The sequence below is a fragment of the Arctopsyche grandis genome, chromosome 3, assembly GCF_051622035.1.
Source record: "Arctopsyche grandis isolate Sample6627 chromosome 3, ASM5162203v2, whole genome shotgun sequence".
Lineage (NCBI taxonomy): Eukaryota > Metazoa > Arthropoda > Insecta > Trichoptera > Hydropsychidae > Arctopsyche > Arctopsyche grandis.
The window spans coordinates 24,058,849-24,347,206 of record NC_135357.1 but is presented as its reverse complement, the minus strand read 5'-3'; the positions used below and the strand labels follow the sequence as shown (position 1 = coordinate 24,347,206).

General features: G+C 33.8%; 25 protein-coding genes and 1 long non-coding RNA gene across 43 annotated transcripts; 12 read left to right on the top strand and 14 right to left on the bottom strand.

Moving 5' to 3' along the window:
• Positions 1-64,891: 64,891 nt before the first annotated feature.
• Positions 64,892-111,069, top strand: LOC143923217 (cytotoxic granule associated RNA binding protein TIA1). Its single transcript, XM_077446773.1, has 9 exons — positions 64,892-65,078; positions 88,847-88,934; positions 91,317-91,392; positions 101,098-101,200; positions 106,039-106,219; positions 107,751-107,880; positions 109,483-109,703; positions 109,853-109,958; positions 111,028-111,069. Exons 1-9 carry the CDS (start codon positions 64,892-64,894, stop codon positions 111,067-111,069), a joined length of 1,134 nt encoding a protein of 377 aa, XP_077302899.1.
• Positions 111,070-118,174: 7,105 nt separating this feature from the next.
• Dcr-1 (Endoribonuclease Dcr-1) lies at positions 118,175-134,944 on the bottom strand. The gene is made up of 39 exons (XM_077428418.1): positions 134,891-134,944; positions 134,373-134,587; positions 134,143-134,293; positions 133,931-134,056; positions 133,324-133,850; positions 132,917-133,054; positions 132,700-132,821; positions 131,239-132,614; positions 131,032-131,162; positions 129,620-129,724; positions 129,427-129,550; positions 129,132-129,271; positions 128,920-129,061; positions 128,743-128,848; positions 128,169-128,365; positions 127,848-128,027; positions 127,557-127,776; positions 126,706-127,472; positions 126,456-126,634; positions 126,179-126,349; positions 125,857-126,080; positions 125,059-125,144; positions 124,833-124,989; positions 124,588-124,705; positions 124,391-124,488; positions 124,123-124,313; positions 122,989-124,035; positions 122,740-122,892; positions 122,516-122,662; positions 122,123-122,432; positions 121,712-121,876; positions 121,198-121,628; positions 121,017-121,104; positions 120,791-120,934; positions 120,592-120,721; positions 120,426-120,516; positions 120,229-120,337; positions 119,905-120,037; positions 118,175-119,799 (listed from the first exon to the last, which is right to left on the bottom strand). The coding sequence occupies exons 2-39, from the start codon at positions 134,543-134,545 to the stop codon at positions 119,631-119,633; spliced, it is 9,066 nt and encodes a 3,021-aa protein (XP_077284544.1). The 5' UTR covers positions 134,546-134,587; positions 134,891-134,944; the 3' UTR covers positions 118,175-119,630.
• Positions 134,945-136,091: 1,147 nt separating this feature from the next.
• Positions 136,092-138,546, top strand: LOC143909879 (ras-related protein Rab-24-like). 3 transcript variants are annotated; one of them, XM_077428123.1, is made up of 6 exons: positions 136,092-136,164; positions 136,484-136,617; positions 136,745-136,833; positions 136,900-137,023; positions 137,100-137,250; positions 137,339-138,540. In XM_077428123.1, exons 2-6 carry the CDS (start codon positions 136,507-136,509, stop codon positions 137,503-137,505), a joined length of 642 nt encoding a protein of 213 aa, XP_077284249.1. In that variant the 5' UTR covers positions 136,092-136,164; positions 136,484-136,506; the 3' UTR covers positions 137,506-138,540. The 3 variants fall into 3 exon arrangements, with proteins under 3 accessions (XP_077284249.1, XP_077284248.1, XP_077284250.1); XM_077428122.1 differs by having other exon boundaries at positions 136,100-136,168; positions 137,339-138,546; XM_077428124.1 differs by lacking the exon at positions 136,092-136,164 and adding an exon at positions 136,176-136,227.
• A 17-nt stretch (positions 138,547-138,563) lies between these two features.
• On the bottom strand, positions 138,564-149,966 carry LOC143909878 (uncharacterized). The gene is made up of 11 exons (XM_077428121.1): positions 149,903-149,966; positions 141,962-142,066; positions 141,753-141,875; positions 140,794-141,673; positions 140,475-140,725; positions 140,181-140,396; positions 139,907-140,049; positions 139,430-139,573; positions 139,132-139,344; positions 138,939-139,052; positions 138,564-138,875 (listed from the first exon to the last, which is right to left on the bottom strand). Exons 2-11 carry the CDS (start codon positions 142,064-142,066, stop codon positions 138,806-138,808), a joined length of 2,259 nt encoding a protein of 752 aa, XP_077284247.1. The 5' UTR covers positions 149,903-149,966; the 3' UTR covers positions 138,564-138,805.
• Positions 149,967-151,474: 1,508 nt separating this feature from the next.
• Lsm12a (LSM12 homolog a) lies at positions 151,475-156,218 on the bottom strand. Of its 2 annotated transcripts, none has more exons than XM_077428119.1 (4): positions 155,641-156,218; positions 154,220-154,533; positions 153,049-153,183; positions 151,475-152,966 (listed from the first exon to the last, which is right to left on the bottom strand). In XM_077428119.1, the coding sequence occupies exons 2-4, from the start codon at positions 154,517-154,519 to the stop codon at positions 152,859-152,861; spliced, it is 543 nt and encodes a 180-aa protein (XP_077284245.1). In that variant the 5' UTR covers positions 154,520-154,533; positions 155,641-156,218; the 3' UTR covers positions 151,475-152,858. The 2 variants fall into 2 exon arrangements, with proteins under 2 accessions (XP_077284245.1, XP_077284246.1); XM_077428120.1 differs by having other exon boundaries at positions 152,236-152,966; positions 155,435-155,908.
• Positions 156,219-159,442: 3,224 nt separating this feature from the next.
• On the bottom strand, positions 159,443-164,708 carry LOC143909876 (uncharacterized). The gene is made up of 9 exons (XM_077428118.1): positions 164,601-164,708; positions 164,315-164,474; positions 164,068-164,226; positions 163,371-163,998; positions 163,168-163,290; positions 162,812-162,973; positions 162,555-162,722; positions 162,276-162,421; positions 159,443-161,971 (listed from the first exon to the last, which is right to left on the bottom strand). The coding sequence occupies exons 1-9, from the start codon at positions 164,674-164,676 to the stop codon at positions 159,625-159,627; spliced, it is 3,969 nt and encodes a 1,322-aa protein (XP_077284244.1). The 5' UTR covers positions 164,677-164,708; the 3' UTR covers positions 159,443-159,624.
• On the bottom strand, positions 164,638-168,841 carry LOC143909167 (uncharacterized). The gene is made up of 3 exons (XM_077427068.1): positions 168,796-168,841; positions 166,410-166,801; positions 164,638-164,708 (listed from the first exon to the last, which is right to left on the bottom strand). Exons 1-3 carry the CDS (start codon positions 168,839-168,841, stop codon positions 164,682-164,684), a joined length of 465 nt encoding a protein of 154 aa, XP_077283194.1. The 3' UTR covers positions 164,638-164,681.
• A 379-nt stretch (positions 168,842-169,220) lies between these two features.
• Positions 169,221-170,581, bottom strand: LOC143909860 (putative gamma-glutamylcyclotransferase CG2811). 2 transcript variants are annotated; one of them, XM_077428100.1, is made up of 4 exons: positions 170,272-170,550; positions 170,109-170,205; positions 169,900-170,031; positions 169,221-169,450 (listed from the first exon to the last, which is right to left on the bottom strand). In XM_077428100.1, exons 1-4 carry the CDS (start codon positions 170,462-170,464, stop codon positions 169,408-169,410), a joined length of 465 nt encoding a protein of 154 aa, XP_077284226.1. In that variant the 5' UTR covers positions 170,465-170,550; the 3' UTR covers positions 169,221-169,407. The 2 variants fall into 2 exon arrangements, with proteins under 2 accessions (XP_077284226.1, XP_077284225.1); XM_077428099.1 differs by lacking the exon at positions 169,221-169,450 and having other exon boundaries at positions 169,469-170,031; positions 170,272-170,581.
• Positions 170,582-171,045: 464 nt separating this feature from the next.
• Positions 171,046-173,861, top strand: LOC143909859 (RNA pseudouridylate synthase domain-containing protein 1-like). Its single transcript, XM_077428098.1, has 6 exons — positions 171,046-171,134; positions 171,213-171,381; positions 171,463-171,712; positions 171,785-171,940; positions 172,017-172,134; positions 172,399-173,861. The coding sequence occupies exons 2-6, from the start codon at positions 171,259-171,261 to the stop codon at positions 172,580-172,582; spliced, it is 831 nt and encodes a 276-aa protein (XP_077284224.1). The 5' UTR covers positions 171,046-171,134; positions 171,213-171,258; the 3' UTR covers positions 172,583-173,861.
• A 1,107-nt stretch (positions 173,862-174,968) lies between these two features.
• Positions 174,969-192,094, top strand: CycG (cyclin G). 2 transcript variants are annotated; one of them, XM_077428096.1, is made up of 10 exons: positions 174,969-175,319; positions 186,133-186,902; positions 187,009-187,143; positions 187,221-187,320; positions 187,417-187,607; positions 187,694-187,796; positions 188,592-188,695; positions 188,807-188,932; positions 189,016-189,119; positions 189,520-192,094. In XM_077428096.1, the coding sequence occupies exons 1-10, from the start codon at positions 175,238-175,240 to the stop codon at positions 189,608-189,610; spliced, it is 1,806 nt and encodes a 601-aa protein (XP_077284222.1). In that variant the 5' UTR covers positions 174,969-175,237; the 3' UTR covers positions 189,611-192,094. The 2 variants fall into 2 exon arrangements, with proteins under 2 accessions (XP_077284222.1, XP_077284223.1); XM_077428097.1 differs by lacking the exon at positions 174,969-175,319 and adding an exon at positions 180,595-183,180.
• Positions 192,095-193,896: 1,802 nt separating this feature from the next.
• On the top strand, positions 193,897-203,931 carry LOC143909415 (uncharacterized). Its single transcript, XM_077427397.1, has 5 exons — positions 193,897-194,120; positions 194,195-194,427; positions 201,790-201,953; positions 202,102-202,221; positions 202,982-203,931. Exons 1-5 carry the CDS (start codon positions 193,970-193,972, stop codon positions 203,163-203,165), a joined length of 852 nt encoding a protein of 283 aa, XP_077283523.1. The 5' UTR covers positions 193,897-193,969; the 3' UTR covers positions 203,166-203,931.
• LOC143909414 (uncharacterized) lies at positions 194,937-197,933 on the bottom strand. Of its 11 annotated transcripts, none has more exons than XR_013260336.1 (4): positions 197,712-197,915; positions 197,278-197,385; positions 195,997-197,207; positions 194,937-195,751 (listed from the first exon to the last, which is right to left on the bottom strand). XR_013260336.1 is itself a non-coding variant. In XM_077427396.1 (4 exons), the coding sequence occupies exons 2-4, from the start codon at positions 197,284-197,286 to the stop codon at positions 195,710-195,712; spliced, it is 858 nt and encodes a 285-aa protein (XP_077283522.1). In that variant the 5' UTR covers positions 197,287-197,385; positions 197,712-197,915; the 3' UTR covers positions 194,943-195,709. The 11 variants fall into 11 exon arrangements, 3 of the variants coding, with proteins under 3 accessions (XP_077283522.1, XP_077283521.1, XP_077283520.1); XR_013260335.1 differs by having other exon boundaries at positions 194,938-195,755; positions 195,957-197,207; XR_013260337.1 differs by having other exon boundaries at positions 194,938-195,751; positions 195,970-197,207.
• A 3,073-nt stretch (positions 203,932-207,004) lies between the features above and the next one.
• LOC143923218 (uncharacterized) lies at positions 207,005-209,273 on the bottom strand. The gene is made up of 3 exons (XM_077446774.1): positions 209,169-209,273; positions 209,008-209,072; positions 207,005-208,928 (listed from the first exon to the last, which is right to left on the bottom strand). The coding sequence occupies exons 2-3, from the start codon at positions 209,023-209,025 to the stop codon at positions 208,032-208,034; spliced, it is 915 nt and encodes a 304-aa protein (XP_077302900.1). The 5' UTR covers positions 209,026-209,072; positions 209,169-209,273; the 3' UTR covers positions 207,005-208,031.
• A 2,506-nt stretch (positions 209,274-211,779) lies between these two features.
• Sod1 (Superoxide dismutase 1) lies at positions 211,780-213,713 on the top strand. Its single transcript, XM_077446777.1, has 4 exons — positions 211,780-212,497; positions 212,948-212,998; positions 213,073-213,276; positions 213,358-213,713. The coding sequence occupies exons 1-4, from the start codon at positions 212,432-212,434 to the stop codon at positions 213,499-213,501; spliced, it is 465 nt and encodes a 154-aa protein (XP_077302903.1). The 5' UTR covers positions 211,780-212,431; the 3' UTR covers positions 213,502-213,713.
• Positions 213,714-213,732: 19 nt separating this feature from the next.
• On the bottom strand, positions 213,733-215,151 carry LOC143923219 (uncharacterized). Its single transcript, XM_077446776.1, has one exon. The coding sequence runs from the start codon at positions 215,042-215,044 to the stop codon at positions 214,256-214,258; it is 789 nt and encodes a 262-aa protein (XP_077302902.1). The 5' UTR covers positions 215,045-215,151; the 3' UTR covers positions 213,733-214,255.
• Positions 215,152-216,078: 927 nt separating this feature from the next.
• Positions 216,079-221,511, top strand: LOC143923205 (uncharacterized). Its single transcript, XR_013261708.1, has 5 exons — positions 216,079-216,702; positions 216,819-217,863; positions 218,433-219,319; positions 219,395-219,463; positions 221,126-221,511. It is a non-coding gene; the product is annotated as an uncharacterized LOC143923205 (long non-coding RNA).
• An 871-nt stretch (positions 221,512-222,382) lies between these two features.
• Positions 222,383-224,505, top strand: mgr (prefoldin subunit mgr). The gene is made up of 4 exons (XM_077446822.1): positions 222,383-222,620; positions 223,038-223,280; positions 223,361-223,515; positions 223,585-224,505. Exons 1-4 carry the CDS (start codon positions 222,504-222,506, stop codon positions 223,673-223,675), a joined length of 606 nt encoding a protein of 201 aa, XP_077302948.1. The 5' UTR covers positions 222,383-222,503; the 3' UTR covers positions 223,676-224,505.
• Positions 223,981-225,375, bottom strand: LOC143923242 (c-Myc-binding protein-like). The gene is made up of 2 exons (XM_077446823.1): positions 225,221-225,375; positions 223,981-224,777 (listed from the first exon to the last, which is right to left on the bottom strand). The coding sequence occupies exons 1-2, from the start codon at positions 225,236-225,238 to the stop codon at positions 224,535-224,537; spliced, it is 261 nt and encodes an 86-aa protein (XP_077302949.1). The 5' UTR covers positions 225,239-225,375; the 3' UTR covers positions 223,981-224,534.
• A 1,918-nt stretch (positions 225,376-227,293) lies between these two features.
• LOC143923240 (trophoblast glycoprotein) lies at positions 227,294-233,474 on the bottom strand. 2 transcript variants are annotated; one of them, XM_077446820.1, is made up of 2 exons: positions 233,116-233,383; positions 227,294-228,973 (listed from the first exon to the last, which is right to left on the bottom strand). In XM_077446820.1, exon 2 carries the CDS (start codon positions 228,970-228,972, stop codon positions 227,791-227,793), a length of 1,182 nt encoding a protein of 393 aa, XP_077302946.1. In that variant the 5' UTR covers position 228,973; positions 233,116-233,383; the 3' UTR covers positions 227,294-227,790. The 2 variants fall into 2 exon arrangements, with proteins under 2 accessions (XP_077302946.1, XP_077302947.1); XM_077446821.1 differs by having other exon boundaries at positions 227,566-228,973; positions 233,371-233,474.
• Positions 233,475-236,981: 3,507 nt separating this feature from the next.
• LOC143909449 (8-oxo-dGDP phosphatase NUDT18) lies at positions 236,982-238,001 on the bottom strand. Its single transcript, XM_077427442.1, has one exon. The coding sequence runs from the start codon at positions 237,999-238,001 to the stop codon at positions 236,982-236,984; it is 1,020 nt and encodes a 339-aa protein (XP_077283568.1).
• On the top strand, positions 237,463-241,086 carry PSMG1 (Proteasome assembly chaperone 1). The gene is made up of 4 exons (XM_077427443.1): positions 237,463-238,049; positions 240,147-240,248; positions 240,319-240,740; positions 240,813-241,086. Exons 2-4 carry the CDS (start codon positions 240,187-240,189, stop codon positions 240,995-240,997), a joined length of 669 nt encoding a protein of 222 aa, XP_077283569.1. The 5' UTR covers positions 237,463-238,049; positions 240,147-240,186; the 3' UTR covers positions 240,998-241,086.
• On the bottom strand, positions 241,079-247,596 carry Cul5 (cullin 5). 2 transcript variants are annotated; one of them, XM_077427441.1, is made up of 4 exons: positions 246,855-246,970; positions 246,197-246,539; positions 241,545-243,175; positions 241,079-241,419 (listed from the first exon to the last, which is right to left on the bottom strand). In XM_077427441.1, exons 1-4 carry the CDS (start codon positions 246,891-246,893, stop codon positions 241,282-241,284), a joined length of 2,151 nt encoding a protein of 716 aa, XP_077283567.1. In that variant the 5' UTR covers positions 246,894-246,970; the 3' UTR covers positions 241,079-241,281. The 2 variants fall into 2 exon arrangements, with proteins under 2 accessions (XP_077283567.1, XP_077283566.1); XM_077427440.1 differs by having other exon boundaries at positions 246,197-247,596.
• A 6,872-nt stretch (positions 247,597-254,468) lies between these two features.
• Positions 254,469-262,036, top strand: eIF2gamma (eukaryotic translation initiation factor 2 subunit gamma). Its single transcript, XM_077427436.1, has 9 exons — positions 254,469-254,868; positions 255,178-255,352; positions 259,738-259,974; positions 260,044-260,261; positions 260,336-260,521; positions 260,594-260,776; positions 261,369-261,506; positions 261,587-261,735; positions 261,808-262,036. The coding sequence occupies exons 1-9, from the start codon at positions 254,764-254,766 to the stop codon at positions 261,863-261,865; spliced, it is 1,449 nt and encodes a 482-aa protein (XP_077283562.1). The 5' UTR covers positions 254,469-254,763; the 3' UTR covers positions 261,866-262,036.
• On the top strand, positions 255,429-259,497 carry Su(var)3-9 (Suppressor of variegation 3-9). The gene has a single exon (XM_077427438.1). The coding sequence runs from the start codon at positions 255,995-255,997 to the stop codon at positions 257,399-257,401; it is 1,407 nt and encodes a 468-aa protein (XP_077283564.1). The 5' UTR covers positions 255,429-255,994; the 3' UTR covers positions 257,402-259,497.
• On the bottom strand, positions 261,911-263,999 carry ATPsynO (ATP synthase subunit O, mitochondrial). Its single transcript, XM_077427439.1, has 4 exons — positions 263,817-263,999; positions 262,699-262,953; positions 262,433-262,624; positions 261,911-262,359 (listed from the first exon to the last, which is right to left on the bottom strand). The coding sequence occupies exons 1-4, from the start codon at positions 263,841-263,843 to the stop codon at positions 262,204-262,206; spliced, it is 630 nt and encodes a 209-aa protein (XP_077283565.1). The 5' UTR covers positions 263,844-263,999; the 3' UTR covers positions 261,911-262,203.
• A 1,266-nt stretch (positions 264,000-265,265) lies between these two features.
• LOC143909421 (kelch-like protein 5) lies at positions 265,266-270,424 on the top strand. The gene is made up of 10 exons (XM_077427404.1): positions 265,266-265,752; positions 266,277-266,437; positions 266,511-266,713; positions 266,799-266,996; positions 267,071-267,253; positions 267,337-267,489; positions 267,565-267,725; positions 268,912-269,119; positions 269,226-269,418; positions 269,490-270,424. The coding sequence occupies exons 1-10, from the start codon at positions 265,289-265,291 to the stop codon at positions 269,642-269,644; spliced, it is 2,079 nt and encodes a 692-aa protein (XP_077283530.1). The 5' UTR covers positions 265,266-265,288; the 3' UTR covers positions 269,645-270,424.
• The last annotated feature ends 17,934 nt before the right edge of the window (positions 270,425-288,358 follow it).

Genomic DNA, 288,358 nt, shown 5'->3' with positions numbered 1-288,358 from the left:
TCCTTCAAATGTTTATATTATAAACACTATACTTTGATATGCAAGAGGATCTCGTTTACTGTTTACAACCAATATTACTGCTTAAAAAATATATACGACTTAAAATATATATTTTGATCGCTTTCAAAATGGAAAATCAAATAAGACCTACGACCAAGATGCAAGGTTTATATTTTTTAATTACGATACACGGTTCTATATATCTAATATATAATGTTGAAAGAGACTTTGTAAGTATGAATGTTTGTTTGTTTGGTTCGTAAAATCCGTGACGTTCAATTTAATAAAAAAACAAATGAATATTCAAATAAATTTAAATAAAATAAATTTATCCATATAAAATTAATAAAATGTTTACTATTATATTGGCTATGTTTATGCGGTTTATATTACAAATACCGAGCGAAGCCGGGTAAAAACACTTGTAATTTATAGTTATTTAAAATTTGTACGGCTTTTTGAAATATTTAAAGAATACAGTTCAACTTCGCATGTCATAATTAATTTTTGTAAATGTCTTTGACCTTTAAATTGAATTGTAACTTGTTTATATTTTCATTTACTTTGAGTAATTGAAAAGTTTTCTTCTGTAAGAATTTGGCTGGCTTCATACTCGTTCATATGTATATATATATATATATATATATATATATATATATATATATATATATATATATATACATATATAATATTGCTTTTCGTATAAAAAGTCAATTTACTGAGAGAAACAGTACAATTTTGTTCTTGCATCGCGCGTACGTATATTTTTATAGCTCAATAAAAAAAAAACTCGTCTTTTCTCCAGAGATCCAAAACTTGCACGTGGCTTGGATTCAAACGCTTTTGTAATGATATCACGTGCTATAAAATCATATTTTATTCTAGTGTGTGTATATGTATGTACATATGTATTCTTAAGCAAACGTGTGATAATAATTAAAAATCAAATCCTCAATCGTCTTTTCATGACTAGTTTCTGTATTGAATTTGTCTTTGATATGTATTGTTGAATTATAGCGAAGTTATAATCACCTATTTATTGTACTGTTTTATAAATTCAAACGAAACTGGAAAATATTGGATACTGCTGTTTAGGAATTTTTACTCGTAACATACATAATTTATTAAATAAATAATGTAAGGGATAATTGATTTGTTGTTCGTTATACTGGAATTGTAATAAACATATGTACCTATGTATGTATATATTGAATTGTAATATTTTTTCTTGTTTTGATTGATTGAATGAACTTTGAATTAATTTATTAAGCTATGAAAGTTTTGAATCGTCCTGTGGTAGCATAGCGTGTAGAATTCTTGGCGCGTTTGAATCAAAGCTAAACTCTCGCTGGGTGAAAGGGTTGAAATATAGTGGTTGAATGTCTGTACATGACATTCATACTCTGGACAAAGTTAGCAAGCAAGATTATGCACATCCGGACGGCTATCTACGACTTTGTCCAGTGTGGGGAATACATTGGAACAAAGACCCATCTCTTGGACACTAAAAACTATCCGATGGTAATTGAAAAATTTTACATTTTCGTCGGAAAATCTAAAAAAGCATAAATTCGAAAGGAAACGGCGCAGCTAATTGTTACATTTTTAATTAATTAATTATAGAATGTGTGCGTATCTTCATTTAAAATACCTGTATTAGAGATCCTTACTACCCACGCTTTTATTTGGTAGACAACTTTAATAAAAGTCACATTTTCCTCTGAAATGTTCTCGTTCTCGTGGGCAGTTTCAGTAAAATAACATTTTTACGTGTATTTTATTGCAGATCTTAAATGAGTATATATATATATATATATATATATATATATATATATATATATATATATATATATATATATATTTTAATTTCATCTTAAAATAAAAAAAACAACCCCTCGTTTCCTAAGCAATTAATTTAATGCAATTCAATTTGAATCAATCAGACTGTAATTATATTTGACATATTCCACAGAGATGACACTTTTTCATTTCATTTCATATATGTACTCGTATGTACATACATATATACAATGAATGTACATACATATGTATGTATGTATATATTATACTTCGCATTTACTAATATTTATGAAAAGTACGTCATTGAAAATTTCACTTTATGAAATCGAAAAATTCAAGGAATGTCGGAAAATTCTACTTGTATGTATGTATAAATATGAATCTGGCTATCGCTGTATACGGTATACGGAGAGAAATTGTGTTTGAAAATGTACTGTGTGCCACGAAACGGAAAAAAATGCAGGGATATAATTTTTTCATATTAAAAAATGGCTGGCAGCTGTCGTGCCAGACGACTTTATTAACACGAGGGTCCAGACTGGAATGTGGGACCATCCCTCGACATGTAAAATGTGCAATATATGCACAAGCGTTCACGTACATATGTACAATGTACTTCCTACACACCTATATTGAATCTTCGACATCACGTGTCGTGTGAGATATTCGTATTTGTAATATATATATATACATATTTTAATAATTATATATGTATGTATATATATATATATATATATATATATATATATATATATATATATATACATATGTACGCAGATAGGTTTTTATACAGGAGGGGGTGCATAAGACAGAACCTTCTGTCACAGTATCTCAGGCAAATATTGACTGAGTCTAATGAGGGCGGGTACCTCTCACGGCCGAGACAAAGTCAAAGATTTTTACTGCGATTCTTTCGAAATAATACGGTTGGATAAAAAGGGGTGGGGATTTGAATAAATTTCTGTGAAAATTTTTACATAAAAAGAATAAATTTGAATAATTAACAAAGTTTTTTTTTGTGTATAATTATTGCGATTCTTATGTAAGCGCAAGCCGTGCAGTGCAGTGCGTGATAAGTATACATACATATCTACATATGTACAAATTTGTATTTTATTGTGTTTAATTTTAATGATACATTTGTGATATACATACATATATATATACTTATGTATGTAAATACAGTCAGGATCATAGTTCAGTGGTTAGCGCATAATGTTAATAATTGAGGGGTCACGGGCTCGAGTCCTGATCTAGTGTTGTTGATCAGACCTTGGTTTGAGCAAACCGGTCGATCGTTTTAAAGTTTGACAATTTATCTGTTTTAATTGCTTATTAAAAAAATTGCCCACCTATTCACATTTTTCACCATTATTTAAATTTAATTTCAAATTTATAATTATACTATAATATATAATATTACAATACATAAAATGTATAAAGTTAACCGAGTCTACTCTGTTTCACAGACTTGAAATTTTTCGGTCCTCGTGTCCTCGACTTTTTTGGCGTATCTCGCCGTCGAGTTTATAAAAATACAAAAATGTTTTATACAGTGAAGTATTTATTTTACGAGGTGAACATTATTACCTATTACAAAAATAAGTAAGAATTGATTTTTAAACACTTTTTAAAATATTTATAATAGGTGTGTTAATAACTTAAAAATCAATAAATAATCACAATATGTCTCGTATATTAAAGATTATATACATATATGTATGTATAGAAAAAAATTTGCATACAATTTACAAACTCCTGTTCAAGCAGACAAAAAGTCGAAAAATCGAGTATTTTTAAAAATTTCAAGTCGATAAAATGGAGCGCACCGAAGATGCGCTGATGGAAATCCCATGATGGCACAATGCTAAAAATAATATACATGCATAAATATAATATATACTTGGATATGTACGTGTGGTAAAATATATTGTTATGTATGTGTGCTATTCTTTTGTTATTTTAATCTGCAATTCAAAGTTTTGTAAAAATTATGGACAGAACGTGACAAAAGTTTCGGGTGGCTTTGTAAGAAGTTTAGTTTAAGTCATATAATAAATTTAAATTAAAAAGTCTTATTTCATATCATGTTCTTTTAATGACGTTGTCTACTTTTAATTGTTGTCGTGTCGTTGAAATTGGCGTTGTTAGGATTTTCTGCATATTTTAAACTCGTCGTCATAATTAAAACTTTACATGGACAGATTTCATATTTTCTTGTTATGTTTTTAGTCTTGAATAAAAATTATTTATAAATGAAAAAATGTATGAACGGCAGTTCGTGCCGCCCCAGGCTCGTTCATTTATGTCCTTAACGCTTCCATTGTCTTTCACCCCTGGGTGTTCCCTCAGCGCAGAAATCTTCCCTCGGTAACGAGATTGGGTGTATGGGGGTGGATTAAGGGGGTGAAGTTTTTTCAGCATTCTAATTTAAATAATTATTGTTTTACAGCCAAACGAGAAGATCGCCCTCCGACACTGCTACGCAACTAAACTTTCATGCGATTATAACGTATGATATGGAAGATAAAAAAAATTACACGATTTTCAAATTTATGTTTAAAACACTAAATATTATGAGTTTTTTCCGGATTTAAATATATATTTTTCTCATATGTAGACAATCATATTTCCGTAAGAAATTAAATATGTCTTCAAGATATGTATGTAGTAGATACATCTATCGATGCAGTTTTCATATTGCATGATGGTGTCGAGTTATTTTGTTTATTTATAAACTCGAAATGAGAAAGGAAGTTGTCTGTATCGGTATTTAAATAACACAGTGTGTGTGTGTGTGTGAAGGATGAATGAGTATGTATCGTTCTCTCGTCGGCTAATAAAAACGCAATGAATAATTGATAAAGTTTGAAAGGCGGAAATTAACGCTCGAACGGCAACGAATTCCTCTTAATTTCGTTCCGTTCCTTTTTCTCGCCGATTCCATGTTTCTCATTTAAATAATTAATTTTGGCATTCGGGAAAACTGCCCGCCTCCATTTTCCACTCGACCGAATTATTAACTTCAATCTGAGAAACGCATACGCGGACATGCTCTTCGTGTGCTGTTTTTTTTTTGAAAGTTTAATTTATATATAATACCATCTTGAGTGCATACATATGTATATATATGTACATACATATGTACATGGACATCACGGCCGTAGCCAAGGTTTTTTAGGGGGGAGGGGGGGGGGGTCGAAACAAACCCTCCCTCCCACAAGCGTGTTTTCAAAAGAAAAAAAGCGTATAAAAATATTAGGTATATATTCTTTCGACATATTTAAAATAAAGATATATCCAGTGAATTCATATGATAAGAATATTATTTTTGAATGAAATTACCATGCTATTTTTTCTAAAAAAATTACTCCCGCGGCGCTTAAATACGGTTTTATGCAAAAATCATATTGCAAATTATCAAAAACAAGTTCACGTTTTAAACTTTTTGTGCTTAAACTAAGTGTCTATTAATTGAAAAATATTTCACGCCAGACACTGAATTAAAATAAACATTTCTAAATTTGATTTTATATATATTTTTACGAAATATATATTATTTTTTTTATTTAAGAGGGCACTTCATATCCTCACCTGGCTACAGCTATGATGTACATATGTATGTACACACAAAGTAAAATTATGAAAAAAAATGTCCGTTTTTAATCGTCTTAGTAAGGAAAGTGACTGAAATAAATCTTGTGTAAATTTCAACATATAAATTAATAACATCCACATAGATATTGCACGTGTTATTTATCGTTGTTTCAAAATATTTTTTTTTCGCCGCGGGAAACTTAAGGGATTGTGTTTTTTATTTTATTTTATTAATAAATCTCGTACGTTCGAGCGACCATTGTGATATTTTGGCCATTTTCCACGGCCGTGGAATGTTAAAAGAAGACGTTAAGCGCGAAAGTTCCATGTCATGGTGTCTAATTAGTGGGGTCCATGGCTTTTTGCTAAAACTTTCTTAATATCCTGTAGCTATTATATGCTCGCTTGCTCGGCGCAGTCAATATTTCCCCCAAAGATATTACAACCGCCGGCTCGATATTTGGCGATTCGTGTAAATTTTTTTTGTCATTTTTGACCTTCATTGGAAATTAAATAAACAAGGTCGCTTATTTAGCATTTTAACAGACAATTGAGTGGCATCAATTTGAATTTAAATTTTACGTACATAAGTATGCGTGGAGAAAATTCATTAATTTATTTTGTAGAATGCGTAATAAAATTAATGTGCTTTTAAAATAACTAAATAAATGTGCGTATATTGACAGCGCCTGGTATTTAAATGCTAATTTTCCTTCAAAAAATGTTACAGAATTTTGCATCCCCTCATCTCGCTCGCTCTCTGCCCCGACACGGTGCGAAAGAAAGCAGCGACGGCCACAAAGCGCTATCTTTGGCTCATTACGGTTCCTTGAAATTTTCATATCATTACGTAATATCATCACGTATTTTGTAAATTTGTCCTTAAATATGCGCATTATGCGGAAAATTACTTTGTGTACAAACAAAGTCATAATATAATACATCGTTCTGTTGCGAAATTAATGTGTGTATTTCGCGACGTCAAAAAGTGATATTAATGCCTTCGAGTACATTCGCGCATTTATAACAATAACATCTACAGTATCCCTTTTATTATTGCGATAAAATTACACCCCCGTAGAAAGTAATGCAGCTAACGGCAAAGGTAGGGAAATTTTATAGAGGTCATTTGAACAAATTAGCATTTTAAAAGGGTGGTCTGTGGTTTTACCACTACAGTTCTTTCGCTTGCGTACGTTTATGTATGTATGTATTATATATTTGAAAACGAATCTATTATATCGCATAACATAGACTGACCAATATTATGTTGACTGCTATAAAATGGAGTGCGATACAGTTACGAGCCATTGTTCACTGGAGGTCGAATAATGTTTAAAAAATTCAGAATTAAATTTGAACTGGACTTAATCTGTTTTTGAAATTATTTATTCGGTTATATTGGGTTACATTAATTATAAAACAAAACTTCTGGGTAAAATCCCGAGAGAATAATGTGTTAGCTCGTCGTATATCCTCGTTCCGGAAAAATATTATGTGTATATAAATATGTCCATATATTTGTTGAATTTTTATATCTCTCGTGAATACATGTGTGTGTGCGCTCGTATGAAATCGCGAATATGCACCAATAAATCAGTGGACAGGCGAAATGGAGGTGTGGGTTTTAGAAATGCATTAGACAAGAAGGGGGGAGACAAAAGCCTCAGTAAAAAGCCACTTTAGCCAGATTACAGTTCAAGTGTCAAAAAAAGGCACTCCGATCTTAAATTGCTATTTTTTGCTCTACACATACGCATCGATTTGTATGATGAAATGTCGTTTCCTCTTAGCTTCGAACGATTCAAGGAACCCAATTTTCTGAAATGAATTTTCCTCGCACTTCTCCAATATTTGTAGTTCTATTGTTTTCTTTGTATCATTAGTTATTTAATGAGTAGCTATGACTAATTTTGTACCGCATCGTGCAATTCCTCTGATTACGATCAATACAATACGCCACACTGAAGCTAATTATTTTTTTTACATATTGCACATGTGACGACTGATGCGGTTATTTTACCTTAAATAAGCCTAGAAAACTATTTCAGAGTTTAGGAAGATACACAGATACGAGTCGTAAATTATAGGTTTTATTTTATAATAATTTTAGTGTTACTGTTTCGTTCGACTCAAAAAATAAGAACAAATACTCAATTCGTTCCTTTTGTTACAATTAAGGTTATGTTTTTTTTGAAAATAGTCTCGTTAAATTTTTTTTATACATTTTTATGTGTCGTAAGCTTTTTTTAATTCACTTATTTTCACACCTGCAATGATTCTTGGCATTCACGAGTATTATCAAAAGTAAGAATTAACATATGAATGTTGGCATGTAGTTGGCCATACATCATCATTCGGCTTCTTTAATTATTTCCTCTGCCATTCATCTCTGTTCTGTTCTGAACAACGCTGATTTACCTACCTCAATACATTTTCCATATTTCGCCTATCCATCTTACTTGCACCCTTTTACACTCCATTTCGTATAATTCCATCCTTTGTCCACCTCTTGCCCTATCACCTAATGCCCAAGTTTTGCATCAATGCATCATCAATGTCGACCAGATTATCCAAAAATATTTATAATTTAAAAAAATAACTCTAATTCGTCCAAATGCACTTCAATCTAATTTCACTTGTTTTTATTTCATCTTAATAGCTTCCAAGCGTGATGACAATTTGTCCAAATATATATATATATATATATATATATATGTATATACTGTGTATGTATGTATAATATGAATCTATTACTATTACTACATATTTCTTCTGGCTTAATATTGTTACGTATACTAAAATAAGAGGTTAGTAAAGAGCCGCCGGTTAAGTGTAATCGGATTCAGCCGAGGCGCATCCCTGACACTGTGCGACCGTTATAATTGGTTTCGAGGATTATCTGCAAACTAAGTGCAAGTAAGCTAAACAATGGCGTAGTAGCGGCACTCGGTCGCATTCCCGTGGAGTTCTCAGAAGTGACCGATACCTTGGTACCGTGGGACCAAATGTCGTGGGAATACATATCCGAGTAAGTGACCATAACAATAGGTAAACAAATCAGACGTTGAAGATGTCCTGAGAGACCTGCCCCTTATAAGGCGGTACTTAGGCGATATCAAGACATTCTGGACTGAGCACTGCCAGTGTGTGTATCTCCTTAATCATCAATAAACGCTGTGAAACGACTTTTATTTGGATCCTCCACCCACCCCTACGCAACAATATTATAGATGTAATTGGATTTTTATTATTGATCTTAGCACTTTCATATTTCATTTCAGCCAATTGAATATTCGGTTTTAGCATAGATGCATATATTTCTTTTAGACATATTTTTGAAAATAAAGATCATTTCAACGCTTTGTAACTCAATTTATGAAATATTAGCGTACAATTTAAAGCTAATGAAATGTATATAAGGTAACAAATGAAATCTATATACATATGTATATATAAATCAATATTTGTCTGTTTGTCTGTCACGTATGCGTTCCTATACCATTCAACCGATTGCGATGAAACTTACAGGAGCTATTGTGTGTATGTCCGCGATAGTTTCTGTAAAAAATATCGTCCAAAAACGGGAATGAGTGGCATTGCACGCAATAATCTCAAATGTTTTCGTGTCGCCACCTGCGTTGTTAGGGTAAAATAAACAAACAGTTGAATAATTTCAAATGTGTTCGCCGCCTCCGTTTTTCCGACAAATGGGAACGGGAACGCAATGGGAACGAGAATTGCATGCGTTATTGTGGCATTGCAACGCATGCCGGGTTCAGCTACTGTAGTATAAAAAACAATTATTAGGTTAATTGAGAAAATATATAAATAAATGAGAATTTGAATTTTTGACCATCTGTTGCAAAATGAAATACGGATCTTCACTTATTATCTATTGTAATACTATCAGACATGCAATATCTGCTCACGTAACTTAAAAGCAAAAAATATATAATACTTTTGCAAAGTGTTGCTATTAGAAAAATTCACTGCCGTGTACATATTTCGTACTCAAGGCTATTTTTACAAACCTCCTTTATGTTTGACTTACGATTACAATTCAGGAAAAAATTTGTCTCTTATCCGATCGTTTTCAAACTTTGCCATATTGCTTATTTTGGTCATCAATATAAGTAAATGGATCCTCCACCATTACGATGGTGCAAAAATATCGTGTAAGACGCGTTTGAAATCTGTCCCTCGAAATAGTGCCTGACGTTAATGGCCCAAAATGTTCAGTGGCATTGTTCGCCCACTGCGCTCGCCTCGGCGTTTTCTTGGTGAATATCCGTTTTCGCCGTCATCTAGCTTTAATTGCTTGAACGCCTATAACTATTTCTTTTTACAAGCCTCTTATAAGCTTTTTACAAGGCTACTCTATGTTTCACTTCTCTTATTCGTCTGCACTATTCCATTCTTCTGATCGTTTTGAAACTTTGCCTTTTTTTATTAATATATTGAAAAAAAAGCAAATCCATTAAATATATACAGTTTTTTTTCTATCTCTTCTATTTGCGAGGGGGGGGGGGTGAAGAGGGTGTTTTATACGAAAGTTGTTTTTTTTTTGAAAAAGTTTGAACAACGTTCCTGTTAAGTTGATGTTGTCCAGCCAAAGTGTAGTAGCGACTTGAGTGTTCTATTACGGACGAGTATGTGTAAAAAGCTTTTAGGTCAAGACAGTCACGCACCGGCTGCAGTAATGGGACACCCACTGTGCACTCTTAGAGGGTTGCTATAGCAATAGGAGGACACCGAGGTAGGAGGGGGACGTGATGTTAGAGTGCACTTTTCGATAGTCGAACTACACCCCGCGGTCACCCATCCAAATCCATATATAATTTATGTGCGCGGACAGAACTCCCCCGCTAACGCTAACCACATCTCCATACATTTTCTCCGACATATGCGCGTATTAATCGCCGACATGTTGTATTTTTTGCGTCGGAAAGTGTGCTGCATTCGAAATTAATTTTCGCATCAAGTGTACGACGTTTTTGGGAATAGGAAAATGCTCTCATTAATCGGGTCGGGGTGGGACGGATGGTGGTGGTTTCATTGAATCCGCGCTGTACCAAGTCGCAGCGCGCGCTCGGAATGGCCTCGTAAAAAGTTACTGCCCTGTTTCATTCCAGCCAGGGTGGTATGCGAACGGGTTAATTAGTAAATATTGCGAAATGCAGGGGTTGGGGTGGGGCAAACCCTCCCCCGTCGGAGATGCGTGCAAAGCGACGTTTAAAAGCGGGCACGCACGGAACGCTTTTACCGTAACGTGTCGCACGAAAATTAAAAAAATAAAAGATGTAGATATTGACTTCTGCGATTGTTTTGTGTAATGTTGTGCTCTTGCAATAATTTAAAAGTTTTTATTTTATTTTTTAAATTATGATGTAGGAAAATGTTTTATTTTAAACACTAAATATCGATGGCTAAGTGTATATATGTACATATATTGTATGCCCAATTTTGAATTTGTAACTTAAAATTCGATACAAATTAAAAAATGGATATACAATATCTGTGGACTAAGCCATCGATATGTAAAACTGTCATAGCATAATATTGAAAAGGTGGTATGTGATAAATGTTAAACAGTTTGCATAGGAGCTGAAAATTATGAAAAATTAAAGCCCAGATTATTATTAGCCCAGAAAAATTATGAAAAAATCACATGCACAACTTAGATATGCCAAATTAAATATTTGACATATGTACTCATTAATAATGAGTATCTTAAATATGTAATAATCTTTATTTTAATTACATTCACAAGTTGTAAATGTATATAAATGCGTTTATTTCATAATTTGTCTCGTGGTGCTACAGTGCCGCAGCTCTTATGCACGAACCGCCACTGATTATAAAGCTACTTTTTAAAAATAATTTTGGTTTTTTTTAATAGTAGAAGTGAAATTTTCAGTGGTTTTGTTAAAAAATATTTTGATAGATATCATTTGGGGTAATTAAAATAGAAAACAAATTAAATGGTCACTGAATTTTACGAAATATTAATGATAATAGTGTACTATGTACAGTTGTGGACAAAAGTATAAGGCCACTTATAAAAAATGCTTTTGATATAAATACTCGAGTATTTGAAACAGCCACTACCTGCATGGCATCTTATTAAGAATTTATCTATTGTTAAAGCCTACTTTCTCTTCCTTAGAATGCTTATTTAAAAACAATTAACATGAAATTGTCCATTTTACGCAAATTAGTGTTTCGAGAAAATTGGTTTCGACGCGTTTTTTTATCGTTTCTGTTTTTATATATTGTTTTTGAATTTTTTTATATAAAATGCGTCTTTTTTAATTGATAAATTTGAATTGTCAAAAATGATTTTGTTTTTTTTTGATTAAAACAATTATTATTTTGTTACTTATTATTTTATTGATTATTTTACTATGATTTTTTTCGACGTAAACAAAAAAAAATCGGATGTGACCAACCCATGACTTTATCTATGTATTCGAGGAATATAAGAAGGTCACAAAACAACATTCAATAATTAAACATACATACACGTTTGTTTACCCATGCCGGTTATGAGAGCATTTTCGATACAAATTGAACGCAAATATTGGGAAACTTACACAAAAGTTCTACTTCCGTTTATCGGATTTTGTTCGAAATTTTTTTCTTACTTAAAATCACCATAATTAAATTTTAAAGGTCGAAATAAAATAATGAAATATTGTTTTAAAAAAAATACTACTTCCGGTTAACGAATTCTGACCAAAACCTAATCAGCTCTAAAGTTAGTACATAAAAAATACAAATATACATAAATCAGCTTGATACGTTCAGGGGTGTGGACAGAATAGTGGCCACAACATTTTTGAGCTTTCTAAGAGGAAAAAGCCCCACTTCCGGTTTATTAAATTTAGTGATTTTTTTTATGTTCATCACATTGAGAATTATGAGTATACTTGAATTTTTTCGTGAAGAGCACACATGTTTAAGAGATCGAAAAAAATAGTAGAAGAAAAATCGAACTAGAGTAAACTGCCACTTCCGGTTGACGGATGCTTACCAAATTTTATCCATATATATATACAAAAAAACTTGAAATTAAACTTAAGCTTCTAGATATAAAATTTCAGTTCAATAAACTGAAAGGTTTCTGAGAAAAACATGAAAAACCTCGATTCTCTAGAGTAAAAGTACTACTTCCGGTTCAGGTAAAAATATTCAAAAAATATTAAGTTATAAAATTTATAATTTCTATTACAAATTATTATTAAAATTTTACGTCATGTCGATAAGAATTTCAGTACCCAATACTAAGTTTCAGTTTGATAAGGCTAACGGTATTCAAAAAATCCCCAAAATACACACATGCAGACACACACACACACACACACACAGCCACACACATTTTTTTCTTGATCATGAAAACATGATCAGTAATCGAGTCCGAGTTCGAATCAGTCAAATTTTCGAATTCAAATTTTCGCATGATAAAGTAGTAATTGAATTAAATTCGAATACTATCTGTATGAACACCTTTCAAATAATAAAAATCTAATATGTATGTACATCGCATGGTAGACGATCTCTGACTAGCGTGTTGGTTTGTGTGCACAGGAAATTAGCGATTTCGAACGAAATCTGACGAGAGTTCGAATGAAAACATTTAGCGAATTCACTTAGCGTTCCGTGGGGGTGGTGGTTGGGTGGAAATTTGGGGGTGGTCGGGGTGTATTCTAAGTCAGGTCACGCGCTCCGGCACGCCGTACGCCGCACCATTAAGCAATTTGCCCGTCTCCATCCCCCGAATCTGTCGCTTCTGCTTCCTCATCCAAGCAATTGATTAGCGAAGACGCTCCCGGGACTTCCTCCGGAGACTCCTTCGCTACCCTTCGTCCTCGTCACCCCTTCCGCCCCCTATCCAGAGGCCATGCCTGCTGCGGCGGATCTTGTACTACCCCCGACCCTCCTTTAAACGCCCTTCGAACAACCGTGACCGATTCGAAGTTGTTCGATAAATCTATCGCAGATCAAACTGTCTTCTTTATACGTTCCTATGCATGTATGTATGCATAATACATATATGTATGCATGTATGTACATGGATAATGTTTTATCTAAAGAGCAGCAAATGCACATTGAATTATTTAGCACATATAACTATTACATATGTATAAAAAGGTGGTAAAAAAAATCTAATGAGACATTATTTTTATATTATGCATGCATACATTAATTTATTATTTAGTACAAACATTAATTTTCTCTCCCCTTAACTTAAAAAGTTCTTGGTCATAATGGGTCGAATAAACTCCATCAGATGAGCTAACCCTGTGTCATTTCTGGAATCTTTTCCATCGGAAATTCAGGTCTTGCCTTTTTTACGAAACTTTCAACTTCACCTGGCTTATCCAATTGATCCTTTACTAACCGCAAAGTACTTTTCGAACAACCTTTCGATATCTTTATTACTAAGCATTCACGCTTTCAGAAATTATGAGGCTGTAAAGAAATCTATTTAATTATGTATGATGACGTTCCTTATATCAACAATTGATGTATTATAATTTGTATTCAAATTATGCTTTTAAAAAATAAATAATCATATAAATAAATTTACTCTTATATATAATATAAAAATATCGAAAATCTTGTATAAGAAAGGTTGCGTAGTTCCTTTAAAACCTAGCACTGGAATTTTATTGTAATTAATTAGATGTAAAACATTAACATAAATAAACATTTAAAAATCGTTTATCTTCTTACCTTTATAATTTATTTGGCAACACATTCAGAGTCGAGAATTAATGTAATGGTATTTATCTCATTCCTATTTATCAAATGCCAAACCGCTTGACCCGTGTTTTTTAACTGTCTTCGTTAGGCATTTGCGCAATTTTATTTTATTACATGTTTGCCTTTATTTAAAAAAAATGCTTACGTTTATTAACGTTGCATCGTATGGTTTGTGCAAATGTCTCGAGATGCGAATTTAAACGACACGCTCAATTTACTGCGTAAAATTGGCATGAAGATAACTTGTACAGCTCGGGACAATTCAAACAAGCCAAGCTCTTCACACTCATCTTCACGTTCAGACCGAAACGGGAGCATCTTAGGAATTCCGATCTTTATATGTATGAAATGATATTTGCATTAATTATGTGTATGTACGTATGTATAATATTTACATTAAAATAGCGTATGTTACAGCAGTGGAATAGCTTTTGTAATGGAACACTTTAAATTCGTAAATAAATTAAAATGTAAAACGAGTGCAGGGGGGACGCATGTGGTCTCGACACATGCTGACCTTTGATTTGTGGCCTTTCGCCCTCTAATGAAGGGTTAAAAATGGTTCGGTCATTAAAAATTGGAAAAGGGCACGCTGTCGCCCTTTTTACAGCCAAAAGCGAAAAATCCGAGAGACCGCACGATTCGTTTCGACCCCTTTTTTTATTATTTGAAATAAACCTTGAACTTTTTTTGTTGAATTTACTTCTACTAAAATAATTATTATTAAGTTAGTCCCTAATTATATCATACGTTTATAGTTCGGATAGTAATTTAGTTATTTTTATGTGAAATGACATAGTCTGACCTATTCAAGTAAGTTGATGAATTATCGATCCAAAAATGATTAAGGTGCCTAATCTTATAGTAAAGGCTTCGCTCAGTATTTGTAATATAAACAGCTTAAACACGGTGTATCTAATAGTAAATATTAATTTTTTTTTTTTTTAATAAATTTATTTGAATTGTCAAAAAGATGTAGATCTACAAAATTCCCAACCAAAGATACAAACTTACATAGAAAGTCTCTTTCGAATTTATATATTAGATTTAAAATTTAAAGGTATAAATAGAATATATGTACCTATGCATACATATTATTTTGTCGATAAAATTATTTTTTTTAAATAATGTTAGCAGTGACATCTATGAAAAGTTTTTCTTATTATCATTTCAGATTCAAACCACTTGTAAGAAAATGCATATATTATTATTTTGAATTTTGCAGTTATTTGCAGTTGAATTTAATAAAGTATGATTATTCAAAATTAAAATAAATATAATGCGAATAACTTTCATATGAGGTGTATTTTTCTATAAAGCATACATTTTTTTTGACAGAAATAATACTTTTCATCAATAGATGGCAATGTAACCAAATTTTTCACAATTTTCTAAATTGGCCGTTTCAGATTTGGTGTGAGAAAACGTATCGATTACAAAAAAAAAAAATCAAAGTAGTTTTACAAATAAAAATTGATTTTCATTAAAAGTAATAATCATTATTATACTAATGCAATCAATCTCTTTAAATAATGTTTAATTCAATTTAATTCATGACATACATAGTTCACGTTCGAAATGTTTATGTATAGATTTATTCAGTATGTTACCAGTTCTTTATGAGGATTTTGATTTTATCTCAAATGAAATGAGTCAGAAAAGCGTTTGTTAAATTATTCTATTAGTAAATATTAAATTAATTCAAAATTTAACACGTTATCTAATAAGATTTTCATCTCTTAGTGCATATTTGAAATATACACACTAAAATACTCGAACATGAAATATTAATTAAGTTTTAAAGCGAGAAATGGCCATTATCACACCTTCTCAGAGAAATTGTACGTGAACGTTATACATAATTCCATTTAATTTTTCTGCGCGCATAAAATATACAAAATATTCTCAGATGGAAAGAATTATGCGACTTAAGGGAATTCTATTCAATTTCTTTTGAATATTTCGCGAGGGGCAACTTCTTGATAAATGATGGAATTTGAATATGAAAAGCGTAGAGAGAGCGTCTGTCAATTTTCCACTTATATCGAATGCCTCGTAATGCATACTCTCTCTCGATGTTTCGAAATAAAGTACACACACAAAAGTAAGAAAAAAGATACCGGGTGAGACCAACACACGACTCTTATTACTCAATATCAATTCTTCACATTACACTCATGTCAGTAAATAACGTATTAAAAGCTTCTTATGTAGTGCATCTATTGGTTTTTTGAGCTTACTTATAATATTTACGTAGTAAGTACATATATTCTTAAGTGGTATAATTATCTAAGTACTACAGAACTTTAATCTTTGGCAGTCAGAAAACGCACAGGAAGTTTTTATTATTTATTATTTAAATATAAAGTCGCTTTTGTAGGACTTTGAATATTTAGCGAGGTTTCGTCGTGTGCACACATTTTGAATCGTGTGCTTCTGTCCAGAATGGCATAGCGTGACTGTATGCAACAGTTTCCATATTGATTAGTGAGTCGCGTGATTCATTTTTTAAATATTCATGATGGTTTTCAGGTTAAAAGACTCCTTTGGTGCTGCGTACTTCATCGGTTGGACACAAAGGCACATCATCCCCCATTGTTCCGTGACTTTTCATGATGATATCGCCGATAATAATTGTCACGATAGTCGTATTCAAAGCTAATGTGCGCTTTTGATCGAAACGAAAAATAGAGATATTAAGTTGCATGTGTTGCATTTTTTCAGGATTTCAATTTGATACTTAAGTCCCGAGAATAATTAATATGATGTATAATCAACTGACAGTCATTCTATGAAAATCATAGAGTTTACTTTTAGTTGTTTCTTTCTATAGCGTTTGTTTCTTTGTTGCGAATTTATTTAGATTCTACATTATTATATGTAAATTGTGTCACACTGCAAATTTTAACAACACTTTAAGGTTCGTTTATACCGTTTATAGCTCAAGCCAGCAAACAGTACCATGAAAAATATTCTTTAATACATTCTATATATATATATGGACACATTCATATATTCCGCAATGCTATGTGACGTGCCGAAACATCAGCAAACGACACGATCTATTCATATTATAACGTATCAAGCAGAATCGTATTTTTTACCATTTTAGAGATATTCACGCATGACTTTACGTCTTATTGGCGAGTGCACCCGTACTAATGAATGTGTTGCCATGTGCATATGAATATTTTCGGAAACGTCATAGTGTGACAATATTTATTCAACAATACGACGCAAGCTATTTTGTGCCATATCGTCGCGCTCTGTAACGTATATGTGAGTAGATTTTACCTTGCACTCGTCCAAAACAAGCATGAACGCGCCGAAAATGAACGGTGCTGTGTAGTATGAACAGAACAAGTCATTTTCGTGCAGTGTTGTTGACGTGCAATGCTGGATAATATAAACGGACCTTTAATCACATCCCCTTAACACCCCTGGGAAAATTTATTTTCTTCATAATACATAAAATGTAAATTAATGGAAATAACAATTTAATATCTAAACTAAAACAACAACTTTTTTTATACAACAAAACTTTATTTTTTATTTTTAAATGATTTTTATTATTACTAAATTATGTTCACAATACGTCTTATATCTATTTTAATAGCTACTGATCTACTGATCTTGATCTATTTTGTTTACTATAAAAATTTTTTTTTAAATAAAATATTATCTGTTTTACTGCCCCAGTATTCATTTTATTTTAGTTTTTATTCGGACTCTTTATAGGACCTGATTATATTTAGTGATTTATATTATCTTATATATAAACATACTATGTATGTAAATATTTACACGTCGCTTACCATAAACACTTATCATTTAAATGATAAATATAATACGTTCTAATGGGGGTGTTCTCTGAGAGGACATGAATATTATATCTCAGTAAGTTGCAGTCGGAAATTTTCAGCGCTTTTTAACCGTAATCTACCTAAAATTTTCAGTATTTCTTGATCGCCTAATCCATTACTGGCTGTCATCGTCATTTTGTTCAACATATACCGAAAAATATGCAGTAAAACGATCAATTGTCGATTTTTCTGAACGTTTTCGATTTTCAATGAAATGTTTACATTGTTTTAAATGAAGTGTCCATAATAAATATTAATTATTTCAATTTATTTTATAGGTAGTAAAGGCCGGCTGGAGTGTACAGGCGCCACCATTATTGCCCCCACAACAACAATCAACTCTCAACACTTCAAGTGAGTCAACTCATTTGCTATTATTTTTTAAATTTATTATTACATATAATATATATCGCCGGCTGTTCGACTCTGTCATATTATTGCGGATCTCATTATATTAAAGGTAGATAAATTCGCTAATGGGCTATCAAAATGTGCCAGGATTATGTATTACATTACGCACTAGATTAGGCGCGAGACGTGTACGTTATGTAAGTGAACGTGTGGATAGTGTGTGCGTGCATTTCGCAAAGGAACTCAACGTTCTGATACGCCGTTAAGCCCTAAAAGGCAGGAATCCCCAGGGCTTAAGTCTACGGCTTATGGTGTAAGACCTGACAAGACTTCAAGAAGTCCCAGATTTTCAGAGCCATGCAAAATTGTAAGTCAGAAGCATTACACGACGACGCAAGCACTTTATTTTTATTATACACATAAGGAATTATTTGCGCATTCGATTAATCTCTTCAGCGTGAAATCTTTAAAATTTAATAATATTTACGCATTTTGATATTGCAAAAACCATTTTGCACCACCTGTTGATATTTTTCTCGAACTAAATATGTCCAAGTTTGAAACCATATTATTGATTATTTTGTTTATCTTTTTTATTACACATTACATACCTCCTTTACGTTTCACTTACGATTACGATTAAGGAAAAAGTTTGCCTCTTATCCGATCGTTTTCATACTTTGCCATATTGCTCATTTTGGTCATCAATATAAGTAAATGGATCCTCCGCCATTACGATGGTCCAAAAATATCGTGTAAGACGTGTTTTAAATTTGAATTTCTGAAAAGTGACTGACGTCTATCCAGTTTTTATTTTTAAACATATGTAGATGGTGGTAGTAAAATAAAATTATTGGTATTTTTATTCAAAACAATAATTTAATATACAAATTATAGAAGAGGTATGTTTTTAAAAACTTTTTTTTAATTTTTATAATTAATACTCAGGATTACGTCCATTTTGGATTTTTTACTTGAATATAATCGTAATGTTTTATATTAACCGCAGAGTTATTAATAAACATATGAAAGTTTGGTTTGAATTTAGTACATAAGTTACTCTGAGTTTATTTGTATTTGTCAAGATTCTAAAACCGATACCTGTACTGTATATTTGGTTAACCCTTTGAGTGCTGACGTCTTTTCTGTTGACAGCCCGCCACGCTGAAAATTTCGGTAACATTTCCAACTAGAATTATTTTGAAATCCAATAGAAAACAGGTATAAAAATTGCAGGTAATCTAAACAAACCTTAGATCACTAACCTAGATAACCACCGCCGAGGATTTCAAGTTTTGTAAAGGTGTGTTTCGACTTTGTATTATATCTTGCAACAATATAAAATACGCAAAAGAAGTCTATTAATGAATGTATTTTTCCAAAACTAGTTCTTCTTCTTGTTGTTAAAATGTAATGATCACAAAATAAATGCCAAGCTACAATTTTAAAAACTCAGCAGCTAGGAATTTCTATCGGGAGATTTTGCTATGGTTATAAATTAATAAACTAGATCATGAAAATGTGATCAGTTATCAATTCGGAGTTCGAATAAGGCAAAATCTCGAGTTCGAATATTCACATTATCACAAAACTTCATCTATTGTTACTACGTACATAAAATAAAAGTATATCATAGATAAATAGAGATTTTCGATTATTAGAATATCAAATAAAAAATAAATGCCAAATTGCGTTAAGTAATATCGGGTTTTTTACATGATTTTTATGTTGATAATTAGCGGTCGGACTCGCTGTACTCTGCCATCTCGCTTGCACCCAAATATTACGCGCTACAACCATATACACAACGAAAGCATTTAAATTGCAATTACCGCTTGAGTTAGTACGTTTAGATAAAAAAAAATATTGAGATAGAAAACCAATCCTCATAAACGTGGTGAAATAAAAAATTTGCCAAATAAATGAAAAATAGCACAGAAAAAAAATCTGTAAAAAAAAATATATTTTTGACTTTTAAAATTCGCTAGACAATTAATTAGAAGTATTTAAGCAATAAAATATAACAATAAATAGGAAAAATATCTGACTATTGATTCCAATACTCACTTTGAGCGTAACAATCCTAAATTTTGAGTTAAAGACCGCAAAAGCCAAAAAACTGTAAAAATCGCGGATTTTTTTAAACGCTCATATCTCGTAAACGATCACCCACCAACAAAAATCAATATCATATTCGAATTCAGTGGGTCAAACTTAGTAAAGATTGGCTAGTCTCCGCTCTGGTATATTTTTTTTGTTGCTCAGTGTTATCTGTTGTTGCTGAAATGTTGATTATTATCTGAAATTTTACTATAAATGTTTATTTAAAATTCGGACGACCACTACAAGGAGGGGTTCCATTCGACGTATCTATTTACGAAAATTACAACATTCTCAGGTTAATTGAATTTATTTATTGCTAGTACTAAATGAGAAAACGGTAATTTTGATTCTAAAACTTGAAATATAATAGAGAAAGGAGGGGGGGGAGGGGTGCGCTAGTAGTATGTTTATTCCAGGGTGCAAACTACCCTAGCTACGGCTCTAATTAAGTGATTTTTTTTAATTATCCCCTACTATGTTTTTATACTATAATGAATATCATGAAAAATACTATATTATTTTCAATTCTGATCTGGCTTGCATTGATTCAGTTTACATATAATTTTTGTTTGTTTATTACCTCCGAAATTTTCATTTAATTTCAAAAATGCCGCCTCGCCCTTGCGAGCTCCACCAGCGTTCGGAGCACAAAAGCAACATTGTAATATTTCTCATTATACTTCTCAGATAGAATCATCTAACGGGAACGCGTCTGCATTTATTACCCCCCTGTAAAAACTTAACGTGTGTAAACAAGACACTACCGTGCGCTTTCTTCGCAAGTTACTTTTAAAAAATTGAAAGTTTAACTTGAAAAGAACAATATGCAAAACAAGAAAAGTTCTCCTCTAGTGTTCGCGTTACAGAGAGTAGGTACAAACATTTGTATGTATGTACATATGTATGAAAGTATTGTAGTTGGGAGTGGTCTCGTTGTCAACCCGACCGGTGTGCAAAAGTAATGCAAGGGTATATACGAGTATATGTACATATACATATGTACATTTGTATGTGTGTATATATATATATATATATATATATATATATATATATATATATACATATATTCATATATACCGTATACGTATAATAACCAAGAACGACATAATCAGCTCGTTAAATTCGCCTTCTGCCAACGGGTCGTTTATCAATCCGCCTATTATTGTCGCTCTATTATCGCACATAGGTACCTTCTAGTGGGTACCCCAGTACCTCCCCATGTACATATGTATGTATGTACATATGTAGGTACGCGTTCACGCACCGACTAGGGTCTTTTTAGACCCCAAGAGTTTCACAATGTGACCGGTCGTATTTCAGCGTTTGTCGCGACCGCTGTCTCGGTCTCGGCACGAATTAATTAATTTATTCATAGTTTTGCAAAACGACTCGGTTAGTCGGTGTTTACGACGCACGCTACGTATTACATACGAATATTTAAAACGACAATTATGTAACTCAATAGTGTGTATGCGTTGTAAATACACGGTGTCGATTTTGTTGATAGTTTTTTTGTTGTTGAAAATTGATGTATGCCTGTATGTATGTACATACATACATGTCTATATGTATGTATGTACATACAGAAAACATCTATCAAACCTTTGCTTAGTTAGTGCATTGCTACAATTAGTGAATATTAGAATAGTGAGTGGTTTTTTTTTAATACAAACATAAGGAGTTCACTAATTCCAAAGAATTAAGATGAAAAAAAAACAACCCTTTCACAAGCAAATGCGATATCTTACTACCTAAAGGACATTGGAATTGGGTGACTGGAGGATCGGAAATTTTCTGAATTGATTTCACGTGTCTAAAATACTAGAGTGTTCTTTTTCACGTTCGTTGGTTTTGTATAAAGAATTTTTTAAAAGGAGTGCAAAACAAAACGCACACTTGAAATAAACCGTTGACGCACCAGACTCGGTGGGAACAATTGTATTTACTTTTGTCTTGCCATATATTTAATCAGTTTAAAATACGCATTACTTATGATTTTTGTTAATTTAGTGCTAGTATATTGATATAAATTTGCTAACTTTGAATTAGGTGTTTTTTGCACCAACGCTCCTTAAGACGAGCTGCCCCTGAATTTCGTTACAAAAAATATTTTGATGCAAAATGTGTATTCAATGAACATATATTTTTAAACTATAGAATAATAATTATTTTTATGCAATAAAAAAAAATGCTAAAAACTGTTTCGATGATAGTTTCTCGATTTATGCGACTTTGAATATTTTATCGGCGATTTTGACGAAACCAAAATTTATCGGCGATTTTGATGAAATACATATTAAGTTATTTAACTTTTACGCCGTTTAAAAATGCGTAAAAGTTAAATAACTGGCATAAAGGTAAAATGGCGTAAAGGCCAGGTGACCCGCGTCTCAATACATTTTTAATGTATAAAAAATATATACAATATTATTTAAAGATGTTAACATGTATTAATCGTGAAAATTATACAATAGCGAAAAATTTTGTTTGTTTATTACTCCACTTGGAAATGTTTATTGATTCACTTGGAAATTATCACACAGAAAACCTTTCGAGACCCCATATGGGGTCGAGATCCATAGGTCGTGCGTTGAAGGAATGCGTAACTAAATTAAGATCACTATATTATATTGATAATGTAACGCCCCAAATGAAATGATTCATTGAATACATTTTTCGCTGACATAATAGAAATTTAAATAAAAATCCCTACAAACTGTACTTTATATTTATCGTATTTTTGAACCAAGTATATTTTATTGCATCACAGTTTAAATACGAGCATTTTATTACATTATCTATTTTAGAAATTTTGTCAGTCTGTACATACCTACAATGTATGATTTATTTTTGAAACGCGTGTGGATTGCTTTGTGAAAACTTTTCCGTATTTTATTACCAACTTTATATACTTTTCGTATATAATATATTGACGCGGTTTCAGCGTCGACTCACTTATGAGAAAATATGAAGAATTTTCCTTAACGTCTAAGCTGTATCAGACGTTGTAAATTCTCATATGGGTTTTTAGAACCAAAATTCAATATTTCAAAAATATGTACGAGTATTGCTCTTGGGAGGCATTTTTAGCTAACATAAGAAAGTGCAAAAACACATTCAACCCCATCTTTATATTGTACGAAGTTACATATATACATATACATTTCAAAATTACACATGTACTTTTCAGAAAAATTAAACTACGTAATGGATACGTGTGGGCGCGTGAGCATTTTTCGACTATATTTTAATAAAAGGGATTCGAGAATATCGGTGGTAGCGGTGGAATAAATTTGCTACAAAGACGTACTTTGTAATCGAATTGAGATGAAGTGATACTTAGATAGAATGGTCGGTGTTAAATCAGGCTCTCTAGGTGAGTTCATCGAATACCAATTCACTGAGCGATCAATTCACCGGAAACAGGTTCACCGGAAAGCCATTCGCCAAATTGCATCGCACGAAGTACATAGGTGCCCCTTGAACAAATTCGCCATTATCAATTTGACTTCCGATAGTTTGAAAATCAAACAAAATGGCGTTATCAGCTATTAAATAACAGGAATGGTTCAAGTTCTATGGTCTGTAATAAGAAATGAGTAAATAAGGAGATGTATGAAATTAGGATGGAGTGCATTTGAGCAAATGAATGCTGCATTCAAATCTAAAATGCCACTGATGGAGAGATAGAAAATGGAATATGTGAGTTAGATATATGATAAAGGTGGTTGATGTAATGATGAGAGTAAATAAATTGAAATTGCAATGGACGGACTACGTAGCTATAGATGTACAAAAGGATGGACGATAGATGCCTGAAAGAAGTGCTCGGATGGTACCCGAGAGAATGAAAAAGGAAGGTCGCAAGGGAGACGGGCTGATTAAATTAGAAAAATGTGTGGGACGATATGAATGAAAGTTGCTCAAAATAAAGACGAATGGAAGCGTGTTGGATAGATCTTCATCCAGCAGTGGTTGGCGAATTGCTGTGAATAAGGATGATGATATGTAACTATTCATTATCTGTTTCTAGGGATTGTGAGATTGAGCCGTTTTTGTATCTCATCCACTTGAACATTCTACCTCTATCTTTTGTACTATGATAGCATTTTATTTGTTTATCCGTATTATCTACAGTTCATATTGATTGTCTCTTTGTCGTTTATTTTTACTTTGTATATTTTAATTTCGACCATTCAGGCGCAGTAGGATTACTTGTAATACCACAATGGTCTCAACTTTTATTAATAAAGAAAATTTGACAAACATACAATATTGTAAATAGAAAAAAAAACTCGTTATTTTTCAAATATTAGTCACCCACTTTATACTTACATACATACATATATACAAATGTAGGTATATTTATTTTTATTTTATTTTATTGTCACAAATCAATACACACTCGCCATTACAGATTTGCTCCAATGCGACGGGTGTACGTTAATGAAATACATAAACAATCAGAAATCAGAAATACAGTAATACATACATATACAATCAGAATATATAGAATATAACAATTAATCAGAAATAATAATCATAGTGACATCTATGGATTATTTTTAGATTTTTTTTGTATACAATTTTTATACATACAATAAATACGAAATTATAGAGATGTCGATAGAGATATCTATAGATTTCATATTACTGTGTATAATTAATACAAATTATACACAGGCAGATTTTTGTGACAACAGGATTAGATCTAATACCAATTTTCAGGAACCGTTTCAGCAATGATCAGATAAAATTGGCAAACTCTGATAGAGAAACGATCGATTTGGAGTCACAAAACCCCCAAATCTAACCAGCAGTGGCGAGGACTCGAACCTATGACCTCAGTGATGCTAAATATATACGCTATCACTAAGCCAAACTGCTGGCTTAGTATATGTAAGTATTCCAACGGAAAATTTAAAAGAAATCAATATTTTAAATGTATTTTGTAAATAAACGTAGAAAAAACGTTTTGTAGTAAATAAACTAATGCTAATTAATCTACCTAAGAAATAAATATTGTTTGTATAATATATGTACATATGTAACTTAACGATAGTAATAAAAAAAATGCTTTTATGTTCGATTGTAAAAGTATTGTTCATATGTATGTATGTTAGTTTGACTTTAATGTTTTTCGAAAAACCATTAAAATATCATCGTTTTGTATTGTTAAATATATCTTTGATGTACTGTTGATAAAATTTTATTTAGCCGTGTCAAAAGTCCGTCACACTTGATCAAACTTGTGACTTGTGATATGTAACGAAATAGATTTGTACTGGACACGTTTGTGACTTCATAACCAGATTCGAGTTCAATTGGACTCCACCGTGATTTTAATTAATAATTGAAGTTGAATTATTTAACTCAACTCAACTCAAGAAACTGAAAATTTTTCTGCCAAAAATGGCCACAAAGTCTTCATTTTTACGCTAAACTTGTATCTTTATTTTGTCAATTGCTTGACCTTTTTTGTATCATCATTGAAATTTTCTGATATATTATTCCCACTGAATATGAACATGATAATTAAATATATGTATGTGTCGATCGTACAGTTTGTCTATGCATAATCCAATATAAACTCAATTCTGTGCGTAAAGTAAATTATAACACAATATAATAATGTATCAAAAATATATTTTCAACTTATTATGTGCTACAGTTTTTGAGATATGTATGTATATCTTTTTTAAAATAATGTGAGCACTTGTCTAGGCAGATCTGCAAACGGCTAGACTCTGAGCTGGGTTAAATTGTTTTAAACAACGTTGTAATACGGTTTCCACAGGATTTCCCATTTTGAATACTTGGTGTTTTGACAGCTCAAAACTCCTGGTGGGCATTTTAAAAATAACTTTTATCACATAAACTAAAATTTATAGTTCGTGTGTGAACAAACTAGTATGTTCATGAACGAACCGAAGTGCACACCTGGATTGTGACATTTATATATTTTATACGTAGATTAGTGGTAGTTTTATTTTATTTAAGGAAAACCAACAGTCTTAATTTCAAAACAGAACAGAGAATAAAATACATAACAAAAGACCAATTACAGGTTTCCGCTGGTAGTAATAAACTTAAACATACACGTAACCATACATAAATAAAGATTATTCAAAAAATGACTTAACTATTAATTATATACGTAGATTTATAGACTAGTGGTTAGCATAAACCTCTTTGAACAGAGTGGTCACGGGTTCAAATCCCACTGGTTTATGCTAGCCGAACCTTGGATTTGTGCTCCAGGTCGATCGTTTCCAATCAAAATTTACCAATTTATCTGGTTTTCATTGAAACGGTTCCAACAAATAGGCAACCTTACCCATTTTCTCGCAAATCTCAAGTTTTCAGAAATCTAGAATTTCGCTGAATTGTTTAAAATGCTGCAAATTTACAAATTTGACCATATATGTCTCTGTGGGTGTTAATTGGTATGTATTTACTTTGTATAGAACTTGCATGTATAATGTTTCTGGCCAGAAAGGCGCATTGGGGTTACCTCTTAGGCCTTCCTGGTGTACATAGATTAAAAATAAATCTAATATATAATTTCGGAAAAGACTTTGTATGTATGTATGTTTGTTTGTTTGGGTCGTAGAATCCATGACGTTCAATTTAATAAAAAAAAACATATGAATATTCAAATAAAATAAAACCATTCAAATACATTTAATCAAATGTTTACTTTTAGATTAGCCATGTTTAAGCGGTTTATATTTACAAATACCGAGCGAAGCCAGGTAAAACACTAGTACTAAACAAATAAATAAATGTACATATGTACATACGTCGTCGCAAACATTCGATGTGTGTTATAGGACTACGTTTAATCTTCGTTTATCGATCAGTAGGATTTTAGAATTGTTACTCGGAAATCGTAACGTCGGATTGTGGTGACGAAATTTCAATCTGTCGGGATTGCGCTATGTTGGGATTTCAATATGTCGAGATTATGACACGTCGGAATTTCGACCTTTCGAAATAGTGTTACAAATGTCGTGATTGTGATCGCTACCCGTTATTATGTATATTACGTTTGAATTTATCTATCGCATTTCGATATGAAAATTCGTCGAACGCTGCTCCCGCGCTCTCTCTCTCTCGAGTGATTCGTTCGTTTCCTTTGTGCCGTTGGCTGAAAGAGGGTTGACAATGCGTGTGATGTTTCGCTCCTTTGACGGACGTGCGAATATACGGGTGGCCGATCCTCCTCCGCTTATCTATGTATTATATTATGTGTACGTATGTACGTATGTACATATGTACATATGTCCCACCCACCGTCCTCCCACTTAGCCTTTAATCCGAGAGCCGGAAATTCCGTCTCGGAGAGCGTTTTCGTTGTCCGCGTGTCGTTATTGCACCGACCGAATTGTCGCTCTCGTTGTATACGTCGACCTCCGCACTGCGGAGTCGTGCGTCTCGCTCACACTCCCTACAACCCAATCGGAAAAGCATACGTGCGTCTCTCTCGCTCTCTCTCGCTCGTTCGCTCGCTATGCGTCCGCCCATAAATTAAAACGTGTTAATTGAAAATCCCAAACGGACCTTATCGATACAATTCATAATGCAGGGACATGTTTATGCTTGTTTTGTGTGTTTGAAATATTCTGCGGTTAGTTGAATCCTTTGTTCTATTTTATACATATTAACTTTTATTTTTTCAAATTTATTATGTTGTAGGATGTACATATGTATATGCATATATACTGATGTATGTATTATATACTTGTGGTTTCACCCGGATTCGCTCGGTATTTGTAATATAAACAGCTTAAACATGGCGAAATAATCTAATAACATTCATTTAGCCAGCAGCATAGCTCGGACGTTAAGCTTCTGCTTACCGTCAAGAAGGTGCCGGGTTCTATCCCTGAATGAAAATGAATTTTTCAGAGTATGCTGTTGGTCAGACCTGGATTTGTGACTCCAGGTTGATCGTTTCCTATCAGAGTTTGCCAATTTTCTCTGATTTCATTGTTGAAACGGTTCCCGGAAAAAAAATTGGCTAAAAATCCTTCCTACCTACTATGTCACCACTATTTGAAATTTGATGGATGTACAATAAAAATTTACGTACAATTCATAGATGTCTCGTTAATTTGCGAGTTTTTTCAGTGTCTCGCAATTCAACGACTTATAATAAAAAATGCTGCATTTGTATTTGTAATTGGCCAGGAAGGCGCATTGGGATTTTCCTGTAAGGCCTTCCTGGTATATATGTAAAATAAAAATAAAATAAAATTTGATTTTTTATTAATTTAACCAGCAGCGTGGTCTAGTGGTGAGTGTTGAATTATTTCGTGCATTATGTCACGGGCTCGATTCCCACTAGATTTGTTGTTGGCCAGACCTTGGTTTGTCGAGGTCGATCGCTTCTTATCAGAATTTGCCAATTTTTCTGATTTTCATTGAAACGGTTCCTGTAAAATTGGCTTTTCCTTCCCAATCTTCTGTTGCAAACCTTGAGTTATTGTTATTTCTCAGATTTCATCTGATTTCTCACCATAGATGTGTCTGTGGTTGTTTATTGAATATAAAAATTCGTATTGTTACATGAAAAATGTTATTGAACGTATTCAGGTATTGTTTCGATTTACATGTGTATGTATGTAATTGGTCAGGAAGGCGCATTGGGGTTTAGGCCTTCAGGCCTTCCTGGTATAATAATATAAATAAAAAAAAATATTTCAACGATATCGATATCATCGTCATAGAAACATTGATTTTTTTTCGATATCGATATCATCGTCATAGAAACATTGATTTTTTTTCGATGTTCCCAACAAAACTTATTTATTTATTGAAAAATCAACAGGCCTCACGTGTAGAAATTCATAAATATAAAGAATAAACAAAATAATAAATAAATATTATATAACAAACTGTAATGGCATCATAGAAAAAATATTAATTTATTTACGTATATGTATATGATTTTGCATTTAATTCAAACTTAAATATGTAATTGTATGATATAAATTTGTCTTAATTTTCGCAATAAGAAAATAACGCAGGTTTTTCTGTTGTTTTTGAACGTAGAAATATATACGTATGCCTTAGATTAGGATTTAACGTGGAAATAAAAAATACTAGAGTTTCTATTTTATAAAAATTTTAAATAAATAATACATAGTTTCGCTTATTGCGACTATTTATGTGATTTTACACAAAAATTTTATACATTTTTCGCATAATTTTGATACATCGTTGTAGACTGACTGTAAATCAATTGTGTAAATATATTTCTTCTATCTCTATTGTGTAAATACATAGGTATATTTCTTCGTATTATTATATTTTTACAATTTTTTTAAGTATGGATTTCTTTTAAATCTATATTAGAATAGTCAAAAATAGCTTCATCAGAAGTATTTATAATCCTGGTGTTTTTTTTTTATTTGCTCTTCGTATACCATCTGAATTTATATACATATTATACATATACATACATATATATAGAGCACATAAATATATTTTATTTCCATTTTTGTTTACCCTTATTTTATAAATACATATTGTTTGTTTTACAAAAATACTCGTATGCTATTCATGCATAGTTTTACTCTATTATGAACAAGAATAAATCAATTAGGCATTTGAAATATATTCATTAAGTGAAATTTTAATATTCAGATAGCGTCCGTTGGCACTGAATACCGATTATTTGATTACAAAACTGAACACAAAACTACCGAAACACGAAAATTTTATGAATACGTACATATGTATGGGCGAACAGTTTGGCTAAAAAATATACCCGTATATTTTATTTTTGCAACAAAGGACGCCTGAATGTAAAATTCTCGTATTATACAAACTATACCTACGTATAGGTATCATTTTCTTTATAGCTTAGACGACTAGATCTACATAGAAACATATTCTAATTTGCGTTTCGGAGTTAGAAAGTAACATTTCAATTTTTATTTTAGTTTATTCATTTATTCGAATTTATGCAATACATTTTGTATGTCATCCTCACTCTCTGCGATTCAAATTTTTCTCATCATTAAGCATTATTACTTTTTTTTCGTTAATCTGATTTTGTACACATTGTACCCATAAATACATGAAATTTGAATCCGATAATCAATAATTATGTTGATGTTTCAGTTCTGAAATTCTGAATTCAAAATACGTCGATAGTTTTAGTTATTTGAATATATTTTGGCGTAAGTATTGAGTAGTTATGAATAAATTGGTGGACGAAGTTGAGCAACGATGCAACTTGTGCGAAACTTTCAGTTTGGCTGTGAACGGAATCAATTTGCAAAGTACATATCATACATATTTAACTTTTAAATGTAACGTAACCACTGCAATTGATTTAAATTATTCTCCCTTTAGATACAATATAATGGAAAATTGTTTAACTGAATAATTGAAAATGTAGGTTTGATAATACATATGAACATAAGTGTCTACATAATTGTCGATGTTCGGTATTATCTACATACATATTTATCGATGTTCAGTTCGAGTTTGTACAAGTTACCGATCGATGCAAAGCTTTCAAAAAGCGCGTACGGTTATATTTGTCTTCTCGACTTGCTGATTTTTTCGACTATTATTTGCACCGAAGTGCAAAACTAAGTTTACGACTGTGCTCGTGCATATTTTTACTCGACCAATCGTATTCAGATATTTTACATACATACATGTATACATATGTATATTGAAATTTGCATATATTGAGGGTTGTAAAAAATTAAAAATAACCACACAATTGTTATACGATAAATCTCCTAACGTTTAACAAATACACTCATCTGAGAGATCGTACTCAGACTCCAAAAATATATTTCTGACAAGAAAACTAAAGACCCCTTTTGAAATTGAGTAGTTAAAATTTGGAATAGTCTACCAAATGAACTAGTAACTTCTAGTAGTTTAAAAGTATGGGTTTTTTAGTTTATTTTTATTTTATTTCGATTCTTTTTTATCTTATTTTAATTTAGGTGCTATTTTTTTATAATTGACAAACCCCTTAGGTTCATCTTCTATGAAAATATTTCTAAATAAATAAAAACATTGCATGTCTTTTCGTAGAAACAAAAACCATTCGTCGAAATATCAAATATAACTATTTCTTATTTGTAGTTTGAAACTGCTTTTAAAGTATATGTACATATTTATGGAAAAAATATAATATTCAGTTTAATGTGTGTATGCATATGTAATATGTGTACCGAAAGCAATATAAAATTTTCAAGCGTGTAATGATGAACTCTCGTAACGCACGTTCTCGTATTATTCAAAGCAACCCGGAATATTTTCCGAGAGAAAACTTTCGAATATACACATCTATATTTAGCTAACGATACGACCTGCAAACAAATGTACGTATGTGAGACTGTGTTTGAGCATATAAAAAAGTGTAGTGTATAAAAAAGAAGTAAAACATTCTTTTGAAATTTAATATATGGGTCACGATTGGCCCGTTGCGAATTGCTTCGCAACTCGCAACACTTTTCTCGGCCGCGACACGTCTTACGGCACACCTGCCCTTCGACGTCTCACTCGCACGTACACCTGTCGCACTCTAACTTTGGGAGCGTATTCACCTGAATAATAGATTAAAAGGTGCGCCGTATAGACGTTTCTCAGGCAAGGACGCCAAAAAGTCGCGAAGGGCCGGCCACATCCGGAAAAACCTAAACATCCCCAACCCCACGTCCGAGCCAATCGAATCGATCCAACCAATTAGTGACCCAAAGAGCTGTCGTTCGACGCGTTAATAATTCCATCCCATCGTTCGATTGTATTGTTCGATCGGCTGCGGTTTGAGCGGTTTTAGAAAATGACACTTGTTGCGTGACTTGTTACCCGATTGTCGTGTGTGTGTGTGTGTGCGTGTGAAAATCGATCCGTGTTTTTAGATTTGTGGTAGCCCTGACTGTTCATGGCAGCCCTACAACGATTTAATAATTAAGTAGGTTCCAAATGAAATGCTGCTTCGGAGACCGTAGCTGAAGCCGGTGCTTTGAAGTGGTGTAAATGAATGTACTCGCGTACACACCTCTCGCCTCTCCTCCTCTGTATAATATATGTAATTTTATACAGGGTGTTAATTAAGTTTGGGATGAATGACAAATGTAATAACGTGCCGAGTTCATGGCGAAATTCTATCGACTTCCACGGCTGATATTTTCTTATTCTATAACAAGTGAAGGATTGAATACATATGTAATATGAAAACGCAAAAGGTATCTATTTTTTGTTTCCTTGTTGGTCAATACTTGAAAAAATAAAATTCCTCCAAAATTATGAGAGGCCCTGTGAAGGCTAGTCTGAAGTGGCTCTGTTGGCCCAGCTTCTCTCCCTGGTGATGGAACCCATTTGAAAATTAAAAGGGACTGAAGGGTACCTGAAACACACCAAAAAGTCTGGTGTTGCATAAGAGGAATTAAATGTAAATTTAAAGTAAATAAAAAATATTTGCATTTTATTTCATTTGCAGCTGCAATCATTTTAATTTCATTCCACTTTAAAGCGCGTTCTGGGAAATTTCCAACGCTATAAATTTTATTAGGCTATGTAAGTCTTGTGTTTTGGCGTAAATTTAGGTCATCAAATAAAATATTTAGGTAAATTTTGAAATAAAAAACTATACATACAAATGTAGATATATTTAGAATTTTTTCAAACATGATATTTTTTTTAAATATTTTATTTTTATTTTCTTACCATTTTCAAAATCAACACAGAAAAGAGATTTTCGATTTTCATATTTTTTCCAAGGTTTTTCTTAGTTTCACTTGTGCAATGATAAGTGTTCCCTTCCTAAAATTCTTCCTATTAGCTTTGAAACTTTGTAATTTTGGGAGGTTTGGCTCCCAATAGAGATATCAATTGTTTCCGCTTAGTTAATAGCAGTGGCGGCTCGTGGATAAGATGTCTGGGGGTGCTGCGGTTGATTAAAAATAAAAATAAATGTTTATTTGAATTAAATTTTATATGTATTTTATTTCATTAAAAAATTGATTCTTCTGTCTTTTATCCTTTTCGTTAAATTTTTCACTGTTCATAATCATTTTTTTTCAATTGACAGCATAGACAAAGCCGTCAATCTTTCCTGAACCATTGTGTTTCTTATATACTAGTGTTGGACCCGTTGATTTCAACGGGTGGTTTCGAAAAGGAATTGAAACTCGAATAAAAATAAAGTTAAAGATATTGAATCGACTGGTTTCGGAAAGAAATTGATGCACGAATTACGAATGACAAATTACGAAGTGATTACGAATTACGAATTACATTTTGTGCATCGCCGACGCCTCCGGCACCCCGGGGCCTTCGCCCCCGGTGCTTCCGTCGCTCCGGGGCCTTCGGCCCCAGCGCCGCCGACGCCTCCGGCGGCCGCACCGCACCCAGCGCCCCCGATGCCTTCGGCACCCCGGGGGCTTCGCCCCCAGCGCCGCCGACGCCTCCGGCACCCCCAATGCTTTCGGCACCCCGGGGGCTTCGCCCCCAGCGCCCCCGATGCCTCTGGCACCCCGGGGGCTTCGCCCCCAGCGCCGCCAATGCCTTCGGCACCCCGGGGGCTTCGCCCCCAGCGCCCCCGATGCCTCCAGCACCCTAGGGGCTTCGCCCCCAGCGCCGCCGACACCTCCGGCGCCCCCAGCGCTCCCGATGCCTCTGGCACCCCGGGGGCTTCGCCCCCAGCGCCGCCAATGCCTTCAGCACCCCGGGGGCTTCGCCCCCAGCGCCCCCGATGCCTCCAGCACCCTGGGGGCTTCGCCCCCAGCGCCGCCGACGCCTCCGGCGCCCTCAGCGCCCCCAATGCCTTCGGCACCCCGGGGGCTTCGCCCCCAGCGCCCCCGATGCCTTCGGCACCCCGGGGCCTGAAAAAACTGGGAAACTGAAAAACTGAAAAAATGAAAAAAATTAAAAAACTGAAAAAATTAAAAAAATTAAAAAACTGAAAAAATGAATAAACTGAAAAAATGAAAAAAATGAAAATCTGAAAAAATGAAAAAACTGAAAAACTGAAAAAAATGAAAAAACTGAAAAAAATGAAAAAACTGAAAAAATGAAAAAAATGAAAAATATGAAAAAAAAAATTTGTTCCCCATACTGGTTGATTCATTATGTACGGCGAGAGTTAGGACACACACCGAGAGTTAGGATTACCGTCTTTATATATATGATGTATGTCTTTATTCTATTTATTGATGAGAAACACCGTTCTGGCTCTGAGGTAGTTGAAGTTATAAGCAGAATTTGAATAAGTTTTGTTATTTGAATTTAGTTTTGTAATTTTGTTAAATTGATTGCAAAAATAAGTTTTAAAAATATTAATAAATCATTAATAGTATGCATTTCTTTCCTTGAGTAAAACACTTCTAATTCAGTTTGAAGTTTTTCTTTATCTAGCATTGGATATGATTCAACGGTTAGTAGTAGATCTTCCATTGACATTTTCTTTCAGTACTTTTCAAAATTTTCTTTATTAAATAATTTCACAGCTATTAATCGATTAGAAAAAGTATAATTCTCTTTTATATCCTGAGATGAAGACAATTCGCTGTAATAATCTCGTATTTGTATAATGGCATTAGTAAAGCATTTTGAATAGTTTTCTTTAATTCAAAATGCATCGATATTACTAGATTGCATTTGGTTGTAAATAATTTCTACATGCGGTATTAATTTGTGAAAAAGTTCTAACCAAAATAAAAAATTGTCATCATTTCATGTATTCAGTAAATTGGTAGAATCTGTTATTGTTTTATCGGCATTTTCGGAAAAAGATTTAAGGTCTTGAAAATATTGCTTCAACTTCTCTTGATTTTGATACACTTAATTAACAGTTAAAACCATGATTCTGTTTCGAAAATAGGTGCAAATATCGCTTTTAAAAAAATTAGTTTGCCAAATAAATTAGAAGAAATAAAACTGTTACAATGAGGTTTAGAAGGAAGAGTAGAAATGTAGAAAGTGTAAGAGGTGTAGAAGGAAAGACGAAAGCAGAAGGAATGAGGAAAAGTGAGAGGTGTCGGGTGCGTGCATACGACGCAAAATACGTCTCGTACAGCCGGGAGTGGCAGTACGAGACCAAGCTTCTAGCGCGAGCTCCCTCCCCGCGCCCCTCCTTCGCCCACTCGGCATATTCCAACGAAAACCGTACTGCACAAAATCATAAACGATGCCTCACTTTCTGATATTAGTACCGCGATGTATGATCATTATTGGATGTATCGGTGTGCGGGCGAGCTTAATACATGCTTAAATAATATTGATATTTTAATATAATATACATACATTTATGTATATAATAATATTAAATTTTTCTCAATTTCCTTGAGGGTGCTGCAGTACCGCAGTGTGTATGGACGAGCCGCCACTGCTTAATAGTGAAATATAATCATAATAAACATGTTTTAAAAACCAATATTCTGTCATACATTAGTAATCGGCATTTGAAAATAAACAATAAATAATTTTAGCAAATTTTTTGTTTTATCCGACATTAGAAGTTAAAGTTAAAGTCGCTTGTGAATGGTGACCTTTGTTCGGCGCGCTTTCTCAATTAGGTTTTTACACCCTAATTCTGATAATTGACAATATATCTACATGAATGATATCTTAAAAGAAAGGGCAATAAGCAGGCATGTTTTTAAAAAGGTTTTATCTCTTAAAGAAAATTTTGCTATATTTTACAAAAAAAAAAATATCAGTTTTTTCCCACTTGAGAAATTTTTGAAAACTTATTTTGGCTCTAATATTTTTACTATTGATACAGATAGTTTTATTTGATTGAATAAACAAAAAAAACTTATTAACCAACATGCCACTTTTAATTTGAACCGTATTTTGTAGTTTTTACTAAAAATCTTTAAAAATAAAATTAAAAAAAAACCATAAGACATGATATTAGCTATCAACCCTTTATGGCTTTGTACTTAGCTTCATAACACCCTAGACACATATTATATACAAATTATCAATAGATAAAGTATTGTTCGTGAAAATTTTCAACATTTTTTATTCTATCAATTTTGAAATATTGAAATAACACCATTTACTGATGATTTACACCTAAAAACTTTGTCTTAAATCATTTTGTTTGAATGCATACGCGTTTCGAAAAATTGTGAAAGAGTAATGAAAGATCAACATTAAACTTTGCTTTCAGCGTATGTTCGAAGCAAAAAGCAACATTGTTTTACCGCCATTTTGTTTGCTTATTCGCTTTCGAATCGTTTTCGTATGGCATGGCAGCGTCTAGATTTCCCCATTTTCCTGAGCGCATGCGGTGCTTTCCATATTTTTCCTGAGCACACGCGCCAAATGTATCCTCAAAAGACTCCTTTGATAACACGTATCGAATGCATCCACATTTCGCTCACTCTGTTCTCTTTGCGCTTATTTATATCTACGTACACAAACGCAGGTTCATTTATACGTACATCTTGTTATTTTGTTTATAAACAAAAGTGTTGTCTGTTGTTCGCGTGTTTGTTTATTTGTGTATGTATGTGTGTATAAACATATGTACTTATGTATGTTCCCGCATAGACAAACATATCACGCAGTCGATGTGATTCTTCGTCGATGTGATTCTCAGTCGAGGCATTCAGTATGCTCTGAATGTAAACGCGAATAAAATTAATGAAAGCGAAATGATTTACGAGGGATTCCCCGATGTTCATCACCGAAATGCGTATGTCAAAATATATTAAACTTGGCGTTTATTCAACATCGACAAAAAAAATTGAATAATCCCGTGATTTGTATCGACTAAGAGTCACACGCGCGCGCTTCGTTCTACTTCCAAGTTATGTCGGTAAATTTATTAGAACTATCTACATGCATATTATATATGTATGTGTGTATGTGTATGGTTTGACCCTAAAAAATCTCATTTATAAATTGTTAGAGCTAGAACAAATGCGTCCCTGTTGGGACGTATACATATATGCATGTTTCAGAACAAGCTCTTTTTAAATGAATTATTTTCATAATGAAATACAAAGTTTAATACGGAATAGTAAAAGAACCATCTTGTTTCAACAGTATAAAATATTTTTTTATTAGAATTCGGATAAATGTTTCAGAAACTCATATTTAACTATATAAAGTTTTTATTGGATTGAAGTTAAATGGCCCAATTATAATTAATGAAATATAATACATATTTTATAAAAAAGTTCTACATATATGTATGTATGTACTTATGGTTATTTAGGATAAAATACATACATGAAATTAGGATGCAGTGCATTCGGGCTAATTTTAAATCCAAAATGCTACTTTGCCCGAAGTAAAAAATCTTCGATCAATGTGTTTTGCATGTGATGAAGTATGGATGTGAATACGTGCTTAAGAAGTATTAGAAGTGTTGTGGATGTAGTGGAGAGAGTGAAGAGATTAAAATGGCAATGGGCGGGTCACGTAGTTAGAATAATGGACGAAAGACGGACAAAGAAAGTGCTGGAACGGTACCCAATAGAATGTAAAGCGTGAAACGACGACCGCAACAATGGGTGGACAAAATTAGAAAAATATGTGGAGTGAGATAAATGAAAGTTGCGTAAAACCGAGACGAATTCAAGCGTGTTAGAAACAGTTGTGGATAGTGAATGCATGTAAATGATGATGATATATGTAAAAATGTACATATGTACTATAAGATTCCTTCTTTAAACCTTTTTTGCGTGTTTTAAAAATTTGAAATTCAAAATAAATAGATGAAATTGCCACATTGCAGCTCTTGATTATAATTCTGTATTTGTTTTAAAATTTAATCGTTGGTTAGAACCTCGACACTTTTCCGGACGATTTAAAGAGGATAAGCTCGTAGCTTTGGCACTTCGCAAGCTTACGCGATTTTTCCGGACTTCACGGACGAGAGGCGGGCGGAAAAAAAACCCACGGAAGACTCTCAACGAGCTTTTCTCTCGAAGCGAACGAAAAAAATCACATTAAAATCGCCTTCAAAGGACTCCAGAATCATGTTTATTTATAAAGCCAGCTTTCGCGTTTTTATTACGCGGGCCATCTCTGCACCATAATGTATGATAACGAGTTCGAGCGGCTCGTTGTCGATACCCAGGCGGGTGAAGGAGATGCGGGAGACGAGGACAATATGCGGGGAAGGGGCTGGTGGTTGTTGTTATTAATAAGTACGTTTTTAAAGAGGACTCTAAAGGTCTGGATAATATTGTGGGGCTCTCCGGGTACGAGCGAACATTATGCGCGAGTCCTTTCGCACGGTCTACACCGCCATGCCGCAATGTGCTGGTCGAGTGTTCGCGTCTCTCTCGCACTCTTGGCCGTTCTCGTTCGGATATGTTGTCGTGTGTCCTTGTCGCACCGGTTTCATTTAAACGCGAAACAGGTTGTACACGGCGACCCGAAACTTACCTTTGCATCCAGGAAAATACGGACGGCGGTGTTTGGATTGAGAATTATTAAAATAGTCGGGACGTTTGTGTGAATTTTCCGCTGCGCCGTGGAAAACTTTATGTCGATCGTTGGTTTAATATTTTTAAACCATTTCATATTCATTTTATGCATTAATCATATTGTTCGACAAATGACGACTTTTTTTTGGTTCAGAGACGAGATATGACTTTTCTTATATGGCCAGTGAACACGAATCTGGTAATAAAAAAATTTGATTGGCTCGAGATTCGGAGATATAGTGTTTTATAAATCGCGCGATTTTTCTATATCTTCGTGTTGTTCGGTCGATGTCTCAAAATCTGTCAATTTTCTATTCAAAATGAATATTGGAATCTATAGTCGGGTATTTTATCTTCCATTTGTAGTACTTTTCAGCTTTCAAATCTCTCTAACTAGTTGTCCAGTTCAAATCAAAAGTCAAAATTTTCACTTGGGATTTTTTCCCACTGTTAATAAAATTTTATATTGAGTTTTTTCTATTGAAACATGTTTATTGAGATATTGCTCTGACCACACTATTTTTTGTTTTCGTTTAAAATGGTTAATTGGAAGTGTGCTGAACTTTAAATCGGTAAAATTGCGTGTAAAAAGCTCGTACTAGTGTTTAATCGTATTTACACGAATCTGAATTGAATTAATAGGGATAATATATTAAATTATCTTTATATGAGAATTAAATAAAATTCCACTTTATTCTATTGATAACTGGCTTACCTCGATAAAATAAACGAATTTTTGTTATTAATCTACAAGAATAGATTCGTGTTCACTGGGCATAGATCTAAAAGAAAATTCATATCTCGTCTCTGAACCATTTTTCGTGTCGAACAGTGTTGTTGGATATCTTTTATATGGGTGTTATAAATCATTTTTGGAAAAGTAGGGTCGGTAAAAAATGTTTAAAATATTCGTTTATATGTGTATTATTAATGTGATAATTAGGCAGGCCCAATAAATAGGTGTACAGTAGAGTACATCGAAAAAAGTTTTGGAATTTCGAAACACCTCTAGTTAGACAAGATGTTTTGTATTATGGGGAGTCCGTAAAAAAATTTAAAATATTTATTTGAACTCGAGTTTCAAGTTTGTGAAAATCGTTACGTTTTACTGATTGCTAAAGGTTTTTTTTATTTTTTATTAATTATTTTTATCATATGAAAAACGATGTTTAAGAAACATCGAATTGAAAAAATAAAGGAAATACATTTTTTTAAATTTTCGTTTTATTTTTCGCGGATTCGGATACAGCACGTCTTTTCCAAGTATGGGTCTTTCCAAATTAAAAAAAGATATTGAAAATAATAAATGTTTCTTTACATTAGTTTTTTCTTTGTATTTAATAAAAATGAGCCATGCGTGTTTTTCTTTTATAATATTATTATCTAAATATTTCAAAATTTCGATGAAACATCCTTTGTATTGTTAAGATATTAATAATGATATAATGTATCAAAATTATTTCTCAATAATTTTATTATATTTTGAATCATTATACAATTATTATATTTAAAAATTATTCAATATGATTAAAAAATATTGCAATTCATTTAATGTGTGCGGAAATGATGAAGATAATGTGATAATGACCCAAATATCGTTATAAAACGAAGCAGTTTATTAAAACAACATATGTATATATATATGAAAATAAATATTTATTTGATATAATATAACACAGAAAACAAGCGGAAATGTTATATTTAAACCATGTTCTTGATTTTTTAGTCTTTGAAAATGTATATATGTCCTAGCTGAACCCGGTATGCGTTGCAATGCCACAATAACGCATGCAATTCCAGTTCTCGTTCTCATTTGTCAGAAAAATGCAGCCGGCGAACTTGACTTGACTTGACTAAAAAAACCAATAGAAGGCGGCGAACATTTTTCAATTATGCAATTGTTTGTTTATTTTACCCTAACAACGTAGGTTGCGAACTGATTTGAAATTATTTTCCATACAATGCCACCATTCGCGTTTTTCCTGTTTCTGTTCCCGTTTATGGGGGATTTTTTTTTTACAGAAACTATCGCGGTCATGCACACGCATACGTGACAGCAAACAGACAAACATTGATTTTTATATATATAGATATGCTGTAAATCGTCTTATTATTTTTATATTTTTATTCACAATTATTTACATTTTAACAGACACTTATTAATTAGAACATAATTCGATTTTTTACTAATCAGGGTGCAGCGTTTTATTACGGTGGTTTATACAAATGAAGCTTAACTGTAAACTTCTGCACAATACAAGATGACACCGACGCCTCTCAGGAAAATCGGGTAAGGGGTATGCTGGTGGGGGAGATGCTGAGGGCAACACCGTCGGGAAATGTTGCTCCGTTTGAGAAGCACTGGCGTCGAAAGGAGATATAACGAAAGAGTACTCGTTTCGCAAGAGAGAGAACGACATAGGGATACCGGAGTCGTTTCCGAATTTTATATACGAAAGTATGCTGCCGGAACGTAAGAGTTTTCTTGGTCGAATTTTCTTTTAGAGTTTTTCCACAGAATTCGTTAAAACAAACACCCGTGCGATGTGTTCTCTGCGCAATACTGAACCACCGCATACATTCACATGTACATATATATGTATGTACATATATTTTCATACACAACACTAGACACATCTGTACTACCTATATAATAACAGTAATGTATGGTGAATAATTTCATAATTAAATTTCGTAGATTTATAATATTGGCCGTGAGATGTTTTTAAAGCGAAGGGTTGTTATTAGGGACGGTCGAACCGGAACGAGTGCTATACTCACTTCACCGGTGTGTGGCCTAATCGTGTTGTGGGGTTATAAAGGGTATAAAATTGGCCCCCGGAAAGTTAATAGGTGCATCTTCGTATTAGTCGTACTTTAACCTGACCCTTTGCTACCCAGCCACCCCCCTCCCCCCGTTGCGAGTGCGTACGCGTGCGAGGGTATAAAATTGATTTTTTACGACCACTAGTTGTCATTCGCAATATAATATTTTGAATTGGATATAAATATTAGACGTCGGAAAGTTTAATACCCTTGTGCGTATTTAATACTCTTGGCTCACTCAAGTATCGGTAGTTACATATGTATGTACATACATATGTTAAGTTTTTGATACAACTGTCTAAAGTTTGAAATTATTTATAATAATCCATGAACCATGTTAATATCTAAAAGCTGCTCAATTATTTAATTATATTAAATATCTTTACTTGAATAAATATATGTACATATGTATATTAAAATTATTTATGTACATGTAGTATTTAATGTTCCTGAATTTATTGCTCACCCGAGTGTTTTATTTACATATGTATTGCAATAACGAAGTGCAATCATAAAGTCGTGCGGTTAAATTTGTATGTACATTGAGCACGATTATCGAGAATCGCCATCTGGATTCGAGTAGCAAATAATCACGGCCCATTTCCGGAATAATATTTCCGATAATCGAAAGAGGAAAACTTGAAAGGTTCGCATCTGTGTGTGTGTTCAGATTTCCAATTACAACTTTGATGGGTGGATTTTAATATTGGGATAGAGAGAATATGGTCCGCTTCTACACCTCAACTCGCTATCGAACGAAATCAAAACCGTACCTGATGTATAAAATTTGAGTTTGACAATTTGCTCTTCGAAGCGTAAAAAAAAAAATTACTGTGTATGTATCTATACATATATAATATTTTAATTCCTCGCAAAGTTGCGCAAACATTTGCTTATTTTTTCAAATACTTTTGTATATAATATTTACTTTTTATATACACACATATTATGTATGTACATATGTACATGTTATTATTAAATTTACATGCAATAATAAACAAAACATTACTTTCTTGTAAATATTTTTTTATTATTACTTAAACCTACATTTGTACATACATATGTACATTGATATGTACTAGAGATTCCAAAAATACCGAAATTTGTCCCTACCCATTCTACTGAATGGTTTTTTTTTTCACCTTTATCCTTAGTACCGCTAGGTTAATTGTAGAATAATCAATAATTATTTTAATCAATTACTGTTTTAATTACAAAATAATGTATTGTTTTTCTACACGGCGCTAATTACCTACGAGTGTCAAAAAAAAAAAAAAAAACTTTCATAATAACAATAGATGAAATTTTGTGATCTTGCGAAAATTTTAACTCGAGATTTTGACTGATTCGAAGTCAGAATCGATCACTGATCACGTTTTCATGATCTAGAAAAAATGTGTGTCTGTGTATTTCGGAGATGTTTTGAACACTGTTAGTCTTATCGAACTGAAACTAAAACCAAACCAAAGTATTGGTTACTGAAATTCTTATGGACACGACTTAAATTTTTTTCAAATTTTTAAGTTGACCGGAAATGGTACCTCCCCTTATACATGTCCCCTTTTTTTTAAGTTTTTGGATTGAATTGAATTGAAATTTTTTCACATGTAATAGAAATTATAAATTATAAAATATTAATACTAATATTTTTTAAATATTTTTATCTGAACCCAAAGTAATGCTTTTACTCTAGAGTCTAGAGAATCGAGATTTTTTATGTTTTTCTCATAAACCTTTTACTTTATTGAAGTGAAATTTCATATCTATCATTTTAAGCTTAATACAAAGTTATGTATAAAATTTGGTAAGCATCCGTCAACCAGAAGTGGCAGTTTACTCTTGTTCGATTTTTCTTCCATTATTTTTTTCGACCTCAACATGTGTGATCTTCACGAAAAAATTTCTTTTATTTTTTTTATTTTAATAACTTTAAATGCGATGATATTTCATTGGGCACAATACTGGTTGAAAATAAAAGTATAGAAAATGATAAATCTATGTACATAAACAGATTACACAAAATTTTTAGACTAGACATTTCAATATTAAAATAAACGGTCTACTGATTTATTGAGAATTTGTTGACTTTCACTCCAACTTCGGTTTTGATTCTGGCTACGACTGTCACAGGTAGAAAATTCTCGAAATGCTTCAATGCTTTTTTTCCATCATGAGATACATTAACTATATAGATTTTTTTTTATTTTTTATTTATTTATTGAAAAATCAACAGACAACAGATGTAGAAATGCATACAAATAAAGAATATATGTAACAAAATAACATCTGAGCCCAATTATAGATTTTTACAAATTATATGAAATGGTTCAAAGAGACAAAAAAATGAAAGAGAAAAGAATAAAAACTAATATATGACTAAATAAAACAGGACAGTGCATAACTAAACATAAAGTGATATAATATTAAAGATCATATAATAGAAATAGAAATGGCTCAATAAATCAAGACTCTCCCGATGGCAGTCCTGAATTGATGCAAGGAAATACCGAATAGATCAGCGTCATTCAGCTCCCCGTTAAACATACGATAAACACGCTGTAGATAGGAATATTTTATGGAATTGGTTTTAAAAGGATTAAGTGAAAAGAGTGCAACGTATCTAGAATACCTAACTGGAATCCTGAAACCAACCTTACTCAGTAAAACGGGACAATCAAGGAAACCATTTAATATCTTAAAAAGTTATTTATTAAAAATTAACAGTTTATTAAATTACATAAATTGATAAAAGAACATAATTATTTTAAGAAAAACCATTAAGAATTTTCACATATACATATGTAAGTTATGTAGCATAAGGATAGGAATTTTAAAATATCGGGAACAGTAGTATGGGCTGCGTAGATAGGAAAACGGTATCGTAAGGATATGTCGCCTGTTTAGTTTTTTTTAACATGTCGCAAAAAGCTCAAGCTATAAATAAATTTAAGTTTTAACCACCGCGTTGACATTATTTAATTACGTCCGTTTGTTTTTGTCCCGAAATGTAAAAAAAAACGTAAAATGCAAAACTACCCGACCAAACGCAATAACAACCGTCATGCTCCTGCCACAATAGAAGGGGTGATGGAAATCAATTTGCATGCGAAAAAACATACACACACACACAGAGAGAACGTTCTGTGGGCGAAAGTTTCGCGCTGCGCTTCCCGCGCCCGGTTTTCCCCGATGCAAAACCATCCCTAGTTCTGGTTTTATCGTTCTCGAATACGGCCGCCAACAAAGGCCGACGACGCGCCCGGCTTCTTACTCACACTCTAATCGCTCGCCGCTACGATTTTCCGGGCCAGGCTTGCGATGCGAATGTGAGCTTTTCCGCGGCGGCGCCTGCAACGCGCGCAACCGGCACAGTCGGAGTTGGACGCCCGTTCGCGATACACGTGTACATTCACTGACATCATTGTAATTTTTTGCACAAACACACACTGACAAAACGCGCTAAATACCCGCTTAAAAAAAACCAATTCGACACAAAAAAAAGGAAATAAAACTCGCTTCCGCTACGCTCGCGCGCGGTTTATCGAGTTTTCTTTGTGTTGCGAAAAAATAAAAAATAAATAAAATACACATACACAACCGTTCGTTATGTACAACCATAGTAGGCTGTGTGTTTTCTCTGAATAGTACGAAATGAATAAACTGAACGGCGATTGAATTAATTGAACGGCGGTATGTGTGCGTTCGTCGACGCTGCTTGGGTCGTGTTATATCTCATTACGGGACATTAAACCGCTAACCCGTTAAGTGGGTTAGCCGGCTCGCGAGCCGACGGTTGACGACCGCCGCATTGGCGCATTTTCCATTCACCGGACACGTGCCGGATCGATCCGGAAAATCGACGTTTTCGCACCACGTCCCTCTCGATCGCGATGTGTCGCGCGCGTACACATCTGATGCTCCTCGCCTCCATCCCTTTCTCTCGGCCGGAAAAGTGTTGCGAAAAGTTCTAGTTTTCCCGAGCACAACAAAGGAAAAGCGGTCGTGGTCGACGAGGAGGACGTGCAACAAAGGACTACCCGCCACTTCCGGTTTGCGGACTGCGAAATAATAAAAAAAAAACGAGGAAAAGGGACAATGATACGTATCGCACCACGCGTCAATTGTCGAAGAATAATTGTGAACATTTTTCAGCGTCTCTGCTTTTATTGCCGAATCGTATTTTATTCGTAACGAACACGCCACGTTTTTGTATCCGTTTTTTGTTTTATTTTTTCTCCGTATTAATCGCATCATCGCATTGCATAGATGTGGACCGATTCCTGTTATATTTTTTTATCTACAGATTTACTCAATATGGTTCATGCAATAAGTAAGATATTTATTGTTTGTGTAAACATTTTATATACGATTTTTGTTTTTGTTCAACAGAATCGCACTCGAATTGCTTGTTTGCTTTCCCCTTGTTTTTCTTTTGAATTATACCATTTTTCCTTTGCAGAATACAATATCATTTCAATTTCAAATTGGAAGACGAGAAAAATCTCATAACATATAAACATATATTCATATTTCATCTAGTTGAAATTCATCGAATTGTTTGTTTTAGTATCACATAAACATTGAATATATATACATATGTATGTTCAAAATCTGGATTTTCTTATAGTATTAGTTTATATTGCATGTGTGTGCGAATTAATGTATGTGTGTGTTATGTATGAGTGCCGGACAAAGACCTCCACTCGTGCATATCCTGCACCATTTTCATTCGAATTCTGTCTGCACAACCTTTTTATTTACTCTGTGTGTATCCACTTTTGTGGCAGCTTTTCTCGCTTTTCAATCCTCTATTTGCCATATGCAAATGCGGACGGACGTTCCTCGGAAATCTATATCTTTTGTACAATTTGAATGTGGACATGACTAGATTGCTGACACTCTCCGATAAAACTCGCATCCTGAATGGATATATCGAAACCGAATAAATAAATAGGATTTATTTAAATAAATTTCATGTAAATGTTATCTTTTTGGAATAAAATATAAACATTTCTTCACTTTGCCTAAAAATGCTTTCAATTTTTCATTGAAACATATATTTTTCCAGGGTACGATGATATAAATTTATGATTTATTTTTAAAAGGGTGTGTACTTTCATATGAACTCTTTGTTTGACGTTCAAAGCGTCATTTAACTCTTGGTTCACGATTTTTTTTTTTTATTTTATCCAAAAGGTCGTTTTCGCTTTCACGTTTTTCTATTGTATGCGGAACTTGGCCTTTTTCATCTCTCCCGCCATTTGTGCTGCTATCGAGTTTCCTATTTTCACAACAACCCTACTCAAATTTCACACTCGCACATTTCCCACTTACGAGCGTTTTGCCATCGAGTTGGCGAAAACAAAAAAATGGCATAATTGATTAATCCAACTGCTAAATATAACTGCGTTCGCAACACTCGGATGTGTCGACGTAATTGGGTTAAACTTTTCTTTACGCAATCGAATTTTGCGAAACATTCTTCCTATACTCGCTTTTCTACCCTCTACCACACGCAACTTATACATAGTTACAAGTTAAACCTCCAATTGACTTGATTACCATACTAAAATTTTAATTGGTTAAGAAGAATTACATAAATATCTACATACATATATACACTCATTTTATTCGTAATCGATCTCCCTCAAACATTTAGACTAATTGTTATATAAAGCCTAAATTTATTATTATACATAAAACATACTTGATTCTTCTTCAAAAAAAGCTTTTACATTTAAAATTACATATCGTATGGAGTTTATGCCAATTTTCATTTGGTTAATTATTGTAAACTACAAAAGTAAATATTTAAATTGAATATTCTTTTCACTTTGCTTGATAGCGCTTCAAATTTCCTTCTATTGAATAAAAATCTGAGATTTATGGTGCTTGAATTGTGTACTTTTGGATAATCCTTTGAATTATTTGATAAGCATAGGTGGAAAATAAATCCTGCCAATAGTTTTTGGCTGTTTTAAGAAAATTATAGTCTTTGTCCACAGCAACATTATTTTTAAACTCGACAAATTACATTCTGTTTGCTTCGATACTTCTATATTGATAATTTTAATTATTTATATATTATACATATAATGCGTTTGAGGAATTACATATTTTTTCCATAAATTATATCATATCTATGCTTTATTTATGTATGTATTTTGTTGTAAAATATTATAATTTCTTGTCTTGACGAGGTTCACTTTTGTCTTGTGCGATATATTATTAGCCACGTCGTAATAAAAGCCCATTAATTATCCTGGAAGCGTATTTAAGTCGCGTTTTACAAAAGGGAAAATCTGTGCGGTTTTTTTTATGTTTTTCCTCATCGTCGTCGTTGTACATATTTTACAATGTAAACCTCGTCCGTTGTATGTATGTGTATGAAGATACTGTCGTTATTCGATTCGTAAAACTCGTAAAACTTTTCCCATTAAGGCCGCAGAACTCTCACGAAATACTGATTCGCCATTGTTAATTCGTACTTTTGTTAAATAAGCGAACGCTATTTTTCAACAGCGGCGAGTTGTACTTAATCAAATATTCATTCGAAAGTCGAGGATATTCCAAGACTGAAAATGTGAAAGTTTTACGTGCGTTCTCGTTTATTATTTTTTTCTTACGATATTAAATTCTCATCGTTACACGTTACAGTGCGTATTGTGCAATACGTGCTTTTGCTGAACGTTTTCAGTGGACTTCAACCTTTTATGGAATAATTAACATTGCTGGATCTGCGTGAATTATTTATCAATTATTTAAATGTATGTAATTCGTAGATCAATATAGCTAAAGCTATATTTGATTCACATTTTATATTTGATCCAGATATATACTGTTGAAGTCGCATTGTTATATTTTTAGTCCAGATATGTACTTTAATAAAGGTTATTATTATTTACATTTTTACATGCATAGGATTATTTTTTTCTCTCCAAATCCTCATCTATCCATTCCTTTCTATTTCGATCTTATTCGAGCACATTTTTATATTTTTCATATCCTTAAGCTATTTACTACAGAAGCCTAGTCCAAATTATTCATTTCTATTTTGGAAATATTGCAACATTTATAAACATGAAAAATTTTCTTTGTAGAAATATCAATTTGATTTATTTAAAAACTACAGTGACTCTTTTTCCAAAGCGCCAGTATGGCTGGAAACATGAAAATTAGATTCATTAAAAATATCACAAAATAATACAATAACACAAATAAGAAAAATAAAATTATAAATTATATATAAAATATACTTTTTATTATTATTATTGATTATTTCGTCCAAAAATTTGATAAATATTTTGCAATTGCATGCATGGGGCATATAATAGTGGCAAAAAATGTATGATATTAATATTAATAAAATTATGTATGCGTAAATAAAATATTAAAGATCTACTGTATCTTCTGTATTATGCAACAATTTACTTTGTCACTGCATTTTCAAATTGAGATCTTTTTGACCGTATTTGAATACGTCTTTGTTGTCGAAAACGCTCCTCGGCTATCTCAACTCTTTGTTTCCATTCTAGATATTTTTATTACAAATCATCGTATAACATTAACGTACATAATATGTAATATGTATAAACGCGACGTTATCAAGATCCATGCCTGCAACTAACGAGTCAATTACGTTACTTTCCGTCGACCTTTTCAGCCAACGGCGATTTAACGCGATAATGGTTTATAGTAAAAATTCTCCTATATAATATGTACATACATATAATAAATGACGAAGAGTCCGCCACAGGAGAACGCTACCTTTATATAGGGTAAAAGCGTATATCCAGCTGTGAAAGAAGTAGAACAACTTCAAAAGCGCATTCGAGAAAAACTAGCGGTGACGACAGATCGCAAAGTGGTACTAGCCACTAATAGCCACGTGGAAAAGTCACAGTGTGAACCACAACTAAAGTGTTGAGAGCATTTTGTCCTTTGACACAAAGTCGCTTTGTCCAAGTTAAATTCCTCAAAGAAACGCTTGACAATAGTTTTTAATTTAAATGCAACGGCTTCATCTACAAACATACTCGTACATATATGTAGTAGGCTTCTCGTAACAAAATCTAACTGATCAGAAAAGAGTGGCTCGGTTTTTATTTCACATACATATGTATGTATATGTACATAGATATCAGGAAGGCCTAAAAGGTAAACCCCAATGCATCATAGAGACATACATATATGGATAAATTAGAGATAATTTTAACAAAGCATCATAGAGACATCTATGGATAAATTTTTGATAAACTAACATATTCGGAGCATTTTTTTGAATATAAATCGTCAAATTTCGAGAAGCTTAAAAACTTTCGAGACATTTATGGACAAATTTTCAGCATTTTTATACGAATCAGAGAAAATTCAAGATGCTGAAAATTCGAAAATTGCGAGAAATTGGTAAAGGTTGCCAATTTGTTGGAAGCGTTTCATTGAAAATCAGATAAATTGGCAAACTCTGATAGAAACCTTTGAGCTGGAGTCACAAACCAAGGTCTGGCCAGCATCAACCAGTAGGACTCGAACCCGTGACAACTATGTTCGAAAACATATATGCTAACCACTTGTCCGCGCTGCTGGTTATTGATATTATTGGTACATCAACTTCTATAACATTTTTGGGTTCTTTATCACTATATGTATGTGAATGTTAAACAATATTAATTAATTTTATTTGATTTTTTTGACTAAAAATAGTCTAATAGAAGCTTGTATTCAATAAACTTTATGAGCAATCGTTAAATAGCGGGCAATGCGTAGAGCGAACATTTAAATTCCTTTAACGTCGTACAAGCATAAAATTTTATCCGAATATAAATTTGAAATGGGCATATCCGTATACACTGCAATTTGATGGTTACGTGAAATTTTATTTACCAAAAAATATCCATGCAATTATGTAAGCTTTTATTGAAAAACATTCGATTTACAATAATAATAAAAATTTTGTACCGTTTATGTTAAATAAAATTATTAATAAAAAATGATAAGTACTCTCTATTGGTCTCGTGTAGTTTCGTACGTGTTCAAAAAAAAAAAAAAAGCATCAAAACGTCTAGCAATACCAAACGTTGTTGGACTCGGTACTGTAACGATGTATTATATTATATTTTCGTGCACGCTATCGCATTGCCAACTTTACTGTTCACTTCCTCAATTTTTAACGTAACATACGTGTGTATTTTATAATAAGGGATTTATTTCGGCATTAAATCATTGTTATTTTTATTATTGTTGAGATTCTATGTATGCGTTGAAATATACATGCATATATGTAGGTCGGTACTCGATCAAACTATTCCAACTCGATATCGGCGGAAAATGATGAGTTTTTTCCACTTAGTTGATAAGTGAAGTGTTTATGTGAAAATTGTGTGGAACAATATATTATGAGGGTGCTGGGATTTATTGAAAACGGTATAACTAAGTGAAAGATATGGTGAAAGTTTCTAATGTGATAGAACGGTCCCGAACTCTTGAGGCGGAAACAGACAGGATTGTTCACCCCCTCCCCCTGCTCATACTCCTTTTCTCGTCCTCTCAGATTCAAAACTAAGGATTTGTTTTCTCAATGAACACTCTAATTAATACTTAGTTTCTCTTGAAATAGCACACTAGAATAAGTTTTGAGTATATTTAAAGGCAATACTTAATTTTCAAAAAAAAAACACCCAAATTATTGTATTGTCTTAACATAGAGGCTAATGCACTTTCCGTGTAACGTGCCAGCACACTATAAAATATACACTGAGTTGTTTTTCAAGTTAAAAATCCGGTGTGGAGATCACGCCATTTTATCCACATACATATCATGCGAAACTGAAATTTTCGGTTGACTATTTTTTATTTTTTATTAAAATTAATTGCCATTTCAACCACCTTTTTGGGTAATGTTATAATTTCTAGTAGTTTTTTTTATCCAATTCATAATTATAATGTTTGGCTCTTTATATTCTTTACAGAAATACACTCGAGTATATAATAAAAATTAACCCATAGATGTATTAATCAAATAACAATATAATAATATCATATATTGCTTTTTCTGTATATTCGATACATAAACAGTCAAAAATTAAATTTTAAATTTATTAAAAATATTGAACATGTTTTCTTTTATGCGAAAAATAATTCAGTCTAAAACAACACTCTACTAAATAAGCGAAATCGGTCGGTACTGCATACATATATCTTCATATAATGTGTAGTACATTATATGTAAAATACAAAAAGGATAGTTTTATACATCGTAATATTTCTAGAATTTACCAGAATGAATTTCACATTTTCATTGAGAAATTCATCACAGTCTTATTTTTTTTGGAGTAATTTTATTTTACTCACGTAAACCGTTTATATGATATTTTTTTTATAAATGCGTACATAACATTAATTGCCGAGATATATGTATATATATTTTTTTATTAACACTCATTATTCATTCAAATTACTTTATTAGTTTTTCATAAGTCTGCTTTGAACATACAATTTTAAAAGAAAAGTATATTTTTATTCAAATCCGTCTTATACCACAGTCAAATCTTATTATTTACAAATAACACATTTCTACCTGTATCATACGATAAAAAAAATTGCATAATAAAGTCATTTTCATTTTATTTTAGAACCGCGTAAATAGTTTGTTGTATACTTGTATTTGCAAATTTCTTTATTTCCGAATTCGTATTATCCAATGTACGTACATATGTACATACATACATACATATATATGACCGTAAAAGAACAATTTATGAATGGGATGACTGAAGTGTAACGCGTTTTCTCATTGAGCGCTTATCAACTTTCACACTTTCCGGACGTTCACAGCATCCCATGATAGGCGACCGTGTTTATTGCGTATGATACGTTTTCGCACAAAAATTGAGCTGTTACCAGCTCAGAGATGTCGTTGCGTGTATAACTTGTGGCTTGGACAAAAACTGTAATGTAGGCTTGTAGTATTTATTTAGTTGGGTCTGTGTCGGTGTACCGCGGCGCGCGCCTGCGCCCCATCGCGTCCTTTGTTCTGGTCCCCCGCGCTGCCGCCGCTCGATATGCGGGGCCCCCCGAGCCTCCGCCCCTGACGCGCCCCCCAGCCACCCGTCGAACCCCCCCCCCCCCCCACCTCGTACTCCCGCTTCCGCGTCGCACACCATAAACGGGGAGCGTGGGTGAGGGAGAAGTAGGGGAGGCAGATCTGAGGCCGATCTCTCCCGTAGCAAACAAAGTGGATAAGTTCAAAAGAGTTTACCTGTAGAGCTGGGCAGGAATTCGAACGCCTTTGGCCAAAACAAAAGCGCGCGCAAAAACGCGTGGCAAAACTCATCGCGCACACATTTTCTCAAACCTGTTAAAAGTCGAGATATATTATGTTGTACGCGTAGGTTCGTACATAGGTATTTCGCCGATAAGGGTTGATATTGCAGCTTCCGGTTGCACAACGTCACATCCTGCCTCCCCCCCTTTGCTCCGACCCTTTCTCCTTTCCCCTCCCCCTCCGGTTGTTATCTACACTTCGCCCCTCGGCTCATCCTCAGAGCGCCACTAAACTTTGCAGCTTCCCCAACAACAAAGTACAAACATTCCTTTATATACAAAGCAGTCCTCGAGGGATGTATGTATGTGTACGTAATTTACGCACACATGTATGTATGTATTACTTACCTATGTACATCGTTTCTTACTTACTATCGTTTCTTCCAATTTTTTATCTACATAATAGCTTATACAGTCTGGTATAGCTCAGTGATTGCGTTAATTCTAATTACCGAGAGGTTCTCGAGTTCAAGTCTTGCGTTGAACTCGTTTGAAGAGAATTTATTTCTGCAATGCTGCTGCGCAGACTTAAATTTCGCATAAAATTTGAGAATTATTTAAATATGAATATCTTATAAAAATTGTTCTTCATTATTTTTTTTAGTTATTTATTAATTTATAAATTTAGAAATGTATATTAATATATAAATAATTTATTAAATATTTGTAACTCCAAGTCGTTTCCTATCAGAGTTTGCAAATTTATCTGATTTTATTATTGAACCATTAATCACTACTATTTGAATTTGATTTCAAATTTTTAATCTATAAATTTATATATGTAAATTTTTTATACCCTAGATGTCGCTCGGAGGTAAAACCCGTAATGGCATCATACTACAATATACATATATTAAAGGAAAAAATTCAAGCTTTTTTGATTTTTCATCGAATAAATCTTCGTTAATAAATTTCGTATGTGCGTTTGATTTTTATGTTCTTGAATTTAAATCATTTTATTTCATGTACCTGGATACGTATACATACATACATACATATGTTTATAGCTCTGTCTATATGTATTGTAAATATGCGCGTGTTTATATAAGCTTTGTAACTTTAAATGCAAAATATGTTGGCTGAAGTTGACAATACGTATTTAGGGACTCATAAAGTTACTAACTTCAGAAGTATTTTTCATAAAAGTATTATTTCGCCTGCTTTTTTATATATAATATTAAGTTGTAATAAGGATTGAGCGAATGAGTAATGGTAACCAAATGTTTATTAAAAATCTTAAGTATTTTAATCAGTTTATGTAGGTTGAATGTCGTGGAATGTCACTGTAGTATTAAATATTTTTATCGGTTGGATTTGACTAATATTTATGTTGGAAAATGTGAAATTAAAATTTAGATTTTTTTGTACTCGAATTAATTGCAATTATTTTTATCGAAGATTTGATTTTAAATCGTTTGAAACTATTACATATTTATGTACGTAGGTACTACAGATATCGTCTGAAATAAATAAATAAATGTAAGGGCTACTTTCATGTCCTTGAGAATCTTGGCGACATCAATGAATGTACCACTTTCGGCGTGACTTAAGGCCAAACCCGTATTGAATGAGTGAACTTTCTTATAATGCGAATAAATCGAGCGAAAATTCGTTTCATTCGCAGTTCCGTTCCGGAACGTAAACACGTTCAACTCCGTTGCGATTGTGATTTAATTAATTTTTTCCCCGATGCTATGTATCAAATAATAGCACTCGTCCGACTACAATAGTAAAAAATAATTTGCAAATTTAACAGATTTATAGATATAATTGAATTCCGTAAAACTAAACGAATTATACACACCATTCTTCGAAATGTGCTATCATTAAACATGCTTAATTGATCTTTTATATGAAATATTTTCATCCCTTCAATGTTTTCTCGTACACTATATATGTACATATGTAGGTTAATACCTCCCATTCTTTCAGAAATGTGCTTGAAATAAATCGCCAACATATAATGATGGACCTCGTTTTGAATGCGTCACACTATATACACGAAAAAGGGTTACAGCGCCGTACTATAAACCTGGTTTGAGTTTCATCCCCTTTCGTTCGTGATGTGGGAAGATTTTCCACGTTGTCGGGTTTTAATGCGTTAACTTTAACTGATATGGCACATTTACTTCTGTGCGTAATTGTACGCGTTCGAGTGTTTTTTTTCTTTGTTAAATTAGCGTTGAAGGAAAGCTATGCCGGGTTATATACATACATAAGTATATAACCCTAGGTTATTATACATAAGTATATATCGTCTTTCAGAAAGTGCGTGTTTTCGGTACGAAAGTTATGTACGGAGGGTCAAGCGGATCGAAAGAGAAAGGCGAAGGGTGGTCTGTTCGTTTATTCGCCAGGGAAAAGGGATAACTGCATCATTAAATATTTACGAGAGGACAAAACGATACCAAACAGAAACCTTGCGAAAAAAGTGTTATATATTATACATATATGTACATCCGTGTGTATCATTGTCAGTTTGGACTCTTTGATAAATTTATTTGCGGTCGATGTGAAAATACACATGTTAACATCTACATACATATGTATGTATAGCTGGAGTGGTTAAACTTTTTTTGCTTTATTTTAGTTTGAGATACATTTTTTTTTGTCAATTTTCATGGATTTTGAACCTTATATTCCAATTACATTATAAAACCATTTTATGGTAATTTTTCATACAAAAGTAATTGCCAAACTATCGCGTTACACAATATTATAACGTCCATTATTACATTTAATTTATTAGTGTTTGATATTTTGTATGTTGACTTTGCTCCATTGGTTACAATGGGCTAAACTTTACACAAAGATAATAAATTCTATTAAAACTTCTTCGGCCATTTGAAAACATTTGTAAAATAATTTTTAAAGTAATATTTAATTTTGTTTATAAAAAGTTTAATATGTGTGCCGTTTGTATTTTAGATATATGTATATAGGGATTTAGTATTGTGACGAGTGCGCCGTTTTATTGGAAGTTTTCCCTATGCAAATACTCGAGACGAGAAAACAACGAGAGTAAAAGGTTTTTCAGATTAAAAGCATGAAGGACATATCTGAAATGTGTCTAGAAAGAAAGAAATGGCGCCATCTGATCGCTGCCAACTTTGAGTAATGAAAGCGAGGCGTGATATAAGTATATCGCGCATATATATGTACATACATACATGTGTATATGTACATATATTCGGAGGAATGTGGGTATGTACATACATACATATGTCTGTGTATTATTTAGTATGTAAACAACTCTCGGTTATAGCCATAATTCGCAAAAAAATTCCATTTTCGGTTTAACCAGAATATATTTCAATAATAGCGCGCCACGTGCCCTAACACACATTCACATATCTGTGTATATTCATGTATATATGTATATGAGTGTACGATTTCCATATCTCTAGACGACAGAAAATAGTATTTTTCCTTTTGTGTCTGTGCCAAATTAGCACAATAATATCGGACCTTCGAGGAAATTTCCCGAAAAGACCTTCTTTTCTTTTCACAAATCAAACTAAAAAATACTTCACTGTCTGTGGGATATAATAATACAGTTAATTGTGAAGTGTGTCAATTCAATTTCCCAATTAAAAAGTGGTGAAAATCGTTTTCGATCCCACGTCCATTTTTTCACGTCCCTATTTGCCCTTAAATTTGGCGTCGACTTCCAGATCAAACGGTTTCGTTGATAAGAAGTCGATGGTTATATTGTTCGCGAAAGTGTGCTGAAACTTTTCATATTTATCTACAAGATTTAATGTAGAGGTATAAAAGTCATTTTCTTGTTTGAAATGCGTGAAAGGCTTATATTTATTTATGTAGGTACATATATTTATTTGAAGTTGAACGAGCGTTCCCTCACGCGGTCGCTTTCTGCCTCTTTTAAGTTTTCCGATTGTAAGAGCTTCGACGAGAATTCTCATTCGGGAAACCGTTTTCCTCTTTTGAATTTCTTACGCTCTCGTACATTGCTACCGGTTTTTTTTTTGTCTTTTATCGGGGTTTCATGTTATCGCTTGATCCATCCGTTCATCTGTCTCCTCTAACGCACTGTGTAAACACCCCTATTCTCTGACGTGAGCGATTTATTTTGATTTTGATTTGACTGTCGATTTTGTGTGTCGACTCGTTCCCGTGTAAACGCAAATTTTCCGCTTCTGTAGGAAATGTCGACAGAAAAAAATACAATATTCGACGTAATATCTTTGAACTGCCTTTTTTTAAACACTCGCTTTTATAATTTCATTGCTGTCGAGAGAGGATCCTTCAAAAAGTTTAGCCTTCAACTTTTACTTTATCTGTGTACAAATAAATATACATAGATAAAATAATGCCGTCTTGTAAGAACTTAACCTTGATGTTTTTGTCTTCCTAACTTTAGCACGCCCCGAAATCAAAGTTCGTAATCTCTATTAGTGAACTTTACATTCTCTAGTGTGATTAAAGTCTCTTTATGTATTTTAAAGATATTGACATACATTTTATATTTATATCAATAATTTCATTTACTCAACAAAGTAGTTCAGATGTAAAATATATTTAAAGAGATCAACGACCAGTATAAAAGTTCGCTAATTGAAAGACTAAAAATGTCTATGCTATATACTAAAAGTAGTCTAAATCTAATTGAAGACACATATGAACACATAGATTTATCTTATTTATTTAAACTCTTCATATAGCCAGCAGCATAGCTCGATCGTTAAGCTTCTGCTTAGCGTCGAGAGGCGCCGGGGTTCGATGCCTAGCCCGGGCCTCGAATTAAAATGTATTTTTCAGAGTATGCTGTTGGCCAGACCTGGATTTGTGACTCCAGGTTGATCGTTTCCTAAACGGTTCCCGGAAAAAAATTGGCTAAAAATCCTTCCTACCTACTATGTCACCACTATTTGATGTATGATTAATGTACAATAAAATTTATGTACAATTCATAGATGTCTCGTTAATTTCCGAGTTTTTCAGTGTCTCGTAATTTAACGACTTAAAATGCTGCATTTGTAATTTGTAATTGGCCAGGAAGGCGCATTTGGGATTTACCTGTAAGGCCTTCCTGGTATATATGTAAAATAAAAATAAAAAATAAAAAAAATATCCGCTAATGCGCCAACATTCGATAACACTGGACAGCAAAAAATCAGCTTTTTGAGATACCGGAGTGGAGACTAAACAATCGTCAGTAAGTTTGACCCATTGAATTCGAACATGATCATGATTTCTGATAGTTTGCTCTTATTTATGAGATATGAACGTTTAAAAAATGCGCAATACATATTTACAGATTTTTGGTTTTTGCGGTATTGAAATCAATAGTCAGTTATTTTTTCTATTAATTATTATTTTTTACTGCGTTAAAATATTTATAATCAGTTATCTAGCGTATTTTTAAAGTAAAAAATACATTTTTTATGTATGTATATTTAAGTTTTAAAATAAGACAACATTTGACTTTAATTCCAATACTCATTTTAAAGCACAGCAATACTTGATTTAAAGTAAAAGATTTTTAAACACACATATTTCATAAACGAGATAAAACCAGCAAAAATAATTGTCATATTCAAATTAGTGGGTCAAACTTAATAAAAACTGATTAGTCTCCGCTCCGGTCATTTTTTTTTTGTTGCTCAGTGTAATTAGACCTGAACCACCTGTATTTATACAACAAATCTTTATATTACACCTGTAATTAAAATATTATAAAATTTAAGTATTTTATCTCACCATTGCACTAGTAAATGGGCGAATTCTATCCCCTCGAAAAAAGACCACGAATATACCCAATATATGTACATATATGATTTTTTTAGTTAGTTACCAATACAGATGCTTTCTATTTATTCCTACTAAGTAAAGGTGAACAATTTCATTATATAATCATGTTCATCTGTATAAATTATTCATATATCTTTTTCAAATGTATCTCTTATACTGAATAGTCTATATCAAAAGAAAGTGTAGATTTTTTTACTTTCATTCCGAGTAATTAATTTATCGTGTGGCTATAATTATTCATGGATAAAGTTGAAATGATGGTAGCCTTGAGTGTGTGCTTAAAGCCAGTCATTCTAATGAATGAGTCCCAGCAGATAGGTCCAAAGTTAACCTTAAAGCACCCTTTCTTAACCGCGTATTTCCCACCGTAATATACACAGCTTTCACACCAGTAATATGATGTACGCGCGTACGTGCCAGTACTATGAGAATCCACAACTTCAAAGCTCACGTCTCCTCGTCGAAGGGATTCCACCGCGTTCGACAAACACAAACGCGGAGGAGGCGAAAATTGGAAAGCAGACGAGAAAGGGGGAAAAGGGCACGAGCTCAGGGTCCACCTGAAACCCTCACCGAAAAGCGGTCAAATACGTCCCTGTAAGGGTCAAAGTTTAGGGGTGGCGAATTTCGAGGAAGGGTTATTTTGGGTAGGGGGGTGTTGTGAACAAATGTCGGTGGATGGTGATAAACCGATCGCGAGCAATCCGCGATAATTGCGCGGCGCGAACGCGTGCTAGCGCGTATCTCCCCTTCAGATTGACGCGCGTGACGCGAATATTCAAATATTTTAAACGCCGAGGGAAAAAGCCACCCTGAATACCAGTCACATTGTATATATGAAAATGGATTGCGTCACTCTAAAGTCAATCTAAAATAATATTCAAATTTTGCAACACGTATATTACATTTTTTTTTTTGTTCGTTTTCGTTATCTATCCAATATAATTTGAGTGGAATTTATATTCGCAATTGTGTGTGTTTGTGTGTGGCACGTGTTTCGCTTTGTATGATTGTTGGAACTCGTATCTGTCCGAACGATGTAAAAAAATGTCGTTCGCGGTTAAATGTCGCGACAAAAAAAGTTGTATATGTATATGTATGTATGTTGTAGAAAAAATCCAGGCTTTTAATATCCGGCATGTGATTTTTCCGCATTTGTCACTGAAGCGCATTGTCTCGCGTTGTGTTTTGAAAAGCTCGTTAGGGCTTTTGTACGGGGTTGACGTTTCGTGTGCGAGGTGTTCTGGCCATTTTTATGTGTAGACAGAAACACTTCATTATCTCTTTATATTTATTTGTGAGGGAAGCCGTGAATTATACGTCTCGTGTGCCCGGATAAACGGACACAAAAAAGAAAATAGAATAAAGAAAACGAAAATGGGAAAATATATAAGAAAATGTTAAATGAAAAACGGCATCATTCGCACCGATAGTTGAACACAATTAATAACGAAAATTCTCCACGCTTATGTTTCGTAAAATATAAACAAAATAACTTGTTATTCTTCTATATAATTGTATCGTTTATCAAACTTCAAACGGCATATTAATAATTTCTCTTTGGGTAAAGTTGGGTTATTTAATTCAAAACTTCTTTATGCACGCTAGAGTGAATTGGATTTATGATCCTGAACGTGTTGCGAAACGTTGCACTCTCACTATTCTACCAGCTAGAGTGAAACATTTGAAAGAGACTCGCAGCTTCCCTTCCTTTTCTCTTTCTGTGAGAATCTGCTGATAAAATCAACATTATTCGTACCTTGCGTGTGTGTAGACTCATAGTGTGTCGTGTAAAATTATTTTCTATTGTGTGAAATGGTAAACGGACTATTTCGCACATGGTGATCTCGCACATGGCTATCGTTGCCACGAAAATCCCGAATACGGAATATCTGGCACTCGAATTCTTTTTGGTGTGATTGTTCGTATATGTGAATCTTTGTGGGTGAAATTTTCGAATTCCAGATATTCCATGATCGAGATTTTAGTGACGCGTGCGAAATAGTCACCGAACCTATTAAAATAAATGTTTGTTTATCTGTTATGCAAATCTACAGTTTCAACTTCAGCGCAATATTTCACGATATACATAAATTCAGCGCAATATTTAACTTCTTTACAACTTTCATCCACCCACGAAACGCCGGGCAAATTGTTTAATGTTATAAAATATCATATTAAAGGTATCATTACGGAATTTCCCTGTTACACTTATGGCCAAATTTATATGCTTTATTTTGTTATTTTTGTAGCAACTGAGCTACATATTTTGCTGGTTATATATTACCTATATAATTTGATTATATAGGTCCTATATAATCAAATTGCCATCAAAAATCGCAGCTGTTACAGTTCAAAACTCTCAAACAATTGAAACGTGGCTTCACCATTTTGCTAAAGGGCAAATATACCTTCGCTTTGTCCAGACGTATTTTAAACCGCACCATAATACAACTCGTTCAAAATCATCAGCTTTGTATGTGTAGACTCGAGTAAAATGTATTATCTTTAATTTTTGTTTATTTACTGATGTAACAGCACTCGTCTTTCATCTGCACAATTTGCAATATCGAAAGGCTTTGAATCGAATAGTACCTATGTATGTACACATACAAAAAGCTACGAGATCGTAAATATGAAGACGTCAATTGTTATTATTTAGTTGTCCGCCTTTCTCTGATCGAGTTTTGGCCAAGCCCCCCTGCAGTGCTTTAACCTTTTGCCCGTGGAAATCTGAACCGCACAATGTGGCGCACCTCGCCCGCCGCTATCGGAACTCTTTATAACTGTTGGAACTTTTCTCTTCGAAACTTTTACCCTCGCCATACCCCACCCTGTCCACCCCTACTTCTTCACCAATAAGGGTTGAAAGTTGACTGTTCGGCTCGAACCGATAACTTTGAACTATGTTGGTAATACAGTAGCGGCTTCTCTATATATTCAAACTGCATCCTACATCACATCGATTGTTAACTTTTTTATAATCCATATTACATACAAACATATAATCCATATTACGTACATATGTATATTACAGATATTGATATCTTAAGTTGTTATGTTTTATACTATTTTTATAAATCGAATCCGTACATATAATGTCTTTTGCATTGCGCAGTGGTTAAGGCAATTATTAAATCGTTTTTCTTTTAAAAAAACCTACCTCTAATAAATAGGCCAAAAAGAATGGCCTTTTTTTGTTTATTTTTAGAAATTCGTGTTTTAATTCGAATAATTGGGCTTCGGCTGTTAGAATGTGGTGATTAATCCACACATATTACAAATTACAGTTTAAAAAATATGGGTTTTAATTCAAATTAAAAAATTGAATGTATTATAAGTATGTAATCAAAATTGAATCGGTCGATTTAGTAAGTATTGTGAACCTTTCCATGTTTAAAGGTTTCGAAAAAAAATTTAATTATTTAAACTACGATGCGATATAGTACATATATGTACATATGTATAATATTGAAAAGCCTTGGATATTTCTAGAATTAAATATAACCGAATTTTTAATAGTGATTCAGAGTAACAAATTTTAACTTCGTCTACTGTAATTATAAAACACCTACCCGTAATTTACTTGTTATTGAAATATGTATCTTTCGTGTATATATTTTTATAAGTATGTTCATAATATTATTTATAATGAATTTTAATAACTTCTAGAAATTTTAAAATTTCTTCATACTTGGTAATTACTGTAGTTTTTGGTATTTAAAAATACGTTGTAGAGTGTAATTTACATAACGTGTTCCGGATATTGCGGGCAATTTACGAATCATTACACTTTTTCCTATTTTCTTTGATTTTCTTCAAGCATCGCGATAATTTTCTTTTTACCAAATCCATTTACTTGGAATATATCATAATATTTCAAAATTATATACAACAAAGCATATTTTACAAAGCGATAGTTGTACTACATAAAGGGTTCACCTACTTATGAAAGGTATACCAACTTTTAAATCAGATACAAATAGTACTGTATAATCGCATTAGTAGTTCGTTAACAAGTCAAACAATTTTCGTTCGGAAAGTTATACTTGGCAGGGTTTCACTGAGCCCTGTATTGAAGTCGGATCGCCCCAACCGTGACCTAATGAAAAGCGAAAAGATTTTCTTCTTATTAATTGATTTTATGAAGCTTTCGACATCTGAAGAGCCCTAAGCTGAGCAACGGTGGTTATTGGGGTTGGTGAAAGGGGTGGAGGGAGGGGTCAGCTCGCACTTAAGACGATAATAGAATTTCCTTTAGTTTTCAACGGGCGGTGGCTTTGGCGCAAAAACAAAAAGTTGGTGTCACGTCGTTTTCTTTTGGATACCCCACTCTACCACGGTAGGTTGGGAACGGGTTAGCCATTGTGCCCAAAGACTGGCGCCATCTCTGTCCCACCATCTACCCGTCGCACTCTAACGTGCGCATCCAACCCCTTCTTATAGCCGTTTTCTTCTCAGCTGAATGCATACGAGAGTCGTAAAGTCTTGTCTCTTCTGTACGCCTTTTTTTCTTCCCCTTCCCTCTATACCCATTTTCCGTTTTAATTTATTAAAGCCGTTATATTACAGACGTTTCCCGAACGGGATCGATGCCAGCATCTTCCATGGTACACTAAGAGCTTTTTTCGTTTGTTATTATTATTATTATCATTTATTTTATGTTAAATTGCGTGGCGTCGCGGCGGTTGTCTTTTAAAAAAAAAGTTATAATATTCGGTGCTGAACGGGTAAATCCACATTACGCGATGAACATTTTTATAATATTCCATGCACTGCTAAATGAAAAGATAAAAAAAGAACATGTGTTGATCGTGTGTATTTTTTTCAGAGTTAGATCAGTAGATAGAAAAAAATGCGTTAATTTTTGAACAAAAAAAAGTATATAACGCTAAATATTCCGAAATTCTGTGATCAATTTGTGTAATTTGTGTGTGTATATTTAAAAAAAAAAACAATTCATTCAAGTCAATTCAAGAAAATATATAAACAAAACATTCACTCAGTGAGAAGACGATTTGATGTCGAAATCGATCAAAAATTTAGATAGGATTTGTATTTATTAAATTAATGAAAAAAAATAGTTAGATATTAAATTCATAGTGGAAAAATAAATATATTTATATAATATATATACATATATATATTATATAATATTGTGTGGCATATCTGATGTAATCAGATCTTGTGTATGCGAATTCGAAACACCAAGATTTCTTAGAAGCTAAGTATTAAAAGAAGCGCACAAGTGTGACTTTGTATTGCATTAGTGAAGACTTTAATTTGATTTTAACCATTAAGTGACGTAGCTGGATAGTTTGAATAAAATTATTTTAATGATATATTTATACATGTATAAACACCAAAGTGACAAAGGCCAAAATATAAGGTGTAGTAATTTTTAAAATTTAAGAAGAGGAACAAAAATAAGGAGCAGAATCGCAACCCAGTTCATTCAAGATTGAATATATAGAAGATCAAGATTTGAAATGTACAATCAATCTTGCAAAACAGAACGACGCTGTAATATTAAGCAATTCGTCCAAAGGAGATAATCAATTAATAGAAAAAAAATTTAGTCGAAATAAGTCTACCGAATTCGGCGAACCTGATGTTGAGAGCCATGCGCAGATGAGTCGATTCATTAATTTTTTTATCGTTATCTAAAATATTAGATAGAAGTAGAAAAAACGGTTTGATGTGAATTTTATTTGAAAAAAAAAACAAGTTTACGTGTTCGACGAGAGAAGAAACGATTTTTAGAGGAATTTTGAACAGAGCAAACAACCGAAGAAAGAAATATATTATACAACATAGGAATATTTATTTTTGAACATTTTGACAAAGTAGATGAAAATCAATAATTGATAAGAAAATATTGTTAAAATACGCTAAATGAGACCTCTCGCAATCAGCAGGAGACAATCTGTACAGACGATGATCAGGGTCCATACGACCGACTGATCACAGACAAACCGCACAACGACTACCATATATTATTTCGATTCGGCCGAGGAGGCGTACGCTTTTAGCACGCGATTGCAAAAAAACTCAAAAATGTTGGCCATGTCCACGCTGATGATGCCTGCGGCGACGATGACGACAATGACCAACCCCGGCCCCATCCCGGTGGCCGCACAGGGGAAGCTGGAGCAAGCGAAACTGCTTCAGCTGCATCCAGGATTGGTGCCGCCCCTGCAGCCGCCGCCCTGTCAACAGTTGCCGCCCAACAACAACAAAAGCGGTGAGTCTAGCTTTAATTTCACTACAGCACAAATGATGAGCGCTAAATTCTATAATCAGGATTACTATTAGCGAAATATTGAGGTGATATTAACTACTCTGCCAGTGGTGCACTGTAGCTTCTCTAATAGATATTAACTGTCTTTAGTGTGCATCTTCTTATGTGCTTTATATTTCCTCGTTGCTTGAATGGTGTGCGGAGTATTACATTAACCTTTCTTGAATGTTCTACGTTTAATTGGAATAAATGACTTTAAAGTATACAACGCTAAACATAAAAACTCCTACATTGCAAAATTAAAAATTTCAACATGGAGTACCCACTGCTTACCAATTATGAGCATTTTATGTTTTATTTGTATAACATAACAATACTTCTTATATCATGGGACTATGGAAATTCAGTTGTGATAAAGAACAAAATTAACATTTTTTACTTTTGTATTTTTATTTTTAGTGTCGACTATTGATTTCAATACTCACTTTCGATACAGCTATACTAGAGTTAAAGACCGCAAAATCCAAAAATCTATAAAAATTGCATATTTTTTAAACGGTCATATCTCATAAACGAGATGAAATCAACAAAATCATTGTAATATTTGAATTTAGTGGGTCAAATTTAGTAAAGATTGAATAGCCGTTAATTTTTTAGTTGCTCAGTGCGATCAATTCTATAATCTATGTATTTTCAAAGTATTTAAATAGCATACCTGAATTGAAGACTTTAATTATTCTGATTTTTTATTATTCTACCGTTACTTTCAATTATTATTATTCTAATCTTAAATACATTACTTATTCTCAAATACTCTTAAATACATTGAATTTGTAAAAGTTCCGTTTACTCATCTTTCATACCGTAATTACTAAGAATTTTGATTGAAGTCGCTCTGAAACAAAAAAAAACTGAAAATAAGTAAAAATATATAAACTCTCAACATTAATTAGTTTCAAGAATGTAAAAAAAAAATTAAAATATTTTAGAAACTTTATGTTTTAAATCAGTATTACCGACTAAATTCCCAATAATAACAAAGCTACATATGTATTATTATTATGCAGTTTATTTTTTTTATTTGTACATAATTCAAAGAAAATAGGAATGGATTATGTTTATTTATTTTAATTTGAAAAATTAATTTATTAAATAAAAACAAATCACTCAAATAATTATATATGTATGTGTCTTAGAAATACAGTGCTCAAATATTTATGAGTACATCTTCATAATTTATGTACATATTATATGTAAAGACGAGAATTGTAAGTTTAACTTTGAAAGGTATGCATGTCAGAAATTCAAAAACTTCTTCCAATTTTAATAATTGATTTAATGCGATGTAACATGGCTATATGTAGCTATGTATATACATGCATATCTAAATTAACATAATCGTTCATTACAAGTATTAAATTACGACAAATTAAATTTGTTATATAAAAATAAATTCATCCAATCAGTTTTGTGGTAAATACGAGCAAGAATATCGTTTAAATATTAGATATGAAACTAGCTTAGAAATTGTTTACATTTATGTAGGTATGCAATACATAATAAACAAAGAACTTTCTTATCGAGAGGAGGGTTTTTGTACAAACGGTCATACATAACATATGTATGTACATATGAATGATGATATCAGCCTAACTGCGGGGAGGGGGGGATGTTATATAAACCCCTGTCATATTTGACGAGAAACACACGTGCATTTATATATTAATTACTACGCATTAATAATAACAACTTCTCTTCCTCTGGGTATCGATCGAGTATGCCTGAGTGTAAACACGCGTGTGTGGTCGACCTCGTATTTATGTGTGATAAATATCTAAATCATTAATATATGTATGTATGTATATGCTTTGTAATAACTGCGACCGATATATAATCACATTTCAAAAATTTGCACACCAAAGCAGTAAGTAATAAGCGTAGATAAATAATTCACGTATTTTATATAAATATATGTACATATTTGTGTACATTTTAAATGAAAATACGAAACTACGTACATAGTCGTGTTTGCAATTTCAAAATTTTAAATTGGCATATTCACTCGTATAATATGTATGTATATGATTATTAATGTTTACATACACGTTATTATATTAAAGTTTCTGCATACGATCCCTTTAACACATTTCGCTTGCACGGTAATAAATTTAATGTAAGTACTTATGTACATGTGTATGTAGGTACATTAGGGTAGCGAATTTTGGAATTTGGAAAAACCTGTAGTTACAAAAGATGTTTTCTATCATGGAGAATCATGGAGAAATTTTTGCACGATCATTTTTGCCCATTCAAGTTTGTGAAAATTGTAAATTTTACCGATTTTCGAAGGTTTTTTTTAAATTCAAGCTCGATTTTAGTAGTTTATTTATTTATATTATAGAATAATTTTTCATTGAAAAAAATCTCAAAGGGATGTTTCTTCATATTGCTAAGGTACGAATAAAATCTGAAACCTTGTCGTGCGTACCTTAAACCCCAGTATTAGCGCGTCTCCAGTTCATTTTCGATGTTCATTAGACATAAAATATATCGTTTCTCACAAAAATTAGGTATTTTTTTGTTGATCAAAATACAAAATTATCAGTCAAAAGTAAACGAGAGAAACGATGTTTAAGGAACATGGACAATGTACTGGAGGCGCGCTGATACTAGCGTTTAAGGTACGGGCCACAAAGTTTCAGAATTTTTTTTTCGTACCCTAGCAATATGAAGAAACATCCTGCATGAAGTTTTTTAATGTAAAATTATTCAATTTTATTCGAATTGAAAAAAATAAACTAGGTACTAAAACCGAGCTTAAATTTAAAGAAAACCTTAGAAAATCAGTAATATTTGAGAGCTCCATAGTGAATTTTTTAACTATCTAATACAAAAATATATCACAATACAGAATACTTCACGTAGCAATGGAAAAAAATGCGAATTAATTCAATTTTTATTTGAAATACAAACTTTCAATTAAAATTCACCGGAAAAGCTAGCGCCGTCGCTGTATATCGATGTATAATTTGATCCTTTAGTCTCGATAAAGATTAAATAAAGTACTCAAATAAGCGGAAAGTTGTGTAACGGCATTTCGGCGATGATAGTATTATCGGATTTTCCGGATCGATAGTGGCTAAGTGCAATTTGATAGAATTACCCGGTCGTCGTGCATAGTACAAAAGCGCTTCTTCAATCAGCAGAGTGAACGAGCTTCAGCGGTCCTCAAACTTAATTTAATAAGCACCTCACCCATCCCGAACCGTTCTGTCCCATCCCGGAAAGGGACGACTCGAGCTTTGACATTGCCATTAAAAGTTTACTGTATTTGGGCTCGTCCCGCAAGGATGCGTTATTATTTATTTAACATCCTTTCCGGGCTTTAGATGGGAAGAGCGGCTAGGACGGGGGGAGGGGGGTGGATATCCGTCGACGCAATCCCGAGAAATCCCAGATCCGAAATCCCGCTTCGCAAATCCATTAGACGCGCTCGTAAAATATGGTCGACGACGACATTTACATACTCCGGCGAGAATTGTTTATTTTTAATACGTTCCCGCGTAAAAATGCCGGCGCCGGAAAATAAAAGTCAACAGACCTAAATTGAAAATCCGAGAGACGATTCGCGACGATCGATTCGGAAAATGGCAGTAGCGAAATTCAGTCAAAAGATTTGGCAGCGTGCCGAGAAGGCAAACGAGTCACGGAGTCGACTCTTGTTCCGAGTTCGTCAGTAAAATGAATTACATAGATTCGTTGGTGTTATTAACCTTTACGTGACAATACTCGATAGATATTCCGTAGAGGGTTCTACTCGCATTGCCCCAAAATTAGTGTCGTCGTTTCGGCACTCGCAATTGAAAAATTTATCCAAATAACACTTTTCGATAATAAGATACATGTATTATAAATATTACTGTTAACAGTGTGTATGTATATATGTATGTACATAGTACATTGTATATATCGTTCGAAATTATTGCAGCGTGTTTCTATTGTATATGAAAAAGATATCTTTCAAAGGCCGAATGGCGTGACAAGCTCGAAATTTATAACGGCCACGATATCTTTTAAGATTAGTAAGGTTTTGGACAATTTTTGACGGCGAAAAATGATGATATAATTTAATAACATTTTTTTTTATTAATTTTATTTTTAATTTTTATTTATTAATTTGTATGTACATACTTAGGCCAAATTGAATTTTGGTTCATCCAATCCATCTAACGTGATATTTTGTTATTATATGTATTTATTCAAATATAAATATCATATGTTAATACCCATTTTACCCACTTGCAATATCTTGAGACTAATTTTCTTAAACTAGAGTTTGTATGTACATATATTTATTTATTTTTATTTTTTTTTACATATATACCAGGAAGGCCTTACAGGTAAACCCCAATGCGCCTTCCTGGCCAATTACAAATTACAATTACAATGCAGCATTTTTATTACAAGTCGTTGAATTATGAGACACTGAAAAACTCGCAAATTAACGAGACATCTATGAATTGTACATACTTCAAATAGTGGAGACATAGTAGGTAGGAAGGATTTTATAGCCGTATTTTTTAAACGGGAACCGTTTCAACAATTAAATCAGAGATAATTGGCAAACTCTGATAGGAAACGATCGACCTGGAGTCACAATATTCAAGTCTGACCAGCAGCACTACAGATGTACAATGGTTATAATATAACACGCTGTCCAGTTCACGCATTTGGCAAAGAATTTGCCGAATCCGTGAACTGGGCAAAGTGCTTGCATTTTTCACGCATTCGGCAATTCTCTTGCCGAATTTGTGTAATAGACAATTTCAAGGATTCGGTGTAACATGTATACAAACTCGACGACGAAATAGACCGAAAAATTTAGGAAAATGAGTCTTTATGATATTGAACAAATATCCAAGTCTGACCAGCAGCACTGCAAATATACTCGGAATAAATTCTTTTCAATCAAGGACAACCCAGGACACGAACCCGATAACCTCTCGGAGGTAAGCATTAACACAACCACCGAGCTATACTGCTTGAGCTGCACAGCTTGCATTCGTCTCGCACCAGCCCTAATTACGTGCGTGAGAGCAGATTTCAAAGCTGCAGTTGCGTTATATCGAACCCTTCAAATGAAGTTTCCCAAAGTCAAGACCCGTTCCATTGTAATTTAAGAATAAGGAATTGTGAAAAAAAAATATATACATATATACATATATGTACATATATATATATATATATATATATATATATATATATATATATATATATATATATATATATATATATATATATATATATATATATATATATATATATTAGATAATACATATATAGAATATAAATATTAATAATATAGATAATATAAAGAAAAAACATCTTCATAGCAAAATTCCTCAAGATTTCCATATAAACCTAATTTAAAACACAAAAGTCTTATGCCGCCTACAGAAAAGTTCATACAATATTACAACACATTAAATCCAAAATTATTGATTTACAACAAGTAAATTATTGTAATGATAAGTGGTAAAGTAATATTTATTTCGAAGAAATTCCATTATTTTTCTTTCTACTAAAAGGCAACTTAATAAAAAGTCAAATGTCTTTTGTTTGACAAAATAATTCAATCACATCTTAAAGAATTCATTTCATTCGAAAAACCGGATTAATTTTTTCATTCAAATTTATTTATTTAATTAACCAGCAGCATAGTTCATTGTAATGTTAGCGTGTAATGCTTTCAACTGAGTGGTCACTAGTTCATTCCTTGGCCCAGTACTACTGGCCAGTCCTTGGATATGTCACTCCAAGTTGATTGTTTCCTATCAAATTTTGCCAATTTATCTGATTTTGTTGAAAGGGTTCCAATAAATTGGCAACCCGTGTTTCGCAATAATTCGAATTTAAAGCATCTTGAATTTTCTGATATATAAAATGCTGTAAAAATATTTGTCAAATTTATCCATAGATGTCTCTATGACATAAAAATTGTTTTTAATTTTGTAATTGGCCAAAAGGCTCAACTGTTAGGCCTTATATATTTTCCCTTAGGCCATATATGTACATATTCATAACATATGTAAGTAAGAATATAATACAATTAAAATTTTACAATATTGGAAAGGTTGTTTGTTGTTTAGAGCTTTTAAATTCGTTTGTAAAAAAATATTCGATTACTTAATTATCAAATTTGTAATTATATCGTAGATATATCGATAACATTGTCGACACTCTCATCACTTTCATTATGTGGTGAAAGTATTTGACCCGTAAATAGAGCAAGGTTTTTTAAACCTTGGTAGACTTTCAACATTTTCAATCGTTGGATCGACCCTATATTCCCCTCGCACCCCCATAAAGCAGACTTCCTAGGCAGGATGTGACGTCAATAACACCAATTTCCTGCGAGGGAGTCCCCGTGGAATCCCGCATTTTTACCGACGCACCCTAATGGATAACATATTCGTATATATGTATGTACATATGTACGTTTTTAGGTACATATACTCGACACGTGAAGGACAAATCCAAAAGCTTACATCCATCATGCATGCGACGTCCGCCAAAATGGCATCCAAAATCCTGGACCGAATCTCAACCACTCTACTTTTTGCAAACGAACACACTTCGAAAACCGTCTGGGTTGCAAAATATCATTGAACAAAATTTTCCGCTCAGATTTTAATTTTAGAACGTAGATATGTACGTATGTATGTATGTAGATGGTAAGCTCGTTGGGAATAGATTTAATTCTGATCAATCGCGATGGAATCAATTTCGAAGCCACCCCCGTTCGTCGTTTCTAAAGATAAAAGAGCACCCGAAAGAGCTTTTAAACTGGTGGAATAATCTCATTGGCGACGAATGTGATTCTTCGGATGAAATACCTTTTTAGCAGCGAAGGCTTCGTCGCCGACTTCCTGCTGGCTTTTGTACGATCCGAATTCGGACATATTGAAAGCGCGTACGATTATTATTATTATATCAAACGTCTCCATTGTGTTATATAAATCGGTCGATTGAGAAATTATCACTATTTTATTCAAATTTACTTTGCGGAATAATTTTACTCTGGATACCCCGCACCGTAATAATTTTATTAGGGGTTGTAAAATTATCGTCCCCAAAGTAAATTCTCCCCGAACACGGCCGTTAAATAATATATATTTTTAAGGTTATATGTATGTAGTTAGCTACTTATTTATATCTTACCTTTCAATGTTATCCACGGGGTTTAATCCGAAAGTACTTTTTATATTTCACTAGAGACTTCTTAGCCGATATTATTACATATTATACACTAATACATATATGTATGTATGTACACTAGTTTTATGCCCGTTGAAAGTTCAACGGGTGCTTTCGGATTGATACATGGTTTAAAATAAAATTACAATATGAATAGTAATAATTAATCGGAATTGGAACTGAAACAGAAATCGGGAATCTATCAAAAGTACGTATTTTTACATCGCGTGACGTAAGTAAAAATGTATGTTTAATTTACAATACCCACAATTATGTATAAACAAACCCCGGTCATTGACCTTGCAACCTTGAATATTATAAATTACATATATATATATATATATATATATATATATATATATATATATATATATATATATATATATATATATATATATATATGTAGATCGCAATTATAATGTGTTATTTAAAGCATTTTCTCGATCTGGACTGTAGTCGAACGGTCTTGAAATTAACCCCCCCCCCCCTCCCCTAGATGAACTTAGCCCCCCCCCTTTAATAAATAGAAATCTGGTTGAGGAACTTGATGCTCCTGGCAACAGGCGACGAAACCATCAAATTGGCCCCAGTTGAGTATCTAATGTACATATTTGAGTTGGCTGGGAACATTGAAGCTGAATTTTGCAATAATTTGAGGATTACTCACCAAACCAACCAGTAATTTATAGAATTTTTTTCCCAAATATACTCTACGTAGTGACTCGAGGGAATTATAACCTAGTGCTCGTATACTATTATGTAGATATATCTGAGAAACCTCCTGTGTACTCTCTCGATTCTCAAACAATGGAAGCTATCTCTAGGGCTCCATATAATAGAAAAAAACTCAAGAATGCTTCGTACTAACAAATCTAGTACTAATGCACTCTGGAAAGGTTTACTTGCACTCAGTATGAAACCCAACATTGTTGTTGCCCTTTTAACAATAAGATTCCCAGATTACTGAAACTCACAACCGAATTTAGCTTAATGCTATTTAAATGGTAAGAGTATTTAAGTTGGTTTTGCGATCTGGTGAAGCTAAAAGAGCAGCACTTCTCAATGTTAAACGATATCATATTACAACTAACCAATATATATATATAAATATAATCAAAGAAAAAAGCTGAATTGGATATTGAGCTTTAGTAAATTTGGGAATATTATGCATAAGTTTTTATTACATATCAAAACACTATTTAAGTTACATGCATACAAATTTCCCATTTCATGTCTCGATTGTTGGAAAGCACGACATATCTACACACTACTAATAAAAGTTATTTATACCAGCACAGCTCAAGCCGGCGACTGCACGTTAAAACAGAACCCAAAACATCCTTTAGTACATTCTACATACATACATATGTATATGGACACATTCATATGTTCCGTAATGTGATGTATATTTGACGAACCCGCAACAGTAGCAACTGACACGATTTCTTCATATTATACAGCAGTACATGTCACAGAAACAAGAACAAACAAGAACACCGTAAAGCAGAACAGGCTTTTTTTGTCCACTGTAGAAATTTTCACGCATAACGTGACGTCATAGTGGTGAGCGCACCCTTATTCTAACGAAAGTGTTATTAAAAAAAAATTATAACGAAAGTGTTATAAATATTTTCGGAACCGTCATATTCTGACAATATTGACTCGACGATACGACGTAAGCAATATTGCGCAGTGTCGTCGCGCGCTGTAATGTATACGTAAGCCGATTTTTCCCCGCACTTGTCCGAAACAAATGTAAACGTGCTGTAAACGGGCGATGCTGTATAGCATGAATATAAGTAGTCTTTTCCGTGCAGTGTTGTTCCGAGCTGTTGACGTGCAGTGCTGGATAATATAAACGGATCTTAATACATGTATTGAATATACATACATACATATATAATAATTAATTGATATAGTAATCACTACATCTTACCACAGATCGAAAGATTTTGTAAATAAGTTTTAGGATAAAACGTTTACTTACATTTTGATTGTATTGTTATCAGAAATATTTATAATAAATATATGAATAAAGTTGGCTTTTTTTAAGTTAAATAAAATTATACAAGTACTAATAATAAAACTAGAAACATTTCAGTACGTAATAATTTTTTTTCGCTATAAAATAGGATAGCTTTATTTTGTTATATTACTACATGTATATTGAGGAATACATGTAATTGTTTTTCTCATTTTTATACAATCAAAATCGTATCCCGTTATCATTCTTGAATTTCCCAGCTAAACTCTTTATCCCTTGATTAAAAATATTATGGTTTATATACAGACATAATAAGTCAAGAATTCGGCTATAGCGAACGATGACCCATAGCTAAACAGGCGTCTGATATTAAATACCGCATACCGACGTGCAATTTCCAAAAATCTATGTAAAACATAGTGTGGCTCGAAAGCGCACGTTCGACGGGACTCAATCTCGACCAAAACGTTTTTCGCAAAATCCTGAGCAGATTTGGCTTAATGTCGAGGAATTTCCCGGGCAAAAGAAAACGACCGAAGGAAGAGAGCTTTGAATAAATCCTCCGGGAGCGTTCGAACAGGACTCTATAGGACATAGGTCCTTGTGTAGGTGTATATTTGTATGTATGTATGTGTATATATAGCGGAAATATATTAACGAAGAGAGACTCTTTACAGGGGTATTCCTTTGACGGACAAATTGAATTGGGATCAGCCGTAGCGATACTGTAGCTTCTCGTGGCCAACGCCAATACCTTTCTTTTATTTATTTTTATTTATTTTATTTTTATATCGCACTCGACGAATTCTATTATTTTTTTAATCGCATCGATTGAGTGAATGGAAGGGAATATAAGGCTCTCTATATATGTACATATATCTAAGGGGCAGCTCGGCTCGTATTTAAGGGATACCGGAGCATTTACCCACACAAATTTCTCATATAAAAAAAGAAAATAAATTTAGTATATTTTTGGAGACTCGCGAACAGTCAAGAAGTATTTATTTATCCCGATCGCTACGTGGTTAGTTGAACCGGTTTGTAATTCAGTTCAGGGCAGTCGTTTATCTGCCGTAGTCCCGTGGTCGCCAGCTTCGGTTTGACTGTTTGGTATTTGCGATTGGTAATGTGTATAGAATGTACACTCTACATTTTAGACAGTCAATCGAAGCAGAGAAAAATGATCCGTATATCCTTATACAGATGGTCGCTTTTAGTTAGTACGTAAAGAAGTAGCTTTCTAAGACAATTTTATTGATTTTTACTTACCTCCTTTACGTTTCACATGGCTTTCGTGCTATTCTATCTGCCGAACGAGAATGAGATTGTCATTTTTATTAAATTTTTACAAATAATGCATGTCCGGAAAGCTTACTGTAAAAAAAATCGCCCAAAAACGGGAACGGAAACGGGAAAAATGGGAATGAGTGGCATTGCAACGCAATAATTTCAAATGTTTTCACGTCGCGACCTGCGTTGTTAGGGTAAAATAATTGAATAATTTCAAATTTGTTTGCTGTCTGTCTGCATTTTTCCGACAGATGGGAATGGGAACGAAACCGAAAACGGGAACGGGGACGGGAATGAGAACGGGAACGGGAACGCAACGGGAATTGCATGCGTTATTGTGGCATTGCAACGCATGCCGGGTTCAGCTAGCTGCTAGTACAATATAAATAATATAAACAATGGTGCTCATAAATAAATCAAGAAATTCAAACATATGTACATATGTATAGGTATATTCATATTTGTATTTGTGTTTCTTATTATTACCGACCGTTTCTAAATTCGTTGGGGTTAAGATTCGTGTATGATAATTATAGATTAAGGTTAGGTTTCACATGTCAATCGCCAATTTACTGTGATGAAAGCCATATAGCGCTACTAACCCATTTTGGACATCAATAAACGTTTCACAAGCGTGCATAGTCGTCGTAGATGAAACATAGTTGAATGATCGATAGTTCATTATTATTAATTACATGCTTAAAAAATTTCTTGTAATTTAATATTTTTCAAGGAATTATTATAATTTCTGAAATAATAATTATTTTTTAAACAAGAAGGGAACGTTATGTTGATTGTAATTATAAGAAACAAATCAATAGACATCTAATATTGAATATTTTTTTATGAACCGCGAGAACCAAAATTCGCCTTCTGACTGACGTGTTTTTTATATTTCCGATAGCTTTTAGATATTACCAATACGGACCATCGGCAACTTATTGTCCTACCCAAAAAATGATTTTGCCGTGGTCAAAATCTGAGATCTAGTCATGACCAAAATTTGGCGTTGGGACGATGCTTTTAGTACAAAAATTGCTTATTGTCAATTACTATTGTCAACCATGTTTTTTTTTTTTAGTGGTCTATTATTATTTGACGAGCATCCAGCTAACACTGAAGACTAGTTATGACAATGAATGATATATGATACAACCAGTAACATAGCTCATCGTAGATATTTTTTTACTAAGCCAAATTTAAAAAGAAAATTAATAACGTAATTATAAAATAAAGAGTGGATATCATGGAAACAGTTAAGAATCGACTCTCCATTCGTGCATGAAAAAATAAATTAAATTCTTTCTTTGTAGGAGGGGTGGAATGTGAAATTTTTCCTTTTTGAAGCGTTTCTTTATTTCTCCGGAGTATTAACGCGTTCAGCATCCAAAGCTTAAAGCTTCTTAAAAGCGTCCGATCTTAACTCAAACATCCCCCGAGGACTTGAGCCGAATATTTTAAGGTAAGATAAAAGCGTAGTAGAGTCATAGAGAAGTGAGTTTTATTTTTCGAAGCGAAAGCGTTTTGAGCGTTTCGTGATTTGTGATATTTATCACGAAACAACTTACTCTCAGACACGAGTCGTTGAGCCTAATGTACATTATGTACCGCGGCTTTTCCGGCGCATTACTTCGCATATTTTCCTAATTCATTTTCCTCGTTCGCCCGCTCTCTCGATCGCTTTCCATTGTTCATTTGTCTTAGATAATTGTGCGCAAAAATTTACATAATCCATTTAACAATTGGAAACGCTGGAAAAATAAAACTGAAGCGAAAAGTAAGAGCAACCCTCGAGTTTAAGTTTTCAGAAAACTTTGTCTCGGAAAAGTCGTTTCCCCGAGCGTGGCACTTTCCAGCGTAGCTCTTTCCTGACGGGAATCAATTTTTGCAAAAGCCGTTTTAATTCCCAATAGTTTGCCTTTTCGTCGAATGTCGTTAAAAGTTGTTCGCTCGAAAACCATCAGCGCCGTAGCCTTCTACATTTATTTTTCAGTAGATATATCCGAATTCTTAATATAAAAGCAAATTCTAAAATTGTAAAATAAAACGCTACATAATAGTTTTTATTTATTTTTTGTACATTTTTACTATTGGAATCCAAGGCAGATTTTCCCAAGGTGACACCTTTGACTAAACACATTCTAGAATGTACATAGGAAAGCATATTAAACAATCATCAAATTCAATATGCGATGAATTTGCGAGATACTGAGTGGGTATACCGATCTTTATTGGATTCATCACAACAATTAGGTTCAATAAATTGACAAATTCTAGCAAGAGATCTGGATTTAATAACCATCCAGATCTCGCCATAAGCGTATATATACATAAATCAAATGATAACTCAAATCTGGCCGGGATTTGAACCCAAGATGTCTCAATTGGTAAACAATCGTTTAACCAGTGAGCTACTCTTTGGCTTTATGTATTTTTACTATAGTGTCATTACGCTTCACTGTTTTCAATGTTAGGGTACATCGAAAACAGTGAATTTTGGAATTTGGAACTTTAGTTGGAAAGCCGTTCTGTATCGTGGGAAAGCCGTAAAAAATAATATAAAAATTCTAAAAAATTTTCACTGCAGCCATTCAAGTTTGTAAAAATCGTAAATTTACCGATTTTCGAAGGGCTTTTTTTATTTCAAGCTCCATTTAAGTAGTTATTTTTTTTAATTCACTTCATCTTATAAATGGAATAATTTTACATTAAAAACCTCTCATATGGGATATTTCGTCATATTGCTAAGGTACGAAAAAAATTTTGAAACCTAATCGCGCGTACCTTAAGCGCCAGTATTTGCGCGTCTCTAGTCCAACAACGATGTTCCTTAAACATCGTTTCAGACTTGCATGAACTTAATAACAGACATGATAAATACACAAAGCAATAACATTTTATATACACAAATACGTGTGGAATTTGATATACACAAATACGTGTGTAGTATGATATATTTGTCGTCATTTAACGATAATCATTCGAGTCTCGTTTTATCACGCCTCACACATGTCCCATCCGATTAGATCCTATTAATTTAGTGTGATATATAAAATAGTGAGAAATTAACTGAAACTTATATTAATATACTGGATAATAAGTGGGTGTTCAATAGTAGATTAAACTAATTTCCCGTGTTGACAGTGCTAATAAGGTAGAGGTCGTTATTTTTTCTGTCTACGAGCACAAACGTCAAAGAGCGTTTGACAAATTGTCGACATTGTAGTACCAGCCGTCAACCGATGGGCTTATAACGCGACCCAAATCCAATATTTCTTTAAGTGTATACATATATTCAACATTCTACTTATGTAGTTTTATGTTAATATTATATTTGAACGCGTACATAAATTTTTGCTCGGGGGGGAGGCGTTTGGAGTGCTTAGATTTATTTTGTGGGCCGAGTAGCTCATCCTGATCCCCAAAATCCGACATGTTCTGCAAATCAATTTGCGGAATCCACTTAAATTGAAGCTCAAGTGGCATGCATGCCTGAAAGCCATCTACGGGATTCCAGGCACAAATTGTTTATTCAACTACATACGTGCTTGTTGCACGGCTCCGAGCACGAGTACTTATGTACATATGTATATTACCTAATCCCTCTCGAATCTACGATAATATATATGTAATTTTAAATCAACGCTACTATTATAATATGTATATTAAATAAATCAAAAGTGTCACATTACACCTGGTATTCCAAAAATTAAACGAAACTTTTTCCTCCTAATTCGATACTGTTGTTTCGGCTCATCCTCTTACTGATTATTACATTTTCCAAACTCGTAAACTGCGAAAAGTCTTTCAAAATTTGTTTTGTTAAAAAAATTTAAATACGCACAACTTAAAATGGATGCCATTCACTAAATAATTAACGTAGAAACTTGAAATTTGGACGAACAGCCCCGTACCACGCTGCAAATACTGTTAGAACGCTACCTACTTAACTGGCAAAAATAAAAATAAAACCCCAAAAATAATCTTTTTAGCCTTAGATTGCGCAACTTATTGCTATTTTGCGAGCTAAGAGCCGACAGTATAGCTCGGTGGTTGCGTTAATGCTATCCACCGAGAGCTTCCCGGGTTCAAGCTCTGTGTTGTCCTCCATGGAAAAGATTTTATTCGAGTATTTCTGCATTGCTGATGGTCACACTTGAATATTCGTGACTCTTGAAATATTTGATATTTACATTTTATATATTATTTGAAATATTGAATATTTCAAACTTGAATATTTGTAAGTCGATCTTTTCCTATCAGAGTTTACCTATGTATGTATCTGATTTCATTGTTGAAACGGTTCCTCGTCAAATTTACTAAAACCATACTGTCTACTATTTGACCACTTTTCGAATATGATTTCAAATTTATAATTTATATTTGTCGCTTGGGGGCAACCCGTATTGACATCATTTTAAAATATAATTTAAAAAAAATCAATTGCTACCAACACACAATGGCCTACATATTTTATATTATTTTATTTTATTTTTATTTTTTTTACATACATATTTTTACATACATATATACAAATATACCAGGAAGGCTTAACAGGTAAACCCCAAATGCGCCTTCCTGGTCCACATAATTATTACATAGATACATGTAAATCTAAACAATATCTGACATCTATCGTCAGATATTACAAATATCGTATTAATACGATAAATAACGATGAATAACTTTCATGTAACATTATGAATTTTATATTCGATAAACAACCACAGAGACATCTATGGTGAGCAATATGGCGAAACCTAAGATATAACAATAACTAAAGGTTCGCAACAGAAAATTGGGAAGGAAACGCCAATTTTACAGGAATCGTTTCAATGAAAATCAGAAAAATTGGCAAATTCTGATAAGAAACGATCGACCTTGACAAACCAAGGTCTGGCCAATAGCGAGACTTAGCGGGAATCGAACTCATAACAACAAGTACGAGATAATTCAACATTCACCACTAGACCACGCAACTGGTTAAAATATTGTATTAATATTATATGAAAACAAGAGAAAAAAAATTATATGTACATAGAATAAAAATCAAAAGTAGAAAAATATGATAAAAAAATATAAAAGAAAAATAGAACTTTTTATAACTGAACATAAGGAAAAAAAATAAATAACAGAATACATAGTAGGGAATGTCTTTGATCCACAACTAGCACTGATATATATTCATATGTATGTAGATATATGTAAGGCTATATTAAATAAGGGTCTCAAAAATCACAAAGTTCCTTTATAAAACAGTGGGATATTGTTTTATACACTTTACATCTACAGTATGAAAAATAATATTAAAAAGCGTTCTAAAGTCACTTACACCATTTTTTTTCACTCCAGATTCAAATGAACTTTACGTTTTAAATATAAATGTTTAATACATTCGTACGCATTAATTCCTCCGGAAACGATATCTCACGGCGCCAAAACGCTAAACGTCTTCGAGTTCCACTGTAAAATTTTCGCGGCAAAATCCATTAGTGTCACTTAACGTTACATCAAGCAACGGGAGGGCGGGGATAAAGGGATGGGAAGCAAAACGCGGCTGTGAACGATAGAAAAAAATTCGAGACGACCTCGGCCGCTAAAGCGAAGATGAGAAAGCGTTCTTTTGTTACACATTAATTACCGGAATCGGGGTCACTCCGTGGAGAAAAAATCCGGAACATTCCAGACTTTAATTTTTTTCCGGCCCCACTGCATAAAAAGCAAAATCATCAATTCAAAATCTGTGCGTATAATAATAATGTCTGTGTTTCTTAAGTTGGTGTTTGGATATTGTTGTCGAAACCCTGTATCCGACATGCGAGCACTCAACCTTGGCTCAAAGCCGCGAACTCTACATACATGATACATGCAAACTACGATTTCACGGCTCAGTGAATCCTTCCGTTTCGTATTATATGCTAAGTTTCGTCTTGTTTCGATATGACTAACTTGGCCAGCCGAGTAGGCATCGTTGACGATTTGTTTCAGTGGATGATGGTACTCATGAAACAATGCCGTTTGTGCTAGTACTGTATCCCTACCCGCTAATGCTTTTCAACGTATATACGTGTACCTCGATCTAGAACTGTTCATCAAAAGACTATCCATCGAATAAAATGTAAAATTTCAATGTATTTTTAGCTTTACGTGAATTTACACATAAAAAACAGAGACAATGTTTCGTTTTATAGGTATATTAGCTACAGAAGGCGCGTACACAGTACTCACACAAATGCATTTTTCATATACAGGCTGTTGAAAGAAACACGCTAATATTTATATATTTTATTTCAACCGATCGTGTAATGTTTTTAAGATCTATGATATAATTTGGATGGCATATTTATTTAATATTTGAATACGTGCCACGAATAAAATGATAAATAGCATTTTTTTTAATTATAAGTAAAACAAACGTACGTACGTACGAATGAGATGTGGGCATAGGTTCTGACATGACATTATGGTACGACGCATTATCAATAACAATTACAGATTGGGGTTGTAAATTTGGAACAAGCTTTTCTTTAATCCATTTTTGGTAATTAATCGCGTTCATATTATTATGATAATCTCCGGTTTTAATTTTAGATGGATATATAAGCATTTGGAATAAACCCTTTTTCAAAACAGGCGTGAACTATTATTAGCATATTACCCTTATATCGGTACTCTGCAACCTTTGCTAGTTTCATCGGACCATGATTTTGGCATTGTATGTGAGCTATTTATATAGGATTCATCCGTGTAAACTATAGGGCGGCCTTGCAATCTATACTCTTCTAATTTGGAAAGATATATGGATCTCTTCAGTCGAATTACACTTTTTTCAATAAGTATTTGTTTATTATTTTTCATCTTTCTCCATTTGAAACCTAGCCTACGAACGATAACTCTTAACTAAGAAATTGCACCTTTAAATTTTAAACTATCTTTCAAAACTTCTAATAACTTTTGTAGGGTCGGAAATGTCTTATGAACTAGATGAAAATCGTAGATAGTTCGCCTGATGACCTCTTGATCAAAACTATCCACTGTAGTTATTTTTGATAACCTTTGATGCTGCTGGATCTGATGAAGATATAGGTTGTTTGACTCTGAAGATATAGGAAGATATGACTCTGAAGATATAGGTTGTTTCGTTGATGGCTCCGATATTGAAGGTTGCGATGTTGGCGGTGGCAGTTAGCCACCACAAATTGATTTCGTACTTCACAAACAATTCGCTGAACACTTCTTTTGGAAACACCAGTCGCTTCCGCAGTTGAAGCATATAAATTTTTCATAAAACTATTTCTTTCGTCACTTTCACTATTCACTATACGATGCATGAAATAGTTGAAAACATTATACACAATTTCGCGAGATTGTCCCGTTAGTGTTTTCCCAGAACCAATTTTATTGCAAAGCATTTTATTATCATATATCCACTAATTCTAATGAACTAACTTCAATTAACCAATTAGCAAACAATATAAGAACGCGTTACGTCAGTGTGTGGGGGTTGATCGGTGACTGACCAGTGAAACTGGAAAAAATCACCCTGTAGTGCACACTTTGAACAATACAAAAGATAATTGTTGTTTCTGTCATGCTCGGAAAGTGGGTGCGTATGAAAGGGACCAACTGATTGTCCTAGAAAACAGATACAAAAAATCTTATTCATATCTTCACGGACACAATATACGTGCTTGTATTGGTACGTGCCAGCTTTCGCTGCACGAGCTATACGACGGTGAACTGGAACCCAACCTGCCATATAAGTGGGGCCCAGGTGTACTCTCATCGTCTCTATTTTTATCTAAAAAAATATATATAATATATACATGTGTATATGTTTGTACCTTTGCATTCTGTCCTCCGCTGAATTATGATTCAAATTCGGGTTTTTCACTTGGGGATGAATTTCCCACCGGTCATCTCCGGAGTTCTACGCTGTCAAAATGAAAGGCCGGCGAGATGGATGGATTTGACCTCTACTCATACGAGTGAGACAATTTTCATACGAGTCCTATGAAACCACGAGTAACAATTTTCTTTTCATCTTGCTCGAAAATTGCAAGACAAAGTAGTATATTTTTAGTTTCAATCTACATTTCTAGTTTTGCTCTTTACGGTGGAGAGTTATGAATCATATGCAATATACGTATTCAAATTTCGCCCTTAAAAGATACATATAACCCGAATTTATTTTCCTCATAATAAGGTATCTCGACGAGATACCTTATATATATATATATATATACGATATTTTATATATACACATACATACATACATACATATGTACGATAGAGTGAAATTGAATTGAAGATCGGAATCTTCGATTCAATTCTACTATGTTTTATTATATTCTAATTAAAACATTCAATGTGTAAAAAAATTTCAGAATGAAAAAGATGTTGAAAATTATAATTGCATTGTGATTATTATTATGTTTTTAACGTGAATATGAGAACATATGAGCCATTATATTTGAAAGTGATGGATGTCCAATTTTCAGTTCCAAAAACACTTTTTTACTTAATTGACAATTTGTTATCAATCCAATATGTCCAGATTCTCGGAAAAGAAAAATAAACGTATTACAGGCCATCAGTATTTTAAAATATTGCTTCACGCAAAACATTATATTTAATGTTTTGCGAGATATGTATTTCTGGACTCATGCTTCTTTTAATTCGACATGTCCAGAATCTTGAAAAAGTAGAATAAACGTATTACAAGCTACCAGAATTTTTAAATATTGTCAAAAGTAAAACATCATATTAATTTTTTGCGAAATATTTCTTGAAATGAAGAAATGTGGACTTTTGCAATTTTCAAATATAACTGCTCATACATACATATGTATATTACTAAAATATGTACATGCATAGATACTTATTTGAGTGAATTACTGTTTTAGCCAAAACAATTATTGCACTTCATTATTATTTACAAAAATTGCAAAGATTTTTTTACGAATATTTTTTTCTTTCTTTCTTTCAACTTTATATTGATTTTGATTTTTAAATGCTTTTTAGTATTATTAAATTATGTTCACAATACATCTTATATCTATTTTAATTGCTACTGATCTACTGATAATTTTCTATTTTAGATTTTAAATTAATTTTGTTAGTAATCATAGTATTATATTATTACAATGTTAATATGTACAGCGTAATAGGAAAAAGAGCTCAAAAACCTATTTACAATTCTTATAAATGCTCATAATACATCTAATATATAATATGAATTAAAGACTCTATAAAGTCGATGACCTAAAGCAGATTTTGTTTAGGTAATCTGTGTTTATACCTGATTGGTATAGACATTTTGTTGTAATCACCGAGACTCTTCACAAGTGTGTTAGTATGGTTATTAGTGATTCTGTCATAGAATCTACTGGTTAGCTCCAACTTTATATGATACTAGCTGTATTACCCGGCTTCGCTCAGTGTTTATAATATAAACCGCTTAAACATGACTAAGCTAATTTAATTAAAAAAAAAAAAAAATTAAAAAAAAAAAATAAATAAATAAATAAAAAATCAAAAAAAAAATAAAAAAAAAAATAAAAAAAAAAATCAAAAAAAAAAATAAAAAAAAAATCAAAAAAAAATCAAAAAAAAATTTTTAAAAAATCAAAAAAAAAAAATCAAAATTTTTTTTTTGCCTTCTAGGGCTTCGCCCTCGGCGCCCCCCTGAGCCTTTGCCTTCTAGGGCTTCGCCCCTCCACGCCCCATGAGCAATTGCCGTTTAGGGCTTCGCCCCCATGATCAGTTGCCTTTTAGGGCTTCGCCCCTCCGCGCCCCCATGATTAAAAGCCGTCTAGGGCTTCGCCCCCCTAAGTTAATGCCTTTTAGGGCTTCGCCCCCCGCGCCCCAAAGATTAATTGCCGTTTAGGGCTTCGCCCCCCCTTAGTTAATGCCTTTTAGGGCTTCGCCCCTCCGCACCCCCATGATTAAATGCCGTCTAGGGCTTCGCCCCCCTTAGTTAATGCCTTTTAGGGCTTCGCCCCCCGCGCCCCCAAGATTAATTGCCGTTTAGGGCTTCGCCCCCCTTAGTTAATGCCTTTTAGGGCTTCGCCCCTCCGCGCCCCCATGATTAAATGCCGTCTAAGGCTTCGCCCCCATGATCAGTTGCCTTTTAGGGCTTCGCCCCCCGCGCCCCCAAGATTAATTGCCGTTTAGGGCTTCGCCCCCCTTAGTTAATGCCTTTTAGGGCTTCGCCCCTCCGCGCCCCCATGATTAAATGCCGTCTAAGGCTTCGCCCCCATGATCAGTTGCCTTTTAGGGCTTCGCCCCTCCGCGCCCCCATGATTAATTGCCGTCTAGGGCTTCGCCCCCCTTAGTTAATGCCTATTAGGGCTTGCGCCCCTTGTGGCGCCCCCTTTTGAGCCCCATGGGGCTGCGCCCCATGAGGCTGGGCCCCCCGGGCCCCCATTCGGGGCCCCACGGGGCTGCGCCCCTTGTGGCGCCCCCTTTTGAGCCCCATGAGGCTGGGCCCCCCGGGCCCCCTTCGGGGCCCCACGGGGCTGCGCCCCATGTGGCGCCCCCTTTTGAGCCCCATGGGGCTGCGCCCCATGAGGCTGGGCCCCCCGGGCCCCCTTCGGGGCCCCACGGGGCTGCGCCCCTTGTGGCGCCCCCTTTTGAGCCCCATGGGGCTGCGCCCCATGAGGCTGGGCCCCCCGCGCCCCCTTCGGGGCTTCACGGGGCTGCGCCCCTTGTGGCACCCCCTTTTGAGCCCCATGGGGCTGCGCCCCATGAGGCTGGGCCCCACGGGGCTGCGCCCCTTGTGGCGCCCCCTTTTGAGCCCCATGGGGCTGCGCCCCATGAGGCTGGGGCCCCACGGGGCTGCGCCCCTTGTGGCGCCCCCTTTTGAGCCCCATGAGGCTGGGCCCCCCGCGCCCCCTTCGGGGCTTCACGGGGCTGCGCCCCTTGTGGCACCCCCTTTTGAGCCCCATGGGGCTGCGCCCCATGAGGCTGGGGCCCCACGGGGCTGCGCCCCTTGTGGCGCCCCCTTTTGAGCCCCATGGGGCTGCGCCCCATGAGGCTGGGCCCCCCGCGCCCCCTTCGGGGCTTCACGGGGCTGCGCCCCTTGTGGCGCCCCCTTTTGAGCCCCATGGGGCTGCGCCCCATGAGGCTGGGCCCCCCGGGCCCCCTTCGGGGCCCCACGGGGCTGCGCCCCTTGTGGCGCCCCCTTTTGAGCCCCACGGGGCTGCGCCCCTTGTGGCGCCCCTGGCGGGGCCCCATGAAACTACTCGCCTTGCGCCCCCGCGGGGGTGAATCCATTGAAACGAAAAAAAAAATCGGCGCCCATGGATCGAAAAAAAAAAAAAATCGAATCACGTGTTCGATGACGTCACCGATCTACGGACGACGAAGACGACGACGACGACGACGACCAAGGATATTTACATACATACAAAGTCTCTTTCCAAATTATAGATTAGATGTAGTGATCATATGACCAAAATGATCTCGATATTATTATTAATTGACATTTAACAAGTGGTTGAAAAAAAATAGTATTATATAAATAATTACGTATGCAGACATCAATTTTCATTTACTTATTCATTTCTTTAATTTTTTAAGGAATGTTATATCTACATATGTATATCATTAAATGTATATTTTTACTTTATATATTTTTTTGTTACTTGTCTGATATAATATTGTATTTTCGACCATTGTGGTGCATTAGAAATTCCTGTAATGCCACAATGGTTAAAAATTAAAAAAATATCATTATCACTTTCATTGATTTAAAACAATGACTTTTGCCTCCAACCAATCGATTTATTAAAAAAAAATTCGAAAAAGTTGGTTTCTTTATATATTTTTTTGGGGTCTACCTCACGGGCCCGAATGTGAAACGCCCGAAAACGCAAATATCGGAAGGCAAAGATCGAAAATCGAAATATCTTAAGTCGAAAAATGAAAAAAAATGGTGCATAGTAAACGGTACATACTCACTTAATTTGGGCGAGCAGGATACAACAGGAACAAGAGGAACAGGCTTTTCCTCGCGTATTCTGCGCGCGCACATTAATACGGGAAGAAAAGCCTGTTCCTCTTGTTCCTGTTGTATCCTGCTCGCGCAAATTAATTGAGTATGTACGTGAGTATGCACCGTTTACCATGCACCCTTTTTTTTGATCTTTCGACTTAAGATCTTTCGATTTTCGATCTTTGCCTTCCGATATTTGCGTTTTCGGGCGTTTCACATTCGGGCCCGTCACAGAGACCGATTTTTTTGAGAATAGTTGAGATTTTTTTTACTAAATAATTAATACTTAATATTAACCTATTGAAGCCTATTTAGGTCGATTATGATAAGTTTTGACTGAAACGAGAATTCAAAGTCGCCATTTCGCTCGAAAGTCTCCATACAAAACGCGCAAGTGTTCACAATGAGTGTTTGTATGGTGGAAATTTTATTTTCAAGTTTCTGTAATTATTTTGAAAATAAAAGTCGTTGAGAGCTTTCTTGAGTTTATACCTTTAGTTCGACTACAAAAAAAATTATGTTATATGTATAATATAAGGATGCCAAAATGACCTTATTTTAACGCAAAAAGTCAAGTTTCACGTGAAAACAGGTCATGTATAATTGTGATTATTTAATTATTCAATAACAGAGCACATATGTATATGTACATATAATATTATCCTTGTTCATTATTTTGATTTAAAAAATATGTCACTTGATATATATGTATATCAAGTGACATCGTTTACAATGCTTTTTTTTTAATTTAAAATGAAACAAATGAGTCTTACAAACAAACACCTTTATGAAGTTTGAAGTTCATTTGTTTTGTGTGATATATGGTAATGAAAACTCGTCCATATTTGTTGGCAAAAATAAATGAAAGCGCGTTGATCGATGTATCTTTATGCCGTTGACAAACAAAATTTTGACGATCTTCAGCTTCAGAACACTGCCTATCGATGAAAAGTACCTAAGATATCAAAATTACGGCATCTTCTTTCCTCACTTCCGATACATTTTGCGATAACAACATCCCCTTTAGCTACGCGGTATCAATTTTCACGAGCTGCTCTAAAATTTAATATGTACACATACCGATTTTTACGCTCGCGCATAAACCGCCTTTCTATCCTCATACCACCCACTCCCCACCCGACCTTATCCCGGGTATGAATAAATTTATTATGATGCGTGCGCGCGAGCTGGCGTGTTAAAAGCGCATGATTAATGATGACCCGGTATGTTGCTTTGTTCCAGAGCATTACCACATATTCGTGGGGGACCTGAGCCCTGAGATTGAAACGCAGACCCTCAGGGAAGCCTTCACGCAGTTTGGAGAAATTTCGTAAGTATTTCACACACATACACACACACACACACACACCCACACTAAATGTTGTGCTCATAGAACGCCGCGAATTGGCTTTGAATAATATATAAAATGTTTGTCGCCGCTGGCCTGAGAGGGGTTAATGACTCGTGAAGGTCGAAACCCTCCCCCAGTTCACCACCCTGTGTAGCCTCTCTCTACACGACGAATAAATACAGATGTGTACTTTAGCTGCATGTAAGCGCATTTGCAATTTTTCCGGAAAATTCATTTTTACACAGCTGGAAATTTTCTCATTTAAGTTCTCGCCGCGCCCATAAAACCAGTCGTTCTTAAATTTCAAACATTCATTTCAATTCATCTACATATGTACATACATACATATGTATGTATTTACATGTCTAAGTATACATTTTATTTAATATTATACCACGAGATTCAAATTAATGTAATTCGACTAGATTCAGATTAGATAAGCTATTTTATCATTATGGTTTGTAATTTTGAACGTTTCTACAATTTTCGGTCGATTGCTGACTATTTTTGCACAACTCGTCACCCCCTTCGACTTAAATTCATGACTAATCTGATATGACAAATTTTTCAATTATAATTCTCTCTCTCTCGTATTTTATAATACATTTACGATACCCCCTATTAAATACCATCGGGTGCATTATTAAAATATTTTTTTTAATTGTATATTCATATGAATAAACTACTCATAATGCATACACATGTACATATTTTCAAATTTTTAAAAATAGCGTATATTATTAATTTAAAACAGAATTTTAAATTTTTTACGAGTAAATTTTTTTCTAATTTTGATATATTTCATATTATACATGTGTATATATAATATAATAATAATACATTTTATTCCAGACGATAGAGTAGTGCAATCCCCATCGTCAATTTAAATAATATATACATACATAGATAATAAAAATGAATGATAAAATAACTAATATATTAATAATAATATATGTATGTACATACATATAATAATAATATTAAGTAATAAATAAAAATAATAATAATTAATTAATCAATTGAAATTCAATTTTTGGCAGTCGGTGAAGTAGCTCCATGCACTGAACATACACAAAGAAAATAGTTTGACAGTAAAAATACACGACAACGCAGGGAGGCCACTTTTATCCTGAGAATGGCCTCAAATTTTTATAATAATTTAAACAAACACTCGGAATTGTTTATTTCAAAATCCAAGAACAAACAAACACTCGGAATTGTTTATTTCAAAATCGTTTTAAAATATATATCGCTATTTATCTTACAAGTCATTTAAAATTTTTACTTTGATCTCTCACCGAGCAGTTTCCTAACGCTGGCTTCCAATTAGTGTTCGATTTAACAATTAATTACGCGATTGTGTCATTAGCAGCTTTCTTGATACAGGCATACAACAAATTAATGGAAAGATTGTTTAATTATTTCAAAATATTTATTGTAAAAGCGAATTAGGAATTGGGAATTAAAAATTTTGTAAAAGCGAATTAGTAATATACCTATTAAACTATGTATCTACCCGCGTGTTGCGTGAATTTTGAATCACCGTTCGTTTTAAATTTAAATTTTTCGTATGTGGAAAAAAAAACACTGACACGTATTTCAGAATGTAATAATTGTGCGTTAACACGAATATTCATCGGCACGAGCATATTATATATTCTTATGACTAATTTGTGTTGTGAAAATTGCGTTAATTATAAATTACACACCGCATAATAAATATTGATACAAATTCAAGTTTTTCGACACGCTATGTGTCAAGAAAAAAATTTGGAACGATTAATATTTTTACACTTTAAAAAAATATCTCATATTTATGCATCGATTCGAAAATTGTTACTGAACATATTCAACGAGGCGGGTCACGCTAACATCAAAATTGATCAATTTTAAATGTCATCGTCGATGACACAATGTTAATTATCGCAATTTACGTATAATAGCGTAATATGCTAATAGGCATAAACACTTCCAAATTTATCGATGAATTATTTAATAATGCTTATAAAAGAGGAAATTTATATACATATGTATGTATATAACATGATTTAGACGCTCTCATATAATTTAAGGGTTAACATTGTTTTATTACGAGGGGTTAGATTATCTGTCGCGTTTGAAATATTCCCTTTTCCGGTTTTGTCCTTTCGAATTCGGAATATCAGTGTGCGGTAATTTGCAATAATCGATTTGGGTGACGGTTATTATCGGCGACTCGATAATACGAACACGGCAATTTGGCCGCGGCGATCTGTAGCACAACTTCGTAATAAACGATTAATAAATCACTTGAACTTTTGACACTCTTCTATTATTTCCCGGTTTTTCATATTTTTTTCTTTGTCTTTTCCCCCTTTACAGAGATTGCAGAGTGGTGCGAGATCCGCAGACACTGAAATCGAAGGGGTACGGCTTTGTATCCTTCCTCAAGAAAACGGTACGTATTAAAAATATTGCTCAGGAGGTTATTTTTTTCAATTTTTTTTTTGTTGTTGTTATTTTATTTTTCTCTTTCGAATCACATCTATGCACAATGTATATTTTTTTTAAATTTTATCGACTTTTTTCCTTCTTATATAATTGTTGACATGCTTCTTTATATGTAGTATACATATCATACTTACATATGTATGTTTGTATCACTACTTGTCATTTCGTTATTTCTTTTTTTCTTCTTCCATATATTAGTGTATTTTTTAAATGTATTTCTTAGTCTAAAATACTGGTATTCTATCAATGCATGTATGTAAACACAACTGAATTATATTTGATAAGTTTGAGGAAAGTATAATATACATATGTATAGATTATACATACATATATGTATGTATATCAATTATATTGGAAAATATTCAAAAATTACTTGATCTAGTTTTACTCAAATCTGCCGTGTATAAATAATACAATTATCAATAAACTAGTGGTTTTAACCGGCTTCGCTCGGTATTTGTAATATAAACCGCTTAAACATGAATCGAATAAAATAATACTTAACGACAGCCAATCAGAAATGAATAACTTTACACACAATGAATGGTTTTTTTCTATATATATATATATGTACATTATTTTTATTAAATACTGGACACAAATATATATATATATATATATATATATATATATATATATATATATATATATATATATATATATATATATATGTATATATATATATATATATATATATATATATATATATATATGTATATATATATATATATATATATATATATATAAGGGAATCGGTACTGAAATTGGAATCCGGATCCGGAACTGAAAAAGAAATCCTGATGTGAAAATGAAAAAAGAATCTGGAATCGGAATTGAAATCAGAACCGGAAATCGGAACTGAAATCGAAATCTGAATCGAAACCGAATCGAAAATGGAACCGAAATGGATGTCGACATCATCGTCATGGAAAATAATGTCACGGATTCTACGAACCAAACCTTACATACCGTCTCTTTCGAAATTATATATTAGACTAGTGGTTTTACCCGGCTTCGCTCGGTATTTGTAATATACATAAACGGTTTAAACATGGCAAAACAATCCAATAGTAAACAGTCATTTGTTTTTTTATTAATTTTTTTTAAATCGAAAATAAATTATATTCAACGATGTTAATATCTTCATCATAATCTTGTACGTTCACAATGGTGCTTTCAGCTAATATAATAAATGTCGTCTAGTTTATTTTTTGATCAAATAAATTGAAATAAATAATTCAAATTTCCAATGATATTTTTAATATTTCGTAAATCAAATGTATTTAAAATACATCTTATATAAAAAAAATTGCAACATCAATAACGTTTAGATCAACCCTGTACTGTACCGTACTGTACTCAACCCTATACTGTACTCAACCCTATACTGTACTCAACCCTATACTGTACTCAACCCTGTACACCTGTACTGTACCGTACATACAGTGGCGTATCAAGGGGGGAACGACAGAAGTATCGATGCCCCGGGTACACCAGTTTAGGAGGCACCGCAATGGCAAAATATCCTTTTTTATTTATTGTTTTATCATATTATATGGTAAATTTCACTTCTAAAAGTATAAAACTCGTCGAAAACATGTTTTTATGGGTGCTCTTCGTAATCCGTCTGTCGAATATGCAGTCTTTCTAGGCTTTATAATTATATTTATATATATATATATATTAAAAGTGTATTCTTTCTATACATTTGTATGTACATACGTACTTTGTGGCTGAACGCTTGAAAATACTAAGAATGAATACAATACAGAAAACCTTGTAGTTTATACATATTTGATTTTTACAAACTGAGATTACTCATCATAAAATATGACAAAGGGAGGGGGAGGGGTTGCAAAAAAATGCTTGCACTGGGCGCCATTTATCCTCTACGCCACTGCGTACATATATAATACACATATGTATTTTATATGACCGTATGCGTCTTACAGCGTGGCATCAACACGTTCGCAATTTGTTCCCGATCGTATAAAGTACACTGCCAGATATTGCTCAACGTGTCCGCCTAAACGTGTCGATTCGACCGTTCGAACGAAATATATCATATACATACATACATGTACAGTGTATTTGTGTATGTACGTATATGTAAACCGCAGACAGGGGTGTGTTCGATAGTGGCCGTTTGTTTGCACTCGACTGGCACATTTTAAATACAATATCAAAATGGTCGACGTGCTGTGGGATTTAGCAGTGTGCACGTATTGCGCCAACCCCCGATGGACGCATCTCACCGCAATCTCGCGCCGCTCTCTCGGCATAAAGAAAGCCTAAACAATGGCATGACTACTCGGCTTATCAAAACTGAGCCTTTGTGCTCGTCTCGGATTGCTCCATTCGGAAAGTGTCCTGGAGAGCGAGGTGGCACGGCGCTGGCGGAAAATGTGGAAAACGGAACGTTCGATGTTGCTCGAATGTACGCCTGGTCTGCTTTTATTTCGGTTGGGTCACTTTTTGCAATTTTGACTGTCGGTATTGATCGGCTTTCCCGAAGATAAGTGAATTCTTGATTCTTTGATTGATATACTATACGTAAAGTTAAATTCATTTACATGTTGTATGTGCTTTAATTTAAGCAATTTAAATTATCTGGAAAAATCTATGGTAGTTTTTCAAGGCCAATAAAAGTATAGAAAAGTGATTCTAAAATTATAAATAGTCATAATTCATAATAATGTACCTCTGTATATGTAACTAGTTCGGTATTTGTAATATTACATAATTTTAAATTTAATAACTACTTAAACAAAATATCTTTTTATTTTATATTTTCTAAATATAATTTAAATTTAAGATTTTCGTAAATTTCCCTACAGGTAATTACAAGAATGTAAAGTTGCGGTAAATTTTCATTCCATAGAATTAATAATGCTTTGCTGCTAGCTTCCCGTTTGGAATGCGCGGGTCCCTTTCTCTCTTTTTCTCGCCAGAAACAGTTTATATAATATATATAAAAGTCAATGCCTAAGTACATGTAGGTACATCGATCTATCATTATACATATATCTTATTTCTCTAATTTCTATAGTTATTATTTATAACGCGTATCAAGTCATGTCATATCTAAAGAAGATCCGAAATTATTCCCAGATATTCTCAATTAAATACGTGTTAAGATTATCCGGAATTCATATCAGATATTCTTTAGATATGACATGACTTGATACGCGTTATAAATAATAACTATAGAAATTAGAGATGACAAAAACAAAACATATGTATTTACACAAACAAAAATACATTTAAGACAATCATAAAAAACAATAAAGCAGCGGAAAAAAAAAATTACCGATTCCGCCTCCAACTTGAACGATGTTAGTTATGTAGATCGACTTTTCTTGCTAACATATAAAATTATTAGTAATGATAATATTAGCGATATTCAAAATATAAAAATTAAAGGAATTTAAAAAAATCACTAAAAATTAACTTATAACCCAATTTATTTAATGAAATAGGTATAAATAAAAAGTAAGTACATTCATAGTGTACATATGTGTATGAATTTCATACACAAACAAATAAATTTAATCAAAAACGATCAGTTTTGGCCACAACACATCAAAATACATGCAATTTAATTATTATATTTACAAATTCATGATTTTTATAAATACATTATTTAATTTCAACGTATTGGTGGATTTGTTTCAATAAAATTAGAGACTCATGCCGTAATAAAGAAAATAATAAAAAAAAAGGAGTTGGAGTCGGTTGATTTTTTACGAATCCAACTCCACAGTCCGTATACATATACAAAATTTTGCTCTTTTCAATTTTCTTTCACTGGCGTTATTTAATAATAGCTAATTGAAATAATTGGAAAAACGCAATCAAATTTAAAAACTAATTGATAATATAATCTCATTTTATGTAGTTACTTTATATATAAATAAAGTTCGCCGCCCGTGATAATATTTTCTTGTTACTCAGTTGTCAATTATATATGATCTCATTAATAACTTTTCTAATTAACCCTTTGTGCTCAAGGTCGCAAACCTCTCTGCGTCACGCTACAGACGGTCATATGCAATTTTAATGATACGTTGAGTCAGCCACGTCGTGGTCGTTTTTAATATACATACATACTCTGAGAGACATGATCTCCGAGAAAGCAAACATCGGCATTACACGGGCGTGTTTTCGCGTCGATCACGTTCGCTTTCTTTCGAATGTGAAGAAATAGGGCCACCGCTCCGATACGTTCCGCGTTTGAATAATTCAGACATTTCGCACAATTAAGCGCCAAACTCGATACGACACATTAAATATACGAAATTTGTGGTGGGTCGCGAAGGGGAGGGGCGGACGGCTTAGGCATCGCATCCCGTAATATAATTTTATTTGATGTAAATGGGGTTGAAGTGCGGTGCGCCATCTATAAGTTTTGATGCGGAAACTGTGCCAGGGGAGCGAAAACAAGATGGCGGGGCACGTTTCGGCGGGACAATAAAAATATGGCGGTCGTAAAATGGCGCCCGGCGGACATTTTATTGCCAGGACACGCTGCAGATGCCGTAAGAGAAATTTTAGAGTTTTACTCGCGCGCGCGCACCACGTGCACGTGTACAAAATACAATACAAACACCTACATATGTACGTGTACAATAAAAACAACAAAGAATCACGTGGCTCAAATTTGGACCAGTCTACCAGAGTTCAACCCTCTTTTACATTCACTGCAATCGAAATTAAAACATGTTAGTGTTTTAGTCTAAAATTGAAAGTTAAACGAAACTTTTAAATTCAATTTCAAAATATCTTGATTTTTGTGAGTATATGTACTACATATGTACATATATCTGGAAATCACGACAGTAGCGCCATTTTGAAATATAATAATAGCAATAGCCCCCGAAGAGAAATGAAGCGTGATGTGACGAAATTAGATAGACTTTACTGAAAAGGTCACTGATTTTGATGTAAATACCAAGGATCGCATTCGAACGATACATTTGTTTTATTTTGATTGTTTATATGTACACTAGTTGTGTTACCCGACTTCGCTCAGTATTTGTAATATAAACAGCTTAAACATGGCAAATCTAATAGTAAATATTAATTTATTTTTTTATTAAATTTATTTGAATCGGAAAAAAAAGATCAAATCGTCATAAAAACTGTTTTTTTTTACGAAGTTCCCCTCCAGCGAATGCCCCCGGTGCCGCCCGGGCCTTCACCCCCGTCCCCGTGATTTTCAATTACATGAATAGACTTCCTTTAACACCTTTTGATTATTTTCTGTGAAGTCGGTAGTCTATGCTGAAAAATTAGAGACGATGGACGACTTGCAAGTCTTCGCCGCGTTATTGCCGATATACGGCCCCAGCTCCTCGAAAATTTGACTTCCAGATTGCGCTTTATTCGAACCAGCCACGCCGCCCATAGCATTATCTTCCAATTACCATGATTAGTGTGGGTTTTTTTTTTTATTAGTTCTATACCTTTTAAAAATATATAAATTTTCAGCTTGATACGTTCAGGAGTGTGGAAAAAATGGTGTGGTCACAACATTTTCGACTTTTCTAATTGAAAAATATCCCACTTCCTTTTTCTTTTTATTTTCATCACATTGATACAAGGATTATATTTGAATTTTCTCGTGAAGAGCATATATGTTTAAGGGGTCGAAAAAAATAGTGGAAGAAAAATCGAACAAGAGTAAACTGCCACTTCCGGTTGACGGATGCTCACCAAATTTTATACATAACTTGGTATTAAGTTTAAACTTCTAGATATGAAATTTAAATTCAATAAACCAAATGATTTCTGAGGAAAACAAAAAACCTCGATTCTCTAGAGTAAAAGTACTACTTCCGGTTGAGTTAAAAATATATTATTCAGTCTGATTTGGTTAGTAGTTTGGGAGATAATTTAATACAAAACCTTAAAAAAAGAGAACACCTTTATGAGGAGGTACCATTTCAGGTCAACATAAAATTTTGTAACCGATACGAAGTTTCAGTTCGATAGGACTATTGGTGTTCAAAAAATCCCCAAAATTCACAGACACACATCATGTAAACGTGATCAGTGATCGATTCTGAGTTCGAATCAGTCAAAATCTCGAGATCGAACTTTCGCATGATCACAAAATCACTTCATCTATCGTTACTGCGTACATAGATAAAGTAAAAAAAAACACCTTTTACATGCGTATGTATTGTATTATCTGAAGAAAATTGTGAGATTTGGTGTTTCTCTCTCCCTCTCTCTCTTTTCTCTCTCTCCGTATGCAAGTTGAAATATTAAATTAAATGGAAAAGTTAAATAATTTCCATCCTTTGTTTGGATGTTTGCGTGTGAGCAATACAATTTTTGTACACACATAAGCACGTGTATACAAAATAATGTCGTGAGACTTGCCCGTTTAATATTTCGAGCTGGTTTTTACACAGGAATCCACAATGCGGTTACACACCCTTTTTATTTGACCTACAAAACACGGAGTGTCCGTCTCGTGGCCCCTAATTAATTCCGCACTTTTATATTTATATAATATATGTATGTATGTATATATACATATATATTTTCACCATGGCCAAAAATGCCCAAACCCTAAAAAGCGAAAACAGAGAGAGAGGGTATCGTGCAAACAAAAACATTACTCGGAAAAAAAGAAGATGATGATATCGCACAGAAGAGCGCACTCACCCATCGAGATTTCGGTATTGTTATTTTAATTTGAAAAAAATAACATCAAAAGTATAAAGAAAATACACTGTTAAGCATACATACATACGCCTAGCGTTCTTTCTCCCCTTTGCCAGATTCGACACGGGTGAATTCTTACAAAAATATTTTCACAACAGCCGCAAGCCATGATAAGCTCAATCGACCCTCAACTAGGTTGTTTTCAACTGTTTTTTTTAACAACGCTTAATTTTATTTTGCTGTCGTTGTTTAATTCAAGTTGTACATAAATAGTATCGCTTGTTGTTTTGTTTTTTGGACCACTATGTATGCATTAAGAGTGTCGGCAGCCCCGACACCAACCTCCCGGGTGGAGTTAATCACTATATGGCTTAATGGGCAAGGTGTGGCAACCCGTATATATGTACATATGTACATACATATTTTTATATACAAAAACACATAAACACGTTGGCTATACATAGGTGTGCACGTGACTGTGTTCATTTACATAAATTGGCGTTTAAAATTAAAAATCTTATCAAGCTGCAATAATAAAAAATCGCTGAAATCCTTTTGACGTAATGCGGTGTTTGACAGGTTTCGTTTTTTACGTTATCTGTACATACATAGATGCAGTCTTTTTTTTCAATTTGTGAATAATTTGTATTTATTCACAGTGGTAATTATCGAAAGAAGGGAATTTAGACATTGTATTTTATATATTACTAGTGTTTTTACCCGGCTTCGCTCAGTGTTTGTAATATAAACAGCTTAAACGTGGCAAAACAATCTATAGTACACATTACAACCTATAGTAAATATTCGACGATGTCGATATCGTCGTCATAGAAACTTTGATTTGTTTTCGATGTTCCCAACAAACCTTACATACAAAGTATCTTTCGAATAACGGCATTCGTTGCAATTACCATTCCAATAATTGCGTTCCCGTTCCCATTCCCGTTCTCTTTCTCGCTCCCGTTCCCATTTGTCGGAAAAATTCATGCAGCGAACACATTTGAAATTATTCAATTGTTTGTTTATACCTTAACGCAGGTCGTGACGCGAAAACATTTGATATTATTGCGTTGCAATGGCGCTCATTCCCGTTTTTCCCGTTTCCGTTCCCGTTTTTGGGCGATTTTATTTTACAGTAAGCTTCCCGGACATGCATACAATAAATCCTGAAATTTGAGTGGTTTAGGAGCATATACGAGACAGACAGACAGACAAACAGATAAACAGACATTCAATTTTATATACATATGTATATAGATTATTAAATACTAAGTTTTGTGGAAATTTTTTAAGCTATATTTGGCTGAGAATGTTTTTGATGAATCTGCTTTCATAAGGTCTCATAAAATGAAAGTATGTAGCTACAGCCTCTCCAACTCTATAAGAAAGTTTGTTTTTCTATTCCATTTTAATATGGATCGAATTTCATAATATATTTTGATCGCTTAAAAAAATATCTTTTCAACAAGCAAAATTTTATAAACCGAAAAACAAACCACTCGAGCCACGTAGATGTTTTCTGAATTTTATTATATTAAATTTTGATTTATACTAAGAATAATTAGTAAATATAATACATGTGAAATTGGTATATTTATAACCGCGAAAATACGTACGTTTTACGTATATACATATGTAACAGTGGCGTGCGGTGGAAATTTATCTGTTTCTATCGCACAGATTTAGTTGGGTGTGCGCGAATAGGACACAATTGCACGCTGTGACGTCATATCGCATGCTCTTGTATCCTACTCGCGCACACCTTGTAAGTAAAGCTGCGCGATAGATACAGAGAAATATCCACCTCAAACCACTGGTATGTATTTATGTCCATTTCATTCGTTCATGATCATACTAGCTTGTTCATACACGAATCAAATTGAAAAAAAAATACAAGAAAAAAACACAAACTACATATATAGTTTGTTCATTCACACACTACTGGGCATAAGCTTAAGTATTCTCAATCGTTTGTCTCATCCTTTACACACTGTACTCTAAGTTGTAATATTTTTAATATTAGCAGAAATGGGAATTATAGCAACGTTGCAATGTGGTTTCCATAGGATTTCCCTTTTAAATACTTGACATTTTGAGAGTTCAAAAGTTTTGACATAATAGTTTCAGGTGACACCTGATGAGTGTATATTAAGATAGCTTTTGACTGCTAGCACATACACTAAATCCATTAGTTTGAGTATCAGCAAACTAGTATATTCATGAACGAACTGGAGTGAACACTGTAATATATATGTATGTATAGTACATTTGTAAATACCTGTATGATTTTACTATATTTGTTTTTTCCCCAAAGAAAATTTAGAATTTGCCATTCATACGTGAAATTACATCTACATCAACAGTATATGTTGATAATATTTCAAAATTTTTGTGATACAAAAATAATCCTTCGAATTTGCGAAAACCAAAAATGTATCATAGGTTCCATTAGGTAAAATTACGTGCAATTCAATTAATGAGCGTTAATTTGTTTGGAATATACGTTAAAAATACACCGTTTAAATTCATCATTCTTTTCCCGGCCAGATTGTTGTCGTAGCAACTTTTTCCTTCGGCGATACAATCAAAATTTTCAGCCGTGCTTTGATTATGAAAAAATCACATTTTAATAATGAGAACCGCCGAATTTGGCGAGCGTTAGGAATAACGTTGTATACACAACGTTCGGCCAAAGTTTACCTTTAATTAAAGTTCATTTAAATTGTGCTCTCGCCGAATTACACTAGATGGAAATTCTCGTTCCCGGGCAAGATTTAATTTAATAGAATAAATACCTCGGGCACGGGGCCGCCTCATTTTTACAACGTTTCACTTCGTCTATTATTATACGGCTGACGGAAAGAAATTGATAACATTAGGCAAATTAATTTTCGCAACGACGGATTCGTCGGGGCTGCGCCGGGGCGTGTCGTAAACGGTTATTAATCACTGATTTGTCCCTTTTTGCTGACTTCAGGAAGCGGAGTCTGCAATAGCAGCCATGAACGGGCAATGGCTCGGCTCCAGATCGATCAGGACCAACTGGGCAACCAGGAAACCACCAGCGGCCAAACCAGACAGTGAGTATACACATACGAGTACACGACACGTGCCGAATAAGCCATTAAGGCGGCTGCACACTCAACGAGCACACACAGACATAAAGCATGCACATTTCGAGATCGCACCTCAATGGTGTGATATCCGCATTACATACAAATAATAAATGCGAAAAGATTTTAGTTGGTTTTTGTGTTGTATTCGATAAGAAAAGTGTAATTTTTAGTTTATCGCATACTGTTGTTGTGTTGAGAAGCGGTTTGATCCAACGAAAGCTTCTATACGAAAACGTACGTCGTTTATAAACTTTTACATGTAATATTTCAAATTATACTATTTTGTAGTTGTTTTATACAAACATTTATAACATCTGAATGTTTTTGTTTTGTTTGTAATCATTATCATGTGAAGCATGTTTGATGTGATTAAATGTATACACTTTATATGAAAGCACTCGAAGTTCACGCTCGGCTATAAAATGTGTAGTTTTAGTCTAATGTTTTCAAATATTATTGTAATATTAATTACACAGGGCAGTATGTATACAGATCTTTTAGTTCACGAAATATGTATTATCTATTAATGTCTTGTGTATGTATGTACATATGTATTGGAAACAAATGCGTGTAAATTTTATACCGGCAGAAAAATCGTTTAGCCAGCAGTAATAATATATTTCATAGTACATTGAAACATTTATACATTGAAAATAAGCGCGCACTTAGGGCCTCCGAAATGGGCTTTTTCTACCAAAATTTACAACTTACAAATTATTATCACAGTCCACAATACGTTCGTAGGCCAAGAATAAATTAAATTAATACCTATTTTACATATTATTTTAAAATAGTACCTATTTTATTCCAAAAACTGTTAGTGTTTCAAACAAATATGATTTTGTAAAATCCTAATGAAAAACCATATACTGAAAAGCGTGGTAAAAAAAGATGATGGAATTTTTTTACTGAAGTGGGGGCCTCATATTTCAAAGGCACCTCGGGCCCCCCATTTACTTGATCCGCCACTGTATGTAGGCAAAATATAATTCATTAATTAATTACTTTATATTTTAATATAAAAAGTACAGTAAATAAAAATTATTAAAAAAAATAGCTTTAAGGAAATAAAATATAAATCAAATCATAAGAAATCTCCATATCACCTAGGACTTCTTCCAAATCCACGCCGGTATCTGAATCATCAACAAGGTTTATTATTAGTATCGAAATAGTCACCGAACCATTTAAAACTTATGTTTCTGCCGGTATACACAATCGCCACGCCGCAAAATTCTTGCATTTGTTAGCAATATGTACATGTGTATTGGTAGCAGAGTGTTTTTTACACGATGAGACTTCATCAAATAAAAGACCTGTACAACAAATTTTTGGCCCAACATTTAAAAAAATAAACTATCATTTTCAACTGTTTTGTGTTTAAGAAAAGGCTTGATTTAATATGATCCATAAACCTATCCTCGGTTAGCAACAAAGGTTGTGAAATGTGGAAATTGAGATGTTACGTGATGAATACTGTTCCCCGGGAGGTACATGTTTTTTTTTTTAATTTAAAACTATCGCTTTCTTTATGTAATGAGTGGTTATACTAGCAAGGCAAGGGATTCAGTTCGTAACAATGTCTATATTTACGTGGCTCCAGGAACGGGGAGGAGTCTTTGTACCGAATATTACAAGGTAGATATTTGCCCTTATAAAGGGTTAGTACCGCCTAGGGCCTCCGGATAACAAACACAATCTGTTTTCAGGTTAATTACGACCCATGTCAGAAAAATTGATTTCCATTGGGCCGCTCTTTCTGAACAGCTCCTGGGCTTTTACTCCTCCAATACAGAAACATCACTTACATTTAATTACAAATACTTATTTTGTATGTATGTACTTAGGAAACCTTCGCTTGTACTCGATTCAACATCTTATAATTGTATATGTAGACTAATTGGTCATATTTTTTTGCAAGATCGGTTCAATCTTGTGATACATACCTATACATACATACATACATATATGAAATACGTTTGAAAAGAATTTTCTCGACTCGCTTTACAAGTGCTATCGAAAACGAAACGTTTTTTTTCTATCAAAGGATATGCGATACCATTTAATTTTCTTTTAAGAACTTTTTTCCTTTTTTACAATATGACGCTGAAAAATTTAATATAAAAAACAACCCCTGAATGGAAGGAGTATCGTCTGTTTTTGATTTAAAATTTGTTGAACATGAAATTTGATATCCATTTTTTATATTATTGAATTCAAATTGTCACACATCGTTTTATGGTACGATTTGAGGGAAAATAAATTATTATTATATTTAATTCGAATGTAGCTGCTATTTGTATATTAAATTTCAATTAAATGTATGAATCTGTTCCACATTATATTTAATGTATTTGAAATGGTTTCATAAGCCCATTTCATTTTTCACAAAAGAAAAACGAGGCGGGAAAAATAGCCCCGTCGCTCACGTAGGGCTTTTCTCGGCATGTCCGCCGCGTAATCAAAGAAAATTTATGGTTTCTAACGTCAATTTACCACTTTTGAAAATAATTACATCACCCGGCCGTCTTTTTAGACAGTACCCGCAATTTCTGCTATAATAATATTGTGTAACGAGCGGCTTGTTCTCCCCAAAGTAACAACAATTCACCGCGGGCTAGACAAGACGCTGTGTAATTTTATTTGTTCTCTCGTTTCGACCGTTTATACGCGCTTGTACGACGGCAAACATCATGGTAATTATTTTTGCAAGGTAAAAGTTCAAGGAAGCTCGACGAAGTAGTGGGTAATTGGGATTTAAACCAACCGAATCGAAACCATAACCGTTACACAAAAAATAATACAATTTTCGTTGTATGCTCCTTATATCATATCAGTTGATACATAAAATGTACTTATACATTTGTACGTGCCTCAGTTTTATTTAAATATTTAAATTGTATAATAATTAAATTACAATTAGGAATTTTACAATTTCATCATACGATATTTTAATTTAGCATGACTTTATGAGTATGTGCTTTTAACTAGGTTTTATCAATTCCATTGGGACAAACCACTTTGCAAATGACACGCCTTTGCCTCCAGCTAATTTATAATTGCCTTTCCTTTTCATTATACAATTTTTTTTCATAGAGTTATTTGAACGTTTTATTTTTTGTAGTAAATTCAATTTCGTCCTCTTTTTTCCAAATGAATAAAAGATGAAAAGAAAAAAAGCAGTTCGCGAAAAAGATCATGGGTTCAGATCAAAAAGGTTTTCTCTCTAATACTCGCAAAATCGCCAACAGAAATTGTACGATTTAACTTTACATCTCTTTGAAGTGACAAGCCCTTCTCGGTATTACTTTTGCAGATGCACAAATGGCGCTACAGGCAACGGTTCGGAATTAAAATATAAAGGAAACGTTTTCTTTCCAATAAATTTTGATTTTGGTATTAATATATAATATTATAGCTGTTAATTAATTAATAAATAAATAATGGTCCAAGCATACGAATCGAATATATGATATTGTATGTCTCGCAATACATATTTCATATTTAAAATTTGTTAAATTTACCAACGATCGAAAATTTGGCGTATGAACATATCTAAATAATCTCTATGTATGTTTAGATGATACACACATACATACGTATATAAATTTTAATCTTTAGAATAAATAAGTCGCGCGATGTGTGTTTGTTCGTCCGATATATGTATCTACATAATAGATTTTACTATCGCATAAAACCTTTTTGGAGCTGTGCTAGCCCTAGTGTAAATATCCGTCGTAAAGACCCTGAAAAATTACATATTTTATGTATCAGCCCTGTTTGTGCGACATGAACACGAATTTTTCACATTAAAAAACCTAGCTGGCGATAATCGTGAAATATAAGGCATATATACTTTTCTCTTATAATAAACACCCCTAATGTAATATTTTTTATATCGAAAAGCCCACCGATGATACAAAAACTGAATATTAATTAATTTAAGATGTTCTCAATGTAAACATTAAATTAATTCAGTTTTATAACATGTATATGTAGCTTTCAAAACTATGTACATATGTACATATTTATTTAAAAAACTGAATTCAAAGATTTTTAAAATACATATGTACTGATGTATATATTTAATATTATATTATATTTTATATTTTTTATTATATGTACGTAAATATGTATGTATACTTATACATAGATAATTTTAAATTTTTTATTCTTAAACTTTTTATAGTATTTTATTTAATAATATTGCTTAATATTTGAAAAACTCATCACATATTTTACACTATTTTGAAACAATAATTTCCTACATATATTTTAATCAAAATAAGGACATGAAATTAATTTTACTTTATATATAAATATTTTTTTTTTATAAAATATTTTTTTTATATTTTACAATTAAAACTATATTTCTGCTTAAAAAAAGCTGCTAATGTTTATACTTTTATATATTGTTCGACTAATTATAATCGATTTTAATTATTTCTTAGTTTTAAGATTGTCAAAAGATCATTGATATGATTTACTTAACCGATACCAGTTTTCCTTACAGCTAATATTTTAATTTTGATTATATAACAATTTTAACTCTTTTTAATTGTATTTGTTTCTTACAAAAATCATAAATCAAATGAATTTCGTGGAGGAGGGAAAATTTCCGGACGAAACACAATTAATTAATAAAATGTCATTAAATTCAACAGAATTATCTGAAATTGTAAGATAGGAATTGAGCTATACATATATTTATATTGGTAGGAGGGATGCTATGTGGCTGTTAATTCGTTGTCATTGGCCTGAAACCACAATTTCAATTTATCAATGTATCTGTGGTTTTACAGTGAACTCGAAGCCGTTGACTTTCGACGAAGTATACAACCAAAGCTCGCCAACAAATTGTACCGTGTACTGTGGTGGTCTCACCAACGGCCTTAGTGAAGATCTCATGCAGAAGACGTTCCAGCCCTTCGGCACGATTCAAGAAATCAGAGTCTTCAAGGACAAAGGATACGCGTTCGTCAGGTAAGCAATATCGGAACTATCATATTGTATAGATACATTTATTCACATGTACATATGTATATGCATAGGTATTTGTGTAAAGCAAACGGTCCAGATTCGATTTGACCCTTTTTTTGTAACATACCTACATTACTACATATATCAATTGAAAAGTCCTCTATGCGACATATTTTCGCCATATCGTCAGAAAGGTTAGTCAGAGTCAATAGATTCTGAATTTTTACTACGCTACGCTAGGGACTTGCTTAGGTAATCAAGCAAAGTAGGTATATGTATACGTAGTCTTATCCCGAGGAAGAAAAAAATGTGATCCTGCTCACAAACCACTTGGGAATCGAAAGCATATACAGGTGCACCAGTCTTTTTGTAACATTTTATTTAATACTGGTATTTTGTTCTCGATGTAGCTATTATATAATATATAATCTAAACCAGTTCTTTTATTCTAACAAAAATGGCCCACATTATTTCTATCCAATTTGAAATTCTGTAAAATGTGGACTTTCTTTATAATTAAATGTCTGATAAGTAAATGATACGACTTCTAAGATTGCTTATTCAAATTTGTATCTGTCAACTTTTAAATTAATAAAAAATTGTATTTTATCTCATATTATTACGTCATGGCATAGGTAATATGAAACGATTAATTCCAAAAACCACTACGCATATTTGGTGGTTACATGAGTCCTCTACAGCGTGTTTCATTGCGTTTATCATATTTTATTTTAATGGATGTCTGTTGAAATATTCTTTAAAACATATATTATACCCAGGGGCGAGAAGAGAGGGGAGGGGAGAGGGGAAACGGCACAAATTTCCTGAGTCCCGCTTTTTTTAAGAGCCCGGCCGAAATGGTAAACGATGTATGCGGAGCCTGCAAATTCCCGTCTTCCCAGCGGTGATGAAATCGTCGACAAAATTTCCCATAAGCAGTCATGTACTTATTAAACGCACAATTATTTATTTTTATTTTTAATCACTTTTTGTCTCTAAATTACATTTCCCCCCCCCCCCTTCTGGGGCCGAGTTTTCTCTTGGTATCTATATCTATACAAAGTATCATAAAGTTCCTGGAATTATAAACCTTACATAATTATACATTGAAATCTCAGGCATGTTATCAAATAATCTACAACATTTCAAGAAGACGTACATATGTATTAAAATGTTGTCATCATTGCGTTGCGTCAATGTGGTACCGTTACAACTGACTACCAGCATAACCGAAATGCCTGTAAGACGACTATTTTAATTATACTTTTATTAAGATAAACAAAGGGGCGCCTTAATTGTGCCAAGTTTGCCGTCTCCGGTCTCGTGTTTGCCAAACCCCCTCTCGTCTTCATTTTAATTATCCAAAGGCTACAACCCTGTCTCCGTTTGCCACCCCTGCTTCGTAAAATAATAACTTATTCAGGGCGAATTTCCGAGCAAAGGCCCACTACGGCCCGGCCCGCATGAAAAATTGATTGAACGATGCGTCACCGATTGGCAAACACACGCTAAATAATTTATTGTCAATTTTCAGATTCTCCACGAAAGAGAGTGCAACCCATGCGATCGTTGCTGTGCACAACGCCGATATCAACGGTCAAGCAGTGAAGTGCTCCTGGGGAAAAGAATCGGGAGACCCCAACAATGCCCAAACACAGGGACAGGTCACTAAAGTATTACCAACTGATGAATTTTATTTTTTTTCTCATACCTACTTTTTATATACAATATGGCTAAACGATTCCAGTCTATACATTATTCATTTTTTTTTATTTCATATCATAACCATACACACATATACATATGTATAAAAAAAGAGGAGACCTATAAAACACTTCTAGTCAACATAAAATTTAAAAAGAAATTGCAACATACCGAAAAACATTTCAGTAACCGATATTAAGTTTTAATTTGATGGGACTGACGGTGTTCAAATTATCTCCAAAATATATAAACACATACTAACCCACAAACACATTTTTTTAAACCATGGAAATGTTATCAGTGATCGATTCTGACTTTCAGTCAGTCAAAATTTCGAGATCGAATTTTCTCATGATCACGTAACTTCATCTATTGTTACTACATACATACATACAAACAAACATACATAGATAAAGTAAAAAAAAAACAATGCATGTAAGTCACCGTAGAAGTGAATGTTTTGCAATTCATATTCAACAGTTTTATATTAAAAAATATATAAATATAAATTTTATACTGTGAGCTCTGTCTCCGTCATCATAGTTTACGCATTTTTTTATTGGTAATAATGATTTCATAAAAGTGATAAATTATTATATAAATTTACATCCTTTGAGTCGTTATGCTATCATTAATTTAATTTTACTTAAATCATAATAATGTTTATATGTATGTACATTATAGTTATAAATGTAGCTTTAAATTATTATCAAAACACGTCAGTTTAATATTTATGTATATGTATAATATAAGCCTACATATATGTACATATTTCCTTTATTTTAATTTTAATAACATGGAGCAACAAAAAAAACACGTTATTTACTTACCGGAGCGGACAATTTAACCCACTGAATTCGAATATAATAATGATTTTTGTTGCTTTTTTCTCGTTTATGAGCCATGAGCGTTTAAAAAATGCGCAATTTTTACAGATTTTTGAATTTTGCGGTCTTCAACTTAAAATCTAGTATTGCTGTGTCAAAATTAAGTGTTGGAATCAATAAATAGTTAGGTATTTTTCTATTGATTGTAATTTTGTATTGCTTTTAAATACGTAGAAATAATTATCTAACGAATTGTAAAAGTCAAAAATATTTTTTTTTCTCCAGCTATCACGCAGTTATTAGACCTGTCCTATATTTATTTCACTACGTTTATGTATGAAAAAAGTATACTTTTGACTTTTAAAATTCGCTAGATAATTAATTATAAGTATATTAAAACAAAAAAAATTACAATCATTAGAAAAAACCATCTCACTATTGATTTCAGTACTCATGTTTGTCACAGTAATACTAGATTTTCAGCTAAAGACTGCAAAAGGGAAAAATCTGTGAAAATTGCTTAATTTTATAAACGCTCATATCTCAAGACTGAGAAGAAAGCAACAAAAACCATTGTTATATCCGAATTCAGTGGGTTAAATTTAGTAAAGATTGAATAATCTCCGCTCTGTTAATTTTTTTTTCTCAGTGTAATTAGAAATAAATAATAAATAATAAACGATAGACTATGCTTTATCAAATTTATTAAAATATCGTGCTCATTATGACTTTCAGACATTGGGAGGTACGGCGTATGGTGCATTTGGTGCTGCATATGGTGCTGGTGGCCAATTAGGATATTGGTTCCCCGGTGCTGGCTATCAACTGCCACCAACAGCAGGCTTCCTACCGGGTGTGCAAGGTGTTCAGGGCGTACAAGGAGTTCAAGGAGTTCAAGGTGTTCAAGGATATTCCTACGCCGGTCAGTTTGCAGGATACCAGCAACAATACATGGGGTGAGAATATTCTATTCGTTTTATACAACTTCTTATATCAACTACATACATACATTACACAATATAATATGTTTTAAGTACTGTCACTGTTTATTTAATATATTATTGAATGCACTTTGAACTAACTGTTCGTTGTATGAATATTTCAGCATGGGTGGTTGGCAAGGAATTGCGGGGGCACAGGCGCCACCCCAGTTGCCACCTGCCTTACCCCAGCCACCTGGAATGGTTGCATACCCAGTCCAGCAGTTCCAGGTCAGTCAATGATGTCCCGATAAATTGTATTTGCACACACAATAACGTAATGTGCAAGAATCATGACGGCCCCAACCGTGTACTATAAATAAAATCAAGACAATGGTACGTAGGCTATCAGCTAGTAAATCTCTTTAATGAACAAGAATAGATTTGATACAATTGCAGAAGATTACTCACGAAGACTTCCATCAACATAATACAAGCTTTGTGTCATCAAAAAATTGGATTTTTCAAAAGTCATGTTTTTTTTTGTAAGGTTTTTTTCTATAAACTGAAAATTAGGAAATCTTTCATCCTTTCAAAACTTTCGTTATACTATTTGGAAAACCATGCTTAACTAAATTATTATTTATATACATACATATATATAATATTGCATTTTGGCGCATAAGTAATGATTTTTGTATCACCGTTAAAAACAAAAGCCGAGAGCTTAATGTATTGATGTATGAAATAAGTTATAATATCATTTTTGACAAATAAACCATTGGTTATTATGCATAAATCCCACTTTAATAGAAAATTAAAACTACTGTCGTTTCATTGATATAATTTGATATTGTATTGCACTGTAAAACTGTTCATTTTTGTTATAAACAAAAAATAATAAATTACTATTATAACTTTTATAAAAAAATAGATCTGTATTTTCTAAATACACTTTACACATCGATCAGCTTATAGTTACGTACAATGAGGAAATTACCAATGTGTACTATTATATTATTCAATCATTCTATGTACATATAACAAATACAGAATGTCATTATTTATGCGCCTATATTCGAAATAAAATACATGGGCGATGATCACTTTTGCACTTCTAAAAAACAACTTCTTATGCAATGAAATTTCTTGTATAAAAAATATAGACTTCGTAAAATCCAAATCAACCAATTTGTTGCAAGAGTGAAAAGGAAAATGTAAGAATCTTTTGGAAATTGAAAAAATTAACTGTGCGTCCTCATAAAACAAAACACTGATCACTGATTTTCAATTTATAATGCACCATTAGACAATCAGGTATAAGTGGTGTTACAATTAGTGACGTGGTGTAAAATTTCAGCTGGCGGAGGACGAGTGGTTGGCTCCGGGGTTATTGGTTTGAAGCCCGGCGCAGCCGCCACGTGGTCGCGAGCCCCATACCCAACACCCCTGGCTACATCAGCCAATGTCAATGCGTCACTGAAGATTTGAAATTATCCAATCATGCTTCAGCGAATCCCATACAACCACAATATTAATTATCACCAGATACAAACTTGCGTCTTTGTGAATATATATATATATATATATATATATATATATATATATATATATATATATATATATATATATATATTATACATAGCCTATTGTGTTTTATATAGCATTTTATTGATTTCAGAATACACACACACACACGCACACACACACATACACGTGTGCATACACACACACATATACATGTAAGGGATTCAGTATGCCTCGTCCACGCTGTGCTTAAAATAATTGCTAAGATTTTTGATACTTTGAAATGTTATATGCAATCGCATGCTTCGAATTTATAATGTAAAAGTTAAACCAATGAGCGTGAAAACATACATTTCGCATTTGTATATGTACGTGTGTGTATGTGTCTGCGTATGGATGTATGCACGTTTATACACATAAATAATATAAAAAACGAGGATTGAAAAATATCTGGAGAAAACATGGAAATGTTATATTATTGTATAACTTATATATTAAACAATTCAATATATATATACATACATATATGAATATATAATATTATATAATGAAAAATTAAAAAAAAAAACGGTAAAGAAGGTTGTGTTTCACAATTACTAAGTATATATACATAAATAAATATATATATATATATATATATATATATATATATATATATATATATATATATATATATATATATATACATACATACATACATGCATACATAATATTAAAAATATGACTTATATACATATATGCCATAACCAATGTAAAATGTAATTATATTAACTAATAATATTAAAATTAAGATAAACCAAACTAGATAGGAGAAATGAGATAATTTAATTTTAAGTATCAATATGTTAAAGGAAAATCATTATTATATATGTTATTTTGTTTTTATTGTTGATTATATAAGAAGCAATATGAATGAGTTCTTTGCAATTTTTGAACTTCGTATATAGAATGGAGTGGTAATTTTATAATTTGACTTGAAACAAGTCTGCGTGTTTTATTTGTTTATCTGTGTATGTATTATTATATAGTTTAAAAGCCAAACAAATTTTAGTTGCATTTCGATGTCTATTTGTTAGTAAATTTAATATGTAAATTTATTATTATTATTTTAATAGATTCACTATACATATATGTATGTAGATAATGATTTATCAAAATATGGATCAAAACTACGTGATACAACTGACGTAACGGTTGGTTTTTAGTACATTGTAGATCATGACTATTGTCTCATGCTACTATGGTGCTTTTCTGTATGTGCTGTCCGTACGACAAAATAAAAAAATGTCGTGTTTTCTATGAATTTTATATAAATTGGTTTGTAACCGTTATAATTTCGATGATTACTGGTGATGTTAAATCTTACCGTTAAAATTATTATTGATTTCATCTTGAAATGCTAAAATTGCCAAAAAAATATCTTCAACTTGTAAATAATCTTTTGTGTGTGTGTGTGTGTATTTGATTACAATATGTGTTTAAGGAACGATTTCCGATTATAAAACGACCCACAAGGTGAGTCACATAGATAGGTAAAAAAATATTAAGAGCCCATTATTATTTGTTTGAAAATTCATGTTAAATTCACATGTCTGTAATTTAATTGAAATTGCCAACCCGCAAAGCCAGAAATAAAATATGTATGTCATCTTCATTTTAATAATGAAAATGCTCTTCTTGATTTATTTTTCATTTATCGAAAAATGATGTTCGATCAAAAAAAAAAAATAAATAAAAAAAAAATAAACATATATTAATTAATATGACTTGTCGATGAGAAATATAATATGTATGTATATGTAAAAATTTGTTACATATTGCAATACTAATGACAACATTGAATACTAGTTTGTTGGCAATTCCAACTTTGAATATGCATACATATAAATTGAGCATGAAAGTTCACTGTTATTTTTACCAGTGATTTCATTTCTTCCTTCCGAGACATTATTAAAATATATATAATATTATTGCCGCTCAACGTGAATCTGCGAGCGATGCATTTCTATTGAGATTGGAGATTTTTATTAAAAATCATCCGAAATGAAAAGTAGATAGATCAATTTAGGAATATCGTAGACAATTTTAGAAAAAAGATTAGCTTAGATAGCATTCCTTAGGCTAGGAATCAAATAAAAATAAAAATTTAACATACACATTTGTGTGTGTGTGTGTGTGTGTGTGTGTGTGTGTGCGTGTGTGTGTGTGGGTGTGTGGGTGTGAGTGTGTGTGTGCGTGCAAACCAATGTACATTATATTTGTGTACGAATGTATGCCACAAATGTAAATATAGCCATATGTAAGTATAAGATATATGAAACACCATTATCTACTATAAGAATATTAGATATATACATATATACTATAAATAAGAATATATACATATTTATGATATATGTATAATTTTATTTTATTTATCATTAAATGACAAAGCTGTTCATATTTTGGGTCGTTTCAGAAATTCAATAGTCTGTCGCCACTTCTCCGATAGCTGTATAATTTGTAGTAAAATATGCTATGAGACTTTATTTACATTGAAACTTTTATATGTTGCTTTATATCAATTGTATTTATAACAGTCGTTATGCATGCACACACACACACACACACACACACACACACACACACACACACATACACACACGTATGTACATATTTTACACAACATTATAATAATGCATAAAGAATCCCAATTTCATATAAAATGAATTAAAAATGAACTAGGTTATAGTAATATATACACTTATAAAATATAAAATAGGATTACGACTTTTAATTTATTTTGTTGTATTAATTTCGAGTGCACGAGGACGTTACGTCGAATGATGATAACGTAACGCATTATGGTTACCAAAAAAAAACTGTACATTTTAGTGGAATATATGCATATACATATATTTATATATAAACACACACGCACACGCATGTGTGGAAGTGTTTATACATATGCGAAATAAAAGCATTAGTGTTAATATGCGTTTATACAATTACGGTCATACGATTGTTTCGTATGACCAAAAATTTGTATTTATAAGATTTTGATGAGATAAAACGAACGATAAAAAGTATATATATATATATATATATACATATATATAAGTACTATGTATAAAAGTAACAAAAATTCAAAAGAACAATAGCGGGGAGCGCAAACCTTGGTGAAGCAGCCAGCGCATATCACACACGAGGCTGTGCCCCAACACTTTTGATACAAAATGTATTTGTTAGGAAATGTTGCCCGCTTGGAACGTGATACAAATGGCCGGATAGTACTCCCTGATTATATGATAATATGGGCAAAGGGTCAAAAAAACTATGTTTCTTCCTCAAACATTCTCGATATGCCTTCTCGATGTTTTTTAAAATATGGTGAACCTCAAAGTCTCATAAAAACAAACATGATAAGAGATATATCCTCATGGTTTAAATTTTAGAATCAACGCTGTGGTTCAACAGTTTGCGTGGTGTAAGTCTAAATTTAAAAGTAAGTCTAAACATTCGTTAAATTAACTCAAATTGATATGATCATGTACATATGTACATACTTTGTTAGTTTGAAGTTGTATACTAAAAACTATTAGAGAAGACTTATCATTCATCATACATGGCTTATGTTTCTGTAAAATTTTCTAAATGTTGATTTGGTTCACCTGTGAAATTTTAGTTGACTTTATTCAGCCAAAAACTATGGCAATTACAGACTGGGTGCCTCACTTAATGAAGTTTTCCTTTTCCTGTTGAAGATAAAATTCCATGTCTTGCTATAAAACGTTCTTCTCTATCTTCTATTGCCTGAGACTTTGACTAAAAACACCGCCTTAATTATCTTAGTACTTATTTCCAGTGTAGTGAAATTAAATCTGCTAACAGACGACCCTGTGAAATAGATTGGATATGTATAATATATATATATAATTTTATTTATATATATATATGATACATGTATGTATTAATAAATATGAAAACATGGATAAAATCAAATCAATTAATTTTAAGTACAGTTTTAATATTTTAGTTATTAATGAAAATTACAATATACTGGTTATAATCGCTATGAATATGATATTATAAGCTATTGAAATATATATACAAAAATATGATTTAAGGCAAGTGAGATATAATTAGCATAAAAACTATATAATATATATTTATACATATGTATTATATATGTATACATATATAATATATATTGTATTCCATAATGAATCACACCAAAACAATGCACCGTAGTTTGTAAGCCATAAAATATATTATATGCCATACTTTCATATATATACATAACATATACATGTATATATATGTATGTATATACTGCAAAATGAATTAAAATGCTAATCTTTTTATTTATGAATATATGAGTTATTCAATTTTTTATTTGGCGGAAAGCTTTTTTAATACACAAATTAACAAACAGTTTAACAAACTGAACTGCAACTTATCATCAGTTAAAAAATGCTTATATCATTAAACAAACACTCGTATATTTATTTGATTTGATTTAATGTGCTTAAATTGAAGAATGTTTAAGAATAGTGTTCAAAATAATTTCATTTAGTTCAAACTTACAATCAGATTCAAATACACAACCCCGTGAAAGTTCTCAAATTAATATAAAAATCACTTGAATCATTATGGAATCATATTTTCAAATGTGTTTTTAATACAAATACACAATGACTTTTAGTTGTAAGTTATTGGATTGACTTTTTAAAACATAGTTTATAAAATTATGATCTCACTGTTTATTTGGAGATGTTCGAAATGTGGAATCTCTTCTCTGTTCTCCTGATTTTTACTTTATTTTTATTAAATACTGGACACAAATATATATATATATATATATATATATATATATATATATATATATATATATATATATATATATATATATATACACATATATATATTCATATGTATATTACGTGTTTCATTTCTGATAACAATAAAATCAAATGCTTGATTTATTATATTATACTTATTGCATTTTTAAATTCAAAATGTTGTACTCACCATTAATTCATAAAATTACTTGATAAACCATAATCCATGCTCAACGAAATAGATGTAAATACTTATAAGCCAATCAGAATATAATACATATATGATTCCGAAAATAAAATTAGCTATACCTACATACATATATCATATAATTAAACTTTCTCTTGCAGTTTAATTTTAAACAAAAGTACAAGTACAAAGAAAGCAATCCAAATTGATTAAAGCGTTGTTCTCAGTGTTGTAGTATTCAGTCACTCTATTCAATACAAAAAAAAACAATCAATTCTGATTTCAAAACAATTCATAAGTATATATATGTATATTACTTAAAAATTACAAATATGTTATGTCAATATATTCTTACCACATTGATCAATTTGAAGATTGATTCATCCTTGGGGTAAATAGTAAATATCATAAAATGAAATAGTCATATTTTATTTCCATTTTAATCACTTGGTTAACGTACATACATACATATAATATTAGAATCTTTCCCAGGAAATCGTGTGCAGATACATATGTATATGATTTCGGAAAATAATAGCTGTCAGTTACAATCTTATACGTATTATATAATCCCTCTAAATACATGCCATGAAATAAAGATTACATGGTCTATGCACAAAATCAAAAAGCAATAAACATAATACTTTTATTATTTTATATTTTCAGTCAAAATGGAAATATCGGTTAAAAAAAATAACAGAAAAATTGTAAGTAAATCAATATACATATATTACTGAACTGAAAAACGCATCTGTTTACATGTACTTAATATTTATGACGTTTGATTATTGCTTCATTAAGGATTTAAACTAATTTTCTTGATTTTAAAATTATATTTATTTTATGCTAAAAAATTGTAAGTTGTTTATTTATACTTGCCATATTCACGTGTTGTATATTTTAATGAATGAAGAAACCCATTTTTATTAGTACAAAAAAAGAATGTGTTATTTCACTGTTTTGTGAGCTCATATAAAATGCACACTCAATCCTGTACATATGTATTGTGAAAAACCAACGTTTTTCGTTACAAAACTCATTGACATATCCATTTGAAATGCAACTGATCTGTAGTTTTGTTTTTCTGAACGAATTTATTTTTCTATTTAGTCTGATTTTATTTAATATTTAAATATTATACATGATAAAAGAACAAAATTGTTTTGTTAATTTCAGCTTTGAAATTTATTGTATTATGTTAAATGGTTTGTTAAATTTAACCAATAAATTATTTATTAATATTGCGTTTTTTATTCAAAAACTTATATTGGTGGTGCTACAATCCAGTATAGTCTTGATCTTCATCAACTATTTCATTACATTTCTACTATTGCAGGTAGATGATTATTATTTGCTATACACGTTTTCAGACAAATTAATAAATAACCATTCAACAATGGAAGGCCGACTTTAGAGAAAAGACTTACAGATTGAAGTTGAAAATGGTGGCAATTTGCACACTTCCTTTTAACAGTTAATCTAAAAAAAATCCCAAGTATGACATAAAGAATTCAACCTTTCATAAATGAAAAATGCTAAACATTTAAAGAAAACAGTTGATGATTTGCATTAGTCCAGTATACGCGCCACTACTGAATTGGTACGACAACAATTAGCTCATTCATTGCATTGATTATTGAAATTACGACCTCTACTTATTTACGTTGACTTACGTTACGTTGACCATACGTCCTTTATTTAAAAGGACAATTCTTTATTTCACTGCTCTGTCCTTAGGATTTAATTATTTTCTAAAATTCCCCTCTTGTCCTTTATTTTGTGAAGTCGACCCCGATGGCAAATCCTCAAAAAATTGATTATGTTTTCTATTTATGTAAGTATTATTTTGGTAAACGGATTATGCCGCAAAAACCGATCTCGCGCAGGTCATTAAAATCTCGATCACAGAACATCTGTTCCGCCGACCTTCCGATATTATTTATTTGATAAAAAATATAAAACAGATACTTTTTGATTCACATTTATTTAAATATAAAATATTATTACAGATTATTCTATAAATGTATGAAATTCAATACAGTATTTTTATTGCCAAATCTATGATGACACATAATTTCTGAAAAATATCCAAAATAGCTACATATTTAAACTAGAAAAAAACTTTAATTCTTGTGCGTTTGTATTTTATTTTTATTGTCATATTAATGACTAATAATATTGATAGATAACTGCACTAATTATTAAAAAATATTATTCATTTATAGACTGCTTACAGATAGATAATGCAATACCACGATATTAAAAACCCTGAATCGTGCTACTTTTATGATACTTAATACTATTAAAAACAGAGAATTATTTTCCAAAATTATAAATGCGAAAACTGCTATTTTTAAAGAGCTAAAGATTCCAATCTGATATATAGACATATTTATAAAAATGAATTATAACTAGTTTTTGTCTTCTTCATGCAAAAAATATAAAATGCCAAAACAAATAAGCGAGCTTTTTATATGATATCCAAACTCTACTAACAAAATCAACAAAAAGAGGGCTCAATTTCCAGAAAGAATAAAAACATATGTAAGTATTTAATGCACAGAAATATGGCGTCCATAAATACTATAGTTTCATAGTTGAACAAAACCTATCAAATATATTACTTAACATATGTTATTTTTTTTAATTTCATTCTAAAAATATTTCATACATTTTTATTGAATATAAAAAGATTTATACGATTTATACGTTCAAAATTGGAATAAAGTTTTACTTAAAAATTGGTTACAATTTAATGTAGAAAAAACCTATTTAAAATTAAAGCTATATCAATAAAAAAACCTTAAATTTAAAAATGAATCACACACATTTCACTGGTAAAAATAGTATGGAAAATATTAAACTTCCATACATTAAAGGTTATAATAAAAAATTAATGCTAGTATTATTGTGATATAAGCAGTTTTGTTTATACTGAGATCCATAGAACTTATATTATGGTTAGCTTTTATGATACATAACCGGGAAGTGATACATCCAGTTATTTTTAAGACTATGCATATATGATATCTGGAATTAATATAAAATTTACATACATATGTATGTATGAATATGAATAAGAATACTTTGGACAGGCGGCATAGCCACTTTGAATTCTGACAATATTCCAATAATTTTGTCTTCTGATTATGCCATAGAAAAAAATCAAGGAATCTACATATACATAGTATGCAAAAGTGCATTTCCAATTATTTTTTTTTTCAAAATATAGTAAAACAAAGTATGATAGTTTCATTGACAATAACATCAAATGAAGTCATATTAGTGTTTTACTCGAAATCAAATGAACTTAGACATATCTATATTGATTCCCCACATCACATTATGATATTTTTTATTTGAAACACCATACTAGTAATTCGATATCTTTGCTGATGTGGTGGTTAACTTTTTAATAATCGATTTTTATCATTTATTGTGACGTCGTGTGCCTGAAGGAGCTAGCTTACGAAGAGCACACTTAGCTGCAGTGCATTTTGCAATGCGATAATTACGACCAACACCCTTGAAAGCGCCGGCACCCAAAACTTCAACTGTGACACGTACACGCCTCCCATCAGCTAATTTTTCAGGTTTTCTACAAAAATTATTATAAATTTAATCCATAAAGTAACAATGGCGTTTGTAAAATATGTAAATAAGTATCTGAACGTAAATTAACATAATATTAAAGAAAACTCACCCAAACTTAGCAGTTTCCGGCTCCATTTCCAGCAATTCCCTAACTGGACTCTTAGGTACTGATTCACTAAATGCTTCGATTTCCCTTTGCATTAAAGCATGGTAAACTTTCCAAACAGCATCAAGAGACATTCCTACAATTCAACATTAAGTTAAAATAAAGTAAAAATAATAAGAAATAAATTCTTACCATTTATGTGTACATATTTAAATATTATATGTATAATCTAATTTACTACAAAAATATTATAGTTATATTTCAAAGAATGTCATAATAGACTAAGAACAAACCAAATTGTATACACGTATCGAATCACAAACATACCGGAATCTAAAAATATTGCACCCGCAACAGATTCGAATAAGTCACCCAAGGCTTTTGGAACTTCCACATCTTCAGCTTGTTCGCACTCATCTTCTTGAATTAAGTAATGCTAAAATATATGTAGATGAAATGAAATTTAAGCATTCACTATAAAAATATAAAGCATTTGTAAATTTAATTATATAAATATGTTGTACTTCTTCACTAATCGAATGACCATTTTCTTCTTGAATCTTAACAAAACGAGCCAAAACCTCGTTCAAACCAGGAGATAAATGTCTGAAATACCTGAAAAACAATAATATATAATGGTATTACTTTTTCGAAAATATGAAAAAAATAGAAACTATAAAACCATCATACTTGTGCATTCCGTGACGCACAGCTAAAGAAGCGAATATTGTATTGTTAACAAGAGCAGATCGCAAATCTGTAAGTGCCCCAGGAGAATGTCTTCTTGGATCTTCATATAGTTGACGTGTTATCAAATAATCTAAAAACCATTATTATGATTAATTGGTTTTACACTAAACTATTAGCACAATTACAACGAAAATAATACCCAAAACAGCATCTCCAAGAAACTCCAAACGTTGATAGCAATCTGTTAATCGATTTGGACTGTAAGAAGCGTGTGTCATTGCTTGTAAAAGATAACAACGATCCTTAAAACGGTAACCTAATGTTCTCTCCAAGCCTTCGTAACCTAAAATTTCATAAATATTAAATTTAAAATATTCATTTTTGAGCGATAAACGTCTAACTGAAAGTAAATTATAATAATTAACCTGACAACATTTGCATTAATTCCCCTTCAGGATCTGGTACGTAACGTAGAAGAGGTGACGGCGGAGGTTTCAATTCGCCATATACAATCTATAAATATTAAGTAGGTATAATATAATCATACACTGTAACATCATATAGTAATTTTTCTGAGCAATATATGAATATGTATGTATTTAGAACCTGTGTCCATATTCCTTTATCATTTTTTTCTGGTTTTAAGCTCCCTGGAATTCTACCTTCCCAATTCCAACTGTCGTCTTCTTCAAAATCACTATTTTCATCTTGGCTGTCATACGGATCTAATTCAATATCGTTTATCGAATTTAAATCATCATCTTTATCTATTACATCTTCAGGAATATCATCCTCATCAATGGGACCATTCATCAAGTCAGATGTTGTACTTTTAACGATCTCTTTAGTTACTCTTGGGCGGCCTACTTTTGTCTGCTCCATCATCTTAACAAACGGATGACTAGATGATAGCGTTAGTTCCTCCTTGGGCAACACCCTAATACCAAGCCAAGCCATAAAAAGCAATGCTCCCCTCGGGCCACACTCTATGAGATACGCTCCAATGAGAGCTTCCACACAATCGGCTACTGACTTATCTAATACAAAATTTCATAAAACGTCATATTGGATAGACACACATGATATGTATAACAATAACATAAAATGAAAGAACTCAAACCTGGGATACTGTGTTGTGTAATCAAATTGTATGGAACAAAACATGGAATTCCTTCTAATTCGACGTATTCACCTTCTTTTGAATCATTCAAACTTAAGTCTTTATCATTGTCTAACTTTTTAGAATTGTTCATCAAAACTGTGCACGTACATTTACAAAAAGTTCCTAAAAGAATAACAATATATAAATATGTATGTACATATAAATGTCTATATGTATGCAGGGGTGTGCCCTTACTGCTATTCAAAAATTTAAAACATATTGAAGATTTAGAAAACATTTGACAACTATAAAAGTAAGAAACGCTCATATTATATAATAGAATAATATGAAAAACTTACGATTTAATTTAAGATTATAATATGTATGTTTAAATAAACTTAAAAGACCATTCAATTATTTTACACATACCGTTGGAAGATGCAGTAATGTTTTTTATTGATTTTTCTCCTATACTATCAATACTACCATTTTGTTTATTATTTTCAATCAAATCAATACTTTTGCAATTGCTAATCATTGGTTTATTATTTATTTTAATATTCCTTCCATGCAATGGACAATTTTCATCTTCTTTTATGCTTTTATCAGATGTATGGAAAAAGTTTGCTGGAGTAGCATGATAAGAAGCAACCCGTTCTCGGACCAACTTTTCAATTTCATCTTTAGATAATCCCGCCAATGGTGGCATATCAGCTATATTCCACAAAGAAGATGGAATCTATAAAATAAAAATAGTATTAAAAAAAATTACAATAAACAAATAAAAATATAGATACCGTAAAAATAAATATGCCAACTAACATTTGTATCGATGAGAGCTCTTTCTAGATGTGGAGGAACTCTGTGACATGGAGGAAGCCAATTGTCATGCGGCTCAAATTTATAAGCAACCATTCTGGATCCCAAGGATTTTCTTCTACCCAACCTGTATAAATTTAAATTGGAAACCTAAAGGAAAATAAAGTATTAAAAATTGCGAAGATTGTAGAGTTATAAAAAAAATTCGATATTTAAATTTAAATTACCTGTTTACTTCTAAGATGCGACAGTTTTCCTTCATGTATATTTTGGTATGTGCAGTAAAGATAAGTGGTAATAGCGTATTTTAAAAAACTATCTCCAATTGTTTCCAAACGTTCTAAATTTATACCATCATTAGCGTTGGACATTGTTAATGCCTGTTATGAATAAAATAAAATAGTTTAATATTAATAAAAACACGAATAACTAAATGAAATATGATAAATTATTTCAATTATTCACGTTTAACATACCTGAAGAATCAAGCTAGGACTTGGGCCTGGATGATTATTCAAATCTGGTTGTAAGTCAAAACTGAATCCGAAATTTGCACTTTTGTCCTTAACTTCACATTGATTATTCACAGATTTTGAATCTTCAAAAGTTTGTCCTGATTGGTTATTAGGATCACCATTGGTAATATTTTGGAGTATTGAAGTGCCAGTCTTACTATCTTCATTTTTCTTTTGAAGAAAATCGTGTCCAAAGTCATCTTCATCTAAATCTTTCATGCTAAAAAAATTAAATTTTGTCCATTCCTCAAAAGACATAGAGTTTTTAATTTCATTTAAGATTTTTCTCTTATTTTTTTCTAAATCACTCAAGGTTACACAACCATTTTTAAAAAGGCCACAATTGAACCAATCTGCAGCGTTCTCAGGTATAATTTCAAAAGGAAACATTTCGTTGTAAAGTTTTAAGAGTTCAGTTTTGCCCAATACAGTTTCATATGATTCAGGGAATGGATTTACATTATCTTCAATATTATCATTGATATTTTTTTTCTGAACAATAGCCATTTCAGTGCTATCATTATTTAAGTTATTTTCTTTAATATCAAATAAAGAATTTCCATCAATGTGAACATCAGGTTCAATATTCTGATTCTCTTCTTTATTTTCCTCGGTTTCGGTATTGTCTTGCGTATGTTGTTCTTCAATTTTTAGTGTTTCTTTTATGGTTTTGGTCTCATTATCATATTTATTTTCATTCACAATTTCACTATCAGTATTTAATGGAATGACCAATATTTCATTTACTAAATTACATTTATCTTTATCATTTTTCACACAAACTTCCATGCGTGGTATATTATTACTGGAAATGAACAAATTAAGTTCTGACTGATCATAGAATTTTTTATTGTTGTTAGAAAAAACAGATATTTCTCTATTAGCTCCTATATCTGTTGACGTTTGGAGTTTTAAATGATCCAAGTTACTATCATGGGGAATTAGAATTCCATTGTTTTTTAGACATATCTTATTCAAATCAATAGACTTCTTGAACTCTTCGACATGCTGCAAATAAATTTATTTTCGATTTATGCTTAGCATACATATATACATAAATAATCTTAAATCGTAAATATAATCATTTATTTTTACCTGTATTGTATCTTCATCTTCATTATCATGATTATAGAAAAATTGTTGAAAAACAGCAAGAGATTTTTCTTCTGCTTCTTTTTGTATTTCTGGATCTATGATTATTTCGGCAATTTTCTTTTGGCCTACGGTAGATGGAACTTCGATTGCTTCAGCTTCATTGCCTGATTTGAATTCTATTCTTAAACCTCCTATATAAAATTTAAATCATTTTTATTAAGGAATATCAATAGTAAAATAGAAAAAATATTACACACAAAATATGTACCTTTTTCTGAGGTTGCGTCGATAGCATCAATATTAGTATTAAAGTCGTCGCTGTCGGAATCAGAAGAATTGCTTCCTTCTTCAGATGCATCAAATTCACTTAAAATAAAATATATAATTGCAAAATTGAATTTAAAACACACACCCGAGAGTACTATTAATAATTGTAACGTATGTAATTTAAATTGTATTAGCAACCTTGAAACATAAGATTTGTCACTATCAGCCATAGAATATTTTCTTTGTTGGGGAATACGATTAGGAACCTTCAATGGTGGAGAAGGATCATTTCCAGAAAGACTCCAATCTGCACCACCTAAAATCAAAACAATAAAATCAACATTGAAATAATATTATATAAATATGCAAAATTAAGAAAAATTTATGTACAGTATGTACACATGCATGTTTTAAATTGGGCAATTATTATAAATTTTGTTTACCTCCAATCGATGTACATATTGTAAGGTTCCCTGGAAGCTTAGCTGTTGCTGATATTAATTCGTCTTCATCATAATCTTGTCCTTCATGGTCCACTTGAGGTACAGTTGATGCCATATCATTGCTCCATGTCCCAATTTCAAATACATCTTCATTCAACTGAAATAGATACATTTCTTATAACGTTACTACTGATAAATATAATTAATTAAATAAAATTAAACAAACCCCTTCATCTGCATCTTCTTTTTCTTTTAAAATATCGTTAGCGGTTTTTTTGGATATTTTCTCTTCGTCGCCTTCTTTTTTCTCATCTAAAATAATGAAAGAAAAAAAACGTTTTAAAAATTAAAGAATATTCAGTCTACTACATATTTATTGTATTCAAAAACAATATTTTTTAAGAAAATATTATCAGTTACTGATACAAGATTTAATGAAATCTCTATCAGGGGCCAAACCTCGCAAAATTGCAAAGTTTCAAAGCGATCGGAAGAGTTGTAGGAGGTTTTTCCACAACAATCGCAAAGGGAAACTAATATAAACCTTGTTAAAATGATAGTAGCCAACAGTGGCGGATCAAGACACAGCAGGTGAGGCTCGCGCCTGGGGCATTCAAATTTAGGGGCCTCCAATCCGAAATATGTCCACGATTCGCAGATATGAAGACATTTGAAGCCGACGCATCGATACACACTTAGATAATTGGACTATCGATATACACACTTAGAAGAGCAAATAGATTCAGAACGAAAATATTGGCGAGCTGTTTTAAAATGAATCTTCGCCACTATAAAATTTTTAGCAAGCTTAGGAATGGGTTTTCAGGGTCATAGAGAGTGTGAATTTTCCAATAGAAAGGGAATTTTTAAGCTGCATTGAACACCTTGCCGAACTTGACAATTTTATTAAAACTCATTGAGAAAAAATTCAATAGCCGCAGTATAGGCAATTTGTCGCACAATTTTTTACAGACGCATTATAGTAATTAAATAAAAATTGGGACAAAAGTAAATAGAAATGGACCTGTTATACATTCTTCATTTTGTTTTATGGCTTCTATTTGATTTTTTTCACAATCTTTTTTATCTTTATTCTCTTTTGCATTTTCGCCAGCTAAAACTTCAGCTAAGCTCCATCCGAAATCCAATGCAGGCCATTTAAAATTTGACTCCAGCTTTGAAACACCAAGTGCGACACGTAATGCTACAGACCTTCTTATCTCATCGGCAAGTAGAAGGCTGTTAAGTCTAAACATGATGTGTAAAAATAAAATTTAAATTTTACAGTTATAAAAATTAACAAATATGTACAACAATGTAAAGGTTACATTATAAAGTTTACCCACCTATAGAGAATGCACGGTAGAGCCACTGCAGCTCTCCACAATGCTCCTCTGAATGGATGTGTACAACATAGTTCTGGTACTAATATTTGTTTTTGTTCCAACGATTCTCGCTTGGCTCTCTTTGTTCTTTCAGATGAGGTTGGTAGTGCAACTCCTTTGCGGTTCACAAACCTTTAAATTCAATCAAATCGAACGCGTTAATAAAATGTTGGCAGAAAAGAATACCACAATGTACAGTTGAAAAATTAAAACTAATATAAAAAATGAAACACTTTACCGAGGAGTGAGAAGATTCAATCTTGCTGAAGTGTGATCGACATCCAGGAGAGGTTGACAGGATTGCGTGATCTTGACATTGTATTTGTGCTTGTAATACTCTTCAAACGTAGCGTGCTGATCAGAGGGAAAGTTCGAACAAGGTGATAAATGCCAACATATTTCAGCGACATAAAAATACTGTCAAAAAACAAAAATTACTGTATAAATGAAAATTTACAAAAATTATTATTTTAATGAAAAATAAGTACTTGTGGTTGATCTTGATTTCTATACCAAGGCATTACGACTGCATCTCTATATTTTTCACTGTCGAATTCATATGTTTCACCTTGTGACAAATAAGGATTATGCAATATTTCTTCATTGTTAGTAATATTAGTAATTTGAACAATGTCTTCCGAGTCATTATTGCTGCATAAGTTTTCTTTTGCATTATTTATCTCACTCTCAGTAACATGATTTTCAACTTTGATAGATATATTTTCTTCCTGACTATCATTAATTTCATTCTTCTCATCCAATATTACATTTTTATCATCAACATTTGTCATATTATTTTCTAAGTGTTTTTCATCGTCAATATTAGAATTATTAAGAATTTTAGAAACATTATTTACAGTAACATTCATCCCATTGCTTTTTTCAACATCTTTGGTATTTTTGCAATTTGTCAGCTCAATTGGTTCTTTACTTTTCTTCTCATCTTTTTCAACAATTTCTTCAGTAGATGTGGTTTTGCAAACAACATCTTTTATTTCACTTTGATTTAACATTGCCATTTTAACAATATTCGCATATTCTTCTACCATTTTTTTTGCTGCGTTATTGTTTGAATTAATTGCACTGTTATCTGAGCATTTTCCTGTTTTTGAATTATTTCTCGAACAATTCAGATGTATATCAAAAAATGTCTTACCACACATCGACATATTCTCAGAACTAGTTTGATCATATATAAGTTGAAGAAAGTTCCAATCGATAATGACAGATGTATTACTACTATCTCTATCAGTCACTAAAAACAAAAATAGTTCAGCATGTTAGTTACTTAATTTTTTTTACATTTTGTTTTTTAGTGTAAGAAAACAAAAAAAAATACCTTTTAGAGTAGGTACAATATAATAAGAATTACGATTCTGCTTTCCGGATTCGTCAAAAATCATAAGATGGTTGTGCACTCGTAACACTTCAGCAAATGTATATTTCATGAAATAATGTATCAAACGTTTTCGACGGCGTGAAATCATCACTTCGAAAGGCAACTGTTGTAGAGCAACACGTACTTCACCAGATCTAGTAAATATTGGAAAAACAGGAATCTAAAAAATGTACAAATTATTAATATATTATTTTATAAAATTATTACAATTTCAAAAGATGATATTAAAACCTGTTGAATAGATTTGGCCGTAAGAATTGCAAATCCTTCTCCATATGATTCCGGTGGATGTAGTTTACGACCACGTGTATTATGCCGTTCAGGTAAAGGACATGCCAACCACGCATTCACCTGATAAGCTAAACATAGTTCTCCAACAATTGGTCGACAACCACTAAAAGCATTAGCTACCTAAAAGAAAAATAATTAAATCAGTATGAATGTACATACAAAATATTACATGCAGGGAAAAAAATTACATGTCTATTTTATTTTACTATTGAACTACATGTATTGAAATTGTAAATATTTATAAATGTTTAACATGTGTACCTTTTTATAATAATATTGCTTTCTTTTAGTTGTACCAGGTCTGGGTTCAAAATTACTCAAAGAATCATACTGTGGTGAGTTTTCAAAAGCATCCATTCGTATCAAATCTTTTATATCTCCTTGCATTGATTTAGGTATATCTGATGGTGGTGGTAAACTCAGCCAATCTGATTCAGTTGCTCGGAAACCTTCTTTACCTAATTATGAATATGAATCGAAAATAAACGGAATAACGTTAAGTGTTGTTATAATGTATACTTTAACCTGTATATATGTATTTAAAATAGAGAATCTACTATGTATTCAAATTATATACATAAAAAAATATTAGTAAATTCATAAATAGAGGCGTGTGTTTCCATTTTCCAGGAAAGAGGGTTGACTATTGTCAATTATTATTGTCCTACAAAGCTAGAGAGCAAAAAGGTTGACAATAGAAATTGACAATGGTAATCCCATTCGTTTGTCCGAATAGAAACCGACCACCATATTCATAACATATACATATATTGTATTTGTAAATTGATTCTAACAGAAAAATTGAAATGAAATGTATGTATTTGCACTAACTAACCAATTGGCATAAGATTATCATCCAATTCTCCAGCTTTGTGTAATGCTCGGCATGCTTGTAAAGCAGCCACTCGCCGGGCCAACACTCTATTTGGCATTGGGTGACCCTAAAATTACCAAAAAATTACAATACTACTACTGTCTTACTTAACATAATATCAAACATGATAATACCAACCACAATATGATGTTTCAATGGACAATTTATTGGTAATCGAATCGTACAAACATAAATTGGCTTTCCCCTAAAATTTACGCATTCCATAGACCACAATGGAACAAGACGGGTAAATGTATCTGATGGCAGTTTAACGCAATATCTAAAAACAAAAATAAATTGAATAACACTGAAAGAATTTTTTTTACACATACCGATGTGATATTTTATACCTATTTAACAAAGCTACAGCACTCGATAGATGGACAGCAGAAGTAGCCGGTCTATATGGTTCAATTAGAGAACTGAATCTTGCAGCATCAGCTTCTTCGGAGGCAGGTGGTTCACGCCATCCACACTTTCTAACAAGCATCTTTACGAAAAATACAAGTAATATTAAAGTACATAAATATTAAGCAAGCTCCCTATCTTTCGATTTTATTTATAATTACACCTATTTCTATTTATATTATAAAACAGCTTAAGGTTTATTTGATACAAAATTAAATTAATTCGTATAATACTTACTCTTTCTATGTACGAAAAATGTGAAAGCATAGTAATACTAGATTCTGATGGCGGAAGTACTAAAAGTGCATATAATGATCGAGGAGCTCTAGCACGAGCTCTACATCGAGCATGTGATCGATATCTAAAAAAATACGATAAAATTTTAACCATAAAAACAATACGAAAATTCAAAAGACCGTATAAAAATTACCCGTTTGGAGGATCCCATCGAATAACCAAATTACATTTGGGAAGATCCATTCCTTCTTCTAATATAGATGTCCCAACCAATAAGTTACACTCGTGTATACGAAACCTGGCAAAAACCAAAAATACTAATATATGTATACTGATTAGATTTTCCAATTATTCGACATCATCAACTATTCGAATATCAAATAGTAAAATTCGAAATGTTCGAATATTCGAATAGTTTAAACAATAGAAAACAGTGTGAAATATTAATTCAAAATAATTAAAATGAGTGGGGTCCACATACATTAAAAAGCAAAAACGATCGGAAGAGTGTGGAAAAAACCCAAATTTCGTCACACGAAAAAATCGAAAGTGAAGTAAGAAGAGGCTAATAACTAGCAAAAACGATCGACACCACTCGATAATGTCTACGCTTCGTATAAAAAAGTTAATTTATCGGCATACATATAAACTTTATTATAATTTAAAAAATACATGTTTTAAAAATAATAATGCGCTAAATGTTTCAACATTTAATCTCGCCCTTAATTTTGTTTTTACTGTTCCTGCTGTGGAGAACACTCTTTCAGTAGCAGTTGCCGTTGGCTTAATTGTTAATAAAGTTTTTAGAAGGATATCTAAAGCTTCGGTTCGTTTTTTAAAGTTATTCAAGTAATTGAAATCTTTTTTAAACCTTTTGGAATTACCTTGGAATTTGAAAAACGTATTTTTGTAACGTGCACGCGCGTTCAATCAATTTATTTAATTTGAGAAAAAATACCCGGATCGATAACGTGTCACTACGAACTTTGAAACACAACTGATGATCAAAAAAACATAAACGAAACGAAATATTTCTGCTTATACATAAAAATTGCGTTCCCGCTTCAGAGTTTATTTTCGTTTCCGTTTCAAATAAACGCAGCAATAAGTTCTCTTTCATAAAATACATAAGTTCAATTTCTAAAGCGAGGAATTCCAATGTCAAGTTCCACGAATCCATTGCACTGAGGCGATAAAATGACTCCGAGTCGACGACTCTTACGTCTTTCACACAATACACTGTTGCGTTACACATTTCGAGTAAAAATAAAATTGTATTGTGTTAAAAAAATTCTAAATTTGTAAAATATCTTATTAAAATTTCATTAAAAATTTTACGAATATTATTCGAATAACGAATAGTTCAAAATAGGCCAAATATATTTGAATATCGAATATTCGGATTGGAAACTCTAATACTGATAATATAATATGTGCATTGTTTGTTATCAAAATAAAATACTTTTTGATCATTCTTGATCAAAAAGTATTTTTTACTTATGTTGAATAGATGATTTATAGACATTTGAATTTTATTAGTGAAGAAGTACTTTGTTCTATAAATTTATATGTAAACAATATATGTATATACAAAAAAATACGAACCTTTTTAAAACTTCTTCTTGAAGTTTATGTTCTGTTTCAGCTTCTTTGGGATCTGTTAACGGATCCGCAACTTTATCCACAGTATACTGAGCACACACAAATCGAAGATCATCATCACTGCGACAAAATTCCTATTGTGCAAACAAATAGAAGTAATTATTACATATTAGAAATAAAAATAAATTAAAAACCTTTGTAAAAGCTTACATTAATTATAGTAGATAAGATCTTTGCGATTAGCGGTTCGTTCACAAATATCAATCCACAAAGAGCATCAGGATCATTATTCGCATTGTGATAATACCTGCTGTGGAAACCATAGCTTTTTCCCCCTCTTCCTCGACCTCTTCCCCTGAAATTATTGTCACCAAATTTTCTTGAAGGAGAATCTTTTGATCCAGCCTTAAAATTATCCTTCAAAATATAAATTGCAGCTTTGTCTTGAGTTTTCAAATTATTTTCAATATTTATTTCACTCTTATTTAAATCTGTGAATTTATGAGAAGTATCACATTTATCATTGGCTTTTGTTACATGCTTTGACGGTCTTATGATTTCGTTTTGACTATTTTCAGACAAAGTCTTTGTTGAATTATCGTAATGAAGATTTTCTTCATCTTCAATCCCAGAGTCCAGCGATTTTTTTACGTGATTTATATTATTTTTACTATCATCTTGGCTATCACATTCCAATAATTTGTTACAATCATGCTGTATTTTGCATAGCAAACCTTTAAAATTACAATCATTGATTCCTTGTAGCGCACTATGTAATTTAGAGTTTCCTTTGACGATTTTATCACTTTGACTGTTTCGAAAAAGTTTGTCGTTAATACACTCTTGTTTATCCTCATTCTTTTCTATATTTTGAAAATTTAATGGAGATTCGCTACTTAATCTATGTTTGGCACTGGAAGTTTTATCACCTTTTTCTTGATCACATAATGAAACAAAATCCTTTTCCAATTCGATAGAACATATTTTTTCTAATGATTTGTTTTCATTATCAATATTTGAAATATGATTATTCATTGAATTATTCGTACTACATTTATTAAAATCATCAGGCTCTAATTGCAATTCAACCTTTTCAAGTTCTGTGTCTGTTAAATATATAAGAGAATTAGATACTGAATTTGGTATATTTTTTTCTTTACCTTTATTTTTAATATTTTCGTGTGTTTTGGTATTTTTACCAACGGGAACAGAGTGGGGTATATTTAAATTGATTTCATTATTTTCCTTACATACACTATTTACCCCTAAACTTTTATTTGCTCTCAATTTATTAGATTCAACCATAACAGTTTTAGACGGACTTTCAATAACTTTTTGTAAATCTGACGGTTTAAAAAGTTTTAATATGTCAAAAAGTCGACTAATTTTAGGAGTACTAAATATAAGAATTTTTTCTTTTTCATTCGAATATTTATCAAAAATCAATTCAGCTGCTGCTCTTATCTGAATGAAAATTGAACTGACAAGACACAATAGAAGAAAATGACGTTCATATGGAATTTTTATTTTTAATTTTTCTATTTTTATCAACAAAGAAAATGCTGCTTTGTCAGCTGCATATGGACCTAAAATTAATTTAAAGAAATAAATGAAAATACACTTATTTTTAAGAAATAACTATGTAAGATCACAAAATATATGTAACCATACCTATTTCCTCTAATACAAACATGAAAAGCTCGAGCATTTCTCTAGGTTCTATTCGTGGATCTGGAATAGCTCTCAACTCTTCACCAAAAGCTTCATCTTCATATATTTCAGTAGGATCATATCTATAAAATAAATAAAATATTAAAGTAATCATCCAATTAAATACATATAATATTAATATTTTAATGCTTTTAATAAAAATATTATTATCAAATACCTATGGTCTTCAAGAAATATCAAAGCTCCAGCAATTGTACTTTTCATGAATTTTTCTAGCTGCTGCCTGTCATGAATTTTCTCTTCTTCTACCAATTCTTTGCATTCAACAATGACTTCTCGAGGCTTTCCCGTTATTCTAAAAAAAAAATATATATATATATATACATATATCACAAGTAATGTTTAGTCATACCACAGTCAAACCCACCTAATAGTTATGCCATTATATATTATAGTTTCATAATATTATAATCAATGGCGTATGATAAACACCCTCTATATCCATCGCACAGCCTCTCTTAGGTGCGTGCAAACAAATAAGATTGTTCGATGGAGATATAGCTCTACCATACCCCAATAATTTTATTGTAATTTTTACCAACATGCAATAGAGAAACAACATACCTTTTTAATCCTACTATATCACTAGCCATATCAACTTCACAACATAACATTTGTTCTAATTTTTCCAATTGATATTCAAGTTTATCATAAATAGTCCTGTCCGGAGTTGACGTTATGTTATTGTCGTGTATAGCAGTAATCATTTCAGAATTAGGATCTTCACTAACATCATCAGAAGACAATTCAGTGGAAGGTAATTCAATACAAGGAGTATACCAATATTGAAAACTATTCATATCAATAGCATCTTTATCGACATCTAAACACACTAAATCTGTAAAATTCTTCAAGCACTTGACACTTTGCTCACTCTCTTTATTCAGTTCGTGTTTGGTTATAATAAATTTTGAGCGATCCATAGGCATGTCCTCAGAATATTTATCCACTACATGTCTAGCATTACGAATTATATCACTCGATTTTTTACTATCACATTTAGTAAATAGTGGGTGAGTAAATGCAAGAATTCTGGGCAAATCTGATTGATCGTCTGAATTCATCTTTTTCTTCATATATCGTGAAATAATCTAAGGATGTAAAATCATGCAAATTAAATTAATAACATATTAATTTGTACAATTCATTTTTATTACAAAAAACGCAATACCTTCTGTAAATTGATATCTACTGTTATTAAGTGACATTCTTCGATTACAAGTAAATTTAAAATGGATATGTTTAAAAAGTCGTTGACAAATAAATGTTCAAGAATTTCAGAGTTACACACTAAAATCTGCAATTAAAGAAACAAATGTACGTAATTAATTACTTATAAAAAAACAAGAAATATGGATTGATTTTCAATTTCAATAAACGTACCTCATTGTTATTAACAATAGTTAAAAAATTTGTCGAATCATCGAATGATAGTAATGAAGTGGCCTGAAGATCACTCAAATGTGACAATTCAGACGCAATGGCTTTGATGCGATGAATTGGGGCTAAAACTACTGTTTTTTTTCTTGATGGTCTGAAATTTTAATAAAATTGAATATTTTAACCACGCATTTTTGACTTAACTAGCCATTCAATCGTAAACAATGAAATACCTTCGTATCTGATAAGCAAGCTCTTGTATTACTTTGAGAGCAACAAAAGTAGCTGCTGATGATGGTGGACATGTTAGTAGATTGTGTATTAATGCTTCCTCGACTAGTTCTTGTTGAAATTCCCTAGATGTAAATCTTAATGTACTTACACCTTCTGACCAATGATGTGCCATTTTTTTATGTTTGCACTTTTAAAAAGTGCCATTCGCTGCAAACTGAAATTACAACAATATTCATAAATCATCGGATCTGTCAATGATTTTTTGATCCACAATCAATTGAACCATCTATTAACGGTCATTTAATCTACAAAACAAATTTAGATTCAGATTCACAAAATAATGTTTCAAATGGGTTCAAACTTGACTAGGATTTTAATCTTTTTTGACAAAAATGCAACAAATTTTTTACAATGCTTGAAATTAGACGGTTAAAAGTGTTCACTTGATTTCAATAAAGTATTTATCAGCTATCACACTAAGCAGTTAATCATATAAATAATAACTAGATAAACCAACCGTTCACATCATTTATGACAGCTGTCAACGACAAAAGATTTGGCCACAAATCCTAATTTTTATAGCATTTTCGACTTACACGTGCTTTTTTCGAATTACTTTTTTAGGCAGTTCAATGTCTGATCGCAAAGTTGCATATTTGCGATGACCACGAGAAAAAAATATCTCTTCTTAAAAATTGCTACAAATCCAATATTCCATGCATTAAGTTTTTGTCACGGAGTTGGCCCAACGTCAAGATAGAGTATTATGTTCACTCATCACATTGGCCCCAATCTATGACAAAAACTTTATAAAACGACACAAAATTATACTTTGTTTTATATTTAATGATTATATTTTTATATATACAGATTTTTCATTTTCAAATTCTCTATATCAACTTTTGAAAATCGTAATCATGCTATTACTCCAGAGATTAGTTGAAATTTAAAATTTTCAAGACATTTATAAACAAATTTTGCGGCATTTTTATATGAATCAACAAAATTTGAGATGCTGAAAATTCGAAAATTGCTAAAAATGAGAAGCCAATTTGTTGAAACCGTTACAATTAAAATCAGATAAATTGGTAAACCAGTGGGACTCGAACCCGTGACCACTATGTTCGAAAGCATACTTATATGCTAACCACTGGTCCACACTGCTATATAAATTGTATCGCTAAAAAGCTGGTTTATAAAAATTATATCGCTAAAGCATGGCAAAACAAACTGTTTCATCTAATTTTACAGATTATTTCATCATTATATTTAAAGCATTTCATAATATTTTTAAAGTATTTCCTGGTTTACGAATGCACCGGTAGAAATAATAATTTACCCGCCCATATAATGAAATATTTACTAGATAAACTATCGGTAAGCTGATAATAACCTTTCCAATAAATATCCACCAGCTTATTTTCATTAATATTTATAAAATTAGAAACTTCCAGACAGAGACAATATCACACGAGAAATTAAATTGAAAATATGATTATTTAAGTTTTCATAGCGAAGAAAAATAAAACTTCATATCATTTTTTACAAGGCTCTTATTAAAAATTATCCATGTTTATTATTTAACAAAAGTTTGGAATTTTCATTGATTTATTTATAGACTGCATCGTTTTCGTCTTAAATTGATTTGTGTTAATTTTTTATGGAACCGTATTTATGTGTCTGACAGTCGTATTTGATTTTTTTCTTTCAACTCCGTCATGGTGGCATATTATTAGCTTTATACTCATTTTGACGTCTTTGGAAGCCGTAGTATCGTATTCACATTGTTTTGTATGTACGTATTTTATTTTACTCTCTTGTGATTTTATTTCATGCTATAGCAGAAAATTAAACGTGTGTTCATGATTTCTAAAAATATATTTATGCCCTCATTTGGCCACCGTCAAATTTTATTTCTCATGATAAAATATACTTTCTAATTTAGATTAATGTTTAAATATTTTTTATTAATATTTATATATTTTTATTAATATTTAAATATTTTTATTGATTTTTAAATATTTTTTATTAATATTTTAATATTTTAATATTTATTTATTAAAATTTCAATATTTATTTAGTAATATTTTATTTAAAATTTTAATTTCAGAATTCCGGCAGAATATTATCAAAATGACTTTTATAGATATTAAAGTAATTTTACTTGGTGATGTCAGTGTGGGTAAAACTAGTATATTCATAAGATTCTTTGATTCAAAATGGAACCGCCAATATCATCAAAATGTAAGATATACCTATAGAATAATATGGGAACTCTTTTGAGTTCAAATGAGTGATTTAATTTTACAACACAATAAATATCCTGAACATATTGTATCTACATACTATCTGCTAACTTTTCATATTTCAGACTATCGGTTTTGTATTTAAAAATATTTCCATGGAAGCTAATGGAAGAAATTGGAATATGGGTGTTTGGGATACAGCAGGGAGTGAAAGGTTCGTTCCTAAATTCTAAAATTAATATTAAACCAATATATTATATGTCCTACCTTTATTTTCTAGATTTGAAGCCCTCACTACAATGTATTATCGAAATACAACATGCGCTATCCTTTGCTTTGACCCTTCTGTTTCTAAATCATGGGATCGTGTTCAGTTTTGGCATAGTGAATTGAAGAAACATATCGTATGTTTCAGTACTTACATATTTTCAGTATACATGCACTTAAAATATTATTTTAAGTCTTTTTGATTTTAATTAGGATTGTAAGATATACATTTGCGCAACAAAAAAAGACTTATTAGACTTAGGTGAAATTACTTATGCTGTTGATATGGCTCTGGTCACTAAATTTGCTGATGAAATAGGAGCGGTTTATTTTCATGTGTCAAGCAAAAGTGGAGAAAATGTTGGTGAGTGTTTTTTTACATCTATTTTAATTCAAGCTTTTTATATCTAAAAATAATGAAGCTGTATAATATACTTATTTCTTTGTCCTAGATAAATTATTTAAAAAGATTGTGGATGACTGTGCAAATGATCCAGAATATATAAAAGAATTAAGCCAGAGAATATGTCAAAATAATGAAATTGTTACTTATTCGGAATTGCGAGAGAAAATTTCTGACAAATATATTCGATCAGACACGTGTTGTTCAATACTCTGAATTTATTTGTAGTGATTGTTGCATTTATTTTAAGCTGAATATTTTAAAATACATAAATATGTATGTATATATTAACCATTTTAATCCTAAGCTATTTTGCGAAGTACATTAAAATAATCCTAAGGAATTTTTTTGGTAATAAAAAGGGATCATTTTTATTTTACTATTTATCTCGACCAATATTCAATTCGATGTATAGAGTAATAAGTAATATTTATATAAATGTTGTAAAGTAAATAAAAATGAATGAAGTCAAAATGTAGTTATCAAAATAGTAATTTTTGAGTTTGAATGTTGAATGACTTCTGAAGTAATACTGAAAAGGTCAAAAACTCTACAAATAAACAAGCAACAAATTGCTGTGTTATGCTTTTTCGGACATACAATAAAATACTTGCAAACCAATATCTGACTATCTCGAGATGTTCAATATGCAGTAAAGATCATTAGCGGATCCAAGGAGGGTGCTGTGCCCCCCCCCCTCCCCCTTGAACCAATTGAATTTCATATATTATATAAATACATGTGTTTTAATTTTTCCAAATGCTCATTTTGACTTTCAAAAATGTAGCTATACAAAAAATAAGTCTTTACAATTTATGGCCCAGTATTTTAACAAGATATTTTTTATATACATATATTTTCAATTTGAATGGCCCTTCTCTAAACCACTTTCCGGATTCGCTTGTGGACTAAAGAAAATGGCTTTAAATTTAACAATTTTCGCCGATAATAATTAAAAATATATATATATATATATATATATATATATATATATATATATATATATATATATAACCAGTGGGGTCGGGATTAAAAGGGTTAATAAATGTGTATTGCCATAATAGGCTGAATTTAGTAATTTAAGAGGAAAATTTGTTTCTTTTATATTTAAATCATTTATACACATACTATATTTTTATAAAGAATGTCTGCCTTACCAACTGGGTGCCTTTTTTAATGTATGTACATATGTATTTAATACATATGACTGTAAAATGCGATGTATGCTATACATAGATAATACAAAAGTATATAACTATGATGTTATTTTTATTGAAATAATCAGTATTTGTTTAATTCAATCATTTATTTTGCACAACATAAATAAATATTTTATATACATAAAATTTTTAAAGTATAGGTACTATAACACAACTATCTCTAATTGCACTCTAAATCTAGATCAGTCTCCTTCGGACATACATATCACACAACTTAGAAATATGTACTTGTTATATGCATATGTCCTATACATCGCCAATCATTTACCAAATTCAATATTTACAATATATGTATATTAGTCTTTTAATGACGCTCTGGATATAATTTCTTCCAATATCATTCTAGAAGCATTTTCTTCGTCACATCTAAAATAAATTGAATTTTATATATTTTTGTTTTTCAATTTATTCAAATTAAAAAGTTCATACTTGGGAAACATTTTTTCGCAATGTAGATTCTTCGGTCCACTTAAAGTATCTTTGAATAACGTTTCTAGCGCTGATTCTGCTGAAAGTTCACCTAACAGTAATCTTAATCCGATTCTGAAATTCATATACATCATCTATTAAGTGAGCTTTCTGTTCATCAACCTTATTATATTAACCTTACATATATACCTACCCATTTAGCTTTGCCAAAAATCCATATACTCCATCTAATTTAGTTGCTTTCTCGAGATTTTTACAATAAAGTGTCCATATGCAGTCGATTTCAGTAGATTGTCTGACATTTTGATCGATTTTTTCTGATCTTCTGCTGTCGAATAATTTCGTCATATTTAATTTCACTTGAGAGTTAGTTTCCGTGTCTTTCATATCAATGCCTAATTGCTTTCTAAATAAAAAAATAATACAACTTCATGAATACTATGTTTATAAATAATACAGAATCGCTTAAATATTAAATATAAATGTGATACCTGGACCTCCTAAATGCGTATCCAAGATTCATTACAGCCCTAGCTGTACTTGTAATAAAATTATACAATTCTTCACCTATATTGATATTTTTATAAAAGCTTGATGTTAAATCTGCGCCATTTAAAAGGGCGTGATAATTTTTTCTGATTATTTATAAAAGAAAATAATAAAATTAAAATTTGAATACGAACATAAAAACTATGTAAGTTATGGTTAACGGACTACTAGTCTTATGTGAACCAGTCACAGGACAACCTGTCACACGTGATCACCCATCACACTAAAACTGGTCACACCCTAAAATCGGTCAATCAGTTTTCTCGTGACCGATTTTAGGGTGTGACCAGTTTTCTCGTGACCAATTTTAGTGTGACGGGTGATCATTTGTGACCGATCTAGAGCGACCAGTTGTCCTGTGACCGGTTCACATTTGACTAGTAATCACCGAACCGTAAGTAATTTCTCAATGCATATACCCTTTGGATTGATCAATGGCAACATCTTGGTGCTTTGATTTTTTAATGACTTCATGAATTCGTTTCACATCAATTGGATCCATAAACAAAGCATTGAAAGCGAAAACTTCTAAATCATTGAGAACCTCACTATTAGCAGTTTCCTAAATTATTTTCGTAATTGAGAACATCATTATTATATGAATATATGAATATGAACAAACATTTTAGTATAAAACTTATGTAAAACAAAAATTTAACAAAGCAAAATGTTCACGTCATATTAAAAATTCACCTGATTATCCCATGCTATTAATTGAATATTCCTCAAAAGCAATACATCTAATGCTAATAAACCAAATGATAAAACGCTTGACGTATTGGCCAATATTTTTTTATTTCTTTCCGCATCAAAATCAGTACTGTTGTTAGTATAATATAAATCCTTTATTTTTAGTAGTAGAATGCTTGCGTCACCCTCCAAAAGAGAATAATTTAATGCTCTCAATATCTTTAAAAAATAAAAATAAAATGTTTTAATAGTTAAAATTGGCAGTGTTGTATATTAATGCATTTAAAATAAATTTACCTGGGGTAACGGAGCATTTTGATTTCCTTTACTAATAGTTCCATTATCTTCTAATTCCATATCTGTAATAATCCAATCATAAAGTTCTTGTATTTTTTCTAAAAAATAATTAGCCCACGTCACTTGTTCATAGTCATAATAAAAGTTTTGTGCATCATTTTCTGAATACAAATAATCTTGATCGTAATAATTTTCATCAGATTTTACAAGACCACTTTTCAATATTGTCAATAACCCCTGAAATGTAAAATCTACAACAAAAAAATCATATTCTTAATTGCAAACTCTATAAAAATGACAATAATTAACTTTCACTTACTACTATCGGGAATTTGCATCAAGAATGAATTATTAACACTCTTTATTGAAAGCGGTCTATGAATAGTTGATATTTGTTTTTCAATAGTTTCATCTATGTCTTCGTTCAGCAAATTAACAAGATTTGTAGTCACTTGACCGGCTGAATCATCTGGAGAAGATATCTGCGTGTTGTCCATTGTGATATCTTGAATTCTCTCATTGGCACTGATAAAACCATTGAGATAATTCAAAACTGAATTATCCAATACATAATTCTTTTTCTCAGATTTTGAATCTACAGGTTTTCTTGTTTGTATTATATCTTCATTATTGATGTTTGAATCTTTTAATCGTTCTGTTTTCGTTTCATTTTGAACCATATGTTTTGACAAAACTTTTGCTGATACATTGTTCATATGTATCTTAATATTGTCATTATATTCTGTAGAATTTACCTGCAGCTCTGAATTATAGTCATATTTTTTATCTAGAGATGATACTTCATCCTTTTTATCATTATTTCCAATGGGGGTGTGTTGTATATTTAATTTGTTTGTTCCAAGTGCGACACTACTCAATGTTCCCAAAGCACCAATAACAATACTTTTTAAACTAAACTTATCGCTTGCGTTAACTTTGTTGAGTGAGCTTTCATCGCCAAATTCAATATTGCTTAAAATTTCAGATTCATTTTTTTTATTCTTACTTCTGTCGATGCTATTTTTATTTGTTGTATTAACTCCGAACGTTGCATTTGTGTTAAGCGAGGAATTCTGGGTTTTATTTACTTTTTCATCAACATGATTATTGTAGTCACTGTTCTCTTTGAAATAATGAAAATTTTGCTGTTCGTAAAAATTATTTAAAAACATATCGCTACTTTTGCCTCCATCTAAATTCTAAAATAGCATTATTTTATAAAACTTACGTACATGTATATATTTAAAAAATTATAAAGACAAACATTATACCACTCACCTCGGATAGTATACTTGCATCATTACTTGTATCCGAAATACTATACCAAATAATTATAGATACGATGACTACACATATTAATAAGCACACTATTGAACCTATTATCCATATTTTCATTGGATTCTGTAATTAAAATTAACACACAATACAATGTTACAAATGCTTTCAATTACATATTAAAAATTATTTTTACATATGTATTTAAATACCTTATTTTTGGGCACAAATGCATTATAATATTTTGCATGATCGTGCGTTGTTTTAACATAATCTCTCACAAATATTTGAGGTGGATAACTGTTTTGCGAAGTCATCTGAAAATTTTTTATTTATATCTTATTTTTAAAATAATAATAAATAATGAAGTACTACGCCAATTATAATACAATATCAGATAAATACATCTGTACTATCTTAACATCATGCATTTATTTTTACTAGCCTCTTCTTACTTCACTGGATTTTTTCGTCTGACGAAATTTGTTTTAAAACTTAACCCAAGTAAATCATATTGTAAATCAAGAGTCCCTAAGCTGTCCCTAAAAGTCCCATGGCCACTTTTAGTATGGCCTGCAGGCGAATCTCAAATGTCTAAAGTAAACATGATGCAGAATTTGGCACATGAAATAATCCTATTTGACCCACGTTCTAAAAAGTTTACATACCCCCGTTATAAACTCATAAATAATTTTATCAGACATATAAAAATAGTTGCTGTGATGTTCACTATTATTAAAAAAAATCTGCATTCACCTCTATCTAACATTAAAATGAATACACTTGATGATCATGTTAATCATCATGCACGCTTCAGTGAAAACTCTTACGTTTGTGAAGTGCATTTTATGTATCGGTTACGCGTGTTACGCTATTGAGAAGTAAATTGTTTATCTGTGAACGGACTTGAACTAGAATAAAAAGATAGAAAACCCATTTGCGTGACGCTGCTACATCAAAACTAGCCGGCTAACGCATCTTGAACTTCCTGGTAGATTACTGACTGAACCAGAACTCATTCGATGATAATTATTATTCATGTACGCTTAAATCATGTGTTGCATTACATTATAACTGTAGTACTGTAATGGAAATCGGATATTTATTAAATATAAATATAGACATGCTTTTGCTCTTAAGAGGGCTGTACACCCGAAACCTTAATTTTGTTGCCGTTCCTTTCTTCGATATATATATATATATTGAGTGAATGCGACAATATATATCAATATATATATATTGAGTGAATGCGACAATATATATCAATATATATATATTGAGTGAATGCGACAGTTGCGCTTCGACCAGATAAAACGTATTTTAAATTGACAAAATCGAGGTTTCGTATTGTCCTATTTTCTCCTCCGAAACTGGACCAATTTTTAAAAAAAATTCATCATCGGTATGAGAAAGATATTTTCTGTGCAACTATGCGCGTATTTTTTTTTAAATCGACTTAAATAAGCACGCTGGACTCTTTTCGTGGGTGTAAAAAAGAGGCGATTTTATTGATGTTTGACGGCTCCTAGCTCCTATAAAAAATAACTAATCAAAAAAATAAAACGATAGATGCAACCCAATGGTAGATATCCATAGCATATTAAAAAATAATTTCTCTAGTGCCATAATTGAAGAAGGGAGAAGTCTAACACGTTTGTATGGACAAGGCGCTGGTGTCCAGCCCTCTTAAGAGTAATAAGAGCTAAAAATTCCGATTAATTATTACTATGCGTATTTTAATTTTATTTTAAATCATGGCGGCCGAGTGAACGTACAGGAATGGAATTAGGGAAAAATACGGTAGAAATGTACAACTGCTATCGACAATAGCCTCGAGTGTGGTTCATGTATCAATTACTTTCCAAAACCAACCTTTGAAATATCAACGGGCACAACACTACCTTTTTTTATCATATCCTACATTGCAAAAATATCAAAAAAAATTCAACTGCGGCGCTTATATTTAAAATTAATGGTAATTGTTTCAAATTATTTTTTCATTTATTTATATTTAATGAAGAAACCACTGTTTTTGATGTTTAAATTTTCTAAAAGAAAACAGAAAGAAAAAAGGGAACGGGAGAGCGCCAAAAAATCATCAACCACAAACAAAACATGACGCGCCGCCCCTGTAATGATTAGGTACATCTTCGTAATACCGCCGATTATCTGGATTCTGTCGAGTTATCACATGCGTTTCTCATCATTGTCGACCACCGTTTGCTTCGCCATTACCTACGATCGCATTGTTCTGCTCTAATCGGCACGAAGCAGCATAAATTCGCAATCGGGGCTCTTTATCTCAGTGCAAAACCGTCGATGGATTCACGAGACGACCCACAATCCCACGTATCCATCGTTGACATACTATAATCACGACAAAAGAATACCAATGATTCGTACCTACGCACATCCAGAAAAAATGCGAAAACATCATCGTGCACTCCCACAGTCGTTGCAATCTTTCTTACAGTAGAGCTTCATTGTTTTATACAAAGGCTAAAAATTGCGTTTGCAGTTTGTACTAACAAAGAAAAAAACTATTGTAAGTAGGTATGCATCTAAACCAGCGTTTCTCAACCTGGGTCCCCATGGCCCACTTGGGAGTCCCAGACCCTCTCAAGGGAGACACAAACCAAAATTCTACTTTTAGGGAGGCATAACGAGCCCTAGGGGAGGCACAATTAAAATAAAATTATAATTTTTTATATTTAAATAATATCGAAAGAAGAGCTTAAATGTTTTATTTGTCATCAAACTGAATATACATATGTACGTTTGCATTTCGGAAAGTATATTAGCTTGTGCAACCGATGGAGCTGCTTCAATGTTTGGCAAATAACGAATTATCGCATATCCGAAAAACATATGTGCTACATATTTTTCAAATAAGATTGGGTTTACATGGGTCTCTTAATGTCTGTGTGTGTGTCTCTCGAATAGGCTCCTAAACCACTGAACCGATTACGATGAAACTTTCAGGATTTGTTGTATGCATGTCCGGGAAGATTACTGTGAAAAAACCTCTTAATAATAATATTCGTAATTACGATTTTACTGACGCGAAAGTAAAGCTACTCGCCTTCAACGCATCACCCTGCGAGTGTAACAATAATCGCGCCGCGCCTACCTCGCACTCGAATGTGCTCGGGAATGGGAACGGGAATTGCACGCGTTATTGTGGCATTGCAACGCATGCCGGGTTCAGCTAGTATTATAATAAAAACAATAAATTTCGTTAACTCAAGCCCACTTTGAGATCGCCTTTTTCGACAAATATGTGAGGAAAACAAGGAGGATTTTGAGCGCCTTTTGATTACACACAGAAGTTTGTTGGTTATCGAAGGGTAATTATCTTGATCGTATTGTTATATCTATATGTATTTTATGAGTGACAACCAATTTAGGGAAGAGCAAGAGCAGGTGCAAAATGCGATATATTTTATTTATCAGATATATTTGATAAATTTAATTTCATTTAACAATTACAAGGAAACTGTTGTAATCTCATAACATGTAAAAATGTAATTATTTATTTTATTGGAAATCTCAATCTTTTCAAAATTTATATTGGACGACGTGAGTTAACACAATTTCCATCATTGGCTACTATTTCTAATGAAATACAAGATGATGATCTTTACATGTACATATGTATATTGAACATTTGAAGCAGCTTCATGAGGAAATGCACGTCAGTTTTAATGATATTATAAATCTAAATATTCCAGATTGGGTGATTAATCCATTTAGTTTGAATGCAATTGATATTGATGTCGAATTGCAAGAAAGTCTGATAGATCTGCAAAGTAATATTTAAACTAAATAAAGATAATTTATGGATCAGCACTGAAATAGCGAGTACATTTCCACAGCTTTGGGAGAAGGCAAGTTATATTTCACTGCGTTTCCTACATCTTATCTCGTTGAATCTGGATTTAGTCGAGTTATGCATCTCCTCTCAAAAGTTCGTAACCATCTTGATGTTGTAAAAAAAGAGGCGATCTCCGTATATCACTAACATTTGAGCCAGATATAAACAGTGGTGTCACCCCAATTTTGGAACAATGGGTCTCCAAATTTTTTTTCAATAAATTATTATGAAAATATAAATATATTACATGAAAGTTCATTAACCCTTTGACTGCTACAACAACGATAAATCGTTGTTTTGAAATCGGCGAAGATTGCTACGACGATCGTTGTTGACGTCATTAATTGTCGTATTTCGATACTTTCTTTGAGCCACCAGCGCATCAGTGGCACGAAACATTTTTTTTATATACGTATTTATATTTATTTTTCAATCAAGCTTTATAAATATTTATCAATTTTTTAAATAAAAGCTCTTCAATTTCGGGTTCATCATCAAAGTAAATTTCGGGTTCGTTGTCAATGTCATATAAGGAGTTATTACTTGGGAATTGATTATTATCGATAAATTCATTTTCAGAATCAGTAGAGCTGCTGATTTGTCGAGTTTCTCGGCGAGGAGCTATTATTTCGCTTTCATCACTTTCACTGTCCGATATCATTTTGCAGAGTTAAAATAAATGGCAAAAAACAATAGAAATCCGCTTTCAATTATATAGGTCACGAGACGTCACGAATTCATGCAATCAATCAAATGCAACTGAAATGCATACAAAATGTTTATGATACATGTTGAAAAATTATTTGATTATTAGAAACTTCGCATCCTTGTGTGTCTCGCTCATACGTACACAATTAAAACCAAGAAAGAAAGAGAGAGAGACCGCTAACTGTTTCGAATATATCGCATGTTGTAAGGATACATCGATATCTAAAAATAGATTATTGAAAAGAATAAAGCCTCGGAAAACAATCGTCAAAACTTATTTAGTGTATATATGTAGGTATCTCTTTCGCACGCACGCATGTAAAAGCAAGACAGAAAGAGAGAGCACGAGTCCACGACTGCTTCTTAAAAATGTATATAAAGTATTATAAAAATTACGAGTGTTCGGCGAAGTAAGTATGTAAAAAAAAAATATTATATTAATTTTTTTCAAAATAATTACAAATGTTAGCATTTTTCGCTTGGACATTGAAAAACCTCGTAGCAGCCAAAGGGTTAAATTTTCATGATTTGTATAGTTTTTGACAAAAATTATATGAATTTTTGGTTTAAATAACGGGTTTCCGGAAACCCGTGGAAACAATTAGGGTGACACCACTGGATATAAATAAACTCGCTAGTTTACATCAGGTACAAGAATCACACTAAATAAAATTATCTTTCAATTTACTAATTATTATCAATTTATTATGTTTAAAAAAATGTATTACGAATGTATGTATGTTCAAATTTGTAATCATGTACTTTTTTTCCGAAAAAATATAGGGTAAGGTACAGAAAAATATTAAACGCAAAAGGGGGCCACGGTCCAAAAACGGTTGAGAGACGCTGATCTAAACTACGCACATACGATTCAACCTCACAATTATTACATACATACGTGCAAGGGATTAAAATATCATTATACGTATCATATCTACATTCTTATATTTTATTATTGACTAAAATTGTATGTTCGTCCAACGGTTCTGAATAGAAAAAGTGTGGGAAATTCTAATAAAATAAAATATGTAATTATTTTACAGAATGAATGTCATCCATTATTTATGTATTGTACGTGTACGGGTCAAATTTCTCCAATTCGATCACCCAAACGTCACAAATAAGAGGTTTAATTCTTACCAGGTATTAATTAGCATTCGTATAGAGGCGGTTTATCATACATACATACATGAAAATAAGCGCGTGCTTGAGGCCCCCGAATCTTGGGCCCCCCGAAATGGGCCTTTTCTACCAAAATTTACAACTTACGAATCATTATATTGTCCAAAATACGTTCTTAAGCCAAGAATAAATGAAATGAATACCTATTTTACATAGTATTTTAAAATAATACCTATTTTATTTCAAAAACTGTTAATGTTTCAAGTAAATATAGTAAATAAATAAAAAAATATCGTGTTTTAAAATCCTAATGAAAAACCATATACTGAAAAGCATGGTAAAAAACGTTCATAACATTTTTTACAAGGCTCTTCTATATTTCATTATCATTAAAGCCCGGACCCTGAGGGGGCCGTTTATTGTTCAAATGTTGTAAATGCATTGTTAAAGGTTTGCCGAACCTCTTTTACAAAGCATTTACAACAATTGAACAATAAACTGCACGCTTCCGGTCCTACCTCTAATTATTATCATACATACTATATTATCCTACATTCTTCCGATCGTTTTGAAGCTTTGGAATTTGCGCGGTTTGGTCAGCGATATATATTTATTACTGAAGTGGGGGCCTCAAATTTCAAATGCGCTCGAGGGCCTCCATTAAATTTCAAAAAAGTGGTAAGATTTCTTAATTCTTTTTTCCTTCAGTTAAATCCCAAAATCAAAATAAAAATATTTATACGAAATTTGGACAATTTGGTAATATATACATTTACCAAGTATGTATACTATGTATACTCATTACACTCACAATTACGACGAAAATTTGAAAGTTTTATTTTTATAAAATTAAGGGCACAGCAATGACATAAAATTTTTTCAACCAAATGATGCTTACTTTCTTTTTTGCAATCGTTGATCTGAATATTTTTTACGACGAATTCAATCGAGTGATCGAGATTTTTTCAAAATTCATATGAGATATTCTCCGAAAAATCATAATTTAATTTACTTCATTTCAATTTAAAGAAATTAATTATAATGAGATGAATGTGTATGCCTCCATAAAATAATTAGTATGGTAACCATAATAACTGGACTTATTAAAACGGTACTTCGTTAAGCTAATTACTAAAATATTAAAATAATTTATCAATATATAATACATATGTATGTATGTATAGAATGTTTGTCTGCTATAATATAACCGACTAAGAAAAGAGCACTGAAGAAAATTTGAAATCGGGTTTACTTTTACAACTTAACTGTTAAGACTTGACACCTTCAGTGACCGATGAGAACCGTTAGTTACATCACAGGTCGGAATTTAGGCATTAAGTGTTACAAAGGCAGAATGCATTACTAATAAGATAAATAATCCAATTAGCGGTGCACACCTCTTAGTGCTATTCAAATCTGACACGAATCTTCACGTGCTAAACAATCATGCACCCGCTTTTAAATATTTAAATTTTGGAAGATAGAAACACCGCTTTACAGCAAAAATCACACAGAAAAGAACGTGGAACTTTTAAAAATCTTAAAAAATGCGGCACGCCTAGCACATATTCAAGGCGCACCGTCTGGAGTGTTTTCGGTGATATTTTGTTCTTGTATTGATATAAGCTTGACAGTGATTGATAACGGCAAATCCCATATTTGAAGAAATGTAGGAGAAACTTGTCGAAATAATAAGATCCTACGAATAAACAAAGAACTGGAAACGCTCTTTCTTGAACGCGTGCTGTTCCGTTCATCTCTATGTGTTTTCCCCCTTATGGATTTTAACATTCTAATTAATTAATAAAAGTAGCAGACATATAAATAAATACATAGTTCAATCGTCGTTCAATTGTATTTACTCTGAAGGATTTTTGTCTTTATTTGCACAAGCCTTACATAGACATTTTGACCCGGAAATATATAAAATTATACGACAGCACGCGTACAGACAATAACAACGTTAAAATTTTGTAAATTACATCAATGAATTCAAATTTATGTATGTGCGCTCTTCAACATTGTGAATACAATTATCATTGACCACATAAAAACGTAATATACAAAGACCAAACTAACAGTATTAAATTAGGTCAGCAAAAATTTCTGGTCTTTAATCAATGCAATCTGATCGGTATCTGAATTACACTTGGAGTGAAGCTGAAAATCCTTTATATCAATACAAAACGCAATAAATATATTTTATGCTGATGGATTTTCAATTTTAAATATCCAAAATTTACTCATTTTCTATTTTCAAGAATTGTCGATATTTTTATAAAATTTACATCTTAAATTAGCAATATGATCAATAGTAAAATCATATCCAGTGTCTTATTTATATTGAGTATTTTTCTTATTTAAATTAATTTTATTTCAATGTTTTTGGAAACATGATAGTACCTAATTTAAATTATGCAAATATAAAATTATACATGGGCATATTCACCTCGTGTAAAAGTTTTTGTTGACGAATGGAAGACCGTTCTAGTCAACAGACCAAGTTCTACTGAACGATGGTAAATATTTCGCACGTTCATTTGAATGCAGTTGAAGTACCGTTTCAGACTTGTGCATGTACATTGTACAATTGCACACATATATATATACGTATATATGATTATCATTCAAAATCTGTGTTATTATATAACATTCAACCTTATTAACAATATTTAGTAGCTATTTTGTTTTTGTTTCTATGTAGATGTATGAGAAATGAATATGTATGTATCAGTGGCGTGCCGTGGAAGTATCCCTGTTTTTATCGCACAGCCTTACGTATGTGCGGGCAGAATACAAGGAGACTAGGTGACGTCATACCGAGTCCTCTTGTGCTTGTCATACCGAGACCGCTCGCGCAAATGTACATAAGTGAGGATGTTCGATAATTATCATTGCACAAGCGAAAATAAGAAAAACCTTGTAAACACAGGGATATTTCCACGACAAGCCTTCTCATTTCCTCTAATGTTCGGTGAAAAAATTAAAGGAAACTATTTTTAATAAGGCACGCAAATCGGGCGATTTGATGGAAGGAATGATTCTTTAAGAAGGCAGATATGATCATACAATTCATCGGCATCTGATTTTACATTTACGTATTTAGCAACATCTAAAAAATCTTGGTACATATTTGAAATTTTCGTTCTTTAGATTTAATTGCTGAAAAATATTTGAATGGGCTGTTTTTAAAATTCATCAAATAGCCTTTATGTATACCGTCTTAGCATAAGTAATAAATTTTCGTACACAAGTTATCGCCAAAAATTTCGTACATGAGATATGCACCACAGATCTCATTAGTTCTTTATACGCTTTGAATACTAAGTAGTTATGAATTTCTAGTATGTATACATTTATATTTATTTTTATAATCTTTTCACAGAGACTCTGGGATTAAGGGATTTCACACAGAGACTCTGGTTCAAAACAATAGGGGTGGCAACCCTATTAAATCTGTTATTAAAAAATTACGTTCGGATAAAATTAAACCTATTCGTACTATGTACACTCAAAATTCAACCGTCTAAAATACTGTTACGTATACTAAAATAAGAGGTTAGTAAAGAGCCGCCGGTTAAGTGCAATCGGATTAAGCCGAGGCGCATCCCTGACACCGTGCGACCGTTATAATTGGTTTCGAGGATTATCTGCTAACTTACAGCTGAAAAGGTTTTGTTAAAAATTCGTAAACCGGAAGTAGTATTTTTTTTTAACAATATTTCATTATTTCTCTTTTAAATTATTTTTATTTTCTTGATATCTAATGTGTACAATAATTATAATAATTTTAAGTAATGAAAAAGTTTCGATCAAAATCCAACAACTGAAAGTAGAACTTTTGTCTTGAGTAAGTTTCCCTACATTTGAGCTCAATTTGTATCGAAAATGCTCTCATAACCGGTATGTGTGAACTTGTACAGTAACATGCAGAGAAATCGCATCACTTTCAATTGTTCGATGTTTTGGATTTTTTTTAATTACATGAAGCTATACACAAGTTTTTTTGGTTTTATTATTTGATTTCAACTATTTAACATGTTTTACGATTAAAAAAGATTATTTATATTTTTAAATTAAGGCGAGATACGAATTTTAAAAAAACATGCAAAATAGGGCATTTTTCTTATATGTATTTCAAATTTCTCTAGCTAAAATAATATTACAGTATATATTTTTCTATGAATTAAAATACATAGGCAATGGACATATGACAACAATAAATAGTAATATAATAATTACTAGACAATCGTCTTGCTTCTATGATGGGATGGATACCTGCCGGTAGGGACAATACGACTTTTTTTAGTATGTCGTCCGAAATTTCTTCAAACCATACATTTTCAACAGTTTTTTTAACTCGTAATTTGCCCCAGAGTGTTGTTTTTATTCCCTTTTCTTTATAATAGCCCATAAATACTCGATAGGTTGTAAATCGGGGCTATTGTCTGGTCATTTTAGTGACCAGACAATAGTTATATGGAAAAAGATGGTTTTACTGCGAAAAATTCCACAAAATTTGGACTTAAGATGATTGGGAGAATGTAATATGTAGAATGGGCATTGTACAATATAGTAATGAAGTTGGTGGTGTTGAAAATACACTAGGCGAAACTATGTATGCATGTATACATTATACATACTACATATGTATGTATGTCCACCTGAAATAAATTTATCATTTCAAATCACATTCAAAAACCAGTTTTATTCCTCACCACTGAGGATCGTGTTAAAAAATTGAATGAAACAAGCACATGATTTTTTTTTTGTTTATTTTTTACAATTTATAATATAAATACATGAGAAGCACATAAACTTTACAATAGATATTGCGATGATAGCTACAATATGTTATTTTTGGTAATTCGATCGAAACATCAGTATTTAAAAGAATTTAAATAAAATTAAAAAACAAAAAACAAATTATTCCACACGATTTTAAAAATATGAATGTTGACAACCAAGAGCTTTCGTCGGAAGTAAAGTCCATCATCAAATAGTTTTTGCTCGTTTTTATACTTGTTTTACTTTTAATCACACAGGCACAGTAAACAATGTCAAATGTGATCATCTTTAAGATAAAAAATCTGTCTTTTTATTTAAAACACTTAAAATATTATAAACTCAAAACCGTCCATAAAAGAATACATCAAGTGTGATGCGATTTTGTGACTTTTTCGACACGCTTCTGCACACATTGTTAAGCTAATGTTTTATCTTTTAAAACATTCATGATCTTCTATTTTGAACAATTAACGAGGAATGATATTGAATATCCGTGGAATAATCAAGAACATCGTCTCCAAACAAATTGTCAATATGGAAGAACTCGCAATATCTGTCATTGTGGATGTAACGTAACCCCTTGGTTTTAACTAAACTGGTGATGAATATTGGCTTGATCAGGGACTCTGTGAAGGGCCTCCTGCACACTCTTTGAAATGACGTTCTACCACTTTTTTAATATATACAAATTGCTTTGAATCTGGATCGCCGCGAATATTTTCCACCTACAAAATAAAAAGGACATATTTAATAACATAATTCAAAAGTACGCAAAGATCTTGATACAAAACGATATATATGTAGTACCTTATATGGCGGTGTAATGTGAACGTGGTTAAAAACCTGGATGTTTTGTCCTGACCAGGTGACATCTGTAATTGTCTTGGAGATGGCCAAAAATAACTGTTGTCCTTCTGGATCAACACACGATAAAGCAGATACCTGAAAAAAATATCCAGAGTTTAATTACAAACAAGACAAAATTCTACTTTCGGTTGTCAGATTTTGTTCAATTTTTTTTATTACTTAAACTCACTATAAATATTAAACACATTAAATATCAAGAAGATAAAAATAATTTAAAATGTCAAAATAAAATAATGAAATAGTTTTAAAAAAAAAATCACTACTTCGGATTACGAATTCCGACCAAAATCTCATCAACTTTGAGTTAGTATATAAAGAATACAAATATAAATTTTCAGTTTGATACATTGAGGGGTGTGGAAAAAGTCGTGTGGTCACAATATTTTTGACTTTTCTAAGAGGAAAAAATCCAACTTCCGTTTTATTAAATTTAATGATTTTTTTTTTATTTTCATCACATCGATACAAGTATTAAACTTAAATTTTGTCGTGAAGAGCACACATGTTTAAAGGGTCAAAAAAAATTATGGAAGAAAAATCGAACAAGGGTAAACACCACTTCCGGTTAACGGATGCTAACCAAATTTTATATATAACTTGGTATTAAGCTTAAACTTCTAGATATGAAATTTCAATTCAATAAACCAAAAGTTTTCCCAGAAAAACATATAAAACCTTGATTCTCTAGAGTAAAAGTACTACTTCCGGTTCAGGTAAAAATAATTTTAAAATATTAGGGTATAAAATTTATAATTTCTATTACATGTAAAAAAAATTCATCAGATTCATTCATCAAGTCTGATTTGATTAGCAGTTTGGGAGATAATTGAATCCAAAAACTTAAAAAAAGAGGACACCTATAAGGGGAGGTACCATTTCCGGTCAACTTAAAAATTTATATTGTATCGATAAGAATTTATAAGTTTCAGTTCGATAGGACTAACTGTGCTCAAATATCCCCAAAATTCACATTTTTTCTAGATCATGAAAACGTGATCAGTGAGTTTTGATTTTCGCATGATTACAAAACTTCATGTATTATAACTACGTACATAACGTAAAAATAAGTATTTTTAAAAAGTAATGTTTCTGTTCAATACACATTACTAACCAATCTCCGTTTATCTTCAATTTGTTTCTTCACTCTTGTATCGAGACGATGCAAATCGAGACTTTGTGGCGCGTCAGGTGTGACACTGACTTCTCGTTTGATTTGAACATCACTTACTAAAGCTAAATTTACAATATTAACGTCATTCAAACGAGCATCCCCACTCGACGAAGGGCATTTTAGTATTAGCATTTTTGTGTGAGCGTCGAAAGCCAACACTTCCCCTTCTATATCTTGATCGTAGCATGTTCGGCAAGCGACAACACTGCCTATTGTAAAACAATCTGCTACAACCGCCATTTTCAACCGCTACACTGTTAACAAAAATAAAATATATTTTAATATGCATATCCAATACAAACATAATATAATTTAAGTACAACCGTTTAGTTTACAAGTTTGTTTCAAATTCCCTGCCGAAAACTATCATGGAGACTATCGATAGATACATTTTAAATTAATTGCACATGCTTAGACAAAATTTATAAAAAAATCTCTTACATTAATTTCTAGTTCAAATTTACACTTTTATTCCATTTTTTTATCATTATTAAAATAAGCCTTTGAATTGGAATCAAACAAGAAAATGATAAGATAATAAAAACAGTTTGTACTAAGTTTACCAAATTTCTTCTCTTTTGGGTCTCACAACATCGTCAATGATGCAGTTGATAATTTTCAAACTAACTGTTATAAATGATTTGTACGTCGTCGATAAACACCCCGAGGTGAGATAACTACTTTTAGAATAAACTAAGTAATCATTTCCTTCGCAATGTTTCCACTTCTTTGGACATATAAAGGATTGCATATAATAAAATCACATACAAGTATAAATAGATAATTTGTCAACACACGTTCACACTTTAGTATACATTTTATGTTTATTCAGTAGACATTTACACACGATCTTTTGATCTTTTGTTTTAAATACAAAATAGATACACGAAACTTTGGGATATCGCGTTTATTTAGGATTTTCAATGTGCATGCTTACTAAAAAGTAGAAACCGTCCATTTCTGGTAATATCTGTGATGTACGGACATACTTCAATATATTAAAAAGTGAAATTTATTATTTTCTGGATTATTTTTAAATGATTATAATATTGGTTTGAATTTGTTTTTGAATTTTTCAAGAGCGACATATATTTTGCTCACGATTTAAAAGATGCGTCTGATTATATTGAAGTTTGACAGTTATGTTAACCCTACCTCTAGATACCGCGAGCGGTACCATGAGCCGCTAATGTCAAGCGTAAGTCAACAAGTGATGAAATTAGAGTGTGTGATGGTGTGAGGATAACCTCCAAAGTGGGAGTGAGCGCGTCTGTCAGAGGTGTGTGAGGTGTGTGAGGTGTGGGTTGTGTGGAGTGTGGAGTGTGCGGTGTGGGCGAGTGGGAAAAAGCGGGACCACTCACGTTTGAGGCTGTCGAGGTGACGGAACGGAACGGGGCGAGGGGTGGGGGTGGGGGTGGGGGTGCGGGGGCAGAGCGTTGGCCCTCTGGCCCTGTGAGCTCCGCACGCCGCGCCACACCTTCGTCCCTCACTCACTCACTCTCTACTTCCACTTCCACTTCCACTTCCACTGCCACTGCCACTCTCACTCTCACTCTCACTCCACTCCCACCTCACTTCACCAGTCTCCTCAAAACTCGACCGCCGCTATATATGACAAACCTAGTCTTTCGGCCAAACACCTCCAAAGTGACCTTTTCACCGGCATGTCCGACGACAACTCCAGTCCTTTCGTTCCCTTCGTTTTAAGGTCTGTTCCATAGATATATAATACACATAGATGGGTCCTGACGCGCGATTTTGGTCGGAGATCTTGTCATCACTAACTGATGGGTGCGGAGGGTTTAACTGGCGGGGAAGTTGGGGATGTGGCGGCTCGCTTATACGACATGGTCGAGTTTGGTTGCCTTCCTGCGAGTGGGGACCAACTCGGCTGGGTTCGGAGAGCCACTACTCACTCTGCCTTTAGCTGTCATATAATAAACACGTGCATTCAACATGCCAGTCGTCTCATTTGTTCATCCTACATAGGGAAAAAAAAAAGTTTTTTTTCCCTACGACGCAGCGGTCGGCGTTTTTTTTTACTTCCCCGCTAGTTAAACCCCCCGCACCCCTCAGCTAGTGACGACAAGATGTCAGCATATCTATCGAAAAGATCTCCGCAATCGACCTTTCCTACTTAGAAGCTAACTACCTACTGAGAGAAAGTGTGCATGCGCCAAAAGGGAGACCAGTATAAAGCGTGAGAGTAAAGGTGGATCTATGTATTATACATCTATGGGTCTGTTCATGCCTATCCAGCAGGACCCGTATCCTGCAGGTGTCATGCAAGTGCGGATAGTATTCTTTGGTACATTATATGGACGTATTCATACAGACAAGTGTTATACAATAGAAGTGCCTTTTTGAACAAATACCCTGTGTCGAACGCGTTCACAGTACTATAATTAGTAATAATAGTTGTCTCTGTCACGCTCGTAAACGTGTCCGCGCGCGAGAAAGAGTCAGAACATAGTGTTTACGCGCCAGCTTTTAATTAACAGACCTTTTTTCACGAACGGATTGTGGCCACAGCCACACCGCAACTGTCGACACTTTTGATGCCTTAGGGCAGAGCATCACAACCTTTCCACGCATCTCGCTCTCACGCGTGACGCGCGTAGTGTGTTATATCTCATACAATTTCATACAAACGATATTTGGCCGCACGCTGCCGTTCGTGTCGCAGACGCATAGTGCGGGCAGACCCTTACTAGGGAAGTAAAATTAATAAAATAATAAAAAGGTAGTCTAGTGACTTCATGACTGATGAACATGCACTGAATGTTTATTTTAACTCTGACATGAAACCGTCCCAATCATATACTTTAGGTATATTATTTAATTTTTAATCAAATCCCATAGTAGAATAAAATGTTAAAAAGACAGAAGAGGCTTATAAAAAATCGTAAGTGGTCAACGACTTTACATATGCTGTTTACAATTTTTTTGTTGAATTAACAGTTTATAGTAACCAAAGTACATATGTACATATGTGTTGATTATAAAGTAGTTACTACATACATAAAACTACTCCAACAACTAGAATCTTATATTATGCCTTATTTTAACTTGAGTGGCCAATGACTATCGTATGGCTGAGTTTTGTTTACCTATAATTATGCTCCCGATCATTACTAATCGAAACGTCTTATTTTAGTAGTAATAAAATACGCATTTCCAATATTTTACACATTATTCACATACATATATGTATGTATTTGAGAATAGGAATCTACCGAAAAATGAAAAGAATATTCTCTACTTACAAAATACTGGAATGTAAGTATGGATCTCAAATCTGTGTATTCGAACACTTTTTAAACGAACTTATTTTTTTATTTATGTACCAAATTAGGAATCTCCTATAATTTTTAACCAACACTCAACGATATTCATATATTTGGTGACCCTACTTGGAAACCTCGCAAACTCACATTTGGTCAGTCATTATTATTATCTTTTGGAACTGTTCCAAATACAATTCAGTCTGAAATATTTAAAAGTGTATCAGTAATAAAAATAAAGCTCATTATTGGTTTGATTGATTTTTATTTTAAATTTCACATTATTTTAAATACATATCATCCCACATTATTTTAATATATGTATAAAGATCACAAAGTGAAAATACCAAATTAAAAAAAATAAACTGAAAGAATGTGATAATGGCTATTATGGACCATCATTATAGGATCAATACTAGATCCAAATTAGTCATATAAGTAATAATTAAAGCAACTAATAATCTACATATCGGAAAAACTATGATGTCAATAAGCTTGACAATTTATTCCAAATCAGATATGAGCAATAATACTCATTATTGTATGTACGAGGTCAAAATGAATAATGATGAGATTTGTTTTCAAAATTTTGTCAAAATCGTATTTCAATTTATAACAGTTGACTGTCAACTAACAACTTCAATGATAGTTTACTTTTCACAAGATTATAAAAATAAATGCAATTAATAAACACGCTTCGCATTTTGTTGTAAACTTTTTTAATTAATGAATCAAAATTTTGTGATTTATTTTAAATTACTATACTTACTGTAGTAAATGGTATATACATATTATTTTATTTCTTAAGGCTTTAAATAAACAAATTCTACAATAAATAAAGTTGTTCACAATATACTATATGAAAACATCAATTCTGTTCCAAATTATCGAATATATATATATATATATATATATATATATATATATATATATATATATATATATATATATATATATATATATATATATATATATATTTGTGATACTCAGTTTAGAAATGCATAAAAAACATATTCAGGGATCACAATAATTATCACAGGAAAATTAAGAAAACTGTGACTTTTTAATACAAGCTTGAGTTGTGAAAACACTGCTACAAACATTTTGAAAACGAAAACACTATGCAAAAAAATTCACAGATCACAATAATTATCACAGGAAACTTAAGAATGCTGTGACTCTTTAATACAAGCTTGAATTGTGAGAACACTACTACAGAATGTTTTGAAAAGTGTATTAAAATACTTTAAAATAAATATACATATGTCTTAATATACCCACAATATCATATTCATCCAAAATAAAGTAATAACATTATTTTATAATTTTAAATTATGTATTTAAAATAATCAAATTGAGATATTCTACATATATAGATATATGTATGTATGTATGTTTCAATATGTAGAAATTTTATTTCTAATCACTAGAGGTAGGATAGCCAAGGTGCCGCTCATTGTTCCATTGTTGTAAATCCTTTGTAAAAAAGGTTCGGCAAACCTTTAACACTGCATTTACAACATTTGAACAATACGCAGCACCTTCTGGATCCGGGCTTTACTAATCACACAGCCTTACTTGTGTGAATGTTGCTGATTTTACATGGATCCTACTTGCATCCTCCTCATACAAACGATGGTAAGACTGTGTGATAGAAATAAGAAAATTTCCACAGACCGAGCTTGGTATGTATGTATTTATGTATATACATGTACATATTTACGTTTCGCAATGGAAATTTTGAATATATGTAAAATCAGATGAAAAACGAAATTTCTTGAACATATAATATTATAGCATAAGATAATATAAAATATGCATACATAATATATAGAAATTAATTAAAATTTATAAATAATAATCGTTACAATATTGTAGCCGAAAATGTTATTTTAAAGATTTAAGTGTTATCTTAAATACATTCTACACAATCACCTCAGTCTCTGTTGAACTAACAATAAATCTACACAACAATATATACTTCATTCAATGCTCCCCGAACAAATATTGTAATATAAATGAATGACAAGGCTTCTATTAATCTTTTAATTTTAATAAACTTTACTGAGGACCATCCGCAGGTTGGTCAGAAGATTCATTAGTATTATAATGTAGCTTACAATCAGGACGGTGCATAGCAAATGCTGTAGCACCTGCACTAGTTACACCACAACCAACAACATCCAAATGGCGTAACGCCGGTGCAGCAGCTGTTAAATGAGCTAAAGTTTGATCCGTAACTCCACGGTAGCCTCGACAAATGAGTACTTCCAAGGGACTATAACGACGTCGATTTACTTGTAGACCTCCCATATGAACAAGTCGTTCAGAATCACCAAAATGTAATAAAGATGCGTCGGTAACAAGATCGGCACCACCCAAATGCTGCAAATGAGCAAGTGGATTCCACAAAGGTAACTGCAAATCAAGTACATGTTGTAGATCACGTAACTGAAAATCTTCACGAGCACGCCACAAATTCCCTCCTTCGAACATCATTAGTCCGGCATTGCGAGGCATTCCAGCAGCTACTAGTACTTCGGCAGCAGGTCTTCTTGGATATTGTGGATTCACATATATTACGTGAACTCGACCATCCATGATGTTGTGTTGTCCATCTTGTCTTTCATCAGGCCTACCTCGGCCGTCTGGCCTGCCCTGACCTTCGGGTCTAGCCAGTTCATCTAATTGGGGTTGTTCATCTGGTCTTGCTGGTCCTCTTGCACCCATTCGGCCTTCTCTAACTCGGAGTTCTAAGCTAGCTTGACCATTAGGTCTAGCCTGACCTTCGCGCTCAGGTCCATCATTTAAGCCTGCTGGTCTATTTGCTTGAACTTCATTCTGCTGAAATCGCACATTTGGTTGCTGATTCTGTCTTGGTTGTGCCTCTGGCCTGGCTTGTTCATTTTGTCGACGTTGTTCACGTTGTCTACCGCCTTCGGGTGGTGGAGCGTGATCAAAAATTTCGAAAGCTCTTCGCAGTGCTCTCTGTAACACCAATCTTTCAATATTTTGTACATTTCTATCTATAATTCTTTCATCTAAATTTGCCCGTTGAGCGTCTAAATTAGCTTCTCGCACACCATTCACTAAGCCTCCATGTCGACACTGACCTTCAACAGGATCTTGCCTCATATTTAAATTTCCGACTCTTACTCTTTCAGGAAAAATAACCACCCCTCTGTGACCAACTTGTTCTCTAATATTGCCTTGACCTTCTTCGCCTCCCATTTGCATCCATTCCATGGGTCTACGATTATCTTCACGATCTCTTTGAGGATTTCCATTATCAGGCACACCTCCATTAATATTCAAATTACGATTATTAGCTCCCACTTGTGGAACATCTGGGCCTTGCAATCTATCATGATTTTGCTGAACTCTTCTGGGGTGGGCCTGGCCAGCCCTAAGATGAACATTAAATCCAATTTGTAATCTGCGTTCTGGATCGACATTTTCATTAACCCAAATGGGATCTATCTGAGCCCCTGGCAAATCAGCAGGTTGTCGATCGCGAAGTTGTGCACCATTAATATATGCATCTTGTGCATCACCTGCTTCATTTACTTGACCAGGATTAACTTGCTGTTCTTCCGGTCTTCTTTGTAATATATTTGGAATATTTTCAGGATTTGCTAATCTGCCTTCATTTCTTTGATCAGGTCTATCCATCTGTCTGCCACCTCTTCCCACTTCAAGTCTCACTGGTCCAACTTGTACCTCAATAGGTCCAACTTGTAGACCCTCTGGAGGCTCACGCCTTTCTTCAGGACCTTGTCCTCCTTCAGGCCCAACTTGAACTTCTACAGGACCAACCTCAACACCTTCAAATCCAACATGTACTCCAGGTGCTATTTGCATCCATCCAGGATCTACTCTAACTCCCCCCAGTTCCACCTGAACTCCACCTTCAGGACCTGCCCGTACACATACGGGCTCAACTCCGACACCACCCAATCCAACTTGCACACCATCAGGACCAACTTGAACTTCAACAGGACCTACTTGCATACCACGTAAACCTTGTTGAGCTCCATTTTCTGGCTGCGCCCTATCAACTCTCGGCACTTCTCTCATTTGTAACCTCACTGGGCCAACTTGAACACCAGCATGACCAACTTGGACACCTACAGGACCAACTTGCACACCGAGAGGCCCAACTTGAACACCAAGTGGTCCAACTTGAACACCTATACCATTTTCAACATCAGCTTCAGGAGCAGGTTGTTGTCTGTCAGGAACTGGAAGAGGATCATTATTCATTCCCTCTACGTCTAAATTTTGATCATCACCATTCAGTGGATTTCTTTCTTCAAATGATACATTCACAACGGATCGATAAAACACCCCAATATTTTCAGGATGATTCATATTGTCATCGTCGATATTTGCATTAGTAACATTACAACTGTAAAAAATACATTAAAATTATTATATCACCTAAAAAAGTTAAATTAACGATACAATATGTACATACTACATACATATGTATGTATAAACACAAACATTGTATTATACATGAGTGAGCATAACTCAACATTGTGTGTGGAATTTAAACAAATTGACAAAAAAATACATACGTATACGTATATGTATATTCAATGATGAACTATTAAATAATTCTACAAGCCACTATAACTAAATCTATATGTATTAAAAAAATGGTATATTCAGCTCAATTAATTTTAAAGAAATACAAATTAAAAACGTACCCGTATACCTTCTCTGCTTGATCTGATGAAATATCAGAATTAAATCTATATATATAACCTCTAATAAATTCCGATTCACTATTTTCACAAGGAATTTCATCTTTGTTCATCATTTGTATGTATTCATCTACTTCATTACATGGATACTGAAAAAAATATATTGTCATGCAAAAAACATTTTACACGTTTAATTCAATTTTTAAAAGTAAAGCAACTTATTCATATACAGATAAAATAAGACCTATAATATATCAACACTATAAAAATAAATAAAATTACATCAGACTCCCAGGTTTCCATCACACCACTATGCTCAGGCCAATCGATGGGCGTTTCAACATCGATATCAGAACATGGAGGTTCCAAATATAATTCTCGAAGATTCATGAGAAAACTAAAGCTGGACACTTCAGAATCACCCATAGAAGTTCCACGAACATCTAGCAGCTATTAAAAAAAATAACATCATACACAAACTTTATAAGATGAAGAAAAATATTTCCAACAACATAGTTTTAATGGTATATGCAATTAACCTCTAATGATTTAAAGCCAAATCTAGTTGAGAGACTTGCATACGCTACACATTCACCAAGTCCAATACATCCACGTAGCCACAATTTTTTTAAACGTAGCATTTTACTTAGCAATAGTAAAGAATGTCCTGATAACCATCGGCAATAAGAAAGGTCGAGTTCCTAAAATTACAAGGAAATTCAAAGCTATTTAAATATATTAGTTTAATTTCTGGTGAAAAAAAAAAACAGTTTTAACAGATTTTTATATTACATGTTAACTTCGATTATCCAAAATTAGTGGATACTGAGATGGTCCTATTAGGAACAATCAAGTTTCTAGTGTGTTTCATATATTTTCAAAAAATAATAATTACCTCTAGTCCACTTAAATAGTCTTGAATTTTAAAAAGGTATGGTTTCTGAAATGGAACATTGGTCCTTTTACATCCTTTCAAAGACAATACTTTAAGGGTTCTTGGAAATTCAGACAGTAAAAACTGAAAAACATCAAAATGAAGTTAAAATAATCTTGTAAATTAAAAACAAAAACATTATATTAAAATGGAATTTAGCATACCGTATTGCAATTTAAGTTACAGTACTCCAACCGAAGGTCTCGCAGATTAATACATTTCTGTCGAATCTGAAGCATTATGTCTTTTGTTATTGATGCTATACAAACGTTTTCATGTCGACAACAATCAGCCACAACTTTTGGTTCAAATGTGGCTCTGTTCTGAGGTTCTTTCTTTTTATGTTCAGATTTTAAATCAGACAATTTTGCTGTGTGCAGTGCATATTCTTCGTAGGATGGAGAAAATGGTTTTGGGCTTGTGTTACCGCTTTCTTTAGGTGATCGATGTGAAGAAAAAGCACTCGTTCCAGGCTGGTTAGACGCTTCAAACTTTAAATCACTCGTACTGTTTTTAGTATCGTCAGTGTTCACGACATTTTTTGTGGACTCGTCAGTTTCATTAAAACTTGAACTGCATTTTGAAGTTTCACCCTTTTTACTCGACGGACCTTGCTCATCTAAATCCTTCGAATTTGATTTAGTACTGGCAGTCTTCGCTCTTGAATTTTCTGATCTATCATTATACCCATCGTAAAATCTTCTCGCAGGATTAATAGGATGTACACAATCACAATTTGATGGTCCAGGTGGTAAGACTTTGGAGTTCCTAGGAATGTTACTTTTGGTAGACCTAGAAATTCATATTTTCGGTTACAACAAATTCCACAATTTTACATTTTTAATATATTAAGAATATTACCCCGATCCAACAAGTCCTCTTATGTATAGATTTGCAGTAGTAGACTTTAAGCAGTGAGCGTAGAAATTTAAAGCGTTAACCCCCAAAGCTTGCTGTCGCAACTCTACTACACGCCAAAGACTTCGGTCCATACATAAACGTGCTAAACGTCGACAACAACTGCAAAAAATTATATATTTATTGAACTGTGTGTGATAAAATCTAATATCATATATGTAAAAGCAAAATACATATAAAATAAACTTACAAACTTAGAGCTTTTAATTCCCGTGGTGAACAATAATTCAATATATACAACATTACATCATCAGAAAAGTGCAAAAGATTATGTTCACTATAGCTGTCTGTTTGATTTGAGAATGATTGGATTTGTTGCCCTGATGCCTTTGAACGTTTAACAATCGAGCCTGTTACAGAATACAAATATTATATAGAGCAGTATATTTACATATATACATACATATACGTACATATACACATAGCATATGTATGTATGTACACATTATTCAAAAATTAAATTTATTTATGCATACCATCATGATCGACATCAGTACTTTCAAATTTTCTTTTGGTTTGTAAATTTGTATCTTCTAAAATAAAATCCTCCATTTTTATTACTTATTGGTGAATTGTAAATACATCTGTAACATAAAGGTTGAGATTATCATTAACACCTATGTATAAGTTGTGTTTATAATCGTATTATTATATGTATGCAGGGCCGACGAGAGGAGGGGAAGTTGGGGTAAAGTTCCAAGGCCCATATTACTCGAGGGGCCCCATATCAACTAACCGATACCGATATTTTATATCATTCTACATAAAAATACATATATATACACTTAATGCTAAATGTTTATTATTTTTCGATCAACGCATTCTTTGTGTCCATGAGAAATCGTACCTATTATATCATCTTACTCAATTATTTTAAAAAATAACAACCAACATATAGGTATTATTCTAATAGCTCTGATAGATTTTTCGCATATTAACCCTTTGAATGCTGACCAACGCTGATCGGCGTGTTGCTAACAAGTCCACGGGTCTGCAAAACGCTGATAGGCGTTGTAAATTTTGTACGTAGAAAATAAACAATAATACTACAAGCTAAGCTTTTAAAAGTAGCATTGAAAAAAAATGCATTGAACATAGGTCGTGTAATCCATTAATTTGTCAACGTTTGTAAAGACTCGCTTACATCGGAATTTCTGATTCATAACCGTAGCAGAATTACCCGATGGAAGTCCCTAGCTGCTGAGTATTTCAGATTGTGACTTGGAATTTAGATTGTGAGCATTACATTTTAACAACAATGAAGAAGATGGAACTAGTTTTGGAAAAATACATTCATTAACAGACTTTTTTTGTTTATTTTATATTGTTGCAAGATATATTAGAGAGTCTAAACACACCTTTACAAAACTCGAAATCCTCGGAGGTAGTTATCTAAGGTTTGTTTGGATTAGCTACAATTTATATACCTGCTTTCTATTGGATTTCTAAATAATTCTAGTTGGAACTGTTGGCGAAATTTTATGCGTGGCGGGCTTTCAACAGAAAAGACATCAGCACTCAAAGGGTTAAAGATATAAAGGGTTAAAACATCAACAAACTTTAAATGATTATAAATTTAATAGAAGCCATGAACATTTAAATCTTATCGACCTGCATGGTTTTGATAATGAACAATATTTTATTTATAATTATAAATTAAATCATTATTTTTAACATATATGGAAGCGAATCTCTGTATTTTTATTAGGTATCAACCTGTCTTCCTTTATGTACAAATTTGAAGAATTTTCTTTGTTACGCATTTAAAATTGGCAACATTTCAATAATCCTCACATGGTCTCCTTTGTTTACAAATGGGAATTTCCAACATCTGTATCTATATTTATATAAAGAGTTAATATAATAAAGCAAGTTTATTCAATTGAATTGAAACATCACAATACATATGCATACATGTTTCTGTCGACGATTTGAGATTAGATTTAAACATATTTGAATTACGACGATTATACAAAATTTATGTTTCATATCGTCACCAATCTTAATCCAAGATATACATACATATATGAAGAAATGAGGTATGCAAAAAATACTAGCAAGAATCGAGGAAACGCTGGTAAATGTGCCTAGTCACCGAACATCAACAGGATACTTAACAAATTTATAAATAATCTCAAAAATATACACAAATACTTTTGAAACCGATAATGCGTATATATAAAAACAATACAGATTTGGATAATTAAAGAGGCCACACAGATATCTGAAATAATGAATCACATACAATGAAAAAAATGATAGGAGCGCATTGATTAGAATCGTACAGAAAAGTGAAGTCCAACAGGGGCGGCTGTTTGGTGACGAGAGACGGCGGCCAGTCCGTGGAGGTGCCCCTTTTCGAGGATCTCGCGATTCGTCAGACGGGGAAGATGGGGGCGATGGAGACGGGGGCTCCGCCCCACCGCGACAGACTGACACCGACACACCCCGCCCAAAGACCGATTGCGGTTCGTGTGCGAGATGCGAAATGGGAAATGGGAAATGGGAAATGGGAACTGGAAAGTGTGAGACGGGAGACGGGAAACGTGACACGTGAGACGCGAGACGTGAACCGCACGACACTGACTATCGCTGGCGCTGAATACGCATAGCCATAGCGCAGCTCGCGAACGCAAACGCAAACGCGAACGCAAAGTCGCGACTCTTGCACTCACTTCTTCAACCCGGACTCAAGCGACTCTCATGGTGACCATATCCACTGTTGCAGGAATCTGTTTATACTAGTGTTGTACCCGATGAAATATCATCGCATGGCTTATGGCATATTAACTTCATTAAAAAGAAATGTGCCTGTGCTGTGTTCGATCTGCACGCGGTCGTATTTTTTTCAAACATATTTTAAATATATTTATATTTAACTAGCTGAACCCGGCCACAGTAACGCTGAATGCCACAGTAACGCGTGCAATTCCCCTTCCCGTTCCCGTTCCCATTTCCGTAATAGTGCAAAGTAGGCGCGGAGCGATTCTTGTCACACTCGCGGCGTGATGTGTTAAAGGCAGGAGCATAACTTTACTTTCGCATCAGTTAAATCGTAATTACGAATATTATTATGAAGAGGTTTTTTTTCACAGTAATCTTCCCGGACATGTATACAACAAATCCTGAAAGTTCCATCGTAATCGGTTCAGTTGTTTAGGGCCGGGCCGCACCATACAACTTTGTCGGCCGACTAGTTGCGCGACACGAAAAAATGTATGGAAATGTGTGCGACAAACAAGTTGACGGGTGTGGCATGTCCCATCCATCTGCATGCATTGGTCTGGTCGCCCTCAACCAAGTCGCACGGTGCGGCCCGGCCCTTAGGAGTCTATTCGAGACACACAGAGAGACATTCATTTTTCCAAACCTCCTTTACGTTTCACACGGTCTTCGTTTAAGACGTCATTGTTTATATTTCTTATCTCTAATCCGATCGTTTTTAAAAGTATAAAACTTATTATATATATAAATTTTTTAATATGAAAAAAATGATAAAAACTACCTACCTACTTACATATAAACAATATAACGCACCAATAGAAAAATGAATAAATTAATTAAATAAATTTTCAATAGATGACGCTAAATGCTGAGAGATTTAGCGTCGTCTATTAGCCTAGTTGAAACATTGGTAGCGAACAGTATATATATAAGTTTTTTCTTTTGTTTTACGCTTTATTGGCAATGTTTTAGCTGTGACGTACACATGTATGTCGAATAGAAACAATTATTATTAGAGTACGGACCCAAAGTGCGCCGCTCATTGTTCAATTGTTGTTAATGCTTTGTAAAAAAGGTTCGGCAAACATTTAACAATGCATTTACAACATTTGAACAATGAACGGCGCCCTCTGGGTCCGGGCTTTAATTATTATAATACGGCGAGCGTTATCTTACGCAGAATAGCGATATTATACATATATATGAAGTGTTGTACCCAATGAAATACCAGCATATCAAATTTATGTACCTCATTTTAATATCCAAACGGTAAACAGATTATTTCACACATTGCGATTGCGCACACATCAATCGTTACCACGAAAATCGCAAATACGGAATGTCTGGAACTCAACGTTAGTATGATAGTTAGCGTGGATAAGTCTCGATGGATGGAATTTTCAGGTGGCAGATGTTCAGTGATGTAAATTTTTATGACGTGTGCAAGATCACTTTGTGCGGAATAACCACCGAACCATCCAAACATATACAAATCTATCGAAATCAAATGTTTGTTTTTTTGTGTCACTGACAATAAATATTACTAATGCTGACTAATTTATTTAAAATATCCTGGTATTTAATTAAAAAAAAATGGTTACAGATCGATGTATAGGAACTGCGAGCATCTAAGCAATGGGGTTTTACCTGTAGCAGAGTGTAAAAAACTTTAGTGCTTGTTCCATTGCACCTGATGGTTTTTTTATTTTTACATACCTCTTATTCTTTATTCATTAGTTTTTAAAATAGACTTTTTTCAATAATAATTATCATTAAATTATATAGATATAATATTTATCCCACTGCTCAAGCGAGCGTTGAGTGACTATTTACTGCACTAAAATGAATAATGACAGCTACGATGAATAAGTTATTTTTTTTACATTTGTACACGCATACATGTAATATTATATTTCCTATTAAAATTTTTGATGCATAGCTGATTACTTAGTACTTTGTTCCTGAGTAAAGCTTCAATCTTCTGCTGTAACATGTTAAATCTCTGATATCTGTTGTATTATTTTGATGGTGATAGTATTTTTGGAATACATACAAACAAACTTGTTCTTTCAAAACTCTCAAAAGATGAAAACTCACCCGATTGACTCCTGTAATGGGAATATCCTTTCCAAATGTTTCTTCACAGTACATATAATACTTTAATGAATTAAAGTATGAATTTTAATGAATTAAATATGAATTACATTTTAAGTAAGTGCCTTTCCAATAAAACGTGCATTGCGAATTCATCAGTTGAAAAATACAATGCAGTCGTGAATACATGTATTATATTATTTTATAACATCTTCTATTTACATTAATCTATATTTTACAGCGCCCAAAAAAGCGTTTCTAGTTGTAATAGAAAACTTAAAAATTATAAATTTATTTAAATATGTTCATACTTACAAAATATTATTTAGTTTTAATATTAATACATCTTATAATAATGACATTATACATTTTTAAAATTATAAATAATGGAAGAATGTCAAATCAAGAGTTTTCAAATAAAAATACTTTGTACAAATATACCTGTACACTCCATTAGATACACAATTACAAAAGTTGATTTAAATCTGCAGGTGTTGATATGTTTTCACTGTAAAAAAAATGTACTAGATTATTTATCATATAGACTTGAAAAACCATAAAAATTTAATCATTGAAAACTATACACATACATACATACATATTACACATACCACACAATGATAATCAAATATGCAAATTAAGTAAATTATCGTATCTCTATTTACAATTTTTGATTTTATAAAAAATAATTTATTTTATCATATGTATTTTAATTTAGAAACATTCTAATTAAGTCTTACTTAAAAAATAAAAAATAAAGAGAAAACTTATATTTAGAGATAATCAACAAAATGCGATGGAATGTAAATCTGATTTAATTTGAGACTAGAATAGAAGGACATACATATTGAAACAGCTTCATTTCATTGCGTGATATATTCCAAGCACAAAAACACACATTAGTTTTTTAAATATTTTTGTTTCCATCTCAACATGTAATTAATATCTCTATTAGACCTATCAATATATGGCAATCCGTGATCTCCAGAAGAACTATAGCAAGAAAATTTGGCTTTATTTAATAATTCTTCATCAAATGTTTTCAGAAAATATATCCAACATTCTCCATTTGCATCTTGATTAGAATCTCTAAAAAAAGAATACACAAATTACATTATCAAAATGTGAAAAATTATATAATCATGGTTAAAATATATTCATCTTACAAATTCACAGTGTACAAATCTCTAATATAGTAATTTGGATGATCTTCTAATACATCCAAATTTGCTAACATCGCTTCATCCACCTCATAAACTTCTCCTAGAAAAATTTAAATTAATGTAAAATAAATCAAAATAATTGTTTGAATATCGAAGTCATGTGCACCTTTGATAATATCTCCATTTCCAGGAGAATAGAGTAAAAATGGTATATTATATTTGGTTGCGATAATTAGTGGATATTTTTCTATAGTGTGAGCGTTTCCCAAAAATTTGGAATATCCATTATTTTTAGATGTTAACCAATGATGATTTGGTTCTCCCGTTTTTAATGTTCCGTACACAAACACTCGATGCATTTCTATTTTATTTACGAAACCTATATGAACAAAAAAAATACTTTCTATAATCTGTTTCTACTATTAATCACAATTAATCTGCTCCTAACTGACATCTACAAAATTTGATGTTGCCATGCCAAAAAATTAGAATGTAAACTACACTACAGTACTTTCATTTCGGTAAACAAATTATTTCACACATTGCCATTGCGCACACGACAATCACTGCCACTGAAATCTATAATAAGGAATATCTGGGACTCGAGTTCTCATTAGTATGTTAGTTCGCGTGTTGCTCTCGATGGATGGAATTTTCGGTTGCCAGATGTTCCGTGGTCGAGATTTTAGTGACGTGTGTGAGATCGCTTTGTGAAGAATAATCACCGAACCTTTCATTTCAAAGAGGAAATTAATGTGGTTAAATTAAACTTGATGACATTGCTGAAAATCTTTTGTGTCGTCGATGATGTTTCAGTTGAATACTATCTGAATGCAATATATCACACTGCCCAACAACAATACACACTATTTATTTTTCAAATTTAAATGGATATTGGACGGAAAAATCTATATTGAAAAAAAAAAGTAGTATAGTTTATGGTCATTTTAAGTACTATTTCGTCCCGATTGCCATAAACGTCAAATGTTGTATGTGACATTTGACAGCTTAGGTGGCAACATAGTCTGAGTGAATATTTAGTATTATTATAATAAATATAGAGAATATTATTATTTTTACATCTTTTTATATGATTGATTATCTCAGGTATCTCTTCCTCGCTGTTCCGTTTTTAGCTCGCTGTTAATTCACAATGTTTCCTGTAATAGAATTGTCTTCATGTCAAAACATAGTCATACTACACGAAAGTAGTGATTATCTTATTGTTGATAAACCTCCTGATTTACTTATTAACTCTGATGACAAAAATAATCTAGTTAGTCAAAATTGGTTAAATATGATCATTTTTTTTTTAAATATTGTACTTATGTAAATGTATTTTCTTTGTTTTACTCAGAATACTCTACAGCATCTATTAATGCCGAAAATTTCTCAAAAATGTAAAGAATCAGAGTATTTAAAACATGGTTTTCACTTTATTCATCGTTTAGATTTTTCAACAAGTGGCGTAATTTGTTTAGGAAGAAATAAACACGCCTCAGCTGTTGCTGGGAAACTATTTGAAGCTCGATTGGTCAATAAATATTATGTTGCAATTGTTAGGGGGCATTTAATTGATGAATTTACATCAGTGGATTTTGTCGTGGGTTAGTTTGTGTTTTTATATTATATGTATATTTTTTTAAATCAATTTTTCTCTCAATATTGATATATTTCAGGCTATGATGAAAATTGCATTAATACCAATAAAAGAATGTGTTCTGAGGGCAAAAATTGCTTAAATCCAAAAAAAGCCCAAACCAAAATTTTAGTTTTAGAAAAAGGATTATTTGATGGCGATCCTGCCACAAAAATTCTGCTTAAACCTTTAACAGGTACGTAGTTATATTATTTTTGGTTCAAGTAAATATCTTAGTTTTGCTAATGCTTTTTGTGTTTTTATGTTCCCAGGAAGGAGACATCAGCTAAGAGTTCATTGTCATCTGTTAGGTCATACTATTGTCGGGGATTACACTTATAGTGATCGAACTGATATAAGACCCAATCGAATGTTTCTTCATTCGTTGAGGTAATAATTGACATATGATATATTTCATTAAGTGTTTACGTCAATTGAATGAAATTTACGTGTGTATTGTAATGAACCATTTGAGCTAATATTTGTGATGTCTTTCATCCATCAATCATCATGCATAATTAATGTGTGCACAATAATTTCAATAAATGTGCACATTGAATCTTCATAGAGACAGTATATTTCCATATGTACATACATACATAGTTCTTGTTGTAAAATATTATTTATTAAATATTTTATAATTTTGTATTTCAGACTAATTCTTCCTATTGAAAGTGAACCTATTGATGTATGTTCTATCGATCCTTTCACTAACGCTAATTTCAAGGAATGGTTACCTGAATGTGTTGTCAATCAAATGGATACAACTGGAGTCGAGAGCGCATTTTATAAAATAGATAATTTTATTTTTAAAACATCATCTAAAATTAAAAAATAGTTATTTCATCAAATTTTTGTTTTTATTAGATTTCTTTTTAATTTTCAGATCTGTATCTGACCAATTTCATAAAATGAATGATTTGGCAAATTGGTTGTAGCGTACTTTTTGATGTGTGTAACTCAGGAGTGTGAATTGTAGAATGTAGATAATTCATTTAAAACGAAATAAAAGCAAAATGGCGACGCAATTACTGAGAGCCAACCACGCATAAATGAACAGCTGTATTCATATTTATTGTTTGCGTAGCAATTAATGTTTGCTGGAGAAGTAGTAAACATTTATTGTTTTTTTTTTTTGTATTCAAAATCAGATGTCGAAATCAATTAATAATGCCGAAAAAAATAAAATCTTAAACTAGTTCACTTAAATAAAATTTCATATAAAAATTCTTTATCGTCACACTAGAGTTTTGTGCAATATTTCAGCGTTGCAAATTTTTGTTTATCTGCACAAAAAAAATTCACCAAACCGCCAGTAAAGAAGTTTTATTTAAAAAACCGTGTTTTACACTACATATTACAGAAGTAAAATTTCTTTACGCAAAATCAACTACATACGTATACAACAGAAAAGAAGTAAGTTACGTTTTTAAAATAATTCCAAAAGAGCGGAGGAGGAGCACCTTTTTATTGTCCTACTTCAGTTTTGTTTCAGCGTTGCACATTTTGTAACGCTAACATCACATCAAAACAATGCCATACGCTGTTCGTAAAGAAGGTTTAATTAAAAAAAATGTCAATATTTTCTAATATGTACATTAAATTATTATTCGCATATATAATGCTAACAATTTCTTTTTAATAAACAATTTACCTATATGCACAGTAAAACCCGTCATACATTCTTTGTCGACTTTCTCCATTGATCAAGCTGAAGACGCATCACACAGAACAAGTGATCGTTATTTGCAAAAGAAAATAATACATATCTATAATAGATTGTATGAAATACGAGTACAGTAGAACCTCGATTATCCGGATTATTAAAAACAAACAAATTTTACGATTTTGCTGCTTTGAAATGCATACCTTAAAAATTCGAAAATAAGATGCGGACATGAATCGTTTAGTCGATAAATTCAAAATTCAATACTCAAAGGACGTTTCTTTCTTGAAAATTTGATCGTTAAATATTTATTTTTAATATTACCAATATGGGAAAGAAAACGTGTTATATTTTCATTAAAAGACAAATTAGAAATAATCATTGCTTTAAAAAGCAGTGTCTTGGGACGTTTTTTGTCAAATAAATATGGTGTTGGAACGTCAACGATCTCAGATATAAAAAAAAACTATGAAGTTTACTGATTCTTTAATGTCAGATGATGCTCAGAGCGTAAGGTTATTAAAACATCAGGATATTTAACGAAGTCGAAGACTGTATTTTAATATGGTTCATTCAAAGACGATCGTCTGGAAAGCCAATATCTGGTTCATTATTATATGAAAAATATTCACGATTTGGCAGCTTCAAAAAGAACAGCTAACTTTAAGTAAAAATCCATAATTGAATTTCTTAATAAAGAATAATTTAATATTGATCTTTATGTTATTATATATGTAAATGTAGACAAATAAGAATTATTCATACTGAATGTACACGTCTTTCCCAGTCAATTGTGATTTTTTCGATTATCCGGATTACCTTCATCCCCAATTAGTCCGAATTATAGAGGTTCTACTGTATTTAGGAATTAAATGCATAGGAAACAAAAACTTAAAACTGTACACGCATTAATGACCAATAATTAAAAATTAATCAATGACCAACATTAGCCTATTTTTGCTGGTGAGAATCTTGACAATAATACACTTTAATTTCGGTTATGTACTAATGAATTTAATTCCAAAGAAATTTTTTATTTAAAGTTTCAAAAAATCATGTTTCTTTAGCGGTCTCCGTGACGGGCCCGAATGTAAAACGCCCGAAAACGCAAATATCGGAAGGCAAAGATCTTAAGTAGAAAGATAAAAAAGGGTGCATGGTAAACGGCACATACTTACTTAACATACTTAATTTGCGCGAGCAGGATACAACAGGAACAAGAGGAACAGGCTTTTCCTCCCGTATTCTGCGCGCGCAAATTTATACGGGAGGAAAAGCCTGTTCCTCTTGTTCCTGTTGTATCCTGCTCGCGCAAATTAAGTATGTTAAGTATGTATCGTTTACCATGCACCCTTTTTTTTGATCTTTCGACTTAAGATCTTTCGATTTTCGATCTTTGCCTTCCGATATTTGCGTTTTCGGGCGATTCACATTCGGGCCCGTGAGGTAGACCCGTTTTTTAGGTGGGTACATATACATATAAAATACGATATGTAAATATATGTATGTGATTATGAGGAAAATCGGTTGGTAGAGCATTGCATTTGAATTGAAGGATGGGGAGGGGGGATCTGCAAGTGGGACTGGAAGTGGTAGTATACCACTACCACTACTGCTAACATTATCTCTACCAGTAGCAGTAACAGTCAACCCCACAAACAATGAGCACTGAACGCTGAGCAGCTGACCGACGCCTTTGTTTTGTTTATTCGGAGACCAGAGCGACAAATCACGATTCGGGAACGACAATTTATATTCGCTCGCAGTCTTCGCAGCTCGTAGTGTATTTAGAAATCGCAAACGTAGGAATGAGAACACAAAGAGTCGATGCGCAACAAGACAAACATCTTGCCATCGACGCCTTCCCAGACATCACACGCTAAGGAATGCACCCAACGGGACATACGAGGTAATTTCATTTTATTTTAGTACATATTTATTTCTAAATATATCATTCACGAGCAGCGCTACGACTGTATGAGGTCAAAAGTTCAACCAGTTTTCTCATTTGACAATGACAACAGAAAAAACAATTCAAACATTTGAATTTGAAACGATTCGTGCGCTTGAAATTCATTTGTTTTGACGAAATGGAACAAAAGCGTTCAAATAACGGCCCCGATTTATTTAGATTTTTCTAATTTATTCCCTGGGAAATGTTTTGGTATCGAATACGTAATAATTGACATTCAGTAGCGAACAAAGGCTGGTTTGTTGGGGGATGGGCGTGCCCGTCAGTTGCGCTTTTGCACAATTATCCGATTGATTGCATCCAGCTAAAGGGGATCGTCTCAGTGCAATTTGCATTTTCGTTTTCGAATTTCTCGATTGTGAGTGTCTTTGTTTGCGCGTCCCCGCCGCTTAATGTAATCGGTTGTATATATCTATATGTATGTATGTATACTGGCGTCCAAGCAGCTGACGCAATCGGACGCGGCCGTTGGCCCTCAAACTTTTTCGCACGTACGCACCCCAACTCCGAATGCAACTCTGATGTAATAATCTCTGGTGTGTTCACTAATCAGTGGGTGAATCTGTGGCGCCGACGTTGTTCTGGCAAAACTCACTAGATCTAAAAGTTAAATTGGATTGAATGTTTTGTTGGAGCCAAGTCAAATATTCGAATACTATAAATTTCGGACTTAGTTTATTTTATTGAAACGTTGCTGTTGTTTACAACGCCCATCAAAATTATATAATCGAGGCTGAAAATAAAAGTTAGACAAATTTACTTTCGTTCGGGTTATTCGCGTACTTAATAGTTTATTTTTTGTTTTTATTTTAAATTTCAGGTAGTCGTTCAAATATAAATTACAAATTAGTCAGGACGCTATTGTAACTTGCGCTGTACGAGTACGTTTACCCGTGTTTGTACCATCTGTTGTTTTGCTAAGAGAATGTGTAGTAAGATACGTGACAGGCCATCGGTCCAAAAATTCAATCGGGCAGCGATGCGTCAATTGATACGATGTGTCTTCATCGAAAAATGAACCAATGCTGGGCAAACGATTTCTCTTCCATATTCTCAGGCCGTGTAATTTTTGTGTAATTTCTGGGGCTTCCAATCAAATGACCCGACTCCAGTCATCTAATTCTGGCGTTTTGGGATTGATTTGAGATAAACCGAGGCCTATTTTTTATTTTTACATAGATTTATAACAGGAAGGCCTAACAGGTAAACCTCAACGCACCTAAAACGCTGAATTTTGAGATGCCAAAAAACTCGAAATTAACTATTAATTAATCCATAGAGACATATATGGATTTAGAGTTGTACATAAATTGTATTGTAATTAAATCAAGTTCAGATAGATAGTGGGTAGGGTGTTTTTTACCAATTTGATGGAGGAACCGCTTCAACAAATCAATTAGATCAATTGGCAAACTCTGATGGGAAACGGTCGACTTAGAGTCACAAATATCCAAGTCTGAACAGCAGCATTCAAGATTAGTACGGGATCGAACCCGGTAGCCTCTCGGTACTTAATATAAACGCAACGACGGAGCCATACTGCTTGCTGTTAAAAGTTATAACGAAGACTAGTTATAACTTATAACTAGTCTTCGGCGGTGGAGCGTGCTTTTGGAACAAAAAATGGGAGTTTTGGGGCTATTTTCCAGGAAAGAGGGAAAACTACAAAGCTAGAGAGCAAAAAAAAAGGTTCATCATAAAAATGAACAATGGTGGTCGCGCCGAAGCTTAGTCTATGCCTATTAGCTTCTTGATTTATTATTAAGATTTTACATTGAGATTTTTAAGGTGGTGTGTTGTCCATCACGTACGCAAGTTGCCTGTACTACATTTTTCGAGTACCAGTTGCAGTGAAATCCTCGTTACGTCTTTTTATTTTTAGTAGTGATGAAACTTTCTGTGAAATTTTGTTATAAATTCCCTTTACCTTGTTGATCGTTATCAATCCAACATGTTCAATTCAACTAAAATCACGTCACCCGATTTGTCATTAATTCTTGTATCAAGAGAGCGAAGGTTGTTTTTGTGTGTCACAGTTGTTTATATCGCGCCGAAAATAACTGCGATAGTTGCTGTTTTTCCTCAGTTTTTAACACAAATGCATTAGAAATATAATATGTATGTAGATACATGTGCAAATATGCTAATACCTACATATGTACAAACTGTGTAACTGGTTTGGTGGTCTAGTATTGGAAGCTCAACAAGATGGCGTCATTTTGCTTCACCTTCCGTTTTGTTTTTTTACAAACACTTTTTTCCTTTTGCCAAAATAAAACAAACAGCTCGAGGTGAACGCAATCCGTCGAAGGTCGATTATTTTATGCTTAAACAAAAGTCAAATATGTATTATTATATTATTATATTATATAATATATGTATGTATGTATGTAGATAGGTTTTGTATGGAAGATATTGCGCTTTGACATTGAAAATGAAACCCCTAATGTTAACACAGGTGAATGTTTAATGCAATTGCGTTTCATAGATAATATTTTATCGATTTCAAATTTTAACTTGCAAAGTGTCAACATTTTCAAGTACAAGTATCAATTATTGTCGATAAGGAATTGCCCGTTTGGATGATAGGCAACGAACATCGTATAACCTAAGGTCACCAACGACTTTCGGCAAATTGTCGCCTAAAATAATTCGTACTCATATGTACCTACTTATGTACATATATCTGTATATGTATTTTTCCTAAATCTTGTGAATTTAAAGTAGCACAACTCTCGCCAATGGGTCTAATTTATCATGTACCAAAAAAATCTAGAATTTGTTTGGGTAGTGCTATTTGTGAAATATCTCCCGCTTTGTTAGAATCCGGAAACTCCAGCCAGTGCTGTCATGATTATTTTTCTTCACATTGTCACGCTTATTCTTTGAATGTTTCCTGTCTAAAATTATATTACGTTCAGATACATCTTTTCCGTATTTTTACATTTCACCCATTTAAAGTACGTTTGTATGTAGGTATTTTATTTAACATGATATGATTTTTAATTGTTTTAAATCTAATAATTTCGAAAGAGACTGTGTGTATATTTGTTTGGTTCGTAGAATCCGTGACGTTCAATTTAATAAAAAAACAAATGAATATTCAAATAAATTTAAATAAAATAAAGGTTGTGGCTATTTGCAGGTACTATATCTGCGACAGGCGCAAAGCCTTCTGCGCATGCGCGTGAACTGTCACTGTCAGCGTGTTTACTGTTAAAATTTTGTTTTAAACCTCTTAAAATTTAGTTCGAACTCGTAAAGTAAAAAATATAATCCAAATTAGTTATTATTATTAATTGTTAGAAAATTATTATCATATACAACGTATAATACCTAGCTAAATGATATAAATCTTTTATAATAACGTGCGAAATTTATTTTCCTCATGTATAATGAACGATTGATTAAACAAGTCTAGCATACATTAAATGTAAGAAATCATAATCGGATTATAAGTTCACGCGCATGCGCAGAAGGCTTTGCGCCTGTCGCAGATATAGTACCTGCAAATAGCCACAACCTAAAATAAAACTATTCAAATAAATTTAATATAATGTTTACTATAAGATTGGCCATGTTTAAGCGGTTTATATTACAAATACCGAGCGTAGCCGGGTAAAAACTCTAGTATTTATATATGCATGTACATCGACATACGTAAATCTCCACGTGATGCAATAATATATAAAACTATTTTGATTAAAATGGAAAATTTGATCATCGATCTTCAATCCATCCGACATTGATCTGTTCAAAATGTGATTATAAGCATTGAAATTTCATTCATTGTTTTGATTAGTGGAATATAACGTGCACATAAATTATCGTAAATGACCTTCGTGTGTAGTAAACATAAACAAAAAAATGCGTAAACAACAAAATTGATACAAGGATATGTTTATTTTTAAAATAAACGTAACTTTCACTGCTAATAAAAATAAACAGAATGATCCTTCATATTGTAAATAATCTTTTTCAAAACGTACGATGAAAACAATAGTTTGTCAAATGATCACAGACTGTAAGACAAAGATCGAAAGTACATATGATTCATAATAATTGATATCAGCTTTTGCTAATAAATATCTATAATTGGAATTATCATGTTATTAGGTTATTATCAGTCATACATAAAATATTTTTAAAAGTATCTATAAAATTTTTCCCCCCGTCATTTCGAAATAATCTTTTCATTTTCTTCTTTCTTCCTTCTGCCTCTCATTCGGTTTGAAGCAATCAAAAAATTCGTATTTAATTTGAGTAACGTACAAACTCCCATTAAACACTATTTCTTCTCAAGAATCTAATAAATTCGAAAGTTAGTGTATGTACATACATATGTACGTTGGTTTCGTTTTCCGCCTTTTAACCTTTCATAACGCACCCAAACAAGTTTTCCCGCATTTTCGCAACATTTATCTTCATGTTTTCTCCGACGTCAAAGAATTATCTGCTTTTCGCCAATCTATATTGTTTTCGACAATATTTTTTTATAAACACTTTGTGGGTCATGAAATGTCCTCAACGATTACCAAATGTCGATTGTTTATGCGCGCCATGTCGCCATTTACGTAAACATGTTTGTTTTGAGTTTTGTCAACTCAATGTCGTATTCACGCCTAAATAATATGATTTGTTAATGTTTACTGCGTACAATATGTATGTCGATTTACAATAAATATGTACACACACACTTGCATATATTCAACTAAACTTAATCAGTTTTGTTTCATATTTTTGTCGATTATATCATGTAAATTTTTTACATATTTTTGTGACCTGATTATCAGCTGACAATAATATGTGATTTAATTTATCCGAGGGAATGATTAAAATGAGTATAATCACAATTTACCCCAAGCATTTTCTTGTTTGTTTACCATGTTCTATTTATATAATTTTCTCTATATGTATTTTTGTTTTGTTTGATATCTTTCTGATTAAATCCATTGTTAACTGTGTTGTTTTGCACCATGGAGAGCACTGTTGTGCTAAAATTTGAACACAATCTGAAAACCGCTATCATATGTACGTGTTTTCACAATATTGTTCGAAGTGTTTCGAAATTTTTACAGATGGTCGATTTGATGAGCCTCGTTGAAGTTTCACTTTTCTCCCACTAAAAATGCGAATATTTTATTCAACGCATATTATGTTATGCTAAGAAAAGAAAGGTGGCCTAAATTTTAATTTAAGTCGCCGAAATCGCGGAACAAATATCGCTTATAAATTATGTATCGTACGATTAATATATTTGTTAGGTATGTATATAAAATGTTACAATACTTTTGCACACGTGAAGTGGGTGCTTCGCGTAGCGATAGACGCGATCGTCAAAGATGAAACCTTGAGTTGGTTACAAACTTGTTTTGTCATATGCTATTTTAAGTTTGAATACCTTGATATCGCGAGTTCAACATACTATACGAGCCTTCTTTAATTTTGTGACCCAATTTCAAATCCGGAGATAACATATTCGATATTCGATTTACATACCACATTTAGGAAATGTGCTCGTTACATATTTTATTGTGTAGTTTAACAATTTCAATGAAACGTATAAATTTTAATGTACACAGGTAAGCCTTGCCTTAGTAACGCGGTTAATAATGTGTATATGTACTTATATTGTATGTTCATATGATTACTAAAATACATAGTTATCAGAGTTGTTAAATTTTGGCCAAACGCTACGTTATCAATATTACATATATATATGTATGTACATACATACATAATATATTACAAGAATTTTTTGTGGCGGATATTCGTCTGCGTTATCATTTACTGATACGGAAATAGGGAAGTCTTTACTCATAGTGGTTTCTGTGACGATGTTTTACTTATCAATTCCGATTAATTTAATAGTTTCGTCATTTTTATTTCGACATAAAATTACCATGAAATATTTGACACTTTCCTCTTTACAATTAATTTATTTTATTTGCTTTTAATCTTTTATCAGAATATTAAAATTAGATAAATGTTGTATAATCTTAAATGTACAGCAATTCCTCATTGTGAAGGGATTGTGTTCTAGGCCATGTATTTTTTTATGTATGTATGTATATTAGCCATTCCTACTTTCCATTGAATTGCAAATTATTTTGTTCATTATTTCAAAACCGTTACACCGTTGCTAAGCAAAATTTTGGTGCTAATTTCTGTTTTTTTGCAACTTAATTTTGTATTTAGTAACTTAAAAATGCTTCATATGTAAGTTTATAATATTTATTATAAAATGTTTTTTAACTTTATTTTTAAATGAACTTTATTTTTAATAACGCGGTTCGTGTTTTAAAAAATCAAAAAAATGTATACAGCTTATTTCAAAGTTGCATTTGGTATGCATGCTCCTATATAATGTGTCTACTTTTAATTGGGTTTTCTCATCGGTCCACATATTGTTAATTCACTAATGAAAATTTTCGTTCAACGGGGGCATTAGATCCAGGGAGACAATGAAAATTCAGTGATTTTTAATATGAGCCCATATTGGCGGGGCTTGTCACTTTGTCGTCATTCTTCGATGTTTTCATTTGTTGATCTTCGATCTCTCTTAACATTTCTTTAGCAGAAAACAAAACCGATTTTTTAAGATTCACCAGTAGGATCGTCTTAGTCCTAGTGAAACAGCGATAGTCGAAATAAAGTACAAGAGGGCAATTTTAGAAATGAAATACTGTCCTCTTACATAAAGGACTTATGGTCATCGTATCTATAGATCGATTGAAAAAGTTTACAAATCTAAGCCCTAAGAGATAATGTGCCAAAAATAATTTAAAAAATGCCCAACAAGCGTAGTAGTGTAGCATGAGGGCTGAGGAGTCGAAGTAATGGCATTTTAGCTCGCATTTATATCTTAATAATGTATATGAATATTGAATTAGTCAATACCGAATGTTTGCAGATCTGAGACGCAATGTTTCCATATTTGCTTTTTTGTTTCCATGTTTAGGTAAATTTGAAGAGAGTCCTGATGTTTGGCAAATCCGTAACGTCAAACGCGTACATTTTATTATTTACATTAAAAAAAAAACTAAATAAAAGCTTATAAAGAAAAAATGAATAGTTGATGGTTTACATCAGCTAACGGCAAACGGACTACTATTCATATGTAAATCAGTCACAGGACAACCGGTCGCGCTAGATCGGTCACACGTGATCACCCGTCACACTAAAATTGGTCACGAGAAAACTGGTCACACCCTAAAATCGGTCAACCAGTTTTCTCGTGACCGATTTTAGGGTGTGACCAGTTTTAGTGTGACAGGTGATCCCGTGTGACCGATCTAAAGCGACCGGTTGTCCTGTGACCGGTTCACTTTTGACTAGTAATCACCGAACCCAGCTAACTACCTATCTATGTATGTATGTACATTTGTGATTAGTCCGATTAAATGAAAAAATCGGTTTCGGAGTCGTGGGTTTTTTTTAACGACACCACAGCCCTGATAGTACATATGTACATATTTGATGGGTGTGTATAGTGCGTACGTGCATAGCGACAGCGAGTTGACTCGGTTCGAATTAGCGGTGAAATCGACCCCCATAAATAGAAACGGCCGTCGGTTGGCGAGCGTGCGGCTACGCTGGCCGTACGTGAAGGGTATTGGTGCGTAGTAGGTAGTAGGTGTGTAGGCGTAGGTGTAGGTGAGCGTGAGCTGCGTCGGCTGCTGTCTTCGGCCCGCGCTCACCCCACCGCACCCCACCGCCCCGCACCACCTCCACCCCCGACGAGCCGACACACCTCATCAGCGGCCGCCACTCCGAGAGCTCCTCGCCAAGCATCCGGGTAAATATGTAAATATCCAAATATCCCAATATCCCCTCCTGGCTGCGGCTGCGAGCCACACACACCCACATCTACACCAATGGGCGACGACTGACGAGCGATAACCGATAACCGATAACCGATGAGGCTTCGCCCCTCCAGTCGCCTCCGACCGCTGTGGAAGCCTCTCGAAGCGTCCAAAGTCCCGAGTGTGAGTGTGAGTGCGAGTGCGAGTGCGAGTGCGAGCGAGACGGCGACACTCTCGCGTCTCTTTCTCGCTGTCGGTAGGCGGCTGTGAGAGGCAAGCTACGACAAGTTCGCTCCAGTTGGTTCTCGTAATCGGTCTGACTAGGGTCGGTTTCTCTTTGTGCAATTTTCACACTGATTTTTGTGCAATTTTCGGAACCATCATGTATCGCTTTAAGGTTTGCTACTTTCCTATTGTTCCGTTTCCTGTTTTTTTTTTGTTTTATTCATCATTTTGCCCTTGAAATGTGTGATATAAGTTTGAACGGGTTCGTTCATCGTGAGGAAGAAAAAAAAACTGCAACCTATCTTTGCTCTATCCATTGTTCAAATTCGAAAATTCCTGTTTGTTCCCTCGTAGCTAAATTTCTTTATGTATATTTTTGGATTGAAATCGGAACTTGTCTTACAAATTTACTGGATGTCTACGAAAATAGACCTCGATATATTATAGTATGACTAACGTGACCATTTATATTTTTTTCCTCAAAACGGGACATTATCAATTTTTAGTAATTATATTAATAACTTATATACATATGTGTATTCAAGAAAACGCATATTTAACCCTTTGCCCGCGGCAATAAATATAGCGAATAAGCCCTGTATGCGGTACCTTTTTCGCGAATTTGGCAATCGAGTTTTCGACCTTAAATACAGATTTTAATATTAACTCAAGTAACCAGATATGTTAATTAACACATAAAGTATTATTTTAAACAATAAAATACATAATATATCTCGTAGTTTTGGATTAATTGTCAAATAATCATTCTTCATAATTGTATGAAGACGTGACGTCGCATAGACGAGGTTTCAGTATGGTTCCACAAAAAACTAATTTTTGACTGATATATTCATTTTAAGCAAATTGAATAGATGGCATTCAACTCAGTAATATATTCAACCAATTTTGAACCTTAAAACAGTTGAAATTGGTGCATATATGGCTCAAAATCCCGTGCAAAGTTCCGAAATTCTATGGAAGACAGCTGCGCTACAGACTTGTCGCCCAAAGCTTCCATAGAAGTTGGCCGCGGGCAAACGGTTAAAAGAACAGGAATGAACACGTGAAAATAAATAATTTACATGGTCTTATATTTTTCTGAGGAACAAATTTCATGTATTTTTGGTGTTTATTTCAAATAATAATGAAATTCTTGGCAGGATATCTTAAAATTTACTTTGGTAATTAGCATTGCTTTAAGTACTGCGACTTGCAACTGGGTTTTGCTTGTCCACAACTTTTTCATAGTAGAAAAGACCTTTTCTAAGGGTGCATTAGTGCCTGGCAGGCTTAAAAATGGTTACCGTGGGTTGCTCTCTTTTTGAAAACGGGACATTTCGACGTCCCGAAGCTGTGCTTGGGGAAAACGGGATAGGCGACCTAAAAATGGGACGGTTCCGTTCAAAACGAGACGTATGTTCACGTATGACGCTTGATTTTGAGGAATCTTATTTTAAAGAATGTGATGCCACCCAAATGTTAAAGGGATTGAAATTAACGGGAGTTGCGTTTTTTCGCATTTTTAAAAGTGTCTAAAAAAAAAAAACACGTACCACTCAGTGTGTTTTCGCCTTAACGCTTGTCTGTATCCGATACCGAAAACCACAAAATGTATTTTTAATACGATTCAGTGAATCATAAATTTAAATAAAATTGTCGTTTGTTCAAAATACTTCTTTTCGAAGGGTAAATATCAATGAGAATACAATTTAATTAACGATTTTACAAATTAGGGCTTCTTAAAATGTACTTATTATATATCAGCTGGAAGAGTTTCAAATGATATGGATGGTTGAAAACCCTCGATGCATTCTTATATCATTTTATAATATATATGTAATATTATAATATATAATATTGTCTGCATTCTTATTATTTTACTGTCTTGCTGCCATACAACATTTGTTCTTTTATATATAACAATATTTAATGTATAAAACGTGCCATATTGTAAATATTTAAATTTTTATTTATATTCATGAATATATTCCATATGACGTTACATAACGTAATTGTCAATCGTAACAAACAACTTTTTTTTATTATTAAATTATTTTGGATTTCTTAACAAATATGATACATAGCACTTTTTATATAAAAAAATTAAAAATTCTAGAGAATTTATTTTTAATTCACATGTGGTATTTCCAATCAGTCCTGTACACGCTGTTGAACTATTTGCGCCAGTGATTAATTTTTCTCTTTATTTGTAATCTCCATGATGCAATATTGTGTAAGTGAAAATTTAAATTCGTATACAATCTTAGATCGTACATGGTTCAAGTGCGTGTTGGTCTGCAACAGAGTAATCATCGTATGTTTTCATTAATTTTATGTCTAATCATTACTTTTTTCTATTCATTAAAGGGTGATTTTTAATTGGCCTACAGTTGTGTTCAACCACTGCTGTGTTAGTACCTGTAATTTTGTTTGACTGTGTGAGTCATCACTCTAATTTTACCGATTGAAGGGTGTGCACGTCGATTGCTTGTCATCAGTTTTTCAACAAAACGATTGATAAAGTTGTCGACCGCCTCGAATCTGCGAAGTGAGGTCAAGGCTACCTACGTCTGTTGACCCATTTCAGATCGAGGTTGCTGATGAAATTCGAGTGTTCCGTTGAGATTATTTTGAATTGAATTCACAAGTTACTCAACTGCACCCGAGAATTTTAAAACTTACCTCGGTTTCATCAACCCCTTATTTTTGTACAATGTCAGGTACTAGGCCCTATTCGCCCGGTTTCGGACGTCATTCTTCCCTGGACGGCGGTACGGTGATGCAGAGACAGCCGGAGCCGAGCGATGGGAAGCCGAAGGTCCCGGATGCTAGCAGCAGAAAATATTCCCCTCATCATTCGAAACGAGGAAAAACTCGTTTCAGGGATGATAAATCTAGGAAACATTATCATGGAACGAATTCAAACAGGCATAACGTGAAAAAGTATGACAATTCGTTGAACAGATGTGATTCATTCAGCATAAGGAAAGATACTCCACCAAAATCTTTCCCCAACTTCAACCACCAGAATAAAAAGGATAAGATAAAAAATCCAGCTGGACGAATCGATGGCATTGAAAATTCTCCTGCAACTCTTTCAAACAATGATCATAAAAATCCACTCTGCAAATCTTTGCCACTGATTGATGGAACAGTTGATAATCGTGATTTAAACGCTGTTAAATCCCGCAAGAATCTTTTCATTGAACCTTCTATGCTCTTAGAAGTGAACAATGAAAATTCTGGGAATGCTCTTCAAAAAAGTGCAGCAATTCCAACTGATGAAGATATGAAATTAATCGATGACAACTCCGATGAAATGAAGTTAATCGATAATTTAAAAGATCAGAGTGATTCCAGCGAACTTACAGAATCGACTGATTCGTTTGAATTGGAAAATAGCGTGGAAGAATTGAATGCCACATTTAAAGAGTATTTGCAGGTAGAATCAAAATTTCAACCCAGGCTGTACCTTCCCGTTTTACCACAGGTAATTTTTTATTTTGTGATGAGTTTTAATTATAATCATTTTTATGTATGTATGTATGCGATTTCCTTAATTATTTTTCGTATTTATATTTAATTTTATGTTTTAGCGCGGAGAGATCGGCGCTGGTACTAGAGATGGTGCAGTTCACGTTTTAAGATGTTTGAAAGTATGGTATGATCTACCAACAGATGTATTATTTCATGCCATCAATCTATTGGACAGATTTTTAACAAAGATGAAGGTAAGATTTGCAGTTGTCGAATGTTAAATTATTTTGTGTGCAGTCAATGAATAAAATTGTGTTATTTTATTTCTCAGGTTCGTTTATGCCACATATCATGCATATCAGTGTCTTGCATGCATATTGCCATTCTTTCTCATCGTCCAAAACTGCCATCAATCAATACAGATGATCTTGGTTAGATTTGATTTTATTTTATCCAATATTTAAGAGGTTTATTCATTTTTGTTCTGTTAATTATTTTTATTAACGTTGTGATTTTAATTATTTCAGTGTCTATATCTCAATGCAAGTGCACCGCCGGAGATGTAGGACGCATGTCTGCCATAATAGAACAAAAGTTGGGAGCTGTCGGCGAAACTGTATCACCATTGCATTGGTTGCGATTACTGTTGAAACTATTACGTTGGGCTGCTGTTAACTTATTCGGAATACCTTCTCATTTTATTCTTAATTTATTACAAGTAAATTGATGTTTTATTTATTTGAATAATTTTGTAATGTTAGCAATACATTTGGTATATTGATGTTTTTTTTTTTATCATTTTAGGAGACTGAAATCATCAATCGCTTGGAAATATTATCATGTGATGCTAGCTGCTGCAATGTCCGAGCTTGTGAATTGGCTCTTGTTCTTATTTGCACTCAATTGGGTACTTATTTTTTCTTTTTGTGCCTGTATTTTTAACATTGCATCATTTTGACAATCAGATTAGTATATTAAATATTTGAAAACTATTACAATTGAAAGTTTATAGTGAGATTTTTCTTTATATTCTGTTATAACTTCATAGTTTTTATTTTATTTAGAAAATTCATAAAGACGCAATCTATCTATATATGTATATAAATCAATGTTTGTCTGTCTGTCACGTGTGCGTTCCTATATCATTCAACCGATTGCGATGAAACTTACATGCGTTATTGTGTGCATACCTGCGATGGTTTCTGTAAAAAAAAATGTCCAAAAACGGGAAAACAGGAATGAGTGGCATTGCAACGCAATAATTTCAAATGTATTCGCGTCGCCACCTGCGATGTTAGGGTAAAATAAACAATAATAATTGAATAAATTCAAATGTGTTTGCCGCCTGCGTTTTACTGACAAATTATCATTACTGTAATTTAATTTCATTATTAAGTATTAATTTGAAATTGAAAAATTTACGTATCGAAACACATCGAGAAGCACGAGCCAAAACGCTGGATAAGTCGGATTACCACGATGTTAACTCGGGAACGGGGATTGCATGCGTTATTTTGGCATTGCAACGCATGTCGGGTTCAGCTAGTTTAAATATAAATTGCATTAAGTGTTATATTCTTAACATGTATAGGAAAAAAATCTGTATACTTGAAGAAAGATCTCAAATAATATTATTAAAATATGACATATAATTTAGTTTTGATATATGTACTTATTGATTTTTTATTTTTTTATTTTAAAGATTCCCAATTGAATTTGATGCAAAGGTCTGGTCATACGTCTGAGCAAATTAATAATTTGATGAGGATTGTTGAATTTGCTATGGAGCTACAGAAAGCATGTCAGGTAAATAATCTCTTTAAATTTTTAATTCTATATCCTTAAAAGAACTTCTCCTATATCTGGAATATATAAAATATGATTAGTGTAATAACACGCTGTGATTTTTAATTTTAGATTTCTGATAGTTCATTTTACGCTACCCATCAAGCCGTCATATGTATTCTAGAAAGGTATAACACTAGACAAAAGACCCCGCATCGTCAATGCTTGGTGTGGAGATTGAGTTCTCGAACTCTTAAGGTTAATAAAAAACAAATATTTTTCATTATAACGAATTATAAATTGTGAAGTTTTGTTTACATATTTGATCTTTTTTTTTTTAGGTTTTACGGCCAACTGATAAATTAACTAGTATGTTGCCAACTATTCAAGAACAACAGTTTTCTGCCGGTTCCCCTTTGAAAACGGCAGCCATTACAAGACCCAGGTACTTTTTATTCCTCAACAATACTATGTATTTCTACCCTTTCTTTCTTCATCAACTTCAGTATAAATACTCTCGATTATCCATGAATGAACCTAATTTTTTATCAAAATAAAAGCACGTTGAAAACAAATAACTCAATCTTGATCTAAAATTAAACCAGCAAACAACACAAACAAAACGACAAATTTTCATCAATAATAAGACTTGTTAAATTTCTAAACCTGATGTATTAATTTAAATTTTTACCCCATTTTAAAACGAGATAAAATTGAGTAATTTGGATAATTTTTTTTTTTTTACAATAATTGTGCCTCCCATCTCGTTAATCTGGATAACTGAGAGTATACTACATATTTTTATATACACATGAATTTTTATTTATTTTTTTTTTCTGTTCTAGATCTGGCAGTGAAAGCTCGGAAGATTTAAATGAAGACACGAAAGATTGGCCTACTAGCCCTGTGGTGCCCGTATTGTGCAATAACAACTAGTATAAAAGTCTTTCGGCGATTTTCTAATTTCTATAATCGCTGTATCTGTTATGAACTTTTCGTTCATTTGGTTTCCGGGTCTTTAAATATGATGATTCTTTTGATTTTATTCTTTCGATTTTCTTTTTTTTTTTTACTTGAAAAACTCCGTTTATGCAATTGGAGGAAAATCTCATTTTCTTAATTTAAGCTCACACTACTGAAATGCATTTTTAATTTTTTATGTTAAACTATTATATTATTCAATATGTTTAATTTCTAATATATGTATTTATGATGCTTTATCTACGAGGAAGCAAAATTCAAATGACCACCTTTTAATATAAGGATCTTTGCGATTTCCGACTAAATATATAATTATATGAAATAGACTTCTGATATGTACTATTTATTTGACTTACTTAAAATCTATCTTAGCCCGTTTAAATATACTAGTCCATCACACTTTTTTTTTATCTTGATTGCATAAAATTTTTAAATACCAGTGTAGAATTAATTGGGTTTTATCGGTATTTAATTTTCGCTTGGCGATTGGGTAAACTTTCTTTGTAATTGTGTTAATATCCAATTTACATATCTAATATAATATTGGGTTCGTGATAAATTAAAATGCAAAATTGTCAACTCTGCACATTTATCGGCTTGTCACGAAAATATTTAAGTCATTCTAGTACTTGGGTATTTGTATGTTTAGCGCGAGTTATGATTTTCTGATGCTTTTAAAGTAATATAAATATTGTATTGATTAATTTCATATATTAACATATGTGAAATATTCAAGATTTTCGGTGTTCTCTATCTGCAAGAAAGTGTGCCAGAACACATCTATTGATAATAGAATAATTACAATGGTTAATTTCTGTTGATTTTAAAAACATTTAGATACTTTATACACGGAGAACACTGATTTGTATGATTGCTTATTCTTGGAAAAAGATTGAAAAGTTATGTTCTGTATGTGTTCGCCACAGGGTATTGTGGATAGATATAACATTAATGTTCATTATACTTTAAATGGATCTCCTAATCATGTTGTGGAGAAGAAAAAAACGGAAAAATTAAAAAAAATGTGATATTAAATTTATGAGTATTTAGCTATAGATTTTAATTTAATTTTAATATAAAGTAGTTGTTTAACACCAAACACAAAAGAATATAATATTTCAATTAATATAACAATATATCGCCATATACATGTGTATATTTTATCCCATATTCATCTATATATACATACTGTTTACTTAATACGAAGCATAATATCGACTTTTATATGTATTCTTTTTTTCAAATTCATATCAAAACCTGAAAAATTATCATTTGCATTTTGATATATTTGTAGATGTCTTGTAAATGAATCATTTTGTCATGTTTAAGATATAAATACACAAGCGTACATAACTCAAAATTTGTGTTAAATGACTCACTTTAATAATTTCATGCATTAATCCATGTGCATGCATGACTATGGACACAAAAATATATAAATATTATAAATTAAAAAAAAATATATGTGTATACTTAATTTATTTATAATGGATTAAAAGAAAGCAGTTTTATGCTTATATATATTTACACATATGTATGATCTGGTCAATCCCTCTTTATGTAAGATACGTAGTTTTTATATACGGTTCAACTGAACTCAACATGTTACATTTAAATTATTTATGATGTGAATATATATGTATGTGCTTGTGTGGATGAAAATATTTTATATCATTTGGTAACATCTTTTAGATTTTGTGTTATTTTTTTTTTTGTGGCCATATGAGAATTGGCAACTTTATAAATTAAAATTTATTATGTATTTAGTATGTATTCAATATTTCTTTAACGTAACATACAATGTTCGAGTGATAATACATATTGTGTATCATATTACTTTGAATATTATATACATATGTAATGCACAATGCAATTTGTGAGACATATTCGATGTGAAAATAAAATAGGTCCATGTAACATTTCAAATTCTTCTATAAACACTTCAAATCATTATATTTTATGTATTGTTTAATTCGTCAGTTGTCTTGAACACTAATTTTAAAAAATACCAGTGAAATTTACAAATATTATCAAATTATATCAAGTAGATTTATTATATTACAAAAATTTTTTAATTAAAAAAAAAAGTACAAAATTATTTAAGACTTAAAAAAAAAAGTATTCTATATATTATATATGTATTTACTTTCTTAAAAATGGAATCATTATTATGCACTCGAGTAATCGTAACACTTTCCAATACAATATATTTTTTTTGACCATATTTAATTTGAAATAATCATTATTTATGAATTTATTTTTATTTTAATTTTGAATTGTAGTGATGATTCCATTTTTAGGTACATATACCACTACATCAGTGGTTCGTATTATATTATTGTATGTTCGGCTCGTGAATGTATTGTGTATTAGAGAGCAAATATGAAAGAAAAAAATAAATTTAAGATCTCTTCTTTTATAGAGGTCTCATTTCATGCCAACTGATTGTTTTTATTATCTCCCCTCTTGTACCAAATCAATAGTTTCAATTAGTATTGGTATTAAGTAGTGCCTAAACTGGATGCAATGTTTCCACATACATATATATGTATGTATGTAGTCTCAATTGCACCAAATTCAAAATTCTAATTTTGATTTTTATAAACTAAAAACAGTGATGACTAGAGATCGATTTTAGTTGAGATAAGCATACAAAAATTGCACGAATCAAATTATAATTCATCTGCTGTAGGAAGACACAGGCAAAACGCACATGCTGTACTTTTCACCCCATCTCGACCAATAGCATTCTCGACCGATAAAGGTCTGTTCATACTTAACAGCACTGCACGACTCCGTTTCAAATATGTCATTTTATTACATTTCTATTCATATCTACCTACACGTCGCGGTCACGTCACGCTTACAGCAATTTGGCGGAGTGCAAGGCAAAATCGGCTTACTTATACATTACAGGCCATGACGATACGGCGCACGTCGTATTGTCGAGTACTTACAATATGAATGCATACACGTGCATTCGTAGCTACGCGTCAGAATACAAGTCAGCAAAAATTTTTCGGCGTTTATCGAACGAAAAATTATGTATAATCGCGTTTTTGTTGGAAGAAGAAGCTCAAGAAGGTAATAAAAAAGCACGGAGGCCTTTTGATGTGCATCCCATGTTAAAAAAACCGAAGGAGAGTTTTGGACACTGTATAAGGAGCTTGTGGATGATGGACAAAATTTTTTTAAATATTTCCGTAAAAAAATTATTTTTTTTTTAAATATTTGCGCCAAAACCATGTCGAAAGATTGAACAGCTGTCAACTGTCACTATCGATAATTGGTCCAAAACAGCAAAGCGGCAGACTCATGGCATGTAATTCGCGTGTATATTTCCACGATGGCCAAAAAAATGGATACGATACGTTGACGGATGATGCTGTAAGGTATGAACAGGAAATGTCGGGTACTGCTGTAAGCCTGCCGTGGCGTAAACGTGACGGTTGGTATGAATATACCCATACAAAATGTGCCAAATAATACTTTTCGTGCGGCCGGATACCTGCTGAAGTCGATACGTGCTGACTAGGTATGAACAGACCTTAACACAGCTATTCAACTCGACGTTTGAAGAAAAATAACGATTATATTTATTTATTTTCAGATATTTATTTTGTAAAATCTTTGGTCCATTACCAACTTGCACTCCCACAAGTTGATCTTGCTCCCAATTGGACTTTAGTAATGACGAATCAAAAGTTTTTTATGATTCCTGAAATGCAAATAAAGTCTAAATAAGAATATGAAAATTATTGCTTAGATTTTAAAATAAAATAATACTATTACTGATAACCTTTTATGGCCTTAATGGTGCTCCCACTTACTCATAGCAATATAAAGGCGGATCCAATGGAATCTCCCCCCCCCCCCCCCATTGGACGAATTTAATTTCATATATGTATGTGTATATATACTTTTTACGAGAAAACTAGTCACACCCGAAAACTGGTCACACCCATAAATTAAAAATTGGTCGAATTTTTGGGTATGACCAGTTTTTTCGTGACCAGTTTTAGTGTGACGGGTGATCATATGACTAGTTGTCCGTTTACCGTTCGGACGCAGGCGACTACCACGAGCAGACATTATTAACAGTCTGTGAATTTAATTTCAGTCTAATTTCTGTTGACACTATATAGGTAGATAAAGTAAATATAGCATCGCCCGAAAATGTTTTAACTTTACAAAGAGCTATTGAAAAGCTAAACTTTTTTGTGTTGGTAAAATATGTATGTATGTCAAGCAAATGGTAGCACTGACTGTCACATTTGGTTTGGCGGGTACGAGTTAGATTGTCACTGAACGAAGATGAGCATCGAAATACGGGGGGTAGAAATAAGTCAAGAGTCGGAAAGTCATTGGTTGCCGAGTCGCGTAGATACTGGCGATAGTGTCGGGGCTTCCAAAGCGTCCGTTTCGCAATACTGGCGCCCCCATTTGCAGCACAACGACGACGGAAGTAAGATAACTCCTTTCTCTTAATTCTTAACCACTCGTGCTACAATTTCACCATAATGCAATGGGTAATTCCAGCACTTGTAACGTCATTCAGAGGGCGTCGATTAAATGGCCAAGTTCTAGTATTTCCGGACAGTTACAAAGGTTTTGTTATAAATGAGAAGAGAAAACCACTTTCGGAAGAAGCTTCGAGGCAATTTAACGTGTCTAGAAAATTCACTAAAACTACATACTGGAATTGGGATAAGAGAACTTCAGAAAACGATTCGATTAGACGCATGATGGATTGGATCGACATAGCTGAAGAGGTAAAATCAATGGTGAACGGGTTACTTCTCAAATGTGAATCGCTAACAGGATAACTGCTCGCACGAAAGTCTCCTGTCGTACAGGAAAATTGCAATACAGAAAACTGTTCAAATATTGCTCAGAATATGCCTTTTTCTTGGAGATTTTTATTATTTGACCAATATTTGGGCAGTTTTCTTGCGACAGGAGATCCGTGCGAACGATTTTCGTGAAGTCACATTTGAGAAGTAATCACCGAACCAAAATCAATATGTGCATACATATATATATATATATATATATATATATATATATATATATATATATATATATATATATATATATATTGTTTAAATTGTCAGTATGTGAATTTCTAATTTTTATCATTAAAATTTCAGCTGCACAATTGATGTTCCCATTGATATTATTATATATTCTGCAAGTTTTATCTGTCTTATATTAATTTAACAATTTCAAAACATATACAACACTATTTCTGAGGATGTATGGTGAAAATTAAAAGATGAAATAAAATATTGAAACATTTATTTTTCTTATATTTAAACAAGCGATGGTATCACGTGAGCTAATTTACAGATGAACGCGTCACACTACATGGTAATTTGGCTCAATTACATAACATACATATTATTACATATATGCGAATTATCAATGCTATTTTCCAGTAACAATATTATCACAAACATTATACTTTAGAATCAAATTCTCTTCAAGTATGATAAAAATAAGAAATATAAATAATAACTTAACACGTCTATACAAAATAGGGATGAGATGTTTTATTTAATAACATTTACACGATCTACAATTCTGATAGTAAAGTCTTAATTCAATCTAAAAGTAAATATGTACATATGTTCATTTGTATCTTATTAGTTCACATTAAATATGTACACGTCTATGAGTATTCATTAATTAATATGCAACTTTAACTCTGTTCCAGAATTTTTTGTTTTAAATTAGCATTTCTAAGGAAACAAATTTAACATTTCGACATTTCTAAATGTGAAAACGGGAACACTGTCGAGTATAAATACTTCAATTCGCAGATACAATTTTAATTAAATATTTATTCTAAAGGCCGTAGTAAATGATACATTTTTTGAACACAGATATATTACATCACTTTTTGAAATACGTATATCATATCATAATATTCAATATCTATAGTTTCAAAAATGTCCAGGTCAAATAGTTTAAAAGCTCATTTGCCATTATTCACTGCATATGTACATATATAGAACAATTGATCAATTTCAAAGACATTTTCGACTGAATTTTCTATTCAACCATAGAAATTTTATATTCATAACATATCGATGGCTTGGTGCACAGATATTGCATGTTCATTTTTGAATTTGTATCGAATTTTAAGTTTGTAGATCTTGGATTAATTTAGAGTAATTTATGTGATATACATAAATTACCTTGAAAGGAGAAACCTGAATTATTCCAGCATCTACAAACTTAAAATTCAATACAAATTCAAAAATAGACATACAGTATCTGTGCACCAAGCCATCGATATGGTTAATAGCTGCCTGAGCTGATTGCAAGACAATGGATACCTTCTTTAGATTGTTTATTAAAGTTGAAACACCAGCCACGACAAACTCCACAATAGATGAAGAGATGAAATACTAAATTAGAAACGAATTTCCGTGAAAGTATTGCGCATTTAAGAGTCATGCGAACGTAAATGAAAATTCAAATGACTGCTCTGTTTGAATCTGCGTTCACATAAACCACATTCAAATGGCTCTATTTTTGTGTGTATTCGCATGTGTTGACTCAAGTGGGCGGATTGTGTGAACGCTCTTTCACATATGAGACAATTGTATGGTTTGACTTTACTGTGGATACGCATATGTTGATCGAGGCCTGCTTTCTGTCGAAAAGCTTTTAAACAAATGTTGCAAATGAAAGGTCTAATGCCAGAGTGTGTTTTCATGTGTTGTGATAAACCTGTGACTTGGGTAAAGCTTTTGTTGCATAGAGAACATTCATACTGTTTTATTTTAGAGTGATACTTTTTAACATGATAGTCTAAATGCGCCTGGAGAGTAAATACCTTTCCGCACATGTTACAATTGAGTTGAGAAGTTGGGGGACCAGGTTCATATGGCACTTTAACACTATCATCGCTCATCTTACCCATGTACTTCTTTTCGCATATTTGACAGCGAAGTATCAATCGACGTCTCTTAAAATGCAAGTTGTTCATATGAGTCGAGAAGTTGCAACAATCTGAAAAAATTTCGTTGCAAATATTGCATTTAAACGGTCCAGAAATTTCCGTGCGCGCCTTTATATCTAAATATCTCTTTTCGTACGGTTTTCTGGGTTTCGTTTCGACACGTCGCGACCGTCTCTTTTTGAATTCTAACGAATCTGACTGTTGATCAGTTTTTATTATAATATAACTAGTTTCACCATTTTCAACTTTGATATGATTGCCAGTAACGCCACTGCTCAAATTCACGATTCCGCTGGTGACATTCATGCCGAAATGATCAACTCTAATGTGATTGTAGAGCGAGGTTTGGCTGTCGTACATTTTGGAACATTTTCCACACGTCCAAAATTTAGAACCGATGAATTTATCGCAAAAATTTGACGTCAAGTCGAACGTGTTCACACCGTCTTTTCCAAGTTTACCTAAAGTGTTGACGAGCGGAACTTGTTTAACGGAAAAACCTTTTTCAGATAGATACGATGCAAGTTTATCTGGGCTCATATTAGACATCTTGCCAAGGTTTTCACACAACTCAGCGGCAATCTGAAATATGAAAAAAATCTATTGAAAGATAAAGTATATTTAAACATTGATAACATAATGATGAACTTACAAAATCCATTAGCTATTTTTCAAAAACTTAAATTTCATTTGAATCTTGATTGATGCCAATATGTTTGATTTCCATGGATAAATAACTTCAAGAACTTCATCACCGATACTGAAACGCAAGGAAATAGAACACAGACATCGATAAAAATTCAATTTTCAGTACTACTCTAATTACCACACGAAAGAATTCTCATTTTTATAGAATGCATAATTTTATTCCAACGTTATACTATTGAGATATAGTTTTCCAAAGGTTTGACAGCTGCGTTACAAACATTGCACAACAGCATTTCAAGTACATTGAATCATAAGAGAATTCAGTTAAGCGTGGATGAACTCATCATTTTGGCGCGTAAATTAAGGTGACATTACTGGGTACATATTGTTGTTTTCATACGATAAAGCATATGTACTGTCAATGATAAGATGGCTTACCAAAAGGGGGCAATGGAGGGCAAGAAATATAGGTATTCACTATCCAGAGGCATAAGATTATGACCGAGTTAAAACTAGCCTTAGCAGCAGGCGATTAGTTATTCAGTTTCGATAATTCCACACGACCCGCCTACAAGATATTGTATTAAACGTACACACGATCTCCAGATCGGCACCGACACAACACCCAGATCCGGTCCTACCAATTTAACCATGTGTATTGATATTGTTCATGCTGTCACGCAGAACCTCGATAATACGTTATTCGAATTCATAATGGTATAATTTATCTTAACAAATACAATATAAAAGTGCGTTTATGTATTATACCTATACTTTTCAAATCTGTTTAATATAATTAATAAAAACACTACTTTAACATAGTGAATCCATTAGTGGTCGCAGAAATATCAAAAAGTATTTTGAATGTTGGTAAATTAAAAATTATTGGAAGTATGTTGGATTAATTGGGATGGATTGGTATTAGAAATAGTTTAAATTTTATTTAGGAATACAATAAAGCTTGTACGAGCTTTCAGCAAAGCCAAAGCATTCATCTATTTGCTCCAGAGAAACAAACCTTGAGTTCAAGGGAACAACCGAAATAGCATAAATCGTATTACCCCATAAAAACACAAAGCACGTGACCACACAAAGGATACCCTTGAGCCTGGAAGAATCTTCACGAGGTGACATCACCTCACCCATATCCAGACCACCGATAAAGGTGATTCGACTCGCTCCAGATAAACAATCATTATCATGCTGCCTGATCATTATCAGATCGACATGATTCAGTCGTTTCAATTAAAATTATATCGTCATCATCATTATCATTATTATAATTTTTATATATTAATTTTTTTATTTTTTTTTATTATTTTTTTTTTAATTTTTTTTTTATTATTTTTTTTTTAATTTTATTTCTTTTATTTTTTTTTTAATAAAATGTATTTTTTTAATAAAACTATTAGATTGTTTTTTATTTTACTATTAGATTATGTTTGTCATGTTTAAGCTGTTTATATTACAAATACCGAGCGAAGCCGGGTAATACAGCTAGTATTCTATAAGCTAAAGCCTTTTTAATTTCACAACTAATTGAATTTTCATATTTTTTAATTGTTCAAATATATAATTAATTACTCCTTCTGCCTGCAAAATAGTATTATCGTTCTTACTTAATTCTAGAACACCAATTTCTAATGGCTTTAGAACATCTACCACGATATCGAAAATTGTAAAATCAATATAATATACATATATAAAACCGACTGTCGCTAAATATGTATGTATATTTGTATGTTTGTATGTTTGTTACGGACGATCAACCAGTATGGGGAACCAATCACAGCCGAGTAATCGAGACGCTGGGAAGCATGGTAGTGGGGGAGGGGGGTGACGATCGTCTTCGTATTTGTCGGGCGTCCTCCGGCCACGTTGGACTTTGTTGGGGGTGCGGAGGTGAAGACCCCGGAGTGCGGGAAGTGCTCTGGGCGTCGGGGGCGCTGGGGGCGAAGCCCCCTTGAGCCAGAGGCGTCAGGGGGAGAGGGGGCAAAGCCTCCAGGGCGTCGGGGGCAAGGGGGACGAAGCCCTCAGGCCACTGGAGGGAGGCGTTGGAGGCGCGGGGGCGGAGCCTCCAGGGCACACACACATTCATTCATCATATCGAACGGGTTGGATTGCTAAGTGTATGTATAATGTGCCACTTTTATTACGATTAATATTACGTGCGCGTGCGCCTATAAATTACCTTACATTATACATTATACTACATATAACTTTATTTTTATTCGTGTTTCAATTCCTTTTCGAAACCACCCGTTGAAATCAACGGGCACAACACTAGTTATATATAATACCAATTCTAAATTTTACATTAATTTGAAAACCTCACCACAATTTATAAGAAATTTTCATATTATATTCGTGTTCAGTAGATCGGAATTAGTCATTATTTTGAATTTCGGTTTTTCACTGTTGTTCAGTACAATCGATATCAGAAAAACAATTCTATGCTAATAAAAACATTTGAGAATTCTTAAGATATTAATGTCATTGGTTTATACGATTAATCGTATCCGGATCTTTGTATGTACAATATATGTATGTACATACCTACGTAGATAAAAGATACTGGTGATATAATTATTCAATGTATATGTACGTACTTATATGTTTACATAAAATAGGTTTATCTAAAAATTATTAGATACTTATTTTCCATTGTTATCAATCTTATCAGACTAAAACGGCAGACTACCTTGTGAGAAATCTGAACTATTATTTATTTAATTAATTCATCAAATTAACTATGGGTCCACCTTACGACACAAACTCTGAGTTGATGAAGACTCAAAAAATCAACTCGTACCAAAGCATTGATATTAGGAGTTGGGGTAGACGGTATGCGGTTCGCATAAATACGCGTGTATGCGTGATATTCATGGGAGGAGCAGACGAAACCGTCTACCTCCACTCCTAATCTCAATTCTTTGGTACGAGTTCATTTTTCGAGTCTTCATCAACTCATAGTTTAGGTCGTAAGGGCCACCATGTTATATTATATATGTATGTTAATGATATATGATCTTACATTACAGTGATTTATTTATACGGGTAAATACTAGTACGAGCTTTTAGCTCGCAATTTTACCGAATTAAAATTCGGCACACTTCCAATTAACCCTTTTAAACGAAAATAAAAATATTGTGGCCAGAACACTATCCCAATAAACATGTTTCAATAGAAAATACTCAATATAAAATAGTATTAACAGTGGGAAAAAATCCCAAGTGAAAATACGTACTTTTGACTTTTGATTTGAACTGGACGACTACTTAGATAGATTTGAAAGCTGAAAAGTACTACAAATGAAATATAAAATACCCGACTATAGATTCCAATATTCATTTTGAACAGGAAATTGACAGATTTTGATACATCGACCGAACAACACCAAGATATAGAAAAATCGCGCGATTTAAAAAAACACATATATCTTCGAATCTCGAGCCAATCAACAATTTTTATTACCAGATTCGTATTTACTGGACATAGATCTATAAGAAAAGTCATATCTCGTCTCTGAACCATTTTTCGTGTCGAACAGTGTTATTTTAAAAAAGAATCACCCACCCATGAGAAAAGAGAATATTAATCGTGACACTTGATTTATTGGTTCGTTGTTTTTTTTTTCTTTTAATAAAGATGTACATACAATACTTATTAATAACAATGCAATATTGAAAAATGTTCAAAAAGCTGTAATTTGCTTATGTTGCACATTATATCAAATATTGTACAATAGTGCATTAAACCTCCTTCCAATGCAGTTTTGCTGATTTATACATTTATGGTGTAACATAAATACTTATATTACACATTATTAAACAGCAAAGTGTTTTGGAAAGCATAACTGATTTTGCATTTTCATTAAGTTTTGCAATTTCAATTCCAATCTGTTAAATCATGCAGTTAAGTATTTATTTAACAATACACGTTTCCAATTTTTTTATGAACAATTTCATTTCATATTTTTATCGCATCCAGGGGAGTGCAAATGCACTTTTGTACTCTCTCTCTCTCTCTCTCTCTCGCCCCTTGTTGCAACACTGGTTCAAATACTATCAAAGTAGAAAGAAGATCTTTTTCGCAAAATGTGAATCCAGTATATTTGTATATTTAATAATAATAATAATTAGCTTATAATAAAATTAGTTTGTAATTGTATGCTTCCAAATATTTATTTGCGTGAACTAACACAGTGATGCATTGATGCTTTTGATACGATTTCATATATGATTTGTGCAAACGTGTTCAACGCGAAAGGTGCAAGATTTTAAATTTATCCTGAACATGGTGAATATTTTTAAATTTAGTAGTCGGCAAACTTATCAATATAATAACAGTAATTTAATTTTTTACTCTCACAATCATTTATTAAATTTGTGATATTTTTTATAAGAACAGTTATTTTTTGACACGTTTATTCTACTAGTATACATACGTATACATAAATCGTTACTTACAATTGACCGATAATCGTTTTTAACACATTTGATTTTTTTGAAATAGGTGACTGGAGATACGTTAACGTGGATATGGGGAATAACTTTATTATGCTTATGGTTCATTTCCATTTCATTAATTATTCACATTTATTGGAAACTTCATACATTGCAAAAAGATAAAAACTCTAAAACTTCATCTCCAAGAAATTCAATCGATTTTCACATTCAGTACGTATTAAAATTTTATCGTTTATAATATACGCAATACAGATTACACGTATATAGGAATACGAATACAAAATATTAATATGTTACATACCAACTGTCAATGGAATATACAATGGATTAGACAATAATTGTGACTTTTTTAATACAGACGTCCACAAATTGGTCGGAAAATCGAATCTTCGTATAGTTATGGAAATACTGATCTTCGCCACGATGATGAACTATCGCATAGAGGATATTTATCACACTCTTCAAACCCAAATAAAAGGTATGTAATTGTTGTGACTTTTCACCGTGAAATGAGAAATAAATATTGGACATACACATAATATATATGTGTATTTATATATATATATATATATATATATATATATATATATATATATATATATATATATATATATATATATATGTATATATATATATATATATATATATATATATATATATATATATATATATATATATATATATATATATATATATATATATATATATATATTTATATATATATATATATATATATATAAATATATATATATATATATATATATATATATATATATATATATATATATATATGTATATATATATTTTTATATATATATTTTTATATATATATATATATATATATATATATATATATATATATATATATATATATATATATATATATATATATATATATATATATATATAATGGGTACATATGTACTATAATATGAATATTAGTATGTATGTATTTATACACATTCGAGTATGTGCGTAGAAATTCTCACATCTTATTCATAAGCCTTTTTCAATTGAAGACAAAGGAATTTCAAAAATTATCTTATCTGATTGCGTTATTAAAGAATCATCATTTCCGTATAAACATGGATACAGTTTTATTCTGTATAAATACTGACTAATTTACTTTTTTTTCTTAATAATTAATCACATCAACTGATCATACATATGTACATATAATATGTATAGAGTCTCATTGTAAGTTTATATTAAATTAATTATTTATGTTGTTTTAATAGTAAAAGTACCGATTCGGGATCTTACAATAACGATTTTGGAGCACCTCCAATCCATTCGCCACTTGGAATGCCTGGAAAAAGAAAACAAGAACAGCAAATGGCTCGTCCAAAAAATATACTAGCTCAATATGATAATATGGAGAGAAGATCTAACGTTCCTGAAAATGACAACTTTTTCTACTAATATCTGGTATTTTATATTGGAGATAGTAAATTGAACATTGTTGGAGACTTATTTTCGAAGTTTATTATTTTTAGAGTAAGTAAAGTAAGAAATAAAATTTTATTCATTTATATGTAGTTACGTGAAAATAAGATTTAACGAAACTTATTTCATATAATAATAAAACTGATTCAATACACCAAATTTTCGATTAAAATTAATTATATTAATAAGAAAAACTTTGTTTGAAATATATGATATATATAGCCAGCAGTTTGGCTTAATGGTAGCGTATATAATTAGTACCACTGAGACCGAAGGTTCGAGTCATCGTCAAACTGCTGGTTAGGTTTTGGGGGTTTTGTGACTCCAAATCGATCGTTTCTCTATCAGAGTTTGCCAATTTTATCTGATCATTGCTGAAACGGTTCCTGAAAAATTGGTATTAGATCATTTCCTGTTGTCACAAAAATCTGTATGTGTATAATTTGTAAAAATTATGCATAAATTATGAAATCTATAGATATCTCTATATACATCTCTATAATTTCGTATTTATCATATTTATAAAAATTGTACACAAAAATCTAAAAATAATCCATAGATGTGTCTATGATTATTATTTCTGATTATATGATTAATTGTTATATGCTATGTATTCTGATTGTATATGTATATTGTATTTCTGACCGTTAAAAACGTACACTCGTCGCATTGGAGCAATCTGTAATGACGAGTGTATATTGATTGTAGCAATAAAATAAAATATCTACATACATAATATACTAAGAAAGGCTTTGTTTGATTCGTCAAAGACCTTATAGATATGTATATGTATGTATGTATGTAGGAGAATTATAAACATTCTCACGATATCCTATCTAAAAGATACTCGATTGAATTGAACGAACAATGACAATTTATTATAATAGTTAATAATATAAAGGTGAGCAATTTTAATGGCGTGTTTATAAAATTGACGTCTTTGTATTTAACTAAAAAGTGTATTGAATAATGCCAAATATTTAAAGAAACAATATGTTAAAAATAATTTATTTAATATATTCAATAAAAAAATCAACAAAGTACAAAAAGCATAACAATTTAATCTAGAGTACGCTACAAAACAATAATAGTCTTTCAAAGAACGGAACTTCAGAATGGTGTGAATCTCGGTCTTCGGACCCGATTGTTGCAGCGTGGTCCAGCACACACTGTTGAGGATTTGATTCCTCTTGGTTTATTTCTTGCATTATTGTTCGGTCGCCTACCTCTCCTTGGTTTTCTGCTATCGCGAAATTTCAATGAATCGTATTCGTCATCGACCTCACTCGAGCCCAGATCGTATTCGGCAGAATTTGCAAATTTGCTTAAGTATTCCCCAACTGCTCTCTGCTGTTCGTACAATTCAGAGGCATAACGTTTATAAGCGTCATCATCGTACAATTTTGAAAAATCGTAATGTTGTTGATTTGCTCTTCCATCTACACCAGATTGCCACACATATTTACCAAGATCACCTTCGTCGGAAGACGGCTTGAATCCTTTAAAATTATCAGGGTATGTTGGGCGAGCGTAATCATTCAGCTTCTTAAAATATTGCTCATAATCTATCAAATCAGTTTTAACAATGGATTCTTGTTCATGAGACGACGAATGACTCGAGTCTGAAGGGGTCTTCTCGACAAAACTCCTCAAGTATTTCAAGGGATTGGTGGACAAAGGAGTATTTTGAGCTATCGGTTGCAGGATGTTTTTAATGCCTTTATCCCCATCAGGATACTTGTTGTAAATTTGTCTGTGATATGTCGTCGCTGGTCTCTTTTGATTTTCCGTTTCGAGAGCTCCGATTTCTGATGTTTTTTCTTTGTCGAAAATTCCTAAACTGGCTATAGCCTCTTTGGAAAATCCATAGTTGGGGTCATAAAAGTTGGATTTTTCGAAATCGATCAATGGTTTGACAGTCACTATATCCAATTTGGGATCGTGAAGCTCTCGATCTGAAGTTCTTCCATACAGTTTCAGTTCATCTCTGAAATCGCATTCTAAAACAAGAAAAAATAAAACAACATCTTATTATTAAGTATAATATTTACAATTATGTTTAAACATAAGTTCTTTTTAAATAACAATTTTTCAGTATATTATATGTACTTACAAACTTAAAGACTAAAAATGATTTATTTTTATAATGATGATTTAAATCATGTACTTGTAAAATTCAGAACAACGAATAAGGTTGATGGAGTTGCATTCAACTGAGAGAAATCGCATGACAGTTTGTTCAACTTTATCCACTGAGAGTGCAAGGAATCGAGAATCAGAACTGGTCAGCGGTTACTATATATAAGTTACGATACCGGTTAGATAAATGCATTTATTAGATAAATAATGTCGTTGCCGAGGAGAAATCACACGCCAGTGACCGTGAACTCCACCAGTCCTGTTGCGTGAGTTTATCATTTACTGATGATCTCGGAGAAAGTAAATTGAAAGTCATTAAGAGTCAATCTACATTCTAAAATATGTATAATATATTATGTACATATGGACATATTTGTGTTATATATGTAAAATAGAAATCTTTCTCTATTTTTGTCGCACAGTCTTACTTACGTGTGCGCGAGGAGGATACAATGGACTCGGTATGAAGTCACCTAGTCTCCTTGTATCCTCCTCGCGAACACGTAAATAAGGCCATGCGACATAAATGGAGATGTATATTCTATGAATATTTAAAAATTTGTTTTTCGGAAAAATTATATGTATATCGCGTTTTTTTTTAAATATAAATGAAATTTAGATGGTGTAAAAAAACGAAGAAAAATTAATAAAAAATATATTAACTTGAATCTAAAATGAACGTGTAAATGAAAATGTAAACATAAAAAATTACATATGTACAGTGGTTTTTGTAATGCACTGGTATTTCATTTTAATAACAAGTATCTATGATATTATGTACCCAAGTATTTAATTTTTGAAAAGGGCGCCAAGCCATTGAGGTCAATCTGAAAATTAACGTATTTTGGGTTGTAATTTTTTATCTTTTACATTAACAAAATCTTGGAGCACTTGGTAGAAATACATAGAGCTTGTTTACATTAGTGTGAGGGTCAAATTTTAGTGCGATGACAAAATGTCCTTTTGCCCCCCTATGGGAAAAGCTGAAATAACGCCCCTGAATAAACTATCACATTAAGTAATCAATTTTAAAAAGATATGCAAAGGTTTACTTACTCTTGTATTTTTCAAAAATTTCCTGACTGAAAGACTTTTCGAAAAAGATCAACAGCAGCAATAATGCTCTCTGAAACACATTTAAATGAAATTAAATACATATAAATACAGTACAAAGTCTAGTATGTATTAACGAATTTTTGGAGACCTGTAAAATTATTTCGTTACAATTATTGGACTATCTTTTTTTGTTATTTGTCATTATGTCAAATGTTTTCTAGATATACCTACTATTTTGAATAATCAATATATGTATGTAGTATATTGACGCTTGACTTAAGACATTTTGGTGCAAAACTAACCTAATTGAAGCTTACATCCTGATGAAAATGACGATTAATTGTGACTCCTTGATTAATTATGGAATGTTTTTCTTTTTTTAGAGAATAAATAAATATCACGAGCTTATAATAACTATAAACGCATAGCAAATTTCTACATTAAGTAAATACTTAGTTATCATTATCAACACAAATCGTTAAATACCTCAATAAAAGTGTCATTTTTTAAATATTTACAACATTAATTTAAATTTATTTATGAAAATATATGCTTCCAATTGTGTAGGTATTTCTATAGTAAAAGTTATATTAAAGCTTCGAATTTACTCTCAAATTTTTGGCAGAATTGAAAATGTTAGTAAATAATCAACAAATTAATTTTAACAAAAATACACAACCTTAAAATTTCCCGAGGAAAGCAATAGTATGTACAAACTTTTTAATGGTTTATCAACAATCATACTTTTAAATGGAACTAATTTCATAGAATTTTGAAAAATTTTATTAATCAATAGTTCATGAACTTGTGTCTTTTTGCAAGGTTTTTATTATTTTCATCTTGTTAAAATAAAGGTTATATTGGTTTATGTAGATAATAAATTATACTGACTACTTGATACATTTTGTGGAATAACTAAGGTGTGGTCTGTCGTTTGAGGAGTGGTAGACGTCGTCAATAAACAACACAACTGAATGAACTGTCTCGATCAATATAAAGTGACCATATTTAAAGCACCACCTCCTAGATGCTTTTAGACTTACTCTCTAGTTTGTTGATCTCACCTTGAATGTTGTACAACAAGAATTTTAAAACGTAGAAGAAATACACTGCCAATTAAATACAACTTCTAAAGCTGTGCAAAAGCGCTTGCACGATTATTTGCCATTTTCACAAATAGATGAAATTGCTCGCATTTATGTATCATTTCATAAACACAACTTTTACTCTACTTGCATACATACATACATGATTATTTTGAAACCTAGCTGATTCATTCAATACCTCGCAAATATTATATGTTTGAATTTAATACACTTTCTACACTTATAATAAAAATAAAACTTTAAATTACGCAGGAGCATACATATGTATTGTTGCATAGAGGTGAGGTCAAGATCCAAATGAAAGTCCAAAGTAGCTTCACCGCATTTATTCTACGATTCAGAAAGTCCACACAACTGCCATTCTTACTAAGACACAATATTACTGAATATTATTAATCGGTGCAGAAAATTGGATGACGTGATTTCCATGTTAATGGTAATTTGTGTATGATTCTTTCGCATGGTCATTTAAAACTAATTTCAAAATAAAAAAAGAGAACAATATATGACAATTTATTGGCTAAATTAAAATTAATAGTATTTATACTCCAATTACATCTTGAAGAAAATCATCACATATTTCAATTTCTTTATCAACATTAACAGGTTGTGAACAAATATTATCTATAAATTCGTTTATGAAATCATTCGGACTAATGTTGTCATGACCATCAATATTGTTTAATTCTTTTTCTTTTTGGAGAATTTCATTATTTGAAGAATCAATTTTATTGCTGCTTTTTAAATCATCCATATTATCCATTGCAAATGAAAATTTTGGAAATCGGGATACTTTATTTAATGAACATGTTTTATTGGTTTTAGGTGATAACAAAGCAGCAACTGGTTTTGCCGCTTTATTGTCAATTTTTCTTGTTGCTTGATGTAGTTTAGAAGTACACGATATAAAGTTTAGTGCTTTTGCTATTTTACCACTTCTAGGTAACTTATTTTTCAAAACAATCTCTCTGTTAATTTCACTTTCCACTATGGGAATAGGTGGATTATTTATTTTGAGTAACGATATGTCTTCTAAACTTTCGAAATTATTCACGTTATGGCCATCTGAAGCGTCATATAATTTAGTAACATTATCTTTGTTAGAAATATTTAATTTTTCCTTTTGAGGCAAGTTTCCCATTTTTATTTGATTTTGGCAAAGCTGCATTGTAATATTTTTAGGACTATGTAATTCTTCAGATTTCTTTTCAATATTACATACTTTGGTAGAATCAACTGATATATGAACACGTTCCGATTTTTCATGATTGGTCAACTGACTTCCATTTTTCATATATTTGAATTCTTCATAACCATAAGGAAAAGGACATTGTTTATCTTTACACAATAACACTTTTTCATCGTAATTTATATGGAAAAATTTAAGGTTAGAAGTTTTTCCGTTCACAGCACAAACAGGGCATTGCTCTAAAATCATCTAAAATGAAAATAAAACATACATAATGGTGAACAATAAGATATTTATTGAATGCAATATTTATTCTAAAATAATTTACCTCATGATCTAGGTTCATTTTTTAAATTTAAGCAATATATGTTCTGGATGTCTGCAAAGGTTAACCTAAAAATAACATATTGAGATTATATAAAATATAGTTTAAAAAGAAGAAATATATACGCAATTAACAAATAAACATCTGATCTTTTTAATTCTTACACATTCTTAGCAACAACAAAGTTAGTATTAACAACAAATACTTTACTAAAGGAATACAAACGTCAAACGCACGTTTGGTTTTGGCACATTTGCTTAAAAATATGTGCATACCTTTAAAAATTTTGTTTTGATTTTTAATGAAATAATTAAAAAAATTTAGTCACTAATAATAATAAAAATTGCTTTTACTAAATTAAAAAAAAAATTGATATATTTCTCTATAAAATGATATGCGTTGTATATATTATATAGGATAATTTAATTGTGGTTCGGTGATTACATCCCAAATGTAAATCGCTACCAGGATAATCGCCGCTACAAAAATCGCGCGCGCGGTTCTCCCGTCACACAGGAAAATTTCCGTACAGAAAACAGCCCAAATATTGCTCAGCAAAGGTTTTTTTTTATCGAGATTTTTATTATTATCGACTAGACATATGAACTTCGCATGTTGATACGGACATACGAGCCTCTAACGTCATTTTAGATTTGATAATAATAAAATACTTGTAAAAAAAAGCATATGCTGAGCAATATTTGAGCAGTTTTCTGTACGGAAATTTTCGGCAAGGAGACAGGAGAACTATTTTTAATTTACTCTACTTGGAACTGAACTGTTAAAAATATAGAAATACTAACAATATTATTTTTTTGCACCGTCTTTAGTTGGTCGAATCTCGACAAAATTTCATCATCAAAATGTGTAGATAGCATTTTATTTTCATATTACATACACAAATTTTTGTCACGGAGTTGGGTCAACGCTAAGAGCTGGCATTATACACGAAGGAACTTGGATGAGTGCAAAATATTTGAATTTGTCACTGTGCCTATTTTGAAGGTCTTATCGGGGCCGTCCACACCAACGGTGAGGACGGCCAGTTCCAGTTCCTATATTGCAACCTGAGGTTGCTATTTAGGAACTGGTTATGGAAAATATCGTAAGTAATATAGTTGGTGTTGTGGCGGCTCGCTTATACGACATGGTCGAGTTTGGTTGCCTTCCTGCGAGTGGGGACCAACCCGGCTGGGTTCGGAGAGCTGCTACCCACTCCGTCTTCAGCTGTCATATAATAAACACGTGCATTAACATGCCAGTCGTCTCATTCGTTCATCCCCTATACTGGTGACCCCCGACATCGAGCCACGCAGCCTCGATCAATTTCAACATGCCGCTCATCCCTGCCTCGCCGAGCCAGGCGGGGAAGCTACCCGCCGCGCCCCCATCGCCATCAACACGCGTCGCGGCCCGCGGGTGACAATAAACGAGCAGACACGGCTACCTACCTATCTACCTATCGACTGGAGTCCAGCCACAACGTCGACGACAGGTGTTTTTAAAAAATGGGGGAGCGAATGAGACGACGATCTTGACAGCTGGATGTGGAGTCATGCGCGATCCACTACACATAGAACGGTCATCCAGCACCACAAGACATACACCACCTCAGCACCATCATCATCATCATCATCATCAAGGCCCCGTCCGTCCCCACGAGCGTCGTCACGCCGAGACGGGCGGTAGCGCTACAACACCTCCACGAGCCACAACGACTCACAGTCCAGCTCGGAGTATCATCAACCACATCGATGCCCCTGCCGCCCCCGCCGCCCCACCAACCGACATCAGCCTCGGAAGAGCGGCGCCGCCGCAGCATCGCATTGATCGGCGCGACCATCGGACCACCCACCGTCCTGCTCGCGACGTTACCGCCCTCGAATGTACCGACCATTCAGGGCGGTACACCTACATAGCGGATGACCCACGTCAACAATTTTTTTTCTCCCCACGTAATAATTTTTTCTCTTTGTGTAACAATAATTTTTTTCTTTTGTAAAATTTGTTTCTTTGTAATTTTGGTATCGCTGATGCTGGGGGGGGAGTGATGTGGCGGCTCGCTTATACGACATGGTCGAGTTTGGTTGCCTTCCTGCGAGTGGGGACCAACCCGGCTGGGTTCGGAGAGCTGCTACCCACTCCGTCTTCAGCTGTCATATAATAAACACGTGCATTAACATGCCAGTCGTCTCATTCGTTCATCCCCCTATAGTGTGAACGCAGCCATCGACTCATAAGTAGAGGTAGGATAGTCACAGTGCTATCCATTGTTGTAAATCTTTTGTAAAAAAGGTTCGGCAAACCTTTAACAATGCATTTACAACCTTTGAACAATACGCGGCACCTTCTGGGTCCGGGCTTTACTCATAAGCATAGAAGTAGTGAACAATAGCTGCAGGGGCTGTATGTACATATGTGTATGGATGACCAGTGGCTGTGTATGTGTCGTCGTCTCGATCAGCTTGCTTTGGAACGGTGAGGGGTGGGGGAATTATACAAAAGAGTAACGGTTATGATCTCGTTTTTATTGATGACTTGATGGCCGAGCCGGGGAGTTGCTCGACGCCTCTGCCCCTTTATGGCGGGGGCTGTGGATTGAGTAGGCTGGTCAGGAAGGGTAGACCAGCCACGCCAAGACCTTCTCGGTCAGCGTCTCACGAGCGTCTGAGAGCTCGCCGTGTTCGAGGCTTGGGTCGAACACGTGGTCGAGCTGGCCATAGTCGGTTAAGCACGACAATGGAAGAAGCCATACTCCTCGGAGGGCTTCTATTATGCCAATGAGCGCTCGCCGTGATCAGACTTGGGCGGATCACGGGGCCAGCCTGCCTTAGCTCGAGGCCGGCTTTTACGAGAGACGCTACATCTGGCGGTCCGCGCCGGGATCACCGGGCATCCGGACCTACGGGAGAATCTAGAGCGACTGACAGATGGTCGACGCAAAAAGAGAGGGAAAAATGGCCGGAGCCGTAAGAGGACAACCAACGGCCATGAGGGCTTATAGCTCGAACAAGTAGAATGCATAAAATCACTATCAGCTTACAAAAATGTTGCTACAAAAACTCTGCGCGGCAGAGTTTGTTCATTGTTTGCTAAACTTCGTCTCACTATCTCTTGTCTCTCTTCTGACTTTCCGTCTCTCTCTTCGATGGCTCGCTTTTAGACGATACTTTTGTTAACAATGACTATTCTATGCATTCTATGTACTTCTATGCTCATAAGTCATAATGCGTGTATGTATTGTGCAATTGCACGTTGGCCGTACTGTAGATTGTTACGACCGAGTGCGAAGTTCGTCGTTCGTCGTTCGCCATCGCAATCGCCATCGGAACTCGCGGTATTACCGGCCGGCGTTTTGCTATCAGCGGCAGTCGCAGTCTTACTCTCGTTGAGGATTAAGGATCGTTGGGCATAACAAGACGAGAAAATGGCAACCAAAGCAGTCTGTGTACTCAAAGGAGACGTCTCCGGCACCGTTTACTTCGAACAAGAGGTCTCTCGTCTCTCAGCTCTTCTAATTCTCATTACATTTCACCCCCACCACAGCTCCATGTAATTGTACGAGCGAGCCAACTTCTCTTCAATCACATGTTCAGATACAATAGTCTTCTGAATTGCCGTCATTAAATGACGTTTCGTTTTTTTTTCTTTAAACTTTTGACCTTTTTAAATTATCATAATTCATTCTCACGATTAACATAGTGAACTTTAATCCGTTTGCTTTTCATACAATTGTACAATTCGCTATGAAAACCCAAATATTATATTTATCGTTACACAATAAGCAGTTACGATATCCTTATCAACTCTTATTTTTTTTGTAACATATGTACACGATAAGTGGCAAGTAGATGACCTTAAATTAAATTATCGCTCGATGGAAACGACCTTGATTTGTCTCGGCATAATTGCATATAAATGTAATCTTTATTTATGCTTGCAGGGAGCTGGAAAACCTGTTGTAGTCACCGGAGATGTTGTCGGACTTAAAAAGGTACATATTGCAATTGCAGTCGCAATAACACACATTTATATTTATTATATATTACATGCTATGATATATTTCAGGGTAATCATGGATTCCACATCCACGAGTTTGGTGATAATACTAACGGATGCACTTCAGCCGGTCCTCATTTCAATCCGTTGAAAAAGGAACACGGTGGACCTGATGCAACCGTTCGTCACGTAGGAGATCTTGGAAATATTGTCGCCAGCGCAGACGATGGAACAACTGCTGTTAATATTAACGATAGTTTAATATCCCTTCAGGTAGCTTTTTCACATTGTATTATTATGATTTACTGAACATTTTGTTTTTGACTATGTTTTAATCATGTGTTACATTTTAAGGGTGATATGAGTATTATCGGTCGTACTTTGGTAGTGCACGCTGATCCGGATGATTTCGGAAAAGGCGGTCACGAGCTTAGCAAAACTACGGGAAATGCCGGTGCTCGAATTGCTTGTGGTGTGATTGGATTTCGCCAACAATAGATTACTATCTAACCTTTAAACAAGCGTAATGTTAATTCATGAATATCTACAATCTAAAATTGTACCTAATGGGTGATCAGTGTGTCGGTTTATAATGTAAGTATCCATTATATATGAATGTTCAATAGCTCGTACAAGAGCAAAACTTGTAAAATTTTAAATATATTTCTGTTTGAACAGTAAAATTAATACATCCCAATTATCACTTTTAATGTTTTTTTTATTGTATAATTTCCATAGACATGTGCAATGTATATGTATTATACTAGACGTGGTTTGTGGAAACTTATACATTTTTACTGCACAATTTTGTTTTCATATTTCTCTACTTAGGTTTTATACATTTTATAAAGTATTTAATAATATACGATAGTTTGGTGGAATTATTATATTTATAAAATATAGTTAACAAATATTGATATACTAAAATACTTTTCACAAAAATAAATACATACACATAATAAAATGCACATACAGGTAGAAGCGTAATTTGAACAAATATATCCATATATATTTAAATAATTACGCTTTGCATTTAATGGAATTGTAAATGAGTAGTAATTTGAATTATTTCTTCTAATACACTTAAAACGCATATAAAATATATGTGTGGTTATAGAATACATATGTTATATGTGGGAAAGCGATATAATTTCAATTCATAATAAATAATCATTAATCAATAATATTATCATTAGCTGTGGTGCGTTTTAATTCATTTTTAAATAAATACATTTCCTGTCAATCGATTGAATTAGTCAAAATTTCTCGATCTGCGATTTCGTCTGTACTCGTTAGGATTGTATTCGACGGGTGGGAAGTTTTGGACGCGTATGGGTTGATTGCCTCTGATCATCATGGTGAAAAACGCCAGAACTGCAGAGGTAAATCTCGCTAAGAAGTTCAGAGTGCCATGGAACATTGGTGTTGATTTTTCGACAAAAAAAGACGCCTCATGCATGAACCTAATGGTGAAGTTCCCTAAAAATTCAATCGCTTTAAAAGCTCCGACGATGGAAGCCGTCAGCACTATTGATATAAATTTTAAAACGTTAGTGACAAGTTCAAAGTCTACTTTAAAGGGCAAGTCTGTGTTGAAGTTGACGTTCGAGACGTTTGCGGATGCGTTAGAGTTGGTCGAGGTAGATGATAGAGATTTGTGCGGTAGATGACGGAGCGGGTGAAGGTGGAATACGACCGCGTCCGACTCCAGGTTAACGGAATTGATGAGGAACCAGTAGCAGCCGAGCGGCCCGACCTCTATCTGGGCCAAGAGGCACGGAGGCGGGCCAATTTCGAACGAGGGTCTCGTCTGCGGGCTGCACGAGTGCAGCTGTTCCGCGAGCTGCTGCAGCTGGCGTGACAGGTCGTGTTCTTCGGGCGGCAGGACTATGGCGGCGCAGTACAGCGGCTGTGGCTGTGGCTGACGACAGCCATCGATGGTCGGCCTCGCCAGCCGTCGCTCCACGTAGAAACCCTCGAACGCGAGTCCTTCCAGCTGCTGGGCCGCCGCTTCCACCGTCTGTAGAGCCGTCGTGCGCATTTCGACGCGAACGGACACGCGTCACCCCCCCTTTACCGATTCACTCGACAACTTTGACATCTGTCACTGCAAATGAATTTGACATTGGTCTCGAGCGCGCTATTATCGAGCACGCCCAATATCGATTTGATGCTGTACTATTTTTTTTTTTTAACCTAAATATGAAAGTGGTAAATTATTAAAAAAATAGCTTTCCCAATTATTGCTTTGTATTAAATATGTACATCAAAAGAAAACTTTCGGCTATTTGGTTACTTTCGCTCAATCTTTAAAGAGCCAGTATCATAAATAATATTAAGACTAAAGGTCTGTTCATACCTATTCAGTCTCATGTAAGTGCGGATAGTATTCTTTGGTACATTATATGGACGTATTCATAGTCCATTCGCGGATGCGCGTCCATATAGAATGTACCAAAGAATACTATCCACACTTGCATGACACCTGCAGGATACGGGTCGTGCTGGATAGGTATGAACATACCTTAAAATTCCAACTGTTCACATACATATTATAAAATAATTCTGAACCTCAATTTGAAAAGTTTCTATGTCAAAATTTGACGAATTTAAACTATGAATATTTCAAATAATTTATTTCTGGCTCCTGCCACCCCATCATCTAGCTTACATTAAACGTCTTCTTACGGTCTGCGAATAAAACTTTATATTTCACTCCTTTTTCATATCACCAGCCAGCTCAGAGGGTCTATTTTGGGGGTTTTTAAAGATATGATTATTAAAAGAGATCTTGCTACAGTGTTCTTTTTCTTATTCTTCCCATTTTTGATCGATTTTCTATGGAGTCACTTTCACTCTTAAATTTTTTGACCATGACTACATGTTAAGTCTACATATGTCAATATAATAATGCAACATATGTTTTATTAAATCACAATATGTGACGATATGGGTTCGGTGATTACATTCCAAATGTAAATCGCTACGAAAACCGCTCGCGCGATTCTCCTGTCGCACGAAAATCGTCGCATAGGAAAATTGCCGCACAGAAAGTTAACGATTCACATTTGGGATTGTAGGCGGGGTACGATGTGTTGACCGTATCCCGGCCTAACGAAACACTGTTGTGTGGTTCAAAGATGGGGTCACCAATGTAGGCGGGGTAGCGATGTGTTGACAGCGCTGTTGGATGATCAGAAGGTTGCGTAGATCACGTCGGAGTAGTACCAATGTAGGCGGGTTACATGTGTGTTGACCGTATCCCGGCCTAACGAAACACTGTTGTGCTAGTTTTATAAAGTTTTATTGTTTGCCTATGGTTGTACAAAGGTATGGTATTTGTGGGCAAAAGTATGTCGTTCAGCGGTCTCTGGATATGGTAGAGTGTCGCTGGCTCAGCATTCAGCTATGTACGGAAGGTCTCTGGATACGGCAGTGTGTTGCTGGCTCGTCCGGCTGGTTGATCTTCCAAGTCCGCGTAGTGTAGTGGTGGCTGGTCAGGAGCTGTATGTTGACTGGTCTGCTGCTGTGTGTCGACGCTTGCTGCTCTGGGTCGACTGGCGTGGTTTGGGTTGTACCTCCTTTTATAGTGTTTTTGGAATGCTTGGTGGAAGTGGTTATTGACGCGTACGAAAGGAATTTTGTTTTCGTCGAGGCGTCGAATTTTCTGGAATGCTGGGCGGTGTTCCGCTCGATGTAGTTTAATGGTGGCGGCGTGTTTCGACCGGTTTGGTTCCACTCGACTGGTAGGGGCGTTCCGCTTGAGTTTAATATAACGACTACAGGTGCATGTCGTCTGGGTTTCGGGAATGTAGTTTGTTGTTGCGGAATATTCTCGAATGTTTCGATGACGATGACGACGACGAGATTCCTACATGGCTCTCCGGTGAGTGTTAACGATGTGTGTGATTTTGTGGGAATCTTGATGTGTTGGAGTCTATTGACTCGATGGCGTCGTTGTTTGTCCGGTTGTGCTGGAGAAAGTTGTCTCAACAGCGGGTCTTGTGTTGCATGCCGGTCCAAGTCTTGTTCTCTACCAGGTTGCTTATTTTGGGCGAGCTGCGTTGGTAGTGAAGGTTTGTGATGGCTTGGATGGTGCTGTTGTGCAGGCTGCTGTGTTCTGCGTGGAGTCATTCGCGTGACTGTTTTGCTGGTTGTGCTGAAGTTAGTTGTCTCGGCAGCGGGTCTTGCGTGAAGAACGTTGGTTGACGAAGTGCGTTGAGTGCTGGTCTTCGTTGGTTGTGCTGGAGTTAGTTGTCTCGACAGCGGATCTTGCTTGAAGAACGTTGGTTGACGAAGTGCGTTGAGTGCTGGTCTTCGTTGGTTGTGCTGGAGTTAGTTGTCTCGACAGCGGATCTTGCGTGAAGAACGTTGGTTGACGAAGTGCGTTGAGTGCTGGTCTTCGTTGGTTGTGCTGGAGTTAGTTGTCTCGACAGCGGATCTTGCGTGAAGAACGTTGGTTGACGAAGTGCGTTGAGTGCTGGTCTTCGTTGGTTGTGCTGGAGTTAGTTGTCTCGACAGCGGATCTTGCGTGAAGAACGTTGGTTGACGAAGTGCGTTGAGTGCTGGTCTTCGTTGGTTGTGCTGGAGTTAGTTGTCTCGACAGCGGATCTTGCGTGAAGAACGTTGGTTGACGAAGTGCGTTGAGTGCTGGTCTTCGTTGGTTGTGCTGGAGTTAGTTGTCTCGGCAGCGGGTCTTGCGTGAAGAACGTTGGTTGACGAAGTGCATTGAGTGCTGGTCTTCGTTGGTTGTGCTGGAGTTAGTTGTCTCGACAGCGGATCTTGCGTGAAGAACGTTGTTTGACGAAGTGCGTTGAGTGCTGGTCTTCGTTGGTTGTGCTGGAGTTAGTTGTCTCGACAGCGGATCTTGCGTGAAGAACGTTGGTTGACGAAGTGCGTTGAGTGCTGGTCTTCGTTGGTTGTGCTGGAGTTAGTTGTCTCGACAGCGGATCTTGCGTGAAGAACGTTGGTTGACGAAGTGCGTTGAGTGCTGGTCTTCGTTGGTTGTGCTGGAGTTAGTTGTCTCGACAGCGGATCTTGCGTGAAGAACGTTGGTTGACGAAGTGCGTTGAGTGCTGGTCTTCGTTGGTTGTGCTGGAGTTAGTTGTCTCGACAGCGGATCTTGTGTGGAGACTGTTGGTTAGCGAAGTGCGTTGAGTGCTGGTCTTCGTTGGTTGTGCTGGAGTCGGTTGTCTCGACAGCGGGTCTCGTTTTGCGTACCAGTCCGAGTTGTTCTTTTCTACCATGTTGCTTATTCTGTCTAGGCTACGTTGATAGTCAAGGTTGGTGGTCTGGACGATGTTGTTGTGCAGGCGTTGTGCTGATTGTGCTGGAGTTAGTTGTCTCGACAGCGGCTGTGTTGTGTTGGAGCTAGTTGGCTCAGTGGCGATTTGTTTCGCCGGTTGTGCTGGAGTGGGTTGACTCAACAGCGGGTTGTGTTGGTAGCTGGTCCATATGTACTTTCACACCATGTTACTGTTGCGGTCGTTACAATGGTAGTGAAGGTTTGTGACGGTCTGGACGGTGCTGTTGTGCAGGCTGCGGCGTCCTGCATGGGCTCGTCGAGGTGATGAATCATCGAAGGTGTGATGAGCGGTGCTGGCGGATCAACAGTAGTGGATCCATTTGGTTGTTGTCTCCGGGTTGCGTCTTGTTGTGGCGAAAGCTGCGGAGTTGTTTGACATGGTCACTAGTTGTGGGGACATGTAGCGGACTGCGTTTGAAGTCTGCGTTGAGGGTTGCGTTGTAGACTGCGTTGAAGGCTGCGGTTGCGTGAAGTCTGCGGTTGCTATGTAGGCTGCGATGTGGGCTGCTATGTAGGCTGCGATGTGGGCTGCTATGTAGGCTGCGATGTGGGCTGCTATGTAGGCTGCAATGTGGGCTGCTATGTGGGCTGCGATGTGGGCTGCTATGTAGGCTGCGATGTGGGCTGCTATGTAGGCTGCGATGTGGGCTGCTATGTAGGCTGCGATGTGGGCTGCTATGTAGGCTGCGATGTGGGCTGCTATGTAGGCTGCGCTGTGGGCTGCTATGTTGTCTGCGCTGTTGACTGCTGTCGTGGCGGCTGTTGGTTGTTGTGGAGGCTGCACTGTGGGCTGCCGTGTTGACTGCGCTGTTGACTGCTGTCGTGGCGGCTGTTGGTTGTTGTGGAGGCTGCACTGTGGGCTGCCGTGTTGACTGCGCTGTTGACTGCTGTCGTGGCGGCTGTTGGTTGTTGTGAGGGCTGCACTGTGGGCTGCCGTGTTGACTGCGCTGTTGACTGCTATGAAGGCTGCGTAGTTCAAAGATGGGGTCACCAATGTAGGCGGGGTACGATGTGTTGACCGTATCCCGGCCTAACGAAACACTGTTGTGTGGTTCAAAGATGGGGTCACCAATGTAGGCGGGGTAGCGATGTGTTGACAGCGCTGTTGGATGATCAGAAGGTTGCGTAGATCACGTCGGAGTAGTACCAATGTAGGCGGGTTACATGTGTGTTGACCGTATCCCGGCCTAACGAAACACTGTTGTGCTAGTTTTATAAAGTTTTATTGTTTGCCTATGGTTGTACAAAGGTATGGTATTTGTGGGCAAAAGTATGTCGTTCAGCGGTCTCTGGATATGGTAGAGTGTCGCTGGCTCAGCATTCAGCTATGTACGGAAGGTCTCTGGATACGGCAGTGTGTTGCTGGCTCGTCCGGCTGGTTGATCTTCCAAGTCCGCGTAGTGTAGTGGTGGCTGGTCAGGAGCTGTATGTTGACTGGTCTGCTGCTGTGTGTCGACGCTTGCTGCTCTGGGTCGACTGGCGTGGTTTGGGTTGTACCTCCTTTTATAGTGTTTTTGGAATGCTTGGTGGAAGTGGTTATTGACGCGTACGAAAGGAATTTTGTTTTCGTCGAGGCGTCGAATTTTCTGGAATGCTGGGCGGTGTTCCGCTCGATGTAGTTTAATGGTGGCGGCGTGTTTCGACCGGTTTGGTTCCACTCGACTGGTAGGGGCGTTCCGCTTGAGTTTAATATAACGACTACAGGTGCATGTCGTCTGGGTTTCGGGAATGTAGTTTGTTGTTGCGGAATATTCTCGAATGTTTCGATGACGATGACGACGACGAGATTCCTACAGGATGTAACCCGTTTACCGGCGATATGACATAAGCACTTGTTGAATTATGTCCAGAATTATACTAAATGTTTAGGAGAAAATTATAGTCATCAGAAGCTATAAGGTCGTTGATTAATTCAGCCAGCAGCATAGCTCGGTCGTTAAGCTTCTGCTTAGCGTCGAGAGGCGCTGGGTTCGATCCCTGAGCCCGGGCCTCGAATGAAAATGAATTTTTCAGAGTATGCTGTTGGTTAGACTTGGATTTGTGACCTATAATTTGTTATTAACTAATGTGCAATAAATAAGTTTGTGTACAAATTGATAAATGTCTCATTGATTTGCGAGTTTTTCATTGATTTATATAAAAATGCTGAATTGTAATTTGTAATTGGCCAGGAAGCCGCATTGGAGTTTACCTGTAAGGCCTTCCTGGTATATATGTAAAATGAAATAAAATAAAATAAATAAAAATGTAACGATGCGTTTAAGCGCGTGGGTGCTACTCTCACGATGGGAGAACAGGGGAGCGTAAAGCGTTGTCCTTTCAGGAAACGGTTTATAGGGGAAACGTTGACTAACCTGGTATAATTTAAATAGTCGGGGAGGTTCCTGACTGCAAATCGTCTCGTTGATAACAGCTTTCCACGTGGGCTGGAACAGCTAGTCCTCTGGTCAGTCCTCTCGTACGGCTAACGTTTCTCCAGAAACTGTTTGAGAAATACAGGAGACGTTGGGCTGGTACTCAGGGGAGGGGGTGCTGATGCACTCGACCTCACAGCGCGTTCTTAAACAATGGCGGCTGGTCTCTAGGCACCTGCTATGGAGGCGCGCGGGAGAGACCGAGAGAGGGGGGGGGGGTACCTCTGTACCAGTGCCGGTTTTAGGGGGGGGGGGGCTGATTCGGGTGGCACCCAAGGGCGTCAAATAAATCAGGGCGCCGCTCGATACGCCAAAGACGCTTTTAAATTTAAATCTAGAGGGCCAAAATCCATACAAAATTTTAGATTAGAACGCCAAAGGCGAAATTTTTTTCTAAGTGTAGGCGGGGTACGATGTGTTGACCGTATCCCGGCCTAACGAAACACTGTTGTGTGGTTCAAAGATGGGGTCACCAATGTAGGCGGGGTAGCGATGTGTTGACAGCGCTGTTGGATGATCAGAAGGTTGCGTAGATCACGTCGGAGTAGTACCAATGTAGGCGGGTTACATGTGTGTTGACCGTATCCCGGCCTAACGAAACACTGTTGTGCTAGTTTTATAAAGTTTTATTGTTTGCCTATGGTTGTACAAAGGTATGGTATTTGTGGGCAAAAGTATGTCGTTCAGCGGTCTCTGGATATGGTAGAGTGTCGCTGGCTCAGCATTCAGCTATGTACGGAAGGTCTCTGGATACGGCAGTGTGTTGCTGGCTCGTCCGGCTGGTTGATCTTCCAAGTCCGCGTAGTGTAGTGGTGGCTGGTCAGGAGCTGTATGTTGACTGGTCTGCTGCTGTGTGTCGACGCTTGCTGCTGTGGGTCGACTGGCGTTGTTTGGGTTGTACCTCCTTTTATAGTGGTTTCTGGAATGCTTGGTGGAAGTGGTTATTGACGCGTACGAAAGGAATTTTGTTTTCGTCGAGGCGTCGAATTTTCTGGAATGCTTGATGGAAGTGGTTATTGACGCGTACGAGAGGAATTTTGTTTTCGTCGAGGCGTCGAATTTTCTGGAATGCTTGGCGCCTTTCCGCTCGATGTATTTTAATGGTGGCGGCGTGTTTCGACCGTTTTGGTTCCACTCGACTGGTAGGGGCGTTCCGCCTGAGTTTAATATAATGACTGCAGGTGCATGTCGTCTGGGTTTCGGGAATGTAGTTTGTTGTTGCGGAATATTCTCGAAGGTTTCGATGACGATGACGACGACGAGATTCCTACATAAGGATGTTAAGAAAAAATTGACCGAGGGCAACATTGGGTGTAAGGCCGGCACTGCTCTGTACCCCGTGGCTGACGAGATGCGAATGGCCGAGACTCCTTTTCCTGCGACAGGAGTGTTTTAGCTCTGGGTGGCCACTCGAAATTAAGGGCTAGTGTTGCCCGATGAGACTACGGGGAGAACGTCGCGTTACAAAAATTAAATAAATTAAATTTGAAAGTCAAAATGAATTACATTATTGGGTATTTAGTGGTTTTTCTGTTGATTAATAACTAAATTGATCGTCAATTGAAATAATACGATAATTGATGTATTATTCCAATACAGATAGAGGATAAATGTTGAAGAAACAAATGGAATCGGATGCGAGTATGGCCTTAATGTTTCTGTCGCTTCGGCCAGACAGGCAGTGAAGTGAGTCCGTGAGCGACTAGTGGTGCCGAGCTACGAGCTACTGCCGTTGTATTCCCGGCGAAGGCCGAGTCGGATTCTAGACTCAGCTAGAACTAATGTCGGTTTCAGAGAAAGCAGTGGGTAGCGGGGCGGGGGCGGGGGCCGTCGCCAAGGTGGGGGCGGAGCCTCCCGCGTCGGGCTCCTACGCCGGCATCCCGCGTGCGGATTTCATCGTAAGTTGTGCTCATCGTGTTCGGCTCGGTTCGCTATTGCCGTCTGCTAACCGCTGACTGCTGACTGCTGACTGCTACCTTTCTTCGATTCTAAATCTAGAACTAGATGTCTTCATCTTCCTACAATTGACGGTGCTACTCGTACTGGACCTAACCTACTCAGATCATGTCTAACCTCGCCCACGCTCTTTGACACCGTTTTTGTGTGGGCTTTTAAAATTCTCTTCCAAAGGCCATGTTCAATATTTTTCATAAATAGATTATCAAAATTGTGTACTTCATTTATTTTTTTAATAAAATTATTATGATTTCCAAAATATATTTTTAACAAACATGAGTATTTCATTGAGTTTATGCGATCTTTGAAGTGTTGATCGCTTATTTAAGATAAAATTAATATATTATGTCAATTTGCAGGAAGACGTCGACGCTTTCATGACCCTTCCTGATAACGTCGAGAGCGTAGAAAAAGTTTTGAAGCGTTTGGACGAACAACATAGCAAATACAAATTCATGGAATTCAATCTCGTTTCGAAACGAAGACGATTACAACAGCAAATACCGGATCTCACTAGATCTCTAGAAATGATCAAAATGTTAAAAACTCAAAAAGATAGCATAGATTCCCAGTTTTTGTTAAGTGAACAAGTTTACGTTAAGGTAAAGAGGACGATTACATATGTATATGGAATTGCATAGTCGAATTTCGATCATTATTTAAAATCACTATTTATTTATAGGCTACTATACCTCCTACTCAGAACGTATGCCTTTGGCTAGGAGCTAATGTAATGCTCGAATACACTTTGGAAGATGCTGAAGGCTTATTAACTACAAATATGGCAAATGCGAATAGAAATCTCGGTTATGTTGAGCACGATCTTGATTTCCTAAGGTAATAAACTGTTTACGAGTTAGTTTGGCATCGCCAACGAATGGAATATATGTGGATTTATTTTTACAGAGACCAATTCACCACGACCGAAGTAAACATGGCCAGAGTATATAATTGGGATGTAACAAGGCGCCAAGCCGGTGAAAAACCTAAGGCATAAGGAGCACGTCGAGCAAAAACTATTTTTATATATAAATAAATTCAATTTAAGCTTATGTATTTAATATTTCTTATAATTGAGGCATTGCAGTCTATTTTACAATAATTAATACACTTCATTAATTACTTATCACTCGTCGTTTTGTTCCACATCTAACTTATTACTAGCATTAGTGCATTTTATTTTTCGTAAAACTACGTTATGATTAAATCATGTATGACATTATTTAATATCCCATGCACACATTTCACCAATAACATGCTTAAAATTAAATATTAATACTTTATTTAAATAAAAGATGTTATGTAATGATTTTCGTCTTTATTTTTAAAATTTATCCTTTACATATATTCAATATATGTAACTTATGAAAAATACTGAGTAAGGAATGTTTGTTACATTTAAACGAGTCACTCGTGAAGAAAATTTGTTATGCAAAAATACCTAATAATTTAGATATGTTTCTCTGTATGGTACAAAAATCACATTGTATATTTTATTATTCTAAATAGAAACATAATACTTCGAGTTACGAAATTTGTATTGTAATTTCTAGTAAAATTGACGTTTTCCATATAATCATTTCACTCCTAAGATTAATTAGAGATCTGTTATCAATACTTCTTAAATATTTTAGCGTTTAAATTTGTCTTAACAGTAATTAAATATTATAAATACATCAACAATTAACAAATTTAAGTAAAATTACTTTTAGTACTCGAAAAATACTCGAGCTTTAAATGCGTTTTGCATTCTGAAAGTACTTAAATCGACTGATTGTTTTAATAATCTTTTACTTCCATTAATAAATATGCATTGAAATTATGATGACACGAAAATTTTTACTTTCTGAATAACATTATGTAGATGGCTCCGTTTCCGGTAGGTTTGCAATTTTGGCTTCTAACTCTTGTATTCGAGCATTAGCTGCAGCTAATTCTTCATCGGAAGATACGCTTATTTTCTTTCGAAAAAAGTCTAAGGCTTCCTCCGGTTCTTGAAGTTGCTCTTCATATAAGTCTGTGAGTGCTCTAGTCACTATCTCCATTATTCCGCATCTCTCCACAAACTTCCTGAATTTTTCTCGTTTCGACTCTGTAGCCTGAAAAATAAAAACGTATCCATTAAGAAAGAGTGAAAAGAGAAAATTGTGCGAGTCTGATAAGAAACCAGTACAATTCTAGTAGGTATCATAAAACATCGACCGATCCTACCTACGTTATTTTTTGTGACTTAAAACTGGGACAAGTGGTTTAATATAATGAAATTAAGTACATATAAGATAATACTATTTAACAATACGTAAATGCAAATGTATTCGAATAATCAACAATGTAAATATTGAATTGGCGAGGCAACTGATGAATAATTGATGTCAGATATACAATTAAAAAGACACACACACACACACACACGGAGTATTAACCCAATAGTTGCCAATCAGTTTGTAGGTATACGTAAAATAAGTAGTGGTGAAGCAAAATGGACTAGGGAAAGCTAGGACGATATCAGTTGATTAAATATGACAGACAGTTGATTAGAAACCTTAGTCGGAGCCGACATCTCCAGCCGATTTTCGGATGTTCAGGAGAATGCTGAAGCGGTCGCCAATGCAGCCAACGTCCGCTCCCCGCTCCCCGCTCTTCGCTCTTCGCTCCCCACTCTCAATTCACTCGTCGTAGCCACAACGCATCGCTTTCCAGCCAACTCAATTTGGGCGCGGCACTTCGAAACTTTTGGACATCTCTGTAACTTGCAAAGGCGCGTTGCACCTGGTATCGGAACATATTTATTCCGGTGCAATAAATATGTTACGACGCTAAACTTTACTCATCTAATATAAACAAGACAAATTGTACTATTTCCATGACAAAATATTGTTGCGCGGACGTGAAGAGGGGGCTTCCAGAATCGGAGAGAAAGACGCAGGAGGTTTGTAGAAGCGGTTTATTGGTCTGCTCTCATCCGCGCTCCAGCTCGGAATGGTTTCCAAGCCGAGAGCGCCCCATATTTATACCCGTTGGGCACAACACACATACATAAACTATTGGTCGATGAGTTTTACATATGAATATTACCGGTCTCCGTGACGGGCCCGAATGTCAAACGCAAATATCGGAAGGCAAATTATTAATGTGCGCGCGCAGAATACGGGAGGAAGAGCCTGTTCCTCTTGTATCCTGCTCGCGCAAATTAAGTGGGTATTTACCGTTTACCATGCACCCTTATTTTAACTTTCGACTTAAGATCTTTCGATTTTCGATCTTTGCCTTCCGATATTTGTGTTTTCGGGCGTTTCACATTCGGGCCCGTAAGGTAGACCCGAATATTACAATATTGTAACGTAGAGATTAGGTGGGTGGCGCTCGTGGACCGATGGCTTACGAGCGCTAATCACCTGATCTCTCGTTCGCGCCAAAATGTCCTCGCCGAATGAATAAGCCGTATGTAACGGCCAATGGAATCGCTCCACTCATCGACCAATAGTTTACATGTGTATGTTTGTATGTGTGTTGCGCCCAACGGGTATAAATATGGGGCGCTCTCGGCTTGAAAACCATGCCGACCTGGAGCGCCGACGAGAGCACACGAATAAACACCTTCTACAACCCTCCTGCGTCTTTCTCTCCGATTCTGGAAGCCCCCTCTTCACGACCACGCAACAACATAATAGAGCTTCAACATTGTAAGAGGCCACTAAATGTTTTCTGATCGTATGTTAGTATCGATAAAATCAAGATACTCATTGATATACATTTTAAATTTCATAACTTTTCTTAAGCTCAAGCATATCAACAAACATATCTAATTTGAATTAACATTTGCGTTAGGGAGAAAAATGTGCATTTTTTATTGATCAGTTAAATTGTATTGGCCAATAAAAATCTCGTATGCTTAAGGTTCATAGCAAAGCTCGTTGACCAATAGAAATTGATACCTAGAATCTTCTGCCAAGCTAACATAAATGAGGTATATACACATACTTACTTTTCTTGTCATATATCACTTTATTGCAACCGAATAGCCTGCATAAATTAAACGCAATATAAATTTGGTTTTTAATTGTTATTTTTATTGGTTCTGTACATGTATATAAATTTAAGTTTCATCTTAATTATTGTAAATATTAATACCTATTTATTGTAATACATATTATAATTTTAATATGAATCTACGATAAAATATAATACATACATTTGGACGGAATCGATAAGAACAAAAGAATGTGTACATTATTTTACAAATAATATCTAATAAAATAGCCTTATGCATTAAATAATAACTAATAAACTTACATAAAGGAACTTAAGCAGCCAAATAATAACAAAAACTAATAATAAATTGAATGTGTTCAAGAAAGCACTAATTTTTCATTGACTAGATATTTACATTAATGAATAAATTGATATTTATGAATAAAATATTAGTAAATTGTCAATATATCTTAACAATTGCTCTAATTTAAATGAAACTAAAATAATAAAAATATTTGATTATATAAACATATGTAATATATGGTGACCGGAAAAATGCACTCGAGATAGTTGCACTTTCGAGACATCCAAACTTTCAAAGATGCTTAAGGAGAACTAACGCAATATAATTCCACAAAAAAGCGTCAAGGGGGTCGTGAGAATTCATAGTGGGGGGCTGCAGAGATTAATCGGGCTATAGTACCTCGTTGACCATACCGGTGATCAAAAGAAAACAAAAATAGTATGCATTTGTACTATACTGGGAGGTCTGCTGCCCCGCAGCCCATGTGGAGGACAAAAATACAAGCATGCATTTGTACTGTACTGGGAGGCTGCAGCCCCGCAGCCCATATGGATGAGTCGCCACTGGTCAAGGGGTATTTGTGTATTATCCGAGGGTTCCAACCTTTTTTTTTGTGGAATTCTATTGCGTAAGTTCTTTTTGAGCGCCTTTGAAAATTAAGACTTTTCGAAATTGCGCCATTATTCAGTGCAATTTAGTGCCTCTTTCCAGGAATCGTAATAGATATTATATGTCAGTAATAATTGTTTTTATGAAAAATTATAACATTTGGCCACGATTCAATGGCGTCAATGAAGATTAAGAAAAAGTTGATCTATGTAGTTGTTGATGAATTATTAAATGTCTTCTACGTTGTCTCGATTTTTTATTGTGGTGTACTGCACTTTTTTGGAGATAGCTTCAATCAAAGGAGTGATTTTCGTTCTTAATTTATACCGGCTCATATATATTACAATTACTATTAAAGACAGCACGAACATCGTAGTGAATATTAATAACCCTACAGCTGCTTTTTCCCTTTTGTTTGAAGTTTTCTTGGGTGCAAGATTCTTACAGGGACTAACTTTCAGTTTGAGCAATGGTCCGCCAGCAGATAATTTCGGCCTCGTGCATCGTAAACTTTCAACGTTTCTTACGGTCACATTCGTATGTTTGATCCAAGAAACAAAATCGAAAATGCCACAGTCGCAGGAAAACGGGTTGGTTCTAAAATCGACGACGAACTTAACATCCCTGCCCGGTATAGCGTTTACCTTTTCCAGCAGATTCAACTCATGTTTTGTCAGAGTTTCTATTAAATTACCTTCGAGATCCAAGAATCTCAGATGTTTCATGCAAGTTAAGTTGAAGTTTATATCGGTCAGAAGATTATTGCCCAAGTGGAGGTCGTGTAGATTCGGCAGGTCACAAAATACTTTGTGATCCCTGAAGCTGCGTATTTCGTTCTGCTCCAAGTGGAGCTTCATCAGTCTGGTGAGATTACTATTGACGAATATATCATGAAGATCGTTTGCCAATGCAGCATCTGTGTTATCTTGAAAGGCATTCGTAAGATGTAATTCAAGTAAGTTCACAAAGTTGGAGAGTACCCGTGGATGATGGTGATTCACATCAGATTCATAGTCGGAGGATATCACGAGGTCGTTGTGATTCAAGATTAATCTTTCCACGTTCTGTACATGGTGGTAAGACTTGCCTTTGATTTCTTTGATGGAATTGTTACTCATGTCAACGACGCGCAAGTTCTCTAAATCGTTAAGCGTGCCGAAAATATTCCATGGGACTTCCGGTATATAGTTCCCAGTAAAGATGAGAACTTGGGTTTCATCGGGTAGTTCTGCCAGAATGTCGGTATTGTTGAAGTTTTGGTTGGTGCAATTTACCACGAACTGGTCTCTGTAGTCATATTCGATCCGACCGCAATTGCATTTATCGCCGAACTTTGGGCCGCAACCTTTACCCAAGGCATGGACGAATATTTGTACGACAGTTAAAACAAATATGAGTTTTTTTCTCATTCTGAAAAAAAAAGAAAAATCATTAAAATAATTAGTTGGTTTGAAAAAAAAAACACTTCTGTAGTTGTTATAAGTAGAGGTAGGATAGTCACAGTGTTATCCATTGTTCGGCAAACCTTTAACAATGCATTTACAACCTTTGAACAATACACGGCCCCCTCAGGCTCTGGTGACTAGTTATAAGTATAGCGCGGTGCGACCGTGCTATTTTCTAGGAAAAAGGGCAAACTAAAAAGCCAGAGAGCAAAAAAAAGGTTGGTCATTGAAATTGACAGTAGTGAACCCATTTTTTGTCCAAATAGAAACCAGCCGCCGTCCCTTAGTTATAAGTAGAGGTAGGACCGGAAACGCGCCGTCTATTGTTCCATTATTGTAAATGCTTTGTAAAAAAGGTTCGGCAAACCTTTAACAATGCATTTACAACATGTGAAAAATGAACAGCGCGCTCTGGGTCCGCTCTTTAGTTATGAGGTGTTCTAGGTTCTACCTGATTTACCAACATCTAAGCGGGGGAAAAGCTACAGTTTTTGATCAGTTTACCAAACCTAATCTAGTTTAGCACGCGTGAAAAGAGATGATGAATGTGATTTCAATAAACTGAGGACGACGAATAAGCGCCTACCTCTTTCAGAATGGTAGCTTTTGTAAAGTTCGGCTAAATTAAACGAACGTGGGGGCCATTTGTCTCGTTTTATTGCTACTACTGATTTTATTGTTAAATGCTAGTTAACATAATATTCCGATTAATTAACTCTTTACACTTTTCGAAAAAACATTTCATTGAGATAATATCTAAAACTTTGTTGATGCTTAGCGAGAATTAAAAAAATATATATAAGAATACATGGAGTGTAACCATTTCCTGAGACGAAAGATTTGTGGTTAAATTTTGTTCATTTTAAATAGCATCTATGACCTGAGCATTTTGAACAAAATGGTTTGTAGCATGATTCCAATCGATCAATGACAATATTCATTTGTGACTTTGGGCCACAGTACGTGCATGGAGTGATAAATTAAAAATAAATATGTAATTCCGAATGCATACACACACCCAAACTTTTCTGAGCGAACATACAAATGAATAGTGCAAATATTATACTTCGTTAGTCGTACGCAGTCATTAAATTGCTGAATATGTATGTATGCATTCGTTCTGAGAATCATAGTTTGCATTATAAGCCAATGAACAAACACAGCATATTGATTTTAAGCAAAAAAAAACCTGACATTTGTAATTTCCAGAGGATCATTTTTAGCAAAAGTTTGAATTATAATAAAACGAAATAAATCGTCTCTACATAGTTGAAATTTGCCGACTTAGCGGGCAATGGCAAATTTGTCAATTAATAGACACTTCATAAACATTGTAAAAAAGTATGAAAATTTGTTTTTGATTAGTCGAAATCTGATTTAGAAACTTTTTGTTTAAACCCGTATTACAGCGTCGTAGGGGTAAGGTTTATTCGAAAGAATAACGTGATTAATTTATTTGGTCCAAATAAGTCATGAAAATAACAAAAAGTCGATTATTCTATTCAACACGATATCATAGTCGTATGAATTCACTGGATAAATATGTACCTAATATTATATACAATACCACTAATTTTCCGAAAATTCTAGGAACGAAAAAAAGCTTATAATAATTTTCGTTTTTCTTTTGAAAAAACGCTTGGGAGTGTATCAGCCCCCCCTAAAAAATACCCTGTCTACGGTCGTGCAACAAAGCTGAAAGCAAGAAAGCATGAATAAGAGCAATGGCAAGAACTAGAGATCGAATAGGAATCAAGACAAATAGGTTTTGCTTTGTCGAAAACAAGTAAAGGTTTTCAAATTTCAAATAGGTTTTGCTTTGTTGAAAACCTTTTTTACAAGTTACTTGTTTTCGACAAAGCAAAACCTATTTGTCTCGATTCCTATTCGATCTCTAGTTCTTGCCATTGCTCTTATTCATGTTTTATTGTCTTCTCCAGAAGATAATCGAAAGATATCGGAGAATACCCTTCTTAAGATTACTATACAACTGGTGGTGTAATTACTAGAGTAAGGACGCAAAGCGCGCCGCTCATTGTTCAATTGTTGTAAATGCTTTGTAAAAAAGTTTCAGTAAACCTTTAACAATGAATTTACAACATTTGAACAATGAACGGCACCCTGGTTATCCGGGCTTTAGTAATTACTGTTCATGATGAAGCTGTTGTATTCGAGTATACATATATACATATATATGTACAATAAACAGGGACGTCTCGTGGGTATTGGGAAGTAAAGCAGGAAGTAAAGAAGGAAAAAATATCAAATAAATTATACCATTATATTCCGTTTATATTTTATTATAAATAATTTGTCATTCAATAATGGACTAACGATCCTCAACTGATCTAAGTGAGTCATACTGACATACTAATTGCCTTAATTAAAACATGATAATTTCAGCACAATGGACCACCTCCAAGTAGTTGGCGAACTAATCGAGCGCGCCAACGAATATCAACGGCCATTGTGCCTAGGTTTCGTCGATTATGAGAAAGCCTTCGATACAGTTAGTCATAATGCAGTACTTAACGCTCTAAAAACACAGGGAGTGCCGGAACCCTATGTGGGACTGTTAGCTGCAATATATAAGAATGCCACAGCTTCGGTTAAAATTTTTTCAGGTACAGATAGATTTAGCATAGGAAAAGGAGTAAGACAAGGAGATACAATCTCGCCCAAGTTATTCAATGCGGTGCTTGAGGGAGTTTTCAGGAAATTGGATTGGGATACAGCCGGAGTAAGCATCAATGGTCGCTTTTTGAGTCACCTTCGGTTCGCAGACGATATAGTTTTAGTAGCTCGTGATTCAGCTGACCTACTTATCAGACTAACACAGCTGGACAGGGAAAGTAGAAAAGTAGGATTAAAAATTAACGTAGATAAGACTAAACTAATGTTCAATAGTTATTGCATGCCTGATAGCATCCCCTTAGATGATAAACCAGTAGAAGTAGTAAATAATTATTTATATTTAGGTCAAATAATTGACATGTCTGGTAGTAAAAATGAAGAGATAAAGAGACGTATGAAATTAGGGTGGAGTGCATTTGGACGGATGAATGCTGTTTTTAAATCAAAAATGCCACTCTGCCTGAAGAAAAGGATCTTTGATCAATGCGTTTTGCCAGTGATGACGTATGGATGTGAAACTTGGACACTGAACGCCAAGATGCAAAATAAAATCCAGTGCACTCAAAGAAGTATGGAACGCTGTATGCTTGGCATAACGAGGAAAGACAGGAAGCGGAACACGTGGGTGAGAAATATGACAAGGGTAGTGGACATAGTGGATAGAGTGAAGAGATTGAAATGGCAATGGGCGGGTCACGTAGCTAGGAGGATGGACGAAAGGTGGACAAAAGAAGTGCTTGAATGGTACCCGAGAGAAGGCAAAAGAGTAAAAGGAAGACCGCAAGGAAGATGGGTGAACGAAATTAGGAAAATGTGCGGAATGAGATGGATGAGTGTTGCGCAAAACAGAGACGAGTGGAAGCGTGTTGGAGAGGCCTTCATCCAGCAGTGGATGGCGAATGGCTGTAAATGATGATGATGATGATGATGTACATACATATATAAAATAAATAATTTATAATATAATACATATCTATCTATGTACATATATATAATATTATGTTAAATAGATTATTTTTCGTTAAAATGAGCGGTATTTTAAACTTCACCTAAATGAGGCAAATATTCAAAGGACCTAAACGACAACGTGCATATTAAATCGCGAAATTTCAGCCCCTTTTTTAAAATTGTTATCTTCTCACTAGTTTAGTGAATTTTAATACATGCATGTAATTACATTGTTTTAAGATACCAATACATTTCCTCTAGAATAGAAAAAGACAAAAATATTCATTTGTCATTACAATTTTGAATGCTAAACTTTACAACTTGAAATGGTCGGTCATTGAACATAATTTATGCACAGCACACTACAGCGATCTCAATTTTAGAGGTTATTAGCGGTAAACAATAATAAAACGATTACATTTTTAGTAAGTGAAGCCATTTTTAAAAAGAAAAATAAAACGAACGATGCAAAAGCAAGTGTTCCGTTAAAAATTTCCAAGGGGACTCGTCAAAATGTTCACGTACCTTGCAAAGTGGACAAAGGCAACGGTACAGTAGACCGGAAGCGGAGGAAACTCGACTCTCAGAGATCAAACCCTCAACAGTTCATGGAAAGAAGATGTTGAAAGGCAGCTAGAAATGTTGGAAGACGAGGATATGAGAAGGTGTCTGCGATGGAAGCCGGCGAATGGGCAATGACGAATGACGAATGACGACACCACTCTTAGCAGTCACTACCAAACCAAACTGCTCCAAACACACCAACACCCACAACTACACCTGTGGAACGACTAGCTCAGGTATGCTCGCGACGAACACCGCTCCTCAACGTGTGGGAATTCTTTGTATTGTGAAATTTATTCATTTTAAAGTTTAGCCAGTTCTCCAGATACTCGTTCTCGCCAAGGACCGTGACCGACTGTCGTACTATTCACGATCCGAGTCAAAGTTAAGTCATTTCTTTTAAAATTAGTCACAATCATCAGAATTCAATTGTGTGGTTGAGTAATTCGCATGCCAAGTATTTACGAAATGACCAGGAAAATTGTCGAATCACGCAATAGCTTTTAAATCATCATCATATATATAATTGCGCTATTCTGTATGTGTGTGTGTCTGTGTAAGATAACGCTCGTCGTACTATAATAGTCGTTTTGATTCGACATACATATAAATATACTAAATATAAATATACTCTTCAATATAAAATATACTAATCTGGTTGAGTGGTTGTTGAGGAATGCCAGTGGTTGATTTTGCCTATTATAAATATTAATGATTGTTATTACTTTATCTATGTTTTTTCTTTTTTTTTTATGATTTTAATGATGTTGTGTTAATATTGTTATTATTATAAGTTATTATTACTGTTATCATGTTATTATTACTGAATGACCGGCCACAGCGACGCGTTGGAGATCTCTGTAATGTCACTGTGGCTAATATGTTAAATAAATGTTAAATGTTAAATATGTACGTCACAGCTAAAATACTGCCAATAAAATTTATGAATATAATAACAAAATAAAAAATTTCTATATATGTATGTATACTGTTTGTAACCAATGTTTCCTCTATGCAAATCTCTGAGCATTTAGCGCTTTCTTCTTTTGAAAATTTATTTAATTAATTAAGTTTTTATTATTATATATAATATATATATAGTATACTGTTGCGTGGACGTGAAGAGGGGGCTTCCAGAATCGGAGAGAAAGACACAGGAGGATTGTAGAAGGTGTTTATTCGTGTGCTCTCATCGGCGCTCCAGGTCGGAATGGTTTACAGACCGAGAGCACCCCATATTTATACCCGTTGGGCACAACACACATGTAAACTATTGGTCGATCCCATTGGCCGTTACATACGGCTTATTCATTCGGCGAGGACATTTTGGCGCGAACGAGAGATCAGGTGATTAGCGCTCGTAAGCCATCTTTCCACGAGCGCCACCCACCTAATCTCTACGTTACAATACTGTATCTGAAATTAATTAAACCAGCAGAATAGACTAGTGATTAGCTTATAATGCTTTGAACAAGGTGATCACGGGTTCAAATCCTACTGGTTTCTGCTGGCTAGACCTTGGGTTTGCGACTCCAGGTCGATCGTTTCCAATCATAGTTTGCCCATTTATCTGATTTCCATTGAAACGGTTCCAACAAATTGGCCACCTTGCCCATTTTTCGCAAATCCCGAGTTTTCAGCAATCTCGCTGAATTGTATAAAATGCCGCAATTTTACAAATTTGACCATAGATGTCTCTGTGGATGTTAATTGATATGTATTTACTTTTTATAATAATATACTTGTATCAAATGTACAATGTTTCTGGCCAGGAAGGCGCATTGGGGTTACCTCTTAGACCTTCCTGGTATAAATTATTAATAATAATAATGTAAGTAGGTAGGCAGTTTTTAACATTTTTGTTTTCATATTATACAATTAAATATATTTGAAAAAAATTCGACCGCGTGCAGAATGAACACAGGATCGACATTTCTTTTAATTTTTTTATTATTAAATAACCTAATATGCCAACACCCATGCAATGATATTTCAATGGGTATAACACTAGTTAAGCATAATATTGTATAATATCAAGGTTGTAATAAATTATAGGTATGTGTATAATAAATACAACATAACAGATTTAAAACCAAGTTTCTACTACTTTTCCTATCAAATTCCCTTATCTTGCCTAAGCGTGTTTGATATAACTAGATAACTTTTAAATTAAATGTTAAATTGAATCGTTTCATGAATGAAGCTGTTTTTTTTTCATTTTTCAATACTATCTCTTGAGTTTTCTCTTTTTATGAAATTCGGCGATGCGAGAATCGTGAGAATAAATCACCATCTCTGCGAGAGTACAATGAGTGATATTTTTGATCTCCAAAAGAAAACGCGACTTATATATACGAGTGTTTAGATTTAATTACTAAGGAAATGCGACTTTTTAAATAAACGCATTTGAGAAGCATAGGAGAAAAACTTTTTTTCTTATGCATACGTACATATAAGTGAATGTATAATATACAAACATTCTTAAAGTCCTCAATGTCTTCAGGTTCAATATTTAATCAAGACATTTTGTTCAAAGCCGTAAATCTGTACATACATCCGACATATTATAATATTTCAGACAAAGTGTATAAATCGTAATTTATATAACGTAACATTCATATTATTTGAAAATATCAAATATTTAAGAATAAGGTTAAAATTGAACACAAAAATAATTTAAAACTCAATAATAAAAAATATATATTTTAATATAATATAAAATAAACAACACTGAACTATAGCACAACAAAAATAATACTGTAAAAAATATGTTTAAACATACATAAAATTTTGATGTGGCTAATACATAAATGTCATAGAATAAATGGTAACAGCATATTATGTATGTTCAATACAACAATATTGATATTAAAAAAATACATTTTCGACTTCACGGAATGATTCATCTTAAAATAAAATAAAAACGTTATATAATTTGTAGTTTTTGTAAAATTAACTTACAAATAAAAAGGGCATATATGTACATACATAACATATGTATGTATACCGTGTATGTATGTACTCACACTCTGCACTGACTATTAATTCGATAAATTATGTACAATATCTTATCTTAATAAATATTTTTGCCAGTTATTTTCAAAACAATGCAGATCTGCAGTGTATTCATAACAAGTTTTAAAATTTCACAAAATTATTATCGAATATAAAACTAGGCAATCGTATGATAAAATTTAAGTCTGTATGTATATAAACAATGCATTACTATCGGCAAATTTACTTAGCACGAATATTGGATGGCATTAGACATATAAAGTATTTGTATAAGCGTATGTTACATATATTTAAAAGGCATTTTTCTCTCATTTCATATAATCATATATTGTAAAACTAGCGACTTTTAGTCTAATTTTGATGATTTATTGTATGGATTATTCCATATAATTAAATGATATTGACATTGATCAATTTTGAAATGCATGATTTTTCATGGCAGTGTTAGCAAACATAATAAAAAACGACTAAATAGAGTATTATTTCATAAAAATTAAGGTACTTTTACCGACACCATTTTGAGTATTATGTTGATTATAAAATATTGAGTAAAACTAAGCTATAATAATGGCTTTAGAAAATGATACTTTCCAACATGTGGAAAGGCGTACCGAAAACCAGTTTTATAATTGCATCACCGCATGAATGACTCGAGCGGTGCAAAAAATTTATTTTGACACAGATTTAGCATACATATTTGGAAACCGATCGTACATATTTTAGCGCATTCGACAAATATTTGGCAAAGTTTAGCGATATTGAACACGATTGGGATTTTACACGAAGGCACCATGATTCGGGGTGAACGGGGGCTAGCGCACGACGTGCAGCAGCAGAGTGTCGTTCTTAGACGACACCCTAGCCAGGAGTTGGTCGCCCAGATCTTTGTCTATTTCGTGCCAGACGTACTTGCCGATGATGGGAGCCTCTTCGAGCGGAGGCCGGAAAGCCACCAGCAGGGTGAGGCAAGAGCCGTCGGTGACGTCGTCGTCGGACACACCCGCAGAGTGTTCCACGGAGAGGAGGCCGTGGGGCCGGTGTTGGGGCAGGTCCGGGCCGAATATCTCCACGAGGAACTTCCTGAGGGTGGAGTGCAGGTTGCGGGTGGGGTGAATCTCTACGGTGGGCAAGTGGAGGGTGGTCTTCTCGGCCAGCAGGAGGTGAACCCGGTTGGTGGAGCGGCGTTTGATGAGGCCGACGATCCGGAGCAGGTTGAGGGAGTGCGGACGAGCGGCCGGCAGCAGGTCGGGGTGCCAGGAGGGGGCGCAGCGGCGAGCGCGCGCCCTCTCCACCAGCGGCAGCAGGTCGTTGGCCCGCAGCGGCAGTTGCTCCGGCTGCGGCACCCACTTGGCCTGCAGCGACTCGGCGTCCGCCCGCGCCGGGGTCTTCAGCTCTCCTCCGGTCACTTCCCCGGTGAACACGTACCGGAACCAGCGGCCGGCCGCACTCTCCACCGCGAGCAAAGTGTGCAGGTGCGCCGTGAGCCCCGTCTCTTCCAGCAGCTCTCGCTCCGCGGCCTGGTGGAGGGTCTCGTGAGGGTTGGCCCGGCCCGCCGGCAGATACCACTTGCCGGCACACGCGCTCTTCGCCTCCTGCACCATCAGCACCTCGTCTTCGGAGTTGAGCAGCACGCAGGCCACCACCAGCGTGAGCGAGTCGGGCAGCTTCGGCGGGCCGGCGTTGGCCGCGGCGCCCCCGGGGGGCGGAGCGCCCTGCGCCTCGGCCGCGGCCTGCTGCTCGGCCACGCTGAAGTCGCACAGCAGCGGAGTTCGCCCCTCCTCGGCCGCGTTGGCCGCCAAAGCGCGCCGCACCTGATCCTCCACGTCCGACATCACTCCACTCGTCTCTCGACCTTTCACCGTCACCGACCGACTGTTTAGGTTTGGGTTTGGGTTTACGTTTACGTTTACGCCGTCATCGCTGCCAACATTCGAATCGCGACTTGATAAACTGGTTCCAAAAGTCTCTCTTTCCCGCTGGCCTCGTTTCGGAAACTTGTCCCTTTTCAAACGCGCTCGATTTGTACGTATTCTTTATTTATATTTATCGTCAACAACATCTTGGATATTTTAAAACTAATTGTTGGTTAGTATTTTTCTTCTAATGCTGAATGCGTATTCGAACGTAGGCAGACATCGTTTATGGCCCGTGCGAATTTCTCTCTATCGTGAGCAAGTCGAAACAATTTTTTGAGTACCAGAGCTTCTTTCTCCCAAGCTACCATTTTCCCTCTATGATTGCTTGTAGAAGGCGATATTTGGGGCCACGAGTAAAGGTCTGTTCATACTTAACAGCACTGCACGACTCCGTTTCAAATGTGTCATTTTATTACATTTCTATTCATATCTACCTACACGTCACGCTTCACGTTCTTTTTGGCCATCGTAGAGATATACACATGAATTACGTGACATGAGTCTGCTGCTTTGCTGTTTTGGACCATTTATCGATAGTGACAGTTGACAGCTGTTCAATCTTTCGACATGGTTTTGGCGCAAATATTAAAAAAAAAAATAATTTTTTACGGAAATATTTAAAATTTTTTTGTTCATCATCCACAAGTGTTGGACACTCTCCTTCGGTTTTTCTATTTTTTAACATGGCATGTACATCAAAACGCCTCCGTGCTTTTTTATTGCCTTCTTGAGCTTCTTCTTCCAACAACAACGCGATTATACATAATTTTTCGTTCGATAAACGCCGAAACATTTTTGCTGACTTGTATTCTGACGTGTAGCTACGAATGCATGTGTATGCATTCATATTGTAAGTACTCGACAATACGACGTAAGCAATATTGCGCCGTATCGTCATGGCCTGTAATGATTACTAGTTTTCATGTAATAGCACATGTTGTGCTAGATTCCTACAGCTCGTACGAATTTCTTTCTATCGTGGGCAAGTCGAAACAATTTTTTGAGTACCAGTACTATCCATGACCTGATGTTCCGGAAGCAAGAGAGCTTCTTTCTCCCAAGCTACCATTTTCCTTCTATTTTTCCCTCTATGATTGCTTGTAGAAGGCGATATTTGGGGCCGCGAATAATGTGGACAAAATATTCCATATTACGGCGCTTTACCGTGTCAAGAAGTTCTCTCTTTTTATAAAAAGCTGCAGGACCATTTCGTTCCTCACACGCTCCTTCTATGAGATCTTCAACATCCTCCGGTAACACCACATTTCAAAAGACTATCCTGTTCAGACTTGCTACTAACAGCATCAACAGTAATCAAGTACGGTTTTTTTCAGAAAAAAAATTGAACAATACACGACACAAATACGAGGAGACTCATTCCCCCTTAGAATTTGTACAATGTTTTGTCGTCATGAAATGCCATTAAATAAAAAGCAAAATATTTTTTGCAAGATGCAAGCAGGACGACTCTCGACTTTCGCACCTTGGGTAGCGCAAGTTTTTGTGTTTTCATAGCAGTTATGAAACTAAAATCCATTTTTTTTCACTTTTCCTCTTTCGTATACGGGCGTCGTATATTTTATATTCACCGCTTCTCCAAGTTGGCCAGTCCTGCGTATTGACCATCCGAAACTAGCTTTATAATATTACTGAAATTATACTCATGTTCATTGCTAATCGATGGCAACAAATTGTTTCGTCTGCAATACACAATGCTGAATAATTCCATACCGATCTATGTATGTATAAGCTTTCCCCCAGTTACATTTTATTTCGTTCATACATTTGGAAGTCAGTTACTCTATTGGAAACTCTCTGGGAATGGAAGCGTCGTAAATAAAGGGTATCTACTAAATTCGAAAACCCTTTCTCTAGCATTTAATTTTTAATTTTAGTTGTTGATTTAATTTATTATTAATTATAAAAAAAAACCTAAATTTTAAACGAGTTAGATCCATAACGTTTTCTAAAATGAGCATCTTTATTGTAGTTGTTGGTCGGTCCATCGCGAAGGTTTCAATTTTCTTCGAAGTTTTAATTAAATAATGGCTGAATTTTTAGGTTTTAAAGTCACAAGCGTTAGTTGTCAAAATTCATCGGCATGGAGGAGTGTGCGCAACCTCCTCTCTGGGATTATGACGAAGATGATCAGCCACCGCCTCAGTAATTTTAATTTAATATTATGTATTAATATCAATCAAAACCTTAATTTCAATTATATTTACAATTTCAGACTCAATTGGGAAAGAAAAGTCGTTGCGACCGATAAATTAAAAACATTTTTGATAATGGAAGGCGCCTCGGCGGTCGAGTTTGCCGACAGATGCTTAGTGAATAAAAAAAATGTCATAAATAGAATTGTCAATGCGAACACGACCCTATATGAGATCAAAGAGCAATCCCTAGTCGTTTGCACATCTCTATGCGACGACGACACTATTACATCTGATGTGACAGATCTTTTACTTCCGTGGATCGAGTCCGCCACCAGCGTATTCGCCATAAAGAGCGTTCCCTTTGTTTATTATAAAAGTACTGAAGACATTGAAGACACATTTCTTATGAGGGCTTTGCATACGGAGGATTCTACCAAAACACCCACCGATGTTCCGATTTTGGAACAACCGAACATTTTAAGTGGAGTGTCAGCTGGAGGTAACGCTTCTCCAATGATTGATTTTAAATATAAATTTTGAAAACGTCACTTATTCTCATTACAATTTTCAGTGATCAATCGTCGAGACTACAAAAATTTACCGGCTTCAATATACGCTTACTATTTACAAAGCAACATATTAGGTTTAGATTCACTTACGGCGCGACCGATTCAAGATTTGTTAAAAAAATTAAATATTCATTGTACATCAGAGTTTACTACAAAATTAAAGTCACTATCCAACTTGTACGTGTGAAATCTAGTATTTTTTTATTGAATATAAAAATGTATATAAAAACATGAACTTATGAAGGAAAAAATAAAAGGCACAATTTATTTTATAGTAATGTTTTTTATTTATCAAGTTTCTTTATTTTGAAAGTTCGATTCAATCAAATGTTGCAAAAATGCTACAATTAAAATATGACAATTCATTTTGTTTTTGCTAATTTTTTTACAAGAAATTTGTAAAATATCTTGACCTGTCATCGTTGCGATGTCAGAAATTAATTAATAATTAAAATTCTTTAAATGGATGTATTACGCCATATATATAAAAGTATTAATATCATCATCATCTCTTCGCATATACTTTTGTTCTATTAGCCATTCTAATTGTTCTTTTATCATCTTTTTAGTGGGAAGGAACATATTTTTAAGTATGTCGATGAGTTCAATCTGAAAAAATGATATCATTTTTGTCAAGCAATTCAAGTTGATAAAGTAAATAAAAGCAAAAGATATTTGTTATCGTAAGATATACTATGTACATATTTAAAATAGATAAAACATGTTTTACTCACTTGTAAGGCGGAATTTGATATACGTTTCCTCATTTTGAGAATTTTAATTATTGCTTCCTGAGTGCGAAGTATTCGTAACTGTACGATAGAATGGTTATCTTCAATTTGGGACTTCTCCGTGCTCAGTTGTAACCTATTTATTAAATTGATTTTACCTCGTCTCTGAGGTTTACCATTTTTAATTAATGCGAATTCTTGGTTAATCCAAAAGTGTGTATTTTCGATGAAATCCTTAGAAGCCTGCACGCTAGGTTCGTATAGCAATAGCTGTCTTTTGAGTTTGGGCGATGCTACTAACGACCAAAGAGTTCTCCGTAATTCTGGATCTGATAATTCGGTGGCTAGTCTCAAGTTCTCGTACGTGATTCTTTCTTGGGGACGTTCATTCCACGCAAACAACACAGCCATTTGAAAAGTAGTAACATCGAGATCGAATCTGCCGACGGCATTAGCGAAAGTGATGGTGCCGTTGCTCATGTGATGGTACCACTGTAACTTCCTGCCCGAATGTTTCTTTTTATAAAATTCTTCCACCTCGGGAATGTAATCCTCTAATTCCACAGGCAGACTTACGGACACTCTGTCCGATCCTCTGGCCCAAGCTCCCGCATTTAGAATTTTAATATTGATAGCGTCGTGTCGAGTCGTAGAATTCTTGAAAAGATTGTTGAGATCTTCACTAACTTTAATATCTTGAAACATTCGAGCTAATTTATTTACATATTCGGCTGGCATGCCAACTTCACGGAGCCAATCTACCATATCTTCTTCTTTCTCTGAATCTGCACTAGAATCCAAAATAAGTCGCCTCGTCAGATGAGCTTTGTGATAGCGCATGAAAACATCCTTATTTTCTATATATTTAAGCACCAATAAAACATCCTTAAGCCTAGCTTCAATTTGTTCACTGGTTAACCTTTTGCTTAGTGGAGTCCTTCTTAATAACATATCACAATAGTTAGCTAACAATTCAGGGCACTTACTCTCTGGAATGGTAGATTTGTTTCCTCGATTGTTTATCGAAGAAGGTAATTCTAATTTAAATACTGTGGTATCGTTGACGATACACTTGTATGCTTTGTCTCTAGCTGTCACAAACCTAGAATCATCTTGGAAAGCGTCTTTTATAAGGGTGCTGAACTTTCTGAAAAGTTCCAGTAGTCTTTCGACATACTTTTCCGAATCTTGAGTGATGATATCCGCCGCTGCGACCATATCGGCGAGGCCCGCCGAAACGATATGAGCTTCTAGATCTTGCAGCATCGGTTGAATGCCATCGGGTACTCTATTCAAAAGGCGAAACATGAGATGCAACTGCTGAGTTTCTCCGGCCCTGATGAGCGGAGCGCATTCGGCCAAGAGCGTCGGTAGATGAGCACCGATGAGGACATTTTCACAACATCGCGTGAGAAGCGTCACACTCCGACTGCCGGGTTCCAAATATCGCTGAGCTCTACTCTCCTCTTCTTGCAATTTATTATCGGCATATTTCATATACGCTTGAACACCATTTGCCTGCAATTGCTCGTTGGCTTTTAATTTGTAAAATTGTTCCGTCGCCTGTATGTACGCAGCTTCAAAGTTTTCTTTATAAATTTGTAATTTGTCGTCTGGATTCGAGCAAAGATTTACTGCAAAAATAAATATAACAAATCAATACAAATTTTATATTATTATACGGATAAATGTATTATAAAAATAATTGTTAATAAAATGTCTAAAAATCTAAAAATATAGTAAAACTAATGAGAAGTGCGTTTATTCGCTATATTATATTTACTCATTTCAACATACGATATATAGACGTGAATCATTAAAATATGGTTAGTATCATAAGTATTAAAAAAACGACTTGTGCAACAGCTTTTGTAAAAAATTTGCAGAGCCGAGTCAATGCTGTTTCCATTAATTAAATTTCACATACATTTTAATGTTAATTCATTAACATTGAACATTGAATAGAACTGATATTGTACAAAATGAAAAGTGTGATATATTTTGTATGACATTTTCTATTTGTTGGGTAAGCGGGACTATGGCTACGTATCTGACTTGTGGGTATTATAGTTCAAGGATTAGTCAATGCTCTCTTATTAAAGCGTATACTAAATATACATTCAATGATTTCTTTGTCTTTGTTTAGATATCCCTTCTTTTGCTTTGAGCTCCCTGTCGGATGGGCAAAAGATATTCCGGCCCGAAGAGTCATTCATCGCCGTTTCCTTAGTATAAGGCTCTAACCTTGGATCCTTGCTCTTTAATTTATGTGTTAATGATATTGGTATGCACTTGTTCAATTGTCGTTTTGCTTTTCAATGTGATCTAAGGTTTTCCAATTACATTGTTCTGTGTATTGCTCAGCTTCAAGGATACAAGGGTTTGTTTTTCGCAATTCCCGACATTTCCATATTCCCATTATCTTCTGTACAATGCTCTGGTGAGAAGTATCATGGGTACGCCTCTACGATCTGGAGTCCTTCAGCCCAAAACTCAATCTATTAAACTTATCCAAAGTCGTTTTCTCCGGATTCTTTATAAGGAGCAATATGGGATTTACCCATATTTATTTCCTTCAAGATTTATCATGGGCAAGGTCACCTACACTTCTCTTGAACACAGGAGGAATGTTGCCCTCATCAAGTTCTTGTTTTCTACATTTAGAGATTGGCTCTCATGCTCCGGAGAGTTTGATCTGGACCTGTCATCGTCACTTATTGGATATTCCTCTGGCAAGAACTGTGACAAATTTTAATTCTCCCATTCCTCAAGTCCTCCGTTTCTCGAATTAACTGGATGGTGCCATTGACATCAGTTATATCTCTTTTCATTTGTTTCACCGCTTCCTCGCTTATGAGGGTCGTGACCAAATAGAGCAGTTAATATTTGACAATTTTAATTGCTAACTGTTGACTTGGCTGTTACATTTTTATTTATTATAAGAATAACAATTTTTAATGTCATGCATTTTTTCTTCTGTTCTTAATCTGTTTAGCACACTTGTCTCAGTGCTTTGGAGCAATCTGTTAAACGAGTGTGCATGATTAATTGATATAAAATAAAATAAAACAAGTCAAGAAAGTATTCATAATCTGCTTGTGGCAGAGTTACCTCGTGAATTGTACATAATATGCATGCTATTATTGTTTACTTTCAGTCACCGGGACGAGTGAAGAGTTTGATTTGATCGAATTGGATGATTCCTCCTTGTAGTTAGATCACTATGGACTGCACTACACACAAAAGCAGTCGCTTGAATATTGTATTTATCATATTTTTCGATAATTGCAACTCGGCGAGGATTTTTTGTACTGTGGCGGCTCGCTATACGACATGGTCGAGTTTGGTCACCTTCCTGCGAATGGGGACCAGCTCGGCCGTGTCCAGAGTAGCTACCTCACTCTGCCTTCAGCTATCATAAATAAAGCATGTGCATCAACATGCCAGTCGTCTCATTCGTTCATCCCCCATAGTACAATTTAAATTGTGGAAATATTCTACTAATGAGTAAAACAGTTTTTTAGACAGAATTTTGTCAGCGTATATTTGATGGGTCTACGTGACGAGCCAGAATGTTAAATTACAGAAAACACAAATATCGGAAGATCTTAAGTCCAAAGATTAAAAAAAAAGGGTGCACGGTAAACAGTATATACTCACTTAATTTGCGTGAGCAGGATACAACAGGAACAAGAGGAACAGGCTTTTCCTCCCGTATTCTGCGCGCGTACATTAATACGGGAGGAAAAGCCTGTTCCTCTTGTATCCTGCTCAGGCAAATTAAGTGAGTATGTACCGTTTACCGTGCACCCTTTTTTTTGATCTTTCGATTTAAGAGGGCTGGACACCAGCGCCTTGTCCATACAAACGTATTATACTTCTCCCTTCCTCAATTATGGCACTAGAGAAATTATTTTTTAATATGCTATGGATATCCACCATTGAGTTGCATCTATCGTTTTATTTTTTTGATTAGTTATTTTTTATAGGAGTTAGGAGCCGCCAAACATCAATAAAATCGCCTCTTTTTTACACTCACGAAAAGAGTCCAGCGTGCTTATTTAACGATCGTTTTTAAAAAAAATACGCGCATAGTTGCACAGAAAATATCTTTATCATACCGATGATGAAATTATTTTAAAAATTGGTCCAGTTTCGGAGGAGAAAATAGCAGAATACGAAATCTCGATTTTGTCAATTTAAAATACGTTTTATCTGGTCGAAGCGCAATTGTCGCATTCACTCAATATATATATTGATATATATTGTCACATTCACTCAATATATATATCGAAGAAAGGAACGGCAACAAAGGTTTTGGCTGTACATATTAATGACAATGTGCATATTAAATCGCGAAATTTCAGCCCCTTTTTTAAAATTGTTATCTTCTCACTAGTTTAGTGAATTTTAATACATGCATGTAATTACATTGTTTTAAGATACCATTACATTTTCTCTAGAATATAAAAAGACAAAAATATTCATTTGTCATTACAATTTCGAATGCTAAACTTTACAACTTGAAATGGTCGGTCATTTTCATCACTGCCGATATTTGTGTTTTCTGTAATTTAACATTCTGGCTCGTCACGTAGACCCACGTTTGATCTATGGAAAAGGTAAAGAGATGATATTAGTGGTGGGGTGCTGACCGTAGGACTCTCGGACGCCGATGACGAGTTGGGCGTCGAAGGCTTCCCCGTTGCGCTCGGCGTGAACCAATCGCATGGCCGCGTCCTGGAGGCGCTGCTTGATGTCGTGGAAGATGGTGTGGTTCCAGGAGTCGAGCATCAGCTTGCGTACGAGCGCGTCGTCGTGCGGCGGCCGCTTGTGGGCGAGCTGGTGGGAGGCGTTGGAGGCGCTGGAGGTGGAGTTGGCGTTCGCGTTGGCGCCGGCGCCGGAGGTGGACGAGGCGGAGGCGGAGGGGGAGGGGGAGGCGGCGGAGGAGGAGGTGGAGGTGGAGGTGGAGGAGGAGGTCTTGTTGAGGAGCGCCGTCTCGAGCTGGCGGAAGGGCGTGGGCAGGTAACGGCACTGGGCGAAGAAGCGGCGCCACTCGGCGATGTAGGCGGCGAGGAGCGCGTGCTCGTCGTGGTGGGAGAGCACGCGCGCGGCGGCCGCGCGGATGAACCCCACCACGTCGGCCTGCAGCGCGTCGCGAACCTTGGCGGCGCCCCGCTCGTCCCACAGGCACACCTGGTGCACGCAGTAGAACAGCTCCTGCCAGTCCCGCTGCGACACCGCCTCCTGCTGCAGCAGCCGCACCACCACCCCGCGCATCACCGGCCACTTCTCCTCGAAGCACGGCAGCGCGACCCCACCCCCGCCCCCGCCCCCTCCCGCTTGCAACATGACTCGGACCCTTCGCTCGGCGGACCCTTCACCGCATTCATCACTCCACTCCACTCCCCCTTCACTCCCCTACCCTCCCTTCTACGCCGCCCCTCGCCCCGCGCCCCTCGCCTCCGCCCCGTCGACTTTCTGCGAAGGGTCTCTCTGCAATCCTCGCAATCGCCCAAAACTTGGATTTTGGATCGTCGTAGCCTCCTTGTTGTGTTTATTCACGTTGGAATCGCTGTGTTCTCAACGGCTATACGTTTAGCAATCGTGCAAAATATCATATTGCGCATATGTTACGATTATTGTTAAGTTTGCGTTCCAAGCCTGGAACCCAGGGTTCTCCGGTGCAATGGGTAGATTAGAAGGTAATTGGATTATTAGTCACAAAGACAATTTTTGCCATTAAAATCGCGAATATGCAATATTTGGCATTCAAGTTCTCGTTAGTATGATGAACTTTTCGGCTTCCGTTCCGTAATTTTTTTAAAAACTTCTCTTATTTTTCATTCTATTTGTACTATATGTGTATGTACATACATTAACGTATTTTGAATTTATCCTCATTGTGTAATTGATCTATGCCAATAGGGCTGGAAGACTACCGTCTTTTTCCATCTTTTGAACGTCAGTGCCACTTCAACCTATTAGCTGAGAATTCTCTTATTCTTGTATATATTTTTTCAATGTGTAAACAATAAAACAGCATTATATGATTAAAACCAATAAAATTTATAAATTTTTCGCTGTCACCATTAACAGGTGAGAAGTTTTTAAGGAAAATTCACCATCAGTTACATTAAACAGATTGTGCACTGCTTGTTGGTCGTCCAGATTAAACTATTAATGCACTTTGATATATAGGTACACATATCGATACGTCAAAAAGTATAAATATTAATTTGGAAAGTTATTTTGCTAATATTAATATATGGGGGAGGGGGGGGGGGTGCCGTAAAATATTTTGCGGGGGGGGCACCGGGAATTCACGCTACGCCACTGGCTGCCAGATGTTCCGCTTTAGAGATTTTAGTGATTCCATCATACTAACGAGAACTCGAGTGCTAAATGGTTACGCGACAATTGCTTCACTTCCAAAAGGTTCAACGATATAATGTACCCTACAATTGATGCACTGACAAAACGTTCAAGCGACAAAATGTTCAAAAGCTGTTTATTCAACTTTTAACAAAATTACTAGATATCCGACGTAAATATTCCAAAATATTTTCTTCAAAAATAAACTAATTATGTTACATTGTATAGGTCTGTTACCGAGAATTGACGCGAACAAATGCGCTTGTGTAATGTCAGCGGGGTTCGGTGATTATTCGGTGAAAATCTCGATCACGGAACACCTGGCACCCAAAAACTCTATGGCGAAATATTGTGTTCCGCGACAAATCGGCCACGGACATAACACTCACAGATAAATCAAACACGCGAAAAATCGCTCACACAACATATCGCTCACGGACATAACAATTAGAGATACATCACTCACGCGACAAATCACTCACGCGACATTACGCACACGGAATTATTCGTACGCACAAAAACGTTTTTAGTTTTGAAACGAGTTTTGGGATAATTCTTGTGTAAAAAATGTCACAATCAATAGGAAAAACATCTGACTATTGATTCCAATACTCATTTTAAACGCTCATATCTCGTAAATGAGAGCGAACCAACAAAAATCATGATCATATTCGAATTTATTGGGTCAAATTTAGTAAAGATTGATTAGTCTCCACTCTTTTTATTTGTTTTTATTTAGTCTCCACTCTTTTATTTTATTTGTTGCTCAGTGTTATTGGTTGGATATCGAAAGAACAATGTATTAGACGTGGGATTTAGTGGATAAAAACACAAAATTTTCATGTCTCTCATGTCGTCTGATCCTGTTCAGAACTAAACGTTTTGGTTTTTCATCTGTTTTCTGGTTAATTTTTATTGTGATTAAAATTTTCAACACAATATTTCTTACAAGGTAAGATTTTTGCACTACTCGCAAGCACTTCATTTTAAATTTAATTAATTTGTAGGAATATAGCACAACTTCTATTATACGAAATGAGGTCGATGATGACCTATTTCTCTCATCGAACTCAAGCTGTACAAATAACATCATCGCGTCCTGTTCGAACACGAAAGTTAACCTTGGCCGAAGAACCTTCGTTCTAACTAGGGCAAATACACCATAAACTCCCACGTAGCCAAGTAACTACGCATCAAAGACAGCACACAAATGTAGACTTCCAGAATCTTCCAGAACGTGATCTCACCAGTCGAGCTACGCGTTGCACAATCAACGAGTATACATATAAATCAGCGCATCGCCCCCAGACGCCAGTGAGCTTCAGGAGCTCGATCTGGCTCATTCCGTCGAAGAAACTATCTACTTTGCCAAGCATAGACCTGTACGCCTGTATTAATCGAGCAATAAATATCGACTTCAAAACACAACTGAGTTTCCATAGGCCGGGAAATGGTCGAAACCTATCACCCGCCCTATACATTCCTTAATTGTTTTATTAATATAATTTATACAAATGCTGATAAAATGAAAGAGCGGTCAATTTAAGTTTGCACATAGGCAGCCGAACTCCTAGGCGCGGAGTTTGGCCAAACTCCTGATTATACACCTAAGGGCGGTTTCAGACTAGCGTTTTATACGCGCGTATAATCTCGTTTTTTGAAGTGCATGTAGGCGCGTATAGGCGCGTCGTTTTCCATACGCGCAACTCGTACGAGCGTAGACGCGCTTATAAGCTCGTATTATCTATGTTGATACTAAATCACCACTACCGGTTCGACCGAAAATGCCGGAATAAGCCCGTGTACGCGCGTCCGGTTTTTTGAAGCGTGAAAGGTACCGCGCGTGTAAGCGCGTATGCCGAAACGACCGTATACGCGCAGAAAAAAACGCTTGTCTGAAACCGCCCTAAGCAATGGTGGTTAGTGGACAGTGTTTTCGGGGGGGAGGTAAATGTACCTGTTTTAAGCGGGCTCTACACTCGCGCCGTGCGCGGCAGTGAACACCATGCGTATGAGTCGAAATGTGAGTGTGTGTTTCGTTCGCGCCTCACGGCGTCCCCCGAGTTTTGTCCCGCGACGGAGGGACCACGTCACGACGACGAAGCGACTCGGCGACGAAGGAATCACGTCGCCGAGCTGTCGCATACTGCTTTGCGAAGATCCTCGTGTTTGGCGGAGAACTTCGCGCGAACTCCAGTGGCGTAGCTACCATTGCGCAGAGTGATGCAAAGCATCACGGCCCATGCTCGATATGAAACAATTTCACCGTACGCCACTGCTATACACATACGTATAAGCTAAATAATAACAAATCAGGCGTGTAGCCGCTCGAGTACGAAAATATTGCAGAAACGAGATCTTACTTTAAAGTTTAGACGAAACCACTTTGGTGTAGAATCGTATATTTATTTTATTTTATTTTATTTTATTTTAAAAAATCAATACCACAGAGACTTGACAGGTTGCCCCAAAGCGTCAATGTGATTTTAATACAAATAATAAAAATCATAAAAATTACAAAAAAAACACCATAAAAAAAATAATAAAAATCATAAATAAAAAAAAACATAAGAAAATAATAAAAATCATAAATAAAAAAAAACATCATAAAAAAATAATAAAAATCAAGTAAAAAATATGTACACAAAATAAAAACAAAGAAATAAGATTGAAAAATTTATATCGTGCTATTTAGGATGTGTTCCACCAACTCAACATAACTGGCATCGAATAGGTCCAAGTAATGTGCCAGTAAGTTGAGGAGTCGAACAGCTCTCGAGAGGGGGGAGTTCATGAGCACGTTTGATTTAGCCCTAATTGGTAAAAATATATCATGTTTTCTTAAAACTCTACGATTTTCCGGGGCCCAGAATTTTAGTTTCTCCAGGATAGTGGGATTGTGAATCTCTCCTCTAAGTAATTTTACGAAATGTTTCCCAAGAAATAAATCTCTTCTCTTTGCCAGGGAGTTGAAACCCAAAGATCCCAAGACAAAGGCACTAGGGAACAGATATGGATAAAATCCAAATGTCTTCAGATATAAAAACCTAAGGAATTTCCTTTGGACTCGTTCCAACATTAGAGAGTAACGAAGTTGATAGGGAGACCATATAATGGAGCCAAACTCGAGCACACTGCGAACTAATGTACAATATAAGAGACGAATGGCAGTGAGCCCTAGTTCGGACGAATTACGGATTACGAATCCAAGGATTTTTGTTGCCCTATCACAGATATTCTCAATGTGAATGTTGAAACTCCAACTATTTTCGAAGACTATTCCCAGATCAGATATAAATAATTCTCTCTGAAGAAGAGAATCATGAAATTTATACGGATAATTAATAGGAGAACGAGAACGAGAGTAAGAAATGACCCGACACTTTAGGATATTGAAGGGAAGTTTATTAACATTAGCCCATTCATAAATAGAATTCAAATCCTCTTGCAAATAAAGAGCGTCAGGTAAATCAATTATTCTCTTATAGATTTTTAAGTCATCCGCATATAATAAAAATTTAGAATGGTGAATAGAAGATTGAATATCGTTGATAAATATTAGGAATAATAAAGGGCCAAGATTTGATCCTTGGGGAATCCCAGAAGTGGCAACATACTCATAAGAAAAGCAACTCCCAAACTTAACGAATTGACGTCGATCCTGTAAATAAGAAATAAAAAGACCAACAAGATTATAAGTAAATCCAATAAAACTTAATTTACTAACCAAAATTTTATGATCAACTTTATCAAACGCCTTCTCAAAATCAGTATATATTACATCCATTTGATTATTACAATCCAAAGTGCTGGTTATGTCATTAGAGAAACATAACAAGTTGGTAATAGCTGATCTGGCCGGACGAAAGCCATGCTGCTGATCAATGAGCATACTTTGAAAGTGATTAAAAATGTATCTGTGTAATATTACCTCAAACATTTTGGCTGGCGCTGACAAGATAGTTATTGGTCTGTAGTTCCTTACACAAGATTTATCGTCCTTCTTATGAATAGGAGTTACTTTAGAGCATTTCCATAAATTGGGGAATGAAGAGTTCCTTAGAATTAAATTAAAAATGAATTTTAAAGGTTCTAAGAGACTAACCTCACATCCTTTTAGGATGTAATTAGGGATGGAGTCAGGACCGGAAGAATAAATATTTTTTAACTTTAGAAAGCCATATTTCAGATCGGAAGAGTCAAGATGATTAATCGCTAAAGTGGGGAAAGTAAATTCCGAGTCATTGGTAGGTTCCATGGAATCAGTAGGATTATTGAAAACTGATTTAAAAAAGTCGGCAAATCCATTAGCAATGTTTTGATCACCCTCTAACAATCCAGAATCATTGTACATAATGGTCGACTTTACACGATTTACACGTTTAGAATTGATGAAGTTCCAGAATTTCTTAGGGTTTTTAACTATGGAACTTTCACAATCAGCTACATAAACATTATATGCATTATTAATTAATTTCTTAATTTCCGTACGTAAAATACGGAAATTATTTAAGATAAGAGGATTGCTCGATTTCTTCCAGAGTTTATGTGTTTGATATTTACTTTTTAAGAGATTAATAATTTCTTTAGTAAACCAAGGCGGATAAATCCTTTTACTCGTCACTAATCCTTTCAACCGAAAACAATCATTAAAAATAGAATATATAATGTCATAGAAATTAGAGAGGGCCAAATTAACATCTTTGCACTCATAAACTCGCTCCCATTGACAATTACAAAGAATATCATTTAAATATTTGAAATCAACATTTGTAAATAACCATCCATTTAGGACAGAGGTATTAAGACAGTTATTTATTAAACGAAGTGAGGAATAAGTTATAGTTAATTTTAAATGAATATCAAGAGCAGGATGATAGCTGTCTTCAGGAACCAAGGAATCAACTGAATTTGAAATAATAATATTCTGACAATCTAAATTTGTTAATAGAAAATCCAACATGGAATTATTAAAATAGTTTCGAATAGTATTAATTTGTTTTAAGTTGAATAAAGATATAAAAAAATTAAGGTCATCAGGAAAACAGTTAGAAGAATTCAGATTAAAATCTCCAGATATAAAAATGCGACCATTACTTAAATGTGAATAATTAGATATAATTAAATCAAAAAATCGCTTATAAATATTTGGTGGAGATCTTGGTGGAAAATAAATAGTACATATGTATATAAAAAAAGGAATGTTAACAAATCTTAGTTTTAGCCATACACATTCATGAATGTCCTCAAGATGACTAAGTCTTTCAACCGAAATAATATTTGCATTTTTAACTGCTAGAAGAACACCACCACCTCTGGCAGATCTATCATGGCGACATATATTGAAACTGCTGTCAAGTACTTCGGCATCATGTACAGATGAGTTTAGCCATGTTTCAGTAATAGCAAGGACGTCAATAGATCTAGAAGCGGCGTTGTTGTAGAATTCCTTGAGTTTTGTATTTAAACCCCGCACATTTTGATAATAAAGTTTAATGTTACGGGTCACGGGTTTGGGCAATCGGTTTCGAAGAGATTTTTTTGAGAAATAACCATTCTCTTATGCCAGTACCCATAGGCCAAAATTCAGGATTGATAATTATATTAAAAGTTTCAGTATCTACACTAATTTTAAATGACGAGCACATGTCAGTTTTAGCAACCTGAGAAACGTTGATTCTTTTATTTTTAATTTTATTTAATATGAACTGTTTCACAGTATCACAAGTGCAGTTATTTGCCAAATTAAAAACGTGTACATTCTTCAATTTCGGAATAGTGGCCACCTGTAAAGTTTTATCAGGTGCTCCAGATCCACGAGTGTATGGCAGTCTCCCGGAAGAAGTCCCAGTGACCTGACTGAACGAATTTGAAGGATCTACAGTAGAAGCAGAAGCAGGAGCACAAGAGACAGGAACATAATCAGATGTTGAAGCAGAAGCTGATGTAAGTGTAGCTGAAGATGAAGATGGCAGAGGTGAAGCAGTAGAAGATAGCGCTGCGACCTGACTGTAAGATTTCGCAGGTTTTATAGGAGAAGGAGGAGAAGCAGAAACAGAAACAGTAGAAGCAGAAACAGTAGCACACCCAGGAGTAGATGCTGAAGCTAAAGCAGACGCGAGTGAAGTTGAAGCTGAATAAGGCGGAGGTGAAACGGTAGAGGATGCCGCTATAACGTATATATGAGAATGTTAGTAAATTACGAAATTCATACGAAGAAATAAAATCAGGAGCGAACAAACTGGCCAGGAAGTGGGGAGAAATTTTTGCATCAGGGCCCAAAATTTCTAGCTACGCCACTGGCGCTAAGGGGGGTAAACGAACTACTAGTCACATGTGAACCAGTCACAGGACAACCGGTCGCTCTAGATCGGTCAAACATGATCACCCGTCACACTAAAATTGGTCACACCCAAAAATTCGACCAATTTTTAATTTTCGGGTGTGACCAGTTTTAGTGTGACGGGTGATCACGTGTGACCGATCTAGAGCGACCGGTTGTCCTGTGACCGGTTCACATTTGACTAGTAATCACCGAACCGCTAAGGGGTTAGTAAAAAGAAGTACAAAGATGTCACCGCACTCATTGAGTCGCGGCGCGATGTTCACGGGCGAGTGAAGAGCCCGCTTTATAATCTATTCGCACAAAAATCTATTCTGTCGAAGTGCTGCAGTGAGTGCGAGTTGTATTTACACCGGAACCCCAACGTAGAATTTTGAAGTAGACCGAAGCTTAAAAGAAAAGTGAAGAGAGTGCGAATAGGCGCCGAGTCTGAGATCGCACATCGTGTGCATAGGCGAAGGCGAAGGCGAAGGCGAGGCGAGACTAGACGAGACGAGAAGCGGCATGTCGGCTCCCGAGGCGATCGCCTCTGTCCCCTCCCCCGCCGCAGCGCCTGCGCCCCCACCCTCGCCCGCCAGCAACCTGCAGCATCAGGACCTCTCGAAGCTCGTCAGTACACTCACCTCACCGCAGCTCACCACACCACACCACACCACACCACACCACACATACGGCACACCTCGCTTGACACGCGTCTCGCCGGCTGATGCAATCCACGCGTGCCCGCCCCACCCCGCACCCCCCGCCCCGCATCGTTACACTCGCCTGTCAGCGGAGTCTCCCCCCCTCCCCCTGCCCTCCTTTCCCCGAACGAACCCCACTTTCAATCGTGCCAACCTAACCTCTCATCGACAAACGTCTACTAGTAGTACTAGTATTTACGCGGACTTTTTTCAATTGTTATTTTGTGCATTTCAGGATGTCACCAAGCTGACTGCAGTATCACCCGAGGTGATCTCTCGCCAGGCGACCATCAATATAGGAACGATCGGGCACGTAGCCCACGGCAAGTCCACCGTCGTAAAAGCCATATCGGGCGTGCAAACTGTTAGATTTAAAAATGAATTGGAGCGTAACATCACCATTAAGCTTGGTAAATTATTTCACATTATTCATATTCATTTTGCATTTTTCCCGCACTTAAAGGGTGTGCGAACGCAACAGACGGAATTTTTTCTTAAATCCAACATATATTAAAGATTTATGTGTTTTTATTTGAGTAAACCTTCCAATCTGTTGCATCGAATCGTTCTTTATTTGTAGGTAATCTTTTTACTGCCAATTATTTTGCACATATTTAATTTAGCATGCGATTTTACATTGAAAACGTATTCACATTTTAAGTTATGTATTGCCTTTTTAATTTTTTTTCTTTTGATTTCTATTATATTATAATTTTACGAATTTAAGCGATGCAAAATGTACGGCATACTTTTTAAATAAAAAAAATTAAATGTATACACAACGAGAACAAAACGGCAGTAAATACACTAATTACATAGTTATAAATTATCATTATCATGTCATCTATAATACTGTTAATTTCCCATAAACACTAACCGATGAGTGAGGCAATGTATGTATGTAAATATATAGCTTTTATTGTATTAAATTTCCATTTATGCGATACGTATTTGATTGTACCATTTTGTCAAAAAAAATATGTTGATGAAAATAGCACTAAAATATAGGAGATGCGGTTTGTGTTGCAGAAAGACTGTCTGAAGAACAGATCATGCTTATGACAAAAAGACAGCCAAAAACGAAAAAAAGAAAACGCGAGAGAGAATATATAGTGGAAAAAATACTAGACGTGAAATTTGAAGATGAGATATTACTATTTGTCAAGTGGAAGGGCTGGTCATCTTCCGATAACACTTGGGAACCTTTGGAACATCTTCAAAATTGTCCACACTTGATTAGAAATTTTTTAAACAACGAAACTTTAAATAAGAAGATACTTTTAGAAGACCTTCAAGCAGAGTTGACGAAACCGGATTATTTTTTAGAGACTAATATGGAAAAGTATTGGAAGATTGGCGGAAAATTGAGTGATTGTCGAGTACAGGTTACCATGCTCTTACTTGCGTTTTTAAATCTGACAGAACATGAAGCTCGGAACTTAATTATGTTGGAAATTCAAGAGAGTATTCAAACCATGCTTGCAGTCGAAGCCCGAGAAAATCAACTCAAGCAGTTGGAAATTTGGGAATACAATATTAATTCACTGGATGAAAAAATTGTCATCACAGTACAAAATAATGTGGATCTTATGGGACCACCCGAAAATTTCGAATACGTTCAAAAAAACAAGGTTCATCGTGACGTCCAGTTGCCGGAAATTAATCCAATGTATTGTGAATGTGATGACTGTAACGTATCGTCTAAATGCCCGTGTGCCATGTATGGAGGCTTTTTTCCTTATAATAGTAAAGGTCGTTTGAGAATAGATATCGGCACTCCGATATTTGAATGTAACGTTCAATGTCGTTGTTCATCCGAGTGCGGTAATCGAGTGGTTCAAAACGGAAATTCCAAACGACTTTGTATTTTTCGTACGCCGAATGGAAGAGGTTGGGGTGTCAAAACATTGCAACGCATTCCAAAAGGCCAATTCGTTTGCTCTTACGTTGGTGAATTGATTACATCCAAAGAAGCTGACGCGAGAGGAAAGATATACGATGCACAGAATCGAACCTATCTCTTCGATTTAGATTTCAATTGTGACGACGCAATTTATTCATTGGATGCGGCCAGATTCGGCAACATATCTCATTTTATCAATCACTCTTGTGATCCGAACTTGGCCGTTTGGGCTGTTTGGTGCGAGTATTTAGATCCAAATCTTCATATGTTGGCACTTTTTTCAATCAAAGATATAGAAAAAGATACCGAAATATGCTTTGATTATATGCAAAGTTTTAATGAATCGGCTTCATCTAATGATAATAAATTTGATTCTCCTATTGAAATTAATAAATCGGACGAAGACGAAGTTAGTCCCATCGACGAAACAATGGAATTCTCATCGTCACCGTCTAAATTAAACTATAAAAGAATGGAAAAAGGATCCAGCGGACAGAAGAAATTAACTGAATGTAAATGTGGTTCTTCGAATTGTAGGAAGTTTTTATTTAATTGATCACGAGGAGGCAATTGTATTACACCAATGTGTATTTCAATATGTTATAAAATTAGGTTTTTAAAAGTATTACTTGTGTGAGTTTTAGACCTTTACTGTATAAGGTTCATTATTGCGAATTAAGGATATAATTGTTTTATAATAATTCGGATTATATGTATGTAATCGAACATTCTGAGATAGTAGTGCCTTATTTATACATACATACATATATAGTGTTATATGAATGTGGATTTATATACCTGCAATATAAATTATTCGCATAAATATTTGTAATTTTTAAATTTTAAGACTGCTATTTTTTAATTATAACTATACAATACTTAAGATTCAGTAGTATTTCATGACATGCAATAAGAACTTCTAATAAAAACAACCGGAGAAAATTTAAATGTGGATTTAAATACCCGCAATATAAATTATTCGCATAAATATTTGTAATTTAAAATTTGAAGACTGCAATTTTTTAATTATAACTATACAATACTTATGATTCAGTAGTATTTGATGACATGAAATAAGAACTTCTAATAAAAACAACTGGAGAAAAGATAAGTGGTACAAAATGTATGAGGTTGCCTGTAGTGCAATTTTTGCAGATTTGCATTGTTAATTGGAAATTTTTTTCTAATTATTTTTGTTTATATTTTTTACTATATCTACTGTTTTTTTCTTTTTGTTGTTCTCTTTGACTATTGCTTTTAAGGCAGTATCTGAGGGTTTCTCAGAAAATTATGATTTTTTTTATTTGACTGGTCACAATTGAGTTTGATTCATTGCATCACAATCAGAAATTTCGGTCTTTCTAAATTAATTAATGATATTAGTTTTGAAATTCGATGTTTCTATATATGTTACAATTCAAGTGTATATTTCGTTCGTTCATGAACATACTAGTTTGTTCATAAACGAACTAATCTGACCAGTTATAGTGTGCCAAAAAGAACAAATTGACAAATGAATTAGTTTGTTCATGCACAAACTATTAGGCATAAGTTTAAGTATTTTCAATCGTTTGTTTTATCCTCTATGTGTGTACGTATGCTTATCCTGGGTTGCAATATTTAAAAAAATAGCAGAAACTGGAATCATAACGTTGAACGTTGCAGTGTGGTTTCTATATGGTTTCCCTTTTAAATACCCAGCGTTTTGACATCTCAAAGGTTTTGATAGCCGATAGTTTCATTTGAAACCGGGTGAGTCTTTTTGAAAATAACTTTTGACTTGTTGGCACTTGAACTAAAATCAGTAAGTTCGTGTATGAACAAAATTAGTATGTTCATTAACGAACCGGAGTAAACACTTGGATTTTAACATATACATACATACAATATCTGTGTGATTATACGCATATACATATAAATGCTTTTATGTAAATAATACACAAATATGCAGAGCTTGTAGAAATATAATACGAACATATTGTGTTATTGTGAGATAAAAACTTCTCTATTGTACAAATTATGTTTCTGTGTTGTGATTCAACTTACAATCGTGGTCATTTTATATACATATATACACAGATATTTACCAAAATTATTATATAATTATATTGTTTAATTTATGTCTATCGTTAACTTATTTGGTGGAGCAAATTTTTTGGAAATGTCAAAAATTAATATTTTCAGTATTATTGTAAAGCGATGTTTTTTATAAAACTATTGTGATTTCAATCCATACATAATTTATTGTATCTATCTTATAATGGCTCTCTTTATTCCTTAACGTTTTTACGTCTATTAAAAACTATAGAAAAATTAGTAAAAGTAATGTTCATAATGAAATACGTATATTGAATTGAAAGTTGTGATAAAAATTATACATACTTACTGTATTTTTATGTATTAAAATAGTGGTAAGAAAAATTAACTCTTAAAACCTGTATGGATTAAAAAATAACATTTCAAACCAAAATATTGAATTTAATATTAAAAAATGAGTTTGAAGAAATCTGTAGTTGTACAATTGTATAAGCATAATAATTAAAATGTGTGTATATTGTGATACACCTGTTTGTTAAATACATTTTTGTGTTTTTAATACTTTTATTAACTAATATTTCTAAATTGCAAGGATTAATATATTTTTTTGTTTATTGTTTGAAAAAAGGCTTTTTATTTTGAAATATTAAACTTGCCCTATTAATTATTCCACGCAAGAATTACTTTGGCTGGAATAATGACAGTCTCGTATTGAATGACTGGTAATTATTTCGTATCATTTTATATATTTCCTTTATTATCGCATGCTCAGAATCCATAGACAATTCGTATGATTAAATTATATTAGCTTTTTACATGCATATTTTTCAATTGTTATAAATATGCTATTTTCAGGTTATGCTAATGCGAAAATTTACAAATGCGATAACCCCAAGTGTTCTAGACCGGCTAGTTATATATCCGGCGGTTCTTCTAAGGACGATAGTTTTGTATGTCTTAGACCAGCATGCAATGGCCGATTCCAACTCGTAAGGCATGTGAGCTTTGTCGACTGCCCCGGGCACGACATTCTCATGGCAACTATGCTCAACGGTGCTGCAGTTATGGACGCTGCACTTCTTCTAATAGCAGGTTAGTGCTATTTAAACACCCAAATCACAATCGATCGACAGATTGGGTAAACGTTGCATCACATTGCAGGTAATGAGTCATGTCCTCAGCCTCAGACTAGTGAACATTTAGCTGCTATTGAAATCATGAAGCTGAAACATATACTTATACTCCAGAACAAAATTGATCTTGTAAAAGAGGGCCAAGCTAAAGAACAACATGAACAAATTTTAAAGTTCGTGCAAGGTACTGTGGCGGAGGGTGCTCCAATTGTGCCTATATCTGCACAACTGAAGTATAATATCGAGGTGGGTTCGGAACAATAACTTAATTTCCTAACGTGTTGTAAAATTAAACTGATGTGTGATATTTTTTTTATCAGGTATTGTGTGAATATATTACGAAAAAGATTCCGATACCGCTTCGTGATTTTACATCTCCTCCACGTATGATTGTAATCAGATCTTTCGATGTGAATAAACCGGGGTGTGAAGTGGCCGATTTGAAGGGAGGGGTTGCTGGAGGTTCTATTTTACAAGGGGTGCTGAAAGTTGGAATGGAAATTGAAGTAATTATTACATTACATTTGATTATGATTCCTGTTAAAAAATAAGTTTTACATTTATGAAATGTGTCATAGGTACGTCCCGGTCTCGTAAGTAAAGACGCCGAAGGGAAATTAACTTGCAAGCCTATTTTCTCCAGAATAGTGTCTCTTTATACGGAACAAAACGAGTTGCAATTCGCCGTTCCCGGTGGTTTGATTGGTGTTGGAACCAAAATTGAGCCGACACTCTGCCGAGCTGATCGTCTTGTTGGACAGGTATGTTATGCTATAGATGAGGCAAAATTAATGTTTTACTTTTGAATTTTTTTAGGGTACGATTAAACCGTACATTGAGAAAAATACTTAAAATAAATCTTAAAAAAAATGTTTGTGCATTAAAAATTTGCATTACACAATCTCGTATTGTGCATCGAATAAAATATTTTGGCATTATAAAGTGACCATTAAAAAATGTGGAACGATCATTCGAAAAAATTGATTTTAGCATTAGAATAGATACAAAAAAAGGGGCAACGTTGCAGTCTTCCGCTATTGACAATTTTCAAAGTGTTTCTCACTAATGAAATGTAATCTTAAGTACATAAAACCAACCTCAACTTAACCTGACCTAACCTAAATAAAATCGAACCAAACGTTGGTTCGTATTTTGGTATTCGCGACGTTACCGATACAGTTGATCTGTCATTTTAATGCACATATCATTCACTTTTTAAGTAGCAAATATTTTTTTCAATGATCAAAGCAAACTTTCTAATGCATTCTGTATCCGTCATTTAGAAATGCACATTTATTTTATGAAATGGACGTTTAAATTGTTCCCAATTTTTTATAATGTTATTTGTTATAGGTATTGGGAGCCGTCGGTACTTTGCCGGGAATATTTGTGGTCTTAGAAGTGTCGTATTATCTGCTCAAGAGATTGCTCGGTGTTCGTACTGAAGGCGATAAAAAAGCTGCTAGAGTACAAAAATTAACTAAAAACGAAGTGAGTAGCTTGAGTACATGTGTATGGTTGTTAGTATGTGGTTTGGGTATTGAGGATGAAATGTTTATATATTTTTGCAGGTATTACTGGTGAACATTGGTTCATTAAGCACGGGAGGGCGTGTCGTTGCAACTAAGGCTGATTTAGCAAAAATTGCTTTAACAAATCCAGTCTGTACCGAAGTTGGTGAAAAAATTGCTCTCAGTAGAAGAGTAGAAAAACATTGGAGGTATTATTTGTTTTGTTTGGTGCTAAATATGTATTCTAATGGAATAAATGATTATCTGAATTTGATTTTTAGGTTGATCGGTTGGGGTCAAATTCGAGGTGGTGAAACTATAGAACCCACTAAAACCTAAAATGTGTAAACGACTTCACTTATTAAATAAAAATAACTTTTTTATCAAATTATATGTGGTGTTATTTATAGTGAATAAATTATGGTGAAAAATACAGCTCTCTTCATTGCAGTAAGAATTGGATGTTAGTGAAATTCCGTCTCATTTTTCGATAAAAGCTGAAAATTTGATTAATTTCTATGTTAAAAATTAGGGGGTGTAATAGGCGGTTGGTATATTTTTATAGTTTTCTTTAATCAACTAATATTTTTTACATAGATGTTTATAAATACATAAATTGTGTAAGGGTAAGTTTTTCGAATGTAACTTGAACCCGAATAATTTAATTATATCGGTATTTATGCGGCAGCTTGGATGAGTTCCGTGTAGCGTTTGACTTTGCTAGCAACACTCATGTCAATGTACTTATCTGCAATGGAAACGACCATGCCTCCGAGAAGGGTCGGGTCGACTTTAGCGGTCAGCTGGATGGTTTCGTTGGGTTTCAGGAATTTCTGAAAGTATTTACGTCACATTAGTAATGAATGATGTATTACAATCTATAATACATGGGGACTATTTTTCAACCTTGAGTGCAGCTTCCAAATTCTTGCGCTGGGCATCGTCGAGGGCTTTGGCGGTTGTTACCTGGCATGCAACTTCTCCACGGTGAGCAGCCATCATTATTTTGAATGCGTTGATGATGTTGTTTAACTTACCGAGACGACCGTTTTCAGCCAACATTTCCAAAAGATTTCCAGTGGCTGGAGACATGGATGTCTGAAATAAAAGAAGGGATATAAGTCAGTTTTCAATACATTTTTAAGATGATTTTGTTTGCGCGTTGGACTCACTTTGGTGGCGAGGTGTTTCAAAGCACCAGCTTTGAGGTTGCGTTTAATGGTAGGGTTTATGACGAACTCCTTCAGCTTAATATCAGTCGACATGCTAGATTGGAAATTTAAAAGTTCTTTTTCCACTGCGTCCAACGACTTCATTTTGCTGGCAGCGGAGTAGAGTGCTGCAGCATACCGTCCTTCAAGTCCGAAAACTTGCACCGGTGGTTTGATCATTTGGCTGGAAGTTGCTGAAGTGCTGAGGCTTCGAATCTAAGTAATAAAAATGAAAGATATATAGATTAACTACATAAAAAACATTTATGTAAGAGATAAGTATAAAATATAAAAATACTCGCTAAATACATACTTTGGTACTAAAATTGAGAAATTAATAATATTGAACTTATAAAAATCCGAGTATAGAATGTTGTATATGAAATGGAATGGATTTGTTTCAATAAAATGACCTACGGAATGATATATAGTTTTTATAGTCTGTTATTCTTGCCTGGAGATTCCTAATTTGGCGACATTAATCGATTCTCCCAGTTTAATTGACAATTTCTCCAAGAGTGAGGAATGTAATCTTAAAACAGCTGGTGTCAAATGTACCTGCTAGCAAATAATTTTTTGACTTGAAGAAATGATAGAAATAGAATGGGAATTGAGTTCATTACAGCAAAATTGATTCTGATGTGTACTACGAAAGTTTTTGTTACTATTTAGGTAAACCAGAAAGAAAAAAAAAAGAATTGGACCTTTAAAATGCGAAAATTATAAAATTTTATTATTTGGATTAATAAAATATTGGTGCTTTTTTTTGATAATCCTAACGGCGAGTATTGGTCAAATATCAATGATCTTACTTTTTTCAAAAGCAATATAAATTTATTTTATAAATTTTGAAAAATAGCTATTTTGTGAATATTCGATTTATCCCTAACTCCAATTATATAAAATGAAAAATTATTTGACTACAGTTGATACGTCGATGAATTTTCTTTAGAAGATTTTGGTGTTTTTTCGACATTACATAACCTAACCTAAAAGTGTAGGCACATATTTGATGTAAGGAGTAGGAGAGTAGAGACGATAAGGGGAGGCTTAAAGATAGAAATAAGAAGAGAACTCACGAGTGGGACGCAGCGGGCGGAGGCCATGGTGACTCGACTGACGATGGGGGCTCCGATCGATCAAATTATTCAACCTCAGCCTGCCTACACTCACACTCAGTCACTCACTTGACACAGCGCCACAGCGGCTGATAATACTTTTCGCCACCGACCATTTTTTTGCACAATTACATTGTCAGTAATAATCATATTGAAGAACACGACAACTTGATTAGATTATTTGTATATTGAAGTCAAACACTAAATTACATAGGTTAGTAAAAATATATATATATATATATATATAATTGAGAGGTTTAGTTATAAATTAGTCACGAGATTAAAAATTTAGTTACAAGATTATAAAAACCAAATAAGCCCGGGAAAGAGACTTTGAAAATAGTACTGCATTGAAATTGAATTTCAAATAATCCAGTCGTGCGTGAGAATTAAACAGTGGTGGAGCTGCAGCAGCTTCTTGCTCATACCGGTGACCGAAAGCAAACAAATAATGTAACGTAGAGATTAGGCAAGTGCCACTCGTCAACCACTGGTTTATTAGTGCTGATCACCTCATCGTACGTTCGCGACCAAAAGGCCTCAGCTTATAAACGATCCATTTACAACAGTCAAGCCCATCGACCAATGATCTCTCTGTGCGAAGGGTACCCAATGGCTATAAATATAAGGCGGTTTTAGCTGTGGATTTATTCCTAGATGGGAGGCCGACAGATCAAGAACAATAAACTACCTCTACCTCTACTACTGCGTCTCTCACTCCGATTTCAGAAGCCCCTCTACACATCCACGCTACAATAACATGCATTGATTATAAATACATATTCCCTTTACCTATTCATACTAAGAAAACTCGTTGAACTGGAATATCAGTTTTCCATCCGACAGAGAGCTCAAAGAAAAGAGAATTTATAAGCAAAGATAACAATATCACCGCAAATAAATTACGGATACTTTCTTTTCCTTTTTGCTAAGAGAGCGTTAACGAATCCTTGGGTTGCAATACTTACTTTTGTGAAACCGAAAAAGAGCGTGATCTTGAGCGAATCAGAAACATACCCGTAGTTCCACTTATTGGACAAGCGACATTATTAATATAACAATCAGTATGTATTCCATTTATAATTCTGTTTAAGACCCATATAAAATTTTAATTATGCAAAATTTTTTTATTTGAAACAAGAACATTAATTTTATTTATACACAAAAAAATCTACACATATGGACATTTTTAAAACTTTAAAAATTATTATCAAACAGAGCTCAAGATAAAAATTTCAGATTTCATACTATATCAGTGATTTTGGAAGGGCGGATAATGACAGTTTTTTAAGATGTGACGTTTCTCCAATGCCTTTGTACTTTTGAAGTAAAGTATGCTCGAAATCGGGGATGTTTAGACATATGTCAAAGGATAGTTATTGTTGTGTGTTGCTTTGTGGGTTTATCCAGTTGGGAGGCAAACGGCTGTCGTCATGTCGGGCGAAGGTGGAGGTTTGGAGCGCGATCTCAGCCACTTGTCACTCGCTTCAGCCACTTCGGCCACTTCAGTCGCTTCCATGGCTTCATTAGCTTCAGCAGCCTCAGCCGCTTCAGGCGTTTCTGCAGCATCACTCACTTCGGCTGGCTGTTCTTCGACAGGCGCCAGCGAATGTGGTCTGATCGTGGGTGTAGGTGTGGGTGTGGGCATGAGTATGGGTATGGGTATGGGAATGGGTATGGGTGCAGGTGTAGGGGTGGGTTTTCCCGACGCTTGTGTCGGTGATGCACCGAGTCCTTGCAGCTCCTGTAGTCCTGCCAGCGCGGGAAGTCCTTGTAGTCCACGCGGTGAAAGACCTGCTCAATGCAAGCAGTACACAGCTGTATGTATGGGTCGGATGCACGCCCACCTGCACAACAACCATTTTTGTGATGTCGTGCTGATCGCCAACGGACACAGGTTACTTTCTCTTTCATTTATTTCAATTGATAAATGTCTTCAGTTGAGTTTATTTGGGCTAAATGTGTCTGGTTGATACTCATTTGATCTTTGATAAGTGAAATTTTTCTGTTTCTTTACTATTTAATGGTACAATTGGTTTTGTTGTGTTTTATGAAAAGACTTGTAGTTCCATCTAATAGTAAACATTCATTCGTTTTTTTATCAAATTTATTTGTATCAATATTTAATGGAAACCAATTAGAAACGAATCACAGACTCGCAACAAACAGTCTTTGTTTTATGTGTATAAGATGGATTTATTGTCAGCCCAATTTGGAAAAAAACTTTACTCATGATTGACATTCGATATATGAAAGGGATTTCAAAAAACTATTTACAAGTTCGATTATATTTTTGGATATAAAAATCATTGTGTATCACATGAATGTGAATATATTTTGTTTTTAATTTCTATGTATGACTAATGATGGTTCATTTTCAGTATTATATATGGAAATCTTATATTGATGTTTGTGTTCTAGATTTCCTGCACACCGGTTGGTGTTATCTTCAGCCAGCGAATACTTTTCAGCCATGTTTACTGGTCAACTTATAGAGTCAACCCAAAATGAAATAACTCTCGAAAATGTTGAAGTGGAAGCAATGCAAGCATTAATTCCATATTGCTATACAGGCATAATTGGTATGATTAATTTTAATAATAATTATCAAAATATTTATTCACCTTATATACATATGTATATGGCTTTTTTTAGATTTACAAGAAGAAACAGTTGAAAATATATTATCAGCAGCTCGTCTTCTACAATTGAATGCTGTCGTTAATGCTTGTTGTGATTTTCTTCAACAACAGTTACATCCATCCAATTGCTTGGGTATTGCTATGTTTGCCGAACAACAATCTTGTTTATCTCTACAAATGCAGGCTTCAGAATACACTCGTCAAAATTTCATGGAGGTTTTGTATTTTTTTAAGTTTTTCATACTTTCACCATACAAATATAATATATTGTAAAATATGTATGTTGTAATTAAACATTAAGGTCTATAAGAATCAAGAGTTTTTGAAACTGAGTTTGGATCAGCTAGCTGAATTATTGAAATCGGATGATTTAAATGTAACATCTGAAGAGCACGTTTTCGAAAGTATGATGACATGGTTCATGTACGATCAACTCAATCGTGAAAAGTTTTTACATACCTTGCTTGAATATGTAAAGCTTCCATTACTATCGCCTGTGGTGAGTTTTCAATAATAATTACATATGTATAGGTACATACATATACGTATAATTTTTTTTAACCTTTTTTTTAGTTTCTATTTGACCAAGTGAAAAAGGCCTGTTCTAAAATTGTAAAATGCCAACCACTTATAATGGAAGCTTTAGAATGGCATCTATTACCGGAAAGAAGACAACAGCTATCATCAAACAGAACTGATCCACGTAAATCTACCATGTGTAAAATATTAGCTGTTGGTGGTATGGATGTAAATAAGGTATTGCATATTTGTGATGATTTTTTAAAAATAGCATATAATTTCATATCTGGTATAATTTTGTTTGAATTGAATTATTATAGAGCAATGCAAGCATTGAAATATACGATCCTTGCACAAATTCATGGTCTATGTTTATGAAAATGGCTGTACGACGATTGCAATTTGGAGTGGCTGTAATTAAAGACAAGTTAGTGCTAATCGGTGGTCGTGACGGTCTCAGGACTTTAAACACTGTGAGTGTAAACCCACATTTGTATAATTTTCCTGAATTGTTAACATTCAAACCTAATGCTCGTTTATTTTGTAAGGTTGATTGCATCGATTTGAAGAGTATGACTACAACTGCGCTATCACCATTACAAACCCAACGTCATGGTTTAAGTGTTGCAGTTATGGGAGACGGACCGAACGCTCCTGTTTATGCAGTCGGTGGACATGATGGTTGGAGTTATATAAACACCGTTGAAAGGTTTTTTATTACAAGGCTTTTATACGTTTCACTTTGCTAATGGCTCACGCAATATTCCTACATTCTTCCGATCTGTTTGAAACTTTGCCATTTTGCGCAGTTTAGTCACCGATAGAGATTTAAATCGCTTCCGATAGTTTGATGGTGAAAAATAATCGTAATAAATGCGTTCAAGTATGCAAAAATTTTGGCGACGTTGACGTTTTGGCCAGTAGCCGTATATGTTTGAATTTTCGCCACCCACTCGTTTTGTTAGATTTTAATTGTTTAAACGCCTATAACTTTGTCTTTTTCACACGTCAGCTTACAAAATTTGCATTTATAGGCACTCTATAATATTTATTATGACTTAGGAGAGAGAAGCGCCAAAAGAGAAGCTAAGTTCACACGTTGTTTCTGGATTGCGTCTTCGTTTGACTGAATCAATTAACCTTCTTACCTTTAGGTACATACACTGATTTCTCAGGAATTCGAATAAAAGCTAATTATGGCTCATATTTGATGCTATATATAACTGCACCCGGTCTCTGTGACGGGCCCGAATGTGAAACGCCCGAAAACGCAAATATCGGAAGGCAAAGATCGAAAATCGAAAGATATTAAGTCGAAAGATCAAAAAAAAGGGTGCATGGTAAACGGTACATACTCACTTAATTTGCGCGAGCAGGATACAACAGGGACAAGAGGAATAGGCTTTTCCTCCCGTATTAATGTGCGCGCGCAGAATATGGGAGGAAAAACCTGTTCCTCTTGTTCCTGTTGTACCCTGCTCGCGCAAATTAAGTGAGTATGTACCGTTTACCATGCACCCTTTTTTTTGATCTTTCGATTTTCGATCTTTGCCTTCCGATATTTGCGTTTTCGGGCGCTTCACATTCGGGCCCGTCACAGAGACCGGGTGCAGTTATATATAGCATCAAATATGAGCCATAATTAGCTTTTATTCGAATTCCTGAGAAATCAGTGTATGTACCTAAAGGTAAGAAGGTTAATTGATTCAGTCAAACGAAGACGCAATCCAGAAACAACGTGTGAACTTAGCTTCTCTTTTGGCGCTTCTCTCTCCTAAGTCATAATAAATATTATAGAGTGCCTATTATAATATTGATAATTTAAATATAAATATCTATCGTTTGTCCAGAAGTTCTTTGGATCATTTTAATGTTTATACAATTTTATTTTATAGGTGGGATCCAGCGTCGAGGACTTGGTCATACGTAGCTCCTATGAACGGGCAGCGTAGTACTTGTGGAGTTGGAGTGCTCGAAGGTAAACTGTATGCTGTAGGAGGACGTGATGGCAGTGCTTGTTTGCGTAGTGTAGAAGCATATTGCCCTCATACTAATAAATGGAAACAGTGTGCTTCTATGAATAAACGAAGAGGTGGTGTTGGGGTTCGTTTGTTTTGTATACTATTTTGACTTTATCTACGTACGTGTATGTATATATGAAATATCAATAGAATTGTAATAATGTATTGTTTCTATTGTGTTATTATAGGTTGCCGTGGTTGGTGGTTATTTGTATGCTCTCGGCGGACATGATGCACCAGCAAAAAATAGTACTCCTAGTATGTATTCATGCGTGGAACGTTATGATCCTGCTTTAAATATTTGGATTATGGTTGGTAATCTGTCAGGTGGTCGGGACGGTATCGGTACTTGCCTCCTTGGAGATAAATTGGTTGCAGTTGGTATGTTATTTGTTCTCTACATCGATGTTAAACGTTTACTTCAATGTAATTTGGACTGATTTTCCTTTAAGGTGGCTATGATGGGACTGAATATTTGAGAAATGTTGAGCAGTATGATGCGCAGACTAAAGAATGGCGTCCACTTTCGTCGCTGAACATCGGACGTGCCGGTGCTTGTGTAGTACCTATGCCTTTGTCTTTGCGGAAACGTAAAACAACCGAATGATTGTGATCTCAGTATGATTATGTGTGTTCAATACAAAAGTACTTTTTGCGCTCTCGTGCATACTTTTTGTATTATCGATAGATAACAAATTAATTTTTGTAACACTAGAGTGAATATTTGCTCATATTTTTATAAATTTTATTGGCATAAGAAAATGACTATCTTTTAGATATGTATATTTTCAAAACTATGTACTTGTACACATTTCGGCGTGTTACAAAGTTACACATTTACTGTCCAGTACATTTATTGTGCAATTTTCGATGCCTGGTTCAATTCATTTTTATTGAACTATACATCAAGTGATATAAGCTTTTTTTTTACTTATGATTTAATATTTTTCCAATATATACCCACGTATAAAATATATATGTATGTATTATATTATAATATATCCAACTTGTGTGATATTTTAGTGCATGTGTATTGATTTTCATTATTTGTTAAAAAATAATTATCTAAATTAACCAAAGAGTAAATTTTTTAGCCTGAAGCAAGATCTTAGAGATTCATATCTGATGAAAAGAAATCAGGAAAAGTTTAATTGGTTTGCTTTGTATGAAATTATATATTTGTAGTCAATTGATTTGATAATGAAATGTACAAATTTTATACACTTTCTAGGTAAATGAGATAATACATGTATTATATAAAATAACTTTAAGTATTCGAATACAATTATTTGATTCTGTTATTTTTCATCTAGATATAAAATATATGTACGTTTGTATAAACACGTATTTTTAATGGATTATTATGTTAACAATTAATCATATATGGAATAGATTGGGTTTTTATTTCACACCCTATGTATATTCATACATATGTATATATTCATATGTATTCTTATTATACCTCATAAACGAAATTCCTTGGCTCACTTAGTTTTAAACGTTTAGACTGATTTTTAATGATTTCTTAACTTTTGTGTACTTTAGGTCTTTCATAAAAATTATATTGATATTATACTTTTATAAACAAAGCGAAAACTCTTATATAATTAATTAAACTATATATATATATTCAAATATAATTAAACGTAGGTGGTGTTTTTTGATAAATATTTGAATTTGATCTCTCCAGTATACATACATATTAATGTAATTATAATCAATAGATGTTACATTCTCTCAATGCGTTTAATTAAAAAAATCCTGATACTAAGACTGAATACATGGATCAATTGATCTTGTGAATCGTCAGTATTAAATTAGCACCAAATGTGATGACCGCGAAAATTCCAGGGTTAGATCTTTATAGTAAAAATGTTCCTGAGTAAAAAAAAAAAAACAACACAATGACATGATTTGTTTGTGTTCAGATCGGAAAATTCTGTTATATTTAATTAGTGCTGTCAATTAAAAATGTCATGTATTATATTTAGTAATAGATATTTCATACATAACTAATTTTTTTAGATCTTATATACATACAATATATAAATTAGGGGTAATGTATAAAAACATAATAAGAAATAAATGGATTGGGAAGAATATTGAATTTTGATTTTTTTAAATGTCCATATTATTTAAGCTTTTATTTCAGCCGGCGCTCAATCAAAGCTGAATATTTCATTATTGAACTGGAGGGGAACGGCAACGTTGATAAATAGACAATTCACCTTTCTCCGTAAAAAGCGTTTCACATTTTTTTTATTGTCAACGTTAAGTCTATTAAATTACTACGTCAATTTCCCTCAAACGAAAAGCTTCGCTTTCCTCTTCGTCTGTGCATTTATACTATATTTCTTCACTTTTTTACGAGTACCTTTTTAGCCAGTGTCGCCGAGATCTTTACTTAAGAGCTCGCCATCTAACCGAATTTGATTTTCTTCTGTGCAAATTTTACGGCTTGTTACTTACAATAAAAAAAAAGATGAGTCTGACGGCTGTGAGGGGGCGTGCGGCGTGCTTTAACATTTTATTTTTGGTTGGGTAAAAAAAGGAAAGGAAAATGGTGCGAAGTCGTGAAATCTAGCGAAGGGGCATAAAACCAACGCAAAAACGCACAGTCGTGATTTTTTAACTTTTGGAGTATCGTTTTATGGTAGTGCGTGTCCTTAACATTTATTTATTAAGTCATTCATAGAAATGGTTCGGTGATTACTAGTCAAATGTGAATCGGTCACAGGACAACCGGTCGCTCTAGATCGGTCACACGTCATCACCCGTCACACTAAAACTGGTCACACCCTAAAATCGGTCAACCAGTTTTCTCGTGACATGCCCCAACAATAACAAATTGGCAATCATTCATCTCATTCAAATAGATTCGTATTGAATCTCATGAAACTGACCGGTTCATCAACATGACAATTCTTTATGTACATTAAGGAACCGGATAGCCTTTAAGAGAGACGAGTTATTGAAAGCAGCCGTTTTCGTAGCAATAGGTTGGAAAAGTAAACGATGACGCGAAGCTCTACCGCATTCAGGCGCCCAAAATTTAAGTTCTGATAAAATCGAAGGGTTGTCAATACTTCCCTTTAATACTACAAAGAAGTATTTGGAAATAGCAATAATTCTTCTCGAAGATAGTGAGTCAAAGCCTAGAACACCTTGTAAAAAGGCAGTGGGAAATAAATAGTATGTATATATTTTGTTATTATTATTATCTATCCATTTATATAATGTATTTATTATAATAATAAATCAAATATAAATAAATAAATACATACGTATAAATAAGTACATACTTTACAGAGCGCTACAATACGGCGCAATATTGTTCGTCTATAACGTCATATAACGTTTCCGAAAATATTCATATGCGCAATGGGCGAAAATACACTGAGTGCTAAGTGTTACGTGTTTTATTTTAGATACTTTTAAAAATGCGAAAAAAACGCAGCACCCCTAACCCATATTCATGGTGCACAGTTCCAAAAATCACCCCCTAAAGTGTTTTCAGTGATATTTTATCCTTGCTTGACAGTGATCGATAAGGGTGAATCCCATATTTGAAGAAATGTAGGAGAAACTTGTGGGTTGCATATGGATATGAATACACGTGCGACCTCTCAAATATATGCATTCTGCACGTACACAGCGGGAAGCCAAGGACATGTCACGTCCCATACCATTCAGTGTGTTTTTGTCCTATGACGTTGCGTTGTTCGTGAATATTTCCACACTGGCCAAATGAAACTGATTTTGCTTGATTCGTTTCGGTGACATGTGCTGCTGTATAAATTGAAAAGATTTTTTCGGCTACTACAGTTATGTCTATGCCACGTACATATGAATTACGGAACATATGAATGTGCCCATAAAGAATCTTCTAAAGAATATTTCTCGTACTGCTGTTTACGTGCAGTTGTCGCTCTATGCTGTGCTAGTATAAACGGTTCGGTGATTATTTCTCACAAAGCGATCTTGCACAAGTCATTAAAATCTCGATCACGGAACATCTCGCACCCGAAAATTCCATCCAGTGAGAGGTATCTACGCGAACTATCATACCTAATGAGTGCCAAATATTCCGTATTCACCATTTTCATGGAAACGATTGTCGTGTGCGCGATCGCAATGTGCGAAATAGTCCGTTTACCATTATTTTATGAAATAGTCCGTTTACCGTTTACCATTGTATAGGTATAAACATACCTAAAAGGCATTTTGGTAAAATAGTAATGGATAAAATTTCAGTTTCGAAACCAGGTATGCATATTTCATCATAAGATAAGCTAGAAATGGAAGAAATGCGAAGGGTGTGAAAAAAAATAACACAATTTCTGTATTATCTATCCAACGGAAATAGTCTTCTTCGGTTTTTCATTTCAGCAATAGTGGATGCTCGATTCGTATGCAGAAGACGATGTACTCGAAATGGCGGACGTGTATATTATTGTTGCGTGGGTGTCGTCACGTGTAAGAGGAGACATTACTACGATTGTGGAAAAATCCTGCATTGCACTCGAAATGCTTCTCCATTATGTGCTAAAAGGATGCGGTTGGCATCCTTGATAATGGGAAAATAGCACCATATAATGGACCGAAAAGGTTCGTTGAGTCTCAATTTGATTACAACACCTGCTTTGGATCTTTTGTTTTCATGCTTTTGTGTTGAAAAACATTTGAAAGCACTATCAGATATATTTTTTTTAAACTTAAAATATCTCAAAAGACATTTCGATATTGGAGATTTTTTCGTTGAAATTTGTGAAAACGGGATATTTATCTAACTTTTACAAGCTTTTTATTAGTTTCACCGACAGGGGCATGCTGCACTATCTATATTAACAGTTTCACGCGTATCCAAATCCATATTGATAGTGTAATAGGTAGGTATCGTGATAATCAGTAGTGTATCCAGGCAGTTTTGAAATCCACGATACTAAAATCACAATCTGTATTGACTGTCTAGTATGCACAGCTGTATTTGCGAGCTAATTAAAGGAGAATATTTGCAGCTTGCCGCTGGTGCACTGCGGAATACAGGGCGTATTCTGATGTAGCAAAAATGCAGACAAAATACATTTTTTTTTTCATACTTAACTGACTTTCTCTAGGCTTGCCAACTTTACATCGGGCCCTGCTTTTAGGAACAAAAGTGCGACAACAGTTTAGAAAGAATTTAGTAGTTTGTTTTATTCTAGAAGTTAATTTTTACAGGTATGGGTGTATTTATTATTGCTTTTCCGTTCACAGGTGTTTGAATCGTGCACTTTTGATAGCCAATTTATAATGTGTTCATTGATATCCATGATATATAATGAGTTAATTGACAAATCGCGAGATTTATTGTACATATACTTGTATTTAAATCAGAATCGTTAATAGAATCTTTGATTTCTAATTGTAAAGTACGTGCCAGACATTTTATTCCGATGAGATGAAGAAAAGAACAGTTCTTATTTAAGGTAATATATTTGCTTCATAATCTTTTTCATAATTAATATTCTGGTTTTCTTCGTCTACATATTTCGCTTTCTAAAAAGTTTCAAAAACATATTTTTAATATACATTCCTGTATGTTTGACCATTAATTATATCATTCCCAAAGTAAATATCGGTTGTATTTCGGTTTTCGTTCCGGCAAAAATAACCGTTGTTCCGGTTTTCGGTTCGTTTCGCAGGTTTTGAACCACTTCCAATTGCTTTGATATTTTATCAACATACGGAGACTGGCTCTAATTAAAGTATGCAAATGTCTTCGACAGGACGCTAGAATAATATAATCATTATCGAAATCATTAATCGATGTGATAATAGCTGGCTATCAGTTGCGCCTGTTCGCCACCCCTTCTTAACTTCACAGGCATTATATGTATTTGGGAAACTTTATCACGCGCACTTCAAACCCTAATACTACATATTAGCATGTCTTCAATTTAGTGAGAATGTACAAGCGTTTCCGATACCACATTTTCTCGCAGCATTATCTTTTTACAAGCCTCATATCAAGTTGCTTTCGCTCTTCGTCTGACAACATTTGGGTTTTATATCCACTCTTCCGATCGTTGTTGAACTTTGCCATTTTTTAGGTACTCAAATTTATAGTGTAAATGTGTATTTACACCAGAATAGTAGATTTAACGACAATGATTTTACCGAATGCGGCTCGTCAGCCTTTGTCGCACACTTAATTTGGAACATTTCGCCTATAAAATTTTGCGAATGTACAGACACAATTTGACTCAATCAGACCGCACCTTGATATATTGTTACGTACGCAAATCTCGTGTTGACTGTTGACCTTAACAACCGTTTCAATGTATCCACGTTGGATCATATTATAGGGCCGGGCCGCACCGCTCAACTCGCGAAAAACTTTGTTGACGAGTTGAGTTTTGTTGCTGGAAAGTCTGCGAGTGCGGCCTTCCTTTCAACTCGGGGACGACCTGAGACGGCCGCACGCGCTTCTAGTTTTTTCACTATAGAGACCAAAATACAATACCGCAATACGTACAATACGCATTTAACGCATCTATTGTAATTTATTAGGATTTTCAACATCTATATTATTTCAGTTGTTAATTTTACACGACACAGCCACACACTCTGTCCATTTTAAATAATATACATATATGTATTAGAGCTATTGTCTATTGTTAAATACACAAGGATACTATTATTTATATTATACACATAATTTGTAGACTCACTATAGAGAGCAAAAGCGACCAAGATTTCGTTCATTTTCAAGATGTGTCGCCTTCTTCAAAATTGTTGAGATTATTGATGCGAATTAACTATTGCGATTGGCCAAAATTTATAAAACCTATACTATGTAGATCAAAACTTGAATTTTCTTATTCCATTTGAAACCTTTATTTTAAAAGAGACGTTGTATATTTAGGAAAGGTCCAACGATGAATTACAAAAATGTCTTCCGAATTTAAATCACTTTTATTGATATTGAAAAGAATAAATCATTCCACTTTGGAGATTAGAATAATGAGAGGTGATCTAATTTAAGTCTATAAAATTGTAAATAGCCATTACAATCTTATGTTAATATTAACTCTCGGACTTCAAAAAGTTCTCTTCTCTTCTCTTCTTATGTTAATATACAGGTTGAACTTTCGAATTGATCGTATAGAGACTACTGAAGCGTAATTTTGGCATTGTTTATTATTATACTTATGTAATTGATGGTTATTGTTTTGAATCCATCACGCCTTCTGGGGAGGATATGTATAGAATTTTATTAATGAGCCATATAAAAAGGTGAGCGTTCCGGGTCAGTGGAGCAAACATATCACAATTCGTTCATATTTATCAATTACGCTCAAACGGGCTATGCGAAAATAGAAAGCTCCAGATTACGGTGGGACAGCTGAGCTTTTCTGCGATTCCCTAAGCGAGATTTATACGGGTTGACATCTTTGCAGCGAGTGTGTGTTTTTATCACGAGCAAAACAAAAAAAAAAAAAACGAACGGTGAAAACAGGAAAGGTGAAGGAAGAGAGATCTACGCGCGCTAATTTTAGACACGTGCCGACGTGGAAAGGTTAAAAGGGAATAACATTTCTTCAGCTAATTATTTAACAAAGCCATTAACGAGTCAGTTAAAACTTTAGACGAAAGTTGGGGGCGTACGTACGTACGTAAGCCGAAAGCGCTGTATGAAAATTTCAGTATTGTTTACGCGGTTAGATAAAGCTTTATGATTCGAAACACCAGAGGCAGCCCCGTCAGTCGGCTTAAACGTTTTAATATTATTTGTGTAATTAGTAAATTATCATAATATAGCACTTTGTACGGCGAATTAAATTTTGAACCATAATAACCTTTAAATTTTCTGAGAACTTGTAAAATAAATATAGCAAATTTATTTTATATTAATTCAAGAATCCCAAGCTTCCTGTGCGAAGTTGTTGTATCTTATTCTTATTAATTGCACTGTAATAAAGTGAAATATTACGCAAGTACACTTCCATTCCAGAAGAAAATTACGCCTCGATGTAAAATTTGAACTTATTAGCGCAAACGAGAAAATAGCACTCCCAAAAATTACCTCGTATACAAAAATATCCGAATACAATACGTATTTGTATTTGCTCGTGTTACACAAATGGAAATTATTTTCGGCTGTCACGGAATTAATCAAAAATTGCCGTGTATAAATAATGGCCAATTTGCATACAGTATCGATTCCCAAATTGAAATTATTGTCGTACCGAGAAAATTTTAAATCGTGCTATTTCTGGTATCAAAGATCGACCCGAGTCGAGAAAAACAAGTTGGTAAACATTTTCGAATTTGTTGTGGGAAGAATCTTTCTTTTATTTCAGACGTGTAGTTGGTTGCTGTCGTCAGTGTTGATCGATAGCGACCGAAGGAGATGAAATAAAGAGGGAAGAAATAGATAGTCGAGATGAAACGGTGCGTGAACTGAAGAAACACCTATGTACGTATAATAAATACGATCCGGTAATATTGGCAGACTTGTTTAGTTGAATATAAGGGCTGTTGACTGTCTATTTATGGTTCGCATATAGTTCGCCGCGGCTATAGGGTTATTTACGTGGGGCGATTCGACCTCTACAGCTCGGAACACTTCATCGGATTGAGGTGAAGTGCCTGAATATCCGAGCTTCGACAAATTCCTGAAAATTTCTCTTGCTTTGATTTCTTTTGATATACGTACTTCTCCGAAATGGAGAAGAAGATTATCTTACGGTTTTCAACACAAGCTTGTAATTGAATGGTTTTGACATTTATCGTTGAAAAATAAAGGATGTATAGTTTTAAAATACAAGACGTGTTGGTTGGGTGGACATCAAACATTTTTGTTTTATTTATGTTTTTTGAAATTAAATACTCGGTTGTTTAAGAAAATATTCAAAAATGCGATATAAATTTTTAATGAAATAAAATTTTAAAAGTTTTAAATAAAGCAATGCAAGTCGGTATAACTTATCTTTGGAAGTTTATTAAAAATAAACTGAAGCAGAAGTTCTATAAGAATATCAAGTTCATCTACATTAAAAATTTCCCTTAAGGATTCATTCACATTTTCAGTGTTTAATATTTTTTTTTTGTGTAGTAAACCGTGGAATTTGATATTTGATTAAGGGGCTAAAAAGGTGAGTAATTTGACCCCAGCGTTTAGGTACATAAAATTTTAGTTTTCAGAATTCGACTCAATAATCAATTTACAAATATATGCGCTAGTACTTTATAGTCCTTGAGTACATAAAAAAAAACCAAAAATATTTATTAAATTGGATCCACCGATCACACAAACCTAAAATATTGAAAGTAAGTTTTTTCCAATTTTTCGTCAAATGTTTTAATCATAAAGGCAAATGGATAATCAACAGTATTTTTATTTAAAATGTCACAATTACAACTCGGATCATTTGCAAGTTCAAAGAATCTTTTTATACGAACTAAATTGATTGCTCAACCCAGGGGTTACCTCGATTAAAAATTATTTATTCCAAGTATTTTTGCAGTCCTGCTGGTTAATCTTGGATATTTGTGACTCTAAGTCGATCGTTTGCTATCAGAGTTTTCAATCATCTGATTTCATTGTAGAAACGGATCCTCATCAAATTGGCAAAAATATCCAACGTCCTATTTGTCAACTATTTGAATATTATTAAAAATTTATAATCTATAACTTTATATATGTACTAGTTTAATACCATATGTGTTGCTTTGGGGTAGCCCATAATGGCACCAGAGTAAATAAGAATGTAAAAAAAACTTATTCAATTTAATATTCCTACACATAAATATTATTTCCAACACAGTTTTTGTGTTTGTGTAAAATGATTATTATGTTTTATGTAGTTTTAAAGGGATGGAAAAATAATTCTCGTTTCAAAATTAAATTGTACCATTAATTTTGCTTTCGTTTCGTCGACTACCATATTAAACTCTTAACAAGATAAAATAATTTGTCTATGTGTATTCATATATCATACAAACATACCTATATACATGTGTATATGTTATGTATTTTTATTCTGAGAATAAAATTTTCACATCCCTGGTGACTCTTAGACTATCGTGGATATGGAAGTGGGGGGAGGGGAGGGGGGTTCAATGTGTATTTTTTATTGTGGACGATAAAGTTTTATTACAAAATAGAAATGACACGTCGGTGTGTTGTACGCTAGGCGCTTACATGTCAAGTAAGTAATATATTTTTTTATCAGCATACACGCTGTGTATACAAAATAGAGATGCTCGAATTTGAATTCGAATAGGACTATTAAATGCACATACATAATAATATATGAAATACATATATGTATGTTATACTTATGTGTTTCTTGACCGTTGATCAGACAATCGAAAGTGGAAATGTTGAAAACGTAATCGAGTGACAGTACAAAAGATATAGCCAATTTAGCAGGAAAATGGACGAAATATGTGATAGGAATACAATTCCAGTACGCATATTGAAATTGGAAAAAGGTCTAAGATAAGTCAAGTACTGAAAAATAAAACAATACACATGCATGTGTATGTATATTTTGTTTAATTTCAACTGATCAGCATTTTAATAAAATATATCAAATTAATTCATCCTGTTCGGCAAATCATTGTGTCTGTAGGTTTTATCTTGTCATATCTATGTAAAATTGCGAGCAATTGAAGAAAAACCTTTCCTAAGAAACCTATATATAGTATGTATATAGATAGCTGCATATATGTTTATCTATAGAAAATGATAAACGCTTAAAACTAAATACAAATAGATAATCAGAAACGAACTAAGCAAATTTCACCATCGTATTTGTATTCAGTGGATCAGAATTAGAAGAAATTTTTATATTATTTTTTATTTAATTTTGAAATTTCTATTTACTATAGTGCCATTTTTACCCAAAGTAAATTTACTACTTATTTACAACTATAGCCAAATTTGTATATATGTACTATATTTTGTTTTATTTTTATTTTCATTTTACATACATATGTATATACCAGGAAGGCCTACCAGGTTAATCCCAATTAGGGTTGCCAGATGGTATCCAAAAGGAGGACATGTCCTCCTTTTCCATGTTTTGTCCTCCCGTCCTCCCTTACCTACTGTAAGTCCTCCTTTTTGCTAAACATCGGGCGGGACTTATTTATGATGATTTACATAGTTTCATGCATTGAGTTCTTGAGCATCAGAGGTGTAGAGATTGACGATATTAAGCTACACGATCAATTTTGTAACTTGATTTCATTTCTTAAATCAAAATCAGATGATGATGAAGCATATTATGATTTGAAGTTGCACGAGCAGTGGACAATCTACTTCAAAAGTGTTAAAAACATTGAATGTTTCTCAGAATTGCTCAAGATCTGCGACTTTTATTTTTGTATAAGCGCACATAATGCAAATATGGAAAGAGTTTTTTCACTGATTAATACTCAGTGGAGCAAAGAGAGGAATAGACTAAGTGTGCAGTCAGTTAAATCTTTAATTCTTACTCAATACAACTTCAAAAACATGACATGTGAAGACTTTTATAATTATTTGTTAAAAAACCAAGAACTTCTTTCCAAAATTGGCAGCTCAGCTAAATATGATTAAAATAAAGTAAAACAATATAAAAAATTCGTTTAATTTCTGAATGTCCTCCTTTTTTATAGAAAATCCTCCTTTTTAGTCCCATCTGCCCTCCTTTATCAAATTATCATCTGGCAACCCTAATCCCAATGCGCCTTCCTGGCCAATTACAAACGTTGCAGCATTTTTTATTGTATATATATTTTTTTGTTATTTTGGTAACATGTATTTATTTATCAATTTGCTATTAAATAAGTAAATCGCTGAGTTTCAAGATGCTGAAAAATTCAAAATTAACTATTAATTAATTCATTAATTAATCCATAGAGACATCTATGGATTTACATATACATATTACTGTACATAATTTTGTACTGTAAATAAATCATATTCATTTAACGGCGACACAGTGGGTTGGATGGTTTTTGTCAATTCGATAGAAGAACCGTTTCAAAAATGAAATTTATAGGAAACGATCGACTTGGACTCACAAATATCCAAGTCTGACCAACATCATTAAAGATTAGCATGGGGTCAAACACGCCGACCTCTATGTGCATAACATAAACGCAACCACCCAGCCATGTTGCTGCATTATATAAATATATAACATTCTTTTGTAAATTTGAAATTGTAGGATCTTTTTATTAGAAGACATGGATGGTGGTGTTAAATGAGACTCGCTAGGCGGTTTGAAAGGTTTATTACACGGCGGAGAGCCGCAGCAAACTGATCGCTCGTTACGTGTCACCTGACAAGATGACCAAGTCAAGCATTCTTAATGCATGCTAAACTTCACGCTTAAATTTTCTAGTCCATAAAACTAAATCCCATATAATGGTGTCGTTTGGAATCGTTTTAACAATGAAATCAGATAAATTGGCCAACTATAATAGGAAACGACCAACCTGGAGTCAAATATGTATATCCGTGTTCTGGCCAGTAACACCGAGCCAGGGATTGAATCCATGACCCGTCAGTTGATAGTAAGCCACTGAGCTATGTTTCTGGTTATATATCTCGTTTCCATTAAATATACAAGAGTAAGTTCATTTGTCTAGTAATGTTAGCTACAATTTTGAATTTCATAAATATTCCGTTCACGACACGAGACTGATCGATAATAAGTTTAAAAGATTTAAATAATTCATTGCGTTTTCGCTTTCCTTTATTCGTTTTAAGTCTTTCATAATTGGGCCTGAACTTTAAAGGTTTGTTTTCTCATGCCACACACTTTATAAAGCCGGTGGTGTAGAGCTGGATCAGATTTTTGTGTAGGTAGAGAAATTGGAGAAAAGGAAGAGTAGAGGCAGGTTGAAAGGAATGGGAATGGAGGGTAGAATAGGAGGGGTTAGTTAAAACAACGACAAAGTAAACACGGCGATTCGTCTGATGGAATGTCCAACTTCAACCACAAATTGGCCATGGCCGGCCTTAATTCACCGTTAATAACATGATTAAACATTCTCAAAAGGTCAAAAGTTAGCCGAAGTGGATGCTGTGAAACTTGGATTGGGATTGAGTGTCCCGCCGGGAGAGAACGGGTTGATCGTACCAGATCGATTGGAAAATTGAGAAATTTCGCGAAAAATCAGAAAAGGAAAACTACATGTGTGCGTGGAATAATGTATAAGTGGGGCCGCATAGTGAATGGTCAACTGACCGACAACGGCCGTAAAAGTTTTACGACAGCCAGAGCGCTCAATCGCTCAGTTGAATGAGGGAATTTGATTTGGGGTTCAAATTCCGATATGGAAGAAAATATATAAAAGGTTTTATCGACTTAACCTAAAGCTACCTGTATAACTTACATATATGTATGTATATGGATATATGTATGTACTTAAACAGACGAAAAAATATATAATCAGGATTTACTACTTATGTAATTGGAGAATTCAGATCAGCTTATATTCATTCTATGCTTCAAGTTAATTATATGTACATTGCGATTTGATCAGCAAATATAATAAACTCACAAAAACGCTCACCCGAAACTATAAGATAAGGATATGAGAAAACGAATTTAATGGTAAAACAACAAAATCAAGTTCACAGAATGGAAAAGTTTAGACGAAGTCGAAAAAGAAAGATACATATACAAGATTTTTCATGTATGATGTTGGTTTAAATATTGTATTACTGAAGCAAATGAAAAAGCGGAGATAAGGATATATAAATGAGATTTTTTTAAATTATTATTATTAATTAATTATTATTTAGGAATTATTTTTTTACATACATACATATGTATGTATGTGTACAATCTATGTTTAATGTACATACATATGTACGTATATGAATTTCATAATTTGCAAATGATTGTTTTGGAAAGTCAAATCCGTTCTTCGTAGCAAGGTACATTAAAAAAAGTAAAAATATACTAATTATTTATAAAAAAATTAACCATGGAAAATCAACGCATGGTTAAGGGTAAATAGAATGAGAATTTTGGTGTTTTAAATACGAAAAAAAACCAATTTAAATCACTAGGGATTACAATACCGAAAGTACCGATACCGGTGGTATCGGTATTTGAACGAAAACAAGTTTTTGGTACTACCGGTACTATAAACTAAATAAAAGCTTTTGAAAATCCGTAGATTTATCAAAATAATTGATCTGACTTTTACAAACGATTGCAGTGATCATAATTTACACGTTAATTTGAACTCTATATGATTTGATATATGTGTTATTGCATCGATCAAAAACTATAAACCGTTGAGTGTAAATTCCGAGAGTGATTTGTCGCGGAACCCATTTTACGTAAGTCTCAAGCTAAATCGTTTCGATTATAGTGGTTATTTATAATTTTATTAACTTCGACTTAGATCGCCAATCATTCTTCTCGTCTTTGTGGAGATACTCATTTTTTTCAATCTCATATCGTATGAAAGTGATATAAGTTCGAAAGGCATTTTCAAATTTTATTTGAAAATAGAAAACAGAGTGCCATATAAATTTTCATAAAGCCAATTGAAAACACAAAATGTTGAAAAAGACTATCAACATGGAAGCATATTATATGTATGTATGTAATATGTTCAGGCAATTATTCAAGTGACCGGTGCTGCGGTAGCGAATGCGTTAACCATTATTAATGTGTTCGACGTTGAATTAAGGAGTTAGATTCTGTCTGTCGGCCCATTTTCATTTATCAGAGGGGAAAAAGGTCGACGAGTAATAATTAGGCTTAAGCGGCGATTATCGGCACGCGATAATGACCCATGAGGACAGAGAGGCGCGGTTACATGAAAGGGATCTAGCGCCCGTGACGTCACTCCCTTTCTACCCTTCTCCACTCCCTCTCCAAGCCCTACCGCCACCCTCCTCCCTCAGGTGTTGCGTCGTGATAAATCTCCAGGCGACCATAAATCTTGATGTCCGACTCTGTGCATCGGCGTCGTAATAGTAGTGGTGGATTATATGTATTCGCGAGCCTTCCTTGAAATTGTTTACAATTTATTTTTAGATGGACGTGTGTATGTATGTGTCTGCCGACGTGTTGAAGAAAACGGATGTAAAATAAGGGTTGAAAAGGTAAGTACTTCTCGGAATGGATTAACGGAAAGATTGTATGTTTTTAGTTTACTTTAAGTCTACCTGACTTGTTATACATATACCTACATATACATACATACATACATATGAAGGAGCATTAGGCACAAATGGGATGCCATTTTGAATATGTTTTTAAAATGCAGTCCACAGGGACAACGCCGATGAGCAGACATTGTACATATACATATATGTAGGTATAATACCTATACATACATATGTACTTATGTATCTAGTTACGATAGTGGTTTTCAATTCACAGAATCTTTTTAATATATGCATGAAGAATGAGTATATTTTTCTGATTTTAAATGAGCTGCAGGTGATTTTTTATGTATATATATATATATATATATATATATATATATATATATATATATATATATATATATATATATATATATATATATATATATATATATATATATATATATATATATATATATATATACACTAACCAGCAGAATAGACTAGTGTTTAGCATATAAGGCTTTGAACAGAGTGGTCCAGGTTTGTGATTCCAGGTCGATCGTTTCCTATTAGAGTTTATCAATTTATTTTCATTGAAACGGTTCCAACAAACTGGTAACCTTACCCTTTTTCTCGCAAATTTCTAGTTTTCAGCAATCTCGAATTTCGCTGAATTGTACATAAAAAATGCTGAAAATTTACAAATTTGATCATTAATTTATCTGTGAATGTTAATTGATATGTATTTACTGAATTTCGTTGAATTGTTTGAAAATGCTGCAAATTTACAAATTTGGTCATAGATGTCTCTGTGGGTGTTAATGTAATACGTTAATAATGTAATGTATTTACTTTGTATAGTACTTGTATCAAATAACCAATGTTTTTGGTCAGGAAAGCGCATTGGGGTCGCCTGTTAGGTATTCCTGGTATAGATTAAAATTTTTCAATGCATTTCAATATTGAACATTTCGAGTTCGCGTTCGCATTAATGTACAAATCTTCACAGATAAAATCGGAAGAGGCAGCTTCAAAAGTCAAGTGAACAAATGTGTGCACCAGGCCACTAATATACATAATTCCCTCAAGTCATGACGTGGAGTATATTTGGGGAAGCATTTCTTTAAGTAACTGATTGATTTGGTGAGTAGTCTTCAAATTCTTGCCGAATTGAGTTTTGATGTTCCACGCCAACTCTGGTACAATAGATTTCACATTTTATTTTTTTCTCCTGTAGCATTTACCAATTTGATGGTTTCGTCGCCTGTTGCAAGAAGCATCAATCTCCTCAACCAAACTTAGATTTGGTTCATCTAAAATATGTTGATCGGGTTGAAAGATTGCTTAATTTGAGAGTATAACATATTATTGTTTGTATTGAGAGTATACATATTATTGTATTTGTTTATATTTATGTATTGTTTTATTTTATTATTTTTTTATATCTCTGTTTAGCCAATTAACATTATTTTAACTTGGAATTTATGTAATGTCAGTACGGAAAAATTATAAAAAGTAAACATACATATGTACATGTGTGCATACATTGTATGTATGTACGTACATTAGACCGGAGCGAAAAATGCGAATTATGGATTATTATAAATGGACCCAGTGGAAAACTTGCATCGTGTCAAGGCAACGTTAAATAAAATAAAACTTCATCTATTGTTACTACGTATATATTTAGATAAATTAAAACAATCATTAATTTAAAAAAATGTCCGAAAATTTTGAAAAAGTGGGTATTTTTGCATATTTCTATTGTTTTTAGAATAGTTTCAAAATTTTTACTATTCAACAAAAGGCCGCTTTTTTTTTACCTAATAGAGTTTATTTGGGTCGATTATAAGTTTTGATTGATAAACGAGAATTCAAACGTTCTTTTTAGAAAATTGTAATATTTTTCATATTTCCGTATTATTTTGAAAATAAAAGTCGTTGAAAGCTTCCTTGGGTATATAAATTTTCATTTGAACACAAAAAACTATTCTCAAAAAAGAGATGCATATATTAAAATTTTTTCAAGTAAAATCGGTTGGTTGGAGTCATAGGACATTGTTTAAAATTGACAATTTTTTTTTTGATATTTGATATTTTGACGAACGTTTCTTTGATATTACGAAAGTTTTCTACTAGGTCCATCGATGCAAATCCAAAATTAGCGTTTTTCAGTCCAGGCTAATGTACATACATGTATGTATGTATATATACATATATATATATATATATATATATATATATATATATATATATATACATATATATATACATGTGTAAATTAATGTAAACCTACAGTCTCAAGGTAACCCAACTTATAATGTTAGTCGATTTTAGAAGGGCTTGGATTTCCGTATTGAAAGACTTCGCATACAAAATCGTATGTGAAATGGTTCTTTAAAAGCCACAGCTTTCAACTTGGGAATACTAACTTTGGTATACATATATAATCTCCCTGTACCGTCATTTGGAACGGAAGTATAATACCTAGTTTTTGGTACGTAATTTTACCTGTATCAATATAATCACAACCGTTGTTGAATGCCAAAGGTGGAAAAGAGTTTTGATGATTAAATTTAATGAATATTTTCCACATACATATGTATCTGTAAAATAGATTAAGCAAGTCTGATACAGATGACGACATCTCATTACATTACCTAGGTATGTATGTACCTTGAGATATTTTAGAACACCACGTAGTATGGCAGGCACTCTACTACGTAGTACGCACGCACGCACGCCACGAGAGTAACTTTTACGACATACAGGTGTAAAAATTACATTTTAGTTACGAGTGTACCCGCTTCGTATCGATCGCGAAGGACTAATAATAAAATTCGGTTATTGCGCAACGGAAGAAGCGTAACAAAAAAATTACGTACTAAAACGGATATAACAGTTTATACTTAATGAACGATTCTCAGAATTCATGACGCTGTTTGTCTATACCAACCAATACGATATCACAATTTTTGTAATATATGAGTATATACCCACATTATTTATCGTTATTAGTGAATTGATCTCATAACCTGCTTACGCGGGATTGGAGAGACTTGACAAGACAACAGAACGAATCCCCGTAGGTTGGTCGATCAACGGAACGCTTTGCTGCCTCCAATAATTAATTAATTCCCGAAAAACTGATTGGCATTATATCTATGTAGTTAGTAGTTCATATATACAAAATAATACATATATGAATATATAGAACTAAGTACATAAATTTTATAAAATCCTAATTATTATAAAACAACAAGTGCCACAACATATCATCGCATGACATATCATCGCATGGGTGTTGGCATATTAAGTTATTAAATAAAAAAAAATTAAAAGAAATGAGTCGTCGGTCATGTGTTCGATTCCCATGCGATTCCCACGCACTTTTTAAATATATTTAATTTAATATTTATATTTAATTGCTTAATATGACAAAAAAAGTAAAAAAACTACCTACCTACATACCTACACGTAAACAATATAAAATAAAAATAGAAAAATTAATTAATTAAATAATTTTTCAATAGATGGCGGTAAGTTCTCTCCCAAGCAGAATTACAGATAATATACTCGAAATATTTTTTTTTCAATTGAGGTCAACTCACGGGATCGAACCCGGCGATCTTTCGGTCGTAGGCAAAAGCTCAACCACCAAGCTATATATTCACTTAAAGACATGATTCATTGAATCCAAGCTTTCAATTCGACTTGATTTTATTTGTGGTATAAATTATATAAAAAAAAATTATTAAAAAATAAATTTTTAAGTATCAACGATTAGTATTTCATATATTTGATATGAATATATGAAATATCGAAAATCCTTATTAATACGAAGAATTAAAAAAATCTTATAATAAACTCTGTACTTTGTGAATAAATTGAGATTAAACTGGTCTGTATATATTGTATTTATTTATCTGTGATTGGATAGTGTGTTGATTCGTTACGATACCTTTAATTGTGACGAATCAACATGTGGCATGTGCCGACAGTGATGGCATGTGCCTCAATTTGAGGCCATTCTCAGGATGAGAGCGGCCTCTCTACGTCTTCGAATATTTCTATCTTCTATTTATTTATTTTTATATAATTTTAGCTAATTTAAAAATAAATCTTAATAACTTAACTCTATATGTACTATCGCTCACAGAGGTGTCTCCTTGCACCTCGCAAGAATCTATCCATGGTCTTAGAAGACCTGGTGCACTCAGG

Bases quoted from the DNA above. Each gene is read 5' to 3' on its own strand.
- LOC143909449 (XM_077427442.1), bottom strand. From the start codon at position 238,001: ATGTCGGACGTGGAGGATCAGGTGCGGCGCGCTTTGGCGGCCAACGCG.
- mgr (XM_077446822.1), top strand. From the start codon at position 222,504: ATGTCGGTTTCAGAGAAAGCAGTGGGTAGCGGGGCGGGGGCGGGGGCC. The intron at 222,621-223,037 runs GTAAGTTGTGCT...GTCAATTTGCAG, and splicing joins TCCCGCGTGCGGATTTCATC to GAAGACGTCGACGCTTTCAT. The intron at 223,281-223,360 runs GTAAAGAGGACG...ATTTATTTATAG, and splicing joins GTGAACAAGTTTACGTTAAG to GCTACTATACCTCCTACTCA.
- Sod1 (XM_077446777.1), top strand. From the start codon at position 212,432: ATGGCAACCAAAGCAGTCTGTGTACTCAAAGGAGACGTCTCCGGCACC. The intron at 212,498-212,947 runs GTCTCTCGTCTC...TTATGCTTGCAG, and splicing joins CCGTTTACTTCGAACAAGAG to GGAGCTGGAAAACCTGTTGT. The intron at 212,999-213,072 runs GTACATATTGCA...GATATATTTCAG, and splicing joins ATGTTGTCGGACTTAAAAAG to GGTAATCATGGATTCCACAT.
- LOC143923217 (XM_077446773.1), top strand. From the start codon at position 64,892: ATGTTGGCCATGTCCACGCTGATGATGCCTGCGGCGACGATGACGACA. The intron at 101,201-106,038 runs GTGAGTATACAC...GTGGTTTTACAG, and splicing joins ACCAGCGGCCAAACCAGACA to TGAACTCGAAGCCGTTGACT. The intron at 109,959-111,027 runs GTCAGTCAATGA...GTAAAATTTCAG, and splicing joins ACCCAGTCCAGCAGTTCCAG to CTGGCGGAGGACGAGTGGTT.
- Cul5 (XM_077427440.1), bottom strand. From the start codon at position 246,893: ATGTTGCAAGCGGGAGGGGGCGGGGGCGGGGGTGGGGTCGCGCTGCCG. The intron at 243,176-246,196 runs GTCAGCACCCCA...TTATTTTTGCAG, and splicing joins CGGCGTCCGAGAGTCCTACG to TAAATCTTTGCTCGAATCCA. The intron at 241,420-241,544 runs GTGAGTAAAACA...TCATTTTTTCAG, and splicing joins TATCAAATTCCGCCTTACAA to ATTGAACTCATCGACATACT.
- LOC143909415 (XM_077427397.1), top strand. From the start codon at position 193,970: ATGAGCATCGAAATACGGGGGGTAGAAATAAGTCAAGAGTCGGAAAGT. The intron at 194,428-201,789 runs GTAAAATCAATG...TTTTTGAAATAG, and splicing joins GGATCGACATAGCTGAAGAG to GTGACTGGAGATACGTTAAC. The intron at 201,954-202,101 runs GTACGTATTAAA...TTTTTAATACAG, and splicing joins TCAATCGATTTTCACATTCA to ACGTCCACAAATTGGTCGGA.
- eIF2gamma (XM_077427436.1), top strand. From the start codon at position 254,764: ATGTCGGCTCCCGAGGCGATCGCCTCTGTCCCCTCCCCCGCCGCAGCG. The intron at 261,507-261,586 runs GTGAGTAGCTTG...ATATTTTTGCAG, and splicing joins AAAAATTAACTAAAAACGAA to GTATTACTGGTGAACATTGG. The intron at 261,736-261,807 runs GTATTATTTGTT...TTTGATTTTTAG, and splicing joins AGAGTAGAAAAACATTGGAG to GTTGATCGGTTGGGGTCAAA.
- LOC143909421 (XM_077427404.1), top strand. From the start codon at position 265,289: ATGTCGGGCGAAGGTGGAGGTTTGGAGCGCGATCTCAGCCACTTGTCA. The intron at 267,254-267,336 runs GTATTGCATATT...GAATTATTATAG, and splicing joins GTGGTATGGATGTAAATAAG to AGCAATGCAAGCATTGAAAT. The intron at 267,490-267,564 runs GTGAGTGTAAAC...TTATTTTGTAAG, and splicing joins GTCTCAGGACTTTAAACACT to GTTGATTGCATCGATTTGAA.
- LOC143923240 (XM_077446821.1), bottom strand. From the start codon at position 228,972: ATGAGAAAAAAACTCATATTTGTTTTAACTGTCGTACAAATATTCGTC.
- CycG (XM_077428096.1), top strand. From the start codon at position 175,238: ATGCGCAACAAGACAAACATCTTGCCATCGACGCCTTCCCAGACATCA. The intron at 187,608-187,693 runs GTAAATTGATGT...TTATCATTTTAG, and splicing joins TTATTCTTAATTTATTACAA to GAGACTGAAATCATCAATCG. The intron at 188,696-188,806 runs GTAAATAATCTC...TTTTAATTTTAG, and splicing joins AGCTACAGAAAGCATGTCAG to ATTTCTGATAGTTCATTTTA.
- LOC143909859 (XM_077428098.1), top strand. From the start codon at position 171,259: ATGTTTCCTGTAATAGAATTGTCTTCATGTCAAAACATAGTCATACTA. The intron at 171,713-171,784 runs GTTAGTTTGTGT...GATATATTTCAG, and splicing joins ATCAGTGGATTTTGTCGTGG to GCTATGATGAAAATTGCATT. The intron at 172,135-172,398 runs GTAATAATTGAC...TTTGTATTTCAG, and splicing joins ATGTTTCTTCATTCGTTGAG to ACTAATTCTTCCTATTGAAA.
- Dcr-1 (XM_077428418.1), bottom strand. From the start codon at position 134,545: ATGGCACATCATTGGTCAGAAGGTGTAAGTACATTAAGATTTACATCT. The intron at 128,366-128,742 runs GTTAGTTAGTGC...ATTCATAATTAG, and splicing joins TGATAATCTTATGCCAATTG to GTAAAGAAGGTTTCCGAGCA. The intron at 119,800-119,904 runs GTGAGTTTTCTT...TAATTTTTGTAG, and splicing joins CCGGAAACTGCTAAGTTTGG to AAAACCTGAAAAATTAGCTG.
- LOC143923219 (XM_077446776.1), bottom strand. From the start codon at position 215,044: ATGCGCACGACGGCTCTACAGACGGTGGAAGCGGCGGCCCAGCAGCTG.
- LOC143909876 (XM_077428118.1), bottom strand. From the start codon at position 164,676: ATGGAGGATTTTATTTTAGAAGATACAAATTTACAAACCAAAAGAAAA. The intron at 164,227-164,314 runs GTAAGTTTATTT...AATTTTTTGCAG, and splicing joins GAATTAAAAGCTCTAAGTTT to TTGTTGTCGACGTTTAGCAC. The intron at 163,291-163,370 runs GTATGCTAAATT...GATGTTTTTCAG, and splicing joins GTAACTTAAATTGCAATACG to TTTTTACTGTCTGAATTTCC.
- ATPsynO (XM_077427439.1), bottom strand. From the start codon at position 263,843: ATGGCCTCCGCCCGCTGCGTCCCACTC. The intron at 262,954-263,816 runs GTGAGTTCTCTT...TTTATTACTTAG, and splicing joins CCGCCCGCTGCGTCCCACTC to ATTCGAAGCCTCAGCACTTC. The intron at 262,625-262,698 runs GTGAGTCCAACG...CTTTTATTTCAG, and splicing joins TGAAACACCTCGCCACCAAA to ACATCCATGTCTCCAGCCAC.
- LOC143909878 (XM_077428121.1), bottom strand. From the start codon at position 142,066: ATGACTTCGCAAAACAGTTATCCACCTCAAATATTTGTGAGAGATTAT. The intron at 140,397-140,474 runs GTAAATTTATTT...TATTTTTTAAAG, and splicing joins AAAATGCTCCGTTACCCCAG to ATATTGAGAGCATTAAATTA. The intron at 139,053-139,131 runs GTAGGTATATAT...TATGAATTTCAG, and splicing joins TTTTTGGCAAAGCTAAATGG to AATCGGATTAAGATTACTGT.
- Lsm12a (XM_077428119.1), bottom strand. From the start codon at position 154,519: ATGGCGGTTGTAGCAGATTGTTTTACAATAGGCAGTGTTGTCGCTTGC. The intron at 153,184-154,219 runs GTTAGTAATGTG...TATTTTTTTCAG, and splicing joins TTGAAGATAAACGGAGATTG to GTATCTGCTTTATCGTGTGT. The intron at 152,967-153,048 runs GTACTACATATA...TTTATTTTGTAG, and splicing joins ACATTACACCGCCATATAAG to GTGGAAAATATTCGCGGCGA.
- LOC143909167 (XM_077427068.1), bottom strand. From the start codon at position 168,841: ATGTTACAGCAGAAGATTGAAGCTTTACTCAGGAACAAAGTACTAA. The intron at 166,802-168,795 runs GTAATCAGCTAT...TCCGGGTTGAAG, and splicing joins ACTCAGGAACAAAGTACTAA to AAGTGAGTGCAAGAGTCGCG. The intron at 164,709-166,409 runs GTACGATTCTAA...TTTATGTTACAG, and splicing joins CTGTTGGACTTCACTTTTCT to ATGTATTTACAATTCACCAA.
- LOC143909879 (XM_077428122.1), top strand. From the start codon at position 136,507: ATGACTTTTATAGATATTAAAGTAATTTTACTTGGTGATGTCAGTGTG. The intron at 136,618-136,744 runs GTAAGATATACC...TTCATATTTCAG, and splicing joins ACCGCCAATATCATCAAAAT to ACTATCGGTTTTGTATTTAA. The intron at 137,251-137,338 runs GTGAGTGTTTTT...TCTTTGTCCTAG, and splicing joins CAAAAGTGGAGAAAATGTTG to ATAAATTATTTAAAAAGATT.
- LOC143909860 (XM_077428099.1), bottom strand. From the start codon at position 170,464: ATGCATCGAGTGTTTGTGTACGGAACATTAAAAACGGGAGAACCAAAT. The intron at 170,206-170,271 runs GTGCACATGACT...AAATTTTTCTAG, and splicing joins AAATGGAGATATTATCAAAG to GAGAAGTTTATGAGGTGGAT. The intron at 170,032-170,108 runs GTAAGATGAATA...TTCTTTTTTTAG, and splicing joins GATTTGTACACTGTGAATTT to AGATTCTAATCAAGATGCAA.
- PSMG1 (XM_077427443.1), top strand. From the start codon at position 240,187: ATGGAGGAGTGTGCGCAACCTCCTCTCTGGGATTATGACGAAGATGAT. The intron at 240,249-240,318 runs GTAATTTTAATT...TTACAATTTCAG, and splicing joins GATGATCAGCCACCGCCTCA to ACTCAATTGGGAAAGAAAAG. The intron at 240,741-240,812 runs GTAACGCTTCTC...TACAATTTTCAG, and splicing joins AAGTGGAGTGTCAGCTGGAG to TGATCAATCGTCGAGACTAC.